This window comes from Choloepus didactylus, chromosome 9 (assembly GCF_015220235.1).
Source record: "Choloepus didactylus isolate mChoDid1 chromosome 9, mChoDid1.pri, whole genome shotgun sequence".
Taxonomy (NCBI): domain Eukaryota; kingdom Metazoa; phylum Chordata; class Mammalia; order Pilosa; family Megalonychidae; genus Choloepus; species Choloepus didactylus.
The window spans coordinates 82085817-82374174 of record NC_051315.1 but is presented as its reverse complement, the minus strand read 5'-3'; the positions used below and the strand labels follow the sequence as shown (position 1 = coordinate 82374174).

General features: G+C 39.2%; 1 protein-coding gene and 1 pseudogene across 8 annotated transcripts; both read right to left on the bottom strand.

The window, feature by feature from the left end:
- Window positions 1–68414: 68414 nt before the first annotated feature.
- On the bottom strand, window positions 68415–252180 carry MYO1B (myosin IB). 8 transcript variants are annotated; one of them, XM_037849106.1, is made up of 34 exons: window positions 251929–252180; window positions 249544–250065; window positions 220402–220545; window positions 189267–189382; window positions 156585–156679; window positions 146075–146179; window positions 142566–142612; window positions 137814–137877; window positions 128580–128678; window positions 127285–127388; window positions 125727–125874; window positions 125349–125467; window positions 118326–118412; window positions 117624–117689; window positions 110077–110082; window positions 107807–107911; window positions 105633–105695; window positions 103073–103273; window positions 101695–101921; window positions 98668–98868; window positions 96402–96495; window positions 95449–95598; window positions 91791–91859; window positions 89169–89255; window positions 88812–88898; window positions 87016–87102; window positions 85181–85267; window positions 83355–83429; window positions 82576–82710; window positions 80557–80663; window positions 77723–77855; window positions 76762–76914; window positions 75173–75300; window positions 68415–69937 (listed from the first exon to the last, which is right to left on the bottom strand). In XM_037849106.1, the coding sequence occupies exons 3-34, from the start codon at window positions 220534–220536 to the stop codon at window positions 69814–69816; spliced, it is 3504 nt and encodes a 1167-aa protein (XP_037705034.1). In that variant the 5' UTR covers window positions 220537–220545; window positions 249544–250065; window positions 251929–252180; the 3' UTR covers window positions 68415–69813. The 8 variants fall into 8 exon arrangements, with proteins under 8 accessions (XP_037705034.1, XP_037705033.1, XP_037705035.1 ...); XM_037849105.1 differs by lacking the exon at window positions 249544–250065; XM_037849107.1 differs by lacking the exon at window positions 249544–250065 and having other exon boundaries at window positions 220402–220542.
- LOC119545030 lies at window positions 209473–209563 on the bottom strand (annotated as a pseudogene).
- Window positions 252181–288358: the final 36178 nt, after the last annotated feature.

Sequence of the window (288358 nt, the reverse complement as noted above, 5' to 3'; positions counted from 1 at the left end):
TGCAGAGGTTCCACACAAGGAGAGGCAAAGCAAGCAGGTTAGAGGCTCTTGTCCCACCTAGCACCCAGAGGAGTTGCTTAGAGATTTTGCCCAGAGGGAGAGGCATTTCAGAAGAAAAGAGAGCTCTGAAACTCTCCCGCAAAGAAAGTAACTTTATTTGAAACAAACCGTGTGGAAGTTTAGACCTAAGGCATACTTTTGAAAATAATAGCTCCTCTAAACTAGAAGCAACCAGCTAAATTATAGCCCTGCTAGCTCACCAGAGTAAAGCAGGGAAAGACACAGCTAAGAAGAGCCTTCCTGGGGTTGGAACAAACTTCAAAGCCTGGACTCAAGAAAAGTATCCCTGCAAAGGTGCTTAAACTTACTTGGAACAGACTATAGGTACTTTATGCCCTAGAGCACTGTCCAAAAACATTAGACCAATCAACAAATAATCAGTGGAGCCTAACAGCTGGGTGTGATACCAATGAGACAAACAGCTTAATAGAGAGATCAGGGAAATAGGTAGTCAAAGAAAGCCCTGTTATCCCAGGGTGACTGTGTACCTGCCCTCAAAGAGTGACACCAAAGGCTTCACATTGTGGGGAAATCGATCTCACTACAATAGTCTAATCAAGTCATTAAACATAAATAAACAAACAGTAACAACAAGTTCCAGCAGGGGATGTGAGTATCCAGAATTGCCATGGTGTATTATCTAAAATGTCCAGTTTTCAACAAAAATTATGAGACATGAAAAGAATGTGTGGAAAGTGTGACACATTCACAGGAAAAAGAAAACAGGCAAAAGAGACTGCCTGTGAGAGAGCACAGAAGTCATAATCAATAGACAATGACTTCCAAGCAGCTATTTTCAATACATTTAGAGAACTAAAGGAAACTATGCTTAGGGAATTAAAGGAAGCTATGATGACAATATCTTATCAAATAAAGAATATCAATAAAGAGAAAAATTCTTTTTAAAAAAGGAACCAAATGGAAATTCTAGGGATGAAAATTACAATAACCAGAATGAAAAATCCACTAGAGGGGCTCACCAGTAGATTTGAACTGGCAGAAGAAAGAATCAGTGAACTTGAAAATAGATCAATAGAGATTATGCAATTAAAAGTACACAGAGAAAATAAGATGAAGAAAAATGAACAAAGCCTCAGAGAAATGTGGACATCTTTAGGAACACCAGTATATGCAATGGGAATACCAGAAGGAGAGAAGAGAGAGAAAGGTAGAGAAAAAATATTAGAAATAGTAATGTCTGAAAACTATCCAGTGTGATGATCACTTTAAATGTGATGCTTTATGTAGCACATAACCTGCACAGTTGTACACAGCAGTCCTGGGTCCACTACCACCATGACAATCATCATCTCTTCATCCCTTTTTCTACAAGAGAGAGAAATTCTGCTCTTGGCAGGAGGGTCTTCATACGGTCACCTAAACTTGCCTTAGTTATTCTAGACCATACTGACATCTCCTGTTTATAAATTACCCTTCTCGTTTCTTTTTATCAGTACAAATCCATCGTTTCTCTCAAGCCCCCAAGTCTGTCTTTCTTTTTTTTTTTTTTTTTTCTTTTACAAATACTCCATATCCACCAAATATACCCTTACCCTGTCCCCGTCCCCCATCCCCTGGTAATCTCAAGCCTATGCATTTTTATCTAATTGCTTATATTACTTAAATGCTTCTGATAGTTGTTCTATCATTTTATTTAAATATCCAACAAATATTTATTGAATGCCTATTATGTTTCAGGTATCATATTAGGCTCTAGCAAAGAACAAGATGAAGGCCCTGCCCCCATTAGCATACACACAAGTAAATAAACAAATAGCATAATTTAGATAACAAGAAGTGCTATGTAGAATGTAAAGCAGTATGTCAGAGATTACCTAGGGTAGCAGAGCTATTTCAGACAGCATCAGAGAAGGCCTTGCTCATATCTGAGCAGAAATCTGAATGAGGTTGATAAGACTTTCCAGGAAGGGCAAACAGCAGGGGTAAAGGCCTTGAGGCAGGAACATTCAGGATGGGTCTGGAGAAGAGTGAGAAGGACAGTATGATTGGAGGGTAATAAGCCTCCAGGAAAGGGGTGGGAGATGTGTTGGGAGGAGTGGTGGGGGACTCCACCATGTAAGGCCATATTGGTATGCCTTGTTTCTCCTTGGGATATCAGTATGGGAGTGCCAGACACTGGTTCCTTCCCAAAATACCCAAGTCCTGCCTTATCCTGTGCCCAGGCCTGGCCTGTCCAAGGAAAGAAGGATAGTGTCCATACCCAGGCCTCAGAGTCCCTGTTCTTGAAACTGAAGAATGCTAGAGCCAAGGATGAGTGCCAGATTCACTGGGGGAGCAGAAGGAGTGGTAACCATGGGCTAGAGATAAACAATGGTCCATTGAAAATGAGAAGACCCTCGGCAGGCTGATAGCAAGAATAAATTTACTGTAATATTTACTGTACACTTTATCCGTGCCAATCCTTTATGTACACATTGCTATTTAAACATGGATAAACCCTGCAAAGAAAGTATTTTTATCTTATTTTACACAGGAAGAAACTGAGACACAAAGAGGTTAAGTAACTGGCCCATGAGCACCTTATCAGTAGGCTTTGGCTCTGTACCTGAATCTATATGCTCCAAAGCCCAGATTTTTAACCAACCACTACTTCTGCCTTTCTGGAAGCTTAAAGGTTTAACAGGAAGAGAGAAGGAAGAGGAGGAGCTACAGCAAAGGAATTTAATAGGAGGAATCCCTCAATTTCAATGACCTGAACATCTTTTGACAATATAAATAAATTTTATTGCTTATGTGCAGTCCATTCTTCTTGTTCGGCAAAAGTAAGCAATCACATGTGAATTGACTTGAGAGAATAGGGACCAAACCTTAGAGTTTTATTTTTAAATCAACAGAAAATTTTGTTTTCTTCTTACAAAAATATTGCATGTTCATTTTTTTAAACTTAGAAAAACTCAAAGAAGAAACAGAACAAAATAAAAATTGCCTAGAGAATGTTCATTTAGTTTAATTGCTAATAAGACTGTCTAGAATCTCTGAGCCCTCATGGTAAATTCTTAGGAGGGAGAATCTGATTGGTCTAGATCATGTCTCCCCTGATCCAATCACCTGCAGCCAGAGAGGGTTGGGACCAGTTAGTGATATCATAGTTGCAGGGACCCAGCCCTTTGTGTTTTTAGAGAGGGGGGTCATCAAGGACATTGAGGGGATCCATTAAATCTGGTTTCAGAAGGCTCTCTCTGGGGAATGGATTGAGATTGAGAGGTATCAGAGTCAGAGAGGTGAACTGGGGGCTGTTGCAGTAATCTAGGCAAGAACAGACAGCCTCCTGGACTAAGTAGTGGCTGTGGGATGGAGTGCTGAAGGAGGAGCTCAGAGAAAAGTACAAGGTGGCACCAACTGTCTTTGGTGACTGAGTTGAAATGGGAGACCAGAGTGTGCTTTGCGTAAGAGGATATGTGATAGGATTGGTTAAAAAGACCATGAGTTTGAGGTTCTTATGGGACATCTAAGCAGAGGTGTTTAGTAGGCAGTTGTATGGGTCTAAAGCTTAGGGGAGTGATCTGAGTTGGAGTAAGATGGTAGTTAAATCCATGGGTAAAGATAAGATGACCAGGGAAGAAGTGTGGGGTAAAAAAAAATTGCTGATGACAGAAACCAGGGAGAACCATCAACATTTAAAGGACAGGAAAATTTGGGAAGAGACACCCACAATAGAGGCTGAAAGTGATCAGAGAGGTGGGAGAAATGATACGGAGTGCTGCCATGGAAACCAGTATGGAGTGTTGTCATGGAAACCAGTATGGAGAGCTGTCATGGAAACTAGCATGGATAGCTGTCATGGAAGTTGAGAGAAGAGATGATTTGAGAAAGTTAACAGGAAATGCAGCTGAGAGAGCTAATAACACAGGGCCTAGAAAGAGCCTATTCAACCTAGCAACCAGTTAAATTCAGTGGAGGGATAGAAGCTGAAGCCAGACTGCAGGAGTGAATGCACAGTGAGAAAATGCAGATAGCATATGCAGCCTTTCAGGATGCTTGACTATTAAGGGAAGGAGAAAGGATAAAAACTGGAATGAAAAGAGTACAGAGGGAGATGTGTTTGTGTATGTGTGTTTGCATGTGTTTCTGTGTATGTGTAAGAGACAGAGAGAGACAAACATGATTAAATACCTTTAGGAACCACAGCAAAGTGTAAGACACAGGCGATGGAACCCTGGGGGTGAAGCAGGAATGAGGCTGGGTATAGTTAAGTTTGTAGGCGGAAAAGTGGCAGGTTCTCTGCATAGAGGCATCCATTTTCTCAAACAGAGCTGATCACCTGCTGAGAAGAAAGTGGGAGGAGTGTGAACTGGGACACACACAGGCATTCCCCACCAGCACTGATGTTGAAATCCATGAAGTTGTGGTGGCCTCAGTCTGAGCAGCAACATTTTCTTTGTAGGGCTCAGCGGCCTTGGTAGAGAGAAAAAAAATCCACACAATCAGATTGACCGGGTTTGGGGAGGTTTGCTGGGTGTGAGAGATAGAATGTCAAGGAGGAAAGAGGGTGAAGGTAGGAAAGGGCTGATAGGCATGGAGAAAATGGTGTAAGAAGCTGCAAATGAGGTGTAGAGGGGTCCAGGGTGTGAAAGCACAGAAAGGACAGCACTTACGTGATTGGAAATTGTCTAGAGGTGCTCCACGAGGTATATTTGTGTTGAAACAGCTGACAAAGCCTTAACTCTTTGGTGCCTTAGTGGTGGCCTTCTCAGTATTAGACTCCGACTTGTGCAGCCTTATAGATAGGTAAGGCCTCTCCTACCCACAGATTTAATAATGAAATAATAAATGAATAATAAATATTTATGAGCTTTTCAGAACATTTGTGCCAGGGGCTTCTCACATGCATGTCATTTAATTTCCTTGACAATCTTGCTCTTACATTTGGTATTTCCTTATTTACAATAGACATGTGGGCTCAACATTGAATAATTCTACCATGCTATGAGCTTGGCTGATTTTTAAAAATAGCCCCTTCTCTGAAATCAACTCCAAATGGGGTGTTTGCTTCATCTATTGAACATTCTACCAGTGTTCCTAAAACCCTAGTCTGTCTCTAAATAACCCAAAATAGATCAAGCCATCTCACAGAATGTTAATTTTAGTTTCCACAAATTGAAGGAAGGAGAAGAGAAGTGGCCCTAAAGCACAGGGGCACCAGGCAGGGGAGACAGACCAAGGATGGGAAGTATATCAGGGTCCTGAGAGTCTCCAAAAAGCCTAAAGAATCTTGTCTGTGGTGTATCTGGCAGGAAAGTCCCATAGCGCCTAAAATCTTGGTCCTTTTGATCAGTAGCTTTTCTGAAAAGTATCCCTCCCTCCACCCGCCTGACACGTGGAGAATTGAGAAATCTTATTATAGGCCTTAAAAAAATCTCCATGTCCTGGATCATCTGCTTCTGCTGTGCGGGAGATTACATGTGAGTGAGCTTGGCTGGGGGGCAGGCAGCATCAGGCTCTGCCAGGGAGACAGCACTTCAAAAGGGAGGCACTCAATTAAGGAAACAGCCCTTTTTGGTCGTGGCTCCAAATCTCATTTCCAGCACAGGCTCTTCTGGTTAACGATAAGAAGCCAGAGATAAGAGCCTGCTTGTCGCCTGAATGGCTTCCTTCCTGAGGGAGGAGAGAAAAAAAAAGGAAAGAAAAAGATTAGCACAAGCATTGGCTCCTGATATATACAGCCTCCTTTCTGAAAAAATAAATAACCAAGAGCCCTTTGCCCTGTGAGGCTGTTTGGATTTCTATTCTCCCACTGCCCCATTCAGGTTGTGTTTTATTTTTTAAGGTTGGCCCTCTGTGCTGTGGGGCATTGTGTCCATTTTCTATAGAAGGTATTTAATGGATTACGTTGAAAAGAGTCAGCGGTAACCAGACATCCATGAGAGAGGTCTATTTACATGCAGTCACTCCTGCAGTTTTTTAAAAAGCACAGAATTAAAAGAAACAAATTGCTAGAAAAAGCAATCATTAGAGTCCTTTGTCCCTCTTGGATCCACCTCTTTATAACCCTCCATCTGCCAAGGGGGAAGGGATAGAACCTTGGGCAGGTTGGGAACAGCTTCTGGGGTGAAAGGGACAATCAATATTGTTAAAATAAGATATTAGATGTGATATATTCACATGAGTTTATTTGAGTAGTTTACAATTCATGAATTCGGCAACATCCAAACTATAAGTGGAAAGGGGAAGCTTCTGTAGGGAAAATGCAGAAGGAAGTGAGGAAACGTTCTCATTTGCTGACATTAAGTTTCCATTTTACGTGAGGAGGGGTCTTACAAAGTGGGGAGCAGCTATAGATGCGTTGGTTAGCATAGTATACATGTCCATTCTGATAACGTTCTACTGGAACAAAACTGATTTATCTCCAGGTCTTGTTTCTCTACAGTTCTGTAGGGTGCATTCCATTGTTCCATTTTCTCAGAAAGCCCCAGCAGATCAATTGTTTTTGTCCTTTAGAAAATCCTTTCTCAGAAAGTGTTCCCCCTCAGCGATGCCCAATGCAGGTGGTGATTTTATTTTACCTTAGCAATACCAACAAAATATATGAGGCTCCTGGCTCTTACTGCTTTCCATTCTGCTGCTGGTGTTCTCCGAGGGTCTTTTCCCAGTGAGCGCACCAAAACTGCCTCTAACAATTTGATTCAGAAAAACTTTTAAAATTCTTCACAAAAAGCAAGGTGGCCTCATATGAAATGTGATATTTGGCCTAGTACTTAAAATCAGTGGACTGCTGGGCCATACAGGGACTGACAGAGCACTCAGGAAATTTGCATCCTCTCCATGCACCGTGTGCACCTCTCACTCCTTCAGTGAAAGGACTGTGTTACTATTTGTAATATTTTTTGCATCTGCACATTGAAGACCCCATCTTTTGCTTTTCACATACTTTGTGATCTTAAAATGTTTAGCGCTGTTGTTAGAAGGACTGATCCTATTAATGGAGAAAGCTAGTGACAAACACTAGGTCCATGTTTTTTCCAGGTCACATTCATTATAGAAACAGAAGTAGGGTATTTGATTTGATTTACGGAAAATAGACTGCTGGGAAGGAATGCAGAATCAAGGGTCTCATCTCAAATCACTTTTTAAAGTAGAGAGGTTTCAGTATTATTGAATATAAAATTAATAAAAAATTTCAAAAAGCTTTTGTTAAGTTGTGTCAACAGCCTAAAGAAAAATGAAAATCTATTCAATTTAACAAGTATTTATTGACTAACTATGCCAGATGCTTCTGAGAATACAAAGGTAAACTCAACGTGAATCAATATCAAGTCCTACATTTAGGTTCAATCAATTACATAAACTCACAGTCCATGGTACATAGATAAATTAATTCATAGTTCATGTGAAGTCGGCCTCAAAACTCTGATGTGACTGGAAACCAGCTCATGAAGCCCTGGGCTGCATGAATTTAAGCACAATATCCAGGTAAAAGGCAGCATCCCTTCAGAGTCTTCTCTCTGTTGTGACCGCATCTGGAGTGTTGCATTCATTCTGGCCATTACACCACTCTGTGTTTAAAATGGACTTTGACAAAGTCAAATCTGTTCAAAGGAAAGCTTGTGTATGGTAAGAATCTTGGAAAACATAATGTGAAGAGCAGTTGAGGGAATGGAGACTGTTAAATCTTGAGACTTTCAGGTTTAGGGAAGATAATGGTAAATATACTAAAAACTACTGAATTGTACATTTTAAAGTGGTGAATCTTATGGTATGTGAATTATAGCTCAAAGAAAATCCTTACATTAAGTTGCTTGTATTCTAACGGGGGGAGTGTTTCCTTTATCTGTTGCTGCATAACAAACTACCGCAAACTTAGCAGAGGAAGTTTTATTTATGCTCATGGATTCTATAGGACAAGAGTTTAGACAGAACATAGCAGAGATACCTTGTCTCTACTCTGTGTTGTCTGGGGTCTCATTAAGTTGCTAGAAAAGTTTTATGAAGTGATATAGGTGACTCAACTGGCTAGGAGCTGGAATCAACTGGAGGCTTTCTCACTTGCGTATCTGATACCTGGTCTAGGATTACTCAAAGTCTGGGCTTGACTGATACTATCCATCTGGCACCAACATAAGTCTGTTTGATCTGGGCTTCCTCACAGTATGGCTGCGTCAGGGAAGTTGGGCTCCAAAAGCAAGTGTCCCAGTGAATAAGGAAGAAGCTTTATGGCCTTTTATGACCTAGTTTCAGAAGTTACATGGTGTCATTTCCACCATACTCTAATCTTCAAGAAGTCAAATGCCCACCAAGATTCAAGGGATAGGGACACAGACTCAACCTCTCAAGAGAAGAATCAAAGAATTTGAAGTAATGCTTTAAAACTGCCACAGATTGGCAGAAAATAAACTAACAAATATATAAAATGCTATATATAATATGTCTAATTGTAATAAATCCTATAAAGTTTTATAGGGAGTACTGTGGCTTGGGGATTTGGGGGTACAATCCTAAATAAGAAGGACAGAGAAGGCCTTACTGACAAGGTGGCATCTGAGCAAAAGTTTAAGGAGGTAAAAGAACAAACTGTGTAGACACCTGGGGCATGAGCACTCAGGTCAGAAGGAACAGCAGTGCAGCGGCCCTCAGGCAGGAATGAGCCAAACATGTTCAAAGAACACCAGGAAAGACAATGGAGCTGGAGCCAAGTGAGCAAGGGAGAGAGCAGCAGGAGACTGGGTCTAAAGGTAATAAATTGGGAGGTTCAGGTGCTGTAGGGCCTTCAGGGCCGCTGGAAAGGCTCTGGGCTTTATTCGGGTGACATGGGAAGTCGTTGGAAGGTTTTGAGTAGAGGAGTTTGTTGACAGAGGAGCCTAACGTCGACTACATTATTAGTACATATATGGGCTGATGAGGGGAGAATAGAACACAGAGGGCAAGAGTGAAGACAAGACACCAGTTACAAGGCTAATGCAATAGTCCAGAGAAAGACGCTGGTAGCGAGAAGTATGGTATGGGGTGAGGTGGGGAGAAAAGTTGGATTCTGGATATATTTTAAAAATATAGCCAATAGGATTTCCTACTGGGATGAATGTAGAGTTTAAGAGAAAAAAGACAATTCAAGGATAACTCCAAGTTTTTTGACCAGAGCGATTTGTTGAATGGCATGTCATTAACTAAAACGAAGAAGACTACTGGAAGGATGAGTTTTAGGGCAAAAATTGGTTAGTGTTGGATATATAGTCAGTTCCCTATAATGTGATATAAGTGTCCCTAAAAATCACCACAAAATTATGCAATAAAAAATACAGAGCATGTGGGGAAAATGGGGCTAGAGGTACAATACTCAAAACTTTATCAGGGGCACATTAAAAAAAGAAAAGACAGGAACAAATGCAAATGGTAGCACAGTTTTATATGTGTTAAATGGTTAAGAAATAAATAAAAGCTACAATAAATATGGCACATCATCTTGTAAATGACCTGAAGTTTGTTTGTGAAAGAAAGCATTGGGAAGGTTGCAGCATGAGTTATTATTCAGTGGTGAAAGAAGTGTCATCAGAAATAGGACAGAAAGCTGTAGCAACAGATGTGGATGGATGTGGCTCATAGTTCTCAGTTCAGTTTGGCATTGAACAGTAGAGTTTTAAGCGATCTTTCCTAGCCTTTAATGCTGGGGCATGTTTTTCTGCCTTTAAGATATATGTCATTTTTTTCAACAAAATTGAAAATTTGTTCCAATGTATAGCCTTTTTCACTAACTTTTGCACTGCTCGAAATTCTTCTGCAGGTTTTTCATCTGCCCAACCACTGAAGGTTTTAGAAATTGTAGCAATATTTGAAACCACTAAACCAGGCACTAAAACCAAAAGGAGTCACTTCCACATGGTATGGTGATTTTCATTAAGGCCTTTGTATATAGATAGTACTTACTCTTTTGTTATAAGGAATTTTGTTCCTGGCTTTTCATTGTTCAACTATCTTTTCTTTCCTTCTATTTATTTGAGCCTTGTGACTTCACAGCACTTGAAGTTGTTCTACCCATAGACTCCCCCATCCTCCCCGCTAGCATTTTTGGTTATGGTCTGCAATGTGGATTTTTTATGTTTATTGCTCAGGAGATAGCACAATGAGTCCTAGTTGGCACAGCACTGGAAAGTTATGCACATCAGAACTGTGTCCTTGCTAGGATTTGTCAGTTACCATAGAACCATGCAAAGGTAGGACACAGTTCTGAGCCACATGTGTTCCTCTTAATATGGTACTTGCAGGGTGTGCCAGTTTGAATGCATTATGTCCCCAAAACACCATTATCTTTGATGCAATCTTGTGTGGGCATACGTATTAGTGTTGATTAGATTGTAATTCTTTGATTGGGTGTCTCCAATGTAGGTTTGGATAATTTCCATGGAGACATGGCCCCACCCATTCAGCGTGGGCCTTGTTTAGTTTACTAGAGCACTATATAAGCTCAGACAGAAGAAGCAATCTTGCTACAGCCAAGAGGGACACTTTGAAGAATGTACAAGAGCTGAACAGAGGAGCTTCAGCTTACAGAGACATTTTGGAGATGGCCTTTGAAAGCAGACTTTTGCTCTGGAGAAGCTAAGAGAGGACAAACACCCCAGGAGCAACTAAGAGTGACATTTTTGAGGAGCTGAATCCTAGGGAGGAACATCCTGGGAGAAAGCCATTTTGAAACCATAACTCCAGAGCAGATGCCAGCCACATGCCTTCCCAGATAACAGAGGTTTTCCGGATGCCATTGGCCATCCTCCAGTGAAGATACCCAATTGCTGATGGACACTTTATAGCCTTAAGACTATAACTTTGTAACCAAATAAACCTCGTTATAAAAGCCAATCCATTTCTGGTGTCTTGCGTTCTGGCAGCATTAGCAAACTGGAACACAGGCAAAGACTTTCAAAACACCTTATTATTTCAAATTTATCAATACATAAATAATTCTCCTTTTGTTTGCACTGGTTGGCATTTTTGAACTAAGACTTTTAGACATGTTGAGATGTTGAATTTGTGTTTTTTGACATAGAAAAATTCACAAATGCAAAAGAATAGCAAACTACAAGTTTGTAGGTTAATGCACAAGAAGAGGACAGAGTTGACAATTGATTGGCGTTACCATGGAGTTGTGGGGGCAAAAACCTGATTGCAGAGAATTCAGGGGGAAAGAAAGGAGAGAACTGGAGACAACAATGAAGCTAACTCTATCAAAGAATTTTGCAATAAAGGAGAGTAGAGAATTGCAGTAATAACTGGAATGGGATATGAAGTCAAAAGGGATTTTAAAAGGGTTTTTTGTTTTTGTTTAAAATGGGAGAAATTATAGCATTCTTGTGTGCTATAATGGTAAGGGGAAATGTTAAAATTGATGATACCCTGGGGGAGAGGAAATTATTACGGGTTTTTGAGAGAGGATGAATGCTATCCAGTGTCCAAGGAGAGGACTTGGCCATAGATAGGTGTGATGGTTAGGTTCATGTGTCAACTTGGCCAGGTGATGGCACCCAGGTGTCTGGTCAAGCAAGCACTGGCCTAACCATTACTGCAAGGACATTTGTGGCTGGTTAATAAACCAGAAGGCTGGTTTATTAAATTATCAGTCAATTGGCTGCAGCTGTGACTGATTACATCAACGAAGGGCATGGCTTCCACAATGAGAGAATGCAATAAGCTGGATTTAATACAATTAGTTGAAGACTTTTAAGCAAGACAGATGGGGGACCTTCACTTCTTCTTCGGCTAACCAGAGAAAGGTTTCCTGAAGAGTTCATTGACGTTGCCAGTTCGTTTCCTAAGGAGTTCATTGAACATGTTCATTGGAGTTGCCAGTTCGTTGCCTGAGGATTTCCTTGAACATCTTCATTGGAGTTGCCAATTTGCTGCCTGCCCTATGGAATTGGGGCTCATGTATACCCACAGTTGCATGAGACACCTTTATAAATCTTATATTTATAAATATCTCTTGTTGATTCTGTTTCCCTAGAGAATCCTAACTAATACAATAGGAGTGGAGACAGTTCATTCATGGTGGCCAGAGGGATGGTGGGAAACACAGGTACAGGTATAGTAATTAAGAGCATGAGGTGGTAGGAACTTGTGAAAATCCTCTTCTCATAGCTTTCCTTTTCTCAGTGAAGTGAGAAGCAAGTTCATCAACTAAATAAAGATTGGGTAGGAGGAGGGATTAAGGAGAAATATAAAAGTATGAAGCAGTTTTCTAGGATATAGGAATAAACCAGGGAAATATAGCAAGCTGTCTGGGCAGCATTGAGGGGCCCACTGGAGATTGGTGTTCATGAGAGGAAAAAGGAGGTAACGATCATGGAAAAAATGCAGAATAGTACCCAACACATCATAACAGTTGAATCAATGGTAGCCATTTTATTATCAGTAATTAATAGACCCATGCCTTACTCTTAAGAAATCTTAACCAATCTTTTAAATGAGGAGGAGATTTGGTATTTGAACCAATGTAGCATCCTTGTAAGAATTTTTCATTACCATTTCCCATGGTGAGGCCCTACTTAGGATGAATTAGATCAGGGTTTGTATACTAATTTAGTCACTTATTTGAGGGCTTCCACCCATAGTTGTTCAGACTGTTCTGGACACAATGCCAGGGAATGTCATTAACATCCATGCCCCCAAAGCTGAGCTGACATAGCACCCTCCCTCCCTGGTAACAGTGGTGAGACTTGTGGTGGACATACGACCCAATCATTCTTACCCTGCATTGTTATATAGAGTTGAGAAAGAGAGAGAGTTTTCTTTCTTTTGGGTTGCCTAAGCTGGGAGACACTCTGTCCCATTGTCCAGTAGATGCTTTCTGCTGCTTTCTGATGCATCTCCAACTGCTGTTCTCCATTCCTTCTTCAGAACATACTGAACAATGCCCAGAGTGCTTTGAATACTTACTGATTGCTTCAAGGGTATTCTTTTGTCTTCTCACCATCAGTTGAGTTATATACTTACTCAGAGTCAACTATGTTTGTTCCCAAACCGTTTATGACACCTGGTCTTTACCATAATTATATAACATGATTCATGCTATATAAATCAATGCTATCGGAGTATGAACCATGAAAACAAAGCCAAATATTTTTGAATATTTTTTGATAAAAGCAAAGCACTACACAGAAGAAAGCTGCTTTCAATTTAAGTGTGGGCAAGAAAACTTTAAAAGAGAATAAAAATATCTAGATTTAAATACATCCTTAAGTTCCCTTTCCATTACAAAGAAATCAAAACTGAAAATTATAGGTAATATACTATGCAGTGGTTTATGTAAGAGAAACAGCTCAGAACTCTAATCAGAAAGAACTTGGCCCTTCCTCAAAAGACTGGCAAATAAATGTACATTGAAAACTTATTTAGCATTAACAGAAAATACCAATTGGAGTGAAACTGAGTATGCTGAGGCGTATATTGTCATTGTATTAGTTAGGGTTCTCTAGGGAAACAGAATCAACAGGAGATATCTATAAATATAAGAGTTTATAAAAGTGTCTCACTTAACTGTCGGTATGCATGTGTCCAAATTCCATAGGGCAGGGAAAAAATTGGCAACTCCAATGAAGATGTTTGAGGAACTCATCAGGCAGCGAACTGGCAACTTCGATGAACATGTTTGATGAACTCCTCAGGAAACAACTGGCAGCTTTGATGAACTCCTAAGGAAATGCTTTGCTGGTTAGCTGAAGAAAAAGTGAAGGTCTTCTAACTGTCTCGCTTAAAAGTCTTCAACTGATTGAATTAAATCCAGCTGATTGCATTCTCTCATTGTGGAAGACACACCCCTCATTGATGTAATCAGTCATAGCTGCAGCCAACTGACTGATAATTTAATAAACCAGTCTTCTGGCTTATTACCTAGCCACAAACGTCCTAGCAGTAATGGTTAGGCCAGTGCTTGCTTGATCAGACACCTGGGTACCATCACCTGGACAAGTTGACACATGAACCTCACCATCACAGTCACCATCCTGCATTAATTCTGGCCGTTATTAATTTCCACTCTGCCTTGATCTGGTTTTATTTTATGTGTTTCCTTGTTTTAACTCTGGCAGTTGGTGGTCCCTGATTGCCAAGAGCCTCTCCAGTCCCTTTTGTGCCATAACAATTTGGCCTTTCAGTGAATTTCTTTCCTTTCTGTAGTTGATCTTTATAGAACTCTGCCCTTTCTGGTCCCCAGGCTGCCCTCTGTTCTGCTGAGAATTGGCATCCTGGGTCACTTTCCCAGCTCTGCATCCCTAACCTACAATCCAGAAGCAGCAACTTGAAGCTCCTGATACAAGTTCAGAAAGGGCACATTCACTTCCCTTCAAGTTTTGGCTTTTTCCTAATGATCATTTTCCACTTCTAATAAATGCTAATTTACATTTAAAAAAGAAACTTATAATCTAGGTGAGAGGCAGGGCAACATAGTGGCATAGGGAGGTGTGGAATTTAGTTAGTCCCCTAGAACAAGTAGCAAATAGTCAGGAACAACTAGTAAATAAACTGGAGTAAGTGTTAGGAGGACCTGTGACCAGACAACATTATACACCACTCTGGAATGGGTGGAACAGCTGAAATCGCAGCACAGAACTCTAAGTGAAGATCCCCAAACTGCGGAGCTGGTGCTCTTTCCTAAACAGCATGTCAGGTTGATTTGGAACACTTCCCTATGGGAAAAAGAAGCAGTCCCTATTGGGAGCACTGGAATGTAACTCAACCAAGCTCCAATTGCAGTTTTAATTAACAAATTTGGGCTACTAAATACAACCTATGAGCACAGATAAACCCAGAGCAAGCAGGAAAGGAACTCAGAGGTTTCTCCCAGCACAGAGGAGGCAGACTGATGGAAAAGATACATAAATAAATAAAAACAGAAGTTACTGGAGTTGGCTGAGCTCAGAATACTAGAAAAGGGCTGTGTCCCAAGAAAAGGGGCACACATAACAAGGAACCAAGTCTGGTTCTTGCCTGGTGAACTGGAGGGCTGGGGACTGGCTCTGAAAATGGGAACTTCTTCATTTTTTTCTTTTTTTCTCTCATTCTAAGTATCTCATTAGAGAAAGTCTCAGAAATTTTCAGTTGTCAGCACTGGCCCAGACAAGGAGGGAGTTAAGATAATCAGAGTCAAAGGAAAAACTCAAGTGTAGGAGATAACTCTCCAAAGGGATTATTTTCCCTAAGAAAAAGGGGGGGGGGTGGTAGGGCCCAGCTCAACTGGTGGCCCTCCCTCAGAGAACTAAGACCCGAGGGCCGGGGGGGGGGGGGGTTGGGGAACAGAAACAGTTTAAGCTTGGCTTCTGGCACCCTTGGCCCCTGACCTGGACAGGGTTCACTGAGAATTAAAGGTACCACACTTCTTTACACTGGTGGGGAACTGCGGGCTGACAAACACTGCCTGCTGGGCAGGATAGGAAAAGCAGAGAGTCTAGAGGCCTCACAGTAAAGTCTGACCATCTGGTGGGTCTCACCCTCAGGGAAACCTGATACAGATTATACCCTCCTGAGACCAGGGCCCATCTGCTCTGGGGAAATCTGATTGGGGTAATCAAGGAAACCAGATGCCTAGACAAAAAAATTATAAAATTGTACTAGGAAAAGTGAAGACATGGACCAGACAAAGAAACAAATTTCCATTTCAAATGAAATACAGGAGTTGAAACAACAGATTAAAGATCTTGAAACAAATGTGCTAAATCAAATAAAAATCAAATCAATGAATTAAGGGAAGATATGGCAAAAGAGATGAAGGATGTAAAGAAGACATTGGGCAAACATAAGGAAGAAATTGAAAATTTGAATAAACAATTGGCAGAACTTATGGGAATGAAAGGCACAATAGAAGAGATGAAAAGCACAATGGAGACATACAACAGCAGGTTTGAAGAGGCAGAAGTTCATGAATTAGAGGACAAGACATCTTAAATCCCACATACAAAAGAACAGATCGGGAAAAGAATGAAAAAAATATGAGCAGGGGCTCAGGGAATCGAATGAGAACATGAAACACATGAATATATTTGTCATGGGTGTCCCAGAAGGAGAAAAGAAGGGAAAAGGGGCAGAAGCAATAATGGAGGAAATAATCACTGAAAATTTCCCATCTCTTATGAAAGACTTAAAATTGCAGACCAAGAAGCACAGCGTACCCCAAACAGAACAGATCTGAGTAGACTGACTCCAAGACACTTAATAATCAGATTATTAAATGTCAAAGACAAAGAGAGAATTCTGAAAGTAGCAAGAGAAAAGCAATACATTACATACAAAGGAAGCTTGATAAAACTATACGTGGATTTCTCAGTAGAAACCATGGAGGCGAGAAGGCAGTGGTATGATATATTTAAGATACTGAAAGAGAAAAACTGCCAACCAAGAATTCTATATCTGGCAAAACTGTCCTTCAAAAATGAAGGAGAATTTAAAATATTTTCAGACAAACAGACACTGAGAGAGTTTGTGAACAAGATACCTGCTCTGCAAGAAATACTAAAGGGGGCACTACAGGCAGACAGGAAAAGACAGGAGAGAGAGGTTTGGAGAAGAGTGTAGAAATGAAGAATATCAGTAAGGGTAAAAAGAGAGAGAGAGGAAAAAAATAAAAATAAAATAATAAATAACATATAAATTCAAAAGACAAAATGGTAGACAGTAGACATTACATTAAGTGAAATTAGCCAGAAACAAAAGGACAGATACTGTATGGTCTCACTAATATGAACTAATATTGATGAGCAAAATTTAAGAGTTGAGATCACAGTTATCAGGAGATAGCAAGAGGTTAGAGATTGGGCAGTTGATGCTTAAGGAGTACAGAAGGTTCAACAGGATTGACTGTATAGATCCAGAAGTGGAATGGACAGCATAACAGTGTGTGATGGTAACACAATATTGTAAGTACTCTGAACAAAGACGAGTATGAGTAGGTTAAAAGAGGAAAGCTATGGGCATGTATGACACCAGAATGAAAGATAGGAGATAAAGACTGGGATTTTATGACTTAGCAAAATCTAAAGTGATCAATGATGGTGATTAAATGACCAAATATAAGAATGTTTTTAAACGAGGGAGAACAAATGAATATCAACATTGCAAGGTGTTGAAAATTAGATAGTGTAAGGGAAAAATACAATCAATGCAAACCAGAGTCTATAATTAAGGGTGCCATTGCAAGATGCAATGGCAATATACCAAAGCTGAATGTCTTTAAGAGGGGGATATAAGGGAGTGATATGGGGTTTTTGGTGGTGGTGGTATTGTCTGACCCTTTCATTGTATTTCATTTTATTTTTATTTTTCTTCTTTTATATTTTTCTTCTTCATTTTTGTTTTCTCCTTTTCCTCTTTCCTTGCAGAAGAAATAGAAATTTCTTCATATAGATTGTGGTGGTAAATGCATAATTATGTGATTATACCAGGAATCATTGATTGTTCACTTAGGATGGTTATATGGTGTGTGAATAAAACTGTTAAAAATAAATAAACAGAGGGATACAAGTGCTGCAGAAAATGTGGAGGGAGGGATGTAACTATTCCCTGTTTTTAAGGAAGTAGAATGGCACAGCCCAGCTGGAGGGCAGTATAGTGATTCCACAGGAAGCTAACTATGGGATTACCATATGGTCTAGCAACCCCATTATTGGGTACATACTTCGAAGAACTGAGAATAGGGACATGGGCAGACATTGCACACTGTTGTTAATGGCAGCCATATTCACTATTTGCAATGGATGGAGGTGTCCTAAGGGTACATCAACTGATAAATAGAATGGTTAACTGTGGTATACCAAGAGGTGGCAAGAAGAAATGAAGTTGTAAAGTATACACCTAAGTGAATGGACCTTGAGGACAGAATTGAAAAGACACACATTATAATGCCTCACTAATATGGACTAACTATAATGTACAAACTTTGAGAATTGAATCAGAGAGCAAAGGTTATAAGCGGAAGGCTTATGGTAAAGGTCCTGGATTGTAAGCTCTTACAGCAGTCACATCTATTCATGAGGTGTAACGATTGTCTCTAAATTCTGAAACGCCGAGCTGTTTGTGTATAACCTGGTCTGTCCCTGGAACTTCAGGTGTCTGTGTGACACCTGAGACTCAGAGCCAGAGTTTGCCAGCTATGAATGTCAGCATTATCTCATACAGCAAATGTTAAAGAGGGTGAAAAAGAGATCAGACTTCAATTAGAGATATGAATGAAATGGACTTGATTAGAACTAAGGTAATCCAGACTAAAGGGAAAAGGATGATATTGACTGTGTTCTAAAACTCAACTTCTGTGTGAAACCAAAGGAAGAGAGGTTTATTTGGTGCAAAATCTATACTTTCTATAGCATGCTATATAATTTAAATTGTATGGTCAGTTTATTCAAACATCATAATTACATGGAACCTTGAATAGGGGGTGCGACCTGGTTGGTTTGTACAGGTTAGTGTGAAACCCCAATACATCCCAGAGTAATTTGAGAAGAGAATAAAAATGTATTTGCAAAGCCCCCTTGAGGGACTGGGGGAAAATGTGGAAATTTTAAACTTCCCCACCTGGGGAATTCCTGATATTTCCACAAGCATTGGGGACTACCATTGTAGTAGGGCAAGCCTTTGATACTGGGGCTTGCCCTTATGAAGCTTGTTACTGCAAAGGAGAGGCTAAGCCTACTTATAATTGTCCCTAAGTGTCATCCCCAGAGAACTTCTTTTGTTGCTCAGATGTGGCCTCTCTCACTCTAAACCCACTTGGCAGGAAAACCCACTTCCCTCGCCCCTTCATGGGACATGACTCCCAGGGATGAGCCTGGACCTGGCATTGAAGGATTAAGAAAGCATTCTTGACCAAAAGAGGAGAAAAAAAAAAAAGAGAAAAGTTTCAGTGACTAAGAGATTTCAAATAGAGACAAGAGGTCTTTCTGGAGGTTATTCTTATGCATTATATAGATATCCCATTTTAATTTTTAGGATATTAGAATAGCTAGAAGGAAATATCTGAAACTGTTGAACTGCAATCCAATATCCTTGATTCTTGAAGATGATCGTATAACTATATAGCTTATACAATGTGACAGTGTGATTGTGAAAACTTTGTGGCTCACACTCCCTTTATCCAGTGTATGGACAGATGAGTAAAAAAAAGGGGGACAAACAGTAAATGAATAATAAGGGGGAGGGAAGGAAGGAGCATGAGATGTTCTGAGTGTACCTTTTTACTTTTATTTTTATTCTTATTCTTATTTTTATTTTTATCTTTTGGAGTAATGAAAACGTTCAACAAATTGATTGTGCTAATGAATGAATGCACAACTATATGATGATACTGTGATCAATGGATTGTACACTTTGGATGATTTTATGGTATGTGAATATATCTCAATAAAATTGCATAAAAAATCTTATAGTCTAAAATAAAACATTTAAGATATGTATACCATTTTTATGATTTCCTGCTTTAATCAACTTTTAAATTTACCCATCAACTCCCAGTCCTGCTCCTACAGGATAAGAATGATTGTATGGCAGATTTTAAAGCTCTGTTCTCCAGATTCACTAGGAGGCAAATTAGAGTTGGTGGAGGCTTTCAGTAAATGGATGTCACACAGGGCAGGCATCTAGTGAGGAGGAATGCCCTGGGAATACCCAGGAGTCCAGCTTAAATTGGAGGTGGGGGTGGGTTTCCTTGATGCCTTTGTAGATCTTAAATAGGGGAGAAACAGTTTAGGAGATTTAGCTAAAGAAGGAGGATAGGTGCTTTCTATCTTCCAGGTAGCGTATGTAGATAGGGGAGGTGGGACATGCAGATCAACCTAGAATCAGGAATTGCAAGCTGTGAAAGCAAAGAGCAGGATTGGGGGTGAGTGCTGCCCCTAGGGAAGAAGCTGTTTGCTATCTGCCCCATTTTTGGTGCTAATATAGCCTGGGTAGCTCTGGCTCAGGCTGCTACCCAAAGCCAGAGGATGTAAAAAGCCTCAAAGTGAATATTGACCCAGTTTGAAAAAGAACTAGAGATGCTAAGGTTAATCCACACTGTGAAAGATTTTGCCATTAATTTTTAGTGTCTGGGCTATTTTGTTGAACATTATTTTAAATAGGAAAGCAAAATATTCTCTATTTCAGAAAAATTATTCCAAGCATTACTCATGACTGAGATTTTTCTGTACTTAAAGACAAATTCATAAATAATGTCAGTAGGCATAGAAAAGAATTTTAATTCCTCCTTCAAATGACATATAAAAAAGAAACTGCAAACACATAATCATTATCTCCACAGATAAATCAAATAAGTCACTGGTTTTGAAGTCCTCATCATTTTTAATGAAAAGTCAAAGGCCCATCTTATGTATTTTGAGAATTATAATATAAAACTAGATTGATCGCTTTTACAATAAGTCTAACTTGAATTTTTTGGCTAAATTCAAGATTAACTCTCAAGGGTTTTATGACACTTTCTTAGTTTGACTATTACTTGAGTATAACTATACTTAAAACTTAACTCTTGTTTTTCTGAAGACATATACTTGTTGTAAAGCAGAATTAAATAATTTGGGGATCTGAATTTCTTTTATTTCAGCAAGCAATTTATCAATCACTTATCTTCATTTGTTTGGATAGACGTTAACCTGCTGAGCCTTCATGAGCCTTTATTAAAACCTCCTTAGCCACCCTGCTTACTACTTAAGGTTTGATGAAGTCAATTTCCCCATTTACAGAAGATTTTTGCTGTAATAAATATATAGACGGGTCTAGAGGTGTAAGAAAATAGACTCCTCCCTCCAGTGTATTTGTATTGACACCTCAATGGAAACTTGACCATATGGTTCCAAGGGCAAGTGGCAAGTTCGATCCAAGGAAACTTCCCAATGATCTCGAAACTATAATGCAACACATTTGGAGCAGGTAAATTGTACTCTTTCAGTCATTCATTGATTTTCTTCATTCAGCCTTGAACTAAATTGAACATATGTATATATTATGTGGAAGATATGAAGATGAGGTATGACATACTTATCTGGAAAGTTAAGACATAGTAAGAGCTCAATAACATTATTGAAAACAAGTAGCATCAAGGCAATCCATTTCTAATAGCCAGATGAGTGGTGCTGGATAGTGAGTGTTATCTTCCTACTGATAAAGAATCAACTTATAATCCTTATAAGTTGATGGGCAAGATGATATCAAGGAGAAGCTAGGACTTCAGCAAAGTTCTGAAGGATACCCTAGAATCAAGTGTGTAAAAAAGCATGGGGTAAATGTTAGGTAGCATGAAATGGGGGAAAGGGAATGAGCAAGGCTTGGGGATGAAAATGGCCATGAATGTTTAAGGAACAGTGACTTGTTCAGTCTGTCTGGAACAGAGGGTTACGGATAGGAGTAGTTGGTAATTTAGTTGCCCTACATGTGATAGGTGCTTAATATATTTTTGTTGAATTTAATTTAAGGCATGTTGGAGGGGATTCTTAAATGCCAGCCTACAGGTAATGGAAAATTGTTGAAGTCTCTTGAGCAAGAGCATGGCAGGATGAAATTACTTAAGAAATCCCTGCTATAGTCCAAGAGTAACATAAAAAGGACCAGTTAGGCCAATCAGTGCACAGTCCACAGTGATCGATTCAGGAAAGTGGGAATGTGAACTACATTTCTCCAAGCAAAGTGATGCCAAGATTTTGGTATGATGCCTGGGAAAGAAATAGGCCTTCCTTGTGATATAGTTTTGGACAGTGGGATATAAGTTGAAGTTTTAGAGTGGGCTTCCAGGAAAACTTTAAAGGTCACACTCAACAAGCAGGTCCATTTTTGCCCTTTTAACTTTCTCCTTATTTCTCCTAAAAAAAAAAAAAAAGTTCCGGCTGGGGCCATGAAAATGAAGATGGCCTTGTGAGAATTAGATTAAGTTTAGCTTTCATGCAGGGTGGGGGCAGCTCAGGGGAATGGAAGAGGGTCAAGAAGCCAAGCTATAATCGGTGGTCGGTCCTCCTGTTTATCTGCCCACTGTCTTTGCAAGGTGGAGACTGGTGGGGCAGGGGGGGTAGATGTTCCTTAAACAGCTTCATAAGTTGTTACCAAACTAGCTCAGACTGGCTCTGCAGTTCGAGGACAAAGGAAAGAGGGGTGGAGACTTGTTTCAAATGTTCCAAGTTTGCACAGGAGACTTTTTTTTCAAATGTTTCCAATTTGGGCGGGCTGCATGTTTCAAATTTGCGCGGGCTAGTTAGGCTTGTCGAATAGAATGTAAGCTCTGAAATATCCAGCCAATGGAGAAACAGGGGAGGGACTTTCGGTTAGGTGTAGGGAATAAATACTGCTGGGTCTATTGTTCTGCGTGCCAACCCCCACATTTTTGTTGGGCCCGTTCTTGCAAGATCGTGAATAAATTCTTTTCTTCTCCACAATCGGGTGAGCGTTTATTCCTTTTTAGGAATAGTGCTTGTTTCTCACAGCCTGGAGGTGCAAGATGTTGGTTCTGATGACGTTGAGCCCCCAGCAAATATCTACCCACCTCTCTTACTCATTACATGAGAGAACTATTTTGTATCTTGTTAAAGCCACTGTTGTTTGGGTTTTCTGCTACATACAGCCAATTCAATATCTACCTACTTCTTTACCTTTATTTTCCAACCTCTTTTCCCCCATCCTGTTCCCTTATCCTGTCTGCTCTTGCACTTCCTACACCTTCAGTAGCAAATGACTTTCAGCTCATTGAAAAAACTATGGCTTCTTACCCACAAGCCTTTTAATGCTGTCCATTTCCATTTTGTATCCATTCTCACTCTCAAATTCTTCTACTGGATAAATCCTATTCAACCTTTAGGTCTCATCATGGATGGTACTTCTTCCTTATAGATGTCATTTTCCTGCCCTCTCCTACCCCACTTCCACTCCATTTCTAATCTGCATTTAAAGCCTTCCTCTGTGTTCCAAAGCATGTGGAGCTTGCCCTACAGAATATATCACACTATATTGTGGTGGCTAGTTTACTTATCTGTTTGCCCATCAACAGTCAGCTGTGCAAGGGCAGAACTATGCCCTCATTGTATTATAGCTAATTCTGACTACAGTTCCTGGTTCATAGAAGGTTCTCAAAATATTTGCATTCAGTGAATGAATGATAAGATATGCTGAGTTTGAAAAGGTAGCAAAGAGGTTAAACTAGAAATATTCCATTGGCTGATAGATGAAAATGACTATTCATCATTCAAGTTAGAGATAAATACTTGAAAAGTCAAGGGCGCATGGGGATGAAAATAAAGAGCAAAGCTAAAAAGAAATACCCTAGAGATTGTAATATGTGGTCAGTGAGATTTACATAGTCTAAATCCAATCTAGGTGACAATTTAACAGCCCCTTGAATGAAGCTATCATAAGAAGGCTGAAACCTTGTAAACTATATAAGACCCTGTGTAAAGAAAGACAGTTTGAACTGTAGGGAGATGGTCAACACAAATTTCTCAAATCGCAAAGAGTACGAATGTGTCAGTATCTCCAGCACTGCTAAGGGAAACTGGCTGGTGGACTGGACACCCTGTCCCTTTGGTGGGTACATCCCTATCATTAGCCACCAAGCCCATCCACCTGACTTCCCTGCCTTGGCTCAGTACTTCCCAAGGAAACCCCCAATTGCCATCTGAAATCTCAAGCAGACTTTCTCTCTAGAGAGGAGAAAGTGCTGACCCATCAACATAAGTGTGTGTTGTCGTTGTTTTTAACTTGAGTGTCATTTTTTCCTTATCTGTATGGTGGTCTCTTCAGAGCTTGATTAGCCCATGTCAATCCCCAGGATATGATCACTTCTAGACTGTCGGATAAAATGGAGCTTCTTGGTCCAAAGTTCAATTCCCAACCCTAGAAAAAGTGACCACTTAAATGTATCATCAATTTGCGAATATGCCCGAGAGACCAGCCAGCTACCAACTTTGAGATTTCCATATTCTCTTTTCTCTTACTTCAGCAGAAATCATCTTTTAGGGATATTAAAGCCATGAGAATGGATAATCTCCCTAAAGGTAAACTATAGTATATTTACACATGGTAAGAAAATGGAATCCTTTTTAAAAATGTGAACCATATGCCAAAGAAGTTGTCTCTAGGAATAAATGCTACTGAATTAGCACATTACTTTCCATAAGAAAAATAATACATCAAAGGGGCTTTCCTTGAGAAAATGCCATGTTTTTCAATATGCTCAACATATGGGAAAAGCACAGTGATGTAGTGTGATTTATACAACCATGTTAGCTGTCTGGCTTTGGTATTTTCCAGAGAGCCTTGCTGCCTGATAATCTGTTGGAAATCCTGAGAAGCACTGGATCCCACTATTCTCAAGAGAAGATCTTTTACCCAATAGAGTGGAGAACAAAAATGTAGGAACTTAGTTCTTATCTTTTACCGCAGTAATCTGATAGTCAATTCAAAGCATAGGTAGACTTGGCCCACCTTTTTCTTTGGTAATTTAATAGCCAGCTTGCTTTATCATGCCATGGTGTGAAAGAGCCAGCAGTTTCAATGTTTATAGCAGTTTGCTTTCCATTAAAAAAACATTATGGGTGGATAATTTCCCTCTCCTTTATATTCTTTCCCTTTTTCTTTCCTTTATTCAAGGAGGTGGTCAGCTCTGTTCTCATTTCATCCAGGCAGTTTTGCAGCAAGGCTGGAACAAAAGTTGCCTAGAGGAAGATCTGTCTTTGTCTTACAGAAAGAAGGACTCCTTCTCCCTTTTTACTCTCTCTCTCCAGACTAGAAGAGGGTCTCCTGGCCTGCTTGTGTAGACAAAGTAAAGGAGAGAATGAGAGACAGAGAAAGCAAGCGAGAATGAGATATGAAGATAGAAGTAAGTTCTTAGAGACTGAAAGCTAACAGTGGAGGCTCAAGCTGCCCTTTCCAGCAGCTCTGATGGACAATGAGTACACGGTGCATCTGGAATATGGACTATAAGCTGCAGATTAAACAGCCCCATGCCTCAAGTGTAGCATGGAAACAGCAGAGAGCCGGCAGGCCTGTAGGCAATACACAGACTAGAACCATGGGCATCTCAGTGGCAACATATGTGGACAACCAGAGCTGTTTCCTTGCTCTTCCACCTCCCATTCCAGAGGTCTCAGGACTTCATAGTATCCAAGAACTCTGGGAGGATGGGGAGAAGCCCAGGAAAGACTGAGGTCATCAGGACAACTGCCTGTGGTTGTATGGGCTGTGTCTGATGTGTGTCCAACTAAAAAGTGTCTTGCCAAAGGGTGAGGGTGCAGGGTGGGTGAAATCCAATGTGTTCTCTGCTCCCCAAGCCCTGCACCTAAAGGAAAAAGCTTTTTAGTAATTAGTGCATCCAAGGTATGTTTGGTGATTCTACTACCTGGAAGAGGTGTGTTTTTTTTGGAAATTATGTGCTAATGCAGCCCTGGGTGTTGACTATCCCCACTGACTCAGAGTCAGAAATTAATGTGAGTTATAGAAAAGTTATATTCTTCCACACCTGAACTGCGGGTGAGATCCATATCCACTGCATTAATGTTTGCCAGGCCTGCTGATGGACTGATGAGAATGAGCCATTATATGTGAAGAAATTGTTTGAAAACTGGTGAAATGCACACAAGCTTAAGACATTTTTAACATCATTGAGCTTTTTGGCCAGAACACTTCTATTCATGTATGTTACATGCTATCAGCACAAAAAAGACAAAAAAATTTCTCTTGGTTGCACTTTACCTGGAAGTGAGAAGGGCTGAGCCTACAAAATTGCCTGTGTGCTTTATTTATCCCATAGCAACTGACTCAGTGGAACTCTCATTCTAAACCCTTAGACCATTTATTTAACAAAGACAATACATGTTCTGTATGTTATTAAATAAACATTGATGTTTGTGACACTAAAATTAAAAACAGAAAGTACCATGAAACTCCATAAAATAGTTCCCAAAGGACTCAGAAAAGCAAACTTTCACAATGCCAAAATAATCTCCTCTGCTGGAACGCCAGACCAGGTCTGAAATGAAAATATATGTGCAAGTAAAACTGAATGGTTTGCCCTATATTGTCACGGTAAGCTGAACCACATCCACTGGGCTGCACCCAGGGACTTTTATTTTTGCAGTTGAATCCAGTAACAGTTCTATTCTGGCTTCAGAAAGGCCTTTCTCTCTTACCCATTCCTGCCTCATTTTATATTTTAAGCTACAACTAAAATTACTTAGTAGAACATTTTTTTGAGATGTGTGAATTCTTTTAGAAAGCGGTTCTGTAAAATATCTTTTTGGCATCAGTTTTAGTGAGCTCACTTTCCCCTTATTCTTTTGTTTAAAGACGATGGAAACTGGTAGGAGGAAAAACTTAGAGCCTTCAGGACAGCCTGTGACAGGAAGTCCCAAAGGAGCAACCCACAGTTACAGGAAGTGAGGAGCCTTTCTTCCCAGAGACTTCTGCAGCTGTGTGGATCAAGGAGGCCACATTCTTGGACTGACCTCCACTTAATTACCCTGGCCAACAAGGCCCAAACTTTGTCCTCAAAGTTGTAAGCATATTTTCTGATGTCAAAAGAAGTTTTGACTCCTTCAAGAGACCAGCCACTTCTGTGGGCTCCCCGTCTCCCCACACACACCCCAGAGAGCCTTGGTGTCTCCTCTCCTTGAGTAAACCATCTCCTGGGACTGTTCCCAGGCACAGATGGAAGAGCTTGGTACATCCAAAACAGCTAAAAAGAATGAATATTAAACTGAAAGACTGCCAAGTTTCATACATTCTTATAGTCCTTTTTCTGTCTGTCAAAGTTTAATATCTCAAGGGGATCCCAACCAGATTTGATAAAAATTTGTATTAATTAATAATATGAATGTTAACTGGTTAGAGGAAACACAATTACTGGCCTACAGTCTGGAATTATATATATTTTAGTCATTGTGTAGCAGAAATTTTCTAATACCCTGAGACGAAAAAAATGTCACAGCAAGAAATGTTTACTTTTGACCGTTAGAGGGAAATGTAATTTCAAGCCTTTATTATAAGAGAAGTGCCTTTACACAAACAAACAACAACAACATTGCTGAGTTGAGAGAGCAGAATTTTTTCAGTGGTGGGAATGGGGTTCTCATATAAGTACCGCCTTTGTTTCCAACGTTGTGGAGCTCAACTACCAAATGAATTAGGGCCTTTGGGGAAGCCATAAAAACTTATCATTTAAAGGCACATTAATTCTTCTAGGTCACTGTGTGTCCTTAAGTAAATTACTCACCCAAAACATCTAAAGGTGCCTTTGGGGCCTGAAAGAATATATGATTTTTTCAAAGAAAGATTAGATTCCTGGATGGTTGGCCTGCCTGCTCTTATCCCCAGGAAAATCAGGACCAGCATATTTTAAATTCATGTTTAATTCTAGGAGGGGTGCTGTATATCAATGTCATGAACCAGCTTTTGCTGAATGGTAACTATGTGTTTTGCGTAAGAGCTCTATAAAACTAATTCTTCACCCTGAAAGTTTCCTCACATTAGACCAATGTTTATCAACCTTTTTTTTTTAATTATTGTTCTCCTTAGGAGCCTTTTTTAGACATTTTTCCCCCCAAATAGCCCCCATCCCCACCCCTCATGAAATTAAATAACAAGGAACTAGGAATAAGCTTTGTCAGGTAGGGTTGAGCTTTGGAGAGCCATCAACCATTGTCACATTTAAGTTACTACTGCCATTGACGATGGCATGAGTTGGACCAGGGTTTCTCAGCCTTTGGGACCACATAATTCTTTGTTGTGGGGGCTGATCCATTCATAGTAGGGTGTTTTAGCATCCCTGGCATCTACCCACTCGATGTCAGTTACACCCCTCCCCCAAAGTTAGGACAAACAAAGACACTTCCAGACATTGCCGAAATTACCTCCATTTGAAAACCACAGCATTAGACACAATAACACGAAGGATATGTTTCAAAGTACTGGAAAAGACAGAAGAGCATTTTTTAACAAAAGGCAGGAAAGACAATTTTTAAAGTGAGAATCAAGGGGAAGGACAGGGAAAGAAGAGGTGAAAAGCAGAAGACAATAGTGAGAAAAGTGAAGTGTGCCAGGCAGTGTGGGGGCACAGGAAGGGGCATGGCTGGGAAATCAGACCTATTTATTATTTGTCCTGGAGGGCCACAGGTGATCTCACTCTCCCCACGCATTCTGCCTCCGCAGCGCTCTGGGTTCCCAACACATTGAGGGCCTGATGGCAGTTTGTTCATTTATGTTTTATTTATAACTCTGTGGATCAGCTTCTTGACTTGTAATCATTAGCTTTGCTTTTAGTGTTAGATTCTTGGAGAAGTATTGGCAGAGCTTGTCCTGGATTGGGTTGGGTTGCTAGGCAACCAGGCCTCAGTCTATAGCTGCGATTACTGAAGTGAATGCAAACCTCGAGTTCTTGCCAACTTCCTTTTCATAGTCAGTAGCACTCATCCCCAAGTAATTGATTCTCAACAAGATAAGAGATGATCTAAACCAGTAATTCACAAACAGCGTCACCCTTTCTACAATCAGTATAATTGTGCTTTAATCTGTTTGAGGTGTATGAATAAGATTTTATTTGAAGACAGAACTCTTCTATTTACAATAAAAACACTGATCTTTTGGGGGCTGTATGCAACATCCTAGAACCTCATTTTGCATGCAGTGCTGAGAAAGGAGCTCAAGGTATCAGAACAAACACAAAATATTTTACAACTACCTTATATCTTATCCCAAGGATCCTGAGGGTCTGAGGGACACCACTTGAAAACTACCAATCAAGCTGTTTTTTTTTGTTGTTGTTAGGGAGCATGCACACTGATGTCAGATCCACTCAAGGATGGGCATCAATAGCTTAGAGTCACCTGGAACTTTAACAGCTCCGGTTTAGACCAGTATGATCAGATTTCACCTCTACCTGTAAGATCAGGAGGACACTGAGAAAATTTAGTAAATTATAGTATAAATGTGTAAGAAATAAGAACCAGGAGGAAAGGATTAAAGAACGGCAACCTGTTGTCTTGAAAAGGAAAGGCCAAGAGATGATTTAATGCAGAAAAGGGAGGAAGATAGTTAATAATTTAAGTGCTTTCTAGATATCATAAATCTTACAGACATTTATTTTTTTACAATAACCTTGGGTGGAAAGATTACTATTTGTCCCCTAATGCTCATTCTTCTCTTCTTCCATGTTAATAAAAACTTCAGTTGGGCCCACAGCCACCCAATATAACTACTAAATTTTCCAGCCACCTGTTGTATGGCCATTTATCTAAGTTCTGGGTATTGGGATAAATAGCCAGAACTTAGACTTTATTTATGGTAGACTTTAAACCCTTTGTTCTGGTTTGCCAATGCTGCTGGGATGCAAAATACCAGAAATGGGTTGGCTTTTATAAAGGAGGTTTCTTTGGTTGCACAGTTACAGTCTTAAGGCAATAAAATGTCCAAGGTAATGCATCAACAATCGGGTACCTTCACTGGATGATGGCCAATGGTGTCCGAAAAACCTCTGTTAGCTGGGAAAGCATGTGGCTGGTGTCTGCTCTGGAGTTCCAGTTTCAAAATGGCTTTCTCCTAAGACCTTCCTCTCTAGGCCACAGCTCCTATACAGAATGCTACTCTCAGTTGCTCTTGGGGCATTTGTCCTCTCTTACCTTCTCCGGAGTAAGAGTCTGCTTTCAATGGCCATTTTCAAGCTGTCTCTCATCTGCAGCTACTCTCTCAGCATCTGTGCATAGTTCAAAGTGTCCCTCTTGGCTGTAGCAAGCTCGCTCCTCCTGTCTGAGCTTATAGAGTGCTCTAGTGAACTAATCAAGGCCCACGCTGAATGGGTGGCACCACACCTCCACAGAAACTATCCAATCAGAGTCATCATCCACAGTTGGGTGGGGTGCCTCTCCATGGAAACAACCTAATCCAAAGTTCCAACTTAATCAACACTAATATGTCTGCCCCCACAGGATTGCATCAAAGAACATGGCTTTTTGGGGACATAATATATTCAAACTGGACACCCTTCATTCTCTTTTTCTTTCCCTCTTGCTGCTGGCTGGAGAGCGAACATGATAGCTGGAGCAGGAACAATCATCTTGAAACTTGAGGGGAACTTGGAAGTGAAATCTATGAAGGGCAGAGCCACAAGATAAAAGGAGTATGGGTCCCTAATAGCATGGAGTACCAAATCTACTCTGGACTGAACTCCATACTTTTACGTGAGAGATAAACAAACTTCTAACTTGTTTGAACCTTTATTGTTTGGGATTTTTCCTTCACTCCCAACTTTATCTAATCCCAAATAATAAACCTGGAGAATGGCCATTATCCTTCTTTCACAGATGAGAAAACTGAGGTTCGAAAATGTAAAAATAACCCATAGCCATTAAAGTCGTAAGTTCAGAGTGTTTGTTTCAAATCTCAAACCCAGGTATTTTGTGCTTAAATAACCATATAAATTTAGAGCTGGATGTGTCCTTAGATAGAATGAAGCTTGTTATAAAAAAGGATAGATGGGATTCTGGGAAGATGGTGGCATAGAAAGAAGTGGAAGACTTAGTCTCCCCCAGAACAATTCATAAATGAACAAAAAACCTGGAATAACAGCGGGGAGACAAATGTGACTGTACACTCAACATCCACCAACATGAATTGAGAGGAATGCCCGAGATCACAGCATAAAATCTGTAAGTAAAACTGCAGACCTGCACTGAGAGCTGAGAACCTAGAGCCGAGAGCCCCTCCCTCACGGAAGCTGCGCCATGCACTTTCTCAGCCCAGCTCCAAGTGAGGTTTTAATATTAACTGCTCAATACAGACAGCGAATCCTCAACGAGCAGATAGAGGTTTTTGGTGACAACTGACCTTGGGAGAATCGAGGGATATATCTGTCTCAGGATAGGGAGCCCAGAGAATCAGGTGCTATCTCTGGCTGACGGGTGAACCTGGGAGTTTTTCTGTCCCTCGCTCTCTCTCTGTGGAGAAAATCTCAGCTGTTCTCAGCCCACAAGGCGTTGAAGTAAAGACAGCCTCAGACATTCTGCATTCTGAAACGAGCTGAGAGCCCCACGGCACAGCCTGGCGGCCCAGGGCTTCCCTTGAGGGATGGCGCACACTGGTGACATAGCATGGCATTCCCTTGGCTGAGCTCATGGAGGATCATGGCTGGGAGGGGGGACCTGCTCGGAGAACTCAGGGAGGCTACACCAAGTCCGGTGGTTTGTGGGACAGCAAGAGAGAGGGTCTGGGGCTGAACTGAAATGAAGGCTTAGACTCTTGCGGCAGCCTTGAATCTCAGGGAACCTGGGGGATTTGAACAGTAGAACTGCCCTTCCTCCCTGGCCACCTGTACACACACCCCACATTCAGGGCGGATGGCTCCAGCAACACACCCAAACTGAGTTCTCCAACTGAACCCACAAGAATCATTTCCCCACACACTGTGGAAAAAAGGTTGAGAACTGACTTGAGGGATATAGGTGACTCACAGACACCATCTGCTGGTTAGTTAGAGAAAGTGTACATCACCAAACTGTGTCTCTGAAAAATTACTTCGATATCCTTTTTTTTGTTACAACTTGAAAGAACCCTATCAAGCAAAACAAATGCCAAGAGGCCAAAAACAACAGAAAATCTTAATGCATATGATAAAACCAGACGATATGGAGAATTCATCTCCAAACACACAAATCAAGATTTCGGAAGAAACATTGTATCTCGCACAATTAATCAAAGAACTACAATCGAAGAACGAAAACATGGCAAAGGATTTAAAGGACATCAAGAGGACCATGGCCCAGGATATAAGTGCCATAAAGAAGACCCTAGAAGAGCATAAAGAAGACATTGCAAGAGTAACTAAAAAAATAGAAGATCTTATGGAAATAAAAGAAACTGTTGGCCAAATTAAAAAGACTCTGGATATTCACAATATAAGATTAGAGGAAGCTGAACAACATCTCAGTGTCCTAGAAGTCCACAGAACAGAAAATGAAAGAACAAAAGAAAGAATGGAGAAAAAAATTGGAAAAATCAAAATGGATGTCAGGGATACGATAGATAAAATAAAACGTTCAAACTTAAGACTCATTGGTGTCCAAGAAGGGGAAGAGAAGGGTAAAGGTCTAGAAAGAGTATTCAAAGAAATTGTTGGGGAAAACTTCCCCAATCTTCTACACAATATAAATACACAAAGCATAAATGCCCAGCAAACTCCAAATAGAAGAAATCCAAATAAACCCACCCCAAGACATATTCTGATCAGACTGTCAAATACTGAAGAGAAGGAGCAAGTTCTGAAAGCAGCAAGAGAAAAGCAATTCACCACATACAAAGGAAACAACATAAGTCTAAGTAGTGACTACTCAGCGGCCACCATGGAGGTGAGAAGGCAGTGGCATGACATATTTAAAATTCTGAGAGAGAAAAATTTCCAGCCAAGAATACTTTATCCAGCAAAACTCTCCTTCAAATTTGAGGGAGAGCTTAAATTTTTCACAGACAAACAAATGCTGGGAGACTTTGCCAATAAAAGACCTGCCCTACTTCAGATTCTAAAGGGAGCCCTACCAACAGAGAGACAAAGAAAGGAGAAAGAGATATAGAGAATTTTAACCGACATATATAGTACCTTACATCCCAAATCACCAGGACACTTATTTTTCTCTAATGATCACAGATGTTTCTCCAGAAGGGACCATAAGCTGGGACATAAAACAAGCCTCAAGAAATTAAAATTAAAAAAAAATTGAATATGCTCAAAGCACATTCTCCAACCACAATGGAATACAAATAGAAGTCAATTAATTTTTTAACTATAACTCCACTATTTACTTCTTACATGATAAAAAATACACAAACTCTAAGGACAAATCAGTGGTTTTGAACTCAATATAAAATATGTAATTTTAGACAACTATATAAAGGTGGGGGAATGAAGGAGCATAGGAACATAGTTTATGTGCCCTATTGAAGTGAAGGTGGTATCAAAGAAAAACAAGATTGATAGGGATTTAAGAGGTTAATTTTAAGCCCCACAGTAAACACAAAGAAATTATCAGAGAATATAACCATAGAGATGAAAAGCAGAGTTTGGGTTAAGAGAAATGGGAGAAGGGGCAATGGGGAGTTAAGAAAGGAGTGTAGGGTTGCTGTTTGAGGTGAAGGGAAATTTCTAGTAATGGATGGCGGGAAAGAGCATAACATCATTCTAAATGTGATTAATCCCACTAATGGAAGGTTGGGAGGGGGTGGAATGGGAGGATTTAAGCTGTATATATGTTTCCACAACTGAAAAAAGAAAAAAAAAAAAAAGACAGTCTAACTAGATGACAATTGAATGCTAAGGATGAACTTGGATGGGATTGGAGGGTGGAGGACAGGTGGCTTGAAGGGACACAGTTGAGACATAAGGAAAAGGAAATATAGAATGTAAGCATTGTATCATTGTTGAATCTCTTATACTTCTTAGCTGCGCTTAATGGAATTACATAAAAGAATGTTCTTGTTCATGGGAAGTACATAGATGAATTATAGTGTATGTTCAAGGATGTGTGCAGCTACCTCTCATATGTTCAGAAGACAGAGCAATAGATGATGGATGATAGGGAGGGAGGGAAAGAAATAGCCATGTGACAGCATGTTAAAGTTGGTGGATTGAGCTATTGGGGGAGGGGGGTCAGGGTATGATGGAATTCTGTGTATGGGGCTAGTATTGTTTTTGCAACTATTCATGTAACTTTGAATTTATTTCAAAAAAAAAAAAGGATACTATATTACTACTGTCCATTTTGGGAACAAAAGGAACATACATTTATCTTACAGTAAGAAGTGGATTAACCTATCTTATAACCTGATCCCTAATTAGGAGATGTCAAGTCTCATCACTGAATTTTTATCTATAATTTAAGTATAAACTTTCTGATAAAGAGGGATGGTCTGAGTTTATTCAATCTTCTTTGAACAAATGTTCAATGAGCGCCTCCTGATTGCCAGGCACTGTTCTGGGCAATGCGGAGACAGCAATGACAAAATAGATGAAATCTCCTTCCCTTCTAGAGCTCTTTTTTTTTTTTTTTTTTTTTAGTGGAAGCAGACAGACAATAAATGAAATAAGTAAAATAATAATATTTTAATATTTTAGATAGGGGTAAGTGCTATGAAGAAAACTTAAAGCAGGGAAGGGAAATAAGGAATACCAGTGAGGTGGCATGGAGGAGGAGGCTTGCATTTTAAAGAGAATGGTCAGGGAAGGATTCACTGAGAAGGTGGCATTTGAGCCAAGATCTGAAGTGGGTGAAGGAGTAAGCAAGGTGGATATCTGAAGGAAGGGCATTTTAGGCAAAGGGAACAGCCAGGACTCAGGCCCTAAGGCAAGAGTGTACCTGCTGTGGATAGTACAGCAAGGAAGAAAGTATATCTAGAGCAGAGGACAAGATATGGTCAGAGAGATAGTGAGGGGGTCAGATAGTGAAGAGTCTTACTCCAAATGAAGTGGGAAATTAATACAGGGTTATGACCAGAAAAGTGAAATGATCTGACAAATATTAAAAAGACTAACTCAGACTTCTGTGTAGAAAATAGACTGAAGGGACAAGAGTGGGAGTGGAAAGACAAGTTAGGTAGCTATTGCTATACTCTGGGTAAGAAATGATGAGTGGTTCTGGTTCCAGGAATCACTGGGTAACATGTTATTAGACTAAACTTCCTTCAAATAACAATTATAAACTCTGGAGAAAATGTTTTTTATAAATTATTTTAAGGCACTGGGAATTGACCAGAAGCAGGCATGAACGGAGAGAATTCAGCCCTTGAAAGAAGGAAACCACACTGAGTGAGGTTGAGGATTTTCACTGGACAGCAGGCTCCAGTTCACATGATAAGGGGTAGGTGGAACTCACTGAGAAGGCAAGAACAATCTTACTGCCTTGAGAAGTCAGAGAACAGAATTTAGGAACTGCCAGAGCAGTAAAAATTGAGCAAAGAAATATCAGAAAAGAAGATACCAGAATGAGGAGCTCCAAATATACATATAAATTTCATTCAACTCCTTAGATGACTCCTGAAGTCTGTATATATGGGATAGATGTAAATTCCAGTGGAAAATAACTGCTAAATGACCACAAGAATTGACCAGTTAAACTGACAATTTTAACTATTGCTTACAGAGGGGAGGTAGTTTAGAATTTAAGTCTGGCCAAGTTAATTGCTGGTTAGAATAACTAGGTAAGACAATCCAAGATTCTCAACAACTTATCCACAACATGTAGTATAAAATCAAAATTACTAGTCATGAGAAGAAATGGGAAAATGTGCCTTATAGTCAAGAGGAAAAAGAACAAATAGAAACCAACTCCAAAATGACCAGAAGTTGGAATTAACAAAAAGGACTTTAAAGAAACTATAATAAATATGTTCAAGGACTTAAAGGAAAATGTAGTCATAAGGAGTGGAGAATCTCAACAAAGAAATAGAAGCTGTAAAAAAGATGAATGGTCTAGAACAGAAAAGTATGATATCTAAGTGAAAAATTCACTGGATCAGCTTAACAATATACTGGAAATAACAGAAGGATGCTTCAGTGAATGTTAAGATAAATCAGTAGAAATTATTTTATCCAAAGAACATAGAGAAAAACATTATAATGAATAGAGTTTAAGTGACCTGTGGGACAATATCAAATGGTATAACATCTGTGTAATTGGAGTTCTATAAAGAAAAGAGAGAATGGGAGAATGGATCTGCCTTACTAAAAATAGCAGCAAAAGATATTTTTCCAAACTGAATGGAAATGATAACAGATAGAAACTCAGATTAGAGGAGGAATCAAGAGCATTGAAATCAGAAATTTGTGGGTAATAACAAAAGACCACTTATTTATTCTTTTAATTTATTTTAAAAGATACCTCATTTTTAAAGGTTGGAGTATGATATATTGTGGGGTTTATAACATGTATAGGTATGAAATGCATGACAAGGATAGCGCAGACAGGAGGAGGTAAGTGACTATATTGTCGGGAAGTTCTTACATTTTATCTGAAGTGGTACATTATTAACTCTAAGAAGACTGTGGTAAGTTAACGATGCATATGGTAATCATCAAAATAACTCTTTAAAAAAATACAAAGGTTTATAACCAAAGAGCCAAGAAGCAATTGAAAACAATACTAAAACATATCTGATTAACTATCCCCTCCTCAAAACAAAACAAACTAATTTTAAAGTTGCTTCAAAGTCCTAAAAAAAAAAAAAAACAAAAAACAAAACAGGAAAGGTGGAAAAGGTGGAATAGAGAAACAAAACACAGATTAGACAAATTAGGAAACAACTAGCAAAAATAGTTGACCTAAATCTAACCATATCAATAGATACATGTGAAAAGATATAAATAAACTGAACACTCCAATTAAAAGGCAGACATGGTCAGACTGGATAAAAGAGCAGAACATGACAAAACATTTTAAGAAGAGAAAATTGCAAACAATATCTCACATGAAGATAGAAAAATCCTGACAAAATATTTGGAAATCAAATCCAGTAATGCATAAAAATAATAATACTTCATGTCCAAATGGTGTCTGTTCCAGGAATAGCAAATTTGACTGAGAGGTTCTCCCGCTGGATTGGAAGCAGCAAACCACCATGTGGTGAGGCCTACTGAGTCCATGTGGCCAGGAACGGTGAGCAGCTCTAGGAACTCAGAGCAGTCCCCAGAGCCAGCAAGAAAGCAGAGACCCCATTCCTAAAATCACAAGGGACAGAATTCTACCAACAACCAGAGGAGTGTGGAAGAGAACCCTGAGCTCCAGAAAGGATTGCTGGCTGGTTGACACCCCGGTTGACACCTTGACTGCAGCCACGTAAGACCCTGAGCAGAGAGCCCAGCTAAGCCGTGCCCAGACTTCTAAACCATGGAAACTGTGAGGCAAAACATGTGTGTTGTTTCAAGCCGCTAACTTGTGGTAATTTGTTATGCAACAATAGAAATTCATATAGCAACTATGAGAATTAATAAGCAAATTTTGCAAGGCTGCAAGATATGTCAATATTCAAAAATTAATTATATTTTTATATACTATTTGCAAACAATTGAAAGCAAAATTTTAAGAATTCCACTTAGAATTCCCTTAAAAAATGTAAAACTGTTAGAAATATATTTAACAAAACCACGTAACACTTCTACACCAAAAACTACCAAACAAGGCTAGGAGAAATTAAAGAAGACTTAATATATGGAGAAATAGACCATATTCATAGTTTGGAAAGATTATATTATTAAGATGTGAATTCTCTTGCCTGTCATTCTCTTGTCCTCCACGAAGTGCCACACAGACTGTCTCCACCCCCACCCACCTCCACTTTTAGGACTGAGGCGCTCATTTCCCCAGCTGCTTGGAATGTTGGCAGCTGGGACACTCAGCTGAGTCCCTTTTTGGGAATTGCCCTCAACAAAGAGAGTCCCTTATCCAAGATTATGCACCTACCCTGGGGACAGACTTCTTTCAATGACTGGTCAGAGCAGGATAAAAAGTCATAGCCTCTTTGCCTCAAGATAGAACAACTCTGAAGGGCCATCCCAGCTTCAGAGCTCCCTCTGGCATGAGCTGAAGCCCCGGTTGCAACTGCATCACCTTTCAACTTCATCCTCTGTCCCGCGTCCACACCCTTCACAGGTGTTGCTTCTTAGGCCACTCCCCAATAAACCTCCTGCATGTAAATCTTAATATACTTCCTAAATTGACCCATAGATCTAAGTACAAAATTCCCCAGATTTTTTTGTAGAAATAAGCAAGTTAATTATAAAATGAATAGAAAAATGCAAAAGATCTAGAAGAGCCAAAACCATCTTTAAAAATAAGAGCAAAGACAGGTGTGACCTTCTCTTTCTAGCTAAGTCAACTTGGCAGATGAAATCACTGCCCTCCCCCCTACGTGGGATCTGACACCCAGGGGTGTAAACCCCCTGGCAATGTGGGATATGACTCCTGGGGAGGAGTCTAGACCTGGCATTGTGGGATGGAGAACTTCTTCTTGACCAAAAGGGGGATGTGAAAGAAAATGAAGTAAGCTTCAGTGGCAGAGAGATTCCAAAAGGAGCCGAGAGTTCACTCCGGTGGGCACTCTTACGCACAATTTAGACAACCCTTTTTGGGTTTAATGACTTGGAGTGGCTGGCAGTAAATGCCTGAAACTATAAAATTACAACCCAGAACCCTTGAATCTTAGAGACAATTGTGTGATGATGTAGCTTATGAGGGGTGACAATATGTGGATCACACTCCCCTTTGTCCAGTGTGTGAATGGATAAGTAGAAAAATGGGGGCAAAAAAAAAAAAAAGCACCCAGTGTTCTTTTTACTTTAATTGTTCTTTTTCACTTTAATTTTTATCCTTCTTACTTTTGTGTGTGTGGCAATACAAATGTTCAAAAATTAATTTTGATGATGGATGCACAGCTATGTGGTGTTACTGTGAACAGCTGATTGTACGCTTTGTATAACTGCATGGTGTGTGAATATATCTCAATAAAATTGAATTATTAGAAAAAAAATAGGAGCAAAGAGAGAGGACACACAAACATGACTCCAAAACTTACTCTAAAACTTCAAGAATCAAGCAATGTGGTATTGGCATAAGGATAGATAAATAAATCAATAGAACAGAATAGGACAAAATGAGCCTGGAATATCTTATTGTGTCAGAAAATAAAAAAGTGTCTAAAGGACATAGCAGCCAGTTTAAAAAGACTATCACTATGAATGCACAACTATAAGATGGTACTGTGAACAGTTGATCGTACACCATGGATGATTGTATGGTATGTGAATATATCTCAATAAAACTGAATTTAAAACAAAAACAAAAAGACTATCACTGGCCAAATCTGGAACAATGAGCATCAAAATATGTAACAAAAGTAATGGAATATATCACAATGAATAAGGTAAGAGTCCATGACTACACACTGATATAAATAGACACATAATACATAAATTAGGGAGAAAGGAAAGCTCTTCTTTACAGAATGATGACAGGTAATAAATGTAGAAAGAATGGTGGAATTAGAAAATCATCAAGGAAAGCTAAAACTAGTAGTTGAAAATTTAATAAGGAAAAGGTTAATCAGTCTGACAGCATCTCCCCATAGATTATGTAATAAAATAACATCATACTGAAAAACCAGGCAGACAACACTTGAGTCAAGTGATCAAGGTTCAGAATAAGGTGTGTGTATGTATGTATGTACTATGTATGTATATTTTGTGTATGTGTGCATGAAAGAGAGAGTGAGCAAAAGAAGGAAAGAGAGAAGAGATAAAAAATGATAGAACAATTGGAGCAAAATGTAAAACATGGGTTTTGGGGATAAAGTCTTGGCCCCTACAAAAGGCATGCTTAGGTCCCAATGCCTAGTCTTACAGGACCTTTGAAGATGTTATGGGTTAGTGTGCCCAAACCAAATGAGAGTGGGCCTAAATCCGATGTGGCTGAGGTCTTTATAAGCAAAGGAAATTAGACATGGAAGGAGGAAGCCACAGAGAGCAGCCAGAGGATGGAAGTCAACAGAACCCAGAAGGGAAAGGAGAAGATGCTACCACCTGCTTTGCCATATGACAGAAAAGCCAAGGAACTACAAGATATACCAGCCAGCCAGAAGATATCAACCCTGGGAGGAATCAAGCCTTCAGAAGATAACAACCCTGGGAAGAAGCAAGCCTTCTAGCCACTGAAACCTGAATCAATAAATTTCTGTTCTTAAGCCAACCCATTGTATCGCATTTGTTTTAGCAGCCGAGAAACTAAAACAATGGGTGAATCTGGGTAAAATTCACATGGGAGTTCTTTGTCCTATCTGGCAATTTTATATGTTTGAAATCGTATCAAAATGCTTAAAATGGTTAAAAACAGAAAAAGGAAATGATAGCAACTTGAACCATAGTAGTAGTGGAACATGTCATAAGAAATAGATTCTGAATATATTCTGAAATTAGAGCTGGAATGATTTACTGATGTATTGGCTGTGGGGTGTGAAAGACAGGCATCGAGAATGACTCCAAGATTTGGGACCCAAGCCATTGGAAGGAAAAAGTAGCCATTTATTGAAATGGGAAAACTATGGGTGGAGAAAATTTGTGGAAGACAAAAGTCAAGAATTTGGTTTGGGACATCAGTTTGAGATATATATTAGCCATCCAAGTGGAGGTGTTCAGTAGCCAATTGGAATATATATCTGGGGTTTAGGGGAGATATAAATTTGAGAATCATCAGCTAAGTTAAAGCCATGAGATAATGTAAGGAATAGAAGACTGAATTCTGAGACACTCCTGATGATATCTTTCCAGCTCTAATTCTATAAACACTATGTGAATCCATAGTCTAGATTTAGCTGTTCGCATACCCAAGGTATAATTCAATATGTTCCTCTGTCCAATTTATTCACTTAAATTTTAGGAAACAAGAATTTTTTGAGTATCTTCAGTATGCAAGGCACTATCTCCATGTGTCCACAGTGCAAGTATCAAGGTGTCTAAAAAATTCCACCTAGATGATATGAATTAGGATGTAGCATAAATAAGCATGTATCTCATCATGCTGCCTAACTAATTCATAGAAATGTATTGCCCTCATAAATTGCAAAGATGTTTTGGGTAATAATAAATAATGCTTTTGTGAGAGAAAACACATCTCTCTATTTTCTTACTACTTCTGGAAGAACAAGGAACAAAGCCTATCTCTTTCTGTTTACTTATTTTTTAAAAATAAAGCTACTGCTCATGAAAGGTTTCAATAAATTAGAGGAAATTTTAAAAATCCCCTAGACGTGAGTTTTCTGTCAAGTCAACCCTGACCTCTGTGAGGCATTGCGTCCCCAAACTAAGCAGTTAGATGAAAATGGAAAAATTCACTCAATCTTTTGGTTGTTTTGTCTTCTTTTTCTTCATCTTTCCTTTTTACTTTTTGTTGTAAAATAAAACACAGATAAAAACCAGACAAATCAAAGGTCTGGCTTACTGAATTATTATAAGGCAAATATCAACAAAGCCATGAAATAGAACTTTGTCAGTCACCCTGAAATCCCTCCATGGGCTGAACCCAATCACAATCCCTCTCTTTCCCATAAGTAACCACTATCCTGACTTTGATAGTCATTACCTCCTTGCATTATTTTGGAGTTTATTAAACCCAAATGTGAATCCTTACATGTTATAGTTTATCCTTATCCATTAAAAGAGAAAATGTCTTCTACATCTCTTTTAATCCACAGGGTCCCCTCCACCCCTTTGTTTTCTGTGCACTTTTTCTTTTGAAGAACTTGGGCCATTCAATCTATAGATCATCCCATGGTCTGCATTTAGCTGTTTACGTACTCATGGAACAGTTCAATGTGTTCCTCTGTATTTACTGCAAATCGGAAGCTAAATCCAGAAACAGGGGAAGACTCAGTTTCCATTCCCCTGACAAATCTCTAGGTGGGGTTTTGAAGACTGTAGTGGCATATAATATCTCATTGTCTCTCCTTGTGATTTTAAAAGCAATTAAACCTTAATGCCTATATCCACTCGCTGGAGGTTTCCTGTCATCTTTCAAGGGTGATAATTACTTTGAATCTATTATGAAATCATGAATTTAAACATATTTGATAAAGTTCAATCCATTGCAATTATCATTAATTCAAAATTTCCTATCATTGGCCACTGAGAGCCTCTCCCAGTTGTCTCCTGAGTCATTCTGACATAACTCCAGTGGTGTCTAGTAACTTCCTTGCCATCTGGTATGACAAGATGTTACAGGATCATTTTGTTCATTTCCTTCCTTAGACCTAGAATTAGCCATCTATCCAAAGGGGCCTGGGTGCATTACTGGTGATATAAACTTTTGATCTCTTGTTTCAGGTGCTTCTGCCTGATTTCTTCACTATAGATTTAATATTTTCCCTTTATAAATAATATGTGCCTTGTAAGACTATGTAAATATTCTGCTTCTTATCATACTTTTACCTACTAATTTTGGTATCCGTTGATGATTTTTGCTGAAATAATTCTTACTGTTGTTTTGGTCAACATTTTCTTTTACATTTTTTACTTATACTTCCACTTTAAGAAAGTTTTTCCTTCTCCTCCATTTATTTCTTCTTTCAATTATTTATTTATGTCAGTATGGATCCACGCATTCTTATTTTATTTTATGGACTATTATTCATTAGTATTGTCATTTATTTTATTGCACAAATTGTCCCAGATTGGGCCATTGGGAGCTCTTTGAAGTTGGTTTCTATGTCCTTTTTGTTGTTGTTGTTTGAAAATGTGGCTACTTTTATTGATGTATAAAATGCAATCAAAGTAAACAATAAGGCAAATTCTCAGTCCCTCCCCCCCACCCTGCCGCCCATCAGATTGCTGCCCCCAACTTCCTCCCATGTAGACATTCTGGATCTGTCCGTAAGGCCCATCCATAGGGTTTGAACTTTATTCTGTAGATGATGGTGATGGGAGTAATTAAAAAAAAAAAGTCAGGAGTGAGTTGATCAAGTCTGCAAATGAGAAAACATTACTCTGTGATGGTTTGGAGGCTGGAGGCAGGGAGGGCAGCCACATTGTAGCAGGAGTACTGATGTATATTAGGGTTCTCCAGAGAAACAGAACAAACAGGATTGGTTGTGTGTGTGTGTTTGTGTGTGTGTGTGTGTGTGTGTATGCATATAAAATTTATTGTTGGAATTGGCTCACACAACCATGGGTACTGGCAAGTTGGAATTCTGTAGGGCAGGCCACAAGCTGGAAACTCCTATGAAGGTGAAATTGTATTCTCCAGGAGAAACTGGCTAGCTGAATAAGAGGCAGAAATTCTTGTTTTTTTTTTATTTTTTATTTTGTGCTATATAATTTTCTGCATTTAATTTTTACCACAGCCTGATAATGTGGTCAGTCCCTGGTAGGCAGCCTCAAATCCTTTTTGGAACAAGAAGGAGGATCTAAACAGAAATAGTGATGTCTTATACATACACAGTGGTGCCATAACTTGCCCAGGTCATGGGACTAGGAAGTGCCAGCTAGGACGAGGACCTGGAGTTGGATTCCTGGCTCAGGGCTCTTCTAGCTTTGAGCAACTTTTGGGACCTGCTGGAGTTTGGGGGCAGGACCTGGTGAGAAGACAGAGTGGGGAGAGGGGACTCCAAGGTGAAAGTGTAGCTGGAGGGTGAGGTGGTTCCGGAGGAAGGGGTAGGGGGCGGGGCCTGGGCCTTGACAAGGCCACTAAGGCTTCTTTAACACCGCTGGCATCCCCCTTCTCTGTCCCTGCCTTGGGCTTGAGCGCCTTCTGCAAGACCCCTGTCCCTTCCTTGGGTGACCGCGGAGGCTCTGGTCATCAGGTGAACCTCTCTCAAGGCAGAAATTCTTAATTCTGACTGCCAAAGTCCTCAGTTCTGCTTTAGGACCTCTGACTGGATGAGGAGACTCCCCTCATTGCTGAGGGCAATCTCCTTTGTTCATTGCAGACACAGACAAACAGAGATGCAATTGATTATAGAGGTTAATCCATCTACAAAATACCCTCATAGTAACAATCGGGCCTGGGCTTGCTTGACCAAATAACTGGACATCTTAATCTGCAGAAACTGACACATGAAATTGACCACCACAGCTGAGGATAGGAAGGAGTGCTGGTTTGAGAGAAGGAGGTGCTACAGCTTAGATGCTAGGAAGAGAGGTCTGTGACATCACGTAATACAGAGGAAATGTCCATGGAGGGCTCACTTTGCACCACATGCTGTGCCAAACATCGTCTCACTTGTTCTCCAAGAACCCTGTGAGGTAGGTACTGTCAACATGCCCACTTCAGAGATGTGAAAACTGAAGCTTCGGAAGGTGAAGAAACTGTCAAGTTCACACAACTGGTGAGCAGACACAGTAATATTCGAATCCAAGAGCATCAAGTCTGGACCTGTACTTGTAAACTGCTGAGCCATCCTGTCTTTCCTCAGGGAGCAGACGAATGAGTGAGGCCCCTCCCTGCCTTCTTATCTGGCTGCAGAGAACTCCTGATGCAGTGGCACTAACGGAGGGATGTCCACTGTTTTCACACCCACCCTGTCTTGCTGCCTGCTGGAGAGACATTCTTTATCTCTCTGGTCAGTCTGCTGTGGGGAGTGGGGATGGAGAGGTAGCTGGGGGTGGAGGTGGGGAAGGGTCTTATATCCTTTTGACATGTCTTCATTATTTTTGAACACCTTCTTAAATTCTGGTACCACAAGGTGTTCCAAGTTCATCTTGTACTTTCTTTGCTCCAGTGCTGGAATCAGCCATTTCTCCTAGGTATTTTTAAATACATGCAGTAAAATTCAGTCTTTCTGGTCTATAGTTCTATGAGTTTTGACAAATACATAGAATTATGTAAACACCACCAAAATTAAGGTACAGATTAATCACCTCCCCTCAAATTCCTCATACTGTCCTTTGTAGACATACCCTTTTCCCACCCTTAACTTCTGCCAAGCACTGATCTGCCTCCTTCTCCAAGGAACCCTAATTCTTTCTTTTGGAGACTGACGTTTAGAAACCAAAATCTGGGTGCTTGGTGCTCAATGCTATGGTGGTGTCATTGCTTTTAGACCCTTTCAGGGGTCATATGTATGAACTATATATATGTATATTAACCCATGCATGCACACACATTATCTATGTATCTATCTATCTATCTTTCTATCTATCTATCTATCTTTTAAAAACCATGGGATTCCAATCCATACCAACTGGTTGTATTTTAGCCTTTCCCCTTGTCTTGTTTACAACTTCTTTCTCTAACAATGAGAAACACAGCTCATATTATCTACAATATATTTACTTATGGCTTCAGTTCTATTATTATATAACTAGTTTCAGAATTTCAAATCCAGACCCCTATGAGAAACATATTTACTAACTAGATTTGCATTTATGTTCAGTTCTTTATGTCTTTAGTTTTACTGAATCCAGTGAAGATACTGTTTTCCATGGTTACTTGATTTTTTTTAATATTCTTATTTTATTCATTTGTATAACGGTTTCATTTATTAATGTTTATATTCCATTTGGGTTCCTCCAACACCTCGTTAGTAATTATTTGTCAATTTTGTGGGCATGTAAAGGTTATGTGAAACATTATTATGGTTCTAAAAGTCAGAGCTATACAAAAATATATATGCAGAGAAGTGTCACTTCCTTCTCATACCTGCTGCTCCACTGTCCAGGCTTTAGCAATTATTAATTAGACTTCTGTGAACATTCACCAACATTCCCACAATTAAATTATGTTGTAGGAACATAAGTTTTCGATTCTCGATACAGAGAATTTTCAATACAAAGTAGATCTCTCTTTATTAGTTATCTATTACTGCATATCCAATGACTTAAAACAACAAACAATTATTATCTTACATTTTCTGTTGGTCAAGAATTAGAGAGTGGCTCATCTGGGTGGCTCTGGCTTAGGTACTCATGAGATTGCACTCAGGATGATGGTAGGGGATGCAGTCATTAAAAGGGCTTGACTGGGGCTGAAAAATCTTCTTCCAAGATGGCTCACTTCAATGGCTATTGGGAGAAAGTCTCAGTTCCTTGCCACATGGACCTTTCCATTTGCTTCTTGAGTATTCTGACAACATGAAAGATGACTTCCCCATAGTCAGTGATCCAAGAGAGAAAGGACAAAGAGACAGCAACAGCACATATTTATGACCAACTCTCTAGAAACTACACACTGCCATCTAATGCTTTTTTTCTATTCTTTGTAAGTGAGTCACTAAGTTCAGCCCATACTCAAAGCAAAAAGAATTAGAGTTGAACTCTTGAATGGAGGGGTATCAAAGAATATGCAGATATATTTTAAAATGACTATAACCTAAGAGTGTAATTACTGGGTAATATGGTGTATGCTTGATTTTTTAAGAAATTTCCTGTTTCTACACAGAGGCTATGTCATTTTGCATTCCCATCAGCAATGCCTGAGTTCCATTTGCTCCACATCATCACCAGCTCATGATATTGTCAGCTTTTTTTAAATTTTTATTTTAGCCATTCTAATAAGTGTGTATGGTATCTCATTGTGTTATTAATTTCAATTCCCTAATGGCCAGTGGTGTTGAGCAGTTTTCTTCATGTGCTTATTTGCTATCCATACATCTTCTTTGGTGAAGTGTCCAACTTTTTTGCATGATTTTTGTTGCATTTTTGCTTTTTTATTGTTGAGTTTTGAGACTTCTTTATGTATTCTGGATACAAGTCCTTTGTCAGATATGTGATTTCCAAATATTTTCTTCAAGTCTGTGCCTTGTCTTTTCATTTCCATAACAGTGCATTTAGCTGAGCAAAAGGTTTTAATTTTGATTATGTCAAATCTATCAATTTTCTCTTTTATGGATCAGATTTTTGATGTTATAGCTAATAAAACTTGGCCTAACTCAAGGTCACAAAGTTTTCTCCTAGAAATTTCATAGTTTTAGGTTTATGATTAATTTTTATTTAATTTTTTATGAGGTGTGAGGCATAGAGTGAAGTTAATTTTTTGCAAAAGGATATGCACCATTTGTTAAAAAGACTATCCTCTCTTCCCCGAATCATCTTTACACATTTGTAGAAATGAGTTGTCTGTGTGGGTCTATATCTGGATCCTCCATTCCATTCCACTGATCGATTTTTCTATCTTTGCCCCAATACCACACTCTTTTGATGATTATAGCTTTATAATAAACCTTGAAATCAGACAGTATTAGTTCTCCAATTTTGTTCTTCTTTTTCAAAGTTGGTTTGGTTATTCTAGGTCCTTTGTATTACCATATGAATTTTAGAATCAGTTTGTCAATTTCTACCAAAAAAAGCCTGTTGGGATTTTGACTGGGGTTAAATTGAGTTCATAGATCAATTTGGAAGAAATGACACCTTAACACACTTCAATATTAAGACTTCCAACCTTTGAACACAGCATATGTCTCAATTTATTCAGGTCTTTATTTTTTTCTAAGCAATATTTTGTAGTTTGGGTGTACAAATTTTACTTCTTTTGTCAGATTTATCTCTCTAAGTATTTCATATTTTTGACACTTTGAAGGTGGCATTGTTTTTAATTTCAATTTCTGTTTACCTGTTGTAATGTATAGAAATACCAGTGGTATTTTTATGCTTATCTTGTATCCTGAAAACTTGATAAACTCACCTACTCATTCCAGTAACTTTTTGTAAATTCCATTGGATTTTCTTCATAGATGAGCATATTGTCTACATGAAAAAGACAGTTTTATTTCTTTCTTTGCAATTTTGATGCTTTTTATTTTGTTTCCTTGTCTGAAGCACCAGTAAAATGTTGAATAGAAGTAATTTTTTATTCAAAATCTAAATTAATATTAGTTTTATTTTTTAATTTAAAAAAGCTAGCTGGAGCATTGCTAGTTCAGAAAAACAGAAATTATAAAGAAAGCTCCTATGTGTAATGAAAGAGTTATAAGAACAGGGAATCAGCACTTTGTGTCCAGAAAGTTAAACAATTTTCCCAGCTCACTGAATTGTGGGAACTCAGCTTTTCCAGGGAATAAATATGCTATTTTTAACATTTTTATTATACTATTTGTCACAAGCTGTCTCAAGAGAGTATCAAAAATCAGTTTCAAACAGAATCCAACCACAAACACTTCTCCACACGTGACTTGGAACATCTGGCTGACCCAAATCCTCCTCCACATCAGGCGAGTGCCAGCAGTTTGAATTTGAGTCTTTCACTCTTGAAAACCTTTGTCATACTTCCCACGCTGGAAATGAAGCGGGGCGAAAGCCATCTTTAAGGTGCTAGTTCAGCAAGCCTGAGACCTGGGTCTCCATTTCCCCTCCTTTACGACTGCAGGCTCTTTCTGAGGGAGTCATGTGCTGCATCCCATGGATATCACTGACTTAATTGTTTACACGGCATTTTCCCTACTGGTTCAAGATGAAAGCTTTGGTCTAGAAAAAATTCAGCCGGCACCACCAAGCTGAAGAGAGCAAAGTGAGGACAGAATGCGTCAAGCAGGAGGTGGAAATTCTTAAGAGGTACAGGGCTGCTGTGTTGACCCCACCTTCACACAATGAAGAAAAGGCTCAAGACTGGGGAAACGAAGAGAGAAAATGTGCTTTTTCAGTCAGAGGTGCTAAAGCAATGAGAGACACCAGGAAGAACTCCCAGATGAGCTAGTAGGGCATGAGAAGTATGTAAAGGGACCCCAACAAAGGCTTACCTCCTCTTTTAAGCAAGCTCAGTGCTTCTGAAAAGTTAGAAATTGAACATTCAAAATTCACTGAGGTTGCTGACTATCTAAAAAAGCTCCATAGTGAATTCTTTCCTAAAGAGAGGAAATCTTTAATGAGGTGAGAATTGTCCCTAAATTATGTTTCCCAAATACAGTTCCCAATACCAGCTCTCCTTGAAATGAGGGACACCTGTAGAAGATTCTAGTTACACTAAGACATGGCGTCTTCAGAATGGCACCTATTCACATGGCAGTAAATACTTGTTTGGCACTTTGGCTTACCCACATTCAATAGTAAACACACTACACCTCACGTTACACAGTTGTTCACATGAGTATTCACACATGTGGGTTTTCTCAGCAATGTTAACAAGACTCATAAGAAAGTATTTGCCTCAGCGAGAAACAGATTTTGTCTTTAAAAGGGTCATTATCAAAGTATTTGAAAATTTGTAAGCAGAATTGATATGAATAAAATATTTATCCTGATTAAATACATATTTGAATGAATACATGCCATTTTTCTATCATTTTAAATCTTAATATGCTTGTTGCTTTTTGCCACATTCCTAATTCTATACAATTGATAGCAGAGAAGAGAGTGAAATTTTCAACTTGAGTTAGGTCCAATTTGGAGTCATGGCTATCATAACTTTAACTTCAGTCCTTGAACTGCAATGGAAATGTTAACATGTAGCATATATATATAGTTTGTACATAGGGCACAATTTTGATTTTCAGGTTTTTAGAGGGAGTATTATACACATTTTTTTGTTGTTGTTACGCAGACATCATAATATTCCTGTCTGTGAGTATTTGATAGATGAATGAATAAATGAATGAAAATGAAGCAACAATGGAAGAAAAGAAGAGAAATTCTGCAAAAGGAGTATAGTGTTTTCATTGGGAGGAAGTTTTCACAATGTATCTTTTAATTTTGATACCTATAGAGAATTCATGTGACTTGCTGAGGAGTCTTTCCCACCTTTTTTTAGTTGACAAATAGCCTTCCCCATTCACAGAGGCAATGACTGATTTGTTTGCTTTTTCCTTTTGGAGGATGAGAAACCCGAGTTATTGTTCTAGTTTGCTAATGCTGCAGAATGCAAAACACCAGAGATGGATAGGCTTTTATAAAAAGGGGGTTTATTTGGCTACACAGCTACAGTCTTAAGGCCATAAAGCATCCAAGGTAACACATCAGTAATCGGGTACCTTCACTGGAGGATGGCCAATGGTGTCCGGAAAACCTCTGTTAGCTGGGAAGGCACGTGGCTGGCATCTGCTCCAAAGTTCTGGTTTCAAAATGGCTTTCTCCCAGGACATTCCTCTCTAGCAAGCTTGCTCCTCTTCAAAACGTCACTCACAGCTGCACTCCAGTCAGTCTCTTTGAGTCAGCATGTTTTATATGGCTCCACTGATCAAGGCCCACACTGAATGGGTGAGGTCACACCTCCATGGGAGTATCCCACCAAAGTCACCACCCACAGCTGGGTGGGGCACATTCCAAGCAAATCTAACCAGCGCCAAAACGTCTGTCCCACAAGACCACAAAGATAAGGCATTTGGGGGACACAATACATTCAAACCGGCACAGTTATGGAGGTGCTCTGTAATCTCCGTAATCTGGGAAGGAGAAGCAGCACTAACTTCCACGTGGCAGGGCCATTATCAAGTTCTCACTCTTGATAATGATGTTTTGGGGAAAATGAATAGTTGAAATATTTATACCCATTAAGAAAAGAGCCAGATTGCTAACACTTTGCTATGCTCTTTTCACTATTTCATTTGGTTTTGACTGTGCTGAAATCCTCTGTAACCACAGATAGGCTATATTTCAAGAGTTAATTTTTAAGTTCATTTGATAGAGACCATGAATACATTTTCCTGTAAAAAACGATTTTAAATGATGTTCAAAACCTATTCATGTCATGATATGGTTGAACCACCTCATGTGTTCAATGACAAATAGCTAAAAATAATACTATTATAATATTAGTCATTAAGAGAGAAAAATAATAAAGTGAAATAAGAACTACTTCAACTTGCAAGCTGCCACTCAAGGAGAAATTTCAACTAGAGAAAGATGAGAAGATAGAATCTAATGCATATTTTCAAGGATATTAGAGGTCAACCTCTACTGGTTTTTTAATGGTGTCTCTTTTCATTTAAAATGTTTTTTTCTTTTATTTAAGTGAGGATAATTTGATCTACTCATTGATTAGAATGTAAGTTCAAAGAGCGTGGGGGCTTATCAGTTTTGTTTGCTTTTATATCCCCAGTGCCTAAAAAAGTATCTGACATAAAGTAGTTGCTCAATAACTCTCTATTGTATTCATTCATTCATTCAATAATTCAGCAAATATTTATTAAGTACTTATCATGTGCCTAGCATTATGGAGGAGCTGGGAATTTTCTTTTTTTAATGAGAGGAACCAAAACTCCCACCTTCATGGAGTTACCATCTTGTAAGGGAGAGAGAAATTCATCAAAAACTTTCGGCAATGAATGTAAACCTTGAAAGTTAGGTAAGTGTTCTAAAGGACAGAGTTACTTCATCATGATAAGACACACTTTTGCTCAAAGGTGCCATGAACATGAAGAAGGGATGTAATCCTGAGAAAACTGAGAGAGTAAAGGGCAAGAAGGAAGGAGGTTATAAGAGCGTGTACATACAGGAGAGAATAAGATTTCCAGAGAGGCAGTGACCCGAGCAGAGAAAGCCAAAAGACATCTCTAAAGCATGGAGCAGTCACAGACAACATCCCGAGGTGGGGTGGAGTTGAAAGGACGTGTGGGGAAGGCTGACCTCCCAGGGCAAGAAGTGACTCCATCCAGAGGGAGTCAGTGGGAGTGAAACAGTGGGGAGTGGAAAGGCAGAATTCAACTTAATTCATATATACAGGATGTTTTATCACTTAGAAAGTGTCCACATTGCGTCTTTCTGAAAAATTAATTCTACGATTCAGACAAAAAACTTTTGATTTAATAAAATCATTTATGTATTTTATAATTGAGTTCTAGAAGACTAATATGAAGGAAAAATGTAAGGATGTAATTGAACACTCTTCATTAATTTGAGAGTGTTTTAAGGCATCCAGCTCTAACCACCTCTTTGCCATCGAAGCACTGAAATACCCAAACCCCCATCCTTGGCCCTGGTAGCTCTGTCTGGCCTGCCCTTCTTTCCGTAAAGCTTGGCTATCTCTGTCTGCACGCTGCCGTTACTGATTCTCCATCTCTCTCACTCCACTTCCCCACCAATCTGTCAGAATGGTTGAGAGCCACACAGGCCATTCAGACTGACCAGTAGAGAAAAATGGAGTATTTTCTTGATGGAATGTAAGGAAGCTATGTTTTTCCAGTTGTGGGGGAAGGAATTAACGGTGATCTCTAGGGGCCTGGAGTCTGGAATTTTGCTAGGTTGACATGGTGGATACAGTTCAACCCAGCATCATGGAATCTATTTTGTTCTTTTGCTTTTTTGATTTTAACCCAAGTGTTATGCTCTTTGAGGGGCAGGACACATTGTTTTCAAAGAAGGCAGAAAGATGCAGCATCATATTGCAAAACAGTTTCAAAAATACTGCCACTGCTTCCTGATAAGATGCATCATAGCTGAGATCTGCCTGCTTGCAAGATAAGGTTAAAGTTCAAGGAAGTGAGTGCATACCAAGGGTTTTCTGTCCTTTTAAAATGTATGTCATGTATCTATGCATGCACAAAAACACACACACCATCCTAAGAGCTGAGAATTCTGAACACTTTTTATTTTGGAAAACAAATATGGTTTCAAATAATAAAATATATATGATTATTTAAAATATCCATCTGTCAGTCACGAGCACATGGACATTTTACTTACCGTACTGCTAAATCAAGAAAAGCCCCATATCTAAAATTCAAGTGAAAATAAGTATTTTAGATATCTCATAATAAGTGTCAGAAAATAAAAAGAGTAAGAAGCTATATAGTTAACTAACATTTGAGCCCCAAGATTTTAAAGGCAAACAGTAGTAAGCTTTTCCCAACAAATCTTAAATGAAGCATAAATGAAACTCTGCAGATGCAATCATTTCTCTTTTCGGTTCAAAGCACCAGCTGTGTAGGTTCAAGTGCCATGTGGAGCTTAGGCAGCAGTTTGACAGTCTATCTCTACCCTATTAACTGTCATTCACACCAAGTGCTGAAGGACATGTTTAAGATGCTAAAACCACTGTTCTCTTACTCCAACTCCAGTAGTTATAAAAATATTTTCAAAGCTGTTGAGCAGCTACTTTTGTTTACAGAAAACATATCTGACCTTATTATTCTAATTTTCTTCTGTAACAGATTTTATTAGGGAGTATAGAAAAGAAGAGGGAAGCAATAAAGAATGTTACAGACTACTTTTGTTTTCAACCAAACACTATACAGTGTATACTCATCAACAACAAAATCTATCCTCAGTGGAATAATACAACCATGCTTTCCTTTTATAGATGGCATATTCTAAAAGCTTAGCATTTTCATAAATTTTACTTCTCATCATTTTACATTTTAATTTCTGATGACTTATTTTTGGGTTTTTTTATTTTTTTCTAAGTGGAAGTGGCTTCAAACATGTCAGCTCCTCCAGAAGTGGGACACCCTGGGTTGTCACCTCGGAGAGTACTGTGTTTCGTTCTGGGGATTTTACTTTCAGAGGGATGCTGACTACCTGGAGAGCAGAGCTGACAGTGCAGGCTTCACATTACCCAGGGGAAGAAGCCAAGAGTGCCCTGCCTAGAAAGAAGGATAGGATGCTATTTTCATGTTGAAGAGCATGGACTTCTCCAGAGTTGCCTCAGAGGAGAACCAAGGCCCATCAATGGCAGTTAGAAACATTGCAGTCTTCATTCAGTTGTTCCTCAAGTTTTCATCTGTAATGCATTTTACTGTGTGCCATTTTAAGCTGTCAATTTAATTCTAAGTTATGAATTTTCTATGAGAAACTGTGAGCAAGTCCCCTCAGATATCCCAGGATTGTTTCAGGGCCAAACACCAAAGCCAATAATGTGGGCTCAGATGTAGAGCTTTGCATTTGTCCTGAGAAAGTTGGGGGCTGGAGAGAACAAGGGATTACAGAGGTTGAGATGGACTAGAGGAATAAAGCAAAGCGAGTTTTAGTTAACTTAAGGTTTGTCCTTGAAGAACAAAGAGTCAATGTGTGCTACAGATGCCTTGTGTGCATGTGTGTGTGTGTGTGTGTGTGTGTCTGTATCAGGATTTAGATGAGGCAGGATCCAGGAAAAGCTTCCAATCTACTCTAAAATTCTCTCCCTAAAAGATAGAAGATATTAGAAGATATTAGATAGAATCTAAGCAAATCTGTGCAAATACCCTTTATTACTTGTTTATTAGAGGTAGCTGGCATTGACTTACTTTAGCCTCATTAAACTCAATCTGTTTCCCTGACCCTTCTTATTAAAAAAATGGTATGTGTTGCAAGCAGCAGCAATTGTTCTTAAAAAAACAAAAAGCAACAAAACAAAACAAGGCATGAAGTGCCAAGTTCTCATAGGGACATAAATACTTTTGCTTAATACCCAGGCACTATCACCTAAATTTAAAGTAACTTTCCCTAAGAGTGAATATATCTAAAAGCCCTGTGTCTTTTCAGGAACCTGGAGATATCTGGTCTCTCCTGTTCGCTTTGAGACAAACCAGAAGAGTATAACCTGGACTGAAATAGCACTGAATCCAGGAAAGGATAATGTGAAATAACATCCGGCCCTTCCTGACACGAACCATTTTTAATGCACCAGGCTCACTTTTCCCTGGTGAGTCTGTGTTGGCTCTTCCACAAAAATCAAGTCCTTTGGGACTCAAGTAACAACTGGGGAAGATGCAAATGTGTTTCTGAAACGGGTGTTCATGCTGTGGGAGAGTTTATACTTAGGATATTATAGATATAATTTGGTTTTGAAATAAGTTTGGTTTTAACTAGTTTGGAGATAACTCCTATAACAGTGGAAAGAAGGAATGAAGACCAGGAAAACACTTATTTAATTGTTATATCAATGTTACTTTCCTTAGAACAAATCGCAAGAGAGAAAGCTTCTTTCTGAAACATCTGTCTGGGTCTCAAGGACTAATAGCAACCAATCTGCTTGTGCCCACTTTCTGTCAGGGGGATGGTCCCTAAAGTAAGGAAGGCAAGTCCCATTAACAGTTATAAGAAGCTATGGTGGTTGGGAAGGGTAGAGGGGAGTAGAAATTGAATTATTTTAAATAATTATCTTTGGGGGGAAGCAGGCTGGAACACGCAATTGTATAATTTGAGTGAAAAAGTACAACTGAAAATTTCTTATTTATGATTACTGGAATGCTCAGGGAGGGTAGAGAGAAGTTGCATTTCTATCTGCTTTATTTATCAAGCAATTACTATGTGCCAGGCACTGCTAGTTAGCCTCTACATCAGTGTCCTGTCTCCTACACTTTTTTTGGTATTACAACATCTTCCATTAATATCCACCACTGTGAATTCATAAATGAAAACCCAGGAGTTTGGGCATCTTTTCCTAATTCTCCTAGGCAAGTCTGTTGGGGTAGTGGAAAAACCATAATTCATGGATTGTAGTCTCATTCTGCTAGTAACACAAAACTTTGGAAAAATCTTTGGATCTCTTCTGAGCTCTGATTTTCTTTTGCGTAAAGTGAAAGGATTGGAGAATACAGATTGGTAATTCCCAAAGTGTGGGAACATAAAGCAATTTCCCATTACTAGAATGTATCATGTCTCAGCAGAAAATATAATGAAATCCTGATGTGGTTGCCCCAAAGATGAAGTATTCAAAGATGGGATTGATTTGGGAGGAAACTGGCAATCACATGACTAATGGTGACTAGCCAGCTTTCCAGGATGAGTAGAGCAGCCCTGTATCAATTTTCCTAATTAGCCACATGGGCCCATCAGAAACGGTATCTTTGGACTGGGATATAAATGATATGTCTGCATCTATCTGTAGCAAACCACACTTCTGAAATAAACTCTTTCAAACAAACTTTGTCTGTGTGTTGGTGTGGTTTGGGGGCAGTTCAAGATACCACACATGGCATCTTCATCTCTGTTTTTTTCCAAGTGGAAAGAACAAATTGGTGGGTGGATTTCCTTCCTCTTTAATAATGTTCCAGCAACAGCTCCTCAGTGCTTTTCATTTAATGTTACCAGATCCCATTTCTTTTTCAGCTCCAAGTCCAATTTGTGCTAGGAAGTAAAGACAGCTGTTACTAAACAGTCTCAAAGATGATCAGAAAGAGTAGACTCCAACTATTGCCATTTCCTGGATAACTATATTAATTTCTGCCAAATTTGTCCATGATAATACCCAGGCATGAGAACTTTTGCCCACTTATATTCAAATGCTGCAACATAGAGCTCAAGGTAGAAGTCTTCTCTCCTCTTAGTAAATGGCATTTGGCAGCACTAAACTAGTAAAGCCCTTTTTGAATTTGATTCTTAAAAATGCTGGATTGGCCATCTGGACAGAAACAATTCATTTTCATCCACCAGAAAGTATTGGGTAGTTTCATCTAAGGAAAGCAGTTCTGAGCCCTATCCACTAGATATACTCCTATTTTCTAAGAGCTTCTATTTAAAAGCTGCTGCTTTCAAACTTCAGGAAATTCATTTCAGGTCATTTTGGGGACTATATCAAGGATAATGAGTCTTACTGATTACTCTATTTAAATAGACACTATCCCATTCTAGAAGTAAGGATTTAAGAAATAACAGAACAATATTACCAAATAAATTACATTTCTGATTAAACAGACAGTGAATCTGCAATATAGTGTAGCTCAAAGACTATGGTTCCTGAAGAATGGAGGAAAATTTCGGTTTTCTGCTATGCAATGCCTCAACAACTCTTTCCATCTTCCTGCAGTATAGTACAAATTTATCTCCCATCTGACTTACAGGCATGTGAACTTTTCCACTCAATTATTTTTTATATAATATAGAACATATTAAATGTTTTCCTCTGCCTATAATTTGCTCCTCGTGAGAAAAAATGATGCATATGCCTTTAATGCTACTAAAAAAAGTTAATATGCCTTTTTAGTACTGTTCCTCCCTGTCAATTAAAATCCCAACTTCAGGAAAGCTGAGCTTGCAGAGATTATTTTAGAAAGGACAATTCCAAATTTAACTAGTTTAGAAGTGCACACTAGAGAAGAATTGGGTGATTACTGGTAAATGATTTAGAAAAAAAATTGATTTTAATTAATAAAAAAGTGGAGGAGTCCTAGAAGTCAAACAAAGACACAGACCCCACTTTCAGCACCATCTGGCCTCATCTATAAACTACTGTTACTGCACATGATAACCAACTGTACTATTTTCAAATTGGAAAAACCCTCAGATTTCTTATTATCCACCAAAGGAACCAAATCTAAGAGAGGGAAACAGGCAGTCTTACCTAAAAAAGAAATAAATCATTCACATTAACTTATATAAGACAGCAATTTTAGGAAGGCTTTATGGAAATTTAAAATGGAGATGATTAGTAATATGGATAGAAGCCACTGAATCAGTGGAAAACCAAAATGTCACATTACAAGTCATTAATTTATTTCAAGGAAATGTCCAATATTTTCCTCATATGATTCCATTAGGAACTCCCAAGCTTAAATCTCTGTGGCTAAAGGAAAGAGCTGGTTTTATGTTCATATAAAAAAATCTGATGAACTGTCATTATTCAAAATACCTGAAAATGCATATTTATTATTTTTAATACTTTTTCCTCCTCCTACCACAAAAGCTTAACACTAAAACAAGAGTTTATGAACTTTACTTCTTAAAGACTATACCAACTTAAAACAAAAAAAAAAGACAATGCCAACATATTACAAAGCTACAATAATTAACACAGTTTACTATCAACACAGGGATAGACAAAAAAATCAATGTAATAGAGTAGAAAATCTAGAAACAGTACAGCGGGGCAAGAAAGCCTTTTCAAAATAAGATACCGGGTCCATAGGAAATCCATATGGAAAAAACAAAAGAATCTTGTCCTCTGGCCTTATACAACAAAAAGTCTATCCCAGATGGACTGAAGATATAAATGTGAATGGTAAAATGACAACACTTTCAAAAGAAAACATAGGAGAATATCTTCATAAAATTGGGTAAGTAAATATTATTAAACAGGAAACAAAAAATACTAACCGTAAAGAAAAAACCTGATAAACTGCAGTACATTAAAACGGAATTTCTATCCATCAAAAGACACTGGTGAAGTGATTGTATACTTTGAATGGTGTGTATAGTATGTGAATATATCTCAATAAAACTGCATTAAAAAAAGAGTTTGGTAAGAGCATAAATAGGTAATGATGACCTGTGAGAAGAAACATGCTGCATACATATCTGATAAAGAACTCACAGCCAGAATATATAAAGAACTGCAAATAAATTTAAAAAGTGATAGATGACCCCAACAAAAAAAATTTTTCAAATACTTTAACAGGCACTTCACAAAACATGATATCCAAATGACCAGTACTGAAAAGGTGTTCAAGCTCGTTAGGCACGGGGGAAATGTAAATTAAAGCTAAAACTACCCAGAAGGACCAGTATTTAAAAGAGTGACAATACCAAGTATGGTAAGGATGTGGAGACACTACAACCTTCGTACACTGCTGGTAGGATTATAAACTAGTACAATTGCTTGGGAAATCAACATGGCAGATTCTACTAAAGCTGAACATGTATCTACTCTATGACACAACAATTCTCCTTCCAGGTATGTATCCTACAGAAAAGTGACATGCACAAGAATGTACAGACAGGTACAAGAATATCCACAGCAGTGCGATGCATAACAGCCAAAAAACTATCCAACGGCCATCAACAATAAAATGGATTACAAAATTGTAGTATACCCACAAAATGAAGTATTATACAGCTAGGAGAATGAACAAACTTTAGCTACATGCAACAATATGAATTTCACAATTACAATGTTGAGTGGCAGAAAAGTATATACTGCATGATTCCATTTAACAAACGATTCCATTCGCCCTAAACATGGACAAAATTAATATATGGTACTAGAACATAAGATAACAGTTACCTTTGTGGGCAGTTATGACTAGGATGGAGAAGGGGGATTCTGGGTCCTGTTTTGGAAGTGCTTCTTATTTTGGGTGCTAGCTAAATGGGTTATGTTCATTTTGTAAAAATTCATTGAGAGGTACATTTATGATTGTTGCACATTTCTGATGTCTGCTATATGCCACTAAAAAGCATATTTAAAGGAAAGAATACGCCACACCCATTAATCAGTGCTGCATCAACAAAAAGAGAGTGCAGAGGAAAAATAAGAAAGTGGGAGGGGTTGGAAGAAACTATAAAATAAATTATTAAATAAATAAGTGTAATGACAAGGTGGCTCACATACTAACCAGAAACGGCTAATGCCAGGTCTTTGGGTGAATATGGACTTAAACTCTGTTTCTGGGTTTCTCCATAAAACTCTGAGAAGCTGAGTCTATTTTCCTTGGTTACAAAGTTAGATTTTTGTTGAATTTTATGGAACTGAGCAGAAGGGATCTTGGTTGCCACTCCAGTGAACAAAAAAGGTTAATGAAGAAGAGATTAACACCAGATTTGGAAGATGATATTCAAACCAAAGAGAATAAGGCCAACATTCCAAGATTTGGAGAAATCAAACTCAAAAACAATTTTTTTACTGAGTGGCTGTTGGAATTGAAGTTGTTGAGACCAGAAAGCAAGTGCTAGCTCATCAAGACCCCACCTTCCTAGTGTTTAGCTAAGGAAAATCTGAGAATGAAAGAGAACATAATGGAATTATTAAAATGAGATCCAAAGGAGTCACTCCAATGTTAATAAATTTTCAACATAAAATCTTCAAATGGACAATGAAAATGCACAGCTGTTTTTCTCACCAGGAAGAAGAGCAAAACGACTACCCTTTGTTCTCTTCCCTTCCACCCCCTACATCTAATTGTTGTAGTGAATTTGAGTGATGGATGCACTTTTAACCAAAAAATGCCTGACTTAAAAACAAAGGCTCTTGCCACAATGCCTCCTGGCCAAAATTTAATAGAATAGACACAATGAGAAGTCCACCAAATCCTTCCCCTGCAACATATGTCTTTTTATAATGAGTACTTGCTTTTTGAAGATTTCAAAGAGCCTAAGAAATATCTTAAGCTGTTATATGAAAAATAAAATGCAAGAAAAAAATGCCGTTGTCTTTTATATTTAGCCTAAAAAGCTTTTAAACCATGCTCTAATTACCATAATTATAGTCAATTGCATGAACTTGAGAGTTCTCACTCAGCATGTTAATTAAATATGATAAAAAAAGTTCTTTCTCCCAGATTTTGTCTAAATTCCCACTACTGATAATTGTGCCCATGATTCTCATTATTCTTAGCCTTGGTGCTTTGTCACTACAGACTCAGTCCATTGATGATCAAAGGTAATAAAACTTGAACTGAAGTTCTTACATTTGAGTAATGGAACCAAATTATTATTCCAAGGGTGCAAAACACAAAACCATAACTGGTGTACTAGTAGAGAGCAACTATTTCCATGTTCTTTTCTTGACCTGTGGCAGATGGAAGTCAAAGTTAACAGTAATTGTGTCAACCACACTATGCAACTTGGCACTGTCTATGATCTGGTTTTCAGTACCCATCATCTATTTGCTTTTTTCAAGACATCTATTAGTCTAGACCTAGAAGTTACTGCAGGGGCTGGGAAATTGACCAACAGTGGTTAGGAACAAGTTGGGCTGTGTGGTCAGGCCAGGGTGCACAGGAATTCTGGAAAGTGCTAACAACACTAACATACTTCACCACTGGAGGGCTATGAGAGATAAAGGACTATTAGCTACTTGTCTTCTGTAATAAAGCAATACTATCAGTTATCCATGACATCTAGTCGAGTACTGGGGTAGGGGTAGGACAGCCTTGGCAGGTACAGCCAATGGCATGCAGCAGCAGAGAAGCTACAGACACTTTGGTGTGCATCAGAATAACCTGGAAGACTTGTTAAGACACAGATTGCTTTTTGTGAGCAGCTGCACAAAAGCATCACCATTTTTCTTAGTCCTTAAAACTTTGAAGTGCATAAATCACCCTGAGATTCTCTTTAAGAAGCCTATTTTAAAATTTTATTTCCATAGATTCTGATTCAGTTGGTCAGTGGTATAGCTCAGGACTCTGCATGTTTTTATGTTTGTATTTTTTGCTAAGCTTCTCTTGCGACTTTGATGCAGGCTGACTCTTGGTGACATTTTGGGAAACATGGGTCATCTGGGCTGTGGCAGTTCTCTCATTCCTAGAATGGTAAGGCTATCATTGGTCTTTTCCATATGGTGAATGTGAAGGTCTTCCAAAAAGAAAAAGGCTTAGGCTTCTCTGAATGACAGTCAACGCTAAGCTCAGAATTGAGAGCCAGGGTTTAATGTCTGACTTACCTGAAAATTTCTAAATTGCTCTCATTGCCAGTTTGCTACTCATGGAAAAGAAAGGGGGCATCACTACATGCATGTGAAGCAATATAAACTCTCCTTCCGACTGTATTGTTCAAGGATGCTCTCCCCCAGGGGCTGGCCTAGGGAACTCTAAGGAGGCAAAGTTCACCATGGTACATTAGGAAGCCTTCTGGCTGAAGTTCAGCAAACCTTTCCCACCAAGTAAAATTGCAAATCAACTACAATGATTTTCAGGATCAAAATTTATTGAATACTCCAGTGACAGGAAGAAAATCTATTTTACTCCACTGTGTCAGCCGTTAAGTGATGGACAAGTATGCAACAATATTCTCATTTAAAACTATTTTGCAGAGCTTTTGAAAATCCTTGCAGAACACAGACCATGAAGTCTGAAGTTTCTCTAGTGGAGATAGACTTTGGAAAATGTACATTGCAACCACACTGCTATTGATGCTAACTATCACAATGGTCTGCAAATAAGGTATTTGGGGAAATTTAAGAATAAGCCCAGGAATATGGTTCTTCTCCATCTTGGACTGAAAACTTCCATTTAGAAAACAACAAAGATCAAGATGGCACATTAGGAGAGAGCAAAATACTTCTCCATGAAAAACACTAGATAAAAGACAGAAGGTGCTCCAGAATACCAGTTCCAAGGTTGTACCAGCTACATCCACAGTGACTGTGCACTTGGTGAAACTGAGTCTGCATTTGGAAATGAGTGAGTGAGGCTACTGGGGAAACAGCAGCCACGTCGCGGTGGGGAGAAAACTGGGGATGGCATTTGAAGACGGATTAGTTTAAAAACCCCAAAACCCTGTGGGTCTGGAAGCAAGAGCCGTGCAGTTGAGTATGGTGGGAGTGCCTTCCACACCACAGCACCTGCCTCAGTATCTGGCATGGACAACAGTGTTTTGCACACCCGTAGCTAACTGTCCTAGAGCTAGGAAGGTGGAGGTCAGTAGAAGGGGGAAATTACCATGCCCCATACAACCATCTTTTCAGTGAGCTGGGAATGTCCCAGCACAGTGCCGTGGCCAAGAGCTTCCCTTAGGGATTCTGCTCACCTGTGATGTTGCAAAGTCTTCCTCCCTGGAGGCCCGCAGAGGGCACGGCTTGGAGGCGGAGTCCCATAGGGAAGTCCCAAGGCCCCTACACCAATCCCAAGGACTTCTGGGCCTGCAGCAGAGAGACACTGTGGGGAGTCTGAACTGAAGGGTTGCACTCATGCAACAGCTTTAAGTCTCCAGGAATGGCTGGGAGATTTGAGTCTTAAAGGTGCCTTCCCTCCCTACCTGCACAGGGCACACCCCTCCTTCAGGGCTGGCTACACCAACTGCACATTGAAATTTGGTGCACTGACTGGACCCCCACAAGATTCGGACCCCCACTCGCCACATAGATGAAGTTGGGGAGAACTGGCTTGAGGGTAATAGGTGTCTTGGGGGTGCCATCTGCTGGGAAGTCAGAGAAAGTGCACTCCACCAAGCTGTAGCTCTGACAAATTACAGATAATTGTTCAAATAAGCCTCCATATCCTAAAAGACCCCCTAACAAGGTAAGCAAAGGCCCAGAGGCCAAAAACAACAGAAAGGTTTAAAGCATATGAAGAAACCAGAAGATATGGATAACCCAAACCCAAACACCCAAATCAAAAAATCAGAGGAGACACAGTACTTGGAGCAGTTAATCAAAAAAGTAATCACAAACAACAAGATTATGGCAAGGATACAAAGGACATGAAGAAGACCCTAAAAGGGCATAAAGAAGAATTTGCAAGAGTAAATAAAAAATAGATGATCTTATGGAAATAAAAGAAACTGTTGATCAAATTAAAAAGATTCTTGGATACACACAGTACTAGATTAGAGGAAGCTGAGGAAAGAATAAGCAAACTGGAAGAGTGCAGGCTTGAAAGTGAAAGTACAAAAGAATGAATGGAGAAGAAAATAAAAAAAATTTGAAATGGCTCTCAGGGGTATGATGGACAAAATAAAGCACACAAATATAAGAATCATTGGTCTTCCAAAAGGGAAAGAGAAGGGTAAAGGTCTAGGAAGAGTATTCAAAGAAATTGTTTGGGAAAACTTCCCAGCCCTTCTAAACAACATAAACACACAAATCATGGATGCCCAATGAACTCCAAACAGAATAAATCCAAATAAGCAAGTTCTGAAAGCAGCAAGAGAGAAGCAAAACCACATACAAGGGAAACAACATAAGACTAAGTAGTGACTACTCAGCAGCCACCACGGAGGTGAGAAGGCAGTGGTATGACATATTTAAAATTCTGAAAGAGAAAAATTGCCAACTAAGAGTTCTTTATCCAGCAAGGCTCTCCTTCAAATTTGAGGGAGAGCTTAAAATCTTCACAAATGCTGAGAGAATTTGCTAACAAGAGACCTGCCCTATAAGAGATACTAAAGGGAGACCTATCAGCAAAGAAACAAGAAAGGAGAGAGAGGTATGGAGAAGGGTTCAGAATTAAAGAGATTTAGTAAGGGTACATTAAAGGAAATAAGAGAGAGAAGGGGAAAAATATATCTGACAAGCAAAAACCAAAGGATAGGATGGCTGATTCAAGAAATGCCTTCACAGTAATAACACTGAATGTGAATGGATTAAAATCCCCAATTAAAGGTTGGCAGAATGGATTAAAAAATGTGAACCATCAATAAGTTGCATGACACACAGAGACACAAAGAAATTGAAAGTGAAAAGATGGAAAAAAATATTCCATGTAAGCTACAGCCAAACGAAAGCAGGAGTAGCAATATTAATCTCAGATAAAATAGACTTTAAATGCAAGGATGTTATAAGAGACAAAGAAGGTCATTATATACTAATAAAAGGGACAATTCAATAAGAAGAAATAACAATCAGAAATGTCTATGCACCCAATCAAGGTGCCCCAAAATACATGAGATAAACATTGGCAAGACCGAAGGCAGCAATAGACGTTTCCACAATAATTGTGGGAGACTTCAATACATCACTCTCTCCTGTAGAAAGATCAACCAGACAGAGGACCCATAAAGAAATTGAAAACGAATTTGAATTGACATACATATATAGAACATTACATCCCAAATCACCAGGATACACATACTTCTCTAGTGCTCACAGAACTTTCTCCAGAATAGATAATATGCTGGGCCATAAAACCAGCCTCAATAAATCTAAAAAGACTGAAATTATTCAAAGCACATTCTCTGACCAAAATGGAATACAATTAGAAGTCAATAACCATCAGAGACTCAGAAAATTCACAAACATCTGGAGGTTAAACAACACACTCCTAAACAATCAGTGGATTAAAGAAGAAACAGCAAGAGAAATTGCTAAGTATATAGAGATGAATGAAAATGAGAATACAACATATCAAAACTTACGGGATGCAGCAAAGGCAGTATTGAGGGGGAAATTTGTAGCTTTAAATGCATACATCAAAAAGGAATAAAGAGCTAAAATCAAAGAACTAATGGAACAACTGAAGAAGCTAGAAAATGAATAGCAAACTAACCCTAAACCAAGTAGAAGAAAAGAAATAACAAGGATTAAAGCAGAAATAAATGAAATAGAGAACACAAAAAACAATAGAGAGAATAAATAACAACAAAAGTTGGTTCTTTGAGGAGATCAACAAGATTGACAAGCCCTAGCTAGACGGACAAAATCAAAAAGAGAGAAGACCCATATAAACAAAATAATAAATGAGAGAGGTGACATTACTGTGGATCCTGAAGAAATTAAAAAAATTATAAGAGGATACTATGAACAACTGTATGCCAACAAACTAGATAATGTAGACAAAATGGACAATTTCCTGGAAACACATGAACAACCTAGACTGACCAGAGAAGAAATAGAAGGCCTCAACCAACCAATCACAAGCAAAGAGATCAAATCAGTCATCAAAAAGCTTCCCACAAATAAAAGCCCGGGGCCAGATGGCTTCACAGGGGAATTCTACCAAACTTTCCAAAAAGAACTGACACCAATCTTACTTAAACTCTTTCAAAACATTGAAAAAAATGGAACACTACTTAACTCATTTTATGAAGCTAACATCACTCTACATGAAAACCAGGTAAAGATGCTACAAGAAAGGAAAACTACAGGCCAATCTCCGTAATGAACATAGATGCAAAAATTCTCAACAAAATACTTGCAAATCAAATCCAAAGACACATTAAAAAAATCATACACCATGACCAAGTGAGGTTCATTCCAGGCATGCAAGGATGGCTCAACATAAGAAAATCAATCCAGGTAAAACAAAACATTAACAAATCAAAAGGGAAAAATCAAATGATCATCTAAATGGATGCTGAAAAAGAATTCAACAAAATGAAGCATCCTTTTTTTTTTGACAAAAACATTTCAAAAGGTAAGAATGGAAGGAAACTTTTTCAATATGATAAAGGGCATATAAGAAAAACCCACAGCTAGCATAGAACTCAATGGCGAGAGACTGAAAGCCTTCCCTCTAAGATCAGGAATGAGACAAGGATGCCTGCTGTCACCACTATTATTCAACATTGTGCTAGAAGTTCTAGCCAGAGCAAATTGGAAAAGGCATCCAAATTGGAAAGGAAGAAGTAAAACTGTCAGTATTTGCAGATGATATAATCTTGTATCTGGAAAACCCTGAGAAATTGACAACACAGCTATTTGAGCTAATAAACAAATTTAGCAAAGTAGCGGGATACAAGATTAATGCACATAAGTCAGTAAAGTTCCTATACACTAGAAATGACCTAATTGAAGAGACACTCAAGAAAAAGATGCCATTCTCAATAGCAACTAAAAATATCAAGTATCTAGGAATAAGCTTAACCAAGGATGTAAAAGACCTATACATAGAAGACTAGATACTTTACTAAAAGAAATAGAAGTGGACCTAAAAAGATGAAAAAATATTCCTTGTTCATGGATAGGAAGGCTAAATGTCATTAAGATGTCAATTCTACCCAAACTCATCTACAGACTCAACACAATTCCTATCAAAATTCCAACAACCCACTTTACAGACTTGGAAAAGCTAGTTACCAAATTTATTTGGAAGGGGAAGATGCTTCAAATTGCTTAAAACATTCTAAAAAAGAAAAACAAAGCAGGAGGACTTACACACCCTGACTTTGAAGCATATTATAAAGCCCCACCTCACACCCTACACAAAAATCAACTCAAAATGGATTGAAGACCTCAATATAAGAGACAGTACCATAAAACTCCTAGAAGATAATGTAGGGAAACATTTTCAAGACCTTTTATTAGGTAGTCACTTCCTAGAACTTACAGCCAAAGCACAAGCAATGAAAGAAAAAATAGATAAATGGGAACTCCTCAAACTTAAAAGCTTCTATACTTCAAAGGAATTTGTCAAAAAGGTGATGTAGCCAACGCAATGGGAAAAAAATATTTGGAAACCATGTATCTGATAAAAGACTGATATCTTGCATATATAAAGAAATCCTACAACTCAATGACAATAGTGCAGACAGCCCAATTATAAAATGGGCAAAAGATATTAAAAGACAGTTCTCAGAAGAAGAAATACAAATGGCCAAAAAAGCACATGAAAAAATGTTCAGCTTCACTAGCTATTAGGGAGCTGCAAATTAAGACCACAATGAGATATCATCTCACACCAATTAGATTGGCTGCCATTAAACCAACAGGAAACTACAAAAGCTGAAGAGGATGTGGAGAAATTGGAACTCTTATTCATTGTTGGTGGGACTGTATAATGGTACAGCCGCTCTGCTGGTTCCTTAGAAAACTAGATATAGAATCACCCTTCGATCCAGCAATTGTACTTCTTGGTATATACCCGGAAGATCTGAAAGCAATGACATGAACAGATATCTGCACACCAATGTTCATAGCAGCAATATTCATAATTGCCAAGAGATGGAAACAACCTAAATGTCCTTCAACAGATGAGTGTATAAACAAAATGTGGTATATACACATGATGGAATACTATGCAACAGTAAGAAGGAATGATGTCGTGAAACATATGACAACATGGACAAACCTTCAAGACATAATGCTGAGCAAAATAAGCCAGGCACAAAAAGGGAAATATTGTATGTTACCACTAATGTGAACACTGTGAAAAATGTAAGATAAATGGTTTATATTGTAGAATGCAGGAGACCTAGCAATAGACTGCAAATAGTGAAAGGGGAATGATAATCTAATAAGAACAGATATGGAGGGTAAAAATGTTCTGGGAATGCTCAGGAACGAATGTTGAGGGCTATGGTAGGAGCAAGTTCACAGAAATGTAGTTATTTTAGGTTATTTGCTTTTCTTATTCCTTTGTTGGGTTTTGCCCTGTAAGAATTGCATGTTTTGCCCTGGAAGGGTAGTTTATTTTCTTGGGGTAGGGTAGATACATGTTGGAAGAATGTAGTTATTTTAGGTTATTTGTTTTTTCTTACTCGTTTGTTTAGGTTTTGTTTGAAAATTTTTTTATTGTTTGTTTTTTAATTTTTTGATAAAGTTTAAAAATATAAATAGGGAAAAAAAAAACCCAATGATCATCAGAAGAGGACTGGTTAAATACATTATAGCACATCCATGCAAAAGATGACTATACTAATGTAAAAAGAATGAGTACTTCATGCTAGACTGTTAAGTGAAAAAGGTAAGGTAAAGTAGAATTGTGTATAAAATACTAGCTTTTGTCTACCAAAGGGCAGGGGAGATATGCTGGTTTGAAACTGTTAGGGATCCCAGAAGAGCCATGATCTTTTAATCCAATCTTGTGGGGTGGAACCTTTTGACTGTTTCCATGGAGATGTGACCCACTCAACTGTGGGTGAGAACTACGATTATATTATTTCTTTGGAGGTGTGACCTCACCCATTCTGACTGGGTCTTGATTAATTCACTGGAGTACTTAAGGGAACTCAAGAGCCTATGCTGATGCTGATGCTTGGAGATGCAGACAGAAGGATGTTTGGAGATGCTAAGCTAAGAGATGAAGCCCAGCATTTGCCCAGACCCCCCAGATGCTTAGAGAGAAAAGCCCTGGGAGAAAGAAGCAAGGATGCACAGGAGCTGAGAGAGGAGCAAGACAGAAGCCCAAAGACATTTTGGAGAAAGCCACTTTGAAACACAACCCAGGAGCAAAGGACCAGCAGACACCAGCCATGTGCCTTCCCACTGACAGAGGTGTTCTGTATGCCATCAGCTGTTCTTCAGCAAAGGTGTCATCTTACTGATGCCTTAGTCTGGACACTTCTATGGCTTTAGAACTGTAGCTTTCTAACCTAACAAACCCCCTTTATAAAAGCCAATCCATTTCTGGTATTTTGCATAATGGCAGCATTAGCAAACCAGAACAAGAGATGAGACTCTACATAATTTTCTTTTTGCTTTTGCAAGCATATGCATAAAGTAATGCAAAGGCAATTAAAAACTATGGTCAACTTTGGAGTGGCAGGAACTGGGCTGATGGGCAACTGATGGGATGGAGAATTTTTATTGTATACCTTTTAATTTGCTGAATAATGTGAATGTATTACAGATCAAAAGAATTTAAAAAACAAAAAGCCAAAACATTTCTCAGCCCCAAATTTCTATTTACCTATATTGGAAAACATCCATCTAACACTTTCGGCACATGTTGGAGAAGGAAAAGTAAGGAAAGTAATTATATGTTCCATCTACACCAATAAACACAAAGGCTTCTGAGAATTTCTTTATGTGAAGGATTTTTTTAAAGTACAAAAATTAGAAGAAAATCCCCAGAAAATACTTTCAATGAATGTTTCTGATTTATAAAAGTTAAATGAAATTCAGTTACACAGAGAACATGTTTGGATTGTAAAGCCTTTCTGTGTGACAATACGTTGACACACAACATAAGACAATAGCTTGAAATAGAAAAATACAGTTATGATCCAGCAAATGGCACCAAATTAGAACAATTTTATTATTTAACATAATACCAATGTATATACATTATCTTCCTAAATAACAAACAATTTGATTCCAAAGTTTAAAATGTAGTTTCCAAAATGAACCCTTGGTTGTAAATTTGAAGGAAAAAAACCCTGCAAATTAACACAAATTTATTTTTAATCCTTGACGAAAATATGCACCCTATACCAATCACCCCTCTCATAAAAAATGTATATTATAAATAAAACTTTCAAAAAAGATCTTGGATGTTTTATTGCACATTGTACAGAATCTTTGCTATTAAATGTTTAAAATATCTACTCAAATTTGGGTGAAAACAGTTATCTGCAGATATTAGCATATCTAGTATCATATCTGATGTTAACCAGAAACAGGAAAATATAATCTTACTGGACTGCTTCTGTCACTTTTTCTAAAATAAGAATGGCTCTGTTTTCTACTGTTAAAAGCAATTATAAGAGATCTGAACAAATTAAAAGTTGTGTTCAAATGTCAGTTTTCCTACATCAAATAGAAATCACATATGGGGCAATTTAGCCCATCATATATTTCTAATCCTTCCTAGGACCAGCCCATCTTGAAGTATATACTGTTAAAGATCATGCTGCAGGGTTCCTAATAATGCTGTCTACCATTAACAGTTAATGTTTTGATCTCAACATTTTCAAACCCTCTTAGCCCTTAGCTAAACCAGCACACATCAGACAGAATGTAATGGCCTTAAAAACAAAAAAAGTTTCCTAAATAAGTTTTCATACCATCTAGCACAGTGCCTACAAGAATAGGCATTCAATAAATATTTGATGAGTGAATGCACTATTTTTAAGACCATTTCCTAAAATTAGATGTATTAATGATTTATGAGTAATATGTGGATTTATGGCACACAGATCTAATGTGATGACTAAACAAAGAGCAGAACTGGCATAGCACAGACACTGTTAGATTCTACAATCCTGCCCCTTGACAAAATGTGTATACTTTAAGGGTTAAAACTATTCCAATAATAAAAATTGATTAGTCAAATATTTTTATTTTGCCAAGGGACTCTAATAGTATTAGCCTTTGGCAATTCCCAAACATATAATGAACTCCATAAAACAAAACTCAAATTGCACTATTACAAAGAAACAAGTCCATGAAAGCAGAGAGGAGGTGCCAGTTAAGGGACAGCAACTTCAAGGAGACGATTGTTTTTTCGTTTGCACATTGGGACACTCCCGTTGTTCTGGCTTCCCTGAATAAACTTCACACATACTTTGTCCTTTCTGAACTGTACCAGGAATCTAGGAGAAAAGAATAAAACAAATTAAAGGAAAGTGTATACACAATAAATAGCTGACTGTTATCTTACACTAACACTAGCTTTTTTTTGGTAATGGATAATGATCTTGACAAGCATTATAACTCTCCATTAGTGCTTCTGTAAGTAGAACTTTATCATCATATCACTGCATTTCACTTCCAATAGCCATCATTCAGCCCTAAGCACAATGAAGTTCATTAACTACTCATATTTTAGTAAGACACGATGGGCTAAGAATAATTATTTCAATATTTCAAACGAAAAGACCAGCACTTTACAGTTCTCTGGGTGATTAAAAAAAAAAAAATTGGGGGAGGGTGTGCTATTAAATTATCAACAAACTGAGAAAATAAAATAAAGAATTTCAGAAAAGGAAGGCGTCCTAGAGACCCTTTAGACAATGGTTTATCAAACATTAGTTATTCACATATTTCCTACACTATTTTCACCATTATCCACATACTATGTTAATAGTTATTTTTAACCTAAATAAATGTACTCCAAAATAGTTGTGTCCTACGCAATAATATTGATGAAATCATCAATCTGATGAAGCACTTATATTTTTCTAACATAAGTGAAAAAACATATATAAACATTTACATATATATAAAGTTAAAAAAAAATCAGTGTACCACCTAAAACACTCTGTCATCCCATCAGCAGCCTATGTGGTATGCTCTGGGAAACACTATTCTGGTCCAAATCTTTCCTTTCACAGACCAGCAGAGGTCAAATGACAACCAGTCCATGAGATTATTCTTCACATCGTCCTACAACAAACACACCACTAGCTTCCTCCTTTGCTGGGTGCTGTGAGGCGCAGCCTGATAAATAAAGTCTCTGCCCTCCGGGGAGGTATCATGGAGGGGGGAAGGGGGAGTAAGAGTACCATGGCTGGACTGGCACCTGGGTGTTCCCATCTTGAATCCAGTGCTCTTTCTCTCTCCAATGTCACAATCAGCGTCATGTCACAACGTTTTCGGTATGTTTCTCAGGAAAAGGTTTGGTGAGTTACTAGCACCCAACGTGAGCCAACCTCACACCATGTGGTTGGCCACGTGCTCACAGACAGACACAGCAGCAGTAAGATCTACACAGCTCTGCTCTGCACACAAGTGTTTGTGTCAAGGTCTAGAAAGCCCACGCTCTGCAAACATTACCTTGTGGAGCGAACCAAGACATATAAGCTTCTAACTCGTCAGCTGTTTTAAAGAGAGAGAGAGTACCTCTGAGCTTTCAAGTGGGTACTTCCTTTTCAGTTTGAAAGCACTACTAAAAAGAGCTATAGTTACAGATATACATTCACTGATCTGAGATAGGTCTCTGGAATATATGCTTATATCTATGTGCCTTGAAGCAAAAAGGATATTCTCTCAAGTTTAACATAAAAACACACATTTTAAAACTCAAATACTTTCACATTTTCATTTTCAAAGAAAATGCTTGTAGTGTGATAAATGTATAGGAACTTTTTTTCCCAATAACATTAGCATGCATTAACTCAGTCTCCATATTTACAACGCATGATCGCAATGCACACTAGAAATAATAGCTAAAATGTATTGAGAGTTAACCATATATCAGACTGTTCTTAGTAATTTACAAAAATTAACACAATTAATAACCCTGTGAGCTAAGTATTACTATTTATCTCCATTTTACAGAAGAGAAAACTGAAGCATGGTCTACAGTCAGGAAGTATGAACTCATCCTCTGGAAAACATAATAATGTGGAATGTACTGTCATTTCACAGCACTAACATCAGTTGTAGCCACAATAAAAGGTACATAGATTAATTACTTGAATATAAAATAGTCATTAAATAATTGTGACTTAAATGATACACATACACATGTACATATATGCATGTTTATATGCATGTATACAGACACATTTAAAATGCTTAATAGAAACAGTTTTCACTAAATTCAAACTTCATTTTTAGAAATCCTTAAAATGCAATATATTTACAGATTGAACAGTTTGGGAGTTTAAGCACTAGGAGTCAGTCAGTTGAGAACATGCTTCTCAATGAATTCAATTCTCACTTATGCATGGGCAGGTTAAAAGTGCGCTATGGAATAAACAAGACTTTGACCCTCTTCTGGTAAACTGCCATCCAGTTGATTCCTAATGATTACAGGAATTAGGTTTGTTGGAGCAATGGCTTCTACTTCTGAAAAGGTTACACTGAGGAAGGGTTATTCATGAACTGTATGCTGTTTACAATGCTGATTCTATACAGCTGGCAATAAGATGGAACAAAGCCACTTAGGGCTGAAAAATACAGGCACAGATATCCCTACATATGACTTTGAAAAATTTTGTTTAAATTTAAAATATTCTCTGTGGAGATTTATAATCCCTTCTAAGAGCTCTGGGGGTTATGGAACAGAGGCTACCCTGGATTCTAGTTCTCCAGGCTTCCAGTGCTCCCCAGGCCCATGAGGGCCACGCTGTGGAAGTTTCCATTGGCTATTTTATTTTTATGAGACCAACCACTCATTAGGAACCTGGGAAGGAAAGGTGTTATGCACTGGTTGATAATGCCACTGAATGTTTGTTTTCTTCATATGGCCACACTGTGGAAGGCTTATGGCATCCAGAACATCACATACCTCCATGTGCCAAGGCGGGGTCCCTGCTGCCAGCAAGGGTACTATCCCCATCTGCGTTTTCCAGATTGTGTGCCTCTGAACACAAATTCTGAGAGCAACTGTACGGGTTCTGTGGTTGATCACGTTTGGGAAACACAGCAGACCCCATCCCCAAACCCCATCAGGAGAATCACAATATGCAACAGGATTTCAGGGGCTCTGAGAAGTGTTATCATAAAGAAAGACTTAAAATTTCCACTAAAGAACAGTTTTCACAAGACAGCATTATGAGCATCCTGCAAGGAGAGTGTTCCTAGAACACCAGTTTGGGAAATGCCTAAAAGGAGCAATCCTCTGTGGACCATATTTTGGTGGTGATTTCTTCTTCTCTGTAAAGATGATCTTATTAAGCCTAACTTAATAAAGATGACCTTATGGCTGCCTCATCCATATACTAAGAAATGCCTGCTGTCTGGGTGACAAAGAATTAGCGAATCCCATTAGAACAGAAGCCCAGCCTCCTAAACGATGAAAAAACTACAATTAAAGGGGATTTAAAGTTTACTTGGCCCTAAGAGGTTAAAACCTTAATTAACTGGAACCCAACCAGCCAATATCTTTTTTCCCAGTAGTCTTTGTTTCATGAGAAGGAACTAAATGACAGAAAAGTTATTAAGTTGAAACAGCAATTTCCAATGCAGAGTACCCAAGAAGTTCAAACTCCCACCCAATCTGTTAACAATTCTTTTACTGTACAATGAGAATCAAAAATGAGCCTTAAGGCTCTGTATATTCTAACACATCAAAGAGAGTGAGTTTTGCTTATGTGGTGGTTTGAAGCTGTTTTGTATCCCAGAAAAGGCCATGTTTTTTTAATCCACTCCTGTGGGTGCAGACCTATTGCAGGTGGGACCTTTTAATTAGGTTATGTCAATTAAGATGGTCCCACCCATTCAAGGTATATCTTAATCCCCTTACTGGACTCCTTTATAAGATGATAAAGCATGCACAGAAAAAACCGAGAGAGCTGAGAAGCCCCAGAGAAGCTGAGACAAAGGACACACCCACAGAAACTGAGAGAGGAAGCCACTGAAGCCAGAAGCAGGAAGCAGTGAAACCCAGAAGAAAAGGACCAGCAGATGCCAGTCATGTGCCTTCCCAGGTGACAGAGGTGTCCCAGATGCCAGCAGCCTTTCTTCAGAGAAGGTATCCTCCTGTTGACACCTTAATTTGGACATTTTCTTGGCCTTAGAACTGTAAATTTTTAAGCTAATAAATCCCCATTGTAAAAGCAAAACCATTTCTGGTATACGGCATCCCAGCAGCTTTCATAAACCGAAACAGCTTACAAAGGGACAGGAATGGGTATGAATTTATTTTAAAAAGATTGTTAGGAAGACTTAAAATAGAACAGGCTGGCATATCCTTAAGTAGAAAATTAAATCATTTACTGATAATCTGGTTAAGCAATTTGTTTTTACTACATATGCAAAGAAAAGTATAAGCAGATAGTAAATAACCTATAGAAAAGTAATCAAGTATCAATCAACATAGTAAATTCAATCTCACTTTATAGATTTAATAAATGGGAGATGCCTCACCCTGGATGCAAATAATCAGGCTCTCAAATTAGAACCCTAATGGGAAGTAAAAAGGCAAACTTATCTGTCAACATGGAATGCTTATTTTATAACTCTGTGAAAAAAAAACAAGTTATCTCAAACCTAAAACATCTGAAACAGAACTCTGGATTTTATCCCACCCCTGCCACCCTCAATTTCTTCTTTCTCAGTGCCTTTTACTGCAGTAAATGGCACCACCATTTGGGCTCAGGCCCCAAACTTAACACCCAATCTGTTAATAAAAACCTTCTTGCCTTACTCAAATTACACTTAGAATCTGATTCCTTCTCACTACCTCCCACTCACACCCTAGCCTAAGCTTACCCGAGACGGCTCACAGAGTCTCCTAACTAGTTTCTCTGCTTCCAGTCTTGCCTCCCCGTAGTTATTTTCCGCATTGAAGCCAACGAAGTCTTTGAAAAACTTAAACCAGATCATGCCACAGCCTTGCTCAAAGCCTACAATGGCTTTCCATCATCTTCAGCAAAATCTCAACTCCTTAGCTCAGCTACCAAGCCCAGAACCCTGCCTCTTTCTCTTCTCCTGTCCTCACCCCCTCACTCAGTCTACACAAATTTCACTCCCATGTCAGGGTCTTCGCACCTGCTACCCCTTGCCCTGGGAGGGGTCTCCCACAGATTCTTACATGACTTATCAACTTATTTGACTCTAGTCTCAACTCAAATGATATACATCAAAGAAGTCCCTGACCTCCCTATCAAAAATAACATGCCCCTTTTCCCCCATGTACTTGTCACTAACCAAAAGCATATCTCCTGTTTAACATTTTGAGTATATTTTCTCTTCCACTAGAATGTAGCTACATGAAGTCAGGCTTGCTAGTGTCTTTCATTGCTCATCATGTAGAACAATGCCTGGCACATACCTGGGATTTAGTAAACAGTTGTTGCATAAGTGAATGAAATCAGACTACTGAACCAAAATAATACAGCTGAAAGTGAAAAAGTTTTCTAAAAAATACACAAACATACTCATCAGAAATTTCAATATTGAGCTTCTGTTTGGTTTGGCTGAGAGTTGTACGATACAGCTTGGTGGCCATTTCAATCAGGTGGTCGCTGCTGAAGAGAAAGTCTCCTTTACTAGCTGCTTCTGAGCCCTAAAAAGACAAACCAAGAGTCAGACTATCATAATTAAGACAACTTAGGAGGTAAATGTTTACAGGTTAGGTTGAAAACATTTGTAGTTTCTTTGAAACATCAGATACTGGAGTCTACTCTCCCAGGTTAAAAAGTAATGACAAAAGCATTATGTCTTCCAACTTTCTCAGAGCACCCCTGGCCACCCAACTTTGGACCAGAAGCAGCATCAGCATCATCTGGGAGCTTGCTAGAAGAACAGAACCTCAGACCCTATCGCAAGCCCACTGAAGATGAATCTACAACAAGATCCCTGGGTGATATGTTTGCACGCTCATGTTACAGAAGCACTGATTTAACCTATAACCCATTCTGAAATAAATGTTCTGAAAATTCCTGAGTCATTTGGTTAAAAACAAGAAAAACACCAACAGAAGTCTTAGGACAGTAGCTCTCAACTTAGCTACTCAAGGGAATCATCTGGGGAGCTTCAAAAAAACATATGATGCTTGTGCTCCATTCCAAAAAATTCTGATTTAATTGGTCCACGATATGGCCTGGGCATCAGCATTTTTAAAAGTTACTCAAGTTATCATAACATGTAATTTGGGTTGAGAATCACTGCTCTAGGATCTGCTGATATGCCCCCTTTAGGCTAGGATCCACAGTGGGGAAAACAGACTGAGGCAAGCTGACCGGCTTTCTAAGTTTAGAAGCAGCTGATAGTGGCACTCTCAGCTCGATGTGTGCTCCTAAAGACGATTTATATTTGCTAACATTTGTTTATTTAGTTACTGTTATGTGACAGGTACTGGGCTAAACACTTTATATACAGCATGCTATTTAATCCTCATAATGCTACAAAGTAGGTTCTATTATTATCCCTATTTTAATTATGAGGAATGTAAGGTACACACTACAGAAGTTAAAGGACTTGGTGAAAATCACAAAGTTAGTGAGACCAACTCCAGAGCCTCCACTCTCAACACTCCATTCAAGTCAGGAGGTCCTGGTTATTAAGCTTAAAAAATCTTTAGGTCAAAAGTGTTAAGCAGTTGTTTTATAGTCATTGCACTCTTTAATAAAACCCCCAAATCAAAGATGAACAAGAAAATATTTACTGAGTTGGTACATAGAAGAAACAACAGGAGGAAGTGTAATTTAAAACACCTTACAATTTCATGCATTAGACTCAAAATAAGGCACATGGCCCCATCCTGGTGGGTGCAAACAAAAGCTACTTGGTGAAATAATAAAAAGCCCACATTAACGAGTCAATAAAAGTGACTAACTTTATTCAACTATTGAAAAACAAAGCCTGAGATTGTACATATGGATGAACATAATCTGCAATCAGTGAGGACGGTATATAAACTTCAGGTAATAGAATTAGCCAGAGTAGAAAGCTATAAATCAATGGCCGCAAGATTGGACAGGCGCAGAAATCTTTCAAATGGTCAAGTCAATAGTTGAACATTTACCTCTTTTAGGTGGATGGCAAAGAAGCCATCATTTTGTGAGCTCATTGAAACCTTGGTCACATCTACCAGGGGAACTTCTGACTTGATCTGTCCAGACTTTTGGTCAGCAAGAAGGAGATTATTATTTGTTAAGAGGAAAATCCGGGAAGTACTCTAAAACAGAACAAAACAAAACAGGATGTAAATTCAATGATTCACAAATATCCTGTGGTGCACTGAATTGCATTATCCATTTGGACATGTTCTTGGTCTAGATCTGCATCCTGGTGGGTGTGGACCCATTGTAAATGAGATCTCTTCAAGATGACACTTCATTAAGGTGTGGCCCCACTCAATCAGGTTGGGCTTCAATCTGGATTACTGGAGAGCTTTATAAACAGATGAAAGCCACAGAGGGAGCAGCGAGAAGCTGAAAGTCAACAAAACATGGAAGAGAAAAGAGAAGCTAGGAGAGGCCACCATGTGACAGAAAGGCCAAGGACCAACAATCGCCAGCAGCCAGCCCAGAATGCCACAGACTTCTGGGAGAAAGCATCACCTTGATGGTGTCTTAATTTTGGACTTCTCCTAGCCTCAAAACCATTGGCCAATAAATCCCCACTGTTAAAGCCAACCCACTGCATGGTATTTGATTTGGCAGGTAGGAAACTAAAACATAACCCAAAATGACCCATGATTTAAAGCATTAGTTATGCACAGAATTGCGCATTTTATTTCATATCTTTCAACATGCAGACCTTTGTAAACTGAAAACGTACTAAAGAACATAGACAATACATTCTAATTCATAAAAATTTCAGAGAATTAGCTAAATATTGTCTAAACTGAAAAAGAGGGAAATAGCTCCCGTTCACAGTGACTGCTAAGAATATGAAATGAAAATTCTAACATTCAGAAAACTAAGGATGACTGTTCCAACTGATAAGCATTTCTTATCAGTCTTCAAGGTCAGCATTTTTACCTTCCCATTAGCACGGTTAATTTTGTTCACAATTTCAGCAATAATGATCTTTTCTTCAATGGCATCTTTGAGTTTCTTATACTTGGGGTTCTCATTGATTGCCAGGTAGGGACCTTGGAATGGCTGCCCAACACTAAAGGAAAAAAAAATCCTGCATGTTAGACATGGTTCAAATGGAAGCACTACAGGAAAGAGGTAACAGATGAGTCAATTCTTGGGAGTGTCTAAAACTTCATAACCATTTATTTTAATTTATTTTATGTATTTTACACATTACACTTTTACCTGTCCTATTTGGAATGGAACCATAAGCTTATTTTCAAATAAGCTTGATGTGCTCACGGTATTTGGTAGGACTTTTATAAAATCTTATCACATGGAACAATCAGGATGGAAAAACTTCTCAAGAACTAAAGCTAAGACTCGAGTGTGTGGCCTCATGTGAAAGAACTGGCAATTCCTTCAAATCTGTTAATGGAGTTGACAGCTACCCACAAAGGATTTATTAATATCTTTAAACAATGTGTGGCAATGGAAGAAAGCATAATTACGTCACCTGCTTCAAAAAAAAATTTATTTTTCTTGTAAGGAACCCAGGAAATCAATAGGCATTATGTGGAAGAATGAATCTAGAGCAACTAGCTTAGAAGAAAATTATAGGACACTTAATATTACCAAGAAACTAAGGCTATAGATAAGCAAAATATGAAAGAAAAATCAGGTCTACCATCCTAAGATATGCCCCCAAAGAGACAGAAGAGGCCAAGATAACCATTCAGAATCAGAGCAGTTTTCTTTCAAATAAATTAATTCTTGCAAAAGGCATAATCTTGCACACATCACTAAGAGACCAACATCCCTACAGGCTGGTAGGGTGACCCTCTCAGAGCAGCTTCTTCAAAGAAAGAAAAAATGCTGCTTGGAGGGCTCTGAAAGCTTCTTTTTGAGCTAGAAAGTTTTGGTAATTTGCAAACACAATTTTAAATGCTTGAGTTGTGGGTAGAGGAACAGGGAAGAAAAATTCATGTGGGTGGTCAGTGTTACACAGCCCTCATGACATAAAAGGCCAACTCCCATAAGAGGTGCCGCTTTACAAAGTGGTGGGAGGCTGAATTATTCCACTTCTCTCATGGCTGTAGGTTGAGTGTACCACCATCCCTGAAAGCTGCTAAAACCACCCAAAAAGGACTTGGCTTGAAGTTAACTTCGTTATTCCTACTGTTCATATCTAAATGTGTTTTTTAAATTCAATTTGAGATATCCTCACATACCCTACAATCATCCACTGTGTACAATCAACTGTTCACAGTGCCATCATATAGTTGTGCTTACATCACCACAACCAATTTTTGAACATTTTCATTACTCCAAAAAAAAAATAAAAAAATAAAAGTAAAAAAGAACACCCCAAAACATCTCATCCCCCCCATCCCTTCTGTTATTCATTTAGTTTTTGCCCCCATTTTTCTACTCATCTGTCCATACACTGGATAAAGGGAGTGTGAGTCACAAGGTTTTCACAAAAAACATGGTCACACAGTGTAAGCTATATAGTTATATGATCGTCTTCAAGAATCAAGGCTACTGGGTTGCAGTTCAACAGTTTCAGGTATTTCCTTCTAGCTATTCCAATACACTAAAAACTAAAGAGGGATATCTATATAATGCCTAAGAATAACCTCCAGAATGACCTCTCAACTCCCATTTGAAATCTCTCAGTCACTGAAACTTTATTTCATTTCTCTTCCTCAGATGTGTTTTTAATAATAAAAACTGCTAAGAGCCTTTTAATTTGTTTCCTTAAAAACAGAGTATTTTGCCCTTAAGTTTCTGTAGTCATATACAGGGAATGTTGATTAAAAAGGCAGTCAAATCTAGCTAACTGCGGATGCTGATTTAAAATAGTTAAACCTAATGAGCCTGGCAATTCATGATCATATAATCCTCTAAAAGGAAGACTTTTCAAATGTGTGTAAGGACATGGAGAACATAAACATAACATACGTAATACATGTTAATAGACGTTGCATATAATCCATTTTTACTTCTATGCCATTCTTTGGGAGATGCTAAATGTTACTATACATTTGGTTTGAAATTGTACAATTTTTTTTTTTTTTGTAAACGTAAGATGAAAAAGGGATAGGAATTCTGGGGGGAAATAACGAACTTAGGAGACATAAGAAAATTCACAGAAGCAGTCTTTACCAATGACTTCACTTGGTAAACTTGCAACTGGTATTCCTTCTTTTTTCATTTTTTTGAGTACACAGTGCCCACGATGAAGGAACCAAACTTGTGGCAGAGGCCATTAAAGTCACGCCCAATGAGTTAGCAGACCAAAGGGTACCATGGACGAATGCTTAGGAAACACTGAAAAAGTAACAAACTGGCTCACTCTTTTCACTTATCTTACAAATGAGGTACTGACTTGGATTTATAAGGTAGGAGGGATGGAACAGTGATTACAGGATATCACCAACCAAATCTACTAACCAGAATTTACAATGTAAATTTGTCTCAATAACCTATACAATTTTTATTTTAAATGAAAACTTCTAATTATTTAGTGAAGTGTTCAAGTTAATGTCAGTGGAGTAAAACCAACCAAAGCAACCTCATTTCATTTACGTGCGCTATGGAGGCCATTGCTTAAATGTGCTTATGTGTAAATTCAAACCTAGCTCATTATAAAATAATTCTGATTATAAAATAATTCACAAAATTAAAAACTGTCAATATTACTGATAGCAAACTCCACTAAAAATACTTCTAAATATATTTGAGAAACTTTTAAAATATTGAGTTTTATGGGTAAAACAAAGCCACCATACCTAGATGGGTATAAAGCCTTCTTGTCTTTGAAGAGTTCACTGGCTTCTAGTTTCTCTTCATAAATAAGTTTCTGCTGGTCTGTGAACTGGTCCCTGTATTTTTTACACTAAAAGATTGAGAAGAAAAGATAAGTCATTTATTTAAATAACTTACTCATTCTTAAATATGGTAAGCCAATTTAATAGCAACAAGATCAAGAGTGAATGTGTATGAAACATTCATTTCAAAGTCCAAAAGAGGAAAGATGAAACATTTTTCCTTTGTTGAACTTGGGATGCGTCTTCAAAACACACAAGGGCCCAGCTGCCACAGGCCCAGCTAGGAGGACCATTTCCTCTGCTGCTGATGTCAGTCCTCGGAGATCCTCTAGCCCTTCGGCTGCCACAGATTGTCTACAGCAACTCACAGCAAGAAAAACATTGGGCATCCCAGTGCATACATGTACATACATGTAGCCAACAGACACACAAGCTTTATGAAACCAAGCTTATCCTTTCTACACCTGGTCAATCTGCTACTATCTATTCTAGTGTATTTCATTTTTAAATGCTGGCAGTCATGTAACTAAATTAATTTCATGACCCATAAATGCATTATGACCTATCCTTTGAAAGACACTGCCCCCACCCACCATCTGCACCCCGTTCTGCAGTCTGGACAAGGGACCTGAGAAATTCCCCCTTCACCCAGTTCTGACACTTTCCTGAAAGGAGACAGGGGTGGTAGGCGGGAGCAGGACCAGGGTTTTTTAGATGTTGTCTCCAAGAAATTCAATGACTGGTATTGTCGAGAGCCACCAAAATTACTGTATAAAGTAATGTCGGCACTGCTGCCCGCCATCTTCCATGGAAAGGCTACCCTCAGGAATAAACAGTCCTCTCATCCCACCCCGATCCAAGAGATTCAGAAGCCAGGGGACAGCAGAGGCACAGTGGACCTCAGGCATGAGCAGCTCCCCATCATTATTTCTGAAAACAGTTCCTGTGTCAGATGTATTGAGAATTCCTTAGGATCCTTGTAACTTGACCAATAACAGTCATCACCCATTCAAAACAGGAGGCGAACAACTGAGGGTGGTGCTTCTCAACAAGCTGACTCACTCACTAAGTTAGGGAACAGAACTCAGGATCCAATTCCTTATGTTGTGCTGGTACCACTCATTACACTAATTAGTGATGATATCACTCTATACACATGTGATTCTGTTACACAGGAACACGCCTACACTGCTGGGCAGGGAAGAGCTTCTGGACGGTGTACCCGTTGCTCATTCATTTATTGGTATGAGGACTTCAATTTGTTAATCCATTAATTGCATATATTTAGTATTCCTTATTATCAATGAAGTTATTAAAATGAAGTCAGCATCCATACAAGTATCCTCACACTGGGCTGACAGTCTGGTTTATCCTTCTGTGAGAAACACCTAATTTACAAGCTGTGCTCTCATATAAAATTGGTTGACCCAACATAGAATTCAGCCTCCCTTTAACTCAAGTGGAGGAAATTGTAATGTCTTTTGGTGACTCAAAGCCTTTGTTTTCAGTCTATCAAAGTGTGTGTTCACATGTATGCCTGTGTCTTTTTAATAAATCTTCTGAAGTAAACTCATACAATTTGCATGATTTGACTACATGCGGAGATGTTCACATTTTACGATTTATTTCTATCTCCTATAGTAGTCCTTAAAATATAGTTCTTAAGGAGAAGAATAAACAAATAAACCAACAGCTGAACTCTGGGACCAGCTGGAACCCAGAAGGGAAAGACAATTCAACAGTGCCCTCTCTTTCCAAGCACTGACGAGAGCAGACCCATACAGAGAAAGAACATCTAGCTGCTGCAGGATTTCTCAGAAGGCCACATACTGTTCATGCTTCAAAAATATCAAAGTCCTTGAGTAATTCTCCTTGAGATTAGAGGAAGAATGTATTAAAAATCTGCTTTCATGTAACACACCTCAAGCCCTTGGAAAGCATGATAAGGAGTCTGAAAAAATATAACAAAACGTTTTCTACCCTCCACAAGTGAAAAATCCTTTTTAGCTCCTTGTGAGTAGAATCCAAGAATAGGTAAGGTCTCGAAGGCCAATTCTTATCTATTGGAGATAAGGAAGGCATCTTGTTTTTCATGTCCAAGAAGTAGTTTTGTACCTGTATTGAGTTTGACAGAAAATACCTGATCAGTAAAATGCACCAGAAAATATACTGTTTTACATACACCATGCTCAAACAAACGTCTTTAGTGGAATTTAGCAAGTTTTAGTCCATAAAACTTTGGATTTTTATTATACTCCATTAAACAGATGATGAAATGAGGCTCAGGGAAGTTAAAAGTCACTTGCCCAAGGTCCCAAATCTAGGAGGTGGCAGAGCAGGTTGGCTCCAGAGTTTCCATTCTTCCCTGCTCAAAGTCAGCGGAACCCCCGGATCCACCCTGGCAGTTGCACAGCCTTGCTCTAAATTACCCTCTTCCCACTAACTTGTTTGCCAACCTTGCTCTGCCACAGCTCATGGCAGGTTAGCAAGGCAAGGTCCAGACTTTCAGAGGTTACTTTCCCCAAAGCAGGCTCTCCCTGTCAGATAAAACAAAGACTTTATGATTAGTCATATATGGGCCACTAATAACTATGACCAATTCTTCTTGAATTTGGGGGAAGCCGATAAAGGTTATTCTCAGTATCACAGTTCTGATTTAATCTTCACCAAACGTCATATTTTATTGAGTGCATGCTAATAAGGAGTTAATCCGATAAAGCTAATAAGCCATCTTATATCAAGCATAAACAGTTACTTACAATTCTCTGAAGTGTAAACTCATAAATTTTCTTTCCAGCATAGGCTCTGAAGAATTTTCTGTACTCCCTCCGTACCTTTAAAAAGAAAAAGCAAATGACAGTGGTTAATGTGCAGCTAGTAGTTGTCCATGAAGATGACACTCCTCCACTAAGGATCAAAATACGTGGAACAAGTAAATTTACAAGTGTCCTTTTTGGATGTAATAAAATATTTGAAGCAAACTCAGACAGGTGGATTTTAAGTCAGAGAAAAAGAAATTAAGTGCAACGTAATATACCAAGATGTTTTGTTGTTTCAAATCCTCTTAATTTTTAAGCAGCCTGATAGTTTGATGATAAACATTTTATAGGCATTGATGCAAGCTCTTCAGAATATACTTCAGAAAAATTATATAAGGTATCTTTCCTTCAAACTGTTTTTCAAATGCAAAAAAAAAAAGTCTAAAAATCAGTTCCTAAAAGGCTTGCATATGAAGATAGGACTTTTGTACTGCACATTGAGAAGTGAATATGGCTAAAAATAAGAATTTAAAAAGAAGCTTTTAAACTGACATTATCTTCCAGTTAATTGTGGTAATTAATATTAGCTCTACTCCCACCAAATGTTATACATAATTCTATCATAGCACTTAAAATCTCATATCATAGTTTTAATTTTGTATTTTTTTCCTTGTTCCTTTGTCATATTTACTTTACATCCTGATGTCTAACAAAAAACGTGAACTAAATGAGAACAGAACTAAATGAGATATCTGCTGAATGAATGACTCAATGATTGCTATAGCTAAATTTTGGAATTGAGGGAAAATATTTAAAAATTTCTACCATTCAGATATAAGTAGGAAGGGTCAGCACTTCGTAAAATATTAGCCTGTTTTAATAAGTCAGACATTGTGCCCTTTTTCTTTTGTCTTCAGTTTCCTGGGTTTAATGGCACATGTTCAAAACATTTCTGCATTAGGGGTTCTAAGCAACCTACTAACCAAATTGAGTCAGTAGATCAATGTTTTATATGCATATTTAAAAATTAACAACCTCACATAAGAATTCAGATTGCAGGTTTCTCTTACAGTTTTCCTAAGATCTAGCAAGGTGATCCCCATTTCCATGTGACAAGGACTGGGTGGGACCAGAGGAGCTGTCCTTGCCTTTAGAAGTGACAAGAAGGCTACAAACTGCATGAGCCCCCATGGCTCCTACTCCACCTCCCATCGGCTGCTTCCCTCATGTCTACCACCTGCCTGTTCTCTCTGGGCATTTGAGCCCCAGACCCATTCTCTACACATAGCAATGATTAACTATATGGTGACATCCACTCTATACATACTTCTTCCTTTTATCTACACTCTACTTTACCGATTATCATTTCTCCTTTAGCCATGGAGCTGTTAGATTAATACACATTTTGAATCTCAAACTAATACCATAGAGTTAGAAGGGACAAGAGGCAGAAAAACGGAACCCCTGAATGGGCTTTCATTTATCTCTTTCCTGAAATTAGAATAGCTTAGGAAAGCAGACACATTGGAATGAGGTTACATGAAAACATATCCTGAAAAATATACTTGAAGTCCCAATATATTTATTGACCCTCATTTTAACTGAGCTCATTGGAACGTGCTTTCTCATATTCCACAGGACAAGGCATTTGTCCTGAAATATGGCTACCTATGGCAAAAGCCTGGCAAAAAAAAAAAAAAAAAAAAGGCAAGATGACATCCTAAAAGACTGCAGAGCATGAGCAAGCATCAATAGTTTTCCCAGTGTTAACAGGTGCTAGGCTTTATAGAGTTCACCAGGGCAGAAAGAAGTGGTGGAGAAAGTACCTTCAGTCCAAGCCAGTAAGCCCAAATAACAGCAACTGCATGCTTACGCCTAGCCTCCTCCTTCAAGCGTCTCAATTCCCTCCGAGCCTAGAATGTTTTAGATGGTAAATAAAAAAGACAGCCCAATGCAGATAGCATAAATAACCAGAAAAAGATACCCCACCAAACAGAAGAGCCAATTGACGAATAAGGGTTTCAGAATGACAGAGGAACACCAAGCGCACATTTAAACCCAAGGAATCAGTACCAGGCTGGTGCAGTCAGTTGCATTTTCAGTGGAATGAGAGTCTGTTCCAGAATCTGCACAGAACCTGAGGTAATTCACCTCCCCCACCCCTGCATCCATTCATCCCCCTTTTCCTCCCCTACTCTCCCTTCCTCTTTGCTTCCTCTCCACACCAACTCCTGCATCAAAGCCTTAGAATGGGGGTGGCACCTGATGAGACCAGTAGACTCTGCTTTGCTGTTAAGAGTTTATTATCTTGAAAGTATAAAAAGACAACACTTGTGAACAACCATTTAAAAAAAAACTGGGAGGAATAAAGGTTGTTTCTCTGAAACTCAAATAGGAAACTCAAACTTCTTTCAGGTTAAAAATGGGAAGTAATACATAAAAATTGAAATCAAATATCTAAGGCCCCAAAGAGTGAAATATACTGAAGATTGATAGAGGACAAAAAGTGAAGCACCGTATACGTTTAAACATTAATCTGGGGAAAAATTAATCTTAAGCATATGATTTTAAATGAGAGAAGTGGAGTGGCATCAATTTTTTTTCTTTATGTTATAGTTAAATTTTGGAATTGAGGGAAAATATTTAAAAATTTACTACCACCCACATATAAGTGAGAGGGATCAGCACTTAGCAAAATATTAGCCTGTTTGAATAATTCAGACATCGTGTACTTTTTTCTTTTGTTTTCAGTTTCCTGGGTTTAACTGCACATGTTCAAAAGATTTCTGTGTTAGGGGTTATAAGCTAGCAATCTACTAACCAAAATCAGTTTGTAGATCAATGTTTTACATGCATATTTTAAAATTAACAACCCCACATAAGAATTCAGATTGTAAGTTTCTCTTACAGTTTTCCTAAGATCTAGCAAGGTGATCCCCATTTCCATGTGACAAGGACTGGGTGGGACCAGAGGAGCTGTCCTTGCCTTTAGAAGTGACAAGAAGGCTACAAACTGCATGAGCCCCCATGGCTCCTACTCCACCTCCCATCGGCTGCTTCCCTCATCTCTGCCACCTGCCTGTTCTCTCTGGGCATTTGAGCCCCAGACCCATTCTCTACACATAGCAATGATTAATTCTATGGTAACATCCACTTTACAAGTACTTCTTCCTTTTATTTACACTCTGCATTACTGATTATCATTTCTCCTTTAGCCATGGAGTTGTTAGATTCATACACATTTTGAATCTCAAACTAATACCATAAGGTTAGAAGGGACAAGAGGAAGAAAAATGGTACCCATGAATTGGCTTTCATTGATCTCTTTCCTGAAATTAAAATAGCTTAGGAAAGCAGACACGTTAGACATGAAAACATATCCTGAAAAATATACTGGAAGTCCCAATATATTTAGTTGACCCTCATTTTAACTGAGCTCATTGGAACGTGCTTTCCCACATTCCACAGGACAAGGCGTTGGTCCTGAAATACAGCTACATATGGCAAAAGTCTGGTCACAACGTGCTGGCATATAAAATAGCAAGATGACATCCTAAAAGACTTTGCAGAGCATGAGCAAGCATCAGCAGTTTTCCAAGCGTTAATAGGTGCTAGGCTTTATAGAGTTCACCAGGGCAGAAAAAAGTGGTGGAGAAAGTACCTTCAGTCCAAGCCAGTAAGCCCAAATAACAGCAACTGCATGCTTACGCCTAGCCTCCTCCTTCAAGCGTCTCAATTCCCTCCGAGCCTAGAATGTTTTAGATGGTAAATAAAAAAGACAGCCCAATGCAGATAGCATAAATGATCAGAAAAAGATACCCCACCAAACAGAAGAGCCACTTTATGAATAAGGGTTCAGAATGACAGAGGAACACCAAGCGCACAGTCATTTAAACCCAAGGAATCAGTACCAGGCTGGTGCAGTCACTTGCATTTTCAGTGGAATGAGATTCTGTTCCAGAATCCATATATAAACTGAGGTAATTCACTCCCCACCTCCAGCATCCATTCTTTCCCTCCCTCTTTGCTTCCTTCTCCATACTCATTCTTGCAACAAAGCCTTCAAATTGGGGTGGCACCTGATGTACTAATAGACTTTGCTTTGCTATTAGAGTTTATTAACTTGAAAGTATAAAAAGACAACTCTTGTGAATAACCATTTAAAAAAAACTGGGAGGAATAAGGTTTATTTTTCTGAAGCTCAAACGAAAGAACCAAACTTCTTTCCGGTTAAAAATTGGAAGTAGTGCGTAAAAATTGAAATCAAATATCTAAGGCCCCAAAGAGTGAAATATACTGAAGATTGACACAAGACAAAAAGTGAAGCAATGCATAAGTATAAAAATTAATCTTGGGGAAAAATTAATCTTAGGCATGCTATTTTAAATGACAGAAATAGACTGGCATCGATTTTCTCCCTTTACATTACAGTACCAAGACTGGGAAATGGGTTTAGTCAATGGAGAAATCTCAGCAACAATGCTTATAATGGTCCCTTCTGCTTTTGCTTGGACAAACTTCCCTCAGTTTACTATGGGAACTAGATTGCTTGTCACAGACTTTCAGGAAAAACACAAATGAACAACTCTGGTTAGTGTTAGGCAAATTAAACTTTCCATGCAGGCAAAAGCTGACTTTTCTCATTTTTCTCACAAGATAGGCTTCAAATGTTGACAAGGTAGACTTAAAAACATAGGACTACACTGATATTTGTCTTTCCAACTGGAATACACATTTTTAGCAGAGATGACCTTTGATTTTTCTAAGTAACAAAAATATCTAAAATTGTGTCCCTTGGGGTATGTGAAATGTTCACAGAGCCCATTTCTATGCCTGGGGATTAGTGAGAGTATTTCAGGAGGCCTTTGTTTCTGAAAACAAACAGCTGATACTGAAATTCCTGGGATTCTTCCATGGCAATTATAGCTAGCTTTGCATGAACATAGTTTTCTGGTAAATCAGAGATGATAATTATTTTCATATGCAATATTTTATAATAATCAATAGCTGCCACAGTATTTATGGATTAATTTTTTTAAGGCATGCATTAAAGGAAGTTCCATTTGTCAACAGATCCTGGAAGACTGATTCAAGCCCAAACCTCAGCATTCCCAAACCACCATCCCCAGAAAAACACCTTCAGGAACCACCAACATACATTAGGAAAAAAAAGAATGAAAGAACCCAAACATGCACATTTCTTAAATGTTAAAAACAACAACAACAACTACACCAGTGCCTTATTAGTAAGCAATTAGTCTTTTTGCCTACACATGCTTATGTTTCTTGTATGTACTACCTCCACTAATGTCTCCCAGTTTATTAAATCTGGCTGCTAGCATAGGCATCATTGTGAGCCACTATTAACTGCAGTCATCAATCCCCTAATGTTCTCCAGCTAAGGACTGACTGTTGCAGAATTCCAGGATGGAGTGATGGGACATGTGCATCAAATACCTTAGATCCAAGCCAGTAAGCCCAAATAACTGCAATAGCATGTTTTTTCCTAGCCTCCTCCTTCAGCCGCCTCAGTTCCCTCCGGGCCTGTGACGTATTTGAAAAGGGGTTACAGAGAAGTATAAGGCAAGAAAGGTTACTGTTGGTTCCCCATGGAGAAAGAAAAAGAAAGACACAGGTTAGCAAGTAAATGCAAAAGCGTGTGCTGCTACTCCACACCCAAACATTGACAAGAGCGAGAAGCAAATGCGTGCTTAGTAGCTTAGGCCAGCGAGGTATTTCTGCCCCTGAACGGGAGGGTCCGCTGTCCCATACCGCGCCACTCCTGCCCCGGCCCCCCTTGGGGCTCCGGCCTACCTGGGTTCCATGCCAGTAGGCTGCAATGGTCGTGACGGCTTCCTCACAGCGCTTCTGATGCTTCAGTTCCCGCAGGAGTTTACGAGCCTAAGGGGCATTAAGCCCCCCAAAAATAGAAAAGTTAAAAAATCATGGTAACTTGAAAAACTACATGAAGGGATGACAGCCATAATACCCATTCGTAAACAACTGAAAAATAAATAGCCTAAAGAAAGGAAAAGGAGGAGTCGCTTAGCCCAGAACTGACTATGAGAAGGTGGCACACGAAGATGTGGTCAAGCGTTGACAGTGACCACCGTCCCAGACTGGGCTAGCAGCCTCCTACGCCTTGACATGTGACCGGAAAAACCCAACCACCGCACGTGCCAGCGGGTGCACGGTGGACGGAGGGAACTGTCCTCAGACTGTGGTCTGAGGATCCCCAGGGATCCAAGTCCTTTTTATCTTGGTTAGGATCACAGGCACATAACTGCAGCTGTAGATTTTTTTTTTTTTAATAATTGGGAAGTGATGAGTTTGACTATTTGCTACCTTTGATTTAGAATAGTTTATTTAATTATAGATTTACATAAATTAATTTTTTTAACATTTTTTATTGTGAAATATTATATAGAGAAAAGTGATACATTTCAAAGTACAGTTTAACAGGTAGCTATACAGCAAATTTCACAGTATAGTATGGGTTACAGTTCCACAATTTTAGGTATTTCCTTCTGGCCGTTCTAATACACTAGAAACTAAAAAGAAAATATCTATATAATGATTCAGTAGTCATAATCATTTTTATTCTAACTTCTCTGTTACAACTCCTCCCTCTCATTTGATCATTTTCTCAGTCTTCAGGGATATTTGGGCAATGACCATTCTAACTTCTTCCTGTTGAAAAGGGGTGTCGATATTAAGGGAAAGGGAAATGCAACTGGTTGATGTTCTGGGAGAGACTGATATCTCTATATTTCAGAGCTTATCTGGCAGAGGAACAATCCGGAGGTTTTAAGTTTCTGGAAAATAAACTTAATAAGTAAAACTTTATTGACAGAGTCTTAGATAGAGCCCTGGGCTTTGTTTAGAGTTTTCAGGAATACTGTTGGCTGACATTCCATGGCAATTTGTAATATCTGGCTGAAGCATACATAAGAATAACCTCTAGAATGACCTCTCGACTCTATTTGAAATCTCTTAGCCAGTGAAGCTTTATTTTGTTTCATTTATTTTCCCCTTTTGGTCAAGAAGGCATTCTCAATCTTACAATGCCGGGTCCGGGCTCATCCCTGGGAGTCATGTCCCACAAAGGGGGAAGGTAATGTTTTAATGTGCAGAGTTGGTGTAGAGAGAGAGGCCACATCTGTGAGCTGTACTTTTTATTTAAAAATTTTTCTAGAACAAAATTATCTCGCTGCCCCGAACCAGTGGGCTCTTTCCAGTAGTTGCTATGATTCTGTGGGGCCAGGAGGACACCTTGTCTGAGGACTTGGGTCCGACCTCTGAAGTCTCTGTAGACTGTAGAATGTGTCTCAGGGCCCAGCAATAGGGTGAAAGAAGGATCCACAGGCAGCAGTTTCACACACCTCGTGCCTGATCTGTATTTTGCCATTTGCTGTGGGAAGACCAAACCCTTGGGTTGCCCAGAGGCCTACACAGTGGTCAGTCAATGCAGCTGGACCAAGGTCCCTAACCTCTGAAGCAGGTCCAGGCCTGGGAACTACTGTGAAGTAAGCCCTCTGATCCAAACGATGCCACAAAATCTCCTAACAAGCAACTGGTCAGAACAGGCCCTAAGTATCTCTGACCTAGAACAGGGGTCAGTAAATGGCCAGATGATAAATACTTTTGGCTTTGCAAGTCATGTGGTTTCTACCACAACTATCCAACTCTCTTTGCTGTTGTCGTGCTGACACGGCCACACACAACATATAAATAAAGGAATGTGACTGTTCCAATAAAACTTTATGGACACTGAAATCTAAATTTAGTATAATTTTTACATATGAGTGATTATTATACTTTTATTTTGTTTTGTTTTAAATAATGCATTAAAAACATAAAAAACACTCTTAGCTTGCGGGCTGAACAAAAACAGGCAGTTGGGCTGGCTTTGGCCCGCAGACCGTGGTTTACTGACCCCTGAACCAGCCCTTGGCTGGAAGACTTGGAATCAGGTCACCCATTGTGACTCCCTCCAGAACTGGCCAGAGCTCGGGGTCTTTCAGTCCTCATGGGGCCGCCCCGCAGGTGTCACTAGGAAGTTATGGAAGGGCTCTGGGCTTCGGCAGGATCCACAGGTACTGAGGCAATGGTAGGGAGACTGGCTTCCGGACTGCAGCTTCTCTCGCAAACATGGGGGAAGAGGATACTGAAATCATGTTCAGTATTATTTCAAGGGCTTCCTGCTTAGAGGACAAAGCTCTTGAAAAGAAAGCTGGTTAGAAGGAAGCAGCCAAGACTTGGTCACCAGGGCTCCAGCTTATTCCATAATATTTATTCTTTCCATCTGACTGTTTACAGGGTAGGCAGGGGAGGAGCTCCCCCCCCTCCCCACAGCAGGATGCCACCTAGAGGCATCGCTCTTCATGGAGAACCCAAAAACCACAAATAAATAAGGCTTGTGTCTTGCAAACTCACCTTCCAACCCCGGATGTAAGACTGAATTACCAAGGCAGAACTCTTCGTCTTTTGATACCACTTTTGTTGCTGTAAGATAAAAAGGAAAGACGTTAGCGTTCTATTTACATATCTATAATACATTCAGGTGCACTGCAAGGATTGGGAAAGGTGTTTTTGCTCAGTTAGTGCAGTGAACTCTTGATCATCCACACTCCTGGAAACCAATACAAAGAGATACCAAAATCTCAAGCAGTTCAAAATTATTATGGTTAATCCAAGTATGATTCGATGTGCCAAATATAATTACATTATTTCTCAATGGCCCAGATCTACCATTATTAACACCTGTTCTTTATACTGTGCTGTTATACAGGGTCTGACACACAGCAGACACTCTGTAAACCCATATTGAATGAATAAACGCCGAGTACTGCCTTTTTTTTCTGTAAGTTCAATTTTTTTATTAATTTTTTTTTTTTTTAAGATAAGCTATAGGTCTACAGAAATAATATAAACTACAGAGCTCCCATATACCACCCTATTATTAACACCCTGCATTAGTGGTACATTTGTTATAATTCACAAAAGAACATTTTTATAATTGTACTATTAATTACAGTCCATTGTTTACATTAGGCTTCATTGTGTTGTACAGTCCTATGTTTTTTCTTTTGACTTTTATTCTAGTAATATATATATGACCTAAAATTTCCCCTTTTAACCACATTCATATATATAATTCAGCACTGTTAATGATGTATCTGTTTTTGAGCATTCGCGCTTCTTGATGTCATTTCTCACCACATTACTTACTGGGCCTACCTCTAACACCCCCAGTTCTTTTTAGGGTTGCTGTTTTTACTGCCTCAAGCTGGGAAATCCTTTAACAAATTTAAGCATATTGACATCAATCAAATAGACATTTATGCATTGAGTTCCTACTTCACATAAACCACTTTAACAGAACCTAAGTATACAAACTTGAATCTCACTGGATCCCCACCTTCAAAGGTTTGCAATGCACACAAGCCAGCAGTGTAAGGGATAAACAGTGTCCTGGGAGAGATGGAGAGTGCGACAGAGGAGTTCCAAAGGAGCAGAGATTGCTTCCATGTGGGAACGGTTAAAGCAGGGAGGCTCCAAGCAGAAGGCCCTGGGCCTGAGCTTTGGCTCAGGGGCCTTTCCTACTTGTAAGTATGGTGCCTCAAAGAGCTGAGATTGTTGGGACACCACTCCTAGAAAAGTGAGCTGTATTTAGCAATGGAATATACACTGGAACATGGGCATCTCTGATGAAAATGCATAGCATTTCAAATAAAGTACTGAAGTCACCCTGTGAATCTTTCACTTTGGAAGTTCTGGATCCCTTAGCTCCTTTTACTCAGGAGAGAGATGCCTTCCAGGACTCTAGGCTGCATTTTGGAAGACCAGAGGTATCAGTGCGTGATGCCATTAACAAATTGGACAGTAGACAAAAGAGGATGCCAGGGAGAAAGGCAAAGAAACCAGGCAGCATGAACAAGTCACTCACCTTCTCTGGCCTCAGTTTCCTCATCTGTCAAATGAAGATCTGGACAATCTCTAAGATTTCACAGAGTAATATTCCATATATTCCATGCTTGTGTGAACAAACAGTATCTACAAATATCTGACATTACTTCTGACATCCATTTGGTATCTCTATGCTTTTTTTTTTTTTTAATTCTTAAATGGCTTGAGCATAACTATATCTCACTTTAAGATTCATTTCAAGGAGCCTTGAAATATCACAGAATATGGGAGAATTTAAAAATAGTAACTGAAAGTAAGCATTTAGAAAATTTTTGAGTTATGTGGTTAAGGGAAATATTGAGTTTAATTAATTACTGGCTTGAATAACATGTAGTTAACTAAGATGTTTGATTCAAATTCTGAAGCAGGTATTTAACACCAGAGCAAAGTTAGTAATTTTTCTAAAAATCAGGCTGTTTCCATTCTACAAATTAATATTGCTCATAACTCACACCATCATGAATTAATGACATATTCTATGGTGACTTATTTTTATCTTGAGATATATATTGGGAGGGGGTCTGCAAATAGAACTTGTGGTTCTGCATTGCCTTTTCCTTCTCATACCTTCTGATGAAATGGCCCCTCCCAAAAGGTCTTTCTTGACTATCCTATCTAATGTTGTATTCTATCCTGGATTATTCTTTTTCTCAGCTTCCTATATCCTTCCTAGCATTTACTACAATCTACAACTATTCTGATTATTTATTTGCTTAAATGCATTTTATCCCTCACCAGATAGAAACCTCAGGAAGTCAGGAATTAGGTTGTTTTGTTCAACTTGCTGTCCTCAGAGAGGATGCCACAAAATTATTTGTAGAATTCAAGATAGATGAATTCAGTATACTTTCAAACTTGGATTTTTCTTAATGACTTCAAAATAAGAAATGATAAAAAGGGCTCCTTGAGGACTGGCTATTCGTTGGTTCTCCCTTTCTCAGGGAAACAGAAAGTAGAGTATTATGAATTTGTAGAAGAGTCAAATAGCTATGTCCATGGAAGGGAATCCATTGCAACCAGGCTAGGTGATAACAAAGAAACCTCAAAGGGTTGCTTTTGCAGAACACATTATGATTGAATATATCCTTAATGTGGCTGGACAAGTTCATAGCTGGAAGACTTGCTGTGTTGGTTACTCTCTTTTAACTAGAGAAAGCAATTTAAGGTGCTGTGTTAAAATATCAAGCAATGTTTTTTTCAGCTTTATCATTTAAGTATCTCAATTTTCCAAACTTGGAAATAATGCACTAAAATGTATTACATGAGAATGGGTCAGCATAAATTATGCCCTGACTCTATAACTGTCTGATAATTAAACCTCCCAATGGCTGGAAAAGAGGAAGAATGCTCTAAAGATCTGACTCCAAATTTAGTTAATTTTCCAACTCACTCTCTAATGAAAAAAGTTTTTGGAAGCAGTTTCCTTATCACTAAGATTCATTTTATGAGAAACCAACCCAAATTAAAGATAGCTTAGAGGCAAACCTTCATGTTTCTCTCAAACCTGTGGTATGCCTGCAACAAAACATCTACAATCAAGTAAGAAAGGAAATTCCAAATCAATTAAGCAAACATATTAAAAAAAATATTTTTCAGTAATAACAGAATCTTTTCCCATAATTAACAGGACCAGATATTGGAAGACTAAAGGAAATCCAGTCTAACCCAAACCAGAATCCTATTAAAATATGGCATTAGCTTTCTGGATTTAAATGCTGGTACAATAAATTGTGAATTGATTATTTTAGAAATTGACTCTACTAAGGTCAAAGTGTTTAATGACATTGTCTCTCCGAATCTGATGACCAAATTAAAAATGTAAATTCCCTACTACATATATCCATATCAAGTGGAAGGCAGTGTGGTACAATAGCTAAACTTGACCTTTGAAATTGTCCTGGGTCCAAATCCCAGTTCTGCCTCTTAATAGCTGTGTGACCAGGGGCAAAGTACTCAACTGCTCAGTGCCACAGATTTCTCATCTTTAAAAAGGAACACAGGAACACCTATCTCATGACTGTTCTTGGGAGGACTAACTACGTAAAAATTACATACATAGTAAGTACATAATAAATGCTAGCTAATCAGCATCATTATTACAGATTAAAGATGACTGAGCTCTCACCGCGTATCTCCTGTACCAGGCAGCAATCACGATTTGGCTTTTTCTCATTAGCAGGAAGTGTGTGCGGCATTTCCACCCCCGATAGATCTTCTGAATGAGAGTAGCCAAGTCCTCTAACCGTTGCTTCCTCAGGTCTTCTAACTTGAATAACTATTAAGAAATGATAGAGGGACTTATAAGAAATGCTCCCCAAACTCATGGCATACACAAAAGCAACTCTCAAGCATTAAAAATTTGAATAATTATCTTAATTATAGATGACATGGATAATAGCCCATGAAAAACTATTTTGATGAATTCATGAATGACCCACAGTTTGGATTCTAGTGATTCGGAATTTATGACAAATCAGAAGGGCTAAGCTGAGCTTTTATTAATGGAAAGGAGATGCTGGCAAAGTTTATTTCATACAGCAATTAAAACATTTTCGAATTCTCCAAATTTTTGAACTACATGCAGCTGCTATACAAATTATACTTCACACTAATCTTTCATTAATAATAAAGCTCCCTTAAAGTTCTACTAGGAAGAATTTAAATAAGCATTAGGGTTAGGGTTGGGGTTAGGGTTAATCTGAGTACCCTCATGTACCTTTAAATAATAGGGCTATACTTCCTTAAATATATTACATAGTTCTGATATTACAACTACAGATTGACTTTATCTCCAGTTCCTATGAATTAGGAAGATCTTATTTTATCTGAATAGTTGCTTTATGATTTCTTAAGTGCTATATAAGTTATCAGATCAAAGACTTTGCTGGTTTATAAAAAAAATACACGTTCATCCACTGCTTCTTATTTGAACCATCTCCCTGGACATTTAAAATTAAGCTCAAGAGTGTAGAATTCCTGGTAGCATTCTCAGGCAATGTTATGAAGTTAAACATCATTTAAGAACTCGCCTATGTAATTACAGCTTAAGTTTAGAGAGTAAAGGTTTTGATTACATACTGTTCTTGGGTTTCGGATGAATATCTTTGATTTACCAAAGGAGTATTCTTCCACAGGAATCTCTAATTCATTAAGCAGAGCCTCCACACCAGATCTATAAAAATAAAAGCACAAGCAATGAATATTCTGAGTTATGAAAATAGTTTATCTTCTCTTAAACCATGGTATCAGGTTCTCAGTAATATAAAAAAAGTTTCATTTCCAAGTGGAATTGCTTTTTCAGTAAGCATCCATCTATCAAGGAATTTTAATTCCACAAATTAAATCAAACCCAGTAAATACAAATTTGGGTTCAGAACTATGTATTCCAAGAAAATGTGCTATCAAAGCCAATTTCTTGATTTCATTAGTACAGGCAACACTTGCATCAAATATACCAGTAACAACATACCAACCACAGCCAAGAGGGTATGTGGGGAACTCAGGTCTACTTTGAACCCACTCAGTTAATTCTTAAAAATATTTTAGATTTTACTCCTGGCCCTTGGAGTGTGGGTTCTGCCAAAAGAGAGAGAATTAAGACCAGACCAATGAGGTACTAAGAAAGGTAACCTTACACGGTAGGAGCAAGGCTTGGACTTGACTCTGTCCACACCTCTCCACCCTGGACCCCAATTTCAACACGAGTCCTTAAAACAAAATCTCGTGGTGGTGATGGCAGCACAGTACTGTGAATAATGCCACTGAATGGTATGCGTGAGTGGTTGAGATGGGAAATTTTAGGTTGTATCTGTGTTACCATAATTTTTTAAAAAAAGAAGCACCTAAAGTGACAATAATAATTAAATGCAAAACATGATCCTCAGCTAGATCTAACAATGGAGGAGAAAATGCTCAAATAGACAATATTAGGACAACTGAAAAATTTGGAATAGGGACTGAAAGCTTCATACCAATGTTAAATTTCTTCACTCGTAGTTGTACTTAAGGCAGTTACATAAGTGAGTGTCCTTGTTCTCAGGAAATATACATGGAAGTGTTAATTGTTAGAGGTGCATGATATATGCAACCTACTCTCAAATGGATGGATGGATGGATGGATGAATAGAGAAGAAGGAAGGAAGGAAGGAAGGAGGGACGGAGGGAAGGAAGGAAGGAAGGAAAGAAGGAGGGAAGGAGGAAGGGAAGAAGATAGAACAAAGGTGGCAAAATGCTAATAGTAAATCTGGGTAACTAGTTGGGGGGGTACATTGGAGTTCTATGTCTTGCTTCTGTATTACTTTTCAAACTTTCCTGTAAGTTTGAAATTATGTCAAAATTTAAAGTTAAAAAAAAAAAAAAAAAAAAAACTAAATTGTGCCCCACCAACTTGTGCACTAAGTGCCAGGCAAAGAGGAATACATGTTCTGAGTATGATGACACATATTTACCATTATACTCAGGAAATCAGGAGTAGGGATTGAAACAGCACCCAGATCCTACATAATTTGAATTATGAGTCAGAGAGCACACCCTATACTGGAGTTCCTGTATCTTATTACAACGCAGGATGAGCGTCCAATACTGTAGAAGGACATTCCTGTGAAAGGCCAGGTCTAGTAAGAATGAACAAAATTCCAAAGTTCCTGCATAGGCCCACGTCACATGCCATGTTTTGTGTCCCACAGAGCAGGGACAACTTCTCTGACTGGCAAATGCAGAGAAGTCACTGCCCAGGCCAAGGTCTGATTTCTCTTCTGCAGCTGCCCCGCAGGAGGGGTCTGCAGAGGTGGTCCAGTGCCCTGCCTGTAAACAGATGGCTAAATGCAATTCCAAGTGGATGTGTTGAAACCATCTGGCCTCGGGTTCAAGTCATATTCTCCAATACAGTTTTATTCATAGTAAAGCTGACCCCTTGCAACCTTATCTGCTCCTGTATCTATTTCTCAACTGGTTCAGACATGGTCAAAGAGTGGAAATCCCACCCCTGACTCTCTCTGGGCCTAACTCCCCATGTAAAAAGTAAAAAGCTGGTAGTGATACAAAAGCCTCTAACTCTAATGTTCTCAAGTTAATCTCCACCCACTCATTTGCCACAAGCACATTTAAAAAATTCTATTGACTTCAAGTTCCAAATGTGGATTTGATAAGTCCTGTTTTGACCTTATACAAAATTCCGAACTCTAATTAATGAAAAATTAGTACAAAATGGTATTCTTATGGAAGGGAATCCAGAAGTTACACTCAATTTTTCACAGAATTCTAATTTTGTCCTAAAGTATACAAAAAACATTCTATTTTTATGCTTTAAAAATTCATCATTAAATATGGTCAATGAATTTCTTACCTTGCTGGTCCTTTCCAGTGAGGCCATGTTTGTTTACAAAGCATTTTGTATCTCTCTAGGCAAGGCCCATAGGCCTGCCTGAAGGCGTAGCCTGCCCTCCTCACTCGGACATTCTCCAAAAGACCCAGGTACCTGACCTGATGACGAACCAGAGTCTCGCTGAAGATGTATGCAGCTTTTTTATCATTGGGTTTGATACACCTAAAAAATTATAAAGATTTCAGGTTTTAAACCTTGTCTCTTATGGATATATCTGCCCATGTTTGTAAATGTATTTATACAGAATTATTTCATAGTGAAATAATTATTATTTGTGGGAAATCTAGTCATTTCTTTGAAATTATTTCAAATAACTTCAAAACTACCTAAAAATAAATACTACATAATTAGAAAACAAACTAACTAATATGTACCACCACATGGATGAAAATCACAGACATTTTCTTGCATGAAAGAAGCCAGACATAAAAAAGTAGATATTGTATGGTTCCATTTATATGAATTTCAAGCAAAACTAATCTCTGGTTAAAAGTGAGCATTGCCATTATCTCTGGGAGAAGTGGTTGTGGGGATAAATAAGGAAAGGGCACAGGGAACCTTCTGGGAGGATGGAAATGAGTATCTTGATATGGATGGGATTATACAGGTGTATCCATACATAAAAATTCAAGAAGCTATACAATTAAGATTTGTACACTTTGCTGTATGTATGTTACAACTCAATAAAAAACTAAAAAATAAAACACTGTTGTTTCCCTATATCTGTTCTTCTTTTTAGCAGGACACGTTGCTGCCTATGAAGAGACTACATTTCCCAGCTTCCTTCACAAGCAGTGGGGCCATGTGACCAAATTCTGGTCACTAAGATCAGAGTGGAAATAATGTGGGCCACTTCTGGGTTGTGTTCTTGAAAAAGAGGGGGAACTGCTCCCTCCTTGTTCTCCTCCCAGTGCCTGTTGGCTGGGGATGTGGACATGGTGGAGATCAACCTTTGAGCATGCACATGAGGATAACACTCTGGGAATGGCAAAGCCACAATAGAAGGTACTGCCTTATTAGCCTTACATTTAGAAGACACATTTGAAAGAAATTTCAATGTTGTGTAAGCCATTGTTAAATTTAGATCTTATTGCAGCAATCCCTGTATCCTAATATAACTGTTAAACATTCAGTTATGTCTGCCTAGCTACAACTATCAAAAAAATTTCACATACACACACAGTATGCAGACAATTAAATCATATCTAGTTTCTCCTTGATGTTTTTAAAATTTTCCTTTTACATTCATAAAAACGATGTCCACTCAATTGAGAACAACAAAAACAAGTGATAACACAAAGTTTCCTCTGCTTTGTGAAACTAAGATCTTTTCCTAATATATGCTTTAACCTGGTGGCAATAAAACCAGGGGATTTTGCTTATTTATAAGTGTACTAATATCCATGTCATGTAAACAGACTGTAATATAATAAAGAACTTGAGCTGGTCTTTGCCCCCCAGTTCCTGGGAGGTATCACCTAAATCTCTGAATTTCCCATAAGGAAGTGTCTTCTGTTACTCATGGTGGCCAGGGACCATCAAACCTGACAGACAGGTGGGACCAGCCACACCTGTAGGCTTAGGCAGGACACTGGCCACATGAAAAAGACTAACCATGTGATAGGGGGTTAGGGATTTGAGCCATGTCATATCAGCTGAACGCTCAGGGAGGGGAGAGGGGCTGGATTAAGTTCAACCAAGTGAGCACTGATTTCACCAACCAAGATCTTAATGGAACCCCATAAAAATCCTGGGCATTCAAAACTGATACAATTGATAAGACAGTCACTATGCCAGGAGAGTGACACATTCTAACTCCAAGTGGAGGGGACACCTACAGAAGCTTGTGTTTGAGACCCTCCCAGACCTCACCCTTTGTGTCCCTTCTTTTGGCTTCTTATCTGTATCCTTTTACTATTATAAAACTATAATCATAAGATGATGCTTTCAGTGAGTCCTATTGTTCAAGAGAACTGTTGAACTTAGGGTGGTAGTGGGAGCCCCTACTACCTGTAGCCAGTTGGTCAGAAATGTGGATGGCCTGGGCCCCCAAACTTGCAACTGGTATCTGAAGAACAATCTTGTAGACGATTATGCTTAACCTTTAGAATCTGGCCTAAATCTTGGTAGTTGGAGTCAGAACTGAATTGAACTGAATTGAGATACCACAGTATTTGCAGCTGGTGTCAGACGAAGTTTTTGAGCTTCACACACAAATCAAACACAAAAATGTTCTTCACTCTAGTTTTCTCATACCTGAATTTTCAAAGACAACTATAGAATGTGGGTGTGCATGTGTGTATATGAAATCTGACCCATCAGACACGTACCTTCTATTATCTAGTCCCCCAGATACACACATCTCAAACTCTAATCCTAGACGGTCTGAACTGAGTCTTAAGATAGTTCTGTCTAAAATGCCCCAGAGGCAAAAAACCAGACCATACAGTCTTAAGGAGTTCTTCCTATTGCCTTGAAAAAAAATCTATTGTGTTTCAGGTTCAATATTTTCTCAGGACCTACAACTCTCACAGGAAAGAAAGGTGCACATTTCACAACACCAAAGTCATAGATTAAAGCCCCACTTGCTTCAGTGCTGCACTCTAAGTAACAAGAATCCAAAATGAATGCAACAAGAATTTCCTGCAAAGCCCTTTATGTTTTGTTTTTTAACTTGTCACACACATAAATTAAACACAGAAAGTTGAGAACCGCTATGTGCCAACCATGCCGTTTTATTAATTATCTATTCCACCCTCACACGCCTCCACCAAACTCCCCCACCCCTGTTTTTCACCCCTTTTTTGGGAGGGATAAGCGGTTGGGACACTGGAGTGTTTTTAAGCAAACCTCAGATATCCCATTATTTGTCCTGTAAATACCTTAGTTATTCTCAGCTTGGACTGCACTCAGATTTAAGCCAACAGGAGAATGGTCTAGAGCGCCCTCCCGTTTGAAACGTCAAAGAATTTTATGTGCCAGAAATACCTAATGTAGTTGGGGTTCTTTGTCTGTAGATTTTTCATCAGGGTGGCCACGGAAGCCTTGAACTGGGACCCGGCTGTGGGGGGCCTTTTCAGGTTGATCTTGGCAGGGTTCCCCTCGGGGAACAGAGACTTGATGAGGGGCTGGCTGGTCTTCCACATGGCCTGGGACAGGTCGCGGTAGAGGAGGTCATTGTTTTTGTCAACAAATCCCTCCACCTGGTACAGCACCTACGAGCAGCACAGGGAACTCAGTGTCGGCGCACTGCCCACCACGCTGTCAAATGACTTCACAGGAAAGTGCTTCAAGACTACCTACGTTCCAGCTTCTTCCTTCTCCATCAAAACCCCCCAACCTGTGAGTCACACTCGAACACCAAATTAGCCTCCAAGTGCAAATTCCATCTGTCTAAATCACAGAAGAGTTCAAAATAAATTCTATTACCCTTCAGGATTGCAAGAATAGACTCCAAAAATGTTACAACATTTTCAAAGGATTTTCGTGGTTTTTTTTTTTTTTTTTTTTTTTTTTTGCGTTTGAGTGTACTTTTGAGGTTTTACTTTTATTTTTTAGCCCACATGTGCTAATTCTAGTCTTTTAAAAGTAGGCCGGGAATAACTAGAGATAAATTGATATTTGCATAGACATTCAAAACCATCAGAGAAATTGATCAGAAAAGTATTTTAATAATATAGGCAAATGAAAAAACCAAAATTTGAAATTAAAGGTAATTCAGATACTATATACCTTATCTTTACTAAATACATAATTAAGTCTTTTTCCCCTATGAAGTTTGTAATCTTGTTTATAAGAAGGGAGGTATTAACTCTAATAATCTTTTAGGATTCTAAAAATTAATCTGATGTCAAAATTGTTTTTAACATCACCTTTATATACTAAATGACATAAAGTTGATTTCCCCAAATATTAAGCAAATGCAGAAGTGATTTTTAAAAGGGTAGATGTTTCCCCCAGTGTCATTTCAAAATCTCAACCTAAGAATTATTTTTGTTAAATGGCTTGCACTTTTAAAATCTCATTGTCTTTAGTGACTCCTAATTTTTACCGGCAAATCTTTATTAATATTGGTAGCTCTTTATTTTATTGTTACAGGATAGCTTTATGCTATTTGAAACTAATAAAATTGAATTTTTAAATATATCTGGTCATTTGGCCAGTGGTGTAAATGGTTCTTGCACTTGGTTCTCAGAATTAATAAGATTTTACTCAGTGTGGCTCAGACTCTATTTCTATTGAACATTTACTGATTTGGTTATTTAGCAGCTCAACATATCCTCACAAGTTAGCATCGGCTGGAATGCCCAGCTGGGCGGCCGGCCTCCTCTTGGGTAAGGCCAGGATGCTCACAGCTCCCCCATACCTTGCCGGCATAATGCTGAATCCTGAAACAGCTGTGAGGCAGAGACGTGTCGTTGAGGAATCTAGAGCACTTGCTCATCCTGCTCTCAAAGTGCTGGTGGGTGGCGCAGACTTGGTTGAGCTTTTCTAAGAAGGTCTCATCTGTGACGATGCCAGGTCTCAGACACTCTTCATCCAGCATAGCCAGGATGCCATTTGTGTTCTGAGAGAAAGGAAATTAAAGAGTTCCCTTCCTTCCTCATTGCATTGTTTTAGTAATTACTCCTAATTACTCTATTGAACACAATCAACACCGTCACAAGCAAATTCTGCTCAATTAAAACAAAAAGCACAGGAGGAGCAAAACAAAACAAAAAGCTGCAGAAGTCAGCCCACGTCCAACGTGCCCCAGGTGTGTGTGTGTGTGGGCATGTGTCTGTACCAGGCTTTCCCACTCCCTCCTGCACAGAGCAGGGCTCAGGAGTCATCTCAGCCACCTTAACCAGCTGACGGCTGCAATTCCTACTGTTAGCAAAGGGGATGTTAGACCGCAAAGGCTAAAACTGCAACAAATCTAAAAGTCAAAATAGAATGTGGCAATGCAGTCTCCAAAACATGTTGTCATCAATCACAAACACAGACTTCTGAAGTCAATATATTTGATTCATAGCTTGGGAAGGAAATTGGTTTCAGATGTAACCAAAAGTTTATTTTCTAGGAAAAACACTGCTGTGATTTGGGGATGCTGCATTTCATGATCAATGCAATCAAACCATTTTAAGATTACCTGTTTAGATAAAATTCTGCTTCCATATAAGATTTCCAAATTGATGCTCAACATGAGTAGAAATTTGTTCGTTGTGTATTCAGAGCCTTTGATCATATTTATCCCAAGAGCAGTCAGCCCTAAATCAGAAATCAACAATATTCTACTTTCCTAAATAAGAGTGGCTGTGCCTTGGGTTCTCCCTACAGGCCATGTCAATGGATGGCCCATGTCTCCACTCCAGAGGGAAAGATCCCTCTCGCTGAGGATCAACTCCACCCACTTCCACCAAGGCAAGGATCCCATTCCTCTCCACCTCCCCTCACAGGGTCATAACATCCTCTGACCAGCATTTATTTATTCCAGACTAACCCTGAGGGCAGCTGGACTCTCAGGAATCAAGTGTGTTCATAACAGCCCCAGAATAAACATTATTGTTAAGTGATGCTGGAAGGAAACATTTCCTTTATGTAACCAGGATCCTCTGTGAACGTGAGTTCCTTCAGTCATATATGCAAGGGGATTTTTCACTGAGATAATGTAGTTATATTAAGCACATTACCACTGTTGTTTTTTTTTTCTTAAAGGGAAATAATTACATGCAACATTATATTTATGAAGGAAAAGTGCTAGTCGGCAGTTCTGAAAGTTAAAATTCCCATAGCAAATTACCGTGGTCACAACATTTGGAATAGAGTTCTGAATTGCTTAGGTGGAATATCAGTGTTTACATTCTAACATTATTTCAAATTTTTCAAAACAAAGTTTATTTTAAATTGAAAAATAGTGACTTTTTCAATAATTTTAAATGTTCAATTTAATCAAAGATGCAGTTCTCAGGAATATCTTGAATACTGAGGAAAAAATTGGCTAACTATATATTTCCAAAAGAACTTGCTAAAGATGAATTGAGAGTCTGTGATTTCATTCCTAGAACACAACACTCACCTGCCACTGAGAGCTGTTAGGGCTATACGATAATAAGGATTATGCATTGTTTGAAACTACTGTTACCAAGGTCAGGAGAGTTAGTATACCTACGCATAAAAACAGTTTCCTGTTTTCACATACAAATCAGTCTCCCTACATTTAAGTAATTTACAATAAAGTATAGGAAACAATGTAAAAACAAAAATCTTGGATTCGGAAGAAAATTATCCAGTGAATTTTCACACTTTAAGTCTTTTCACTTATACACACTCACACTCAGGTCACAAATTCCATGGCCCTTGTTCCCCTGCACAGTCACACGTGCAATAGCCCCTGCACAATATCCCGTGGTTCTCTGAACCAAGGCTGGGTCTAGACCTGAGCCACTACTGGGGTCCTGCTAAATTCAGCTCCAGAGACTGTCCTCTTATCCTCCTTTATCTGAACTTGAACAGTATGTTAAGCAGTCACTAGAGTTTAGAAATGAAATAAATTACTTTAATTTGGCCAGAAAACTGGAGCAGCTGCTCTGGACAGTACTGGTGTTCCCAGGAGCCACGGCCGGGGCCTGGGACCCAGCCACATGGGAAAGCCTAGTGCATCTAAGGGCCTGGCATCTGACAGCCACGGATGGGCTCCATGACAGGGCAAGAGGATGAGCCTAGGGGTCCCTGAGTAAGATTCAAAAGGTCCAGGTGTCTAGGGCTGTGTTCAAGAACAGTGTATGAACTCTCAGGACTATAAAAAATGTTCCAGAACTCTGCAGTTTCTTAAAGAACAGTGTTAAAATACTAAAGCTTTACCATTGAAGGCAGTAAGATCATTCATAAGTAATGAAATTTGATACTAAAATTTTTTTTTCATACCACTGCACCTACATACTCACATTTTCTATTAGGTCACAAATGATAGTATTATTGAAGTAGTTAATGTGAGTCCATTCTATGTCCTAGAACAAAACAAAACAAAACAAAATTAAATTCCACATCATGATGCCACCACACCACTATTCATAAAATACTTTGCCCATCTCATTAATATTTTACTTCCTCTCTGAATATTTCCTTTATCAAATCAGTGTGCAAATGTCATCTTCTGGTTCCCAAAACTTCCTTAATGCAGCCGTCCACCGCTGACATGATCAGATCAAAACGAATGCCCTTGAGCTGTTCTGAGACTGCCTCCCATCCCACTCTCCCATGTGGGAAATTTCCCATGTACTTCACTGGCCCTGGGCCAAACAGCTACTCAACAGGCCCTTGGGTCAATATTACTTTGTGTATATTTACAATGTTTATAAGGAAATAAGTCAGAAAATGATCCCAAGAATCTAAGGCCTAGATTTTTCTGTTCTTAATTATGTATTACAAGGAAAAATTAATTTTAGGGTCAATCCTATGGAAAAAATTAAATTGAGATTGTTTAGATATTCTTAAACTTACAGTCATAGGGCAGTTAACTATTTCAAGTGTAAAAAGAGCCCAATCTAAAATAAAGTATTTTCAACCTAAGAAAAGACACAAAAACCCATCAGCTGATTCTTACACTAGCTATGGAGCCAAACCTGTAAGGCCAAATGCAATCTTTCTATGTCTACTCACTCTTTGTTCATAAGAGTAAACATTTATTTTTCTTCTGAGAGGAAGAAATTTAATTCATAACAGCAAGCTAGGGATCTTCCTATATACTCTCAGAAGTATTTTAAACAATCTGTACAAACTGTTTTAAGTTACAGATCAAACAAAGTTTGAGCATTCTCTGTGTGATGGGAAGACAGGAAGAGAATGAATCTTTCTTTTAAGATGTTTATGTTCCCAAAAGGTGCCAGACAAGTATAAAGTATTTCTAATGCAAAATGATCATTTTAAAAGAAAGGTGAAATATTTCTGATTTAGTATTAGACAAAATAGGTTGTTTTATTATGTCACTGAGGCTAACAAGCACATTAGAAAAATCTATATTGAGACAAAAGGAGGATTCAGTGCCTTAATGGCTTAAATTGACACTGTAGAAAATAAAGAAAAATAGGTAATATCATGACTAAAATATTAAAGTAAACAAATAAAAAAGAAAAAAAATATATAGACACAATAAAATAATCTGCCCTTTTATTGTTTTGAAATAAATGATCTCATACTTGGGAAAAGACTGTCTATTTAAAAAATGAGGGAGTAAAAACCAAGTTAAGTATTTTAAAATTAAGGATGAAAAGACATTAGAACATTACTTCTGGCTATTTTAAAATTACATTAAATTAAAAAAATTACAGTAAATGAGATCATCCATACAATCACACTTAGTGCAATGCCTGTCATATACTAAGCACTCAACAAGTGTTAGCCATTTTTATAATAAAATTTTAGAACACCAATGCTTTTCAAGATTAAGCAGTATCAGATTATTTTCAAATTTACAAATGGTAATATTGACTTTTTTTGGTATACAGTCGTTTAAGTTTTGGCAAATGCATAGTGTCATGGCATCAGCACCTCAGTCAGCCCCCAAAATTCCCTCAGGCTGCCCCTGTGCGGTCAAACTCTCTCCCCACTCTTATCCCTTGGCCACCACTGACTGTTCTCTGTCTCTACAGCTCTGCCTTTTCCAGAATGATACACAAATGGAATCATATGGTATGTAGCCATTAGAATCTGGCTTCTTTCACTTAGCACAATGCATTTGCTGGTTCATCAATGTTGTATGTATCAATTGTTTGTTCCTTTTTACTGCTGGGAGGTAGTCCATTTTATGGATGTACCACAGTTGTTTATCCATTCATCTCAAACTAGTTTCTGGACATGCTATTATTTAACACAGTAATATTGGAATCCTATCAGACCAGAGTCAGTCAGCTAATATTTATTGAGTACCTACTATGTGCTCGGTGTGTGCTCTGGGCACTAAGAGCATAGTAGCAAAGAAAATTTAAGATAGTTCAGATGTCATACCAAACAAATTTGTTTATACAGATGCAGTATTGCTATACTTCAATACATGTGATTTTAGGGTCATGTTTAAACAGTTTTCTGAAAATTCAATTTTTTAGAAGTATTTGAGCATTACCTCCTGTATATACTCCTCTTGCTCTTCTTTAAGAGTAAGTTCAATGAAGATTTGTTGCAGCTTTTCATTACAATAATTAATAATAAACTGCTCAAAGCTGTTGTCCTGAATAGAAAAAAATAAAAATAGCTTTATAAACCATGCCATTAGCTCTCCCATAGCAATGACACTCTTACATCTCAATCCACGAGAAACATCACACACTGCCTTTCAAGATTTAACTGTGGCCCAGCACACAGCTTCTAGGACAGAGGCTTTGCATATCACAAGCATTCGAAATGATTCAAGAATAAGTGAATGAATGAAGTATACACAAATTATGCAGTATTTGAAAGATGTATATTTTTAGTTGACAAAGAAGCACTGCACACATGGACTTTTTTTTTTTAATTTTTTTAAAAGAAGAGGATATTTTGTCCTGAAGGATCAGAAAATAGTGAGATTCACAATCTCCATCACCTAAGTTCTCATTTTTCTGTCTTCCAGGTCTCTTATTCTCCACTCCACCCCTAACCCGACCCTGAGTCAGATCCCCTTTAAGGCTCTTGTATCCCAGTGCTTTTTAAAAATCATGCTATATGTATGTATGTGTGTATATGTGCTTATATGTACTTCATATCCATCAACCTCACTGGACTGTACACTTCTGAAGGGTGTAGAGGTTGGCCATAACTCTCTTGTCAGCCACTATATTCCTATGTCTTGTAGAACACCCAGCAAGTACCCAACATGTATTTGATGAGTGGATGAATAAATGAAATTCCTGCAAAATGGAGACCCAAAAGAATTAGCACATTGAAATCATCTCCCTACCCCCTAACATTTTATCACTCTTATGATATTTATATTTGAGTTATCTCCTGTGAACTCTCAGTATGAAGATCCAGGCTGAAATCTTTTCTGAATAAGCCGCAGAGCTTAATGCATTGCTGTATAAATTGAGAGTACAAAATGTACCTGTTGAATAAATACACTTCACCAAGACCCACATCTTCCAGGAAGAGGTAAATCTGGCACTAAAATTTATGTTATTTTCACCTCTATCTCCCATCCTGCCAAGAGAGGGAGGCAGTGGGAGTGTGGGAAGGTGGGACTCCATCACTCAGACACTTGGCTCTTCTCCCATCAGTGTGGGGGCCCTGGTCTAATGACCCAAAATGGTGGAACTGAAGCTCTCGGCTCCCTGGGAATACGTATGTACATAACAACTGGCCTTTAAATTCCTCTGGAAATGATGCAAGGAAATCAGTCATAGAGTTTTCTGAAAGGTGACAGAAAAATCAACTCTGGTCCTACCTAAGACAAATTTTAAAATGGAACTTATGATGCCACATTTGACCACATTCTTCCCTGGAAGTCAGCTAAGGATTTCTAACCATCAGCAGGGAACTGAACAGAGGAAATTTTAACTCTAAGTCATAAATGACACGTATACACTACCACGACAGATCTTGATAACATAGTCAAAAATAAAACTTTTATTTTTTTAAACCCTTAAGGTTATTTACTAAAACAGTAAACATTTATTTTCAATACTTTCAACAAATATACAGTTATACATAAAGGGCATTCCCCATTTTCACACAGACTTGTATAAACTATGTGATTTAATTCTCAGGGCCTAGCAATTTTGATTAGGAGCTGAAGTCAGCCCAGATCAGGTACCCTATCATCATCATCATCATCATCATCATCATGCCACTGATATATAACATCTGGTTTTCTCAGTTTGTTAAAATATATTCTTATATACTTATACTTTGTACTACTACCATAAATGAAAATCTTATAAATAAAATTAAAACTTTAAAGGTTTATGAACAGATCTTTGGTTTGTCCCAGAAAACAACAGATTCATGGAGTAAGGCCTTTCTGTTATTTGGCAAGTTTGTGCCCATGGAACTAGTTAAACAAAATTATGCTAAATCTTCAAATGGCTACTTAATGAGGAAAAGGACGGGGGAGCAAGTAGTTTCCTGAGACATGTCATGTGGCTATGAAGATCTGGAGAAGACTTCTAAAACAGGACTACAAAATACACACAAGCAGATTAGAAACCAAAGGCAAAGCTTCACAGTTACAAAACAATTGCAGGATTAAGTTAGAGATAAATTAAATGTGCCCTCGACTTTAAAAAATTCCTGTATGAATCCTCTATTTTGTATCCACACAGTTAATCAACTGCCATTTACTGCAAAATGCACACGGCTAGAGAAGCGGTTAACACAGGAGCATGCAACAGATAGGCACTGCAAACCATTCATACTTACTGCATTCTGGTGCAAAAAGGGACAGATTACACAAAATGCAGTCAGTTCCTGATTAGCAATAAACTTCTAAAAGTAAACACTCATTGATATTTATCCATTATTGCAAGTGACTGCTTTTAACAATTGAGCTCTATTTTCGACTGGCATAAAACTTTAGATCAGGACATGTGTCCCAGCAATTCAAAAGACGGGACATAATACCTACATGGGGAGTATGCATGTGGTTCTGTTAGGTTAGCGCTGTTAAGGTAAAAGCAGATTGACTAAAATCATGATATGCTATACAACTCAACAGAAGCCATAAAGCTTCAGAATCTAAGGCTTCTAAGTCAAAATTCTCAGGAAAAATGAAATGTGTATGGTTCTTATGAAAGGCCCACATACACCCAAAGAAACCCATCAGGGGCAGAGGCAGATCACCAAAACAATGAAGAGACTCAGCAAGATTCAGAAGCACTTCCCCTCTGCCACCCTTGGAATGTACTGTGCCGAGCCCCTCCTTCAAAAACAAACCAGACGTTGAGGAGAGAGTATTCTCCTGGAGATGGTCTAAGAACAGAAATTTGACTCTCCAACTTTATTCTGCTGATAATAAATAAATAAACAAAAATAGAACAGCACAATCATCAGTGCAGAAATCAACTTATTTCCCCAATAGAAATATTTCAGTCTCTACTGCAAACACACCTTCACAGCCTCCAAATTATGTTATGTATTGCCAGGGCACCAATAATTGCTGAAACTGAAGGTTAAAGACATACATTTCTTATGATACAAGCTTTAAGTTATTGACATTCTTCAATTTTTGGAGAAACGGGATTTCACAAATCATTAAAAATAATTTGTAAAAAAAATTGTCACAAACAATTGGCAAAGGAAGTTCATAGAGCTGCAACTTGTTCATGGCCAACACATGACTACATCTCCCCACTTATAAGGTATTAAATAATACCAGGTTTTCAACTTGGGACCCCTTCCCCTTTATAAAATAGCTAAACGGAGTCTAGAAACCATCACATGCACATGAAGGCCTGCAAGCACTTTCTGTTGGACACCTCTTTGGTGAGTCAGCCAGCAATCTCTGGGCCGGCACCTATCCCACGTGTCAGTCCTATGAATCCACAGCTCCAAAGGAGGAAGCAGATGCCTGCACTCCAGATTTCCTCCCCAGCTTCATGCATGGAATTTTCCTCCATTGTCTTACTAACATTTATCCCTAGAAACTGAGGGGTAAAATTGAAACTTTTGGGTGCATCGTCAAACAAGTACACCCAGCACTTTCCATTAGACAATCCCCATGAATGAAGCTCCGAACAACCCTCCACATCCCTAGACTGCTCTAGAAAACACAGATAAAGGGCAAGGTGTCTGGATTCTATGCTGTTTTACATTATATTTACAAACTGCAGATTGTAATAGTGAGGGCTTACCATATATACATGTATCTTAACATGCCCAAATTTAAACCTCTAGGGCTTCTAAAGTTTGAGTCCACCCTAAAGAAAGAGAACACCACACTCCCAATATAGTTCATAGTTAGTTTATATTCATAAGTATCAATCATGAACTTTCCATGTGGAATGATTCTGAAGGATGCATCAAAACTATTGGCCTACATTTGTATATTTTCTCTGGCAATAGAAGAGGCCAATGAAATCTACTACTTCTTAAGGCCAATAGATATTTTTTGATAACTTGTACCCTTTAAAAACAATAAATACTGCAAGGGAAGATGGAAAAATAGAGGAGGCAGTTTTGTCTACTCTGTCTTTGGGATGGTGGGACAGGGAGGAGTTTTCAGGTAAAGATTAGGTATAGGAACAAGCAGGGCAGTTAATACACAAAGACTGACTTAGTCAAGAAAAACGTACTGTCAATTACATATTTAACTGATGTTTCTTATATTTCAGCTCTTTCATTTGAGGTCAGTTTTTGGATATAACAGGTGGGTGAGGTTCCGTATTTATACACAATGAAGTTTCTTGTCTAACCAATGAAATGGTACATTTATATTTATTGGGCTTTGAGTGCAGCATCACTATTTTAAAGGAGTCCAGGATATATTATGTTTTATAAATGTCCTGTCAGCCCTAGCAAAGACTTGTTTTGGAGAAAGTCTCTGGGCAAAAATGCAGCCCCCAATTATAATGCAATTTCTGCAAAAAAATATAATGCACTTAACCACAATCCAGTTGTTTAAAATCACAATGTCAAGAAATGGGCTCCAAATAAAGAATAGCTTATTTTAGAAAGTAAATATATTAAATAAACAAAAAAGAATCCTCAAAATGTAAGAAAAAAATTTACCATTTAATATTCTCCTATGTAGACACTCACAAAATTAAACGACTGGCTTATAAAGGTTTAGAAAACTTAACTTTAATATATAACATCTTTCTTCTAGGTACCTACCCAAATAGGATAAACTTTAAGAAAAACTGTTATAGCGCTCTTCTTAAATATTTTTAAATTCTTAGATTTAAATGTGCAAAATAAGAGAAATGGTATACAAAGAGCCATATTAATTCTTATCATTTTCATCTGTAAATCTAATCTACATTTTCTCTTTCCTCTTTGATTACAAGCTCTCTAGCACATGAAGGACAAAGAAGACGGCAACAGAGAAACTGTTAAAGAAGGTGTCTCCTGGAACTAGAATCCATTTTCTTTCAAAAACAGTTTAGAGAACAAATCCTATAACCATAAGATGGATTTATTAGGTTATATATTGCCTCTTGCCCACCTATTAAATTGTTTTATTTGGAACAATCATTGCATCTGGCCTATCGTACTCCTACTGTATATGGTTCACTTTCAGGGAGGTTAATTGGTAAGGAGTGCAGGATCCAACATAACTAGCACTTTACCTGTGAAGCCAACTCAAGTGTTTGAAAAGGGAAATATTCAGCCATTGCTACCATGCTTTTGTCTACAGGACACTATTGTTTAATTAGAGTTTCCCACTACACAACCTGCCTATTTTAACATCTATCAGATAAAAACTTAAGAGAAAAGCTGAATCGATTTAGACTGCTGAATTTACTTTTGAATTTAATTTCATTTTCTTATGTAAAGAATAGGATTTGTTCTTTTATGGAGATGCCATCAATATTTCTCAGTGATCAAAGATCATGTTTCCAGATATAACAAAGTCCAAACTGAACTATATGGCATTGGAGGGCTTGGGTTTTTTCTTCCTTTGGAAAGCTGGACTTATGTTCTACCAGGATTGGTGGCTAGATTCCTCCCCCCAACCCCTAAACTTTAATTCACTTCACCTTATTTTTGGTATCAAGGTTCCACTAATCTGTATTAGCAAACTGACATCAGATCACATGTGGCCAGCAAGGCAGAACTGATTCATCCAGCTGCTGCTGGAAGGTCATGTGGTCAATCATGTGTCATCGCCCCATGGCTGGACGCATCAGTTTCCCTCTCCTGTGTAGAGACGGACCAAAGTGAATGAAAGGTTTCCACCACCTCAGCTGAAAAAGGTTTTCATGGGAACAGCCAGTGTGGTCATGAGGCGGAATTACAGACATCAAAAAAATGTTCTGGATCTTCACTGTCTAATTTTTAATGTTATGTCCAGGGCCTTCTAAAGCCAGAGCTCTTAATTCAGTCCATTTTAGCTGAACAAAGGCAGAATTATATGTACTCTGTTGGTTCATTTTCACTTACATATACAATATCATAGATGTAGATTCTGGATGCTTTTTCCTTAAGTCATACTCTGATCACTTGTACTTCAGCTTGTGGTAGACTTTTAATGTTCTTAGTTAACGGGTTTCCTAGTGTCAACCCTCTGGGCTTCCTGACATTTCCCCATATTCTAATTTCACTCAGACTCCAGGATAATGTAGGATGGTATCTGGGGTGTGTATGCAAATAAATTAAAAGAAAAAAATCTTTCTAATTCTGTATCACAGAGCAGGTAAAATTAACTGAAAGTATCTGCCAAATCTCAATCCAGACTTCCCCAGAAATAAACTGGAAAGCAGGTTTTTAAAAATAAAGATTTTTAGAAGATTTGTCTGAGAATATTTAGACATGAACAGGAGAAAACAGTTAATTTTATAGAAAAACAAATCTTAATTCTCTCAAGGAACATAAAGAAAAGAAAACAAAGCATCTGCTACACAGAGAAGGAAAATAAATTTTTAACAATTTTTTGACCAATATAAGATTTGCCATAGACATATGCCTGGTTGAATTGGCTTTGGCTGAAAGCTCTGTTTAAAAATGGTTGAAACATGACCTCTGCAGTTTTATTTATATTATATATACACATATTAGATTTAGGTAAAGATGAACAGTAGGTGAGGCAGGATGTTTTACAGGAGCATTTGTGCAGTGGTCAAACAGTGTGAATACCAGATACATTTGGATACATTTGGAATTTAAAAGCTCACTCTGGAGACAACTACCTGCTAGTCTCAATGGTGGCTGCACAATGAAATCAACCTGGGGAGTTCAAAAGTACTGGTGCCAGGGCCCCAACCCCAAAGATTCTGATTTAATTGGTTTGGGTGCAGTCTGGGCATCTGACTTCAAAAGCTCCCCACATGATTCCAATGTGTAGCTAGGTTGAGAACTACAGTACCAGAATATTCCTCTGAAGGAAGGATTCTAAAAAAGCATTTAGAAATATAAAATTGGCATTTTCATAACTTAAAGTCTACAGATTTAACAGTATTGAAAACAGTGATGATATAACCTGCCAACTAAAGGCATGTTGAAAAAGACAACTTTGGATGGATTGTGTGGTATGTGAATATACCTCAATAAAATTTGCAGCTTAAAATAAAAACCCTTGGAGGGTGGGGGAAGGCAGGCTTGGAGAGAAACTTGAATTAACCATACATGAAAAATATTCCTGGATTATGGAAGCATAGTTCATCCAGTGTCAATTTAAAGGATGTTTTCACCAAGAACATTTACTTCTGTTCTGATTAAGTTTGTAGCAAACATACTTTTAAAAAGATAATCTAGTTTCCCAATTAGACCATCCTACCACACAGGATATATTATCAGCACACATTCTTAGGGCCAACACTTCAAACTCCATGTGGGCATGAAACATCTATCTGGTTTATCACTGCTATCTGTCTTATATTAGGCACTCCATAAACACGTGAAATGACTCCCTTACATACACAGAGTCAAACTGCACACAAGATACAACTCAGCTCCCAATGAGCGCTGTGAGGGTCTCTTTTCCCAAGGCTAATTAGAACTTAAGACATAATAGAAGACCAAGCTAAGAATGTACCATCATAACTGCATTATTCTAAAAAAATAAAAAATAAAAAGTCTCCATATATTGTGATACTAACATTCGCTTCTGCCCACTGGTGTAAAGATCAATAAATCTCTTTCTGGCAAAATAATCATCTAATCTAATCAAATCAGCTCTAGTTTCTTTGATGACAAGCAATTGGGTGCTTTGCTTTGTGGAGTCTGCTAAAGGGGCACCGGGATAAGCAGAACACTGAGCTCAAGGACAATCACCGTGGGAGATGGCAGCCAGCACAGGGTCCCCTGACTTGGCAGCCAGCAGTGTCCCCAGACTCGGCAGCCAGCACAGGGTCCCCCGACTTGGCAGCCAGCACAGTGTCCCAGACTCTGCTGCCAGCACAGACACCAGCTCTGGGAAGGCTCCCACGCTGGTCTGGAGGTTGGAGTGATTACACTGGAGGAGAATTAGGCAGAGTCAGCCTCACACAGCATTAGTGTGTTTCTGGTTTCTACATATTGGAGAGAAGCGTAAGGAAATTGCCCTGGCTTTATCCCTAGTTAAAAAGAAAACAAATAAATGAAAATATTAGGAAGTCTGGGTTTGGGTGCTGCATCCACCACTTAGTAGCCACGTAATCTTAGGGGGGTTACTTGACCCTTGAAAACCTCACTTCCACATCTGTAAAATGGGAATAAAACAGTGACTTCATGGGGTTGTTGTGAAAGTTAAATCAGAAAATACACACAACACTTACCACAATGCTTATAGACACTCAGCCCTTAATAATTATTCACCTCTAGCTATTTAGTATTGAACATCAACAAGCAGGGAGATTGTACTGTCACAAACAATGAATGGTACATTTTTTAAAAGGCATCTGGTAGAAAGGCCTGGCTTAGCTGAAAGGAATGGTCTGACCTTGAGACAAAGGCTAATTTGGAGACCCTCGACCTTGGGCAGCTGAAGTTTTGTCCACGATTCTGTGAATCTCATTTTTTGAAACATGTAAATTCTTTGGATGGTCATTCAGTGCAGGGCCTATTACTTACAGGAACTCAGAGGCCATTAATTATTGCGGAGGAGGGGGCAGAATTAAGAAAGGAGGAACCTCATCTACTCATTATTTCCCTGAACTGAACTAAAATACCATTCCAATAGGTTATTTTAAGATAAAATATAGAAAAATATGATTTAATAGAGCAAACCCTTATAAAAAGATAACTATAGTAGTAAACACCCTAAAGTCCAACCACTTTATGCAACTATATTTGCATTTTTATGCAGATCTGGTTATCACAGATTTCAGAGATGCAATCATTATGTTCTTGATCATTTATATTCTATGTTCCCTTTGCATTCTATCATAAACATTACTTTTTTCTAACAAGTCTTACAGATAATAATTATGTATTGAAATTTTAAAAAATTACATGCAGTTTAAAAAACATATGTATAAAATGATGTAAAATGGAAAGCAAGAATGCCTCCATTTCAGATATCCTTCTTCACAGGCAATTACTCTTAACAGTTTTGGGGTGTATTTCCAGAAATTTTAATTTATGTGTAAGTATAGAATGTATTACATATGTATAATAACAATTTACATTTCTATTTTACATAGGTGTGAACATACAATACACACTATTCTGCATCCTTCTTTTTGAGAATAAGTTTTTTAAAGGGTCCTTAAAACGGTTTCTAAATGTCAAATTTAAAAAGAAATAAACAGGAAATTCTAATAAGTGTATAAGTATTAAACACAATTTGTAGCAGGCAAGGAGTCTTTTAAAAAATCTCATTGTGAAATTTGGCAGAAACGATTGCAACCTTCACAGCAGAATTAGTAATGCAAGATGAATGAACGCAACCTGGATGAGACCATACAAATCATCCAATCAGAAGCTCCCTCCCCGAGTCCTGGAGAAGGGAAATGACCAGCTCTGCAGCTCTGGCTGGCCCCCGACCAGCGTCCCATTCCTGGTTTTTTAATGGCACCAACCTGCCTCAAACAACCTGTAAAGGAATGAACAGCCCACAGGCATAATGTTCATGTAGCTTATCAGAACTTTCATAAGAAGACTTTTGAATCTGCAATTTCAAGAGTCAAGTACTGAAACAAGTAGTTCTTTTTCAATGGCACTGTCTCTGAAATGCTGACTCTTGGGACTTAAAACACCTTCACACACAACCAGATTTCATTACACCTGCACAAAAGTTATTTCTGATAAATGTTTTCTACAGAATACAAGGTTTAGTCTCCAAGTGTTCCAACTTTAACAAATGTGCTACAAAATAAAAAAAATCTTACCTCAAAAATTTCAAAGCCATAAATGTCCAAAACACCCATGACCTTCTTTCTCACTTTCGTTTGGGCCTTAAAAAAAAGTTTCACATTAACTGACTGATTTAGGCATGAAATACAGTATTAAACAAAGCATACCAGAACATAGACATAATATTACAAATTAATTGTTTCTGTACTAGAAGAATAACTTTTAGTTTTTTTATTTTGTTTTTTAATTTATGAGATAGGATACTGGGGAATGGAATCTTCCAGAAATTTTAGTAGGTGATTTCAAGAAGGCATTAGTGATGCTTAATTATTAAAAAAAAATGATCACCAAATCTTACAACAGTTAGGGCCTTTCAGAATCACCTAGTCCAATATCCCCATTTTACTGAAGAACATAATAGTACCTAGAGAGGTAAAGGGACTTGTCAGCCAAATGTATACAATTAGTTAGCAGATGAGCCAGAACCAGGACCTGGAATGTTTTCAAAGAGCATTAAAATAGTCATCGGCAAGCTATTTTGTAACACATGTGGTAAAATGAGATAAACAAAATTTCTGACAAATTTCAATCCAATGCGAGGCAAATATTTTTTAAAGAACAATATTTATAAATGATAACCAATTCTCTGATTATAAAATTAAACCCTCTTTAACTTAATGTTTATTGATGAATAACATGTATTGCAACCGATTTACTTGGTAACAGAGAATCAGTACCTTGATGCTTTCATTGATTCGATTCACCAGCCATGAGAACAACCTGCTGTAGAGGTTTTTAGCCAGAGCATCACGGGCATAATAAGCCTATTAGAAAGAAAAGGAAAAACTCAACACCATAATTACCATTTCAGTGAAATTATGTCAGATGCTTTAGAAAATATTCAAAACTCTTTCATTTCAAATTCCTTTTCAGAGTCAGTTTTTACTATACTCTGGAACAGTCAAGCCCTTAAGAGAAGTAGGCAAATTGTTTACACCCAGTTATAATTTTTCAGCTATCCCAGGAAACTAATTTAAAATAATGCAAAAGTTTTCTCCACAAGGATGTCTGTCTCAGTGTTAGGGAACAGAGAAAAATCATAGGCAATTTAGCAGCAATTTACAATAGGGGAACAGTAAAATAAACAGGGAAGGGAAGTTGTACAGTCATCATAGAAAGATGATTACGAAATTGAGGTAATGACATGGAAAATGATTGCTATGTGAAAATAAAAAATTATATAGTTATTATTATTACAACTACATTTTTAAAGCACAAGAAAGGAAACTGAAAGGAAATACATTAAATTGCTTGACTGATTAAAAAAAAACCTTCCACAATGAACTTTTATAACATATAATAAAATCCTTTTATTTGTTTGCTTATTTGTTCACTTTTAAAACTGTACAGAACTAACCAACAAAGTATACAGGAAGATGTATATATCTCTATACTGTGGCTTAGAATCCAAAGGCTGGAGAAAGCTAGGTTTGATTAGGAAAACCTAAGAGCCCTTAAATGGGGTGGATGCACAGAGAGTACAGCAAGTTAACTATTAATTCTCGAAAGATTTAACATGAGCCCTCCTGGGGTGGCTTGGAGAGGGATATCAACAGTCTAAGAAGAACTGGCCTCCGCAGGGGGCAGGAAAAGGTTTTGCTGCTGTTTTTAACACTCCGGCCATACGTGTTATTTTGTTGCTTGTAAGTAGATATTTGGGTATTACTGTTTGGGTATTATTGAGTACAGCATTACATTTTTATTTTATATAGAGCATGACTTGTTAGATTATGCTGAAATTCTTTTTTCACATTTTTTTAAATGAAGTGTGACAAATTTAATGACATGCTCACTTCCCTGGCAACTCATCACAGCTAAAAAAAGAGCCCCCTTTCCCCACAACTTACACCCAAACTTCCTCCCTGTCTTGACAGCTACTCCAATCAGGGTTGGAAAATACATCATGAGGTTAGCAAAAAGTAAAGTTTTACTGTACAATTCTGCATCTTAAAGGGGGGAGGGCAGTGATTCCATAGTAGAAAACGCATGCAAAAAGCTAAAACCCAGAAAGAGGCCAAAATATAATGTAGATACATACCCTTTCTCTTATACCTTTCTTCTCGTTTTTCTTTTCTTGAATAAATGTTGAGAACAGTACCTGGCACACAGTACGTCTATAGATATATTTATATTATGATGTTTTAAGTATTCTTTCCCTCTACGGCTACCTCATGGACCCATGCAATTCTTTCTTAATCCTTTCCTCTTTCTTCTTGTAAATTCAAGTTTTCTCAAAACACAACATATATGTACACAGATCCTTTTTCATCTTAATGTTTCCCAACGTTTTTAGTTGCATGCTATCTGCTTCCAATAATCTACCATTTCAATATGCAATTGAATTAATAGTAAAAACTCATTCTGGTAAACTGCTTTAACTTTTTTTAAAGTACATTCCGAGCCAATATTAAACCTTCTTTGCTTCTATCCAACAAATATTATTCCAGAGGTTGCAAAGTCGAATGCTTCCAAGGACTGTCTGATAAAATGAATAGGAAGTAGTGGTATCTGTAGGAGCTGGAGGATGCATTTCAGGTAAAAGTCACTCAAAATTCAAAACCAAAACAAAACAAAACAAATAAACAAAAACAAACCTTTAGTCAAATAAAGCATGACCATTAAGCTATACCTGGCCCTAGGGGCTGCCAATTTGTCATCCTTGACTTCTTGAGCCAGGTTTATACCACCTAAGCGCCACAATAATATCCTGTAAAGCAACAAGGGCAGGGATTTTTATTTCCATTTAAGAATCCCTAACAAGGAACCCAGAAATGAGGGAAGGCACCAAGTGTCATGAAAGACTATACATTTCTGCAGGTGTGTGAAGCTCCCTGAGGAAAAACCCTGGTGGAGGAATAAGCTTCAGAGACAAATGGTATCAGGTAGAACTTGCTAGGCGAAGTGGAGACACAAGAGATGCTTTGGACATGGTCCTGGGAAAAGCAAACTAACACAAGTGAAACAATCAGGAAAACTGTAGAAGAAAAAAACAGTTGGAAAACTAGAAGAAAAAGGAGTTTGAGAAGGGAGAGTCAGGGACTACATAATCAAGGAAGGCTTCCTGGATGAGGTACAATTAGGTGAAGATAATTTCAACGGGCAGAAGGAACGAGCCAAAAGGCACATGAGTGTGAGTGGCAAGCAGCAGCACAGGCACCAGGTAAAAATAAGCATGGCATTTAGAAAATGAGCAGGGAATAAACTCAGATAAGCAACCAGAGGTGATATTACAGTGGGTCTTGGAAGCCAGGTAAAAAGTATGCCGTAGAAGCTGGATGATAAATTCTGCCTTGAGTCTCCATTATTTCAATATTAGCATCATATCTGGGGAAAGATCTAAATACCTTGGGGGCAATGAGGCATGGGGCAATAAGGATGATACTGGGCCAAATAACTGAAGCTATGAGGAAAAGCTAACATAAGAAATCACTTCCCACTGAAATAAAAACCCTCCAAGCAGTAAGACAAGATCAGCAACACTAGATATTCTAAACACTAACTACATTAAAAAAAAATTCTTGAGTAAGGAGCTGAATACAGAAGATTGCAAACCAAATTCTTTCACGCAAAAAAAAAAAAAAAAGTGGAAAAATTTTACCCAGTGATGCAAAGTGACTCAAATGAGCTTATCAAGTAAGAGGCAGCAAGCCTGATTTCTGTATATGATAATTGAAAAGCAAGAGTAAAACACATAATAAAAAACAGGAATATGTGTGTATTCCTAAATGCAGGTGATTTCATTGCATCACTTTATATGTAACTACCTCTGGGCATTGACAACGTCCAAGCTTGGTGTGACCTCAACATGTGGTCCTCAGACCAGTAACGTCAGCATCACTTCTGAATAGTGAGAAATACAAATTCTTCAGTCCAACCCCAGACCAACAGAATCAAACACTCTGGAGGTGAGACCTGCAGACTGTGTATTCAGGAAGTCCTGTAGGTGATTTGATGCACACTCAAGTTTGAGAACCCTGCTGCAGACATTCCACTCTCTGACTCCAAACTTAACCTTTCCAGCTGCATTCTTCTGAATCCTCTACAGTATTTTAAGCTGTAGCCAAGCTTGATCAATCCTTTTCCAATATATATTCCAAATCTGGGCTTTCTGTTTTCTCATTTAAAAATGCCCTTTCCACACTCTTTTTCTAAATCTTTCAAGACTGGCACAGAAACCATCTTCTTGAGGAAGTATTCCTTAGTACCTGATATTCCTAGAAATAGTCTATACAGATTCTTGATTAATGAAGTCATGGGGACCATCTGACCTTGAAAGAGCAAGGTTGATATGGACAGATGTGATGACCAAAGCAGTAATTTAGGAGGAAGGACAAATAGTTAAAGCAAGAAAAGCCTTGCTATAAATCAAATTTATACACACATGAAGTTCTATTTTACCATAGCTAAAATAACTGATCTAAAATAAGAAACCAATGTTGAAAGAAAGGGAAAGACAAATAGGCATTCTTGGGTTAGTAGGAAAGACCTACTTCAGACGAGCAGAGAGGAAGCCTAACTCCACCCTAGTTTCTTACACATGCTTAAGGCTAATTACAGGGAGGAAGAGACAAGAAAATATAGTTGGATAAACAAAGTAGAGAAAAGTCCTGAATTTAATTCTAGCCCAGATTAGCCACTGACTTGAGGGAAAATGTTCAAGCCATAGAACAAAGGGTTTGGGTTGAAAGAGAGGCTGCCTGGGTGCACATGTATCCACGCATCCATCCATCCACCTACCCATCCATCCATTTATTTAACTTAAACCAAAAGAAACGGAGTGGTCGCTCAATGGTTTTAAGGAAGAAATACGCAGCTCAGATTCGTATCTTAGGATGACTGTGTTGGCCACAATGTAGAAGACAGACGGAGAACAATATGGAAGAGGGATACCAATTAGGCCATTTGAGAGGTGTCAAGGGCCTGAACTACCGCCTCAGTAGTGAGGTAGAGAGGAGGCAGGTAGGAGAGATGTAAAGGGCATAGATATAACTTGGTCACTGACGTGCTATCAAAAAAAAGAAATAGCAGAGATTGAGGATGATTTTCAAGTTTCCAGGATGAAAAATGGGACAAATGCTCGAACACCTTTATGCATAAGTGAGACAAATAAGGCTTGGGAGAAGTTCTGTGACCAGCCCAAGGCCACAACAGCTTGTACCTCCCAGAGCTGGGAGCAGGTCACCTGACTTCTGGTCCATTGTTCTTACTCTATGCCATTTATCACTTACCTTCTCCCAGCAAAATAAAATTTTTTTGAACTTCTCCCTCACCACAAAATAAAGATGATACGCCCCTTGCCTACCACAAAGATCTTTAGAAGGATCCCATGAATAACAAACATAGCAATCACTACAGGAAAAGAATTATATTAAAAGCAACAGGATAATGGGATATCCCTAGGATAAAAGGAGAAGGGAACAATCATAGTATAGCTAGAGGACATATTTAATTAATCACAATATTGCAAAAGAAAACTAAACGTGAATTTAGAGTATATGTTATGGAGTAGTCTAAAACTCTTCATGTTTGAAAAACTTCCCTTGGCTTCCGAAACACCATGCTCTCCTGGTTCTTCTCAACCCACTGGGGCTCTGTCTGTCTCTAATGAGGCTTCCTCCTTCTTGGCCCAGAGTTCTCTCCTAGCTTGTTTTTTCTTATCCATATTATCTCTTCGAGCAATTTTAGCCAATAAAATGACTTTAAATACCACCTATATCCTCACTCCAGACTTACATCTCTAGTTCAGACTTGGATTCTCCTACCACTGTCCACTTGCCATCTCCATTTTGGCTGTCTAGGAAGTATCACAGATGCCATTATCCCCCACCACACCCCAAGACATGTTTTCCCCCAGTCCTCCTCATCCCAGGAAACATCTCAGTTGCCCAAGTCAAAAATCTCAGTGTCATCTTTGACTTCTTTTTTCCTCACAATACGTGCTCAATCCATCAAAATACCCTGTCAGTTCTTCCCCAAAATAAATCCTCCTCTCTTTCTTCACATGAACACCCTCTTCCTAGTCATATCACATTCATCTCTCTACTTCTACTCTTGCCTTTTTACAAACCAGTCACCACACAGCAGCCAAAATCCATTCACCACACAGCAGCTTCTATCTCGCCTATTTTACAAACCATTCACCAAACACCTTGAAAGGCCTCTATCAGATCACATCGCTACCTTCTCTTTGATCGCATTACTTGTGATTTATTTCTTCATCTCTATGCTTCAGATTACTTCAGTTATGCATTTAAGTTACAATTAATCTCAGGTGGGCCTCGGTGATACTCAGCAATCCTATAACCTATCTACTCCCCTATATGACTACTTCACAGCTCACCTCTCTCCATAAAACTCTAATGCCTTGACTAGTCCAATTATTATTATTATTTTTTTTTTTGCCCTTCAGAGAAGTCCATTTACTTCCTCTCTTCTCATTCTCTCTCAAATCCTTTAAAACCATGCCTTTGTCTGCATCACTCTGCCAAAACAGCTCTTGTCAAGGTCACCAATGATCTTCAAATCACTAAATCTAAGGGTCAATTCTCAGCTCTCATCTTCCTTGACCTAACAACATTTAACTATGAGTTTCTCTCACTCTTTCTTGGAGTTCTTTCTTCTCTTTGCCTCTGGGATACTGTTCTCTTTTGGTTTGCTCCTCTTACCTCAACTTCCCAGGTTCCCTCCTTTTCCATCTCCTTTGCTGGTGCTGCCTTATCTTCCCCGTTCTAAATGTGGGATTCCCCCAGGGCTCAGTCAACAGACCTCTGCCTTCTCTGCCCACTCTCCATCCCTAAGTCATCCCAACAGCTTCGTGGCTTTTAATGCCAGCCATATGCTGTTAAGTAGCAATTCTTTATCTCCAACCAAGACTCCCTGAACTCCAGACTTAGACACCCTGCTCAACATCTCCACTTGGATTCTAATTCTCATCTAAAACTTAAAATGACCAGAATCAGACTCCTGATTTCACTCCCTGACCAACTGCCTTCTCCCACTGTCCTATCCAAATCAGGAAATGGAAACTGCGTCTTTCCATTTTGCTTGTGCCAAAATGTCAAAGTCATTCTTGACTCTTCTTTTTCCCTCATACCACAAAATCCAAGCCATTGGCAAATTCTGTTGCTTCTACCTTCAGAGTGATCACTTCTCACTGATGCTACAGCTGGCTCCCGACTGGAGCCCCTACCATCTCTTGCCTGGGTGGTGCATATCTCCTCACAGTCCCTCTGCTTTTATACCCTCCTCCCTTCTCTGGAGTCTCTTCTCACGCCACAACCAGGGGCCCTTTGAAATGCCATCAGATAATGTCACTCTTCTGTTCAAAACCCTCCCATCCTTCCCCACCTCACTTGGCCCCTCCTTTCCCTCCCTCCAGCACTATGGATCCCCCTTTCTAGGATCTACTTTTTCTCATTTTCTGCTACACTTACCACCTGCTAACTTGCTAAATAATTTACTTATTTATTTATTATGTCTATTGTTTACTGTCTGCCATCCACAATTCCCCCTCCCCCTGCTAGAATTTTAAGCTCCAGGAGGGCAGGAATCTTTTTCTGCAATTTATGGCTGTGTCTAGAACAATGTCTGGAATACAGTATGAAAACTAAGATTATAGCGTGCAAATTAATATTTTTGTCTTCATTTATAGAAAAATAGCATAGACTTTCAAAAAACCTTCTGGACTGTATTTCACCCACCTGAGCCACATTCAGTGTAGTCGAAACTTTCTCCTGCTTGGCCTCAACTGTCCGGAAACTGAATGCTCGCTCTAGAACTGACTGATCGATGCCGGTCAACTCACAGATTTCTTTTAACTCTGGTGGGGGGTGGGGGGACACACACAAAATCAGGGCTCATGTTGTTCTAACAATTCATTGTATGATAATCACATTCAAACCAAACCGTGCAAAATGCATACATCAAAAGAGTTAAAACTTAGCCCAAACGTACTTCTGCTCACTTTCACTAGAAAGCTTTTTCAAATCAATGAAAGCAAAAGTTTATTTTCCAGATTAAAAACTGGGCAGAAGTTCAAAGCAAGTTTGCTAAACAAAACTGATTCTCCACTGACATACCATTTTTGTCTTTGATTTTGCTTTCATCTAAACCATTCACTCGAGAGTCGGGCTTGAACTCAATGTTCCCCAGTTTCAACACTGTTGCCACCACCTCCAAGACAGACTGGGCTTCATGATCCAGAAAGCCCACAATCTGCATGGCATTCTAGGGAAACAAAAAAGGCACTGTTGTCTTTCTGTTGTTTTTTTTTATTTTTTAAATGAATCATATTACCAGTTTATTTCTGAAAAAATAAAAAACAAACCTTAAAAGACAGCTTTCAGAAAAGGTGAACCCATTAACAGACCTGACAGCACCAAAGTGGGGTTACATCTTGTTCAGTGGTTAATAGGGTCCCTCCCATGCTATGGCAGAGGGCAACATGCAGGGAAGAAGATAGAAAGAGAAGAGGAGGCTGAGAGCGGAGCTCTGAGCCACTGCCCCAGTTTAACCACAGCAGTTCAGTTTGTATATGCTATTTTTATACTGGGGTTCTGCTGCTAAAAACAAGACCAAACAAAAAACTTTCCCAACCCCCTACAAAGAAAACCTCATTTATTTTACGTATAAGGAAATTAAATGGTTTGCAAAGGTGAAGGGCTAAGTCCAAGGCCCTAAGCCTACAGGAAGCATTCGCTCATTAATAAATTTTTATTGAGTGTCAACTATGTGCCAGGGAAAATGGTAACAGAATTGTTCTTGAACTCAAGTCTTAAAATCATGTTCAGGAATCAACAGACTACTTAGCAGGTTTATACAGCTGTTTAAAACGGTATACTCTGAAAGAGTCTTTCTTTTTAAGAAGAGCTTGGTTTGTTCTTTTTTAGTGACTAGGCTACACAGCATTGGGAATAATGTATGTTTTTTTGTCCTGGAAAATTTCGGACATATACAAAGGTAGAACAGGGAAAGAAGCCCCCACATCCCTTTCATTCACCCTCACCACAATTAATTGGTGCCAATCTTGTTTTATTTCTAATCTGACTTACTCCCCTCCCTACCATCATAGCTGTTTCATTTGGAAGTACATCCCAGTTACCATTTCATGTCATAATGGGAGTAGTTTTGAAAGTGCCACATAAACACTGAAAATAGAATATTATTTTAAATCATTTCTTTTTTAATGAGCATGGAGTGCTAAGCATTCTGATTTGAACATGATAACTCTAAAACTGCATTAAAGTATGGCTTTCTGTCTCACAAACAGTTTGGATTTAACATGATCCCAGGGCAGTTTTCACACCTGGAAATTAAGTACTGAATGTTGGCTATGAAAACATTTGGAATTTAAATACAGTATTTAAAAGAGTCAAATCCCAGGATAATCTAATATGAATGCTCCTTTTGATAAGTGGCAAAAACATGTGCTCTAGTAAAGCATAGCTTTTACAACATAGTGTGATTTTTTGAGCTACAAAATAAAATCAAACCAATAAAAATACAATAAATTCTTGTATAATAATAAATCCTTAGGGAGAGTGAGTTTATACATTAAAGAAAACTCAGAATTATTACCAATTCCAGTTGAGCAATATTATGCCCATTTTAAAGTGCAATAAAAGCACTGCATCTTACCCTAACGGTTCTGAAATTTGCAGCATCATCCATTCCATTAACTGTGGCGGAGTCCAGGCTCAAGTAGTTATACCTGCTGACGTCCCGCTTGAGTTTAAGCTTATCTATTGAATCACATACAAAAATGATGAGTTGCTTCAGTAAATCCAAAATCATCCTTCGTATCTTGTTCCTTTAACTCTTCAGATAAAACAACTTTCATATTATGTATTGAATTAACAGAACAAAAATTAATTCCCAAATATCAAAAATAGAATTTAAAAAAAAAAACCCTTTATTACCGTTGTACATATTTCAAACTCTGCTTTTTTATATTTACTCTTACTGGGTAAGGCACTTTCCATATTTTATAATATGAAATGTCTTGAGTGAATATCTCATTATAGCACTTGATATCTGCTCAGCAATTCCCCTACAAACAGGCATTTGGATTGTCTCCAGTTTCTAATAATAATCATAGGACAGCGATAAATTTCTTCGTACATATTGTTTTTTGGATTCTTTTGAATTATTCCATTGGTAGATATTCCAAAAAGCAGAGTGACAGGGTGAAAGGTTCTGGTCATCCTATGACCCTTATTTTGGATTGTCAATTAGTTCCCCAGGAACAGTGACACCCACAACCTCCAAGTAGACCAGGACCTGAGAACTCTTCCAGCTTTATCCTTTTTAATACCTTTAGCTAATATATGTATGATGGATACCTCACTGCTGTTTTATTTTGCATTTCTTAATTACTAGTGAGGCTGAATATTCCCCCAAGTGTTGTTGACTTTCCATACCTTTTCTTGTGTGAACTACTCATTCAAAACTTTTCACCACTTCACTATTGGCTATTAGATACCATCTTTATGGACTAATATTACTTCCCTAAAATATGTAAGGGTCATATTTTTAGTTGTTGTATCAGTTCCAAATGTTTTCCCCAAGACTTTAAAATCTTCATTTAGCAATTTGTTTATATATAATTGTACTTATCTACTGCTCCCTCCTAATTCACTGTCCAAATGGAACACTGATGCTTATTTTTTTTTTTTAATTTATGATTAGTCTCTCCCCCAGTATTTAGCTTAATTTAGCCCATGTGAGATGCATATCACAGAATCTAGCATAGGGCTATCAAATATATGTCAGGGGATGTGTCAGGAGGAGGGCAAACACACCCCTCCTTCACTTCAGTCAGTCATGGGAGAGTCTTAAGAAGGAAGGGTAGATGCCTATGGGACACTTTTAAAAGAAAGTGCTTTAGAAAATGCTATGGCACTAAAATTTAAAACACAGAAACAGAGACTTACTGAGAAGCTCTTCTGAGGCACCAGCGAGCAGCTGATAGAATACATGAAAGTTTCTTTCACCTCTTGGCTGCTTAACAACACGAGACTTCTCTAAAAGATCTAAAGAGGAAAATAATCAAATGTAATAGAGTATTTCACTTTCAAATCCACTATGCTTCTGTTTCTCCCTTCCCCTTCTTTTTCATTTTCTATTTTGTATTAATAAAATAAAAAACAAACTAAATTTTCAGTTCTACTTTCAGAAAGAAGCACAACTTTAAAATCACCAAATTAAACAAGCCAGATTCTTTATAGACCGTGAATATGCAAAAGAGGCACATTCAACAAGTTGATTAAAGACAATACAGTTTTCACATCGATATTCCCTTGGTTTTATGTAATGCAACATTAAATTCTTCAAAATACAGCATTACATTTGGCAATGTATCTACATCCATATTCTCCTGTTTTGATGTAATGTTAAGGTGACATAAAATTCTTCAAAATATAGCATTACATTTTGCAACGGATCTCAGCAAGGAAATGGAGCCATTCAGTTATCAATCAACTTAATAATTATAATGATAAAAAATAAGTTAACTTCCAGTGGGCAAGATGGTGGTGTAAGACACTCCACAGTGCTATTCCCACACAAAATCTTTGAACAATTAGCAAAAACCAGCCAAACCATCTCCATCAAAACTTTGGATATCAGTTAACGGGTTGCAGTAACTGGGTGAGTGCCAAATCAAGAAAACATAGTTTTAAAATTAGTAGGAAAAGCTCACGATGCCCTTGCTGGCCCTTCCCTCACCCCATCACCCAGGTGGTGTCCAGCTAACCTGTGCTCTTATTGTGTGTCCCGGGCACTGTTCCTGAAGGAGCAGAGTAACCCTATGTGCATTCTGGGGTGCCCTTATGTACTGTGAACCTATCAGGTGGCAGCATGGAAGCCTGAACCAGGAAATGCCTCTCTGGCTCCTGCTCCCAATACTTGCCCTGCAGGCAGAAGCAGTTTGCAGAGAGCTAAAGAAATAAAGAAGTCAAAGTTGCCTGGGGCAAAGGATTACCTGCTTTAAGTCATACAACAGACCACTCTGGAGGGGGAGAGAATCTATTTCACAGGGAAAAGACTTTCTTCCTATAGAAGAAAGAATTCCTAAGGCCAGAAACAAAACACAGGATAAAGAAATAGGCTCACAGTACACTGAAAGGACCCTGCACTGCACTTTCACCTCAGGCTGATCTTCTTAACAGGCTGGCTAAAGTCTGAGGAAGAGCACCAGCCAATGCACAGCAAATTCGCAAGGACCCTGAAAGGTGATATTTGCTTTGGTTTGTTTGTTTTTATTAGCTCCTGGCAATTCTGGAGAACTGTCAAATCACTAGCTGGATACAAACTTAAGGAACAGACAGCGCAGGGACTAAATCCCAGAGTGAACACTTTAAAATATTAAAATGCAGAGTGTGCAACAGAAGATTACAAGACCAAAAAGAAACAGGAAATGACAGCCCATTTAAAGCAACAAGATGAAAATCCAGAAACCATCAATGAAAAAAGACCATATTTTGGACATACAAGGCAAAGACTTAAAAAATTATCCTCAGTATGCTCAAGGAGATGAAGGAAAATACAGAGAAAGAACTACAGGATATCAGGAAAACAATGAATGAACATCTGAGACTCTCAATAAAGAGATAGGAGTTTTTAAAAGGAACCAAACAGAAATACTGCCAGTGAAGACAATGACAACTGAAATGAAAACTTCCCTAGAGACTTTCAACAGCAAACTGGAGCATGCAGAAGAAAGAAGGAGTGAAACTGAAGAAACGGCAATTGAAAAGATTCAGGCAGGAAAGCAGGAAGAAAAAAAGAATGAAAAGAAATGAACAGACCCTGAGGAACCTGTGGGACACCATCAAGCATACTGACATACACATTATGGAAGTCTGAGAAGAAGGAAGAGACAAAGAGGCAGAAGAAATATGCACAGAAATACTGGAAGAAAACTTCTCAAATTTAACAAAAGACATGAACATACACATACAAGCACCTCAATGAACACCATACAGGATAGCTTGAAGAGAACCTCAGACACACAGTAGTCTAACTGTTGACTGCCAAGGACAAGAAGAGAGTTTTGAAAGCTAAAAGAGAAAAATAACATGTTGTGCTAGTAAGAGTAACAATTTCTCATCAGAAACCATGGAGGCAAGAAGGCAATGGGAAAAGGTATTTAAAGTGCTAACAGAAAACAGTCACCAACCAAGAATTTTATATCTAGTAAGACTCTTTCAAAAATGAGGAAAAGATTAAGACATTCCCAAATAAACAAATGTTGAGGGAATTTGTCACCATGAGACCTGTCCTACAAGCAATTCTAAAAGGAGTTCTTAAGATGGAAAGAAAAGGACACCAGATAATAGATGGAAGCAGAAAAAAAAACTATATATATATATATAGTCCTTCACCTGTCAAAGCCTAGAAACCCAGTCTCTTTCTTTAAAAAGCCCTAAGAACCTTGGTGTCCTCTCACTTCACCGTGACACTTTAGTAATGATGACAAATAATTGTTTGGTGGAACATATACAGTCACATTCCAACCAGCACACAGTGGTACTGCAAGACATGAAACCATGTGACAGGGCCACACTGTGCAAGAGCAACACACTGGGCCAGCCTCATGTTTGGCTCTATCTGAACAAACATTTGTAGACAATGGAGAGTGTAGACACTGCAATAGCTGTGAGATTCACAGATAACATCCACCAAGTTAAAGAATCATTCACTTGTGCACAGTGTGGAAAGGAATGTTGGCCCAAATGTACTTGCTGAACCACATCAATATGATCAGTGTATGGCCATATTCAAATCCTAACTATGTGTGTTAGAAAGGAAAGCTGCAAAGGGGAAGTAGAAAGGGAACTTTTCCTGACCTTCCACTACACACTCAGAGCTTTTCATTTGTTATCTTATTCAACACAGTCCTCTGATGTTGGTTTTATAATCTCTTATTTTACAGGTGAGAAAATGAGGCTCACATGATAGAGCCAGAATTCAAAGCTTTGGACAACTAGGGTACCATGCTTATATTCTAATTTTCCAGCAAAAAGAATACAAATTCCCTTAACACTTGGAAATGTTATACTTTATGAAATACATGACTTCATCCAAGCACCTCAATCACAAAATAAGAAACCTTTTGTTACAAAGCAGTTGAAGGTTTTATACCATTTAGAATGTTTACTCTATTACCCTAGAGCCTCCTATTTCGGTTTCTTTGTGACCTTTCTTATAAATTACCAGCTTCCAGGTAGGAAAGTAACCAGGAAAATGTTTGCCCCAAAATAATTACTAATGTTTAAAAACATTCCCTATTTTTTGTGCGTGTGCATGCATCAACATAATCTAACAGCATGAAACTATATTAAATAATTAAAGTACAGAACATAAATTCAATTTACTATAAAGACTCACCACCTGACTATTTAAATTTACTTAAAAGTGCCTCTGAATTCACTCAAACCAGAAAACTGGCACAGATTTCTCTTCTGCTTTAGGCACTTCTGCTACTGCTTGATGGTCTCCTGCTAACGAGATTTAATAAAGAAGAGGTGACGGGTGTCATATATTTAGTACACAAAAGCATTCAAGAGTCTCCAGATGGTCCAATCAGCTACATCCCCCTCTCAAGGTATAAAATTAAGTTATAAGGGACATGATGAACTTATTAAGCCATTCTAAAGGGGAAAGCAAATGAGCAGGGACAGAAAAATTCTGGAATCAGAGCTTCTCCACTTGCCTCACTGTGCCATTGCCACATATTAACATGCAGAAGCTTTCTTAGTTTCAACCATTACCAGCTAGTCCAGAACATGTACCTGTGCCTGTCCTAGGACAATCTTTCCAAGGCATAAGGTGTGAAAAAAGTAAAATGTCCATTTTTATACCTGCTGAAGAAGAATGTCTTTTAATAGTCAAAAGGACTAAAAGACAAATAGTGGTTCCAAAGGAAAAAAAAATCACATTACTTTGGGACATAACAGAGAAAGAAAGGCTAAGATAGTACAATAAAAGATTCTTTTATGTTTAATCTCCCCTCCTGAAGAAGAGAAGTGCTCCAAGTTCCTGATTAATACATAAGAGAGGATCACCTTTGTCTTAGTTTTACCAGTGAGGCCAAAATGACAATGAAAGCTTGGAGCTATAATTCAAAACACCAGCCGACACAGAGACCCTGAGCTTCCTCTGTAATTTCTCATAGAACATTTTCTCATAAGTGTCTGAGTGGCATTTAGGCTTTTCCAATTGATTTATGCCACTTCACAATGCAAAAGTATACATTAAATGATGATTATGTGGTTGTATTCTGAATAATATCAATTTATTTACCTTTTGTTTCTGGATCCCTAAAAAAAAAGTGTCGAACAGCCAGTGAGTGACTGGGCATAACTAATGGCAGTTTCAGCGGAAAATCCTGACATGAAATTATCTTTACTCATACATTGGGCTATGTATTTTAAAATTAATTCTATACTTTTTCTGGAAAAAGGCAATGTAACTCGCAATACTGAAAATTAGGATGTTTCATTAATGATAAAAATTTTGAAGTTGGAAAGTTGTGGCAAAAGTCTCTTTAGAAATCTTTTACCATACATGTGTACTATGAAAGCAGATGTGAATGCTCCCCATAGGGCTCTCTACCAGCCCTGGTGTCATGCAGAAATCCATCTACTTGCAAGTGCCAGTGCTTGAGCAAGTTAACACATCCAGCATTAGTGACATTACAATTCTACTCCCACCCCCACCCTACTGCAGTATGCAAATTTTAATAAATCTGCTTAAAGTTTTAACTCAAAAGTCAGTATCCTGAAATTACAAAATTAGCACTAAACATAGCTGGACATGCTGCATGAAAAGTTCTGAAACGGTTTCCAAGGTTTTTATTTGAAAAACTAACTTGGGCTTCAAATCACTAAGAAAAATTGGCTTATTATCTACACAATAAACCACTGTTTTTCTTTACTAGGAGTTGGTTACTCACATACAGTATATGCATATTTTTGCAACAAATTTTTTTTCTAATAAAAATTTAATGTTTTATCTGGTAACTGAAAACTCATGAATGTATCTGAATCTAAGATTCCAGACCCAACCGTGAAAAAAATTAATACTTTGTCCTTGATATTTCATTATTATACATACTATCCTAAAAAACACAGAATTCCAGATTCATCCCTTAATTCTAAGGTTACTTTAATCTGTCTTCTTCTATATTTATATAGTCTTGTTTCATAATAAACATATAGTCTTCTTTCATGAAAAACATATTTTTGTAAAACAAAGAATATCAAGGTAAAATTAAGACAAAGGAAAGCATCTACTCTTATATAAAGCTATCCATTACAGAATTGCTTTTCTGAAATTTCGGTTTTATTGCTACAGACACTTCACAATCAGTGGATGATTACTTCTGTTTTCTCTAAAAGGTAAAAAATCAAAATGTTAAAAAAACTCAGCCTTGTATTATAAACTAGATAATGTATTGTCTTTGTTGCTGATGAATTGTGACCCTGAAGAAGACGAATTAAAAGCATACACTGTTTGCTGATGATTTATTTGCTAGCTGTTGACAACTGACCTATGCACAGATAGTCCCCCATTCTACTTCAATACATATATATTCCCAGAAAACAAAGCAGATCAGAGTTTCTTTCAGTAAGTATTATAATAGGCAGCTTCACTCCTAATCAATGATTTCAATAAAATCAAAGAAATAGTCTAAAGGGGAAAACAAAACTGTAAATTTCAAACAATTGAAAAGAGTAAAATTATATTCCTTATCCTACAAAACAGCATGAATGTCATTTATAGATTAAACAAATAAGCCATGAGGTAGGTAGTCATCATGTAAAATTAGAAGCCAAATGTATCATAAATTCAAAAGAAATGTAGAAGAAGAGGAAGTCAGAGCAATTCGTTCAGCCCTCTATCTTCCCTGTGAAGGGGGGGTGGCACAGTCTGCTCCTGCTTTATGTTTCCATGTGGAAAGATCTTTCTAGAGTAACTCTCCCAAATCTCTCTTAACCCTTTATTTACTCCTACCCAGAGCAGAAGGAAGGACTTATCTGAGTAGTGAGGTTTGGAGAAAGAAATGGGTATATATATATATATATATATATACATGGCTTGGCCCTTCAGGGTTTCCCACACAGTGCACACATTCAGCTCTACTCCTCAGTGCTGCAAGATAGATGAGGCAATGTCCAGGTGCGAGGCTGCTGGCTGCTTAGTGCTAATTGGACTGTCCAACTGCCAAAAAGCCAGAGAACTACTAGCACATCCACTTGGGTGATAAACCAAAATCCCCTGAGACTTGTAGCACAATGCAGTCTAAATTGCCATCAAGTGCCACAGCTACTATTAGGTGTCTTTGACTATTAATAAAAGCAACAGGTTTCCAAAAGTGTCCCATTCATAACATGACATCCAAAATCCTCAACTAAAAATGAATAAATGTTAAGAGACCAAGAAACATAAACAGACTTGGAGACATATTAATCTCACATCAGTCAACCATCTGGATGTATTCCCATATTTTATCTTCTCTGTGGGAGCAAATGTTTGCCATTTTCTATTTTAGTAGAGTCTCTCTGCTAATGACACTAACCTTAGGGACACAGAGCTTTGAAGCAAGTTCAATACTAAATTTTACAGCATACTTCCTTTAGAAAGAGAGAGCGAGTTACCAGGCTTTGTGTTCCACTTCTGGGTATACAATTGGCTGAGGCGATCTTGTGCCAATTTCAGGGTAATATTTACAGCCAACAATGACCTATGCTAGAAGCAAAATATATTTCCTACAAAACGGCAAACCTAGACTTCTTTTCTAGGATACAAGACACTGAGTCTTAGCTCGAGTTCTTGTGCAGAGAACATGAGTAGTTTTATCCACTCCTTTATACCACTTAAGTCAGCAGGCAGCAACTTTCAGTCACCACCTATGAGTCAGTCTTCAATATAGTATGAAATTTCCTGCTCTTACGCTAATGTATTCCTTTCCTTTCCAAAGCAAAGAATACTCTGAAATACCAAGGTATTTCTAGTACCACAAATTTCAGTATAATTTCATTGTGGGAACATATGGCAACAAACACCACATGAAACCCATTCATTAAGATATATTAATCTTAACTGGAAAAGAACTGAGTATTTAATATTTATTCTCCATGGATACTGTAAGAAGCAGGGAACAGGAGGATATTTCTGTTTCGAAGCTAAACTTCAAAATTTAAAACTGATTTTCTAATTGTTAGAATAAAGTAGTCTTTAATTATTTTCCCAAAGTCCCGAAGAGTAATACTGATTGAATTTTTCCAGAACATTTGGCTGTTAGTTCTATAATCACAACAGCAAACTTACCCTCATTTTTAAAATAGTGTATTATGAATTTTTATAACTACAGTTAATTTTTCTTTTTAAAAGAAAACACTAAAGATTCATGAATTTCTTTCAGAATAAAAAAATAAACATTCCTTAAAATGCTGGCCTTAAATATGAGGCATATCTTTTCCTATACAGCTCTCATAACCTGCCAAGCATTTTGAATAGAGCTGGCCTAACAAGTTTGGCAGGTATTATAATCATTTGCTTTTGGTTACATCATTTATATTTGCTTGAAAGCTTTTGCTCCATATTTGGAATATAAAACCATTTAACCCAAGTAGCACTTCCCATCCAATTTCATTTCATATTAAAACTTTCTCTTCAAGACTTTTCTCTGATAATTATACGTTTTTACAAAAACTAATTCCAACACATGGCACACAAAAGTGCACAGTCAGGCAACTAAAATGGAAAATTCAACTACTAAAAAAACCACAGAATCCTGGAAATAGGAAGAACCATAGAATTTATACAATTCTACTCTTGTTGAATTGTCTGAAAGATGAGTAAACTGGGGCTATGAATTGTGACTAAAAAGCTAAATATATATATGTATATGTGTATATGTATATATATATATGTAGATGTATATACATAAACAGCACAGTTTGCCCAAATTACTTAAAATACTAATTTTCAAATGGCATTCTTCTGGCTCATCAGGAAAATCTCAGGGACCACCTAAAGGTGAAGGGTTTCTGTACTACCCATCTCCTCTCCAATCAGATCAGGTCTCCTTTTACCTGTTTCATACTGAGGAGTTCAGCATAAATTTCATTTGAAGGAAATCTGCTACTTTAACAAGTCTGATAAACATTGCTTTGGATAGTCTAGTCAACTCTGTCATTACTTTTCCTAATCAAACCTACATTTTTTTGTGCTAACAATCCCGACAGCATCATGGAGTGGTGAGGTGGCCAGGAACAGTGGGAGGTTCAGGACTGTGGGCCATAAAAAACAAGAGGGCTCAAGAGGAAAACCAGGATGTGCAGGGCTCCATTCAGAGATGCACAAACCCTGAGTTTTCACCTTACATTTTCCAAACTTAATCAACCACGAAATCAACACGAGTAGAGATATCAGGTTAGAGCCATGCACGTGGTAACTCAGATGCACTGACGATGGAGCCATATCTATAACTGGTACTGATAACCTCATGCAGCACTCTCATGCCTACTTTAGAAAACTCGGGATCTGGGGTTGCACTTCATCCAGTGCTGTTCTTCTTTTCACCTTCAACAGAGAACATTTTGCTTCCACAGCCATGAATTGTAACCAAAGGAGGCCAATAAATCTGTGTTTCTACCTAACATCTGCATCTCATTTCAATTATCTAAATACACTGGAAGACAAAGATTCTCAAAATAAAATCTGAAGGACAGGACCATTCATTTTATTTAATAAATGTTACCCAAAAAAGTGATTAAACTAAGATCAATTATTTGTATCTTCTTTTTAATCACAGCATAAACATTTGGCTGATGAAAATAATCCTTGAGGATCTTTTTATATCCTGGATTGGCTTAAAGATCAACAGAATATAAAATACAGTTGGACTGATACTTCTTTCTTCAACAGAGTTCTAAAAACTTTTTGAAAGGTAAAGATTTTAAGTGACCTTTAAAAAAGATTTATGAATTACGTTATATAATAAAACAACCTGAAGCACAAAGGTTCAAAGGCAATGTATAAGAAAAGGAAGTATATTCTTAATCTTATCTCTTAAAGACACAAATATCTAAAATGCTCTGTTATAAATATGTTTTATTATTCTGAACTTCTCAAAAGAATTCAAGTGAAATACTCACAGTTGCTTATCACTCCACCCAGTGGGTCTCCTTTAAAGTTAAATTCAATGTCCATATATTTGCCCTGCCAAAGAGAGACATTGTGAGTTTTCAAATTCACCTCAAAGTATTCTTCCTAGAGAACAGCATGCTAAGCCTTTATTTTTATGCATTTATTTAAATGTAATTAAGAAAGGCACAGTTTATGTAACCATGACACAAAACAGTATGCCTCCATAAATAATTTAAACTAAATATCCCATTAGTTCAAAGCTAATGTATCCTGTTGCTAATGTAAGAATACATCTTCTCAGCCATCATGTGACTTTTCCATTTCACATGCATGTTTCAAACTTTTCAAGGGCATGTGTATTCAATTCAATAACAGGGGAAAAGATAGGTAGTTCTTGTACGTTGGTTGCGAAGATAAACTATTTCATTTTTGTAAGTAAAGTATGTCTTAAGCTATGGCTAGAAACGCCAGACATTTTCTACAATGCATGAAACGGAGCACTCAAGTTCTGTTTTTATATCTACTTAAATCAAATACTTGATCAAGTCGTGTGACCTGCTCAGAATCAAAGACTGATCTATTACTCTTCTTGGCTTTTTATCTACATTATAAAGCAATACACAATTCAGCTTCCTATTTCACTTTATAGACAGTGTCTTAAATACACAGAAACACATATGAAGTTTCAAATGCTAAGTTTTAAAGAAGTTGTCTATGATTGCCTACTTAAAGAATTAACAACTAACCCTGACAGCTGTTTTGTTTGTTTGGAAAAGGTTGTGTTGATGTAATAAATAAAGTCTTTGGTTTTGTTTCATGTCCTAACTTAGTAACAGTCCAATAGCTGGTTTGTAAATAATTGTCCCTAAGAATTCCTTCAATTCTTTCTAATTCTCAAAATAATGATCATGGGAGAAGAAACATGATCACAAGGACTCAGTCAACAATGCAATTTCTGACTTTATTAGCTTGTGCATCTTTCCTTACCTTCTCCTTTTTCATTGTCATGGGTTACCTGCTTTTTAAGCCATCACTTATTCATTCAGCAATATCTATAAAGCACTTCCTAGATACTGAAGTAGGCATACCAGAAAGCAAGGCAGGGCTCCTGCCCTCCACGAGCTTCTGGTCTAGTGGGGAGTCAAGACAGGTACACGGCATTACAGAGGAGGAAGATAGAGCCTATAGTGGGCCACGATGCGATGGGAGCACAAAGAATGAGGGACAAAGGGACAGCAGGAAAGGTATTCCCAAGAAAGCCCAGCCCAGCCTAAATCCAAAGTTATCAGGAAAAGTTAAGCAAGCAAGGAGATGAGAGAGCAGGAAGAAGCAGGCATCAGAATTGGCATCTGAGAGGATGGTTAGTGGGGAGATGAAGCCGGAGAGGAAAGCTGGAGCATCTCATGGCTTGGAGACAGTCTCCTGACAGCAATGTGATTAAAAATTCCTAAATAAGAGAATGTCATGATGAAGTCTGCCTGTTTGTAAGATCACTCTGGCTATAGCGTGGAAAATGTACTGGAAAGGAGCAAGACCAAATGTACCTTAAAGGAGGTGGCTTCAGTACTTAGGGGAGAAATGTCAGTGGCTTTAATTAATAGCAGGAAAAGAGAAAAGCCAACAGATCTGAGAGCTCTGCAGAGTCACAATAAAAGGTCCTGGGTGGGCACGGGAGGTAAGAAAGGAGGGGGTAAGGGATAAAAAGTGCAGGAAAGTGGCCCAGGCAATGGATTGGATGGTGATGCCTGAAACCAATACTGAAAGCCCCCCAGGTTGTGACCGGGACCTAGCTTTCCAGTCTATGGGCTGTGGCTCTGCTGGGCTGCAGGTGCACTCTGATTTGTCTCCCCAGGCTTCCTCATGCTATAAAGCCAGCTCCTGCTACTCTCCACCCAATTCTAGCATATTTAAACCTTATGGGCCCACTCAGGATCGTTCCTGTCACAGATTCCTCCAGCTTTTCTTTAACGAACACCTGTATGGCTTCATTTCCACCTCTTACGTGGAACTTACTATTTTAAGGCTTATGTCATAAGTATTTTTTAGACATGTCTGATTTTCTTAACTAGCCTATAAGCTTTTTAAATGGAATATATCTGATATCAACAAGTATTTTCTGAGTAGACATTCTGATAATAAATATTTGCCAGGCACTGTTCTAGCTACTGGGGCTACTACTGCATACCCGCTCCAATGGCCCCTACTCTCTATGGTCAACAAACATGTAAGCAAGAGAACTGAATACAACAACTTCACAGACTAGTATGTGCCTGAAGAAAATAAAAACAGGATGGAGTCAGAGTGGCCCAGGAAAGGCCTCACAGACTGACACGTGAGCTGAGACCTAAACAACAGGACACCCATCATGCAAAGATCTGGGGATAGTACTCAACGTGCAGAAGGAACTGCAATTGCAAAAGCTGGAGGCCGGCAGGCATTTGGTATATCTAAGGCTCAGGAAAGTCAAGGCAGAGCGAGTCAGGGTGGGGCAACTTCTGCGGGGCCGGGCAGAGCCTGGGAGGCCCCCAGAAAAGAGACTGTATTATAGTCAAGTGCAATGGGGAAACCCCAAGGGCACCTCAGTAGGGCTGTTGGGGCTGAAGTTTGTAAAGATGAAGGGGAGAAGCCTGAAGACCAGATGTGCCCTCAAACATGGTTTTCAAAAAACGAATACACATTTTGTAGTTTTTTTATCCTTACAGAGCGGTTTGGTAATGAAATTTTCCCAACCCTCTAGTTTCTCTCCTTACACTCCAGTGCCTAGCTCAGCTCTCTGCACGGAGTAGATGCTCAACATATATCTCCCCCTCAGAAAGCTTTGAGTGAGAGCAACTATTTTCAAAGCTTTAAAATGTTTTCCTCAAAAGCAGTGGGTCCCTTTCTCAAGAGAATCTCAAGATGTCAAACAGGTCAATCTGGAGCTGCTGGGCCGGGGGAATTGGGAGGTGCCTCCAGGGAACACAGTTCTACAATGTCAGCTTCCAGAGCACGCACACCTATAGCATGAAGAGTCTGTCAGACTGCTCACTGAAGAGGTCAAAAAGTTCATTCTGGGTGAACCAGTCAGAATAGTCGAAGGAATGCCTGTTTCCCTGGAGTGCCAATGTACAGTACATGGACCACTGTTGGTGCCAATGTACAGTACACGGACCACTGTTGGTGCCAATGTACAGTACACGGACCACTGTTGTATACAGTAGTAGTAACTTTAAATATATTATAGTCCTAGTATAAAAATCTAACATAGATTTGGGTATATCATTAGGTCAACTCACATACTACAAAGCAGAGAAATTCCTAAAAACTGAGCATGAGATGATTTAGCCTATAACCAGGTATTAATCTCATAGACTAATCCTTGTTATAAAAGGATTCCTCTGAAGTAAGTTAATAAGCCACAGCACCCCACAAGCTTTTCAGATTTCAAATATCATTGGGGGGTAGTGACCCTTTAAGCCTTTTTTCTGCATTTGCATGGTCTATATGCTAAATATATTTGCAAAAACAAAAACAAAAAAAATGCATGTGTGTATAATTTACAAACAGCTGAAATAAAATCTTTGTCACATAATGAACTTTAATCTATTGGAATTACTTCTATCTGCTCATACTTCAATTCTAATTCTATTTATGTAATGAGATTAGCCATGTTACCACAACAAGGAAAGGCATGGATCAAATCAGTTATAACTACTTAAGAGGCTAATAAGATGGAAAAAATTCACAGCCTTGGAATTAGAAACCTTAGCTTCCAATTTCTAAGCTATTAAAATTATCTCCACCTGGGGTCATTCTCTTGCCTTAAGCACTGGACAACCCCAATGAGGAAAGAGAAAAAAAGGGACTACCAGCAGATGGGAGAGAGAGGAGACAGGATGGGTCTCTAGTAAGGAGGCATAAAGATAATCAAAAACAGTTACTGGTGGCACAAGTGACGTATATCTGCTGTTTGTTGTGAGAAGGCAGCTCATTATAAAGTAAATGATATTTTATTGTAAAAAAAATCTTAATATTGGTTAAACTATCAGAAACGGGGACAGATTTCCAACAACCACCATCCTGTTCAACAGTTTCTTCCATCTGCCTCCAGGCAGTGTCTGTCTTTTCTAAAGACTGGAGGTGTGAAAGGACAGACAGAGCTGGAGAGGTCCAAATATGCCCAGGGTGTAGGGCACATGCTAGAGGGTGAAAGATGAGGCTGCAAAAGTGGACCAGCTTTCCATTAGCAGCAACTCAACCAAGCTCAAAGCAACAACCAGCTTCAATTTTTTCCTATTCAGTCTTACCCTCCCATCAGTTGCCAAGCCTACTGATACCATCCACCCCATCCTTTCTGGTCCCACTGAATGAAATGGACAAGAAATTTAGAGTACTCAAACTTGACAACCACCTCACCTTTTCTTTTACTTAATTTCTGATTCTTAATTACAATTTCCAAACACCAAAACACAGTTAAGTGAATAGTTATTCTAAAAAACCTCATTTAACTTGCTCATGCAATTTTATGGTAGAAGGAAATGACCAAAGGGGGGGGGGGGGAGAAAGAAAAAGAAAAAGAGAAGAAAAATGTCCTGTCACTTCAAGAACAATGAAAAAAGAAAAAGAAAAAAGTAATCTTTATTGTACTTCCAGTGTCTCAAAAGAGATGGAGTTCTTATTTTAAAACTGTGTATATTAAGAAATTTTAAACATCTACAGGTTGTTTAAACATACATAAGCTAAATATTAGTGTTAACACTTATGCTTATACAAATACTTACAAATCTAGAGGAGTTGTCATTCCTTACAGTTTTGGCATTTCCAAAAGCTAGTAAGAAAGAAACAGATGCATCATTAAAATTGACTGAAAAATCATTTCAAGCAGAAAGGTAAAGCAAATATATTTGACATCTATACATTCTGAAAAATACATTTTGTAGCAATGACATTTCTGACCAAATATTCTAAAAATATATGTAAGAGAATTCTTTAATAAGTTGCTAAAGCTTCCAGGTCTTTATAAGTTCAAAGAAAGAGAGAAAGGGCCATTCCCATGATTCATGGAATTTTTTTCAAGTATTACCATAAACTTAATCTTGTCTAATTCACTCCCAAAGAATAGCAGTCAATTTAGTGGCCAAAAAGCAAGGCTTCTATGCTCTTCCATCATTACCAGCAGAAAATAAGTTTATTTCAGAGACCACTCAGTATCATCAAAGGTCTTATGGAATTTGGTGATGTTTCCAGATCACAGAAATATGGCACAAGAAACTTAAAACTGTTTAGTTAATTTTAAACTAAATCCACTTAAATGTGATTAATTACATAACTCCTATACAGAAATAATAAGAGATTTGCAAAGTAAAGTAGTTTCCAATATGCTAAAAATGCTACATACTTTAATTAGTCTATGTCCATCAGATATAAGTGAAACTTGCCAAAAAATAAAATCAAATTGGCACACAGTGCAAAACATAAGTTTGTTCCAATTTCAGCTGCAAGAGAGGGAATCTCCCACAGGGCTTCCTTTTGAATGAGGTCACAAGAGAGCCACATGGTTGGCACTGCCACAGGCACAGAATGCTCCAGAAGCTTAGCAGATTCACAAACTTTAATGTGCCAACCAATCACCTGAGGATCTTGTAAAAATGCAGGTTCTGATTCAGAGTGTCTGGAGCGGGGCATGAGAGTTCTGCATTTCTAACAAGCCTCCAGGTGAGGCTATTACTGGGCTCCACTGATCAGACACACTTCAGTTAGCAAGGACTTCAGAGAACATGATGATGTGGTGAGCAGAAGTGAGTCTAGAATAAAATGCCAGGCATCAAATCCCTGTGAGCCTCTGTAATTTCTTTAAATTATACAGGGAGAAGATTAGAACAACAGGGGCTCAATGAGAACTAAGGGCTAAAAGCTGGTCCAAGTTTTGAAAGCATAAAACAAGGAAGGAGAGGAGGTGTGTGTTTAAGTATGAATTAACTAATATTAAGTAGCCAAAACTTGATGAGTTATATTTCACATTAGCTGGCTTATTTGTGTTTTGGATAAAATTTGGCTCAAGCCCAATTAAGATAAAATTTACAAAGTCAACACATGGAAAGTTCTTTGCATTAGAGATTTGGTCTGGGATGCGTATGACACCAAATTCTCTCTCAGAAGAAAATAAGCTGAGATGCTATGCTGAATGAGGAAACCAGCAGACTGGAAACACTCAGACACATGCCTGCTGAAGAGGTTCAAACCCTTATCCCATGCCCACCATCAGCTAAAAGGCTTTAATAAATGCCACCTTGATAACAGCGAGTGTTGACCCAGCTGTCAAGAAAACCATGGCATTAGCGTTTTCAGAGGCTAGTACTTCACGGTGGGTGTGAACATGCAGCATTGATCAGTTAAGTAATTTGCACAGCCTCAAAGTCCAGCTAGATATGCTGATGCAAATAAAGGACAGTCTGTTGTGGCTTGAAGGTCACAGGCATATGAAGAAATTGCTTCAAAAAAAAAAAAAAAACTTTATTCAGGTCACTGTTTTCAAGCCATAAACTATCTTTTCATCTAACAAATCTCAGTTGCATATTACTAAACACTAACGTCTTTTATTGTGAGCCACAGAATCAAAAACAAGTGTTCCATTATAGAACAGTTGAGACACATTCCTCAATTGTTTTTCTAAGTTCTTTGTTCTAAATGTTCATTTACAGTAGCAGCTCTAGTTAAAAAGTAAAGCATTCCCATAAAAGATAATACATGCCCACAGTAGACATTTCTTCCATTTCCTGCACTGGAGCCTAGTTTCAAATACCACCAAATAAAGAGCCAGATTCTAATCACAGATGCAAGCTATAGCATTCCACAGTGCTGTTCCTTTACATCACAGCATTTTTAAAATAAGCTTACACAGAAATATAGCACATGTACAGCATCCTAATTTAAAAGTAAGACAGCAAACAAAAAGTCAAAGATTGGAACAATAAAATGAAGATATAGCACTTTCCATAATAGTTTCTGTTACTTAAGGTTTTGAATGGAAAAGAAAGATCGTTTACAATGTGTAGATGATTTGGCATTTGTTTCTCAGAACTTTAAAGTATTTGTATGACTATTATGTCACTCTCTGGGGGTAAAGATGCATGGAGCCTCCTTGGAATAAAATGGGGAAACTGAGGCAGGGATGTGCATGTCAAGGTCAGAGCACTTGCTCAGGGGTCAGGAGCTCTCCCGGGCATCCCTGACAAGGAAGGGGAGGCTGGGCCTGACTGTCAGAGACCACAAGCAGGGTTCTGTCCCTCCCACATGGCCCTGTGCTCTACCCACCCCAGAGCAGCTCCGCTTCAATCTGCGTTGAATGTTGACCTTCCATGACTTCGACCAAAAGGTCAGACCAAACTATTCATTAGCCCAATGATTCTAATCAGGCACAATTTTGAATTCCTGAGGGGATATCTGGCAATATCTGGAAACATGATTGTTGCAACTGGGGAGGAGGGAGGGCTAAGGGCATCCAGTTGGTGGAGGCCAGAATGCTGCTAAACATCTGACAATGCACAGGAAAGCACAAGGAATTATCCAGCCCACAATGTCAACAGTGCCCAAGTCAAATAACTCTACTTTACCCCACAACTGAGCTAACTGACAATAAGGACTCCCTTACAATGTGAAGGTGACTTTAATGACTCTCCATCAATGGGGAAAGGATTTGATTTACTGTTTACAGTGTCAGAATGGTTTATATGATGGTTTATGCCATTCCCCTTGGCATTAAGGGGACCCGTCTCTGGCTGTTTTCTCATAGCCAACCACAGAACTTGTGAGCTCTACAGTCAGGTTTAGGCTGCTTTCTGTGGCCCTGAAAAATCTGGTCCTTAGGTGTTTCTCTGGCACATCCTTGGTTTTCCTGACAACAGAAATAACTAGTCACAGGTTTTATCCTGAACGGTAAAATAGCAAGCATTATGCTCAAGTTGCTCTTTGCCACCATGTTTTTCCCAGTTATCAAATCAAATGTGAATACCAACTGATTATCTTTAAAATAACATTCAAGTAATTTAAATAAACACTGAAAGAGGAAAAAAGTGATTGTAAGGGGGTAAAGCTCCTTTCACATGATGAGTAAACTGTTCCCTCCTTTAACCACTTGAAGCCAAGAGTTCCTGGGATAGATTTTTGCCCTGCAGGACTCAGCCAGAATTCTCTTCCCTCCTCTTCCCCCCAGCACACCAGGTACTAGAAGTGCCCTGAAAATTGGACCTCCTGTTTGAGTCACCGACCTAATGTACACAGAAAATCCTACCTTCCAGGACAGGGTTGGACTGTAAAAGCTGTTCTTTGACTTGATTAACTTCTGCTCCTTTTCCACAAACAGCTGCTATATAGGACATAACAAGCTTACTGGCCTCTGTGGAGGAAAACAAGGCATGTTAATCAATGAATTATAAATTTAAAAACTCTTTGGGGAAGGGAGAATACTTTGGGTGGGGACGACCTTCTAGTAGTGTTTTCAAATACCTTTATTCCTGGGAGTAAATAATGTTTCAGAAACTTAAAAATAAAATTACACCTTTTATTCAATGCAAACTCATTAAGTCAAATCATAATAGGGGACTGTGCTTGAGGTTATTGCTGGGCTGCTGAAAAAATTGCTAGGTAATACAGTTAACAAAATTGGAGAAATATCTTCTTGAAACAATCATTCCAATACAATTACCATAGTAAATGCGGATGATTCAAGACAAAAATAACTTGGTATCCTTACCAAATGTAGTTTAAAGTATAAAAGAACTACTTTTCTCAAAAATATTTCTAAACCAAACTTGTTTGCCTACAATTAGACTAAATTCATTACTCTTTTAGCTTGACTTAAAAACCAAGCAGCTAACACGAGGATCTGATAATAAGAAATACAGCCGGCAGGGCACGGTGGTTTTCATAGGCTTCACACTAGTAACCCTGTAAAGGTAAGCTGCTAAAAGAATTAGGCCACCCCAGGCATCCAAGTAATTCTTCATGCATACTGGTGAGCTGGAGAGAATTTGTTTTGGGTGATTTTATTCTTCCCCTGTCAGTTCCATGTCCCCTCTCTCAGCAATCGCCTCCCAGAACCTAACCCTTTTAACACTGAGTACCCAAGAATGTTAACAGATATACGGAGAGAATGGAGTGCAGAGTCAAATGAATTCAGGGCCACAGTGAGTTAGATGGAGTGAAACAGGTTTTCTTATGAAAGGACTTCTCAGGGCCTTTAATATAACCGAGTACAATGTGCAACCCTGGAAAAGGATCTAGAATGCTACATTTATTTACCCATGGAATCTGTTTCTCATGGAGCTATCTTGCTTCTAATGCTCTATCACCAGGCTCTTGCAAAATGCTCAAATCAAAATGCTTAATGAAGGCAGAATAAAACCTCCTTTACTGGGGCAGTCAAGGAGAGGAGATAAATCTCCCCAACCGTGCTTTGCTCAAGTCTTTGCTCTAGTGCCAATGTCCGAGGACTGGACAGCATTCCCCAGGTATGAGAGACGGTTCCTCTGCCTTTCGTGTAAACGGGGCCATCTCAACACTGCTCTTTTCCACGGGGTCATGCGCAGGTGGCTTCCAGCCCCGCCACCCACAGTTAAAGAAATCATAAATGAACAAGTCGATTGCCATTCTGTCACATTGCCCAACTGTGCTTTAGAACCTTCAAGCAACCAAAAGTGTTGAATAACAGGAGCAGCTGAGCACAAGAATCCACGTAGGTTACCTAAAGTTCTCAAGTCCTAAGATGGCTCCCTTAGAAATATTAGCAAATGCAGCACAGGGGAAGTAAATGATGGAGCCTTGAGAACTGTGGGGGGAGCTTGGGTACTTCTGCAATGGTTGCATGTTAGGTCTCTCTCCAATTCGCCTTCTAGTTGATGAAAATGGGTTCAGCAGGTTCTCTGATCGTCTGCTGTGGCTGATTTCTGCTGTCTCTTTAAAAGCTGAAACTGAGGAATGACAGTCTTTTCATCTTTGCAATACCCTTCCTCCACAGGAGATTGCCCACACAACACATCCACCATTGTTTCAGGTTCCCGAACTACACTTTCATTGTTCTCAAAGTTTAACTATATCAAAGCTGGTAAATTATTATATGTACATAGTCCTATTGCTCAATTCAGACTGACTTGGCCTCACTTATGGACAAAGAGTTTATATGATACTGCATTTCATTTGACTTCTTAGTGCCACATTTCCCTACCCCAGCAGTAAGGCTTGAACTCGTGTGGTCACTTTGGAAGCCTTCCTTTCCAGGCTCTCTTTGGCTTTAAAGTTCAGGTAAAGCTGCCCTCCCAGCAAGTTCCTGCCATCCTGTACCACTGCTCTGGGCTAGCTCTCCTGAATCACCCAGGCATGCCAACTCTGCAGTCTGGCCTCTGAAGCACCTTGCCTCCAGGCTTTCTTTCCAGCAGCATACTTTGCTCCCCATCCTCTCCAACACTCTCACATATACCACGAATACTATTCTTTCTTGACATGAATCTCTGGTCCCATCTTTCTACCCATTATAATATTAGAAGACTGAAAATCCACATTTACAGGCAAAATAACTGGCTTAGGCAGTGAAAAATATCTAAAATATTTACATTTTAGTGAGAAGGCATGTTTTCTTCTAGGTAAACTGACAAATTACAAAAAAAGTCCAAGCCAGGCTATTTTATTTTGGTGATTGTGGGCCTCACTACGGCCAGACCTCACATTCCAGATACATAGCCACACTGTGTTCTCCGGAAATACTGTTCTGGTCCAGGATGGACTCAGGAGACAACCTGTCTTAGGGAAAAAATCAACCAAGACTGACAATCTTTTGGTGGCGGTAGACTTGGCGTGGCCTCTCAGAGACCTTTTAATGGCTAGGATGGGATGGGAGCAGGTCCTCTCAGGGTCAGGTCTGTTTTCCAAAATTGGAACCAGAAACAAATCTCTTAGAATTTGATTTGGGCTTATATCACTTGGCTATTAAATGGAAACAAGCCCACAACACCTGCTGGAATATGAAGAAAGATGAACCTAAACTGAATTCAAGAATCACTTTTATTATTAACTTTTAATCTATTTAAGCAACTCAAAAATAATTTTTAAATATAGTTAAAGAATACTTTACTTATTTCCAAGTTGTCAAAATGCTTCTATGTTCAGATTCTTAAATATCTTCAGGAATTCTTGGCTTGCTGCTCATTTCAGTAATTCAATTTTGGAAGCTAGGATTAAAGGTCATTTTCTCCAAATAAAGTCTCATGATCTAAAAGAGACAACTCTTATCATTTTTTCCAGACATAATACCTGATCCTTGAAACTCAAGTAGTTCATGAGATAGCCACTGCTTTAGAGAAATGAGTGAACTAGTAAGGCCAAGATGCAAGGTCCAATATAGTTTAGGGAACTGTTTTCATAATATTTTACCCTGCTGGAAACAGGAAATGTTTATCTCATAAGCATTCTGCTTCACTTCCTTTTTGCTCATCTGTGCTAAGTTCATATAAATTTGGATCATATTCAAATATTTAGATATTTATCCAAATCAATTATTTTTGTAATAACTTCTAGGAATGAAAAATACCATGTTTCTGAAGAGAATCAAGAATTGCATATCACCTTTCATATTTCACAGTCTAGTATCTGAATTATTTTAACTGTTATAGGGACCAACTAAACATGACCCTGGTAATCACAGTATGAAACTGTAATCATTTACCAAAGCAATACTTTTGAGTAAAACTGTGAAGACATCAATCTGGTAATTGCAATATCAATGACAATGTCTTTCATGTATGCTGTAAAAATATTTTTTAAATGATTCCAGTTAAGACAAAAAAGATATTCTTGGTGTGTACTCAAAATTTTGAAAAGCATGATCATATATATTCTGGCATTTAAAACTGGCAAAACACAACAGCTTTGCTTACAATCAATCTTGGTTCATCTTTCTCTCTAACTCTAAATACTTGACGTATGTAAATTTATCTGTATATATATATATGTTTGAATGTAACTTGGATCCTAAAATTCATCAATAGCCTGACAAAATATAAAGCCTTAAAGGAATCTGTGATATTAAGGTCAAAATCTCTTCTCAGAAAATGACAGAATAGCTAGGGTTTAACAGATATTCTGTACTAATGGACAAATGGTCTGTGATGAAACACTTTATGAATATCTGGAACAGAATTCATTTCTGCAAAGAAGAGAAAGGGGTTACAGATTATAGTTTCAGATTCTGGAGATTTAAAACTTGTAAAGGTAAGCATGCCAACTAATTTATCACTGTGTTCTCTGGTATCTTTAACTGTGTCTTTAGTGGCATACAATATGTATTATTATGTAATTATTACGTGATCATACAATTTAAAAAATTCACATAAAATAATAATCTATATTTTTAACAAAGAAGCGCTGTGAATGAGCAGTGGGTAAACGAGAAAGGGAAAACCCAAGCATTTAATGAAAGACATTTCGGACTGTGGGAATAAAAGGATGGGAATCACACCGCAAGGATATCAAAACCTACTGAATATTATATGAGCAGATTCCAGCTAGATTCAATCACTGTGTCAGAAAAAAAAAAGGTATAAAAATAAGCAAGGAGCTTCTAATAAATTTATCCAGGAGTTAAGAGGTATCGATGCATTTATATACAGATACCAGTTATATAGTGTCATATACATCTCATATATCATATATCGAGCAAGGCTTTACACACACATGCTGATGTATTTATTTATCTCTATACCTAGCTCCTTCCTTAAGATGCCTAAATATTTCTAGGGACTGAGTTTACACAGCTCTGGTGATCCAGTGGCCTGAAAAAGTAAGACTGACTAAGTGCACAAGGCTATGTAGCTTGTGTACAATGAAGCAAGCACTGCCACTTGGAGGAACGTTGTTTTTAGCAGTCCTTATAGTCTGCCTTGCTGTAATACTCCAGCTATGGCACAACCAGATAGATCCAACAGGCAGCCATGAACTGTTCCAATCATGATTCCAAAAGCATGGGTCATGCTACAAGGAGCGTATGACTGACAACATTTTTATTGAAATAAAACTGCACATAACCTGCTTGTGAACAAGGGCAAAGAGTTCGCAGATAATTCATGTAAAATAGGGGGACCAAGAGGGCCTTTTCTCACATTGGGAAGAAACAAAAGCTCACTGAATTTTGGCCTTGGATTTGCTCTGCTATTCTGCTTCGATGTGGTTACTTTAAGCATTGTGAGGTGCTCATCGATGTTTAGGCTACAGTAAGTTGGTGACACCTCTGTCACTGACAGAGTGGGATAAGGACCACAGATGTATAGTCATACAGCATCATGTGGGGTTCAAAACCAAAGGTCTTAATGAGCAGGGCAGTCTTCATAACTCTTGTAGCAGACGGCTGAAGAGTTCCTAGAAGCTGATGTAACTGTAAAATCAGAAACCAAGTAATTTATAATGTGTTCTATGTCAAGATCATCTTCTCGGGTCCACAGATTTACTCTGATGTTGTTGGGAAAATGTAGTTATGATGGTTCCTTATGTTCTGCCTCCCTGCCCCCTATCAGGGTTTGAATGGCTCTCGACAAAGTATTGGTATTCACAGTAGTGAATTGAGTTCACCGCCTAGAAACACACTTGGGCATTTTTATGAGCTGTGATGAATTTTTTATTTAGTACAGCAGTAACGAATTAAATAGAACCCCAAAGGACTCAAAGAGTTCATGCCTCTCCCTATGTGCCCTAACATCATAGCTTAAAAGTGTCTCCAAAGTTTAAGACCAATAACGTCATCATCTGCCAAGGGAGTATATGACCTAGTTAAATTAATTACTTCTTACAAAATAAGCTCTTGATACATGGTGGGTCTATATAAGTTATTAAATAAAGGTTTCTTATTGAAAAGTGAGACTATGTGTTAAGTATATAGCACATCCTGGGCCCTCAATAGACTTTAGTTCTCTTTTCTTTCATTTACTTACTAACATGAAATTTTTAATATCTATAGGTACACAAAAACAATTTTAGTGAAAAAAATAATGTGACATTTCAAAAATGACCTGGCATCCCTTTTCCTCTCAGAACTGAGATGAAAACCCCTCTCCAAATTGCTTATGCGACTTTGCTGCAATCTTTATATTATTTTCCAATTTCATTTTCCCATCAGTAATTTCCATAAAATAGGAGACTTTTAACAGCACACTAATTTCTAGGCTTTACTCATCTTTATAGTCTACTGACAATTAAAACCATAATGAAATTTGGAGCAATTTTTTACCACTGCTTTCAAGAAGAAAGAAAAGTAGAAGAACATGGGAATAAGCGAGCAAAACACTGTGTGTTTCCATGGGGACCAAAAAAGGGCACACTGATCAGCAGCTACAGAGAAGGTGAGTTAAGTGGGTATTTAAAAGCAGCAACTCTCAGGAGTAGTGTCCACCTACTCAAGAGTTTCAGTGATAATGGACAGCTGAAGCACCAGAAGACTACAGTTCATACTTTGGTAGGAAGTATCACTACCAAAAACCAAGCCAGTCACTTCCAGGGGCCTCTAGGGCAGTGCTATCAATGTGGTCCGAGGACCAGCACCATCTGTGGGCTTTACCAGTCTACACACGAGAGGAGGTTCTTAGACATTTTCATAGCAAGTTAACAGATAATTTTGTCTATTTAAACTTAAAATAAAAAAAAAGGACTTGTTTTTCTGTCTCCTTTTATTTCATTTATTTGAGTAATTCATTTTTATTGTATTTAAAGTATCAGTCAGCAACAGATGCGGGTGGGGGAAGGACTTGATGCTTCACCACAGAAGGTGAGAAGAAACACTGCTCTAGGGAATCTGTGGCACCTGCCTCCAGCCTCCAGTCCTCAGTGGCCACTAATCTTGTGTGCTGTGATGGGCTCTGCGAAGCAGCTGTCCATCCTCTTGTTTCTGATGGAGGGCAAAGGGATCCTAGGAAGGACTAAATCCAGGGAAGATGACAGGGGAAAAAAGATTTCAAGTGGTAAATGGAGTGCTGAAACCAAGAGGACAAGTTACTGAGCAGAAAATTGTCAAGAGAAGAGAAAACTAAAGAAGAAAGAATTCTACACCACTCGATTCCTAAAAAGGAATGAAATGCTCCCCCACCACCGCAAGAATGAATGGCAACCTTCTGAAACAGCACCGGCAACCACCTCTTAGTTTTTCAATAAGGAAGATGCATGAGCTCACCAGGAGATGGAATTTTTCTCCTGGAGGAAGTAGTATAATTAACTCTCTGAGAAGAAAGAGGTCGTACAGTGACATGGTTAATTAGTGGATGTGCTGTCTTTTTGGAACATATGCTCCAAATGAAGATTTAGCCAATACCAATCAAACCAGTGACCACAACCCACTTCTGTGACTCACTTAGGAACAAATTGATATAGTCAGAATATCCTCAAAAAATATCTTTAGTCCTGAAGAAGATTGAGTAAAATAATAAAGAACTTAATAGGCTTAGAAATATTTTCATCTCTTCTTCCAACTGAACATAGAAAAGAAGAGTTGTGAAGTGAAAGGTGGGCTTGCAGGTGCAAACAGGACTGGGGGGCTGGTGGGGATGAGATAAACCATTAATACATCTTGAGACAAGGGACAGAGCTAACCTGCCTTGCCACCATTTTCTTTGGTCAACCTAGAGACAAACAAGCTATGTTGCCTCTAAGAATTAAATTCTCTTTCACATGAAAGAACTGGTCAGTGGTGAGAAAGGGTTAAGATCTTTCTCCCCAAATGCCCCCATGTCTTCTCATAGTTCCTACAGGCAAGAAAGAGTTCAAAATAGCCAAAGATTTCACAGATTTCAGAGCAAATTATTCAGATAAGAGCCTATACCCAGAGAGACAGATAAACGGTCTAAAAATTGATGGGAAATTCTAAATAAGGAAACACTATCCATATACAATGGAAGCAGACCTTATAGTGAAAAATAACAACAGCTGCCCTTACTGAAGGGAGTAAAACATAAGAGGAAGGTGAAGAAGTAGGTAAAGGCTAAATCACACAGAATGTTATATGACAGGCTCATTGAATTTGGTTTTTAAGTACAATGGAAACCATTAAAGGATTTTAAACATGCCCGGGTGTGATGTGCTTTTCATTTTTAGAAGATCACTCTGGTCTGTGAAGAGATGGGAGCCAGGCAGGAGGGGAAAGGGAGAGACCCGTTAGATGTCGCTACCAACGTGTCTCTAAGAGAGATAACTGTTGGTGATTTGGATTAAAGTCTCCATGTGGACAAGAAGAAAATGAAGAAAGGAAGAAATTGCCTGGTTTAAGATATATTCTGGAGGTGGGACTGATGGGGTTAAAAAAAATGGATTAGAAGTAGGAGATATAGAAAAGGAAGAAATCAAGGATGGCTCTTACATTTCTAGCTTGAATGACTAGGTTGATTGGTAATCCCATTTATTGAAATTGGCAATTTTGATTGCGGGATTGGTGGGTGAAGAGACAAACCAAGAGTCCAATTTTGGATGGGCTAAGGTTCAGATGTCTAAGAGACACCCAAGTGCAGACAAAGATGAAGAGAACATAATCCCCACCTTCAAAAGCCACTGGAGGAGAGGTAAAGGACTTACCAACAAGGACAATGGATATAATGGCACTCAAGTAGAACCACTTGCAGGTAAGGAGAGCAGTGTACCATAGTGGATAAAAGTAGGGACAATAGAGCTTTTGATCTGTGTTCAAAATCCCAGCTCGGACACTTACTCATTGTGGAGGTTTGGGCAAGTTACTTAACCCTTCTGTGGCTAAATTTTTGCATCACAAAAAATTAAGATAGCAAGAATACTTATCACATACATGTGATATACTTAGCACAATGCTTAGCACAGCTACTAATTATTATTACCCTATGGGATGATAGTGGTACTACAGAGAGGGGACAATCAGGTTTGTCAATTTTTCAACAGGTTATAAAAATGGACCAAAATTAATAAAAAGAAAATATCCTACATGTAAGTTTAAAATAATTTTGAACAATACTGAATTGAGAAGATCTGACTTAACAGAAATTCATGTGTAAAATACCTTTGATATCTGACTTGATGAAAAGATTGATATGAGTCAATACATGTGCTTTATTAATAAAAGCCTAGGGTCCACATTAAGAGAAGAAATAGTTGCACCAAGACCAGGACCAATTCCAGAAGTATTCTGTTCACTTGGCATGCAAGTCCATGAAGCATCTTGCCAAATTAGGACGTTTCCAGAATAATATAACAATGGTAGTAAGGGATTTGGGAACACAATCCAATCCTCCTATTATAAAGCACATGGTACTTTCCCTTAACTACACTTAATGTTTTGTGTATAAATCATATGTATACATGCAAACATAAGTATATATTTCTAGGGTATAGCTATTGTTTATCTCCCCTATTAGACTTGTAAACTTAATAAGGGCAGGATGGTATCTGGCTCACTTACGTATATAATATTTAGAATAGTACCTTTGACCTAGCAGGTTCTCAGTAATTATTTCTCCAATAAATGAGTAAGTGAATGCATATCACATGAGAAATTTTTGAAGAAAAGGGATTTTTAGCTCTAGGAAGACATGGTGGTTTTCTTCAAATAACTGAGTGACTGTCCTGTAGAAAAAAATATGCAGACCAATTTGCAGACCAATTGGTAAGGTTCCAGATGGCAGAATTAGGACCCACGGGCAGAGGCTGAATTCAACAGTGGGTAAGAATGAACTTCAGTCAGCTGAACCTGTATGACAAATTCAGCGGGAAGCCTTATAAAGTGGTGAGCCTGCCATCGCTACAAAAGGGGAATCTGACTGTCCCATGGGGAGGACGCTACACTAGATGGTCTCTAACTAAAACCCCTTCCAACTACATGCAATTAGGGTTTCTGTTACTTAAGATTCCTGCATGCCAATCCCTTCTCTTCTATTTTCAGCCATCCAGAGACTAGAACCTGCCAAACCCAGCAAAGATATGGCACACTGTTTCCAAAAGGCTTTAGGAAAGAGATGGACACACATATCCAACCACTGTTCCTTAAGCTACATTGGGGTGGGGATGGGGGGTAGGGAGGAGTACTCCTACAAAAAGTAGAGGAAGGAGTAGATGTCGAGATAGAGTTCTGTTAAATAAACTCATTGACAGCAGCAGTTTTAACCTCTCAAGTTCGGACTCATGGAATTCAGCCTTTTTGAATCTTTTCCAGGTAGCTGGGCACCATGTGTTAAATCATTTTCTCACTCAGGATCATCAATCATACAAATTCCTTTTATTAAAAGCACAAGTAAAAAAGCATAACCTCTCTATTTTGGGGGGTGTTTTATCGGGTCATTACCTGCTGTCTAAAAAACATGCAAAAATCTCAATTCTTCAGGCTTCAAAAGAGCACTTCTCTAGAGTGAAATTAAGAATTTTCCCAGTGCCTTCTCTCACTTTTTAGCAGAGACCTCTTAACACTAAAATGACGTGGCATTGCTTGGAGAAGCAGTTCAACTCTGTAAAAGTCTGCAGGCCTTAGTGTGGTGGAGGAAACATAAAAGACCAGGGACCAATTAGGAAAGGGCTAGAATCCACCACCAGCCTCCTGTGTAGGTTGAACCCCTTTGATAGGTGCCGTTTCTTCACAGGCGAGTCCTCCCCACTGAACACTCCATGATCCTCAACAGAAGCCTCCCCGCAAGAAGCGCTCTCAGTGGCCCCAGGAGGCAGCAGGCAAATGAGGCCCCACTGACTCGTGGCTGTCTTCATTCTGTGCAGCTATTACCTTCTAACGAGGGGAATATAAGGTTGCCCAGTGGTGGCTTTACCTGTTTTTCCTGCTCCGCTTTCTCCAGTAATTAGAATACATTGGTCTTTATCTTGATCTCGAAGGGATCTGTACACTTCATCTGACAGGGCATAGCTGCAGGGGACAAGGCAAGAAAAAGCCCTTGAAACTCAGCTCCTTATATATTTATGAGATGTAACTATCAGTTCTTTAAAAGCCACTCTGATATGCTTTAGACACCAAGCTGAGATATTACAGTTTATTTTCTCCAAATTCTTTAAATAAACAAACAAACAAACCCATCTTTTGTGGCCCCTGCTATTCCCACCCCCACTCCCCATGCATAATCTATCATCCAAAATGGCACTGACTTACTGGACACTGGAGCTGTGCTTTATCTAACCCATGTGCTATACATATGGCTTATTTTAATAACATCATTCAGAGAATCACAGAGAAAATGTTACACCATAAGTCTAAACTGGATAATTTTGATATTTTCAGGACAATACCAATCGATACAGCTAGAGTTTCAAAATAATGAGGGGGAAAAATCCCTCTTTTCAAACAGTAGCAAAATGTTATCAAATACCAAAAGACTAATGTTATCATAACTAAGCTAAATATAGAAATACTGCCTTTACAGACAAACAATTAAAACTTTAAGGTCCACCAAAAGCAAAATGGTATCATGAGTTTACCATCATCAGTCCTAGACCCCAAGCTTCTCACTCTGTCCTCTGTTGACAAAAGGCCACCTATGTGAAGTAAGGCCAGGCTCAGTCCTCATGTTGATCTTTTCTTCTTCAAAATTTACTAGTAAGGTAAGTTGTGCCCCCTTTATCTAACTGAAAAATACTTTTGACCACGTGATAATGTGTTTACTACAGGTAGCTCCTCTTCAAATTCATTTATTGACATGAAGTACTTATTGAGAGCCATGTGTCAAGAACTGTGCTGGGAATGTAAATAATTAAAACTTGGCTCCTCCTTTCATGAGCTCTCAGTCAAAAGTAGGAGAGAGAGAGAGACAAAAATAGAAAATGGCAGCCCAACATGACAGATGCAATGATAAGTGGAAAACAATTGCAGAACAAGACAGGGACCTTCATGGGGATCGGGATTGGAATTAGAGAATCTTCAAGAGGTGGAAAAAGCAGTCCTAAAGAATGATTTAGCAAGACAGGGGGCAAGAATAAAGGACAACACATTATGGAGATGGGGGTGAGGGATATAAGGGGTGACGATGCTGAAGGCAAAGCTCAAGGAAGGGAAAGAGGAGCAATGGGCTAGAGAAATAGACGAGCAGACTCCAAATGAAGAAGAGCTGATAGGGAACCATTCTGCAGGACTGTCCACAGGAGAGTGGAAGAATCAGATAAGATAGTAATCACACCTAGTGACAGCAACATTTATTATGAACCAGCACTATCTTCAGCCCTTTATATTTAATCATTTTAAATGTCACAAGAAAACTACAAGGAAGAAGTCACTATTAATCCTATTTACAGATGATGTCTTTGCCAGGGTGACACAGTGGAGCCAGAACCGGACTCTGCTTGTGACAACCAGGATGCACAGTGCCACAAGAGTGCTTATTAGAGAGACTGGGGAGGGGCTGCAGCACAGGTGTAGTTAAATCTGACCAACCAGACCACAGAGGGCCTGCTGCACTTACCAAGGACTTCAGCTTTTCCTCAGAAGGTCTATGGAACCATTAATATTGACAATTCACTGAGCACCTTCAATATGCCAGGAGCTGAGAGGTCTTCTCATATTCATAAACAGATTTGATCCTCAAAACCGCGCCTTATAATAAACTGATCAGACTGAGACTGAGAAGTGACATGAGCTGCTCTTGATTCCTTTCCCAGGAGAGTTATAACTTGAACCATGAAACACTGGATATTGTGTCCTTCCCCCTCTCATCACTTGATCGTGCAATTATTTGTGAATATAACTTACCATCCAGTTGGACTACTATGAGATTCTCAAGGAGAGTCACTTGGTCTTATTTTGGAACCTCCCATCAATGAGTCCAATGCCTTGTACATAATTGGTATACTCTGAATTTATATGTTGAGTGAATGTGCCAATAAAAGACAAAGACAGACAGAAAGAAAAAGAAATGAAAACACTTGGCAGAAGGGTCTTTTTTGAGTAATAGGTTGCTTTAGCTTGTTTATCTGAACAGTGGATACCGATCTCTTTCTGCCTGGCACATCATCTTCTCCTTCAAATCCCTTTCAAACCATTCCCTACATACCCAAAGCCTTGCTCACCCTGAAGGCCACTCACTGGCCTCACCCTTCTCTAGCATTCTCTGGCTCCCCCAAGTAGAAGTAAGCCTTTCCCTCTGCACCACCATGTAACCAGTATGGTGGAAAGAGCAGGGAATATAGAGACAGAAAATACCCCGGATGTGATGGGCTGTCTAGGGCTCAGATCCACAACTCGCCACCCCTGTGACCTCGAGCAAGTCATTCACCCTGGCTGAACTTCGGTTTCTTCAAAATGGGGAATATAGCTACACACCTTAGTTTAGAGGATTAAATGAAAGTATATTTAAAGTGCTGTATAAATTTGCAGGATGCTTTTCTATTGTATTATAGTTAGTTATCCAGGTATCATCTTATTCCCTACCAGAGTGTAAGCTCCTCCAGGGCAGAAACTTTCTGTCTAATTAAACTTTGCACAGCAAACAGGGCCCCAAACCTAACAGGTAATCAATAACAAATTATGAATGAATGAATGAATGATTCTTTCCAAGTATTAAGAAAGTTACTATTGGAATGAACTCCATGAGGATTGGTAAACATTAGGAAACTGATTTCTTTGATGGTCTTCATGCAGGGAAGGAAAGTATTGCTTGAATTTCTTATCAGCCTTCCTCCCCTCCCAATCCTCCCACCTAATGTTATAATCGTTGGTAAGGAATCCAGGAAAGTGCATTTCAGCAAACACAAATTAACTTTTCCAACCATACATATTCACTGGATTCCCCACGGACTGTTTATTAGAGACCTCTTTCCCATGCTCTCCCAGGACTGCAAGTTAGCTTTATATTTACACTCTTACTGGATCCAAAATGATGCAAATTTATTATATTTTAACCATATATGACTAGGTGCACACACACACACACACACACAGAGAGCTTTAAAAGAGCACCAATGACAGTGTCACAGGGTTTATTTCAAGTCAAAACACCTAAGTTAAGCACTTACTTTATCTTATCTCTCTAGACAGAAATAGTTAATTGCTATTCCCCAAAACTGGACCTGATTCCTCTAACGCAGGGTACAATTTTAACATAAAATAAAGACTTAAAAAGACTTAAATAATTAAAGACATTTGTTCCTTCATGGCCATAGAGAACCACTGACTTCAAACTGACATGTAAATTTACCAACGTACTTAGACACTGAAACAGTGAGCTTGTATCAGTGACACACTACCTCAAGTACAGTTTAAATGTTGTGCTTATTTCTTATAAGCACAGATCTTGATTCCACATTTGCTCAAAATGACAGTAAGGAAAGGCCCTGAAGAACACAAGCCACCCTCCCAATCTTGTTCCTCTTTCTCTCTGGCAATATTAGCACATACCCATCACCAAGGCCAACATTTATGACTATGAACCGAAACCGCATGCCAATCTTCCAAACCACTCTATAATTAAGGAAACTAAATAAATCTCTGGAGAAGTTTTTAGTTAAAAACAGTTGTGACCCATATGCTTCACATTATCTTGTGAGCATGTCAGCATTGTTATTTACCACATGCAAAAAATGAATGCTTTATTATCATGTAATGACGATGACGTAAGAGGTAAGCATAGTTTTTGGGCCCACCACATCAAAAGCCTGGTTTCATCCACTTCGCCTGTCCTCTAGTTGAGCTCTAAGAATAGGCAGCCTGGCACTTAAACGCAGTCTCCCCTGCATTTCCAGATCCACTAACTGGCTCTTCACTTAAAGCCAAACTTTCCCCAACACCAAGTGTGGTCACTGCACATTTCCAAACAGCTGTATCTATCGCTTTTAGGTTTTGGAAGTTTGGTCTGGGGCTCATCTGTTATTTTCTGTCAGGGTGGAATGTTGCATAGCATGTTCAAAATTATCTAGGTGGTATTTATGTTCCTTCTCCATCTTATTTCTGTTCAGAATGTTAATCTCCACAGTGGTTCTGCTTTCATGGGCATCGGGGAGCACTAGAAAGCTCCTTTTCCCAAAACTCCATGCTTTCCACCCTCCCATTTCCTTCTTAAGTTTGTTTCACCTAAAGTGCAAGGTAGAAAAAGAGGTTTGTGACACCCAAATAAATACACCACCTCCACCATCTAAAACGTATGCTCTTCCTCCAAGTATACTCCTATTTTTCAGTTTCTCCAGTTCTTCCCAAATGACTTACTTGAGAAATCATTCTCTAAAGTAAGTCTAACCCTTTCTGAGGACTTTTGGTTTGTTATCTTCATTAGCCAAAGAATTTAAAACAAGAAAATTTGCACCAGACATCTTCCCTAAACTTACATAACTTTTACTATCTTTTTATAACATTTCTTTTTCTTCAAAGGTTCTCTAAATGGTGTTTCCTTTCATTCAATCCTGAATCTCAATGTACTTTCATTTCACACAAAGAAAACTACCCTTCTTAATTCAACTCTTAAAATAGCTCAGTCTCAAAATTCTCACTACAATTCTGAACCACTTCTTTCATTTTTTTAAAAAATTCCTAACCTCCAAGTGCTCTCTGATTTCTTACTTCATAGTGAACACAATCAAGGGCTTGGTTCTATGAGAAGAAAATAGAGGAGAAGGAAAGGGGGAAAGGGAAATATGTGTGCGGTGTTTTGCACAGTAACTTGAGGTTTTTGTTGTTGTTGTTGTATTAAGGACAGGCACAATGTTGGCTTCATGTTCTTAATTCAGAAAATATTTGACCACTTGAAATATGTCACCTTGTTAAATTAATGCTATTCCTTTCCACCAAACATTCATCCCATCATATCTTAAGGGAAAACTTCACAGAAAATGAGTCTTTATAGTTAATTGTACTTTTATCTTGGGAAGCTTTACTGAATTCTTGTCTTATGCCAGTACAAGCATGATAAATTAACATATTTCCACAACAGTTATCCCCTCATAGCCACAAAACTGGTAAGCATGCCTAACAATACACTCCTCACAGCAAGAAAAGATAGAGAAGAAAAGCAGGCCATTCTTCAAAATAAACAGTAACGGGCAAAATGTACACTATGAAATAAAAAGAAAGGAATGTGAAAACAAGCATAAAGGCTTAGATTAGGGGAGATAAAAGGTAAAAAGATGACTTACATAAGGTGGTACAATACTGACTCTTTGTAGAATGTAAAAAGTTAGGGATAGATATTATAATACCACTAGAGCAACCACTAAAACCACACAAATAGGTATAGCTAAGAAAGACAAACTGAAAAATAAAAATGGAATTCTAAATTCAAATAATCTGAAAGAAGGCAAGCAATTAGGAACAAAAACAGAGGAGACAAAAAGAAAATAAATAATTAAATGGTAGACCTAAATCCAACCGTTTTAATAATTACATTAAATGCTAATGGACAAAATATGCTGATGAAACGGCAGAGAATGCTAGAATAAAAGACCCAACAATACGGTGCCTACAAGAGTCCCACTAAAAATATAAACTCACAGATAGGGTAAAAGGAAATGGATGGGAAAAGATACACCAAGAAAAAACAATTGGTTAAAAAAAAAAAAAAAGCAATTGTAATTTTCTCTTTATATATCTAAACTCAAAGGAGTCCCTAGTTGCCATCCCAATATAAGAAGAATATTATGCCATGGTGTGCCAGTTTGGATAATATTATGTCTATCACAAAGCCATGATCTTTTAATCCAATCTTGTTGGGTGGATCATTTTGATTGAGTGTTTCCACGGAGATGCAACTCACCAAGTGTGGGTAATACCTTTAATTAGATTATTTCCATGGAGTTGTGACTCTGCCTATTCAGCGTGGGTCTTGATCAGTTTACTAGAGTCCTATAAGAGCTCAGACAGAAAGAGCTTGGTGCTGCAGCTGAGAGAGACATTTTGGAGATGGCCATTGAAAGCAGACTTTTGCTAGCACAGTGTTTGCTTGGGAGAAACCAAGAGAACACTCCCAGATGCTTAGAGAGAAACGTCCTGGGAGAAAGCCATTTTGAAACCAGAACCGGGGAGCAGAGGCCAAGCCATGTGCCTTCCCAGCTGACAGAGGTTTTCAGATGCCATTGGCCATTCGTCAGTGAAGGTACCTGATGGTTGATGCCTTACCTTGGACACTTTATGGCCTTAAGAACTGTAACTCTGTGACCAAATAAACCCCATTATAAAAGCCAATCCATTTCTGGTATTTTGCATAATGGCAGCATGATAGGCGGCAAAGTTCAGGTGGGCCATAATTATCTTAGAAATGAGCTACAATCATTCTTCTAAGAATGTTATACAGCAACACTTAATTTTCTAAATCCACATACATTCCTACAACCTAAATATATAACAAGCCACATTGCTTTCTTCTGGCTATCTAACTGGAAAACACTTATTTTTATTAGCAACAAAACAGAAATAATCTCATCAAGGATGAATCATTTTAAGATGTCATCTGTTCTGGAATGACAGCAGTAAAAGCACCAAAGAAGCTCAAAAGTCAGGCTCTGAGATAGGACATGACAACGTGACAAACAGGCAGAAGTTTCTGCTTCCTTTAAGCAAACGGATCTTAAGAAATAGACCCCACAGTATTCAGTTCTTTTGTGAAATTTTGTACACTACCTGGATCACAGAGTAGGTAACTCAAAAAAATGTATTTTAATCTTGATATTCAAATGTAACCACATAGGGGACAAAAATCACTAAATTTGAATGTTTCATATATATGTATATATATGAAAATGGTTCACATGTTGTAACGTCTTTTAAGGAAGGAGAGAAATCCCTGCAAAAAAGGCTCATTAGACAAGAAAACTCTTCTATTTCAGCATTAGAATTTATAAGCAAAGCTCTTTATTTCAAAAGTCTGCATGCTACTTATGGAAAAAAATCCAAAATAAACAGCAAGGAACACTTAGGGAGTAGCCTTCTTCCAAGATTTTAGTTTGCCCAGCCCCAGCACGGCTGGATGGTCGAAGATTATGTACCTTCATTCTCTGCAGCCTGATCTGAATGTCTACTTGGCCCTAAGATGACTTTTTCCAAAGGTGGACTGCAAAAAGCCAGGTATGGGAGATATTTATCAGGAAGCAGATAAGAGATTTAAAGAGACTAAATTATCGTAGGAAGGAAAAGGACGGGACTTAAGATATGAAAGCAGTTAGAAGGAAACATCTGCCTTCAGGGCCTGGAAGCTGTTACTTGGAATTTAACAGTCATCCCTTGTGCAGCTGAGAACTTCCTTCTGAAAATGGTTCTCAAAGAAAACAGTACCCAGAAATGTCCCATGCACGAGACATCGTAGGGGAAAAACCCTCCTGAGCCACAGTGGCAGCATCCTGCCTGGCTTTGGCAAACGGTCAAAAGCAAAGCTAATGCCACTTCTTTATCAGTCTTTGCTGCTACAGAGCCTTGTCTCACAGATTAATGGAAGTGTGAATTGCTTCTACTATCTTAAATCAAACCCTTGATAACTAAAATGGAAGAGTACGTGGAAGCACATTCACAAGGATGGGGTTCCCACCTGAATTCATGAGCACCCATGAGATACAAGGCAGTGTACTCACTGTGAGAGTTCTGAGGGAGACGATTAAAGAGAATCTGTCTTCCAGATGCTTAAAATCTAACAGCAAAGACACACAAGTCTCCCAATAAAGGGGGGGTGGGGGATGGGGGGTGGTGTCTTCCCCCAAAAGACAATAATGAACACTTAAGCAAACTCCTAAAGCCATTCAAAAAAGGAAAGATGGCTTTACTGAGAGGGGCATGTCATTACTGCAAAATCTGAACCCCAAGCCATATGCAAGGCTCCCACAGAGGGAGGCTGGGGGGAGGCCAAGAGCAAGGAGGAAATTATGTTATTTCCTCTGCCCAGAAATTAACAAAACACACCTGATTTGGGGGAAAGAACAAATAGACAATCAGGGCTCTTCATTCAAGTTCAATAAGCCCTCAAAGTATTTTTAGTCTCTCTTTTAACAAAAGAATATTAATGACCCTCTTTTATTACCAGATGCACAGAAATAATTACACACTCATAGTCTACAAGAATAGCCTTTCCTGCTTAAGGAAAATACAATTTAAACAAATTCCAAACACAATTGTCTCAAAAAATTTTGGCAAAATACATTACATCGATTAACTTAACAGTCAAATTTTATGACTATTACAGGCAACTAAATCCTGGAAACACCTATCCCAAGAAAAAGTTACTTCAAAGACCTGCCTAAGTAATCCTGAAGACTTGATGTTGAACTTAATATTTTACTCGTTAAAGTGAAAGGTGTGATTCCAAGTTCTCAAAATGCTAGCTGATTTCTCACATATAAATGTTCCCTGTTGATTCAAAGCCTACACAAATGCCGTCTCGTACGCCACTTTGTGTGTCTAACCTTTCTTTGTCTAACTTTGAAACACACATTCTGATCTAAGGTCCTTCACATCCACATCCTAAAAATTAGGTGGCTCAGGAAAACTAACTTTTCATGTTTACAATATTCACGTTAGCCACTCTGTGTCCTCTAATCTTCACAGCCCACGAGTGCCTGCCATGTTCAGAGGAGGCAACGTTGCAAGAGTCACGAAAAAGACAAGACATGAAGACTGTTACCCACAGTAAAAGACCCTGTGTTGTGCATCTTGTGTGGTGCCATGCACTTCAGAAGCAAAGAGAAATCTCACTGCAAGCATCACAGAAGGCGTCAGGAGGAGATGCCATTTGAATTTGAACCCCAAGTACACATTGGTTGTGTTTCTACAAAAAAAAAAGTACAGAAGGGAGGGAGTATGCAGTAACGGAAAGGACAGGACCAGAGAAAGTTACCAACTTCTTCAAGGTTTGGTTTGTGCTTTAAGCCTTACCAGGCCATGATGAAGATAAAAGCAGACGTTCATAAAGCATTCTATACAGTGCCTGAAACATCGCAGGTCAACAGAGGACTGAAAGGCTTCCTGGGGCTAAATTTGTCTGTTACATTTTGGAGAGTGAGATTCCCAGCCATTTCATAGTGTGGATACAAAATGCAACAAAATCAAGAAATGTGAATTATATGCCTGATTATATATAGACACACACACACATATATATACACAAACCACAATATATGCAAAGGAATATCTGACTTTGCGTATATTATTGTGGAGAAAGGAAAGAGAAATTAGCAAAATAATAATAATAATCAGACTGAGTCTTCCTGGAAAATAGCTAAATTCTTATCAAGATACTGTAAGGGAAGAAACATTTTGGAAATAATTTTAAGAGAATTCAGTACTCATTAATTCAATAAACATTCTTTAGGCAACTTTTATTTGCCAGAGAATGTGAAGCAGAGGACATTCTTCCTACAATCAGGTGCTCAGATCAGGAAAACCATGTACTATCTAACTAGGTAATAATTTAACCATTTGAGGACAAGTCATTTGTTCTGTGTGGCTTATCTTAAACAAAATTAAAAGGGGGGTGGGGTGGGGCAAAGACAGGAAAAGAAAAAGGAAAAACAATTTAAACATTAGGGGGTTATGGGATAAGGAAAAAAAAATTTTTTTAATTAAAATTTTGCTTCACTTTTCCAGGCCTTCCTTTCTATTACCAGTTTTGTCATTGCCTTAGATGAGTTCCTTTTTGGGGGTCTGAGCTTCAGTGACCTCTTAATGGGGTTTTCTATACCTCAGTAAGACATTTGCACAAGCTATCTTGACAAAACAGTGTCAAAATATAGTGTCATTTTTTTCATTACCATGACTATTCATTCCTAATCTTCTCTCCATTGCAACAAGCTACTTTAACTACTGTACTTGCTTTTATGCATTTCTTAACAAGTGTTTGCCCTCAAATTTGTTAGAACTCAAAGCAAGGTTTTTATTATTCCTGTCCCCAACACTACAGTTATAAAGGAGTGTTCTGATTTTGGGTATAAGGTATTTAGTTTCCTTAGGCACCTAGAGAAATGTTGGAAGCATCTCCAAGGCTGTCTGGACTGGGCCTACCCAGGTGAATACATGTGCATTCAAATAAAGTCTGCAAATTCAAAATACAGACAAAATGCAGAGACCTTTCATCTAGATGTACAAATAAAAAACAAGTAAGTGCCGTTATTACACAGCCAAATCCATGTCTTAATTTTATAAAGGAAAAGTGATTCTAAAAGGGGGAAATCAGAGGGCTGTGCTTCAGTCACTGAGACACGGTCACTTCTCAGAGAAGGAGCAGCTCTGCTCTTGGAGAGACGGACAGTCCTCTCAGAGAAGAGCAAGTGTGGTCAACACGTGAGGACTTCTTAGCTGAGTATGTCTTCCAGATGGTTCTCACGCACTCGCCTCCTTTACCCAAGTCCCTGCCCCCACCCTAGGGAAAAGGCTTGTGATAAGGTAGGGGAGGCTCACAAATAAGAATAAGGCCAAGAGTCTGTTCAGCACATTATTTGGTTACTATTTTTTAAGTTTTTAAAAAAAAAGCTAAAATGTCAGCATGCCAAAAATGGCTTCAAAGCAGCCTTGTGTGAATGGGTAAACCGAAATGCCGTATCCCACTCTGCCTGCACACCGGCTTCCCTCCAACCCCCTCCTCCCTGCTCAGTTATCCTTTTAAAATGCAAACAGGCCACATCCCTCTCTCAGGCACAGGCTTCCCTGGCTCTCTCCTCTCTGGCAGAGCAGGGCCCAGGACTGTAGGCAGGGATGACTGAACAGCAATGCTTAAGCTGCTGCCACTGCCTGAGAAAGATGTAATGTTCATACACAGAAGTGCCCTGACACTCACAAAGGGGTTTGAAACAATTCTTGTACTGCTCCATCAGACAGAAAGTTCCAGAATGAACCCAAATACAGAGCACTCGAGAACATATACACACAAACGCATACACGCGCTTTAAAGTTTTTCAAGCCACGTTAGTATTCCTACAAAGTAGCTGCATGAAAAAGACTGAGTGGAAACAACACATACACAAGTCACACAAGAATAAAGCCCTGAAAGCCAGCAGTAATCCACACCCCCCGCCCCCCAACAGCTGGTAGGGGCAAGAGACCCTGAATGAGAACAGAGAAGATCCCCTAAGGTGCTAGGAAGAGAGACACTGCACCCGGGTGCTCTGCACTCCTGCATATGCTTTTATTACAGAGTATCAATTCAATAAAAGGTTACGTCTTCAACTGTTGCTGCAAAGGAGAGGCTAGGCCTCCCTATAATTGTGCCTAAGAGCCTCCTCCCGAGTGCCTCTTTGTTGCTCAGATGTGGCCCTCTCTCTCTAGCTAAGCCAACTTGAAAGGTGAAATCACTGCCCTCCCCCCACGTGGGATCAGACACCCAGGGGAGTGAATCTCCCTGGCAACGTGGAATATGACTCCTGAGGAGGAATGTAGACCCGGCATCATGGGACGGAGAACATCTTCTTGACCAAAAGGGGGATGTGAAAGGAAATGAAATAAGCTTCAGTGGCAGAGAGATTCCAAAAAGAGCCGAGAGGTCACTCTGGTGGGCACTCTTACACACAACTTAGACAACCCTTTTTAGGTTCTAATGAATTGGGGTAGCTGGTGGTGGATACCTGAAACTATCAAACTACAACCCAGAACCCATGAATCTTGAAGACAATTGTATTAAAATGTAGCTTATGAAGGGTGACAATGGGATTGGGAAAGCCATAAGGACCACACTCCCCTTGGTCTAGTTTATGGATGGACGAGTAGAAAAATAGGGGAAGGAAACAAACAAACAAACAGACAGACAAAGGCACCCAGTGTTCTTTTTTACTTTAATTGCTCTTTTTCACTTTAATTATTATTCTTGTTACTTTTGTGTGTGTGGTAATGAAGGTGTCAGGGATTGATTTTGGTGATGAATGTACAACTATGTAATGGTACTGTGAACAATCGAATCTACTATTTGGTTTTGTATGACTGCGTGGTATGTGAATACATCTCAATAAAATGAATATTAAAGAAAAAACCCAGCTATCTAACAACTATCTACAAACCATTTACTGTGCTACATAATTTACTTCTGAAAAACAAACATTTACAAATTCACTGATCATTAAGTGATTAGACTAGTTAGATTAAAGAATCATCCTGATTCTCTTTCAAGACATCATCTATGAAACGTGTTTTTTCTTTTTTAAAAAAGAAATAAAAAAAATAATTAAAAAAAAAAAAAAAAAAAAAAAGGTTATGTCTTCAACACAAAATCTTGAACTTAGAAGCTTCCTCCCCGTTTATCCAGACTGATTTTGGTTACCCAGAGTCGTCAAAGCCAGGCAAGTTACCCCCATAGAGAATCCAGCCTTCAAGAGATCTGGTGTGCTACAGATTACAAAGCATACAGGCTCCTACCCAGGGCTACCTGTCCTGGCTCATCTCTCCAGAACTCCTTGCTATTCCTCTTGCCCCACTGCCCCACCAAGCCACTTTCTCCTCTTCCATAAATTCCCTCAGTCTAGTGGCCCCCTTGCCTGTACACCTACAAAATCCCATTTATACATCTGTTAGACCCCTCAGCATGTGGTGTTTTCATGGACGGGGGGGGGAGGGGGGGATTTTTTGTTTATTTTCTCTCCCAGTGAGTTCCTTGAAAGAGGGAATTATCTCTCACCATCCACGATAGTTAATTTTAGGTGTCAACTAGGCTAGGCTGGGGTATCCATTTGTTTGGTCACACACTGGCCTAGATGATGCTGTGAAGGTATTTTGTAGATGTGATGAGCATCTACAATCAGATGACTTTAATGAGGAGATTACCCTCCTCAATGGGTGTGGGGCCTTAAAAGCAAAGAACTGAGGGTTCCAGAAAGAAGAAAAATTTGGCCTCAAGACTATATCAACTATACCTCTTTGAGAACCCAGCCTGCTCGGCTTCCCTACAGATTCCAGAGTCAAAACAACGTCACCTCTACAGATCTCATACTTGCCAGCCCTCACAAGCAAGTGACCCAATCCCTTAAAATAAATCTATTAATATACACACATATCTATCCCATTGGCTCTACTTCTGTGGAGAATCTCAGTGCCTAGCACAGTGCATGACACATGGTTGTACACTCAGAATAAATTTGTAAAATATTGTCTTTTCTCCTATTCATGCAAGAAATTGACCAACAAAATTAACATATGGCATTTTCACAGTCTGTTAGACCAACCATAAATCATCAAGTAAGGGAAAAATCAAAAGCAATGTTATTTAAGAATGCTTCTGTTAAGTGCACATTCAAATGCTTACAAAGAAAGTATTCTAAGGCTTTAAAGTGAAAAAGAAGATAGTTAAAAGGAAAATGGGACTCTATACCCTCTAGTTGAAATTCTTCATGTAAGTTATTTTTTACATTTCAGCAATTCTCCCTAGTGCTAGTCTATATAAATTATATTGGAAAACATGGGCAAATAGTCATCTAAAATTTTCTATTCTAAAAAAGGCAGTCAAAGTGTGATTACATTTGCACTTGTCACATTCTAGGACCTTGTTACAGCAGAAGGTCTTGAGTTAGGAGAAAGAGGTCATTGGTCCTCTCCAGGGCTGGCTAATGTGAATATTCTTCTCTCAACCTTCTTTGAACATTCAGCTGATAGGACCTCTCTTCTCCAAAAAAATATATGATCGCTTCTTGAGCAAATTATCACTTTTCATCCTAACTTTCTTCTCGAGTTATCTATCGAGTGCCTACAATCTGCCAGGAGCTGTGCCCAGCACAGAGGATGTGAAGATGGAAATGAGTCTGTCCCTGCTCTCCAGACGCTCAAGTTCAAGCCTCTCCCTGCACCATGGCCTCTTTAAGACTTACCCATCACGTTCCCTTTCTGCCAACCTCCAGTGTGCACAGCTCCACCAAAAGACCTCCCCTCGAAGATGGCACAGAGTTTCCCTGTACTGGTTTTTACATTCTTCAGAATGGGTTTTCTGCACCAAGAAAATCACTGAGACTTGCAGAGGTAGGACACTAAAAATGAACCAGTAAATCTTCAAAGACTTCACATGTAAAATCTTTACACCTTAATTTGCTAGAACTAGAAAACCTGTACTAACAAATCTTCTTTTCCTTGCTTGTGTGCCCTTCCTGCCACTGAGATCTGATATGCTATTGAATCAATCAGTTTGGGGACACGTCTTAGACCAATGCAGGTGACCCTCACTGGAGCTGCAGGCTTAGTGACAGAGAAGAAAATCTACAAAGATTTGGAATGAAGCCACTTCTCTCAGGAGCTTTCAGAATTATGAACACTTACCGAAGGAAGACTTCCCTGCAATTTGTATAAACGGTTATTTAAATAGGGAATCCCAATTCCCAGAAATATACTATGCCGTTAGTTCCCAATATTGTTGTTTAAGGTTAATTAAGAAAGGAAAAAAGAAAACAAAATACACACATACACACAACCACACATACACAATCACACACAAGAACACTCTTCAAAGACGTGTACTTCCAACACCTACTGATTGAGAAAATACCAATGCCTGCAATAATTGCCCAGCCCCAAAGACCGGGAACCACTGCTACACTGCTACACTCTACACATTTGCCTAATCACCATCCTAAACTAGTTCCATCTAGAGAATTTTCTATTTGTTATATGCTTTATGGCCCACATCTCTACAGAAAGGAGCAGGCCCCATCTATTCAAATAAGTGTTGGTTTGGTTCTTCAATTTTCATAAAAGGGTGACAGCCCAAACTATTACTTTAATTTAATTTTAAAATTAAAGATCAACCTTTTGTTGACAACAAGAGTATGTTGGCCCTTACCAGAGAACGCAACCTCCAATTGTCTGTAGACCACCTTTAATTCAAACCCCAGTTGTGAAAAACGAAAAACAAATAAATAAACTTACAAAGCTGTCACAGAGTATCACCTGAAGAAGAAACTGGAATATACCTTGTATTCCTGGATCAAATCAAACCATCAGTGAGCTGGGTTGCTGTACCAGTGACTCTCAACCTGGATGTACAATGGAATCCCCTGGGGAACTGACGCCTTGTCCATACCCTCTCTACCCACCCACCCTTTACAGATTCTGATGTACTTCTGAGGTGATTCTATTGAACAGCCATGGTTGAAAACATTGACTTATATGGTTGTTTTAGTCTCTCATCCTCTGCTTCCACTTAGGGACATGAGAAGAAGCAGCTATGTAAAATTCACTCTTCTATTTTATGCAGGGATTTTTTGGGGAGGTGTTGCTCATGACAACATCCTTCACATTTTAAGTCCTATGAGAGAAATCTCTTGTAAACCTAACTGGCAAGGAAATGTTGGCTTCTCTTAAGCAACTCACGTGCTTTGACCTTATATGCAAAAATCATCTTATAGCCAATCGTAGTTCCCTTTTTGCTTTGAATACCAGGAAATAAAACAGTCTAAGTTTAATAACCAGGGAGGACCTCATGGTATTAACTTTCGTTTGGGTCTCATCTATTTTCTTTTTTTCCTTTGATCTGACTTTTTGAAAGTTAAATCATTTTATTATATTGACTATAAATTAGTAAGCTGCCTCTAGTCAATTTTGAATATGGGGGGAGGGGGATATCATAATTAGTTGCCAGACATATCCTGACACATTTTTGAACTATAAAAGACCAAATAACACAATTTGTATGACTGAAATCCATGCACACATGAAAGCTCTTTTTTGGGGATGTGGGAGGTAGAACAGAGGGGAGGAGGGCGGGGAGTGACAGGCAGGCAGATAGATGGGTGATAGACGACAGATCTGCCTTACAATATACAATTCCCCTTACAAGCATAGATAAGAAAATCTGTTTCCCCCCAAATTTTCATTTATTCACTTCCAACCATAACATTCAAAATATTCACAAATCTAGGGAAATCTGCATTATGTAAACAGACAGGTATAGTAGATTCATCACAATAAAAAGGCTACAATTTAAAATCCATAGATGAGACGTGTCAAGAGAAACATCAAAAGGCCATTGTCCTGCCTCATGTTATGAAAATAGGACCTCTTTCATGCGTGACTGTTGGGATGAATTCCATATCTACCCAAATTATCTGCACATACCCAATTCTATGCTTTACCCCTTAATCCATCACCCAATAACCTCAACCCCACCAGCTCCTTCCACTGCAAACCCAATATCCTTCTCCTTTCTTGGCAATTCCAAGATGATTCCTCTCTTAATGCTCTTGTGATGATACTAAGAAAGAGGTATATGTTTATAAACATGTATTATTTAATTCAGTAAGATTTCCTTAAATCTAAACCAACTCTTGGTCACTGGTAACTCAAAAATGGTTAATACTTATTTCTAAGACCCAAATAAACTACTTTGTTGCCATGCATAGAAAAAGAAGGCAACTTTTGAGCAAAGACTTGAATAAGGTGAAGGGGAAGCCAAGTGGCTATGGATGGGAAGCAGGGAGAGAGGAGGCACTGCAGGTAGAGTGCCCCTGGCTTAAAGGTTAAAAGGAATCCTGTCTGAACTATCTATGCTACTTCAATCCTCTGCTTAATGCCTTAAAAGAGTTGACAATTATTTTAAACTGGCACCTGTAGGAACATCAACCAACAAATATTAATAGTGACAATGAGCAACATATTTCATTTGGAACTCCACTACTATTCAAAGAAATTAGAAAATTAGACTATTCCCAAAAGGAGGTACTATGTTCTAGGAAAAATAAGATATATACACATAAGAAGATAATTAGCTTTTTAATACACATACGTATAAGGATGTGTAAACTGGCACTTGCTTTCTGTATCCAATGAAACTGTTACAAAAAAAATCAAGTATACTTTTCCAATTAAGAGGATGCAAGAAAAGTGAATAAAGGCTACATACTACAAGTATTTTGCAAACTACTTGATCATGACAAAAATTAACAAGAGAATGACTGGCATAATTTGGAATCAATTTCAATAGTAACATATCAATTAGATAATCTAAGATGAAAACAAAGCAGGACATTTCATTTCTTACTATGAGTAAGGGGGTAGGTTTGGGTTTTCCCATCATGAAAACTATCATTATTGTCTTAAAATTAAAATTTTCTGTTCAGAATTAATATTAAAATTCTGTAATCTTTTCTAAAAATTTAATATTTCTTCACCTTCAGTTTTCTACTACATTCATATTTGAAAAAAGAAATTTAAAGTTGTCCTTAAATACATTTTAAATTCACCAGTGTAGGGGAAATTGACTTTTACTTAGCTGAAGGTTGAATCCAAAAAAAATAACATTGCACTGGCTTAAGTTTCAAAGCTGGTTAGAAACATTTTGCCAAGACTTTCAATATATGAATATGTGAATGGGTACAGAAGAGATCAGCATTTAATTTTCTAAAATTCCCAAAAGATATATCAGTTCCAAGGAAAATACTACAGGAATTAAACCAAAGATCCATTGCCATAAATTACCAAAGCATTTAAACACATCTTTAAATAACCACATAATATTAACTGCTTCTTCAAACAACAGCAACTAAATATGATGCTACTATTTTTATTTTATTATATGTTTATTATATGTTTATTTCATAATAAACAAATAAGCCACCAGTTTCTCTGCTACACAGAGCATGAAAGGAAAGGAATATTAATGGAAACATGAAAAATGGGTGAACAGTTTTATGGTTGAAAATGCATCAAAGCAAAATTAAAATGGAAATGTGGAAATGCACCACGATTACAGTCATTATAAGGAAAAAATATTTGAAAATACTTTTAAAAGGACTTCCTTTCCTTCAAAATTATACTACTGAATCATTACGTTTACATTCACACACAGAAGCTTTCTTTATATGTACCCATGAGTTAAATTACCAAGCAGTTTAACAACTCTACTGAAACGGACAGAGGATTCTAGCAACAGGCGATCAATCATGGGACATAGTCGCTAAGCCCCCTTTCCATTTTCCCCATCCTAGGCACTATTTTCCAGTTACCCTTGCAGTTAGGTTGCGCCCATGTAACTGTGCACTGACCAGCAAATAAGGCCTGACCATGCCTCACTTTCCACAGCAAACTTGAAAGCCACGTGTTCCAGGCGTTACGGCCACAAGATGGAAGCAGCCTGGAAATCTGAGTCACCACTTGGAGGAAAAGCCTCTGAGGAAAGCCATCTTACCCCATCGGACTCTGTCATCAGTGAGAAACAAACCTTTTTTGTGTATGCCTTGACATGTGGGGACTTATTTTATCACCCAGATAATCTATCTTATTCTGACTAATGCATCTCTTATACTCCTTTACTAGATCTCCAGCCCAGAACACATGAAGGGGAAAAACAAACATTTCCTGAGTACCTAACATGCACCTAACACTAGGCCTCCCAAGTGCAGTGTGGGCATCCCGGGGCATACCAAGACAAGCCGCTGAGTGTGGACATAAAATATTAGAACTTCTACCTCTTTACTCATCATTTTAAAAAAATTTCTATTTTTGTTTATGTTTCATAACATACATGATGAATTAGAGTCATATTACCTGAAGTTAAGATAACCAAACATTTTGGGGGCATTTTGAGGCCACTGATCTAGAGGCAACAAAGTAAGTAAAACGTATAGTCCCAGCTCAAAAGATGCTTATTTTTGTGGAGGTCAAATACTTAAATAGGAAACTGTTAAATATATAAGGCAGAATACAATAAAATGCCATATAATTGTGACCATAACACCCGATATGAAAAATATATGCTAGGACCACCAAGCAGGCCTTTGGGGAAGAGCTTCAAAATGGAGGTGATACCTCAGATGCATCTTCAAAGCTGAGAAGGATTAGAAAATGTGGAGAAGATGGAATGAACATAATAGAATACGAGACCAGTTTGTCTGGAAATAAGGAGAAATGAAAAGAAACCATGGGCTGAGCAAGAAGTAGTCAAATGAAGGAAAGCTTTCAACTATAGCTACAAATTTATTCAGACTCAACTTTTCTTTCACAGCCAAATTTTTCACTTAGTTATATACAGTGTCAGTACCATATACAAATGAAAAATCAAAGTTAAAGTTCCTAAATATAGAAAATGATAAAGAAAAGATTTTCAAGTTTTAAAATCCACTTCAGGCCACCTAAACTATGTCTGCAAAACAAAGTATGATGCTCACAATCTTAGATATGACACTTCTGTAATTAAAATTATGTTATATTATGAAAAGGAAGCAACTGTTCAAAGTGTTCTACACCATTTTCTACTTGTTTTAGGAACCATGCCCAAGAAGCACTCATATGCATGTTTTTACATTTCCTCCTTCCTTATACTCATGCTCCAGGTAATAATAAACAGAGAGGGATTAGTCACCCATATCAGGTAATCTTAAATAGCTACATGCACTCACTTCGTAATTTGTATGTTTAACATCTTTATATTTCAGTAACATGTTTCTCTAATACATTTCTCTGACCTCAGGTGGGATTCTGCTGTTCTGAATATCCCTGTTTTCATCCATACTGCTATTTACATGAATAAAAGATGCATAAGCCTCTGCTATTGATAATGGCCAATGCAGTTTTAAATATAAGTAGAAGCAACATTGTGAGGGTAGATGTGAGCTGGAGTGTGAGTGTCTTTTGAAAGCAATGAAAGCAATTGCTTAAAAACTAGCAATTCCTAAAGAAATATTTGAGAGCCCTTAGCAACCTATGCTTCATGAAAACAAGGAAGATGAAAAGAGGAACAGGCCCCTCTGCTGGGATCTAAGGCCTTAAGAAGGAAACCTAAGAATATACCTGTATGTGCTCTCCCAAGGTTCAAGTCCATGGTGCAAATCATCCAAATCTTCCCTCCAGTGGCTTTCTAAGTTTTTGTTGATGTTGAGATGGACCAAAGGAAAGAGATTACTTGGAAATTTCATACTCTTAACTTATTCTATTGCTAGGTTTTTGTGAAATTAGGCCAAGCCATATATAACACTTAGGATATCCTTATACTGTAGAAGAATCTAAAATTCAAAATGAGGTTGCCCAAATTAAGGACATTCCTTTCAGAATGCATGCATCCTGACTTTGAATGCTGATATCTAAAATGGAGGGCTTCATAGTCAAAGGAGTGTGCATCTTCGGTAAAATTCAAAAAAATTGTTGAAAATCCATAACTTTGTATCAAATGTTCCTCTTTGATCTGTGGATGTCTCCTGAATAACATTATAATTCATCACTAATGGCAACTAGAGGTTTTGTCATAAAACATGAGTCAACATCTGTTTATACTTAAAAAAGTAATTTCAGCATTCATCCATTCACCACTCATTAATTAAAACACTGCATTTATACATACACACATGTATGAATTTTTTCAGTTGATGACTGAAAATGCAAGATGACAATTTTTCCAGACACACGTTTGCAATTTTATGTAATGCCCTCATCCCAAACTCTCCTTTCTAGTACCTTGGAGTGAAGCTAACCTTTGCTAACCTTTGCTAACCTTTGTAACCTTTGCTACAACCCTTCCAATGATTCAAGTAGATTGGTATTTGAATGCTTGATTAAAAAAAAAAAGTTTATAGTAGCTATCATCTCGGCTCAAACACCTATTTCCTTTCCTATTATACTGGGTCATTGTTCCAGAGCCAAACTGGTCTGCTGCTTAAGATACTACCACAGCCGCCCATTTTGAGAATCTCTTCTTCAAAGTCAACAAAAATCATGTTTTGATTTTGAGCTGCATAAAACACCTGTTCATTGTTTCATTAGAGACTGCTACCTTGGAAAATAAAAATATCAAATAATATGTAAGAAACAACTTTTGTGAATTTAATGTTTTTTTGTAATTCTAAACATGAAATAGGGCTACAATGTGTTATATTAAATTACCCAAACAAAAATCTAAATGTTTACCAAAAAAAAAACCCAAACAAACAAAAAAGTCAATGGAGGAGCAGGGGCATCTTCAGAATCTCTGGACCCACCAAATTTTTCTGTGCTTCCAACTTATTCTTTCTTAGCAATTACCCTTTTATGTTGAAATGACCTGCTTATGTATTCATTCTCCTCCAACTAGGCTGGAAGATCCTGGAAGACAAAGATTATGTCATCGACACACAGTTTCTAACAAATAGTAGGTCTCAGATGTATTCATTCACTCACTACCTCAACAAATACTTATAGAGTGGCTGCTACATGCCAGGGATTGTTCCAGCTCCTGTGCACATATGGATTTGTGAAATAAACAAATCCTGCTCTCAAGGAGATGACCTTCTAATGCAGGACACAGACAATAAAGAGATCACCTAGTCCAAGGAGATAATGAGTGAGTGGAGTCGGGTTTGCAATTTTGGGTAGTATAGCCAGAGAAGGCTTCTCTGATGAGTGAACAAGTCAGCTCATATCTGCAGGAAGAGTGATGCAGAGAGAGTGTTTAGCAGCTGGAGGTGCAGCAAGGAAGCCAGCGTGGCTGCAGCAAGGGGGCAAGAAGTAACAAAGGTGGTGAGCGAGATGGCCAGCACCCAGATCAATGGAGACTTGTAGAACACTTGGGAGTCACTATAGGTTTTTGAGCAGCAAAGAAAAAAAAAAAAACAAAACAGTCAGGTGGGACACTGCTAAGAAAATGCACTCTAGCCAGCAGCCATAGTACATGTGGAGAAAAGATGGGTGAGGGGTGAAGGGTGGGAGGAGACAACAATGGAGTAGACACAGTGATGTCAGGTGGGAGGCTACCACCATCATCTAAGTGGGAGAGGCTGGTGGGTGGGGCCTGCACTGGCAGTGGAGGGGATGAGAGGCTGTCAGATTGCAATACATAAAGGCAGAGCCACAAGGCTAGATGGTAGATGGAATGTGGGATGGAAGAAAAAGGTAACCGAAGGATGGTGTTACTGCTGACTGAGATGGGAAAGAGTGGGAGTGGAGGGTTCAGAAGGCTTTGGGACATGTGAAAACTTGGGAATGCCTCTTAGACAGCCAAGGAGATGCTGAATAGTTTAATGTAGTTGAATCATCTGGAAGTCAGGGGAGATGCCCAGGCTAGAGACTAAATCTGGGATGTATTAGCATATATAGCATATTTAAAGCCCAAGTAGGCTCATCTAAGTAGTGCCAATAAGAGGAGAAAAGCCAAGTTCTTGGACACACCAACATTTAGGGGTTGAGAGGAAGAGGGGCATCCAGTGGTGGCTAGAGATGGAGGAGCCCAGAGATGTGAGGAAAAACTAGGTAAGTGTGGAGACCAGAAAAATTTTAAAAGGTTTCAGGAAGGAGTTGGTCACACTGTCAAATGTGAATAATAATCAAAGGAAGATGAGGATTCCATTGGATTTCACAACATGGAGATCACAGATAATCTTGAAGAGAACAGTTTTTGTAAATTGGGGGGTGGGTGGGTAAGGGAAACAAATGGTGTAGTAGAATCAAGAGAAGCACTATAGCATGTATGTTGATGGGAAAGGAAGAGGGAGAAGAAAAGGCTGATAATGCAGTGGAGGGAGGAGATAATAAGGGATAGATGTACTTGAGGACATAAGAGGGGTTAGATGGGATCCAGGGTACATAGGAAGGGATTCCCCCAGATGGGAGCTGGATAATTGAGCCTTTGTGACACTCAAATATGAAATTGAACTGAACTACCCTTAGACATTTCTCGGAAAAAGGAGGCCCAGTAAATTCAGGTTACTAGGACATCATACAGAATCTCCGAAGTTAACTTGGCTTCAGGAAACTAGCATTCACATAGTTCGTGACCAGCTTCTATACCTTTTTAAGAACAATGTATGCACATGCCCACATATGCTCTTAGGCAATGGGGGAATAAAACAAACAGGAGGTAGATGACAATAGGAACTGATGAGAGGAGTAAATGTGTCAGTGTCAAAGTTTCAGGAAAGCACTGGAGTAGAGACACACAAGGCTGGATTTTCTGTTGCCCAAACCTTAAATACATGAAGAGGAAGTTCAGCGCAAAGCAACAAAGAGCCAACGATTTAAAAGCCATAAACAATTAAACATGAATAAATAATTACTTTAAAATTACAATAGCTACCTGGTTAATTCATACTTTAAAGAGGAATTCTAATTTTACTTACAACTTTTCAGAAGCACACTTACATAAACCATAAATGCTGAGTGATTAGTGATTGAACATGGGGAGAAGGAATCCAATATCAGAAATTTAAGGATACATTACACCCTCTTCCCTAAATTCACAGGCCACTCTGTACCCACACTGGGAATTAGGAAACATGGAGATGTCAGGAAGGAAGCCCCCCTATTCCAAGTCCAAGCCTCCTTTTTCCAAGAAATATCTAAAGATATTTCACCAGTTCAATACAACCCAGTAGGTCACAAGGTTCCATTGATTTACTTCTCCAGTGTGCCCCCATTTGCAGATGACAAGCTTCCGTGTTTGTCCTTTCTCACCTAATTATTGCTAGAAATCATTAGCCCAACTAATCCGCAAAGCTCACTCTCCTTGAGTGCTGCTTCCTCTCTGACCCCAGAACACTCCAGATTTCAAGGCTGATCCTAACTCTCCTTCTGTCTGCTGAAAAATGCAAATTCCTTAGCACACAAGCCCTCTGTAATCCAGGTCTTGTCTTCCTCTCCCCATCTTGGACTCTACTTCCCAACCTGATGGAACCACCTGACTTTGGAGCACTGCCATGCCATGTTGTTTCATCTCCCCGTTGAGGATTGAATTATGTACCCCAGACACACATGTTTGTCATCTTAATCTATCCCTGCAGGTATGAAACCATCATTGTTAAACAGGTAAAATCTCTTGAAGATGTTGCTTCAGCCAAGGTGTAGCCCAAATGAATCAAGGCGTGCTTTAATCCAGATTACTGGAATCCTTTATAAGCAGAATGAAATAAAGACAGAGAGAGAAAGCCAGGCAGCAGCCAGAAGCAGGAAGTCAAAGTAACATGAAGGAAAAGAAGACAACGATACGTGCATTGCCATGTAACTGAAAAGCCAAGGAACTCCAAGATTGTTGACCCCGGATGGAAGTATGCCTTCCAGCCTCTGAAACCTGAGCCAATAAATAAATACCTGTTGTTCACCCAACCCACTGTATGGTATTTGATTTAGCAGATAGGAAACAAAGATACTCCTCTCCAGAGAGGTTGCACTTGCCCTTCCCTCTGCTTCTAATATTCTCCTCCCAGCACTTCACAGGCTCACCCCCTTACCCATTCAGGTCCTTACTGAACTATCACTGTCTCCACAAGGCATTACCCAGGGACCCAACTTAAAACAGCCAACTACGCCCCCACTCCCACCCACCCCTTCTTCCCCTTCCCTGCATTACGTTTCTCCACAGTACCTAGTATCATCTAATACACTACTTATTTCATTTATTTCTCATGTTTTTTTGGTCACTCTGTCCATCTGCTACAATGTAAGTCCAGTAAGGGCCAAGATTTTACCCATTTTATTCAGTTGTATATCCCCGGAACTGAACTAACGTCCCTAGAACCAACTGGCACGTGGTAGACACTTGAATAACATTTGTTGAATGACTGAATCCATCCTATCCCCCTTCCACCCCCAACTGAAAAATTACTTCTTGAGCCTAAGAATAGTCCTAGAAGTAGGCAGCAAACTCATCAGTCAAGACCCCAACTTCCCAGGACTGATCTTCCATGATGCTCCCCTAGCCCCGTGCCCCTAGGCGACCGTACCTTTACTGTCCACACTCAGACACCCCTGTGAGTGCCAGGGGGCAGCAGTAATAATTACACTGGTACAACAGGCATAACCAGGGCTGTCCAGGGCAAACCAGGACATGTGGTTGCCCAACATATCCTTGCCCTCGTTCACAACAGTTATCTCCCTTCTGTAGTTCTTTATACTTTGGTCTATCTCCCCCACGAGGCTGTAAATCCTTAAAGACAAATTCATCTTTGTATCCCCCCAGCACTGCACACATATTGTGGGTGCTTAATGATGTTGAGGATGAATGAACTATCACCCCCACTTTGGGGTGGACAGACAGGCTGGAGCAGAGAGGAAACCACACCCTGGACAGTAGGGGCCGGCAACAAGACCCCCTTCCGGTGCTGGTGCAAGGGGCCTGTTAACCACTGAAGTGGGTTTCTTTTTGCCAACGGATAAAATATTAGACTAATTCTCTTCAGGGCTAAGGCCTCAAGTGCCATTTCTATGGATGAAAAAGATCTTTCCCAGAATTTTGTAGAATTTTTCAGTGTCTGTCAAAGACCAGTATCATTCTGGCAGGAATCAACCTATTTTGCTAAGAACCAAACTTTTCCCTGTAGGATTATTTCATTGAAATGATCATATATGCTGCTGTGAATGTGTACTTGGCTTTACAACTAGCCTTTTCAAAAGCTATTTCCTTTCAAGTCTAATATGTGTATTTTGAGAGAAGTATGATACCTTCTAATTAGAGATATAGAAATGAGGGTTCTGAGGGTTCCCAGACATACCAGAAGCACTTTTCATTAATAAATGTATTCTTACATCACAATCGTTTTCAGTAAGAAGATTAGAATGGCAGAGACCCAAACTTGCTACTTTCATTTCAAAGTAGGATCATTTGAAAGAGAAATTAGTTGAGGTCTCTCTCTGCCAAGTGCATGATTTGTTGCATGAAAACATAACCTGTTTTGAAAATAGCTTCAATAAAGCAATATACTGAGACAGAAAGTTCAGTTTCCATAGCACTTACAAAAGCTGATTATGTGTTAGGTCCCCTGCATGTGCCCCACCACGATCCCAACCCCTCAAAAGGCTTAAAATTTAGCAGCTGCGCTTTACCACGGTATCACCATTGTACTACTAACATGCAACTGGTCTCTTCAAGTCAAGAAGCTTTACAGCCATGGTTTTCCAGAATCAGACAAATATCCACCAAGACTGAAAGCAAACACAGTGGCTGTATTCTGCTTATTTTCACTCATGAAAGTCACAGGTTAAAGGAAAAGGCAATTTAAGCTCTTTTCAATTCAGTGTCATGACACATGAGATGTTAATCTAAGATATTTAAACTGGACAGAAAGAGCTCTGATTCCCTTCTACCCGAGTTACTGTATAAATTAGACACATAAGCAGAAGCAAACTCTTGCAAACCACAACCTAACACTTACTGCCTTAAAATACCTTAGAGAATATGGCTCAAAAGTGTTTTTTTAAGAATACAATTTAAAATTCATTTTTTCTTTTATAAAATCTCCCTTCTCTCCACTCTCCTCTTTTTTATTCCCAGCTGAGAGTTTAAACAATTCTGGGTTTCTGAATACTTAAGTTTGAGTATTGTCTTGTCTCCATGCAGACAGGTATCCCCAGTGCCTGAAACAGCGTCTTGGCACATGGTAAGCACTCAGTAAATATTTGCTCAGTAAATGAATAACTTTTCTAAGGCAATAAGTAGAAAGAATGCTAGATGGAGAAGCACAAAACCATTTTCTGCAAGTGTTTTTTTGTGAAGTACTGGATCCATTTAGAGGCCCAAATATTTCAAAAGTGAAATAAGAGAAATGATGCCAAAGCCTCAGCAACATCCCAAGAAAGACACACACACACACACACACAACTTGAGAAAGTATTTTCACATCCAGTTATATAAAAAACCTCTACAGGAATTCAGGATCTGGTTGTCATTATTAGAGGTCTCAAACTTTTATCTGGTTCACCTTGAATGGATTAAAATGTTGACAGTATTAACAAGGATTCAAAACACACAAGCATTCTAGCAACTTCACAAGATGGGCAGCTGGGCAGCGGCATCTGATCCTGCAAAATCAGTTTGGCACAAAATCTGAGATCAAAGGTTCCACAGAGAGTTGTCCATGGCTGGACAACGGACATTCACACTATCCAAATCCTTGTAATTACTTTCCCAGTTTTAAGAGAGAGGACCCAGCAATGTTTAAAGTCTTAAGGTGTTTTTCTCAATTTTTAAATTTGTTGTTGGGTTTTTCATTTCCTGAAACAGAAAGACGCTTGTTCCAAACAGTGCTTGTAACACCTACTGTGATATGGTCACATCATATTTTAATTGAAGGACACATTTCAGCTCACTCCCAGGCCATGACCACCAGGAAGGGTTGTTGCCAAGTGCCACAATATACTTCTCCTTTTGGTGGCAAGTTGTCTACACTAAATATAATCAAATGAAAAGTGCTATATATCAAGAACAAATTGAAACAAAAAATATTTAGGGTTCAACTTATGGTTGAAGAGCACTGTGTTGCAGCTTAATTTTTTATAACAATAAAAAAATTATCATTCTATGGCATGAAGTTTTGAAAAATTCCTCAAATGTCCTACTAAGAATAGTTCGATTTCTTTGAATTGTCAGATATGAGATAGTACAAGTAAAATGTAACGGAAAATCATTATTTACAACCTCTTTTGTTCTAGTTATTGAACTCTTAATGGAAGAGCATGGAGAGAGCCACAGAGATGTGTGGGACGAAGCTCCTGACCCGTAGAAGCATCGATTTCATTAAAGAGGACGACGCGGAAACACAAACAGCCGTGGTAAGCAGAGGCGGTGTATGGACTAAGTGAGTGGTTCTGACAGTGTTCTGCATGAGTGGTTCGGAGGCAGGACAGGTCACAAGTGGGTTATGTTGGGGCTTATCAAGACTCTAAGAGAACAGCCTGGATTTTAGCAGTAGAGATGGGATACAGGGAGGAGCAGTGGAAAAGAAGGCAGAAAAGACACCAACGGTTGTGACACAAGAGAACCATGAAGGGGAGCTCTGAGGACTGAGGCTGGAGCAGGGAGCTGGGACTGGACCGTGAAGAGCCTTAACTACCAGGCCAAGGAATTCAGAATTTAGTCAAACAGTAAAGGGCAGCCCAGGAAGGTTTCTGGGAATGCAAGCAACATGATCCGATTTTAGGAAGTAACATGCCTGATGGTAACAAACAAACAAGGTCAAGAGGCAAATTACCCAACAAAAGGTCAGTATATGTGGTAACTAAAATATCTGAGGAGTACTATTGCGATACCCATTCCAACTAAGTGGAAGGAGATTAAATAGATCAATTATTTCCCCCATCTGTCCCCTATTACTCTTTCCTATCTACGAGGGTTTGGCGATTTGAAGCAGTTTTCAGTGAACAGTTACTGAGCTGCCTGCAATGGACTATGTTAAAGGCCTTCCTGGGCCTATGGACTATGTTAAAGGCCTCACCTTCAAAAACATTAAAAATCACAGTGGAAAGACACGCCTTACAAAACTGGAGAAGCAAACCATGCAGTCCTTACCACCTAGGTGGAACCATCATTTCTCTGGTGATACCACCCAGTGATACCGTGCTCAAAGGTGTGACTCGTAAAATAAAGGGGACTGGAGTTCAGAGTAAGAGGAGAGGAGGCTAGCTGAGTTGTTCGATGTTTGTGTGACCGAAAGTCTCACAAACGACAACATAAAACTATTTTTGAAAACAAATACAGGTAAGAAATCTTGTTTGTTTTCATTGTATTCATTGTACATTTCCACTATCTGAAAGTCATGAACTTACATGGAATGTAAATATTGTTTAATTGTCTGAAATTTAAAGAAAGATAAATTCCAGACACTTTCAAAAACATAAGAGTTGTAAGAAAAATATCCGGGTGCTTTTATAGACTTAAAGTGACTAACAGCTCAAAATGAATTCCAAATGTTATCTAGGGTAAGTTAATCAACAAAATGTTCAAAGTATACAGTCTGTGCAGCTGCTTAAGTTGTTTTCTAATCAGATTTTAGGAGCAAATTTTGGAAATAGTTATGATTAGAGAATATCAAAAGCCTAAAGTCATCTTATCCCATTATATCACAACAATCATATGTGAGAATGCCAGGTGAGGTTTTATAGGGAACCAAGCTGACCCTGTTTCAGCTATTGTCAAAGATGCACACTCACAAAGAATAATGCAAAAGAATATTTTAAAGGAAGTAGAAAATGTCTCACCATGGAGGAGAAAGGATGAGAAAGAACATACTACAATGTTGGAAATTTGTCTTACATATCTCGTTATTACAATAAGCATCATAATTATCATTGTTATTAGCAACAGCTATCTTTTACCAAAGTGCTGTGGCACTTTCTATGCCAAGCATTTTACATACAGCAAATAACTACAGTGTCTAAATATCTACTAGACCTTTACTCCTCACTTTTGTGCATTAATTATTATCCCATTAAACAGATCAAATTAACTTAATTTCTTTCGGTTGATGTTTCTTTGAGTAATTTGCTCTTAGGATTACAGGGCTAGTAAGTAGGAGAGGTGGGACGCAAACCCACGTCCTGTTCAACAAATTTTATTTGACCCCTTTCCATGATCAAGGTGCTAAGACATTACGGTGAGCAAAAGCTGACATGGCAGGCAAGTCTGACATTAATCAAATAATCATATGAACAAATATTAAGATTATAACTGTGACAAGTGCAATAGGTCTGAACTAGGCAGGGAGAGGGTAAAGGAAGTTTCTTCCCTGAGGAGTTCTAATATGATCTGAAGTCTGAAGAAGGAACAGGAATTACTTTGGGGAAGATGGAGAGAAAGTAAGTCCAGGCAGAAGACACAGCATGCAGACGCTGTGGTGGTGGGAGCATGGTGAAGGTGAGGACTGAAAGAACGAAGAAAGACGAGGAGGGCGCTTAAGATGAATCTGGCCCATTTGGATGCACCAAGGAAGGTCACACCTTGCACACCACACACAGTCTTTGAAGGCCATGGTAAAAAGTTCTTGCCTTTATCCTATTATTTTTTCTGTTTTGCTGGTGGTGGTTGGTTTTGGGGAGTCTGGGGGGTAAAGTAAGTCAGCAGTGCCATCTATGTCTCCAAAGTGGAGATTTAAGCTGCAAATGGAAGGCTAGCACACAGGACAGCCTCTGGAGGTAAAATGTGGCACAGGCAAGGCTCTGTTGGAGGACCTGGGTGCAGGGACCCAGGCGACAGGAAAGAAGTGTGCAGTATGAGCCCCAGCCATGAAAACAGCGGAATCTGAAAGAGGCAGCAGATGACCATTTTCACACCCCTGTTCCACTCCTGCTAGCTCTGAAGCTTTGGAAAAAGTACTTGATCTTTCTGTGACCATTTCTCTATCTGTAAAATGGGAATAATAGTATCCACCTCACAAGATCATTTTGAGAATGAAATGAGTTACAATACATGGAAAGCATTTAGTGCAGTACAGTGCCTGCACCTTAGTAAGTACGCTATAAATATTAGCCATTATTATCAATATTACTATTATTGTAGAAGATCATGACTTATAGTAAACAGTTAAGAAAGGAAAGTAAGCATGACATCTGTTAATATGTATCTAAGACAACATGCTCTTGAACTTGCATGGGCATAAGAATCACCTGAAAGATGTAAATTCCTGACTTGTCAGAGCTAAGTTCCAGGAAATTACATTTTTCATAAGCACCTGGAAAATTCTGACACAGTTGATTGAAATAGTATGCTTTGAGAAGCATAGCTTCAAAGTCTAGAATTTAAAATAAATATTCAAATCCCAAAGTATTTTATTGCAGGGGCTTACCCATAGGGATAACTTTCTAAAACAAATAGATTTTATTTTTCTTAACACAAAACAAAACAAAATCACTTGCAAAATCAAGAAAACCAAATAATCAGAATCCACTTAATTGGTAAAATATACAGTGTTTCATTTTTAATAATTGTTTTCACAAATAATTTCAATATTTAGTTCCAAAGAGCCCAAAAGTATCAGTGTACATTATCAAAAGAAATTATAAAATAAATATCTAGACAGTGACATCTATGATCTTTAATTACTAGATTCCAATTTCTATCAAAATTAAGAGAGTCCATCTTCAATTATACAGAAAAAATATTTTCCTGCTGGAACATAACTAAGAATCTCTGCAGCCTCCTTCAGTTGAATTCAGGGTTTCTCAACAGTGGCACTACTGACATGGTGGGCAGATAATTCTTTGTTGGGGGGGGTGTGGGGGGCAGGGAGAGGTGTCCTTGCATTATAAGGGTATTTAGTAGTATCCCTGGCCTCTGTCTACTAGTAGCAATACTTTCCCCCAGTTATGACAACCAAATATGTCTCCAGATATTGTCTAATGTCCTCTGGGAGGCAAACTGCCTGTTTGTGAACCACTGATTTAATTTAATAGCTAAAAAGTCCTCTAATGACGCCTGAACTCCAGAAATGACACAAGTTGGCAGCTTAACCATTTTCACCCACCCCTTCCCAAATATCCCATTGACCAATTAATTCTTTTCAAAGTCAGTAACATTTTCCAAATATTTCCCCACATATATTTATGTGCACATATATTTATATGGATTTCATGACAATTCGGAGTTGTTTTCAATGTATGGTCTGGTTTGAAACAGTAAGAACAATGCTATTGCTAAAAAGCAATAATAATAGTGATAACGATAAATGATGTAAGCTTGCAGAGTGCTTGACACTTCTCAAGGCACTTTCACATGCATTAATTAGTCCAGCCCAGTGTTCAGCAGTAGGACCCAAATATTCCAAATCCATTCTCAACAGTCTGTTACAGAATAAAAATCATCCTGCTTCTACCAGTACTCCTCTTTGAGACACCAAGATCACTTAAAACAACTGGCAATAATAAAAACACAAATTCTGGTACAGCACTCATATGGAGGAGGTGGGACAGGGGACCACAGGAACTATCTCTGCTTAAGTAACAAGTGGGGAAGTTCTGAGGCTGTCTTATTACAAAATTTGACCCAACTCCACATCTTGCTCTTTCCTTTTCTTTAAACTCAATAATGGACATGAGAATGTAAACAGAGAACAGATTTGTCTTGAATATCAGTAAATGTAACATAACTTGATAAACAAAAAGTAAAAGGTGTTTATGAAGAGTTCTGGATATTTTCTTCGAACTTCTTTTTCCTTTTTTCAGATATTTTTATTCGAGGAATCGGGAGGTTTAGGATCTAAGAACACAGTTCTGCCACTGATTCACCAAGTCTAGGAAAAATTTCTCAGTATTCTTTTTCAGTCATTCAGACTAGAAAAAAAAATTCCAGTAGTATAAACCAGCAGAATTCTTCCAACATCTCTTAACATGTCCCTGAAGAATTCACCTTGAAATAGCAGGCCAACGGAATATACAGGCATTGTGAAGGGATTATTTACACTACACCAAGGAATCTTCTTTAGAAAAACCAAACAAGTGACTAACTTCAAAGAATGCGAAATCATTGGCCTATCACACATATCTGGTGAATAATGTCCACGGAAATGATAAATTGAAGGTATTATTTAATCCTTCTCTCAAATACCATTACACAGCCCAACACTTGGGATCCTCCTTGGGCCAGCAAGACTATGAAAATTTGGGCTGTTTATAATAATAAACAATTCCTGTTTTATTTGCAAAAATAATTAGCAACAGCTGGTGCTTACGCATCATTTTTAACAGATTTGTAACTACTTTACATACTGAATCCAAACCTCAGGACAAAGAGTCTGAAGCAAATGAAGTATTGTCTTTTTCATTTAAAATAAGGCGTACATAGCAATTAACTTCTGCATTCCTTTATCTGATTAAAAAAATGAAATTCACAAAAGCATTTCCCTAAAGACAGCTGGACACATCTGTCAACAGTACTTCTCGGAAGTGAAAGAGAAACTTAATGCTTTAATATCATACTTACATGTGAGGACTCAGTTCATAAAAATTTCTATTCCTGTATTCTTCCACTTTCTCTGGTGAATAAATGGGCAGTGACCGGTATGGATTAACAGATACAAGCACACTTCCAATGTATGTCTGTAAAAGAAAGATTCCCATTAGTACCCAGGATGTATAGTAACATCTTATATTTTAGTGTCACATGGTTTCATCCTTTTAAAAACAACACTAGCTCTTCCACTTGACCATTCTTCTTATACCATTCATGAAAGCTTTATATCCTTGAAGAGAGATCGCCTATAATGTTTCTTCATTTTGCTGATAAATGGAAAGCATAAATTTATACACTTAAAATACTTTTCAAAATCAATCTGATAGATTAATTTATGATCCTGGATAAGAGCTCTCCAAAGCTCTATCGCACATGTCAAAAACTGGCACATGGGCCAAATTCCGTCACCAACCACTGCTAATTTTGAGAGCTAGGTTATCCCTGATTCCAGGTAGAGCTGCTATTTCCTTCTTTTCTGATCTTTTTCCTTCTGTTTCAGTCAACAGTAACCCGGGGTTTTCCCTCCTCCCTATCCCCACCCACACCCAGTGAATGGGGTCTTTACTTTGGCACTGTCCTTATACAAGCCTGTCAGTCTCTACAATGGGCTCAGGCAAAAACCATTCAATATCAGAGGCACAGTTATCCCGATTGCTCAAAAGACATAATTTCATATTATAGCTAACATACTAAAATCTCAGAATTTAAATGTACTTTCTGAGGGATCAGTGCTAAACCTGGGGGATTTGGCAGCCAGTAACCTTCTTAGATTACTATTTATCTTCCTTTCCACTTCAACCTTAAATTCCTGGCAGCAAGAATAGCATTGGTTTAGTTCATTTGTATAATACCTAGCACAATGCCACCTGCAAAAGTCACTTAGCTGTAACCCATCTCAGCAGCTCCATCTTTCCTTTCAATTTCCAAGTCAAAAAGGTAGAAGGGGAAAAACTGCCAACAAAAACATGTACATGATAAACATTTTAAAAAGGAAAAGATTCATGAAAGAAAGAAACAAGGGAGAAAAGCTACCTCCAACATCCCCCCTTCCCAGTGTCATCCAACAAAAGGTGGCATTTTTAGGGTGACAAGTTTTTCCAGTATTACCACCATTGGATTAAAAGGGGTTCCCAGATCTTTCTAGAAAATTTAACAGGCTAGAAAACAAAGAAATAGTAAAAATGTTCTGATTGTGTTTTGCTTTTTTTTTGTTTTTTGTTTTTTTTTTAACATGGTTAGCAACACCTTCAATTTTAAAGACTTTCCCCCAACCTGGAAAACTGAACAAGACATTTTTATACATACATTCATCCTATGAGAATATGGCCTTATCAAGAGTGGGCAAAACTGCTGTTGTAAAAGAACACTCTCAGTCCCCATGCAATTTTTGCATTTATTTCTGACATTCTATATCACTTGGATTCAATTATTTTGGCCTGACAAGGAGGGATCACCCCAAGTTTCCTAATATTCAATTTTGACACGACTTTCCCAAGGTTTCCTGGTGGCCCTCACCCTCCAACCCACCTAGGCAAGAGAGATGCTGGGAGACTGAAAAATTGTCTGAATAGCTTCTTACTAATACATTAGTAATTAGTTACACTGGTAGAAATGAAAATACAATGATTGGTTATTACTTTAATATCTGTTGATTATAAGATCAATCTTCTTTGGGTGAAACAATACTTGACTCCTTCTCCCTCCTTAGGACATCTCTTAACTGCAATAATTCAAAAATAAAATTTTGCTATTAGCAGAAAAAACAATTACCAACTTGCTCTTTGAAACCAAACTTCACAGTGGCTACATTCTTGATAAAAATCTGCCTCTGTGGCAACCTTGAATAGAAAACAAACTCTGCTGCCTCAAACCCAAACTGAAAGCCACCCTAATTTGCAGACTGAGTTGTCACTAAGTTGTACACTAAGTGTGTGTGTGTCGGGGGTGGGGTAGGCACAGAAGAAAGATCCAGCTGAACTCAGCCTAAATTGCTGTCCCAAACATGTGAGCGAACAAATGGTTGTTACTTTTAAACCATTAATTTTTGGAGTGTTTTGTTATATCGTGACAAGAACGAATAGACACCAATATAGCTCAACAAGCCAGAAAAGCAGCCAAGCTGGACAGGCCTTATCAATTTAAATAAGCAAGCATTAAGGAAACTGCACCATCTCTCCATTCACTTTATATATATGGTTCAGATATGTATTCTATACCCTTGAACTCCTAGGACAGTCCTATAGTATGACTCCTGCCCTTGTTTTTTAAGGATTTCTTCCTTAAAGGATCTATGTGCATTAGTTAAAGATTTAAATATTCCCACATGTGCCACTAGAATAACTCAAATGTTTACGACCAGTCTCCTTCCCCTGAGACACAGAAAGACATTCCTGAGAGTAGCTGATTGGTCAGGTGGGGTTTAAAATTCTACTCTAGTTTTAGGCAGCCACTCATTCTACATGCTGCAATTAATTGTAGCACCAAATTAAACCTCTTTCTAGGGGGATCTGAACAATAGTGACCAGACAATTTGTTTTTACATCAATTAACATTTAGACTTATGAATAGTATATCCTGTTATTTAAAAAAAAAAACACAAAACAAAACTGTATACCATTAAAGTTGGTGTTTTCTTATTGCATCATGCTCTCAAAAGAATCATAAATTAACTCGTTAAGTAACAACTGTAATCAGGAAGTTGGAGTTAAGACACAGCTCTTAAAGTCAATCACACGCATAAAAGAATTAGGCATTATATGTCCTTTTTATTCTGAATATGCCATACACACACAAAAAAAATAAAAAAAGAAATAAAAAAGAAAGAAAGAAAGAAAAGGAGAAGATCATTATAAACCTTTACAACAGGGAGCAGCATAAAAGGATCCATGTCTTGCCCCTCAAAGTTCCGTTCACTTATTCGGCAGGAAATAAGAGGTGTGTACTGAGCCAAGCACCAACAGGAGCTCATGGCCCTATTCCAGAGCTTGGATGGTGTCAGGACCAAGAGAGCCGATGAAAGGCGGGCAGCTCAGTTCACTCCCATCAGGCCATGTCTGTGGCTGAGCTCACACTTCAAGCAGGTGCCAATGTCCCAAAAGACTCACAGAGAAACTCCCATGTAGTCCAGGGCATGTTCTATGAGGCTGACCCCGCTGAGAAGGACTCCCCCACATGATGGCCAGGACTACTTCCCAATTAGGTTCTGCCTACTTTAGGACTCGTTCTACCCTCCTGTCTTTCCACATGTAAATACCTACTCCAGCAGAGAGAGATCAACTCTCATCACCCTTATTCAATTAATCAACTCAATGAATGTACTTACTTGCTCAGCGTAACCATCCTCCCAAACATCCCAGCTATTTCCTGGCTCCCTTCCCTTAACCTTACCCACCCCCACCACAGCCTCAGGTGTGTCCACCTCACCACCAACACGACAACGCACAGCTCTCCTTTCCCCTACTATTCCTGTCCTCCGACCCCAAGGAAGGGAAGACAAAGGGAAAGAGAGGGAGAGGGAAAACTCTACCTTTCTTTATATGGCACATTCAATTTATTTCTTTCAGGTCTGAAGGGCAGACATTAAATCAAGCATGTGCAAACATTCCTAAGTCAAAACAACCTCCGTCTTGATATTTCAGCTCTCTCTAGCATTCCAGAACAGATGCCTTGTGGATAATCAACTAATATTTGAGTATTCCTATTGCGATTACAATGAGAACTTAACTCTTTGCTAGAGGCTGTTTGTGTACCAACCTCAACTCTGCAGACCCCAACCCAGAACCCAGAAGTAAGGCTCTGAGTAGTCAACATATATAACCCAAAGACCACACCGTTTGCTCTATACGAAAGTCCTTCCAGAGAATGCAGATGCAAAATGGCAGTAGGAAGATTTATAAATTTAAAAATTGCTCCCTCTACTAGAAACAATGAAGAACAAGAAAAAGAGACTAGAATTAACTAGGTGGTAACCCTGGAACCAGAATAGACACTTGGAACACCTACAGGAGTGCCAGAGGAAGCAAAAGGCTGCTGAGGGTTCAGTTTTTACAAGTAAAAGCATGAACTAGGACCAATCCTCATTGTTCAGCCCTGTGGCAGTGGCTGCAGCTGCTGCAACACAGCCTGGAGTCCAGAGGCAGCCAGCCAGGCCCAGGGCTGGCAGAGGAAACCTTCTTCTCTAAAAGCTGGGGTTGAGGATTGAATTCGATCTGGGGATCTGTGAGGGACCAGAGCAGAAGCCAAACCCCGTTCTGTCCCTCTGGCAGCCATTCTTCCCACCCCCATCAGCATCCACCTGGACATAAAGAGCTAGTGCACCTTCTTTGGCTGCTTTTTGTTTTTTAAACTCCCTTAGCTGTGTGGGCATTTCCTGGTCTGACAGACCCCTAAGGGCACAGCACAGACTCTGGACTTGGTTTCAGCCCTCTCAACAGCAGCTCTGGCCTCACACCAGTACCTTCCAGGACTTAAAGATCTAGTGCATTTTGTCATTGGTTGGATTTCTTCTTTCTCTTTCTTGTGTTGCTTAGTCCCTGAGGGTCCAGCACAAATTCTAGACTTGGTATCTCTCAAAAGCAGTGTCTCCTGGCCTTATGTCACCTAAAGGGACAGATGGAGCCAGTACACCCCTTTTCTTTTTCTGTTTTTTGGTTGGTGGGTTTTCCTTGCTGTTTTATACTTTTGGGTCTGGCACATCCCTGAGGGACAAGCAGGGATGCTGGCCTAAATTTCTGATTCAAAAGCAGAAGCTTCTAGCTGATGCTCCCATCGGCATATCACAAGAGACTCAGAGAGACAGTACACTTCATTTTTTATTTTATTTTTTCCTTGTTTGTGTGTGTGTGTGTTTTCCACATCTTGGTATTTTTGTTCTTTTTTCCCCTCTCTCCCATTTCTTTCTTTTTTTCCCCTTTCGTTCCTTCTTTTCTTTTTTTTCCTGGTCCTGGCAGTGTGATCAGTGGGAAGTCTAGATTTCCAGAGTGAGCACAATCTAATACTCAGAATGACCAGTTCTCAACAAAAAAATTACAAAACATACAAGGAGACAGGAAAGTATGGCCCAGTCACAGGCAAAAAGAATTCAACAGGAAATATTCCAGAGGAAGCAGTCTCTTAAATTATTAATCAAAGATCCCAAATGCTTATAAATAGAGTCAATGATCTAAAGATAACCATTGACAAAGAACTAAAAGAAATCAGGGAAACAATTTTGTTCACATATTTATGAACAAAATTAGAATTTCAAAATGAGATAGAAATTACAAAGAAGTACTAAATGGAAATTCTGGAACTCAAAAAAGTATAATAACTGAAGAGAAAAATTCAATAGAGGGGTTCAAGAGAAGATTGGAGGAGGCAGAAGAAAGGCTCAACAAACTCAAAGACAAAACAATTGCAAATTTCCAGGTTGAGGAGCAGAAAGAAAAAAGAATGAAAATTAAAAATGAACAGAACCTGAGGAACCTGTGCGCACCATCAAGCACACCAATATATATGCATTACAGGAGTCCCAGAAAAAGAGAAAGATACAGAACCAGAAAAAATATTTGAAGAAATAACAGCAGAAAACTTCCCCTATCTGATAAAAGATATGAATACACAAATCCAAGGTGCTCAATGAACACCAAGCAGATGTACCCAAACAAATCTACACTGAAACACATTATGGTCAAACTGTCCAGTGTCAAGAACTAAAATATACTCTTAAAAACAGCGAGAGAGAAGAAACGTATCATATAAAAGGGATCCTCAAAAAGATTAACATCTGATTTCTCAATAGAAACCATGGAGGCCAGAAGGCAGCAGGACATACTGAAATGAAAGAAAAAAAAAAACTGATACCTGAGAATAATAAACCCAGCACAAAGTTGTCCTTCAAAAAATGGGGGAATAATTAACAGTATTGAATAATGTTTGAAAGTGGTGGAAAGGTGAACTTTAGAATCATGTATATCACCAGAAGGAAAGTTAGAGGTTATGCTGGTTTGAATCTATGCACCCCATAAAAGACTACATTCTTTTAATCCACTCTTGTGGGGGCAGACCTATTGTAGGTAGAACATTTTGATTAGATTATTTCCATGGAGAGGTGACCCACCATTCAAGGTGGTCTTAATTAGTTTACTGGAGTCCTTAAGAGAGCTCAGGGAGAGAGAGAGAGAGAGAGAGAGAGAGAGAGAGAGTTCAGAACCGGCACAGACCAAGAAGTTTGGAGATGCAGACAGGAAGACATTTGGAGATGCTAAGAAATGAAGCCCAGAGTTTGCCCCAGAGAAGTTAAATGAGAACCCACAGATGCTTAAAGAGAAAGCCACTGGAATGAGAAGTTGAAAGCAATGCAATCCAGGAGCAAAGGACCAGCAGACGCCAGTCACTTGCCTTCCCAGCTGACACAGGTATTCTGGACACCATTGGCCTTCTTCGTGAAGGTATTCTCTTGTTGATGCCTTAGGTTGGACACATTTATGGCCTTAGAACTGTAAATTTGCAACCCAATAAATCTCTTATAAAAGCCAAACCATTTCTGTATTTTGCATTCTGGCAGCTTTAACAAACTGTAACAGAGATTAAAACATGGGGATGTATAACACAGTGAATCCTGTGGTGGACAATGTCTGTGATTAACTGTACAAATATAAAAAGTTCTTTAATGAACTAGAACAAATGTACGGACTATTATAAAGAGTTAATAGAGAGCTATGTGGAAAAAAATGAACCTAATGCAAACTATGAACTATAGTTAACAGTAATATTTTAATATTCTTTCATCAACAGTAACAAATGTACACCACCAATACTATGGGTCAATAATGGGAGGGTGATAAAGGGTATGGGAAGATTTGGGTTTTCTTTTTTATTTTTATTTCTTTTCTGGAGTAATGAAAATATTCTAAACTTGATCATAGTGATTGTACTGGTTTGTATACATTATGTCCCCCAGAAAAAGCCATGTTCTTTGATGCAATCTTGTGGGGCAGACATAATAGTGGGGATTAAGTTGGAACATTTGGATTAGGTTGTTTCCATGGAGATGCACCCCACCCAACTGTGGGTGATAACTCTGGATAATTTCCATGGAGGTGTGGCCCCGCCCATTCAGCATGGGCCTTGATGAGTTTACTGGAGCACAATATAAGCTCAGACAGAAGGAGCAAGCTTGCTACAGCCAAGAGGGACACTTTGAAGAATACACTGGAACTGAGAGAGGAGCTTCAGTTTACAGAGACATGTGTTACAGAGACATTTTGGAGACAGCCTTTGAAAGCAGATTTTTGCCCCAGAGAAGCTAAGAGAGGACAAACGCCCCAAGAGCAACTGAGAGTGACATTTTTGAGGAGCTGAAGCCTAGAGAGGAATATCCTGGGAGAAAGCAATTTTGAAAGCAGAACTCCAAAGCAGTGCCTTCCCAGCTAACAGAGGTTTTCCAGACAACATTGGCCATCCTCCAGTGAAGGTACCCAATTATTGATGCATTACCTTGGACATTTTATGGCCTTAAAACTGTAACTGTATAACCAAATAAACCCCCTTTTATAAAAGTCAATCCATTTCTGATGTTTTGCATTCCGGCAACATTAGCAAAGTAGAACAGTGATGTATGCATAACTATGTGATGATACTATAAGCCACTGATTGTACACTTCAGATGGCTTGTAAAAAGAAATCTATAGCACCAAAATTGCATTTTAAAAAAATAAAATAAATGGAAGAAAAATGTAATAATAAAAAATTGGGGGAGAAATTAAGACATTTCCAGACAAACAAAAATAGAGGGAGTTCATTATCACTAGACCTGTCCTACAGGAAATGCTGAAGCAAGTCCTCCATGTAGACTGCAAAGGGCATCCAGTATCTCAATGCTAGATGACGAATAAAAGATCTCCAGTAAGTAAAAGTTGTATGTAATGGTGCCTAAGAGTCTCCCCCTGAGTACCTCTTTGTTGCTCAGATGTGGCCCTCTCTCTCTCTAACTGAGCCATCTCGACAGGTGAACTCGCTGCCCTCCCCCCTACGTGGGACCCGACTCCCAGGGGTGTAAATCTCCCTGGCAATGCAGAATATGACTCCTGAGGATGAAGGTGGACCCGGCATCGTGGGACTGACAGTATCTTCTTGACCAAAAGGGGGATGCAAAATGAGACGAAATAGTTACAGTGGCTGAGAGATTCCAAGTGGAGTCGAGAGGTCACTCTGGTGGACATTCTTATGCACTATGTAGATAACACCTCTTAGGCTTTAAGGTATTGGAATAGCTAGAAGTAAATACCTGAAACTACCAAATTCCAACCCAGCAGTCTGGACTCCTGAAGACAATTATATAATAATGTAGATTACAAGGGGTGACAGTGTGATTGTGAAGACCTTGTGGATCACACCCCCTTTATCTAGTGTATGGATGAGTGGAGGAATGGGGATAAAAACTAAAGGACAAATGGGGTGGGATGGGGGAATGATTTGGGTGTTCTTTTTTCACTTTTATTTTTTATTCTTGTTCTGGTTATTTCTGATGTAAGGAAAATGTTCATAGATAGATTGTGGTGATGAACGCATAACTATGTTATCATACTGTGGACAGTGGATTGTATATCATGGATGATTGTATGGTGTGTGAATGTATTTCAATAAAACTGAATTTAATAAAAAAAAAAAAAAAAAAAAAAAAGATCTCCAGTAGGTAACAACATGGGTAAATATTATTATTTCATTTTTTCATTTGTAATGCTGTCTTTTACTTCTCACAAGACTTACAATTCAAATGCATAAAAAACAAGTGTATATCTTTGTTACTAGGATACCATCATGAAGATACAATTTGTGATAAGAACAACATAAAACAGAAGGATGGAGGGATACAGACACTGTGTATTATGTAGCTATTGAAGTCAAGCTGGAATCAAAACCAACTAAACTGTACTAGATTTAGTATTCTAAGTGTAATCCTCTTGGCAACCATAAAGTACATATCTAAAAAATCTACACTAAGTAAAAGGGTAAGTGATTCATTATAAAGGAGCATCTAAACAAAAAGAAAAGCAGTGGTGAAGGAAAGAAGAGACAAATAAGATATAAGGGAGGAGGCGGGGCAACATGGTGGCAAAGAGAGGTGTGGAATTTAATTAGTCTTCTAGAGCAACTAAAAAATAGCCAGGAACAACTAGTAAATAGTTTGGAACAACTGCTGGGGGACATCCGTGACTGGACACAATTGTACACCAGCTTGGAATGGGTGGAACAGATGAGATCGCAGCATAGAACTATTAAGTAAAACTCCACAAACAGCAGACCTGGCAACCCTCCCCCACTCTCTTTCCAGGGTGAGCTAAAACTCTTGCTTGTGGAAAAAAGAAGCAGTTACCTGGAGCAAGGAAAAGTAACTCAACCAAACTCCAACCGTGGTTTTAATTAACACATTTGGACTACTGAATACAAGCTACAAGCACAGATAAACCCGGAGCAAGCAGGAAAAGAAACTGAGGACTAAATAAATAAATAAATAAATAAATAAATAAATAAATAACAGAAGCTTTCAGAGACAGCTGAGCTCAGAATACTGGAAAATGGCTGAGTCCCAGGAAAAGGGCCACAGAGAACAGGGTACCAACACTGGTCAACCAGCAAAACTGGGGAGCTAGGAACTGGCTCTGAAAAGGGGCTTTCTTTCTTTTTCCTTTTTTTCCCTTTCATTCTAAGTAGCTCATTAGAGAAAGTCACAGGCATTTTCAATTGTCAGCACTGTCCCAGGCTAGGGTGGAGTTAACAGAGTCAGAGAGACAAAGGAGAAATTCAAGTGTAGAAGATAACACCCTTGTTATCAAGTGGCTGCCCTCCCTCAAAGAATTCAGACCTCAGGGCCTAGAGGAAAAATAAAAACAAACAGAAACAGTTTAAGCTTGGCTTCTGACAGCCTTGGCCCCTGGCCAGGACAGGTTTCGCTGAGAATTAAAGGGACCACAACTCTATACACCAGTGGACAGCTGTGGGCTGACAAGCACCACCTGCTGGGCAGGATAGGAAAATCACAGAGTCTAGAGGCCTCACAGAAAAGTCCCATCATCAGGGAAACGTGATACTGAATTCAGCCTCCTCCTGAGACCTGGGCCCATCTGGTCTGGGAAAATCTGATTGGCGTAATCAAGGAAACCAGATGCCTAGACAACAAAATTACAAATCACACCAGGAAAAACGAAGATATGGACAGTCAAAGGAACAAACTTACACTTCAACTATGATACAGGAATTGAAACAACTATATATTAATCAAACAAGTCTCCTGAACCAATTCAAAAATTAAATCAATGACTTGAGGGAAGATATGGCAAAAGAGATGAAGGATATAAAGAAGACACTGAGCAAACATAAGGAAGAACTCGTAAGTTTGAAAAAACAATTGGCAGAACTTATGGGAATGTAAGGCACAACAGAAGAGATGAAAAACACAGTGGAGACATACAACAGCAGATCTGAAGAGGCAGGAGAAAAGATTCAAGAACTGGAGACAGGACATCTGAAATCCTACATGCAAAAGGATAGGGAAAAGAATGGAAAAATAAGAGCAGCGTCTTAGGGAGTTGAATGACAACATGAAGCATATGAATATACATGTCATAGGTGTCCCAGAAGGAGAAGAGAAGGGAAAAGGGGCAGAAACAATAATGGAGGAAATAATCACTGAAATTTCCCAACTCTTTTGAAAGACATAAAATTGCAAATCCAAGAAGCACAGTGTACCCCAAACAGAAAAGATCTGAATAGACCTACACCAAGACACTCAATAATCAGATTATCAAATGTCAAAGACAAAGAGAGAATTCTGAAAGCAGCAAGAGAAAAATGATCCATCACATACCAAGGAAGCTCAATACGACTATGTGTGGATTTCTCAGTAGAAACCATGGAAGTGAGAGGGCAGTGGCATGATACATTTAAGACACTGAAAGAGAAAAATTGCCAACCAAGAATTCTATATCCGGCAAAACTGTCCTTCAAAAATGAGGAAGAGTTTAAAAGATTTTCAGACAAACAGATACTGAGAGAATCTGTGAACAAGATACCTGCTCTACAGGAAATACTAAAAGGAACACTACAGGCAGATAGGAAAAGGCAGGAGAGAGAGGTATGGAGCACAATACTGGGTGATGGTAGCACAATAATGTAAGTACACTGAACAAAGATGACTGTGAGTATGACTGAGAGAGGAAGGTTAGGGGCATGTAGGACACCAGAAGGAAAGATAGAAGATAAAGACTTGGACTGTATAACTTAGTGAAACCTACAGTCAATGATTGTTATTAAATGTACAAATATGTTTTTTACATGAGGGAGAACAAATGAATATCAACTATGCAAAGTGTTAAAAATGGGATGGTATTGGGGAAAAATACAATCAATGCAAACTAGAGTCTATAGTTAACAGTAACATTATATAATAGGCTTCCATTAATTGTAACAAAGGCAATATACCAAAGCTAAATGTCTATCAGACAGGGGTATAAGGGAAGGGTACGGGATTTGTGGTGTTGGTATTGTCTGACTTTTTATTGTATTTTATTTTTCTTTTCTTTTTTCTTTCGTTGCTTTTTAGTTGTCATTTTTCTCTTTCCTTTTCTTTTTTCTTTTTACTTTTTTCATCTATTCCTCTTTATTTGTGGAGGAAATGGAAATGTCCTCATATAGATAGTGGTGGTGAATGCATAACTGTATGATTATACAGGGAACCATTGATTGTTTACTTAGGATTGAATGTATGGTGTGTGACTAAAACTGTCTAAAAAACAAACAGAAGAATACAAATGCTAGAAAAAATGTAGAGAGAGGGATGTACCTAATCACCATTGGTGGGGAAGCAGAATGGTGTAGCCCATCTAGAGGGCAGTGTGGTGGTTCCACAGGAAGCTAAGAGCATGGGGTTGCCATATGGTCCTGCAACTCAGTTATTGGGTATACACTTGGAAGAAATGAAAAGAGGGACACAAATGGACATTTGCACAGTGGGGTTTATGGTGTCAGTATTCAGTCAGTATTCAGTGGATGGAGGTGGCCTAAGGGTACATTGACTGATGAACAAAATGGCAAACTGTGGTGTATACATACAATGAAATATTGAGATGCTAGAAGGAGTGAAGTTAAGAGGTGAATGGACATTGAGGACAGTATGTTGAGTGAAATAAACCAGAAATGAAAAGAAAAGCATTAATGCCTCACTAATATGGACTAACTATAATGTGCAAACTCTGAGAATTGAGTCTGAGAGCATAAGTTATCGGGGGAAGGCTTATTGTAAAGGTTTCTAGACTGTAAGCTCTTAGAGCAGTTACATCTATTCCTGAATTGTAATGGTTATTTCTAAATTCTGAGATGCTGAGCTCTTTGTGTTTAACCTAGTTGGTCCTTGGAACTTTGGGTATCTGCGTGACACCTGAGACTCAGAGCCAGAGTCTGGCAGCTATGACAACATTACCCCATACAGTAAATGTTAAGGAGTCTGAAAACAGAGATCAGACTTCAATTAGAGATATGAACATAATGGACTTATTTAGGACCAAGGCAAATTAGACTAAAGAATAATGGATGATATTGATGTTGTTTTTAAAGCTTCAACTTCTGTGTGAGAGCAAAGGAAGAGATGTTTATTAGGTACAAAATCTATATTTTGTGTAACACACTATATAATTTAACTTGTATGGTCAGTTTATTCAAACAACATCATTACATGGAACACTGAATAGGGAGTGAAATATGGTTGGTTTGTGCAGGTTAGTTTGAAACCCCAGTACATCCCAGAGTAATTTGGGCAGAGAATAAAAATGTATTTGCAAATCTCCCTTGAGGGACTGGGGGGAAATGTGGAAATATTAAATTGCCCCACCTGGGGAATTAGAGATACTCTCACAAGCATTGGGGGCTACCAATTTAGAAGGCTGAGCCCTTGATCTTGGGACTTGCCCTCATGAAGTTTGTTACTGCAAGAAAGAGGCTAAGCCTACTTAAAATTATGCCTTAAGAGTCATCCCCAGAGATGACTCTTTCTCTAAGCCAACTCTGCAGGTAAACTCAATGCCCTGCCCCCTACATGGGACATGACTCCCAGAGGTATAAATCTCCCTGGCAATGTGAGACATGACTTGCTGGGATGAACTTGGCCCTGGCATCATGGGATTGAGAAAGCCTTCTTGGACCAAAAGGGGGGAAAGAAATGAAACAAAGTTTCGGTGGCTGAGAGATCTCAAATGGTGTTGAGAGGTCATTCTGGAGCCTATTCTCATGCATTATATAGATATCCCTTTTTAGTTTTTAGAGTATTGGAATAGCTAGAAGGAAATATTTGAAACTGTTGAACTGCAACCCAGTAGCCTGTATTCTTGAAGACGATTGTATAACTATATAGCTTACACTGTGTGACCATGTGATTGTGAAAGCTTTGTGGCTCCTACTCCCTTTATAAAGCGTATGGACAAATGAATATAAAAATGAGGACAAAAAGGAAATGACTAATAGGGAGGGATTGGGGGTATCGAATGTTTTGGGTGTTCTTTTTTTACTTTAACTTCTATTCTTATTCTTTTTTATGTGTGGTAATGAAAATGTTCAAAAACTGATTGTGGTTATGAATGCAAAACTCTAATGGTACTGTGAATGACTGTACACAATGGATAATTGTATGGTATGTGAATATATCTCAATAAAACTGAATTTAAAAAAAACACAAAAAAGATGTAAGATTTACAAAAACAATTAGCATAATGGCAGAAGTAAATCAATACACATAAGTGTACATGGATCATTCTCTAAGACAGACCACATATTAAGACACAAGAGAAGTCTTCAAAAATTTAAAATTATTGAAATCAGAAAAATGAAAGGAAGCTGGAAATCAATAGCAGAAGAAAAACTGGAAAATTTACAAATATGTTGAAATTAACCAGCACACTCTTAAACAACCAATGTGTTAAATAATAAATTACAAGGGAAGTTAGAAAATACTTACAGACAAATGAAAACAAAGAGATAACATACCAAAACTTATAGGAATGCCACAAAGATAGTGCTCAGGGGGTAATTTATAGCTATGAGTTCCTACATTGAAAAAGAAAGATCTCAAATTAATAATGTAACTTTACATCTTGAGGAACCAGAAAAAGAAGAGCAATGGAAATCCAAGGTTAATGGAAGAAAGGGAATAATTAAGATTAAAATGGATATAAATGATATCAAGAAAAGAAAAACAATTGAGAATAAATAAAATGAAAAGTTTGATCTTTGAAAAAAAAAGTAATATTGGCAAACCTCTAGCTATTCTGACAAAGAAAAAAAGAGAAAAGATGCAAATAACTAAAATCAGAAAGAAAGTGGTGAAATCACTGCTGACCTTCCAGAAATAAAAGAGATAATAAGAGAACATGATGAATAATTGTATGACAACAAAGTAGGTACTCTAGGAGAAATGGAAAAATCCCTAGAAATACATCAATTATCCAAACTGACTCAAGAAGTAATCAAATACATCAACAAACCTATAACAAGTACAGAGATTGAATCAATAATCAAAATCCTTCCATCAAAAATCCAAGACCTAATGGCTTCACTGGCAAACTCCACCAAGTATTTAAAGAAGAATTAACCCCAATCCCCTTTCAAACTCTTCCAACGAACTCAAGAGGAGGGAACACTTCCAAATTCTTTCTATGAGGCCGATATTATTCTGATAGCACAGCCTGGTAAAGATTTCACAAGAAAAGAAAATTACAGGCCAATTTCCCTAATGAATATGGATACAAAAATCCTTAACAAAATACTAACAAACTGAATCCAACAGCATATTTAAAAGATTATACATCATGACTAAGTGAGATTCATCCCAATAGGCATGGGTGGCTCAACATACAAAAACCAATCAATGGAATAAGCCACATAAATAGAATGAAAGAAAAAAACACATGATTATTTCACAAGATGCTGAAAAGACACCTGACAAAAGCCAGCACCTTACTTGATAAAAACACCCAGAGCAGTAGGGATAGAAGGGAATTCTCTCATCATGATAAAGGCCATTTATGAAAACCCACAACCAACATCAGAATCAATGGTGAAAGACTTAAAGCTTTCCCCCTAAAGTCAGGAACAAGGCAAGAATGCCCACTTCCACCACTGCTACTCAATATTGTACTAGAAGTTCTTGCCAGAGAACTTAAGCAAGAAAAAAAGAATAAAAGATATCCAAATTGGAAAGGACATGATCTTAAGATATAGAAAACCCAAAGAAATCACAAGAAAACTATTAGAGCTAATGACTTCAGCACAGTAGCAGGGTACAAGATCAACATACAAAAAACAACTGAGTTCCTATACACCAGCAATGAACATTCAAAGAGGAAATTAAGATAATTCCATTTACAATATCATCTAAAAGAATACAGTATCTAGGCATAAATTTAACTAAGGACACACTGAAAACTACAAAACTGCTGAAAAAAATTAAATAAGACTCAAATAAATGACAAGACATCCCATGTTCCTGGATTGGAAGAGCTAACACTGTTAACATGTCAATACTTACCCAAAGCAACATATAAATTCAATGCAACCCCTATTAAAATTCCAGCAGCCTCTTCTGCAGAAATGGAAAACACAATCTTCATATTTTACATGGACCAGCAAGGGATCCCAAATAGCAGAAACAATCTCAAAAAAGAACAAGACTGGGGACTTATACTTCCCAATTTCAAATTGTATTACAAAGGGACAGTAATTAAAACAATGTGGTACTGGCACAAAGACAGATAGACAGATCAGTGGAAAACAAATAAAATCCAGAAATAAACCCAGACATCTATGGCAAACTGATTTTTTAAATTCAGTTTTATTGAGATATATCCATATATCATACAATCATCCATGGTGTACAATCAACTGCTCACAGTACCATCATATAGTTGTGCATTTGTCACCGCAATCAGTTTTTGAACATTTTCCTTACACCAAAAAGAATAAAAATAAGAATAAAAGATAAAAGTTAAAAAGAACACCGAAAACATTCCTACCCTGTTTTTCATTTAGTTTTTGTGCTGGTTTGGATGTATTATGTCCCCCAAAATGCCATTATCTTTGATGCAGTCTTGGGTGGGCAGGAAACGTATTGGTGTTGATTGAGTTGGAGACTCTTGATTGGATGTTTCCATGGAGACGTGATCACTCAACTGTAGGCAAGATCTTTCATTCAATAATTTCCATGGAGGTGTGGCCCTGCCCATTCAGCATGGGCCTTGATTAGTTTACTGGAGTGCTATATTAGCTCAGACAGAAGGAGGGAGCTTGCTATAACCAAGAAGGACACTTCGAAGAATGCACAGGAGCTGAGAGAGGAGCTGCAGATGACAGACAGTTTGAAGACAGCCGTTGAAAAGAGACACTTGCTCTGGAGAAGCTAAGAGAGGAAAAATGTCCCAAGAGCAACTAAGAGTGACATTTTTGAGGAACTGCAGCTAGAGAGGAATGTCCTGGGAGAAAGCCATTTTGAAACCAGAACTCTGGAGCAGATGCCAGCCTTGTGCCTTCCTAGCTAACAGAGGTCTTCCGGACACCATTGGCCAACCACCAGTGATGGTACCCAATTGCTGACGTGTTGCCTTGGACATTTTATGACCTTAAGACTGTGACTGTGTAACCAAATAAACCCCTTTATAAAAGTCGATCCATATCTGGTGTTTTACAATCTGGCAGCTTTAGCAAACTAGAACAGTTTTTGTCCCCATTTTTCTACTCATCCATCCATACACTAGATAAAGGGAGTGTGATCCATGAGGTTTTCACAATCACACTGTCACACCATATAAGCTACACAGTTATACAATCATCAAGAATCAAGGTTACCAGTTTGCAGTTTGACAGCTTCAGGTATTTCTTTCTAGCTATACCAACACATCAAAACCTAAAAAGGGGTATCTATAGAGTGCATATGAATGCCCTCCAGAGTGACCTCTCAACTCCATTTGAAATCTCTCAGCCACTGAAACTTTATTTTGTTTCATTTCGCTTCCCCCTTTTGGTCAAGAAGATGTTCTCAATCCCATGATGCCAAGTCCAGGCTCATCTCCGGGAGTCATATCCTGCATTGCCAGGGAGATTCACATAGTAAATGAGACAGTATTCTGTTTTTGACAGTAATTATACATGTAATACATTTTTATAAGGTATCTAACGAAAAAAAGGAAAGAAAAAAACTTTTTTCAACTTAAATACTGAAACACAAGCTTTATTTACTTGTGACTCTCAATTATGTGGAACTGTAATGCATATTCCTCAATGATGCCAAATAAATAAAACATATGTACCCAAAAAGTTAGAATAATTTCACTTTTACATCATACTTCTTCCCAGGGCAAAATTAAGATCTTTAGAGGGCCTGAGAACAGTTCAATTCTCCATATAAAATATAAAATAACATTATAACAAAACCATAAAATACATATAAGGAAATCCCACAATGACCTGTTTTCACCACGATGACTACTTTGAGGCTTTCTTTGAAACATCAAATTCTTCCAAAATATATTTTTGAAGCCAGGGCTCTAAGGAGGCATCCCTGCTGCCTACCTACCAGCTTCCTTATTTTCTTCAGAATGAATTTTAGTTTATTTGTTTACGTGTCTCTGGAGTTCCTTAAAAACTCATCCCCAAACCTATTAACATGCTGGCATATAATACACACTGAAGTACCTTTTTAACTAAACTATTCCTAAATCCCCATGAGATAGGTATGAAATCTGTGTCTAAATGTTCATGACAATGTAGCACAAAGGTAAGGAGTATGACCACGTTACCAAGCAAAAGTGGAATAACAAGAGACAACGAATCTATTCTCTTTTCATAAGAGCACACATCCATGCTGTCATCAGGCCCGGGAAGCTTTGGCAAAAAAGTGGCCAAGAAGAATGCCTAATCACAGGAAACTCCTCTTGCATAATGCCTTACAGCGAGGTCTTCAACATTTGTATAATAAAGAGCTACTCTCCTCGGCAGTAGCCTCCATTTGACCATTTGAGAAATGCTAAAATCCTTATGCCACGAGGAATAAATAAAAAAGGTGAGAAAGGAAAAGATCTTCTAGTTATAGGGAAAATTTTCATCTCAACAGAAAATTGCTTTTCCCAGCTTTATCCTTTACTCAAAAGTAAACCAGGGAAGTGGTAATGGAACAGGCAATATTTATTTAAATATCTTACTCAGCATTAATTATTTAGCCCAAAATGACATCTAAGAAATATTTTTAAAATGTATAAGAGTTCTCTAAGTCCGAGTCTCCAAGTCATGTTACTTTCACCTCTAAAGGAATAACAGCTGAAATCCAGGATGGGTCAGTACTCGGGTAAAAATAACATCTTCCCATGGTTGCACAATGGCACTGAGTGGCCAGACTGAGTGTAGGCTATAGTCATTTAAAAAGCAAGTGACAAATTTACTGAGGGCCTTCTTTGTGCAAAACATTGTGTCAGGCACAGCAGGAAACAGAAGGCACTCCCTTGGTTTGTGTACCCAAGGAACTTATAATACAGCTTAGGAGACAAGACTTTCATACAGTGAAACACAAAATTTAAGAGTCAACTACTCTAGATACCAAAAAAAGATGAAATAGAATTTAAGCAATTCTTTGTTAAATATGTCTCTAATCTTATCATCTTACTGTCTAAATAAGTACTTCGGGTTTAGATGAAGGAAAGATCACTGTGACCTGTAGAGGTAAGAGAAAGCTCTAGGGAAGATGGAGGACTTAGGTAGGTCCTAAAAAGATGGGTGTGATTTGCACAAAACAATGCTCCCCCAAAGAGTAGCAAAGGAGATTATTTTAGGTGATAGGTGAACCTCTTTCTTTTTATTTTACTAAAATAAGTGTTTCCTTTGAAGCATATTTTTGAAGAAGAATGATTTGCACATTGTGAGTGACGTTTTGAACAGGAGCAAGCTTGCTGGAGAGGAACGTCCTGGGAGAAAGCCGTTTTGAGGCCAGAGCTTTGGAGCGGACGCTGGCTGCCTTCCTAGCTAGCAGAGGTTTTCCGGAGGCCATTGGCCATTCTCCGGTGAAGGTACCCAATTGCTGGTGTGTTACCTTGGACGCTTTGTGGCCTTAAGACTGTAACTGTGTAGCGAAATAAATCCCTGTTTTATGAAAGCCTATCCATCTCTGGTGTTTTGCATTCTGCAGCATTAGCAAACTAAGACACACATCAAGCCCAAGAGTTCACAGTTCTTAATACTTAGAACAAGGTTGAGTAGGTAGCACTGTTAGTCTTTAGTTGATTTAATGATACAGTAAAATAGTATAGGCAGCACTCATATGAAAAAATTATGAAGAGTATAAAAATGCCTGAAATGTGGGAAACACTGGCTGGAAAATTAAGGGAAGGCAATAAAACATGGACGGAGGCACAAAGGCCACCCAACCATATCTGAGAGGCAGGGAATGGAATAGCTTGGCTAGAGCGAAGGCATCCTATATGAGTAACAGCCTAGAAAGTAAGACAGAAAATCAAATTGCAGAGCCCCTTGAACATCGGGGTAAGGAATCTGAGCTTCAGTCTGAAAGCCGTTTTCATATGAAAGTCAGTGGATGGGTGAGGGGTTTAGATGATGAAATTGGTTCTGAACTCAGAATGACAACAACAATAAAAATGGCCAAGTGAAAAGGAGGGAAAAGAAAGTTCAATTTTAAGACTGAAGTGACACTGGGTCTTCCAAAAACAACCACAGCAAAATAATTAGAAGAGGTAAGACTGGAACTCAAGGAAGCAATCAAGGCATAAATTTGAAAGCCATCCACATAGAGAGGATAACTAAGGCTGAGGATGGATAGGAGAGTCAGTGGAGACACCAAGGGGTCTTGAAAGGTAGACAGTGTGAGAGGCAGCCAAAGGAAGAGTCAGCGAAGCAGAATGGAGAACTGGCCACCAAAGAAAGAACTACTGAGAGGACGAAGAGTTTTGATCAAGTGGAGTGACTGGGCAATATCAACGGCTGCAGAACAGACAAGGAATCCACAGGGACCAGGACAGTTGATCTGAAGATAAACAGGCCATCTGGGCAGCCAGTGGAAGTGGTACAAGTAAAGGCCAAACTGGGAGTAGTTAAAGCAAAACGGAAGCAGCAATAATAAGTATAAATAATTGTATGCTTTTTTAATTTTTTGATGAAGTTTTAAAAACAAGTATAAATTACTTGTTTTAAACTGATAAGAACAGATACTGCTTTTGATCTTAGCCAAAAGGCTGAGAAGCGATATAAATTACTTGTTTTAAGTCTGGCACCAAAAAAGAAAACAAGAAATAGGATTTTAGCTAAAGGTGAAAAAGTCATTACTAGATTAGTTTGAGAAGTAGCATATTCCATCTAACCAGCTCTTCATTTAATAAACAACAAAAAAGTGGCAGTAGGGAGAAGAGGCTAGAAAAATTAGGTTATTCAACACCCAAATTGATCAGAACAAATCAAGAACAAGGAAGCTATTTAGAGGTAGCAAACTGGAAAACCTTGCCAGATAATTTGAACCCTAGCCCTTACACAACATTTCAAATATTCTTGAAGCATTGTAATATTGTGTGACATTGAGTCTTAAACTCAATGATTAAGCTCCAACTCTTAAGTCAAGATGACCTGAGTTTGAATTCAGTCATGTCCCTTCCCACAATTTTGTGAACTTGGGTGCATTACTTAACTTCTTCAAGCCCCAGTTTCCTCATCCTCCCTCACCTAATTCTGAAGATTAAATGAGATTGTGTGCAAAGCATTAAGCACAGAAACAGATGCACAGCAAGGATTTTATAAATATTAGCTATTATGATTACAAAAACTCATAGTTTTGTCCTATTGGAATCTATCAGCTACTGTAAACAGTCAAACCATGCCTTAAAAGCCTATGTAAAATATGTTACAACTGCAGCTAAATTAACCCATGGATCCCATAATGCCCAAATCTTGGAGAATCTTAGGAAAGGTCTTTGAATACAGGGACCTGAAGAGTTCTTAGAAGAGCCCGTGAGGAATGTCTCAATGCAACTAAAATCAAAAGTCTTTTGATTGTGGTGAAGGATACACAACTATGTGGTGATACTATGAGCCACTGACTGTATACTCTGGATAGATTATATGGTATGTGGATATATCTTAATAAAACTGGAAAAAAAAGAAAAAGACAGGATACTGAAAAACAGCCATTCAAGACAAACTGGTGGGAATCTTCAGAAATGAGACCATGGTGCTCACTTCATGACAAGTAAATCTATCCTCATCTTGGATCTGGGATCCTGGGAATTTGATCAGAAGACATAAAGACATTATGTGCAGCATTTTAAATTAGACATCTAAAAGATTTCCCAAATTCCCTTAAAGAGGGTGTTTGTCTTAATTCACCTTTTGATTGCTAGTTAGACACAGTTCAAAATTGTGCAGAACTGACTCAGTGAAAATTACAAGGGTAAGATCAAAAACAGATGAGGTTTTTCTTAGATCTAAATAAATGTAATTCAGTCTGTATACCTCACGTCCCAGTCTAAGAAACATATTTGGAGTACATATGCAACATTTACATAAAAATGCTAAAACTAATACTCTAATAATAACAGCCAACAGTTATAGAATTTTATGTTGTGCTACATGTTACAATAACTAACTCATTACATCTTCCTAACAAGTCTATGAAGTAAGTACAATTATTAACCCTATTTTTACAAAGCAAGAAACTGAAGGGATAGAAGGTTTTAAATAACTTGCCCAAGAAAGGTCTCACAATTAGTTTATGGCAGAGGTGGGGCATCACCCTAAGGCTCTGTGTGGGGCTCCTGCCTTCTCTGTGCCACCGGAACAGAGAACTATGATTTTGTCAGGCTCCTCCAGCCGGCATAGAAATGCTCCCAAGTTCCATCATGTAATGAAAGCTTTCCTGTAATAATAATAAACACATCCAGGAACCCTTGAGAATCACCAAGCTTCAGGAAAAGCTGGGACCTGAGGGTGACTAGGGGTCCAAGGCAACACGCTTACTCAAGATTTCCTCTCCAGAGCCTCATCGCCTGCCCATGTTGCTGCTGCTTCTAGGTCGGCTCCTGACTGCCTTCTCATCTTCCACTCCGTAGCTGCTCTACTACTTTAAAGATTCTTACTCATAGTTTGGGCTTGCAATGCCCTATGATGGCCTCTCTCAGCATGTAACTGCCAGCATCTTCCACTGATATTTTTATTTTTTCAGTATTTCTTAATTCAACTTTTGAGGAAAAGAATCTAGCCCAGTGCATCTTTCTATCTATGCTGTGCCTTGAACCAGTAGTCTCAGATGAGGGGCTGACACGTGGGCCAGGGGTCATGCTGTGCCAACCAGGGCTGCCAACCAGGGCTGCCAAACGGGGCCACAAGCCTGTCAGGCATGGTCACTGTTAGTCCAGTCCAAGACACGTCCCAACTACCATCATGTTATGATCTTTTATTCTTGTGCTGCCCATCATTTCAGACTATGAATTAAAGAACTATATATGAGGCCTATGCCACGCTGAAATACTGGCTAAAAATATCACTGAGGGCAACCTGCACTTTAGAGCAGGATAATACAATACTATCATTTCTTCACTGAGATAAAATGTAATGCCATGGGGGTTTTCCAAACACATACCACTCTCCAGACCAAATAAAACTCTCGTAACTGAGGTACAGAGTGTCCTGGGGTTGTAGGTACAGGACTTGCAGTCTTAAAAATAACATCATGCGGTTAATTGAAAGCAGTAGCACAGAAAAAATAAAATTTGTACGATGAATGTAAAGGAGGGAGGGAGGGAGATTGGGAGGGAAAGAGAAAAGTGGGGAAGAGAAGAAAGAGAAAGATTCTAATTACAAGACAATCTCAGAGTCTGAAACTTTGAAGAGAAGCCACTGTGGGTTTCTAAACTTTTTAGTGACAGGACCTACCATGTTATCTTCTCCTACGTGTCAGGTCCCAGACTAAGATGCCCCTCAATCCCCACCACAACACAACAAGGAAAGGAGGATGATACCATCTTACAGACAAGAGAACTGACCCTCAGCTACTCACAGTGGTCACACTGCTTGTGAGTGGCCAAGATTCACACTCAGGTCTGTCTGTCCAGCTAAAAGCTCCTGCCTCTCTCAATAGGCCACAATGCATCTCACCTGCCGTCCCTTTGAAACAGAGACAGATGACTAAAATAACCTCTCTAGGCATGAGGATTATTATCAGAACTCATCTGTACCACAGATGTGATGTTAGAAATAGATGAATGCATAGAGGGATGGGCTGAATCGGTTGTGCGTCCCTTAGGTGGAACTGCTTCCCCTTCCACCTCTGCCTTGTGCTTACAAAGGTGAAGGACCACGTGCAGCTGTCCATCACCTGCCATTCAGTGAACAAGGCTGAAAACAACCTTCTCCCAAGCTTTTCTCCTACCTTCCAGAGAGGGAAAAAAATCACCTTCACAGTTGCTATCACTTTCCTTTGACTTATGAGCACCGTGTAAATGATCTTTAGATCTGAATGATCTAAATGACTTTGGAACTGAATACACTTGTTCCATGTCACTGCACTAAGGGTGTTAACTCAACACATGGCAGGAATATCAATTTTCATTTCAATATTTGTCCAAGTTGTTTTGAGATTGCTTTGTTCCAAACCTACACATTCTTCATCATCATGCCCAATTATTTCAAACAGCACTGTACAACTGAAAAGTCCTTCATATTAGTTGTATCATTTAATCCTCAAAGCAACTGTGTCAAGTCAGCAGGACTATTATTAAGAGCAAACATTCTAGAGCCAGACTGCCTGGGTGTGAATCATGACTCCATTGCCTGCTAGCTGTGTGCCCCTGGACGAGTTACTTAGCCTCTCTGAGCCTCAGCTTCTTCCTACTCAAAATGCAAGATAATTCAAATATCTGCAGTGCATAGATTTCTAGTAAGAATTAAATGAACTAATAAAGTGCTTAAAAGAGCACCTGGTATACAACAAGGGCTTAACAAATATTGGTTGTTATCATTTTAACAATGAGAAAATAGAAGCTCCAAGAAGTTAAGGGACTTGCCGAGGTCACACAGCCAATAAGTGGCACAGCCAAGACTGGGACTTAGTCCCCACCGCACTGCCTAAAAATAATAACACCTCATCAGACAAGACATTGGGTCTTATTTCCCCCCAGTATCAACTTTAGGTATAGCTTCAACCAGAATATTTAAATTAATGTAGTAAAAATATCTCACAAAAATTTCAAGTGGTCTAAATAACATAGTGCCCTCATGATGAAATAATTCTCTAAGCTTAGTAAACACATAAATGTGTGTGAACTTTGAAAGCTCTACAAGGAAGAAACTTTCCAGTCGCCAAAGGTTTCAAAGAGAGCTTGCAAGTGTTGAAACTGGCAAGTTATTACCAAAAATGACTGTTTTGAAACATATTGTAAAACTTTCCAAAAGCAGACTGTGCTCAGAAATTAGACACAACATTTCTCTGAAGCCTCATGATTTGATATTTTTCACCAGCTTTATCTAGCCTTCTGTTATTTTTCACCAGCTTTATCTAGCCTTCTGCTAGAAGGTTATGTATCCTTTCCAAACACCAACCTCATGCTCTTAAAATCACACACAGCTTGTTCTCTGTGTTTACCTTAACGGTCTACCTTTGCAATGAGCTCCAAAGGGCTGAGTACTGCTTGCAGAGAACCACTCGTGCATAATCAAGTCTAGGCATTTTATTTTAACAAGTCAAGGATCCCCCCCTTCCCTACATGGCAGATGGGATTGGAGGTAGCATTAAAGATTGTTTCTGTTTCACTCAACAAGAAGGTCCACCCATTTAGAGGAAGAAGAAAGAACTTCCTTCTGGTTCCAACTCTAGAACAGGAAAATTCATTTTTAATCAAACTAACATAATCTGTAAGATTACACACTGTGCTCTTAACTCCTACTACTACTGGGGGAGTGGAGTAGAGGGTAATGAATGAAGAAAGCTACTTTTACATGATATATATGCCTGTACAATTTGAAGTCTCTTTTCAAACACATGTATTTCTTCTGTAATTTTAATAATATAAGGACTATTTAAAGGAAATTTTTTTGAAAAATCACAGAAAGAGCATTAAATTGGAGGTTTGGGCTCCAGCCCTCCTCTCTGCCAACAACCACGTGAGGACACCATGGCCCTGGCCAACACCTTGACTGCAGTCTGATGAGACCCTGACACCGGGTAAGCCATGACTTGACTCCAGACCCACAGAAATAGTGAGATAATAAACGTGTGTTATTTGAAGGTGATAAGTTTGTGGTAAACTGTTCTATGCAGTAAGAGAAAACTAATACACCACTCATGCCAAATTCCCAGGAATATATGTTATACCCAAGAGGTAGGGTTTTCATGTGTATAAATGAAAAGTGCTTTTGAAACTTCAAATAAATATAGAAATGTTACCTAGTATTATTTTGATTTCTTTTGCAATATTTTAAGCAAAATTAATCACACTTATACTTAAGTATCTTTCATAAAAGTAACTGATCCCATCCTCGCGGGGATCCTGATTCTAGGGCAAACTTCTCAAAATCAAGACAATTTGTACTTGACTTTTGAAGCAGTAACTCTTAGGACTATAATTGGTTTAACACAAGATCCTAAAACTGGACTTATTGGGAACTCTATATCTGGATAATCCACAAACTGAAAATTCAGGTAGAAAACAAACTAAATTTACTTGTCAGCACCAAAAACAGCCAATTGTCAGAGAACAGACACCTTGGTTCTTTAGTCTCCAGACTTCTCCTGGGCCTCACTGTTGCATAAATTGCAGCTTTCCTGTTCCTGAACAGAACCACAGTCCTGACCAGTCACCCTAAAAACAGAATCATGTCTGGATGGGTCTCACCTCTGCCATCTCTGACATTACAGCAAAAGACCACATGAAATACTGCCACCATTCCATCTGGCCTGGTTGCAGGGGGTGGGGAGCCTGGGATAAGGTCTAACAAAGGACAGCAAGGACACAGAAGAGCAGCTCTTGGGAATGCCACAACCAGCACTGCCCAGCCATTGACCCCACTAATGGCCACTGACTAATGGCATGTCCTGCAGCTGATCCCAGCTTCAACTGCACTCTGCCAAGAGGGAGAGATAAATGCAAAACACAGTCTCGGACCCTGGATGTTAGTTACCCCATCAGTCCCACTTTTTCCCCTATTTCATCTCACCTGATCCTCGTCCATCCCTACTCAACAGCCCAAGGCCCTTACTGCAAAGACAACATCAACATCTGAAACTGTGCCAGATTTAGAGACCATTACATTCTGCCCGGCCACAAACAGGGCTGTGAACCAATGCAGTGCTTTTAAAACAAGTGTGTCAACCCTCCTCAAAGTGAACAGCAGCTATTCTTGGAGCATCTGTTTTACTCAAAGGGCTGGCAGGAGTATATTAGATTAAAACAAACCCATATGCATTACAAAATAGAAAAAAACTTTGAGATAATTTGGAAGATGGGATTTCCAAAAAGTTTTCCTAAAGCGGATTGACTTCAACTGTGTCCCCAGAATGCCTGTTTACTCTTCTCCAGAAGAAGTCTGAGAAGCATGCCATTGCGTGCACTTGGAGCCTAAGGCTCAGGCAGTAAAAGGTCCCCAGGGGGCACACCCTTAAGTGTGGCGTGAACAACGATCAACCACCTCATTACAGAATTCCCTATCAAACCTGTGAGGAGTCTACAGTTTGGGGTGTCCTCAGCATCCAGTCCCATTTCCCCTTCCTAACTCCTAGACATATAGGGTTATGTATCCACCCCTCTCCCACACAGCCCATCTACTTAGAAAAAAGTTGATCCAACCCCAATTCTAGGAGTAGATATCATTTTTTTTAAGCCACAGAATTCATGCCAGTTTTCTGGCTTCAGTCTTTGGTCTGAGGTGGGCATATGACTCAGTGGCCTACCCAGGGTGAATCTCAGGACTCACTTGGAACTCTAGGACAGAAGCATTCTCTCTCCTTCTATACAGTGTGTGAATGCAAAGCCTGGAATGCTGCAGCTGCTTGGCCACTCTGAAGCCTCAAAATGAAGACAATATCATGGAAGGCAGAGCAGACATACAGAAAGAAACAAAGTCATTGGTGACATCAGTGAGCCATGAAATCAAACCAGCTCTGAAAGCTAAACTACTTCTAGACTTTTAGGTACACAGGTGAATACATCTCCTTTTATTGTTTAAGGCAGGCTGGGTTCGGTGCCTGTTACTTGCAACAAGCACATCCTAACATGACCCAATACTTCTTACTAGCTCCAAAAAGCCTCATCCTACCCAGAGCTTCAGGTTCCATATGACTAGATCACAAGGGACTCACTAGGATCAGAAGGGGTTGTGAATGCTCCAGAGAGTTGATAACTCTCATCCAGAGGCACAGAAATCCCATGTGAGAGCTCTGTGCAGGCAGACACTGTTTCTTACTTCTAGACATTCAGGGGGTAGATGGATGGCAGGACGGAGGAACAGGTTCACCTGATCCACAGCTGGCTGCTGAGGCTGTGGGTGTACTCAGAGTTCACAGGCCTGGGCCAAGGGTCCATCCATTCCCTGGAGCCCTTATCAGCCATGGCTTCTGAACATACAAATTCAATAGGCTGCCCAGTATGCTGGCCTGACAGATCATCCTAGGTGATCACCCACTTTAATAGTATAAGACAATGCTGAAGAAACATAAAAGGGAACTAAAAAAAAAAAAAAAAAAAAGAAACAAACAAACAAACAAACCTGTATCTTGCTTGCAAGGAATTGTTTTCATTTTCTGGGAATGAATTTAAAAACAAAGTGAAGTACAAGAGTAAAATGTTGCATGTCATATTAACTCTTGCATCAGGCTAAACAATTTTGCAGCAACCCAGGAACAAAAACAAAGCGGGAGTATTATCAGAATAAAAGCCAGAAACAGATTTCCCAAGGGTGGTCTTACATGACATATGGGGTTGGGAGTATGGTAATCAAATTTATCTTACAAAATTTATTTTAATTACAAAAGTAATACATGTTTGTCTTAATGAGTCATAGAATGCAGAGGTCTATAAAAGTAACTTTCCCCTGTCCCCACATCACATCCCACCGGGGTACTCTAAGTTAACAAAATACACATGAACATATGTACACATTTATAAAATCCCCCCTCCCATTTAAAAATAAATGTAGGATCAAACTATACATAGTACTCTATAACCTGCTTTTTTTGCTTAAAATATGATCCAATATGATGTAGTTTTTAAATTATGAAATGAAAGAACACATCTCATGGAAATGGTGGTTCTACAACATCACAGAAAACCTTAATTGATATAACTATCTAGAAGCAAAAAGCAATTTTCTGCTTTTGTTTTATAGCAGAAAGGGCAGTCCTAAAATAGTTCAGAAAATAAAATTATATAAGACTAAAGCCCAGACATTTTGTCTGCCAAAGACTCATGAATGCTAAGGCTTGGCATTTTATTAAAAAGGGGATTGTTTTATTTTTAATGGCCACAACAAATCAGGTATTTGAATGCATGTAATGTTCTACCCTCCTCCATCCTATTTTCAATTCATCCAAAAGTAAATCGCGCATCTTAGAGCCAAAAAGAAAAATGATCGGCAACATTAGCTATGATATAATTATTCCTCTTATCTCCATCTCAATGGGCAATGTTTAAAGTCTGTGTTTTACTTCATATCAGACCATACTTTCAATTAAAGCTGCAGAACCATCAGATTTTCCCACCCTGAAAGTCGAACCACTATACTCTAAGGGAAGGTGACACCAGGCCTCATTGCCAAACCAAACGATACCACTTCCCAGCTCTGCAACAGGGCTTTATAACTTTTCCATTTGAATCAGCATTTTAAATAACTGCATCTCTGAACTGTAACTACACCTCACTTTAGCAGCCAGTTATCAAATTAATATTCCAAAAGCGGTATTCATACATTTCTTGTTTCCATCAACTTTCCTCCACCTCCAACGATCCAAATAAAGAAAGAAAAGAAGCTCAATTCCCAGATGATGTCAATTATTTCATAAAGAAATTACACAAAGTTATCCTTGAAACATGATTGGCTCTCTGGAAAGGACAGCTACGTGTGACATAAATAACAGATTTGCATAAAATTTCTCCTACTAATGTATACATTCATATATTTTCATTTTTTGTGTACAACATCCTACTTTCATATAGCAGATGTGGTAGATTGAATTATATACCCCATCATAGACATGCTCGTAATCTTTATCCACATTCCCGTGTTTATGAACCTGTTAAACTAGGATCTCTTGAAGATGTTATTTTTAGTTAAAATGTGGCCCAAACCAGATAATAAAAAATATATTTACAGCCTCCCCCTCCCCAGCCCCGAGGATCTGGGGGAAGGTGCAGATGTGTTGGACATCCTCACCTGGACTGGTGTTGATGTTGTCACAAACATTAGGACTGGCGGTTTGATGTGCTGAGCCCTTGAGCATGGGACTTGCCCTTATGAAGCTCATTACCACAAAGGAGAGTCTAAAGTTGTATGTAATGGTGCCTAAGAGTCTCCCCCTGAGTACCTCTTTGTTGCTCAGATGTGGCCCTCTCCCTCTCTAACTGAGCCATCTCAACAGGTGAACTCGCTGTCCTCCCCCCTACGTGGGACCCGACTCCCAGGGGTGTAAATCTCCCTGGAAATGCAGAATATGACTCCCGAGGATGAATGTGGACCCAGCATCGTGGGACTGAGAGTATCTTCTTGACCAAAAGGGGGATGCAAAATGAGATGAAATAGTTTCAGTGGCTGAGAGATTTCAAATGGAGTCGAGAGGTCACTCTGGTGGACATTCTTACGCACTATATAGATAACACCTCTTAGGTTTTAATGTACTGGAATAGCTAGAAGTAAATACCTGAAACTACCAAACTCCAACCCAGCAGTCTGGACTCCTCCTGAAGACAATTATATAATAATGTAGATTACAAGGGGTGACAGTGTGATTGTGAAGACCTTGTGGATCACACCCCCTTTATCTAGTGTATGGATGAGTAGAAAAATGGGGATAAAAACTAAAGGACAAATGGGGTGGGATAAGGGGATGATTTGGGTGTTCTTTTTTCACTTTTATTTTTTATTCTTGTTCTGGTTCTTTCTGATGTAAGGAAAATGTTCAGAGATAGATTGTGGTGATGAACGCATAACTATGTTATCATACTGTGGACAGTGGATTGTACACCATGGATGATTGTATGGTGTGTGAATGTATTTCAATAAAACTGAATTTAATAAAAAAAAAAAAAATATGTGGCCCAACCGAAGCAGGGTGGGCCTGAATCCGGAAGCCAGATCAGAGAAGGCACAGGGAGAGGTAGAAGTCAGCAGGAGCCCAGAAGAAGCAGCAGAGGACATCGACATGAGACAGGAAAGCCAGGAACACAAGGACTGCTGGCAAGCCAGCACCAGAACACCACAGTCTTCAGGGAGAAAGCAAGCCTGGCCAATATCTAGATTTTAGACTTCTTCTAGCCTCAAAACCACGAGCCAATAAATTTCTGTTGTTTAAGTTAACCCACTGTGTGGTATCTGTCACAGCAGCTCAGGCAAACTCAAGACAGCAGGCCATGACTATTCCCAAATCTCCAGGGACCAAACATATTCCTATCTGGTAATTTTGCTCCTGTCCCTACTAACTACGAATGTGAAGATGGTTCATGTCCTTTTGACAGTTCACTGCCTTGCCTTTTAATTGGTGGCAGCTCCTCAATGATCAGACCTTGCTTATCTTATGAAGGCACCCAAGAAGGTGCCTATGGGATTTCAAAATTCCTTCATAGGCAAGAAATAAAGTATCCAGTACAATACTCTGCATACAGCTGGCACTCTACCAAAACACCATTTGGAAAGCAGACTCACTTGACTCTAATCAATATTACACATGTACCAAATCAGCAAACTCTCAAAACTCTTACTGAAGGTATCAACAGATACCCCTGGACCCTAACAAACAGACAGAAAAAAGAGCAAAGAGTCTGAGGAAGAACAGCCAGCTATGCCAAAAAATGCAACATCTAAACTCTGTGGATGATCTTCAGTGTATACTCACATATACTTCGTTATGGTCAAAACGCTTTCTGAGGTTATCGATGAAGGTGTCCTCATTCAGAGGCTCTAAAAGAACCATATCACCAACTCCAATCATATTGTCCAAAAGTGACGTTTTCACCTCCGTTTTGGCCATCGTTTCCTGCTGTGGGAGAGAAAAAAAGAGGTCAAGTTAAATGAGCAAAATTATTTCAGATGGGTTCTTGGCACCCTCAAAGAAATGAAACATGGATAGTTCTAAATGGCCCTCACCTACCTCACAAAATGTCCTAACTGCCCCTCCCCACCACCCACATCAGGAGCCACTGGCATGGTTGCAGTCGCTGCCAAGCTGCTCAAGTCTCATTTGTCAATCTGCTGGCACAAACGAACCTCCCTCCCTGCTCATCCTCCCAGGCAAAGTCCACCTGCAGAAAGGGCCACTAGAAAACCACAGACTCTGTTTCCTTCTTTAAACCAGCCCCTCTCCCCAACCAGAAGTTGCAAACCCTCCAGCAAGAGAGCCTGCCCTATCCCCTTCCACCAGTCTTTGTGTCTCCATGCTAGACTTGAACCTGTATGAATCTGCACCCTCCAGCATTCCAAGATGAAATTCAGAATGCATTCCCAAGAGATAATGTTCCACAAATGATGCTGCTAACACTTATTAGTACTTATCACATCTCAGATACTATACCAGGAACTTTACATGCATTAATTGATTTAATATATTAACTATTAGAGACTGCTATCATGATCCCCATTTTAAGATAAAGAAGTTGAAGTTCAGAGTGATTAAGAACTGTGCTTAATGTAACACAGTTAAGAGTCTGTTACATTTTGTATTAAAGAACTCAATCACTAATTTTAACACAGCATCTGTAGGGGCAAATGTCCATTCCAGGCACTCAAAACTGACATAGGAAGAAAAGAATACAAACCACTTATAAATCAGAGGTTGCCTATAGTATAACCTGCCAAGAGTGACCTCAATATTCTTAATTCTTATTCCAACAGACATGCCACAATAATAGCAAAATGAAATTAACATGAAATGAATACACCAAAAATACTACAGTTTCCCTTTGGCTCAGTGTGAAAGTCTACTAAGTAGAAAAAGAGGCACACTATAAAGGAGCATTCTACCCCTACTACCAGTGTACACGGTGGCCAACCAATCAACCAACGGTGGAAAGCTAAATCCCCAAGGCTTCAAATCAGATCGCTGTCAAGAGCACTAAAATTTTTTCATATATTTAATATACGCACATAGTAAAGTGTGTGTATGCATGTGCACATGCACACATGTTACCTCTTCCAATGCTACCGGGTTTCAGAACTAAACTGATCTGCGCTATTCCCTCTAAATGTATCCAATGCTGAAGTCAGCTTTGTATAACCTCAGTATGCTAACACTGAATAATACCTCAGTATACTAATAAATACATTAAGTATATTCATGCCCCTACTACGGAGAGAAAAGTACATTTGATCCTTTGCATTAAGGAGTCATGCAGGCATACTAGATCTCACAGAGGTTGGTCTGCTTGCTTAGGTCTTAACAATCTAAATAAATGCCTCCTACTCTAGTCTAGAACACAGTATGTCTCTTAAAAGTAATAGAAACTACAATTAGTTGAGCTACATTAAATAGAACTGGGAAGGATGTTTTAGTTTCCTGGGCCACTCAAGCAAATACCATGACATGGTTCAGCTTAAATAATGGGAATTCATTCACTCATGGTTTTACAGGCTGGGAAAATGTCCAAATCAAGGCATCATCAACGTGGCATTCCGGGGCTGGCTGCCAGTGATCCTTGGTCCTTAGTTTGCCACATGGCAAGACACATGGCAGCCTCTCCTGATCTCTCCCTTCTCTTTCAGCTTCCAGCTGCTTCCACTGTGGCTTTTCTCTCTCTTCAAATTTCATTGTCTTATAAAGGACTCCAGTAATGGCAATAACACCCTACCTGATTGAGGTGGGTCAAACTTTAACTGAAGTAACCTCATCAAAAGGTCCTACTTACAATGGTTTCACACCCACAGGAATGGATTGACTTTAAGAACATGCTTTTCTGGGGTACACACAATTCCAAACCACCACAAAGGACTAGCAATTTAGTAATTCTCTGCTATTAATTACTAGTAATATATATGAATCCACAAACACATTCTTTATTTCTGATCTTATTTTTCTTAAATCAAAAAGTGCTTTCTGAAGAGTCAAAAAAAGAAGCCCAGATGAAACTGAGAGGCCCTCCCGCAAACAAAAACAATGAAATAAGGGAGTATTTAATATTTAAAAGAAAAAAATAGAGTAATTTTTTTGATAATATATATTTTTAAAATTAATGCCAACTATGCCTGGAAAAGAGTCTCCAGATTTCACTAAAACCTAACAATAGCAGCCCTAAGAATGTTTTCATGCATTTTGAAGTAGGCTAGGACGTGTTTTAGAACAAACTAGATGGGGTGGGCACCTGTCATTCTCTGGAGATGCAGGAGAAGCTAAGTACATCCAGTCCAACGCCAAGTCCATAGAAAGACTTGCATGAATAGGAAAGTGAGTGCCCAACCTTTGTCACAATAAATGAACATTTAAATCAAATTTCAAGTTCTCAGACACCATGTAATGCTAAAAGCACTCTAGTTGAGATGCATTACATATAATTTGGCAGGCGAGGGAAGAACAGCTTAGGAATTAAGGGGGAAGTCAACCTGAGCCGGGTTTCAGAAATAACCACCTCAAACCAGCAATTTAATTTAAGCCAAGAGGTTGAATGGGAACTCTTTGTCCCTGGGGTGGATTCCTGAATATAAAGTTTATTTATAGAAAAAGCTGCAGAAAGACAACAGGGCTTTGCTGCAGGTAGCAATAATTAAGCAGCCAATCTTTCTCTGTAATTGAAACTGTATCACCATCTTTTCAAAAATAAGTTCAAAGCAAATTTGCATAGGTTCTAATTTTTACACTTCTATCCCAACTTTATAATCTGAAGGGGTGGGGAGTAAAAATAAATGCTGAACCCCATGGGGATAAAACAAAGATAAATGGTAAAAGTGAAAAAATCTGAAACTTTTTGCAAACCAAAACACAACAACAAGGCAAAACCGAACTGTAAAGGTGATCCCCACACCTATTTAGTCATTCAAGCGCAGTTTTTGTTTGGTTTTGGATTTTGGATTTTTTTAGCAGCTAGGTATCTTGGGGGAGGAAAACTCAAGGTAATAAAGGGACACCTAGAAGACGGCTTGGAGTACTTCCGTATCTTCCCACAAATGGACTGTTTTCCCAGATTGCAACCACAGTACAACCACCGCCTTGGTTTGGTTCACTTTGCCATCTCAGTGAAATCAGTTGGTATATCTGCTCCACCAAAAGAGATTCACTTGTGTCTTTTCTGAAGAAGTTAGGCTTACCACGGTGACAAATTTCAGAATCACTTGCCAACACAACATTTCCATAAGTCATCATAAGAATTCATGTGGGGTTGTCGGGAGAATAAAAAGAGAATGTATACAGAGCACTGAGGTTCTTTTTTGGTTAACACATACATGCAACATTGGAAAAAAGGATCTCTCTACCTCTGGATGGCGTGACTTGCAGGTGTGACATTTGGAGCTGCTGCAGCCATCCTTGCTTTCATGAGGGGAGCTAGTCTGAGGGGGAAGACAATGCATGGAGGAAGGCAGGGTAAAAAACACCACCAGAGAATTAGTGCTGGAGTCCCAGATGACCTCACCCACCTCTGGATCCAATTGCACTTTAAGGCTGCCCCTCATCTCTCTTGAGTCTTCAGTTACATAAGCCAATTAAGTCCCTACTGTTGTAAGCTGCTTGAATCGGATTTCCTACTATTTGCAACAGAAAACATCTTACCTAATAAAACAAACTGGAACCAGGAAGTGGAGTGTTACAAGTCACACCCTAGAAAGCATAGAGTGGCTAAGGCCACAGAGAGCATGGCATGACGCCCTACCACTATCCTAGCCTGGCAAGATGACCCTCTTTGATATTTAATAGTGAAACAGGTGATTAAACCACGGTCTGCTGCACCTGGAGATTTGGACCTTCTACCTGCAATATTAGGGAATTTGAGGAAAATTCAGGATGCCAGAGTATGCACTGAACTCATTCTTAAGGGTCCACAAGAAAAGGACAAACTTGCTGCAAAACAGGCCTCTCTGAAAGGACAGAGAGGAGATACCCTGCCTGTAATCCAAACTGACTGGGCAGCCACTGACCTGGGACTGATGAAGTTTGTACTGGCAGAGGTACAGAGGTGGAAGCCAAAGAAGAGATGTGAGCTGTCCCAAGCACCTCCTGTTCTGTGTTCCATGGCCTGAGGAAAGGGATATACACTCCCACCATGAAGATGCAGACTTTAGAATTGGAGGCACCACCCCCACTCTATTGCTTCTTAGGCTTCTTACTGTCCCCAGCAGGATTCTATTAAACCAAGAACTAAGGCAGTGTGTCTGCAGAGCACCAAGGCCAGATCCAATTTTCGGGAGACAAACTCTGACCAAGTCCTAGGTCAAAAACCTTGGGGCTTGGCAGTATCTCTGGTTTTGGTTACTAGTCCATGGAAGCAAATAATCCTTAAAAGCCAACATTTTTTTTTCCAGGAGTTATAATGCCAAAGAAGTTTCCAGCTAACAGTGGTTTGTGATTGATTGATCCTTAAGGCAATCAAGCCCAAGACTCTCCAACTCATAAGAATAGGCAAAGAACTACTAAAGCACTGCAGCCCCCGACAAAGGCACCTTCCCCAATGCTCATCTCAGATGTGGCCCTGGAAGACAAACGGACAAAGAGGATCATCTCAGAGAACAGAACTTCCAAGGAGAGGGTGACAGTGTTTTCAGTCAGACAGAGGATAGCTGCATTATGTTTGGTGGAGGCATTTTCTTTTCCTAAATAAGAGTATGGTAGGAAGGGCATATGTGAATGTTGGGCAGCCAAAAGGGAGCACCATAACAGACATTTATTTTTTTGAAGGGAAGACAGCATCCAGTTTACCACCATGTTCCTATTTGCACCTAATCTTCTTTTCAGGGAATCCTATACATACACACAGTTGTAAATGATCTCGTGAGAGGTAGGGCCCACTTCCCTTGAGAGAATCCCAAGGAGAAATCCTCTTTCCCTCCACCCCAGGACAGGCAGGAGGTGGGAACATGAGTTAGAGGCAGCTAGATACTCCTGGGACTTTGAATCTTGGGTGATGATGAAGCAGATGTTGACGGCTGTAAGTTGTACTCATCACTCACGGCAGCGGCAGCCTGAAGACCAGGTAATTCTTGCAGCGTGTCTTCTGCTATCTGCTATGGTTCCTGCTGCACAGCCCTTCAGCCTTTCCTTGGTTTCTGCTTATCTTCCAAGCCTGTATCCTCCCTGATCTTCCAATCACTCTATAATTCTGAATGAGTCTCTGAATTCATTCTTTGTTGCCCAGCAACCAAGAACCCTAACAACTGATATGAACACTAAACACACCGCCAAACTTATAGTAAGCAGCCTACCACTGATAGACCTTTATTATTATATAAAACCTAAGCTTTTCTCCCCAACTTGATGACTATCTACATAATACAATCGCATGAGCCCAGAGAGGCTGAGGGAGCTGCTGGAGGAGTCACAAAGGACTTGGAAGTAGGTTGCATTTATCTCAGGGTGCTGATTTAGCTCAGCCACCAGCCCAGGTAGTAGTGCCAGGAGCTACAGGGCTGCTCCAGCTCTTTCCAGCTGTTTGTCCACCCAAGAAAATTAAATATATGATTGCAATCATTCCTCCCCACCACCCACCCCCACCCCCCCGCTCTCATCTCAAAAAAACTATTATATTTCAGTGTACACTAATTCATTTACTGGCATCATCTCCAGCATTAAGATATTTAAAATGTTCAAAATATCGTTTCAAAAAGTCCTCAAACTTCAAAAGCAGCATAAACATCCTATAACATATTAAAAAGGCCATCTGTGACCTAACATTTAAATATAACTAGTGTATCCAAACTGCCAACCTTCAATGACAAGCCACCTACCATGTTACCATCATCAGTGCTAAGGGGATGCCAGCTAAGGGGATGCCAGCCAGTGCTAAGGGGAGACCAGCATTTTCCAAGCCATTAGCCTCCCCCCTCACATACACATACACACAGAAAATCCTAGATCAAACGGATATTCATGTGAAATGTGCCGTCATTCCACTATTCAAAATCAAAACAGCAATGTTGCAAAACTATTCTAAATTAATAACTAAGAAAGGATGCCCCATAAGCTGTAGTAATGCATCTGGTACCCCATCCCCACTGAATCCAAAGTTTTCAGAATACCAAAGATGAGAGTAAATGTATTATTTTAAGTTGAAGCTGTTTTACTACAGGATTTGAAAGAACATTCACAATGTACAACTATGTAATGGTACTGTAAACAATCGAAAGTACAATTTGTTTTGTATGACTGCGTGGTATGTGAATATATCTCAATAAAATGATGATTAAAAAAAAAAAAAAAAAAAAAAAAAAAAAGTAACCAGAAAGCATAAATTGGTCACCAAGAAGGTGGCAGATGATGTCTCAACAGCACTAGTGAAAGCCATAGGTAGTTGAATATTAACTTTGATGTGTCAAAATAAAATACAGATAACCCAGAAAAAAAAAAAAAATAAAATAAAAAAAAAAAAAAAAAAAAAAAAAAAAAGAAAGAACATTCACAAATAAGGCTGAGGTTGCAATGATTAACAACAAGAATTAATATTAAATCACTCAATTTTAAACTTGAAGGGACTTTCAAAGCAAAGGGCAGGGAGCCACTTACAGGAAAACTGAATGAAGGCGGTTATCTATTGCCTTGGTAATTGCAAATGAGGACATTTAAAAATACATCTATTAAAATGCCAGTGGCAATATACATCAGAGGCAGCACCCACAGGGGGTCTTCTTAGCTTAAAAGCAATTGTTTTTTATCTGACTCCACTGCACTCATTAACCTCCTTGTAAGGGGGTCATGTATGCATGACAGGCTTTCTTTAGAGAATTAGCTCCTTGGTGTCAAGAGAAATAAACATCTTATTCATCTTTATTTCCCCAAAAGCAAAGTGCAGAGCCTCTTGCACATGGTAGGCATTCACTGAAATACAAAAGGAAAATGAGTATGCAAATTCATAAATGACAACTGATTCATACAACAGTGTACATTTCACAGCTGTCATCAGACCAGAAGGCAAAATAATGACTGCAGATTCAAGCCACTTGCATCCAGTCCTCTAAAAGCATAATATTATAAACAAAGGACAGGAAACAGAATTGAGCCACTTGGCTCCAAATGAGATCACTAATGTTTTACAAATAACATGAGAAACATATTTCTGTAAGAAAATGGGGCCAATGTGGCAAGATTTCATGAACAAAATAAGTCTTAGCAAATCCTGATGGCAAAACAAAAGCAAGAGAGTGGCCAAGTCCATAGGATACAGTTCAGTACTTAACATAATGAGCTAAGTGACTGAGAAAAGCTGGAATTTCCTTCCTTGTAGATCTTTTAAAATAGTACCAAATCTCATCTTTCTGAAAGGGCTTGGACTAAATGTCCACACAATTCAGTTCAACCACCATTTACAGTATTGAGTCCTGTTGCATTCTGTTCTGGCATTGTGTTAAACGCTAAGGAAGCACTGGGAACAAATCACAGCACCTCCTCCTCCTGCCCCCACTACCCCCAGAAGCTCACGTCCAACAAGAGAGTAGAGGCAAGAAAACAGGCCACTCTGGAAATTTCAAATGACCATTTTAATGACTAAAAGTGATATGCATTCATTATAGAAAAAAAAGTCAGAAAACGCAGATGAATAAACAAAACAAAACAGTAAAAAAAAAATGTAAACACAATTTCCACACCCTCATCCTTTGGTCGGAATCCTTTTGAATTCATTAGAATTCTTTGGAAATCTGATTTTTATAACCAATGCAATGGCCATCAGTTCTGACTAAACTTTGATGTATATTTCCACCTCATGGTAGGACTATGAAGCAGATCAGTAGCATATGGCTGTAAACTTGTGGGGCTACACCAATAATACCTCACCACTTTTAAATTCAGTCAAACTGAGTAGCCATCCACCCCCTTAGTCTTACCTTCCCCTATTTCTGAATTAGCAATCCTTTTCACCACCAGCCAGCCCTGGCCATCTCTCCGCTTGGCTGTGTACAACATGTTTGAAACTTGTGTCTTCTAACATCTTACTACAAAATAACAACCAAAGTGTCACATATACACATACACACATGAACTCTTATTCCTCCTAAATTCCACAGTCAAAACTGACTCAGTTTCTCCTCGTTGGCTCCTCCCATTCTCTTACTTCCTCCCCCATATCCAACCTGTCTCAAAATATCACCCTAGTCTTGCCCAGCAACTACAGCCCCTATCAACCCTCTCCTCCTCCATCCATGCACCACACTGTTCCCAAATCACAATCTGATCAGATTACATCCTGCTTCAAATCCTTCAATAACTCTCCAGTGTCTTTAGGCCAATATTCAAATTCCTAAAGCAGAAAACACAAGACTCTGGCACTTGACTTGCCTTCCTCCTTATTCTCACCTCTCCCTAGTGAAGCTTCCAGCACCTCAGCTAAACCTCACACAACCCAGGAACCAAGCCCCGTCCTTATGTGCAAGGCCTCCTCTGCCCTGGCTGCTCCAATTCACTCCAAAAGTCTCAGAAGACATTCTGGACCCCCTGATTCCTTCAGAGAATCTAACCATTCCCTGCAAGAGTGAATCTTAACTACAGAGATGCGCCATCACAACCACCAATCTCCCCATCATCTGACAGCACCTTTGATAAGGCATAGCTAAGTGGGCCATTGGTGTACAGCGACCCAAACAATGCCAGCTTCCACGGATCTGGAATCAGGACACTGTGACTAGAGTCAGGTGGCTGGAAGCACTGGATGGGAAATTCTAGTAGATCCAGCGAACGGAATATCATTCAGGAGAGCCTTGTGGTGCTCCTGCAGAGGAAGCCTGCCTAGGAGAGAAAAGAAGCACAAATGCAGAGAAGCAGAGATAACAGATCACGTGGACCAAATGCTGCCTTAGATGCCAAGAGGGGTTCCAGTTCTAGGCCCTCAAGAAGTTCAGCTGAACTTTTTGTCTTAAATAAATCCCCCTTGACATAATCCAGTGGGAGTAACCATTCCTTATAGGCAGCTGTGTTCTGAGCAAGCCAGCATACCACCATTGCAATTGTTGGTTTGCTGGTCTACCCCTCCCCTGGAGAGGGGTTTGAGTTCTCAGTGTGTGACGTCCCACTGCCTGGCAGAGGCTGACACACAGGACTCTGGTTGGTGGAGTAAATGAAGGAATGCACATTAGAGAGGTACAGCTCATTCTTTCTTCCAGGATTGTTTCCATTATCTCTACTCAAGCCAGGTCACAAACTGGCAAAGGATAATCAGAGACATCAGATATACCAAGAACATCTTCATGAAGCCCTCAAGTTAGAAGCCAAAGGACATGACATGTTCTCAGGGTCTCTCCAGCATTTACCAACCTAAAGCCTAAGCAGAATGAAAACTGGATTCCTGAAAACTATTTACTCAAGCAGCTTGGTTCTCCAGGGAGGTGGGGCTGGGAAGCCACACAGAACCACACAGAGAGCTTTGCAAGTTCCCCAGAGTATATGAGAAAGTGGAAAATGTATCTGTGAAAAGGCTCCCAGGTAATGCTGACTTTCATTCCTATTAGCACACTTCCTTAGAGAAACTTCCAGATGTGTCTATTTAAAGTATAGTTATCTGATTTTCCAATACTTTACCACCACTCTTAAAGCCACCACATATTGAGGGTTTTTCCGCATTCTCTCTAAAGCTTTCTGCTAAGAACATTTAATGGACTGCTAGTAGGAGAACTTTTGTTAGAATGAAATCTTATTAGAGAAGAAAGAGGCACAACTACTGGGCAATTTCCATACAGTATATTGTTGCCTTTGTTCAAACTCAGGATAATACAAAGGACACTAAAGTACCCAGCAATGAGGAAATCAAACAGATTTGAAAAGGGAGTGAAAACAAACAGATTGCGGTGGTGTGGAGCTGTATGTTCTCCAGAAAAACATGTCTTAAAGTTAATTCATCCCTGTGGGTGTGAACTGATTGTAAGTAGGACCTCTTTGACAAGCTTACTTCAGTTAAGGTGTGGCCCACCTCAATCAGGATGGGTCTTAATCCTATTATTAGATGTCTTTATAGACAAAGTGAAATTTAGACAGAAAAAGCCAATGGAAGTACTGAAAGTCAACAGAACAGGGAAGAGAAAAGAGAGGCCACCATGTGCATTGCCATGTGACAGAGGAGATCAAGGACCAAGGATCACCGGGAGCCAGCCCCAGAAGGCCGATCTTTGGAAGAAAGCATCACCTCGATAAGGCCTTGATTTGGAATTTCCCAGCCTCAAAACTGTGAGCGAATAAATTCCCATTGTTTAAGCCTGCCCACTGCAAGGTATTTACCCAAGGAAACCAAAACACAGATAAAAGTCAAAGGAAACCCATGTACCATAAAGCCTGACTCCAATAGAAAAAGCTCCGGTGAATGAAAGGGGCAATGAACTCAACGCTCTGATCATCTAAGAATTAATACCCCAGAGGGTGTCTCTGCATAGGCAATGGATGGACCGAGAAACACCAAGTACCAACGTCAAGGTTTGTTTCTGTCTGGGTATGGAAAGGCTGGCCTTATAAACAAAAGCCATCAACCAGGAGTTAGGCCACCCTTACTCCCTGGCACCAGCCAGTTATCAAAGATTTGAAAAATGTTATCTAGAACTTTACAATTTGTAAGTGACAGGGGAAAAAAAAAAGTTTTCCCAAGTGTAGAAAGTCAGTTTGATGAACATAATATATTAGCTAGACTAATTAGAAGGATTTTTGAGTTAAAAATAAAACTGGCTGCTATAACAACATGGAAGGTTTTAGAACTATCTCTTCTGGTGAATTAGCAAAATATCTAAGTGCCTTTCTTTATAATTAAAGAGCTAGGAGACAGACCTTAGGCTCCCAGGCAAAACCTTCTTTCAACACAGGAAGAAATGGACCCAGTTTTAATTGTTTTACCTAAGGTAAAACAACTGTTTTAGAAGAGCCAGGCTAGGATGAAGCTTTCCTGACTGGTCTGAGAGTGTCTTGCACATTTCTTATACTGCACATACCCTTCAATCTAATTCCTAAAAGCACTGACAGGCAAACTCTTTCTACCACATCCATTTTGTTTTATTTTGTTTTCAAAGAAATCACGACTTCTACATTAAGAAAAAGCAACTTTCTACAAAATTTTTATAGCAGTCATTTACCAGAACTGAGAATTCCACTTTGCTCCATGCCAATATGGTAGAGCACAGGCTCTGTTACTACAGACCCAGGTTCAAATCCAAAGCAATTCATTACTGTAATTCAAATTTCTGATCTGAAATATGGATGACAATATCCATTCCATCGGATTATCATGCAGACCAGGTGAGAAAGTACAGACCTCAAGCACCTAGAAATATCTCCCTACACATTAATTCCCTCCCTCCCCTATTTCCATTTCTTCTTCTGACCCTGAAGAGCTCATATACTCCTCACTCCTGCCTTCTGTCAGGTGTGCCCAGGTAAATAACCTAGAGAGTTGCCTCGTTTGCAACAGACTTGCCATGGTGTTCAGTACCCTGAGGAGGCAATGCAGCCATCACCACTGTCTTCGCAGTCATTTCCCCAAAGAAGCTCTGAAGAGTCATGGCAGGAACAACTGCCAAAAAGGCAGGGTGACTTCAGAGAAATGCCACCCCCCCTCCCTGCAAGGCCAGATCAGAAAGCTCCCTGCCCCTCACTACACCCTTGCCCCATGGCCCCTCTCATCTGCTACATCCCAAGAAGGACCAGAATGGGTGGCAAGCTGCCCTGGCTTTAGGCATGAAACTGTGATCAGGCTATACAACTGGCACTGGATGTTAATGAGAATCAATGAGCTCATGTCTGACAAGGGCCAAGAGTTCCTACGGGACAAGGTAGCCAAAAATTATAAAACACTGTTATATCTAGAAACACAAACTCAGCTGCACGTGGGACATGCTAATTATAACCCATAGACTTCTCAACTTGTTCCCCCGAGATGGATAAAAAAAAATTCCAAGGAGGAGAATGTGTTTAAATTGGCAAATTTAAGCTCTTGGAACCCCGAGCTAAGTGTAAAACTGCTCAGATATAACTGGCACACCCTATAGCTTGGATTTATTCATGGCCCAAGCACAGACCCCAAATAATTACCCCACTAATGAACCGCGGGCTCGTCACATGGTCCCACCTCACCCCATGTTTAACATCTTCCTCGCCAAAGTCCATGTGCTCCCTTACCAACCTCCTGCTTAAACACTACCTGGAGGTTCATTCTTTCTGTTTCTCTTATACTTGATGAGGTCAATTGATCACTCAGATATGTTCCTCATTAAAATTCAAAATGCAGTGATTTGCATGGCCGTAGGCACTCACAAGGGCTTCCTGCACCCCCCAGTTTGGGGGCCACTCCATATGAGTTCTTCAAAACAAATGGCTAACTGAAGAGCCTATAAAATAGCCCGGACATACAGAGGCACAACTACCTTCTTCAAAAAAAAGACTCCTTCCCATCTTCTAGGCTCTTTTCAGTGACAATGGAGGGAAATGTACTCAATTTGGTGCAATCTTCTTATTGCCTGGGGTAAGGAAGGAAGTTATTTCTCAGGGAAACATCAGCTGTTGCATTCTGCAACAGAACCACAAGGATTAGAATGGCTAGCATGATGGTTCACCAAAAAACCCCAGAAGATCCAAGACCCAGAAGATCCAAGAAGATCACTGCTAGCTCACAGGGAAGTCCTGGCATATTGCAGCTACCCCCCAAACCTCAAGGTTTCCTCACAAAGCTGTCAATACTCATCTCCTAAGATTCTGTCCAGCCCAATTATAAATGGGCAAAAGACATGAAAAGACACTTCTCTGAAGAGGAAATACAAATGGCCAAGAAACACATGAAAAAATTGTTCAGCTTCACTAGCTACTACGGAGATGCAAATTAAGACCACAATGAGATACCATCTAAACACCGATTAGAATGGCTGCCATTTAAACAAACAGGAAACTACAAATGCTGGAGGGGATGTGGAGAAATTGGAACTCTTATTCATTGTTGGTGGACTGTATATGGTTCAGCCACTCTGGAAGTCAGTCTGGCAGCTTAGAAAACTAGATATAGAGCTAACCATTCGATCCAGCGATTGCACTTCTCGGTATATACCCGGAAGATCGGAAAGCAGTGACACGAACAGATATCTGCACGCCAATGTTCATAGCAGCATTATTCACAATTGCCAGATAGATGGAAACAACCCAAATGTCCTTCAACAGATGAGTGGATAAAGAAAATGTGGCATATACACACGATGGAATACTACACGGCAGTAAGAAAGAATGATCTCGTGAAACATATGACAACATGGATGAACCTTGAAGACATAATGCTGAGCGAAATAAGCCAGGCACAAAAAGAGAAATATTATATGCTACCACTAATGTGAACTTTGAAAAATGTAAAACAAATGGTTTATAATGTAGAATGTAGGGGAACTAGCAATAGAGAGCAATTAAGGAAGGGGGAACAATAATCCAAGAAGAAAAGATAAGCTATTTAACGTTCTGGGGATGCCCAGGAATGACTATGGTCTGTTAATTTCTGATGGATATAGTAGGAACAAGTTCACAGAAATGTTGCTATATTAGGTAACTTTCTTGGGATAAAGTAGGAACAGGTTGAAAGTTAAGCAGTTATCTTAGGTTAGTTGTCTTTTTCTTATTCCCTTGTTATGATCTCTTTGAAATTTTCTTTTATTGTATTTTTTTTTTTAATTTTTTTTTCATACAGTTGATTTAAAAAAGAAAGGAAAGTTAAAAAAAAAAAGAAAGAAAAACAAGGAAAAAAATATGTAGTGCCCCCTTGAGGAGCCTGTGGAGAATGCAGGGGTATTCGCCTACCGCACCTCGATGGTTGCTAACATGCCCACAGACATAGGGGACTGGTTGTTTGGTGGGTTGAGCCCTCTACCATAGGTTTTTCCCTTGGAAAGATGGTTGCTGTACAGGAGAGGCTAGGCCTCCCTATAATTGTGCCTAAGAGCCTCCTCCCGAATGCCTCTTTGTTGCTCAGATATGGCCCTCTCTCTCTGGCTAAGCCAACTTGAAAGGTGAAATCACTGCCCTCCCCCCCTACGTGGGATCAGATACCCAGGGGAGTGAATCTCCCTGGCAACGTGGAATATGACTCCCGGGGAGGAATGTAGACCCGGCATCGTGGGATGGAGAACATCTTCTTGACCAAAAGGGGGATGTGAAGGAAATGAAATAAGCTTCAGTGGCAGAGAGATTCCAAAAGGAGCCAAGAGGTCACTCTGGTGGGCACTCTTATGCACACTTTAGACAACCCTTTTTAGGTTCTAAAGAATTGGGGTAGATAATTGGGGTAAAGAAGTGGTGGATACCTGAAACTATCAAACTACAACCCAGAACCCATGAATCTCGAAGACAATTGTATAAAAATGTAGCTTATGAGGGGTGACAATGGGATTGGGAAAGCCATAAGGACCACACTCCCACTTTGTCTAGTTTATGGATGGATGAGTAGAAAAATAGGGGGAAGGAAACAAACAAACAGACAAAGGTACCCAGTGTTCTTTTTTACTTCAATTGCTCTTTTCACTTAATTATTATTCTTGTTATTTTTGTGTGTGTGCTAATGAAGGTGTCAAGGATTGATTTAGGTGATGAATGTACAACTATGTAATGGTACTGTGAACAATCGAATGTACGATTTGTTTTGTATGACTGTGTGGTATGTGAATATATCTCAATAAAATGAAGATTAAAAAAAAAAAAAAAAAAAAAGATTCTGTCCAGCTTCCATCATTGCTGACTCAACAAAAAGTCTCAACTCTGGAAAGTCTGAGTTCCTTCATTTGGGGTTGAGCATGGAGCCTGGGTCTGGTAATAAAGAATGCTAAAACCCAAAAAGCCAGTGAATGCCAGTCCACAAGAATCTTTCTCAATGACATTTACTCAGAGCTAAAGGAAAAGCAGCAGTCTTTATTCTGACCTCACTACCAAAAGAATTAAGGGTCTAACCATATACAGGACAGAAGCAAACAAAGAATCAACCAGACCTTCCTAAGAAAGGAAGCTCTGCACATTTACAACTACATGGTTAGTTGCAAAATGGCATTGGCTATTCTAATACATTCACCTAGTTATGAAAACAAAAAGGAGATTAAGGATTTTAAATTATGAAACCTATAAAGTAAAGGAAAAGAAAAGCATGCATTAAACAACAGTGCATCTTTGGGAACGCCTTAATACTCGTGTTTAAGAAAAAATTTTTTAGAATAATAAAATTTTAGAAGCTTCCTCAAGCAATTATCCACTAAAATAAAGTCCATTAAACTATGTAAACAAAGGGAAAGATGTTTATACATTTACAGTAGTGGTTCATGAATTAGTTGAGACCTGATCAAACAAAAATAGCTAAGATGTTCCAAAAAAAGATACTGATAATGCAAATTAAGAAGGTAAAACTACGTTGTCATTTAAAAAGAATTTTTAAAGGAAATAGCTAAATCACAGTGGGTTAGTTCACCTAAGTTGATTGAAATCAACAATCTTATATTAGTATTGGAAGTATTTTTCTGGGTCAAATGTTTCGAGCTTTTCTAATGTTGAAAGCATTACTGAATTTAAAATCAAATGCACCATAATTCTTATATATCTCTAAATATATTCTAAAAGTATTCATGAAGAACTGAAAGTCATACTCTACATAACCAATCAACTTATAAGGCAGACCACAACTAAAAGATATTTTAAGTCACAATTAAAATGTTTACTAACAATTGTTGACTTAAATTTGAATATAATGCTGCTAATTTCCAAAAGTTCTGTAGGCTACAGCAGTTAATTTCATATATTTACATTAAGAAACATATATACAAGTGGCCTCCCCACATGCACATACTTTTCTTTTCCTTGATTATACATACCACACACTTAACTTTTAAGGCTAGATAAAAATCAGTTTTTAAAGTCCATCAGCTTGATGAGGTATAGCACCATGCAATAAGGTTCCCCAAGGTAAGTCTTTGTAAGAAATAAAACATTCAATAGTGAACTACATCATATAAGCCTGATTAAGAAATGTTCATTTTCCTCTACAAATCGTTTTTCAAAAAAGGATTTTCAAAAAAAAACACTTTATATTGTCAATCATCATGCTAAAAGGCATAGAAACATAAAATTATAGCCCTACACTTAAGTCTCTAGATGACAGAGATATATAAATAGATTAGATAGATATTAAAAATGAGTTCTTTTTAAACAACATGATGAAAATGTCCCCCCAGTTTAGAAACTAAAACTGCTTACCGACTCCTGTTTCCATTGTTTTTTCCACTGATTTAACTGACACTTCAGTATTCAATTCATATCAAAGGGAGAGACAAACATTCGTTGTGACAGGGAGAACACACATAAGTACAAACAAATATTTTGCACAGAGATAAGAAGGGAAAATAGGTCAGTGTCCTGTGGTCTAGGTGGAAACGATCTCAACTTCCAACGAGAACGGTGTTAAATGATTAAACCAGGCGGGTCCCCCATGCAGAGCCCACTGAGCAGTGCACCTGTATACTCAAAGGAACTGGGCAGTACCATGGGAAGAATTAGAGACAAATTTACTGCTTCCAAGGCACTTAGGTCTGGTTTGGAAAGAAGCACTTAAAGCAATCCAATAAATAAAACGGTGCTCACACGGGAAGATGATTCACCTCAAAATGAAGAATGTAAGGAAAAAAAACATGTTTAGAGGTGGACCTAGGCTCATGGCATAGGAGGATCTGAGAACGACTGCTGAAGACGTGAAACTTGGCCTTGACCTTGCAGGATGAGTAGGTAGTGGTTAAAGTGGAAAAGAGAATTCCAAGCAAGAAGTACAAAGCATGTTCAGAAGACAGCGACTAGGCAGAAGAGCAGCAGCAGATGGCTGGTACAGGGTCCTGGAGGGCAGGGAAGCTGGGGTGAGAGGTAAGCAAGGCTAGACCGGGCACTAGAGCTATGGAGCTTACAGTTGTTGGCATGGTAGGTGTGGGTGGGGGGAGAGCAGGGGGGAGAGTTACACAGCCTAGCATATAATATGTGTATGCTGCAGTCACTACTAATGCTATTACAGCAAGACAGCAACAAGTGGTGATAGACAAACAGAAAACAAAATTGAGGACAAGCATTGTATACAGACAATAGGGAGCCACCAAAAAAAATGTTGAGCAGGGATAGAGACAACACAAGTTTTAAAGGAGGTTTAATCAGGGGAGAGCCTTATTTCGTCAACAGAGTGACTAGAAGCATGAAACAGGGCTGCTCTGTGCAGCTGTTCAATCTGTGCCCTGTATAAAAGATGGCCAGGAAGGGAGAAAACAGGGACTGAAATCAAGTCAAGCTCCTATGGGAGGAGCCTTTTTCTAATTGCACAGAGGCACTATACAAGCTAGCAGCAGCCTGGGCAGGGAAACCAATTGGGGAACGTATCTAGTAGCTCAGGGATAAGAACTCAGGTGGTACTAAGGGATATGAGACAAGAGGAGAAGTGTAACAGAAAACACAGATGAGTCAACTACAAAAGAGTGCGGGGGGACTAATCTGATTGACGGTGCAAGAGAGATAGAGACAAAGACTAAAGTAAAGTCCCTCTAGTCCAAGCGCATAGGGATTGACTGGTTGGTTCAAAGCCAAGTCAGTTAAAGTTGGAAGTTGTAAAAAAGGATACATATCTAAACATATTTTAAATTAAGCCCTATAAAATATATTTATTTGCCAAACTTACGCTATACCACTGAAGTCTTTCCATAAATGTCCACTGACTGTAGTACTAAGGGATCTTTCTCTTATAAACCATCCTCCAGGTCTAATTTCTTTAAAGAATGGAGAGCCTCTAAGGACTCCAGGGAAGCAACTTATGGTGGACTGCATACTCTTCACAGCTACTCAGTATCTCTTCTCTCCACAGGAGGATTTTACTTCCATGCATGGCTGAAGGCCAAGTGCAGTCAGCATGTGCTTCCCCAGTGCAGCCTCTCCCTCTGCAGCAGCAACCAGCTGATGCTCCCGGGTGCTGGCTCCATCAGACTGGGTCCTGGAGGAACACATGGCAGAGAACCGCCTCCTGAGCCTCAACAACACAGAGTGATTGAAAACGGACGAGTCATTGCTTCTGGCCACCAAGATCTCAGGTTTCACAAATGCACAACTTAACCTCACTACCCTGAACACTGGCAATGTTAACATGTTTAGATTTTTATGATCCCCCAAATACTTTACAGTTATCTCAGCCCCTCCTAACTCGACTGTAGTCATATTTAGAAACTCATCAGATGTTTTCCAAAGCCTTCAGATGAATTTTCATAGAAACAATAAATCTTTTTGCACACATATTTTAAATTATATTAATCTATAACAATAAGTACAGCTGGTATAAACAGGTTTGGGGATAAACACAAATGAAACTGGATAAGCATGCATCTCAGTTGGTGGGATCAGAAACTCAGAACACAATACAAGGTAGCCAACCCTCTGGCCTTGCACATTTAGCATGTTATGGGATCAGTTGATGTATTTTACAGAAGAAAAGAGAGGCATCAACTAATCTATCAGCTCTGGAGGTCACTAATGTACTAGTTTCCATATACCAATTATAATGATGAGTACTATCATAAAACCAGGTTAAAAATCTGATTGGTTTTTCAAAACTACATCCAACTACCCTGTTTATCCTATTCAAAATACATAGTCAGAATTGCTTAAGTAATTTTACAAAGCACAAAAATAACACTTCAAACCCACAAACAAACATAGAGCCAAGAAAACAATGGCACAAGTCATTCCATAAACTGGCTCTTAAAGATAGTAAAACTAAACACCTAAGTTTCTACTAAAAACCAAATTTAAGTTTCATACTTTAAAATCACATGCTTCTGTAAAATGGTCAAAAGAGATAAATGTTCCTCTCAAAGGGAATTTCACACTCTTTAGAAGGGCAAAGATTGCCCAGCAAAATCTGGGTGCTTCTTTTCTAGGTAACCAAGTAGTAAATCTATTCATAACTTACTATATACTTTTAGAAATCTTATATTCATCCTCTTCATGAAAAATATGATTTTTATCTACAAATGATATTGATATATTTTTCAATAGACTACTGAGAAAAATACTATGTGAACACATACATAGCAGAGACTCCAAAACAACCAAACATAGTTTAAATAACCTATCATATACTCACATGTCAACTCTGACCCACCAACACCATGCATGCAAAGCCTTCCTACTCCGCATCAGCTAGGATAACTCTTACCTTTATATAGTGTGGATTGCAAGGAAAAAAAAAGCGCCTCTGGGGAAAAAGACAGTCATGCTCACAAAAACAATTCCTCCCCCATCTCTACTGGGATAACTTCCCCCTCAGTCTTATTTTAACCAATATAGGCTCTTGAAAAGAAATGACCAAAACCAAACTTCAGAAAGAAAAACATTAATTTGATCAAAATGACGTGAACTCAGATATAAATTCTTAGTGCACTTTGCCCTGAACCAACATTCCTACTATGTTGGGTTTGTAAAACTGCAAGCTGATGGCCACAATAAGAGCAACTGCAAGGACAGGAAAATGAAATGGTTTAGTCTTATCATTCAACATAGTTGACTACAGAGTTAATCTGACACAGATTTTATGCCTGGAAAAGCAAATACTCTGCTACAGGAGACTGAGTTATGGATGAGGAGTTGAAAATAGATGAACTTGATTCCAAGGAAAGAAAAGGACACCTTGAAGAACTTGGACTCTTACGGGACCGGAAGGAGAAGGAATGAGTGCAAGGCCAGAAGAGCTCGGGTCACTGAAGCCAAGAGATGAGAGTGAGGATGCGGAGCAGATGGTCAACGGAGTGGATGGGGGGCAGCACAGGGAAGGAGGGAGACGAGAGGGCCGCTGGGCTTAGAATCCATCCTACAACCCCTTCTAGAGACTAGCCACCTCTGTCGTCCTTCCTCCACACCAAGGTTTCTGAAACGGCCTGCCTTTGGGTGTTGTCTCCTTACTCCACTCCCATCACTCAGCACAGGCCATTGAAACAACCTCAAATAAATTGTCACCCACCTGCTGCCCACTGTGCTTCCTCTTCCTCAAAACCCTCTCCTGCTGCAGTTTCCGTGTGGCCATTTCCTCCCTGTTGTCCTCTCAAACCTTCAGCCACTCCTTATTTTCCTCAGTGGCTTCTCCTTCCTCTAACTTGTCACAAAACAGTGGGCCTCAGAGTTCAACCACCCGCGTTCCTCTCTTCCCACACCACCCTCTGAGAGAGACCTGAACAACACCTATGGCTTCAACCGACATCTAGATGCCGATGGTCCCTGCAACGAGTGTCAGTGGGCCCTTCACTTCAACTGTCTGCTGAACCTCCCTCGCTGCCTGGACACCCACATCCCAAACTGAACCCATCACCTGCAGCCCCAAACTTGCTCCCTCTTGTATCCCGTCTGGGCTCACAGCACCACCATTCTCTCCTTTACACAAGCCAGAAACTTGGGAGTCATCCCAGACTCCAACTTTCCCTCTCCACTCTGATCCAGTCACCATACCCACGCCACAGATGAAAGAGGGGTAGAAAGGTTTTGCAATCATGAACCATTAATCTCATTTTCAATGTCTAATGTAAGGAAATTATCCAAATATGGAAAAGGCTGTATGTACAAAAAAAATGATCATCTGTATTATTTACGATAGCAGAGTAGCAGAAGCTACCCAAATGCCCAATCATGAAGTTATGGATGTTTCAGAAAATTATGGTAGTCAATGGAAATAATCTACAACTATAAAATTTATCATAAAAACTATGCAGCAATATAGTAAATATAGGTACTCTGCAATCATATATAAAAACTTACACATCAAAAAAACAGCTTGGAAAGGAATACATACAAATAACTATAATTGATACTTTAGGGTAGTAGGCTAATGAGCATTTTTTTAAGCTCCATTTTTCCAAACTTTCTGTGACATTCTTAAGACATTCTATAGTATAAAATAGCCAAAAGAGAGTGCTAGTAATCTTGGATTTTCTGAATTGCTTAGTTTCAAGATAAATGGGAAATTTACTATTGAATTCCTGTTTCCCTTCAGCTGCCATGCCACCTCCCTGTGGCATCTGTTGCAATATCCAATACAAACTCCCATAAAATAAAGTTTCCCCCTAATCCTATTATACTTGTAGCCTTCAGCATGAGCTCCTAAAAACTGATTAATTCTTTCAAGAAATCCAACTAGACATATAAACAGCTGCACAACTGGGCTCCCAACATCTGCCATGGTTATTAACTGTTCTAGTAAAAAAAGATCACCATGCACAAGCTGCTGCCAAGAGAGCAAATGTAAAGCTAGAAGCTAAATCACAGAGAAGGTGAAGTCGACTATATATCAAATGTCTGGCAGCTTCTCTGACTGCCAGGTAAGGTAGGGGCATTTTTCCATCCAAGGAGTAGAAACATCATGAAGTATTCCATCCTAGAGTCCCCAAAGTAAAAACACGTCACCTCTAAGACATAAAATGGACAAGTTTTCTTTAACATTTTACCTATACTTTTTTTTTTAATTGGCAACAACTGCTAAGCATTAAGGCTGGGCTGACAGTTTTACCATTATTTCTTCAGCACTCATGCTTTACCCTTGGCAAACCTCAGCTAAAACCATGGTTTACTGTTTATCTTCCTCCATGGTTTGGGTGTTTATGAAATGAACAGGCAATAGCCTTTCCACAGCTGCTGTCCTACTAAAATGTGGTATATATTTTTCAAATGTAAAGAAGTCCTATGATAAATCTTTTGAAAAATCAAATACTAAATCTTAAAATTATCCCCATTGCACAAATCTAGATTTAAATCTAAAACCTCCTTATAGCAAAGAATGAATAATCACAAATATTTATGTTATATTCAAATTAGATATTTATAGTTAGAGATAAAAAACATCCTAAGCTGTGGAACAGAGCCCATTTATTTAAAAACTCTCAAACAGATTTACATCCCAAGGAGCAATCTCTTTGAAATTAGCATTAATTCTCAGGTAAACATAGCTTCCACTAATGTCAGGTAATAGTACTGTAATGCATATGCCTTCTTTGAAATCTGGGCCAGCATTATTTTGAGATACAGGATGTCACTGCCTAAGAATAAATTCTTTTAGATAAAACAAACTTTGCAGGAAAGCACATTTTCCACTCCCAATTATACAATAAGAGGAGCAAGAAAGGAAAGTTCACTGCGCTTTTCATAAAAGTAATTAAAACCATTGGCTTTTGAGGAAATTTTTTGTCAGATTTGGCATGATTTTCTTTGTAAAAATCTACTTTGGTAATTTTCCAGAATTCTGTTCTTTCAGCTTGGAAAATTTTAAAAATGTTGACTTATTCCAAAATGGTAGCCACACAGATAACCCTAAGCAAAATAGGGAAAGGGGAAAAATTTAACTTGAGCAGTCCCTCAATCTTCACTTCCTTTCACCCTCCAATCTAGTAGGATTTCTCGTGAGTTTAGGAGACCACAGACCCCACAGTTCATAAGAAAGGAAATAAGTAAGCAAGTAAATAAATAAAATCTAGGTGTGAATAAATAAAAGGTAACTTAGTTTAGATTTTTGAGGGTGAAAAGTTACAATTAAAAACATGAAGAAATGAGAGCATCGTTGTTTCTGCATGATAGCAAGTAAAAAAGAAAGAGGGATTTAAAGGAGTGAATATTTAGGGGGAGGGGGTGTAATAGGAGAATAGAAGAGTGGAGTAACAGATGAGCAGAGGCTCAGGGAGGGAACTCAAGAAGAAACAAAAAGGGAAAATGATGACAGGAAAATAAGCATTGCAAGAAAAAGGGTTTCTGAACGAACAATGTTCTCATCTTAGGACTTTTCAGATGCTTCTGCTCAGAACACTTTTAAATTCCTTCGCACTTCTACAACTGAAAGCACAAAGAGGAAAGTACCCAGCCTGAGAGCACAATTACAGGGAACAGACCCCACGTTTCCCACCCTCCTTCTGCCCTTCCTTAGGGAACCACTGGGGCAACTGCCAGCCTGATCTTTCTTTTTTATGTGGTTTTATTATATTACTAGTAGTAGAAAAGTAACATAACCAAATGATAAGAATTTAGAAAATAAAGTAGTAAAAGTGACCCCAATCCACTGCCCTAACATTTAGTTAACATTTTAGTTTATTTCTTGGCCATTTTTCTTCCTACATATTTTTCAAAGGAGTGGCTGGAGTCCTGTATCAAATCATAAATTATGTTCACTGCTTAGATTCGAACAGATTTCAGAATCCTGGGGGGAGGGAGGAACCCCAGTGGTCCATTTTCAGGAAAGACTGAGTAGTACCAACCATCAGTTACCCCGAGTGCTTGCTCTGTACCTGACACTATTCTAAGGATTACACATGTGCTAACTCATTTAACCCTCACAACAACTAAAGAAGGCGGCTCTATTGTTATTTGTGTCTCACTGACAAGAAAACTGAAGCTTAGATGGACTGAAAGATCGAGCAACACAGAGCAACTAAGCAGAGGGGTCAAGTCTGAAAACCAATACTCACTCCAGAGCCCATAGCCATTGTACCACACTGCCTCTCATGGAGGGTAGGACTCACCTCACTGCGGGAGAAAATCCAGTACAAAGCCAGAAAAGAGCAGCAATTCTTGGTGGAACGGGGTGTGTGGAACTCAGACTAGACCCAGTCCACCTTCCCCCCGAAACCCATCTCGCACCCACCCCATTGTCACACCTTAGCCCTGTGTGTTTGGAAAGAGTGAGACAAGGGAAGAGCTCTTTTCCTGTTCCCAGAAAGGACAGAGGTCTTCTCCTTCACCTCGGAGCAAGGACCCAGTCATTAGTGCAAAGCCCAAGAGGAAATTTTGTTGAACAGGACACTAACATGTCCAGCAGATGCCAGTACTCAGTAGAAATGGCAGTGGCAGTACTCAAAAGGGTCGAATGGCTCCATTAGCGCCACAACACCGAGGCACTTCTCTTCACTGTGGTGGAAGGGGGAATACTGAGCAAAACTAAATGTTTTTGTGTCTTGATATTTGATAATTTAAACACAATTAAATAGCACTATTATGATGATTTGCTAAGAAGTAATAAAAATTTGATTTAAGTCATTGATTACAAAAATTTCCATTAATCTGCCACAAAGAATTATACTACCTAAGGTTTTAGACCACATTTTTCACTACCTAGAAGGCTCTTCCATTGTCCTCTTCCCCTGACAACAACTCATCCTTCAGGTTTCCAGGTGAATGTCCATTTCCTCAGACCTGTACACCCAATCTAAATTCCCCTCTCCCCACCTTTCTTATTCTCCAAGTCCCCTCTTCTTTTCCTTATAGCATTTATCACAATTCATAAACATATATTTGTCCAGGTTGATTTCTGTAATCTCTCTCCCCTCACAATGCCACGAGAGCAGAAACCACATCTGCTCTGTTCACCATAAAAGACTCAATGCAGCACATACTAGGCACCCAAACATTTGTTGAATGAAAATATGAATGCATTAAATAACTAAAAGTCATCACCTCCCTTACCTCTAAAAGCATTTTATATAAATTTAAAATTAAAAAGGATTGTGACATTTCCAATTCAGGTTAAGTTATTTCATGCTCTATTAGAAAAGCCACATGACTTCAGGCTCCCATATCAAAAACAGGCTTAGATGTGAACTTGATCAATCAAGAATCATTTACAACATCAATAGCATTCTCGCACACCAGCAATACCAATCAGAAATGTATTAATTCCATTCAAAAAGACTGCAGAAACCATAAAGCACCTCGGCACAGTAACAAAAGCTGTGAAAGAGTTTTAAACAGAAAGTTATAAAATTTCACTGAAGAAAATAAAGATCTAAGTAAATAGAGAAATGTATCAGGGTGCAGATGGGAAGCTATGAAACCATAAAGCTGTCAATTCTCACTAACCTTTTACATAAATTCAATGCAACTCCAATAAAACAAAATTAAAAGAACAAGCCACAAGTTTGGAGAATATATGTACAAGTTAACCTGTGTGGAAAGACAGCAAAGAATGGGATACGCGTACGATGCATCAACTGTATCCAGGACATTTTATGAGGAAAAAAAAAAATCCTGACAGAAATATGGAACATGGCAATTTGTGAAAATGCCAATAATTTAACTTATGTGAGTGGTCGTTATGCTACTTTCCATACTTCATTGTCTGTTTCAAATATTTCCTTTCTTTTTTTTTTTTTTAACTTATGAAACAGTAAGTGCTACAAGTTCAGAAGAGCACGAGTATCATAAGTCTAAGGAAAACGCAACCGAGAAGGTGGGAACAGAGCTGGGTAGTGAAGGATGTATAAATGTGAAGGATGGAGTGGGGTTTCCCCTGTGAAGGAATGATCCAGGAGAGCAAATGAAGTAAAAAAGAAAAAGATAACTTTGGAAGTGAACTGAGTGTGGCTCATATAGAATACATATTCCCATAGAAAGCCAGGTGGCGATGGATCTGGAAATGGTACAATGAAGTGGTTACAGCAGTGTTAGCTACAAAATGATTCCTTCCCCCAGCACCAAAAAAAGTGGTACAATGGTCATGTAAGTTAGGACACCTGAATACTACAGCTCCATCTTAGAGATTCAGCGTATAGTCACAAATAAAAGCTACGTGAAGACTTTCTGCAAAGACCTCAATTTCTAAAAGTGCCTATATCTTGGGAGAGTATAAATTCCATCCCAGTTTGTTCTTCCCCACCTTGTTCAAAGTATAAGCCAGCTCTTCAATGGTGCCCGCACTATTTCATCTGCGTACATCAGACGCCAAGCTCCAACTGAATGCCAGCACAGTACTTACTGCTCATCAACAGACTGAAGATCAGAGGAGCTCCCTGAAAACTCCCAGACAGCAAGAAAGCCATGATCAGGAGCAGGTAAGAAATAACACGAGCCTGCTGGGGAGATCCTCAGCCCCTCACTAGCAGGCTCTCCCTCATCTGGGGAGTGACTGCAGGAAAGGACAGCCAAGCCCAGGACCCAGAAAAGGAGAAAGTGAGAAGCAGTTCAACCAATCCTCCCAGCTCTGGACTAGCCAAGGACACTCACAGGAACCCTGACTCCGGGTGGCAAAGGAAGCAAGCCAGGCAGAGGGGAGGCTCTGGGGTGGAGTCTCCCTCTGACTCAGTGAAACCCCAGGCAATTTGCCCCAGGCCAGCCTTAAAAATGCCCCAAGCTTCAAACTACTCACCCTTCTGACAGCACCATCAGAGAGCAGTGTGCTGTTCTGGAAAGCACAGGGTCTTCTGGGCTTGATTTCTACCAGCCCTGAGCCTCTGAACAAATAACTCAATTTCCTCATCTATACATATCTCCTACTGAAGGATAGTGATGAGGCTTAAATGAAAGTACCCAAAACAGGCCAGATACAATGCAAGCACCCAATACTTCATAAAGAGTAGCATGAATATCATATATCAAAATATTAATGATTCATTCTTTTGGGGCATGGCATTTATTGTACACAAGAGCCTTTAAAATGCAAATAAGCCAAAGTCTATTTAACAGCCTTAGTGGGGTTGAATTGACAGCCATGTTGAACAAAAGATGAGGAAGGCATGCATGGCAGGCGTGGAGAGAAGAGAGGAGGAAGACACCAAGGACTTGCCAAACATCAGCTCCGAACATGCTATTAAAAACCTTCCATGTTCTCAATGTCCAAAACCACATCCTCCATTCTCTATTCAGGCAGAGAATTCACCAGGATGATGCTTCCTAACATCCCAAATGATCCAACCCTCAAAGTCAGATGTTCAGAGACCTGAACCCCTTCACGTCGTCAGAGGCTGGAGGAAATGGAACCAAGAGCACAGAAGAAGCCGACACCTGTATTCGGTTTCCTTCCACCTTCTGGCTCTTGTCTTGGCAGCATGGGTGGCCTTGGTTGTCACAGCTGTCACAGTCATTTTCCTCATTTCACTGACATCCACTCTCTGGACACACAGTTCTGCCCCACTAGGGCCTTTAAGGCACAATGGATTTCCCTTACTGCTTTTAAAGATGTCTAATGCATTGTATTCAGACTGTGTGCTGAATAAAATATGAATGACATATGAAGAATGTACTGACAACTAAAAAGACACCTACAAAAGGTTATGAGTGTGATGCTGCTGAGCATCCTTCTTCCTCTTCCCCCATGTTGCTTCTCAGCTAGTAAACTGGAAGATGCTCACCTGTTACACCCCAGCAGACCTCAAGCCTGCCACCCCTCCAGAGGCTAACAATTAAAATATCCAGTGAAGAATGCAAAATGTTCTTATTGCATTATTTTTTCTGTAAACCTACAACTGCTCTAATAAAAAAGAAATGAAAAGAAAAAATAATACAGTGGAGGATAATTTAATAGTATAAGGAAACAAAAGCCACCACCAACTGCATACGTCACAAATGCTGTCTCCCGTCTGGTGTCCTGGCTTGAAATAAGTAAACAAGTAAGGACAGAGTTTTCAGTTTTCAAAGTCTTATTTCAGATGCAAAACAAAAACAAAAACAAATATATATATATATATATAGACTTTTCCATTTGCCCACAAGCACTCTGAGAATTCCATAAACAATTCATGACGCCACGCACTAACATCCATTCAGCTCCTGCACTTGGTGGCTACCCTTAGGTCAAAGCCACTGCCTCCTGCCCGGCACACACTCCAGCCATCCCAAGGCCAGACACCACTTCTATTCCCTGTTCACACTGACATCCAAACTAGTCTACTTCCCCGTGGGGAAAAGATGAGCACAAAAATCATGTGGAATGTTTTCCCACAGAGCTCAGAAATGTGATGATCTCAGAGGATATTATAAAGAAAGACCCTTGACACTTTCCTAAGGAAGAATGTCCTCTGTAAAAGCTACTGCCAGGACAAAAAGCATGTGCTGGGAAAATCTAAGGCCTGCTGCTGTGTATGTTTCCAATTTTGATGTCCCACTTCCTCTTTATAATCACATTCCTTCCCTCCTTATTTCTTTTCTAAAAGGACAGGCAGTGGCTCTCAGTTAAGAAGCAAAGTGCAGTGCTCTATTATAAGCTGCAAGATAAAAAGGGCTTAAAATAGATTTCAAAAAATACAAAATGTTTGCGTATTATATAAGATCTCCATTTCACTTTTAAATGTTGCAAAAGAATTTATTTTTAAATGTTGGCAAGCTAGCTTCTTAAAAATAAAGTTTCATTCACTAAGAGCTTATTCACAACCAGTACATGGTGTAACATGTTTTTTAACAATACAGTTTCAAGAGCTCTGATGTCACTTATCCGGCTTTCCAAACCAGATGAATTCTAATCCCCGTTACACCACGTACTGATTGTGTGACCTTGGATAAATCACTTAACTGCTGTGACTAAGGGATCTCGTATCTGAAAAGATGAAGCGCCTCTGGTCTGCCTATCTCACAGTGGCTTCTGAAGGGATCAATTATGATCACATACGCAAAAGTGATTTGACATCTGCAAAGGACTAATCAAAAAGATTAATTGAACTGCTATCATTTCTATTATTAAAAGATATATCATACAGTGTGCTACTTAAAGAGTATGGACTTTGAAATCAGCTGGACTGGAATTAAAATCTCACCTCTACCACTTATTAGTTACCTACTCAAGTACAGTGTAAGAAGCAAGTTACTTAACCTCTCTAGGCCTCAGTTGCAACTGTAAAATGGAGATAATACCTACCTTATCAAGATGTTGTGAGGATTAAGAGAGCAATGTATATAAAACCCTTTGCACATAGTAAGCACTTTACTAAATGATACCTGTAAACACTGTTAGGCTATTTAACTAAAATCCAAAAGTTCAGCTATTGAAAAGAGTAGGGGGGCGGGGCGGGGAGAGAAGACTATCACCCAAAAGGTGGACAAATACCAAAAATCACGGATGCTGTACTCCAAGGATCCCTTCTTAGCCAAATAACCACCCCACCCCCAACCAAGTTTCCCTACTTAAGTGTAGACTCCTTCCCCACAGATGTCAGAAGCTCCTCACTGCTTTGCGTATCTGTGCAGCAATCAGGGGTCCATCTTTAACTCCAGGCTTCACAAAGTGATGATTCATTCCATGAAGGGGGCACAGACTGTTGCCAGCTTTATCAAACTGGGCATGTGGGGACGACAGCCAGAAGCCAGAACACCAGCGATTTAAGAGGCTTCTCCATGAGTGTCTCCAGTAGCAGTAATGTACTTATGCTTTGCATTTTGTTAATGTATATTCCAATGAGTACTTGGGAGGAATCCAATTATGTTGTTTTTTACAAAACAATTCACAACATAGACGAAAAGTCCAAAATGGGAAAGTCACCGTCTGTTAGCTGCCCGTGGCCCAAAGTTTGCCAAGCGGTGTGTTAGTTATAATGATAAACAGCTTGATGGTTGGACAACATCCCACTTCAACTTCACATCATAATGGCTCCTGAGGACAAGTCCCACACTGATTTTCATCCTGGCCTGAAAATCTGACCACATTCCCTGTGAAAAAAGGCAAACCCTCAGCAGTGGCATGTACAGCTCTTTTCCATTACCTCTTAGTGGGCAGGAAACTTTTTTTTTTTCCCAGAAGTAAGCTCTTGATTCGCCTTCTTAAGTTAAAATGCTTTCAAATGCGTTCATTTTAAAGTGAATGGCCAAAGGGTGGTTTAATAGTGGACACTCAGGTTTGTCAAAGAGGCAGAACTAATCTGTTTCCCAACTCTGTCTGCAGGGTGTCCTAAATTATCACTACAGTAATTCTAACCTTCAGTACTACTTTGGGATCCTTCCACCAGTGTCCCATAGGCACAAACCATGAATGCCTGCAAATGTCAGCCTCCTCCCCAACAGTTTTGCCTGGAAAACTCCATTCAAAAAACACTCATCATTCAATCCCTCAGGGCTCCCAAGTTCAGCCAGTCCTCTTGGGTTTCTTGATTCAAATCTAGGAAAGGGTCCCTTAACAAATGCCAGACATATGATATTTAATTCTACCTCCCCCTAAAAAAATCCCATTCACCATAATGGTAAGTGGTTTCTTTCTTATTCCAGATGATCCATACAGGGAGAATGAAAGCACATGGAACACTTGAAAATCCCTGGCTCCTCAACTCTTAAAACCCAAAGGTTTGTGAGTGTGGTATGTTTTCTGGGAAAGACCGTAAAAGGGTTTTTCAACTCAGCATTATACAATCTAATTCATTGTTTTTAGCAGTGTCTAATTTTCTGGTGGTTTCCCCCCAAACATTCCTGGAAAATTATTATGCTATACCATGTTACAACGGAGAAAATTATTTTAAGTGAAAATTGATTCCATAAAATTTGCCTTCTACCTTTTGAGCCAGTCTGCACTGGCTACACACAGCATCCACAGGAACACATACACACAAATACATTTGATTCATAGCAAAACAAAAAACAAAAAAAACCTTCTTTCATGAAAACCAACAAGATCTGATTTCAGAAAACTTAACATTGGTAGCTCTTAGAACTCAAGAAAGCACACAACTTGTTGCAGCAATAAACGCTCGGCCGCGGCCTGAACAAAACACTGCAAATAAGCTCCTGAAACCCAGAGAGCCCTTGGACAAAAATGCTGTGCGTTTATAATCAACTCTCCAGTGCGCTCTCACCACCCCCTCCCCAGCCCTCTAGCTGGCCCCAGCACCCTCAGGGCTCCCGTCCGTAATCCGGTTTCCATTCCAGCCCCGCCCCGCCCCTCCCCTCCCTCTCCGGGACGGTGAATCAGTCCCATCCCGGGCAGGAAACGAGACCCAGGGCAGCCCCGCCGCTGCGGCTGAACAAAGGAGGAGACCGCAGCTGCACGCGCAGCGAGCCCCATCAGGTTTTCTGCCCTTTCTCCTTGCCGCCGCCGGGGCACACCGCACCTGAAACGCACTTCCCAGGACATCCCTTTGTTCTCTCTCTTCTTTCCTTCCCCCGAGGAGGGCACACCAAATCCTTTCACAGAACTAGGGAGCCAGGAAATAACTGTGGGCGAGGAGGATGACGGGGTGTGGGTAAACAGAGCAAAATCTGGATTTCACTTTGCCCACAGGTTCTAGGGGGACAGGGCAAAGTAAGAGCAACTTACTTTACAAACCCTTCCTTTTTCCCACCCTCCCCGCAAAGTATCTGAGGAGTCACCACCACGCTCCACGACCTCTGGCGTGTGCGGGTTCTGGCCGCAACGTCGCCGCGCCTCGAGAAGAGCCGCAGACTGGGTTGACCCGCGCCCCATGGGACGCGGCGGAGACACGGAGACCGGGGCACAAAGGCGCGGGGCGTCCGCTCTACTGCTCCTCGCGGACCGTGGCCGGACCCAGCGGGAAGGACAGGGGACAGGGAAAGCGCTCGCGCTACCTTGCAGGGCGCCGCACCGCGTCCTCGTCGTCCTCCCTCTCCTAATGCTCCGGGACCTGGGCCCAACCCGAGGCTGCAGAGCTGCCGTCGCTGCCCCGGCGATGCTCCCGCCAGCGGCTGCTTGGAGGTAGCTGTCCCGCGGCTGCCGGCTGTTTGCGCGCCCCGCGCGGCGACACCAGCTCCTCGCGCCGCGGCTGGGGATCCGCTGTGCGCCCGGCTGCACAGAGCTCAGCAGCGGCGGTAGGCGCTGAGCCACTCCCCTCTCCCGAGTAGGCAGAGGGGCCGGGCCGAGGGGCGGGGGCGGCGACCTTGCAGCCTGGGATTCTCACTCCTCCGCGCCGGCAGGACCGGGAGCCACCGCCTCCTCCCGAGCTTACTCACCTCCGGCCGCCCGGTGCCGGCTTCACAGCGCCCCCAGGTGAGCGCCGACGGCAGCTAGAAGAGGCGGGCAAGGAATGAAAAAGAGAGGGAAGGAGAAGGGTCGATCCCAGTCGGCATGGAACGCAGGGTCGGTCTATCATTTTTCCTCCTGAATTCACTAGCATCCAATGAGAAATATAGCAGTTGGGGGTGAGGAGAGCGGGGCCGTGTGGGCTCTGAATATTAGAAAACAGCCTAGAAGCGAATGTGCAAGGAGTAAGTATGTTCTCAAATTTTCCTCCTCCCCTACATAAAAAGTTTGGATACCAAGAATTTCATAACATATTAATTTAACTGAAAAAGAAAAAAGAATAGTGAATGGCAAAATGTGCCTTTACGTCCAAGATTTTTAATATCTATTAACTCGTTTAATCTGACATTATGCAGAATAGACACTGGTCAATTCTCTGTGTTATAGATAAATAAGAGTTTAAAAGAAATTTTAAATACACATGTATGTCTGAATATAGAGTATTAGCTAACCTCATGTGATGATCAATGGTGGAATGTTAATGTGTATATTCTTGAGACATGTTTGAGGGGCAAGAGAATCAGGACATCCACCTTTTCACTTCAGCCATGCTCTTGCCTTATTGTAGAGTTTAGAACAAGCCAATTGACCCAGGTCCTGGTTTCCTCATCACCCAGGAGGGAAGGCTGCCCATCCAAACTTACTCACTGGGGAGAGGTGAGGATTACTTGGCTAGGGTGTTAAAAGCACTGTAGACACAGTAATTATTACTCATGGTTCTAACTACTTTATCCTATAATGAAATAAATTGCCATAAATGGGGCCAAGACCTGTATCTGGAAATGTCACTAAAATGAGGTGAGCCAAAGAATTCACACCATATATGGTAACTCTGTCCCTGCAGGAATAAGAACCACAAGCACTGGGGTTTGTCAGATGCCACTAGTGGAGTTTAGAAAGGTGGCACTTCCCCAGACTGGATCTGCTTGGAAGTGCACCATTGTTGCATCAATGCAGATCTGCAGAAGGCCTGATAATAGTCTAAGCTAATACACATCAGGTGCCAGTTGCCATTCTTTTACTTGTTTAATCCTCACAAAAACCTATCAGGTAAGTTACTTTCATTATGCCTGTTTACAGGTAAGAAAAGCCAAGAAAAGGGAACTCTTCCATCCAATAAGTAGCTGGTTTTAAGACACCTCCACAAATTCCTTGACACTCCTCCCATCAAGAAGTGGAGTCTAATTACCCTCCTGTGGAATATGAGCTGAACTCAGTGACTCAATTCTAAGGAATTGAATGCAGCTGAAATGATGCTATGTTAACTTCTGATCCTAGGTCACAAAAGGAGATACAGACTCCCCTGGGCTCTCTCTCAGGACATTCACCCCTTGGAACCCAGCTGCCATGCTGGGAGGAAGCTGAGGCCACATAGAAGGGCATGTGTAGGTGCGCTGGTTGATGGCACCAGCTAGGGACCCAGCCAACAGCCAGCATCAACATGTGAGTTAGTGAGCCTTTAAGATGACTCCAGCCCCAGCCACTGACTGATCATACCACATGAGAGACCCAGAGAGAAAGCAGCTTAGCTGAGCTGAGTCAGTCCCCGGAATCATGAGAGATAACAATAATAATAGATTGGCATCAGAGTGGATGTTACATAGCAATAGACACTTCAAACAGTGGCAGAGCTGGGATTTGAAACCAGGCAGACTGACTCCACTATCTCCACCACAAACTGCCAAGCACACTACCTCTGACTTTAATAACCTAGCATGGTGAAAACCCTGGAGAACCCAGCCTTCACAACAGACAACATATGGACCTGACGTGATCTGGCTACATGTTTTCAACTCACTTCTCTATTTTGCCCATCTGCTTTTAGGTTCCAAAGTGACTGGTTATGGCAGTTTGCAGTAATGGAGCATCTGACCTCTGCTGTCAGTCCAGCTTTACAAAAATTGCAGAGATTCAGATGGCAGGTTCACAAAGACAAAATGTAAATAAATAGTTTGAAGAGTTGTTCCGGTTTGCTAATGCTGCCATTTTACAAAATACCAGAAATGGATTGGCTTTTATAAAGGGAGTTTATTTGGTTACAAAGTTACAATCTTCAGGCCATAAAGTGTCCAAGGTCAACAATAGGGTACTTTGACTGAAGGATGGCCATTGGCATCCAGAAAACCTCTGTTAGCTAAGAAGGCATGTGGCTGGCATCTGCTTGCTCACAAGTTGCACTTAAAAATGACATTCTCCAAAATGTTGCTCTTGGGATGTTTTGTCCTCTCTAAGCTGCAGCTCCTCTTCAAAATGTCACTCTCAGTTCCTCTCCAAAATGTCACTCATAGCTGCTCTGCTTCTGGGCCTGTGTGGCTCTTTTTAAAGTACCCCAGTGATCCAATAAAGATCCACCCTGAATGGGTGGAGCTACACTTCCATAGAAATAATCCACTGAAAGTTCTCGCCCACAGTTGATTGAGTCACATCTCCATGGGAACACTGAACTAATAGGTTCCAACCTAATCAAAACTAATACATCTGCCTCCACAAGATTGCATCAAAGATAATGGTGTTTGGGGGGCCTTAATACATCCAAACTGGCGCATTCCACCCCCTGGACCCACAAATGACATGATCTTTCCATGTACAAAATACATTCATCCCATCACAATATCACAGAAGCTTATGTCATTTCAGTAACAAAATATAAGAACAAGTTCCCATCAAAATCAGTTAGAGGTGTGGTCTGTCCTAAGGCAAATTTCTCTTCTAGCTGTGGACCTATGAAACTTAGAACAAGTTACCTGCTTCCAATATACAAAGGAGGGACATTCATAGGATAAACATTCCCATTGTCTTAAGGAGAAACAGTAAGGAAAACAGGATTTAAGGCATCAAAACAATTCCTAAAACCCACAGGGCAAACTTCATTAGATTTCAGAATCTGAGGGTCATTTAGAGAAGGGCGTTTTATCCTTGGGGCTTGAGAGAACGGAGTTCAACTCTTTCCAAAGGCTTACACAGCAGCCCTTTTCTCTCCAGACGCTGGGGTGGAGGGAGTTCTATGACCTTTTGATCTTGGAAGATGGCCAAGTTGTAGGAAAAAGTGGGTTTGGGACAAGTATGTGCTGTTATTGGGAGAGCTGCTACCAGGAAGTTTTGGAACTCCTGGCTCTCAATTAAGAGATAAGGAACTTAGTTATGTCTGAACAGTTCTGCCACTAAAAAGCTGAAGGGACCACAAAAACTTATACTACAGGACCATAAAAACTTTAATATAAATCATGTCAGAAAAGCCAGGACCAAAGTAAAGGTATTCCTGTACAGAAACTAAGGGAAGTTTTTATAATTATGTCAGTCTTTATGTTGGTCCGGCCCTCATCTTCCTCCCTAGCATGTGAGCATGAAGATCTGGGAATATGCAAACAGATGCTTGAAGGACCCAGCATAGTAGAGACACTTGAATCTTTTTCCCTGTTTTTCAGCAAGTTCAGAAAAGGAAGTACTAGAAACTGGTGAATTTACCCTAATAAACACTAACACAATGAACCACAAAGCTATCAGGAGGCCAAAATGTTTCTAGAGCAAAACCATTCTTCTCTTTTAAAAATACCTAGTTTAACCTAGTTTTCATAGATCTAAAAAAATCTAAACTCCTGAAGATGTACCATGAGGTTTTAAAATACTTTTGCCTTCCTGATCATTCTTTTCAAAAGTCAATCAATCAACAACTTTAGAATTTGAGAAGAGCAGATTAAAGTTGTTCTGACAGTTGTCAAGAATAGATAATAAATCCGTCAACCACAAAGGCGTGTTTACTTTCTCTTCAGCCTATTTGGTGGAAATAGGATGTATGTAGAAGCAAAAAGACTATTATTAAGATTTTAGAGTAAAAAACATAAATTATCAAATTATAGGAATATAAGAATATCAGTAGGTGTGTTTTTACTTCCAAGAAAACATGTAATAATTCAAATGAAAACAAGTGAAATCTTGCCATCCTTACGAAAAATACACAAATAAAGCATATCTGTGTGTGTCCCAGCAAGAGAATTAACTCTAAGCATTTATTGCTGTTTTTTTTCCTTAGTTGTTTTTATTTGATAGGATAGAGAAAGCTCTCTTTTAAAAAAAAATTTGAAAAGACATTCAACATTGGGGAAAGACCAACAAAAGTGCCATATGACCTGATTCTAACTCATTTTGGCATAGCAAGAGCAACCGTGGACTGGAAGTAGGTTTTAGATTTTCTCACTGGCCCTGTCTTCAATCAGCTTTATAATTTTGACCCGAAGATTCACCCTCTCTGTCTTTAACAATGTTATATTATGTTGAGTATGTTGAGAGTCCTTCAGTGTTAATATTCAAAGTCTTTGTTTTTGCCATATTTTCTCTCCTCATCCACCCACCAAACACACATTACTTATCCTTTGGGACCAATTAGTTCTCAGCTTTTATGGCATCATGAATGGCATCCTGCTTGCTTTTACTCTGGCAACATCTTGACCCCACATCTTAATACCTGCTAATTTTTCCCTGGTTATGAAATCTTTCTCACTGTCCTCTTGTAAGTGTTTGGCCCTTCCAACGGTAGTCTAGATTAAATGAGTAAATCTGTGTGGAAATACCAGGCTTGCGGCAAAATGAACAATCTTACAGAGCTTAGTCTATCCAATGTCTTAAATGCTCTACGTGTGTTAACCCTCACAATAGCCCCATAGGGTAGGCATATATTATTATTCCATTTTACATATGATAAAGTTGAGACAGAAGAGTTAAATTACTTGCCTATGGTTACACAGTAAGATAAGAGCCAGGATATGAATCTAGTCAGTCCAGTTCTAGAGCCCAATCTCTTACTTTAAGGCCTTCTCTCACATTGTGAACATTTAATATGCTTTATTATTATTATTATTATTTGTCTCCTAAAACAAGTGTTGTCTTCTTACTCTCTGTCTCTCAGTTTCCAATAGTGCTCCAAATGAAGTAAGCACTGCGTTAATATTTCTCCAATAGATTCGTACAAAAGAAAATCTTTTTTTGTATATTTAAAGAGTGTGTTGAAAATGAATGCTTAATGTTTAAAGCATTATTTGAAATTCAGATTATTATAAAAAATATTTCTATGACATTATCAGCATCCAGGACTCAGGTGTAAAAATACAACTCTTACTCTAAGCATTTAAAATCTGTGTAGATAAATGACAATAAGTATATTAGAGGGTAAAATGGCTGATGGAATTTCTCCCAGGTAGGAAAATTCACTAAAGCTTTTGAAAACAAAAAGAGGAATTTGAAGAACTCAAAATTGGGGTTTGTTATAGGTAGTAGACTATGTGGAAATCAGAAACAAGGTTCTTTATAAAACCATAACTACGTGATTAAGCACAAAACTCAATGTGTAATTTTTGCTTTCAAATTGCATTTGTCTAAGCTCAGAGTATCCTGATCCCTCTAGTAAATTACAGACCCATTGCCAGAAAATTTAAATTGCTGATTTTTTCCCCCTGGCATTTTATAATTTAGCATTTTGTCATTTCGACTAGTAAAATAATTGTCTTTTTTATTTCCTTTCAAGTCATAGCAAGTTAGTACCATTATGGCGAAACCTTGCTGTTAAACAATAAATCAATCTGAAAAATGGCTAGACTTTTTTCCAATCTTTTTAAAAAAGCATTCTCATTTTTCTAATGATAGCTGGGGAGCTTGTCATCTTGTTGCTGAGGAAACCGAGGAGAACTATAAGAAAAAGCAAATATTATGGCACAGGAAAAAATATACTAGCTATCTATACCGAATGAAGAGCAATTTAGCAAGTATATATGGCACTATTCTCTTTCTGCTTTGGTTGTGAAAACTAGATGACCATTTATGTGCGTCTAGTATATACATTCATCACAGGTGTTGGCATATGGAAATGGTGATAGAGAAAGATAACTGCAATTCAAAAGATTTTTAATTTATTAAAAACCAATATAGCATATAATCCAGGTTCAGGGACTGTTGACTAAATAAACCAAAATTTACCTTGTAAGTATAAACCAAGGTTTAGTAGCAAGACATTGTTTCAGGAGCATTCTTAATCTTGACATCTTCCATAGAAGACTAGAAGTTCTACATGGACAGGGATTTTTGTCTGTTTTGTTCACTGTTGTGTCCCAGATTTTAGGGACAGTTCCTGGTACATACAAGGTGCTTGTGATGCTTAAAAGTGTGTGTCAACTTGGTTAGGCTGTGGTATCCAGTTGTTTGACCAGTTGAAGGTATTTTGTAGATGTGATTGACATCTACATTTAGTTGAATGTAAGGAGATTCCCTCTATGTTGTGTGTGGGCCTCATCCAATCAGCTAAAGACCTTAAGAGCAAAAAACAGACTTCCCGAAGAAGAAATACTGCCTCAAGACTACAGCATCAGCTCTTGTATGAATTTCCAGCCTGACAACCTTCTCAAAAGATTTCAGACTTGGCAGCCCCCACAATCACATGAGCCAGTAAAATCTCTTTATGTGGTATATATATATATATCCTATTGGCTCTATTTCTCTGAAGAACCCTGACTGGTACCATGCTCAATAATATTTTTTTAATTAATGAACTAATTTCATAAACTATTATGATTATTTAAGGTAAACTGCATAGGCCTATAATTTCAGTCAGTATTTTCGCATGACTCTCAGCTCAATTTTAAAGACTTTCCAGCAGCTCAAAAGCAGATCTTTGCTAATGGCTTCACAGCGCTGATCTACTTAAATTTTGAATAAAGCTAGAAAAACTTTAAAAGAGATTAGCACCAAAGCTTAGCCCAGCTCATGCAGGGGAAGAAATGGAACATGTGGGTCAGAGCATTGAAAAGAGACACCAACTCCCCAAAACAATGTTGTCTTCTGCTGTATAGATGTATAATGTCCTCTCCCATTTAAAACACACTGAGGGGAGAACCTAAGATGGCGGCTAGGTGAGACAGGGCAAAAAAACACCTCCATGAAAAATACTAGATAAAAACCAGAAAGTGACCCAGAACACCACTGCCAGCAATGCACCAGCAGGACAAGGTCTGCTAAATCCACAGGGAATGTACATTTGGTGAAACCAGGAGCCTGCATTCTGAAATGAGTGAGTGAGTCAGCTGAAAGTTCCGTGGCTGTGCTGTGGTGTGGGGAAACAGTGGGCTGGCATTTGGAGACTGACTAGTTCTTTAAAAAAAAAAAAGCCTGGGAGTAGCTGCAGATACGATGGGGAGAGCCACGCAGTGAAGCACGGCGGGAGTGGGCTGGGCTAATGCCTCGGTGTCTGGCGTGGAGGATACCCCTTCCCACACCCACTGCTGAATGTCTCAAGACCAGAGGAGCAGAGGGGAGCCAAAAGGAGAAAAAAAACCTCATTCCTTGCAGCCATCTCCCCAGTGGGTGGGGGACACTCCTGCCTGGGGCAGACTCACAGCCCAGAGCCGCGCCAAGAAACCCAGTATGATGGGGAATCTTTCCTGCAGCACTACACACAAGCCACAGTATTGGCCGTGGACAGTGGCCTTTAATACACCCATGGCTGATTGTCCTGCAGCTGAGAGGGCAGAGCTGTGCAAAAAGGGGGAAGTTAACGCGTCCTATTCAGCCATCTTTCAAGCGGGCTGGGAGCGCCACTGCATGGCCCAGCGACCCGGGGCTTCCCTGGCGGGCCAGCGTGCACTAGTGATGTGGCACAAACCTCCCTCAGCAGAGGACCTGGAAGAGCACAGCTGGGAAGGGGGAACCGCTCAGAAATCCCAGGGACCCTACTCGAATACCAAGGACTTGTGGGTCAGCAGCAGAAACAATCAGTGGAAAGACTGAAATGAAGGCTTAGGCTCCTGCAACAGCCTTAAATCTCTGGGAACACCTGGGAGATTTGATTATTAAAGTTGCCCTGCCTGCCTAACCACCCAGACACACGCTCCACATTCAGGGCGGACAGCACCAGCAACACACCCAAAATTGGTGCACCAATTGGACCCACAAGAATCAGACCCCCACACACCACAAAGACAAAGTGGGGGAGAACTGACTTGAGGGGAATAGGTGACTCATGGACACCATCTGCTGGTTAGTTAGAGAAAGTGTATGCCACCAAGCTGCAGTTCTGTCACATTGGGGATCAAGTAAAGCAAATGCCAAGAGGCCAAAAACAACAGAGAATCTTAAAGCATATGATAAAATCAGATGCTATGGAGAACCCAAACCAAAACACCCAAATCAAAAGATCGGAAGACACACAGTACTTGGCAAAATTAATCAAAAAATTACAGACAGGCAACAAGAGCACGGCTCAGGATATAAAGGACATGAAGAAGAGCATGGCACAGGATACAAAGGACATAAAGAAGACCCTAGAAGAGCATAAAGAAGAAATTGCAAGAGTAAATTAAAAAATAGAAGATCTTATGGAAATAAAAGAAACTGTTGGCCAAATTAAAAAGACTCTAGATACTCATAATACAAGATTAGAGGAAGCTGAACAATGACTCAGCCTCCTCAAGGACCATGAACGGAAAATGAAAGAACAAAAGAAAGAATGGGGAAAAAAATCGAAAAAATCGAAATGGACCTCAGGGATATGATAGATAAAATAAAACGTCCAGATTTAAGAATCATTGGTGTCCCAGAAGAGGAAGAGAAGGGTAAAAGTCTAGAAAGAATATTCAAAGAAATTGTTGAGGAAAACTTCCCAAACCTTCTACAGAATATATATATGCAAAGCATAAATGCCCAGCGAACTCCAAATAGAATAAATCCAAATAAACCCACTACAAGACATATTCTGATCAGACTGTCAAATACTGAAGAGAAGGAGCAAGTTCTGAAAGCAGCAAGAGAAAAGCAATTCACCACATACAAAGGAAACAACATAAGAATAAGTAGTGACTACTCAGCAGCCACCATGGAGGCGAGAAGGCAGTGGCATGACATATTTAAAACTCTGAGAGAGAAAAATTTCCAACCAAGAATACTTTATCCAGCAAAGCTCTCCTTCAAACTTGAGGGAGAGCTTAAATTTTTCACAAACAAATGCTGAGAGCTTTTGCTAATAAAAGACCTGCCCTACTTCAGATACTAAAGGGAGCCCTACCCAGAGAGAAACAAAGAAAGGAGAGAGACATATAGAGAAATTTAACAGACATATGTAGAATATTACATCCCAAATCACCAGGACTCACATTCTTCTCTAGTGATCACAGATCTTTCTCCAGAATAGACCATAGGCTGGGACATGAAACAAGCCTTAATAAATTTTTTAAAAAATTGAATTTATTCAAAGCACATTCTCTGACCACAGAGGAATACAAAGAGAAGTCAATAACCATCAGAGACTTAGAAAATTCACAAACAACTGGAGGGTAAAAATTAAGGGGAGATGAAAGCATTCCCAGATAATCAAAAGCTGAGGGACTTCATCACCAGTAGATCAGTCCTATAAGAAATACTAAAGGGAATTGTGCAGGCTGAAAGGAAGGGACACTAAACAATTGACTGAAACCACATGAAGAAATAAAGATTTCCAGTAAAGATCACATGGTAAATATAAATACCAATACTAATGTATTTTTGATTTGTAACTCCACTATTGACTTCCTACAGTATCTAAAATACATAAACTGTAATGATGAATCAGTGGTTTTGGACTCAATGGAAGATATGTAATTTTTGACAAGAACTACATAAAGGTGAGGGAATGGAGTAGTATATGAACATAGTTAATGTGTCCTATTAAAGTTAAGTTGGTATCAAAGAAAAACAAGATTGTTATAGATTTAAGAGGTTAAATTTAAGCCCCATGGTAAACAGAAAGAAAGTATCAGAGAATATGACCATAGAGATGAAAAGTAGAGTATGGGTTATGAGAATTGGGGGAAGGGGTAATGGGGAGTTAAGAAATGAGTGTAGGGTTTCTGTTTGGGGTGAAGGAAATTTCTAGTAATGGGTGGTGGGAAGGTGATGGCATTGCAACATTCTAAATGTGATTAATCCCATTAATAGAATGCTAGGGAGGGATTGGAATGGGTTGGAATATGTTTCCACAATTGAACAAAAAAAAAAGAAAAAAAAAAAGACAGTCTAAATAGATAATGACAATTAAATGCAAAAGATGATCCTGGATGGGATCTGAGGATGGAGGAGAAGAGGCTCAAAGGGACACAGTTGGGACATAAGAAAAAAAAAAAAAAGGAAATATAGAATGTAAGCTTTGTATCAATGTTAAATTTCTTGAACTTCTTAGCTATGCTTAAAGGGAATGCATAAAAGAATGTTCTTGTTCATGAGAAATGTATATGTGAATTATATTGTATGTTCAAGGATGTGTGCATCTTGCTCTCATATGTTCAGAAGACAGAGCAATAGATGATGGATAATAGGGAGGGAGGGAGGGAAAGAAATCAATGGTGGTGTGACAGGATGTTAAAGTTGTTGGATCGGGATATTGGGGGAGGGGGGTCGGGGTATGCTGGAGTTCTGTGTATGGGGTTTGTATTGTTTTTGCAACTGTTCCTATAAGTTTGAATTTATTTCAAAATAAAATTTAAAAAAAATATCTTTTCTACTCCTTGGGGGATTCCCTGCAGGGCTCTGCGTGCTTCTACAAGTCCACAGTTTTGTTAAGAGGAAAGCATGTTTTATAACTTTTCAGCTTTCTTTATGAATCTTTGTTAGCCTAAAGCCATGATCACCACCCAGATTTAGCCTGGGAAAAAGAATCTGTTTGCTCCATGCAGGCTGTTTGTACTATAAATACTTTTGGTCCCACTGGGACTTTGATTGTGGTATAAGTGTTCTAGGTATCGCCACAGAAGAGCCCCATCTGTTCTAGTGCCGTGGTGTCTGACCACACCCAGGGCCAAATAACGGTGAAGTAAGTAGATGAAAATTTTCCAACATCAAGTATTTAATGAGTGTTGTCTCATTGGTAGGCCAGCCCCTTCACTAGGACGGAACAGGGGACATAATGGTCAGGACTGTGCCCTCAAAGAAGGTCGTGTCCAGCTTTGTGTCTTTTGAACCTTATCCTCCTGGATATAAGTGCCTTGTCCTTTGTCCTGTGGACAATGAGGGCCCTGAGGCAGCTCTAGACTCCTCAGGTTTCCTCCTTCAACCCAAGCTGGAGCATTCCAGGCTCTTAGATTGTCCCAAGCACTTTTAGATCAGTACAACCTGGGGCCCTTTGGTTGCAGCGCAGTCCGGGGTTTCAATTCTGGGTAAAAGATTCAAAAGATGCCTTTATGTGCCTCCTTTTCAAATATGTCTGTTTTGGTGACTATAAAACACTCATTTACATTCTTCTCTGTCAATACAGTTGATAAGGTAAAGACAAATACATATTTTCCAAGGGACTCAATAAAGTAAAATATTAAATTATTTTAATTGGCATTTAAACTGTTGCTCCCTATGGGCCTTGAGATTTCAAGCTATGTTTACCTCTTTTTCATATGAGTAATGTCTAACTTTTTATAATAGAAAAAATGTATTATTTTTATAAACAGGAAAAAATAACAAAGCTATTTTCATTTTGGACAAAAAAGTGGCCTGTAAATTTTTTTCTTTCCTGAGTTGGTCTGAGTGTGGGGGGTGGGGGAGGGGGTTGCTCACATACGTTTTCTAATATTTTTCCATCAGAACATTTCAGTTTTTAGTGATCTTTTCCACCAGTTTATGTTAAAATCTGGCAAAACTGAAAACCAACTCGTTCTCAGTGAGGATTTGTGCTAAGGGCCCACAGAGAGCACCTGCTTTGAATGCAAGGTCCTTGGACTTCTTTATTGCACATTTTCCCAGAAGAGGTCCTTCTTTCCATCTCATGAAATTGTGTGCCCACAGGAAGTGGCAGTGTGGGGGCTGGGAGTGGGCAGTGAGTAGGAGTGCTGGGGAAAGCCTCTCCATCACTGGCCTGATGGTTGGCTGTGACGGCTATCTCGAAAGAAAGTTATGGCTGTGGAGACACAATCTGCCATGAGAGACACATCCAAGATCATTAGGTGGTTTGATAGTCTTACCTTAATGCAAAAGAGAGAATAATGTGAAGCTTTTAGGTAGAGCTGATAGAGATAGTTGAGGGAGGGGTCCTCAAAAATGGTTGGCCCACTACAAACGTTTAAGAGCTTAAATATGAAATCTTCAAATTCCCAACTAGCTATTTACCAGGCTAGTTGCTATGTAAACACCATAGTTCTACCTGGTTTTTGTTCAATAGTTCACCCATGATTCCTTGACTTTGAAATCAACCCCGTATCTAAAGTTATTCCTCCAACCCCCATCACTGTGCTGGGGTGTCCAGGTGAGTTCTACATTAGTAGCCTCAGTGGGTGGCGGAGCATATCAAACTCTCTAGGGGTGAATGAGGTTTTATAGTATACTATATTTTTGGAAAAAAAGATTGTTTTTATAACATGAACTACTGTAAGTAAATAGAAAAAAATCTATTTGGTGGGTGGAAATTGAGCAGTGATCCTCAAAAGGAAGAGGATTCTATCGGATCCAAATTTTGATGTTTATTGAATTTTTATGTTTATTTAAAAAGGAGCCTGATTATTAAAAGCTATCTCTTACTAGTCAAGCTTTTATGAAAGCTTACTATATGGTTTCTGTCTACTTTCTCATCTCCCTTTCATACCCCAAACCTTTGCTCCTATGAGTGCATTAAAATGGACCTTGCCAAGGTTCTCAGTTATCTTCCAGTTGTCACATCTTCAAGGTGACTTGGGGTCCTTGTATCATTTGATCCCCCTGCTACATGGACACACTACTGCCTTCTGAAACTTCTGTTTCTTTGGCTTCACCACCAGGCCTTATTTTCCTCTTACCCTTTTGCTGCTTTTTCTCAGTATTAAATAGCATTTTGTTGTCTCTATCTGTCCTCTTTAAAGGTTGGTATTCCTTTAGGTTCTGTTCTCAGCCCTCTCTTCTCTCTACACCCATGTCCAAGGCTTCAACTACTGACTCCTAAATTCGTATCTCTTAAACTCAAATTCCATATATTTGAGGGTAAACATAAAAAGAGAAATGATGATCTCCACCCCTTTCTTTGTCTTTTATTCCTATTCATGGTAAATGGCACTAACATTTACTTAGTCACCCAAGCTGGAACCAAGCATCATTCTAGAAACCTCTCCCTGTCATTTTCCTATTCCCATCTCTCTGAGAATTCTATTGTCATCCTTCCTCCTACCTACCCCTCAGATGTGTGCTCTCTTCATACTCATTGCCTTGCCCTCTATTCTAAAGCATTTGACTTCAGAGTTTTCCACAGCATTGCAAAGCATGCCTTGAACTTCCTCTCCAGCTCATCTCCCACTAGTCCCCCATCTAGACCTTTCACACCAAGTCATTCCAGTCCCCTGATGGCTCAAGACTCTTACCTTTACTTTGCATATGCTATTGCCACTGCCTGTGAAGCCTCTCCCTCCTTTTTTTCTCTGGCCAACTCTTTCCCATTCTGGAAAACATCTCTTCTGATCCCCCAAGGCAAGAAAAGAGCATTTCTTTGGTGCTGTGATCATGCTCTGCACCTCTGTCATAGAGAATGTCACACCACTACCAAATAGCCTGTTCGATCTCTGTTTCTTTCACTACACTGTGACAATATTCAGGACAGAATCATGCCTTTTTCATTTCTTTATTCCCATGTTCAACAGAGTTCCTGGAATATGGTAATCAGTCCATAATGCTTGTTGAATGAATGAATGAATGATCACCAAACATTTTCACTATCTTTTTTTCTTGGGTCCTACATAGCTTATATTGCTCAATTTGGAAGACTACCCTGTCCTCTTGTAGTAAACCCCAAGAATTTTCATGTAATACCCTCTTCTAACAAGCTAAAATACAACAAATAGCTACAACTATTTAAAATAAAGTCAATTTTTCATTTTTAAACAATCTTTGAATTGACTCACCTATACTTCTGATATATACCCCCATACCTTGATGTAAAAGATTCTCATTTCTGCAGAACCAGATACACTAGGCTGACCCCACTCAAATTACCATTACTGTTTCATAATGGTTTCTTTCTCTACTTCAGAGCCAATACACATGTTTTTCCTAATCTTCCTCCCCAAGTCAATCCATAAATATTTTTAATCCATATATTTATTAAGTTCAAAAGGAAGATTTATTGGACCACTTTAAAAACTGATTTCTTACTTAAATAGGTTTGAAAGATCACAATTGCCTTTCATCTCATCAGTAGTGATTTCACAGCTGAGCACTTCTCAGAGTTATGAACATAAGTCTAGACCCTAAGAAGTCATAGCAAAGGCCAAAAGAATGAGCAAAATTATCTACCCTGGAATCCACATGGGACAATGGGGACTGATAGGCAGCATTTGCCATGAATTATTACAGCATACATGTTACACTGGGCCCCAAATCAATCCCAAAACGGAAGTCCTGTGCATGGGTCTTTCACCACAGGAAAGCAACATACACATAGATTCAACAATAACACTCCATAAATCTCTGTCCCAGTCACAGAGCTTTATCTCATGTGGTGCCAATAAGACGAGGCATGTCTCCAAACAGCAGGAGAAAAGAACGGTTCCATGTGCAGAAACATTTAATATCACTGTCAGAGAAATCTTTTAACACAAATAAAATAAGGAACTCTCTCTGCTTTAGGATGAGTGCAAAATAAGGAAGAATCGCTCCAGATAGCATCTGACAGATTTTGCATTTTGAAGTTAAATTCATCACTTAAAAGGATAGGAATAGGGAGAAAATAAGCTATTCATAAATGTATAGTTTCATACATAGTCTCTCCCAGAGCATCTGGGATCGACAAATGTGCTGACATTTGTGTCAAAGACTGTGTGTGTGCACAATGCACATGCATATTTCTCTGGGGAGAGAATTCAGACAGCCCCACACTCTCCACCAGGCCTTTGATTCACAAAGTGCTAAGAACCATTGCTCTATGCAAATATTTCCCAGATTCATAAAAGGAATGTGTTACTGGCAGGTGAGATTCAAGATTATTGAACACAGTGATCAATAATTACTGAAGTCCTGAGATCGTGGTACAAACAGATTGGGCATGCTCACTGAGATGGGAATAAAAGGAAAAGTCACTCACATCTCATATAAAATTTTGCTGTGAAAGGAAAAGTCACTCACATCTCATATAAAATTTTGCTACAAAGTCCATACTGGTAAAGGAAGGGCACAAATCCTCCTCTCTGTGGTTGGGAGAGCTCAAGTAACAGGGTGCCTGGGAACATGAAAAGAAAAGATGCTCCATCTGGTTCCCTAGTCTCCCCACCTCGTGCACACCCCAAGCTTACCTTTGACATTGGATTTTGACAGTTGTTAGTTTTATAAAGTTTACCATGTATATAAAATCCCAAAAGAAGCACAGAATAAGGTGTTGCAGAGAGGCATTTCATGTTAGAGAATTTGAATCTGAGACGTTGTTTTGAATTCTCTATTTCAGCCAGGGTACAGTTAGAAAGACAAAAACTACTCTAGGTATTTCAAATAGAGGTAATTTAATACAGGAACTTGTGATTCATATGATGGAGGAACCAGAACTGAAGAGTTGAGCAGGGAATGGTGGAGGTGACCTAAAGATTAGCAACATTCAGAAGCCACTACCTCCCCTAGAGCTGGATGGACTCAGGAAGATGATGTCACAAGAGCCTGGAAGATGGGCTCTTAGGAGAGGAGTGCGAAGCACAGTGAGCAGCAGACCCTGAGACCGTGAGGAGAGAAGCTGTCTGACAGCAGCTGGAATCATGGAGGAGAAGAAGCCACTGCCAGAGAAGCCACTGAAAATCAAGTGGATAAGAAATCCCCTGGTTTCTTCCCTCCTCCCACCCTCCAATCTCTGCCTGTGCCTCCCATTGGCTGAGCCTATGTGGAAGCCAGAAGGCACGGAAGCTGGAAAACAGCCCCCTGTGCTAGAGAGAAGAGCGGGGAAAAGGCCCAAGCAACCAGGCAGGTGACCAGCAAGTCCCTTGTATGAAGTGGAAGTGGAGATATATCTGAAGAGGAAAGCCTCATGGTTATAAGATCCTTTGATGATATGGGGAGGGGAAGGGATATAAGACAAAGAAAGGTAGGGACGAGAGAGGAGGGTAAAGATTGGGAAAGAAGGAGAAAAAGAGGAGAAGAGTTTTGGGGTAGGCGGGGTAACTGTCTCTCCAAGTCTCTGAAAGCAGCTGCTCAGATGAGAGGCTCCATTTATACGTACTGTACAGTGGTAGGCGAGATCGGCCAACAAAAGAATTACAGAGCTGCAAGCAACCGTAGAAACCAGTAGAGTGCTCAAATCCATACTTTGATGTCATTGAAATTTGCTTGGATTTAATACTTAATTGATTGAAATTAATGTGAATTTAATTCTCTCCTGTCAAAATGGAATTTAAAAATCTTTCAGGAGACTTATGAAGGGATTTCAGAAAGCCAAACCACTGAGCACAAAATAAAAAAAGAACTGAGAACAAACAAAGCAGCAGAAAAAAATGTGTGTGGGGGGATAGGGTGTGGGAGAAGAGAGCCCAAGGGATTTCTTTAGTAATGTTTGTTTACGACGGTTTCAAATTAAGGAACTAATTTTGGATTGGTGAATAAATAAAGAAGTTCCTTGAGAAATAGAAGACTATTCCTAGGAATACCACGCTGCCTGTAGTTAAGGGAAAAAATGTCCATTCACGCATATACCTGGCCTGTTTATTTTATGGTGTGACTATGTTTCTAAAAAGAATCCAATTCTTATTTTTTTTTAGTGTTTCTTGTTTCTCTGCTCATCCAGATTAAAAACAACAAACAAACAAAAGAAACATGACACATCTGCCTACTTTCCTTACTCAGGTCCTGGTGAGACCATCTTTTCTAGAAGGGACGAATGAGATGCCTCCTGAATCTGTGTTAACTCAGGCACCATTCGGTTACTGCTCAAACGCAGTACTGTACTTTCACTTTTGTCAGCTGAGCAATCTGCTTCAGTTAAGAACTTAGTAGGAAAAGATCCGTGTGGAAAGAGTTGACTGGAATTTTGGAGGAGGCCGGTTGTTTGGTGTGTCATGGAAACCTCCAGAGCTGTATAGCTGAACCATCCGCCACGGCAGACCTCAGCCGGGGCTGAGGCATTTGCACAAACTTGGCAAGATTGTTGTCAGCTTCATTGGACCACTAGGCTGCAAATAAAAAGAAGAAGAAAGCCTAACTGGAGCTCTAAAGAGTGTTGCAAAATCACTTTGCCAGTATAAAGACTTCATCCAGGAACAATTTTAGCTTTAGCCTTTGTTTTTTGAGTAGCCCAATGAATATTGTTATGGAAAAGTCCCAGTTTAATATTCAATCTCATCAGCTGAGTTATTAATAGTTATTAATAGGAAGTAGTTCATAGCAACCATTTCTAAGGTGCTGATAAATGCCTATTATTAAAACAGCCAATGAAACATTGATCTTCTTATATGGATTTTCTTAAAATAGCAATCCAGGTCCTACCTGTTAGAATGCTGAAAACATCCCATTTCCAAAACATCTTCTTAACCATGCTGGTTGTAGCTCACAGGTCATATTTTTCAAATTCATGGACATTTGAATCCATGCTGGGTGAAAGGGATGTTGGTAGTGAAAAGAGTATGAGACCCTGTCCCATTTAGGATGATCAGCTAAATAAACATTCTGAGTTATTGTCTCAGTCGTTCTTTTCTCTTGCCACCCCTAATGCTCTTTAAAAGAGTAATAATAATATCTAAGTTATCAAGTGCCTACTATGAGTCAGACACTGTACTTACTTTATTTAATCCTCACAAAAAACCTAAGTGGCAGGTAAATGAATCATTCCCATTTTAGAGAAATGGAAATTGAGGTTGAGAGAGATTGATTCTCCCAAGGTTTACAACATTATTAAGTAGTGGAGCTAGGATTCAAGCTCTTGATTTCAAAGCCCATGCTCTTAACCAACATAGCCAGGGCCTGCCTCACAGCCCCCACATTTGGTTTAATGCTCTGCTCTCACCGTCTTGAAATTCTCAATATTTTTTGAACAAGTATTTGAACTTTTCATTTTGCATTGAACCCCAAAAATTATGTAGCCAATCCTGACTATACCACAATCCCTGTTATTCTAGATGGGTACTGTATGAGGGAGTTTTAAAATATGTTCACAAATTCTTCAACAGTCCTTTGTTCCAAAGGTAGAAACTAATTTTTGCCTCCCATTTGAGTGTGGGCTGGGCTTAATGACTCACCTCTATCAAATAGAAAATTGCAGAATTGATGGCATGCCGGTTTGGATGTATTATGTCCCCCAAAGTGACATGTTCTTTAATACAATCTTGTGGGGGTGGACGTATTAGTGTTGATTAGGTTGAAATCTTTCGATTAGGTGGTTTCTATGGAGATATGACCCACCCAACTGTGCATAATACCTTTGATTAGTTTATTTCCACGGAGCCGTTGCCCTGCCCATTTGGAGTGGGTCTTGATTAGTTTACTGGCACCCTATAAGAATTCAGACAGAAGGAGCTCACTCCTGCAGCTTAGAGAGACATTTTGGAGATGGTTGTTGAAAGCAGACCTTTGCTCATGCTTTGGAGATACTAGCCCAGAATTTGCTCCTGAGAAGCTAAGAGAGGACAAAATGCCCCAAGAGCAATATTTTGAAGACTGCACAGGAGTTGAGAGAGAAATACAACCCAGGATCAGCAGATGCCAGCCACGTGCCTTCGCAGCTAACAGAGGTTTTCTGGATGCAATTGGCCTTCCTTTGCTGAAGGTATACTTGTGTTGATGCCTTAATTTGGGCATTTTCATGGCCTTCAGACTGTAAATTTGTAACCAAATAAACCCTCTTTATAAAAGCCAATCCATTTCTGGTATTTTGCATAATGGCAGCAATAGCAAACCATAACAGATGGCGTGTGTCTCTGCGATTAGTACATAAAAGGCGATGGACCTTCTCCCTTGTGCTTGGATCGCTTGTTCTGGGAGAAGCCAGCTGCCATGTTGTGGGGACCCTCAAGCAGCCCTTGAAGAGGCCTGTGTAAGGAGGAACGAACTGAGCCTCCTGCCAATGGCCGTGTAAGTGAGCCAATTTAGAAACAGTCGAGCATCAGATGGCTGCACCCCCAGCCCAGAGTTTGACGGCAGCCTCATGAGACCCTCAACCAGAACCAGCTAGCTAAGCCGCTCCTTGATTCCCAACCTGCAGAAATTGTGAGATACTAAATGTGTTGTTTTAAGCTGGGATAAATGTTTGACACAGCAATAGATAACTAGTACACCATGTAACCCTGGAATTTAAGAAATGGGAAGAACGGTATCTCCATCTACTAAAGGTGAATACATTCATCAATGTTTGGTGCAATATTAAAATTAATTTTGTTAACTCTCTACAAAACATAAAAGGATTTTATTCTAAGGACATAATAGCAATAGTACTGGACTTTTGAACATGAAAATGAAATGCTGAAAACACTGCTATCACTGTCTGTCAGAGGTCTTCTTCCCAAGTGATCACTGTCTGAAGGCCTTACTTTAATTGCGGGCATCCCTTTTGCTTGTAACACCAGACATTCTGTCTTGATTCTTTATTCACAAAATGTAAGACATCTTTCTTCCACAAGAGCCACCTCCCTTCTAATTGAGAAATCAGTTGTTCTTGGTGTCCCCAGTTGTGCCAAACCCAAGCCATGTGGCCTGGTTCAGTGCCTCAAGGTGCTCCAACAGCATTTCTTCCTCCTGCCTGGCATGGAATTAGGCCACTTGGACTTGCCCTTCTACAGGTGCCCAGTTGTCTGCTTTCAACTCCATGTGTTCCCTCCTTGTGGGAGTAACAAGCAGATAAGCAATCCCTAAGTCCTGCATGACCACCCCCATTCCATGCCCTTGTTCTTCAGGATCCAGTTGCACTGATTAGTGAGAAAGGTAATGATGGCTCATACATGACAACGATACACTTACCTGAAAACAGTTTCAACACTGGTTGTGCAATAATATTCAATATCAGAGTCATAAGTGTGAATTCTAGTTTGCCAGCCCAGACCTTTAAACTCTGATGCTTGAAGTCAAATGATGATCTCTTGGTCAGGAGCTTCCCCCATGTGTATGACCCATAAGGGGCATGCCTGAACTAGAACCATAGGCAATAGACGAAACCAGACTCCAGCTCCTTCCTCCGCATGGCAGAGAAGTCTCACATGCAAAAAGCAAATGATTACTGCTTTAACATAGAGAGTTAGAGGGACATGGTGCCCTTTTTATAGAGCCACAAATGAAGTGGAAATTTTCCGGTATCAAAGGATATTGTAGATTTGCCTTGTTGAAAATTTAGACTGCAGACCTTGCTTTTTACACAATCATATAAGGCAAAACAGGGGAAGGGATGATATGGGGTATAGAAGAGGGGCGAGGAGAGAAGAGAGGAGAATTGTACGATATTTACAGTTCTGTAGATCCAATCATAAATCTATCCTTCTCAAGGAAATCTATTCACTTTAAATTGTCTGATTATTCTGATAGCAGATGCAACAGTCCAACCAGAACCTAACACGCTAAATGAGCATTTTTCAATAGAAGGCAAAGGAAATTTATTTATTATCTGGACAAGTTTTTTTCCAGTGTGGTGGCCCTCTTCTGATTCTTATCTTGTAATTGTGTTTCAAATGATAAAGGTTGAGCCAATCAGCCTTCTAGGACAGGGGACAGATGCAGGAGCTCCAAAAAAGAGCCCTCTTTGTCACTTCTCATGCCAGGCATTTTCTAACCTTAATTCAAACAGGACCAGAGCCAGGAGGGCTTGCAATAGCTGACTGGTTTATGATTTTATTTATTTATTTTCTCTCTCCATCCATCTTTTAGAATGTAAGCTCTATAAGAGCAATGTCTGTGATGTTCATAGCTGTATTCCCAGCCCCAAGGACAGATCCTAACACATGGTAGGCCTCAATACACATTTGTTGAAAGAAGGGAGGAAGGAAAAAATAAATTCCCACCTAATGGAATTAAATGAGACTCATTGCTTCTGGGTTGTCCCAAATGGTTCTAAACACAACCCTTTAACCCCAAACAACTAATAGCATTCTCTGGCATTTATTCATCATTTATTCATCAAACATTTAAGGAGTACCAACTATGGACCCGGACTGAAGGCATTCCCTGCCATTTTTAGTACACTACATGTCTCATTTCAGCCATTCCGAATATCATCTCTGTCCAAGATTTGAAGCCGGAAGTGATCCTGTCCTTAATTCCAGGACAAAGTTCTACAGCTATAAAATTTTTTAAAGAAGAGTTTCCTGTTTCACTACAGAAAGTACTGCTGAGCTGCCACCAACCACCTTTAAGATTAAATTGGTTTAAAATTTCACTACATATCAAACGTGAATTCTTATCAGTATCTCTGAAGATTGTTTCATTAGATGGAATTAATATTCTGGCAATATATTTTAGGCTATTACTATTATGATAATGTTAGTAAAAGTAAGGCAAAACTCTTATTTCAAAGATCTGAACTTTTTTCCTTCCTTTTAATTAATTTATTTACTTGCAGCATGATAACAATTGATTTTGAACTAATATATTGGCCTCTCTGTGTCTAGTTCTGGAAGTAAGCTAAAAGAAAACTTTTTAGAGAATAAATATACTAAACGATTGAGTTGCAAAGGCACTAGGCAGTTGTTCTTTTAAAAATGACAGGTTTTTTTTGCATCTTTTCCGATGTACATGAAAAGAAAAAAAAGAATCATATAATGTTCTCCGGAATCACGTCATCTATCATATGGTTGATGTTACTATGAATGAAGAAAGTATGCACAGAATGTTTGAAAAATTTATTCTGAGGCATCTTCTCCATCTTCATGAATGACCCTTATCAGCACTCAGTTCAGCTCTTTCAGGCAAATGAAGGACTCCTTTGGGACTCAGAAAATGTTTCCCATCCAAACACAGGTCTTTGTAGGACATTTTATAAAGGGGGAGGGAATAAAAATATTTTCCCAAGTCAGAAGACTTCTGGTCAATAGGAGTAAACATGGAATCTGGAAAGATTCCAGTCAGCTTCCTTGAAGTCAAATAATTCCAAGACTTTTCTTATTTTTGAATTATTATTATTTTTTTTTTTTTAGCATCTCGAAAGCCTATCTCAAACTTCTCTTAATAAAAATAATTGCTGGGGACCTTTCTTCCTCTCAGCATAGTGCTACAACCTTCACTTGCATCTTGAACAGGACTCTGCAGGGATGAGACCCTGGAGCTCTTTGGGAGCCCTCAGCAAGGGGTAAAATCATGAATTAAGCAAGAATTTCTTTTGTTTGTTTTTCCAGAAGAGAAAAGAAAAAGTCTCTGAAAAATAAACAAAATGTTTTACTAAAGGGAAGGAAAAATGTGTGGCTGCTTCTTTTCCTCACCTCCTGCCTAGGTCCTCGAATGGGAGGACAAACAGCCTGGACTTTACCCTGGGGATCTGAACAAACTCTCAGAAATCAGAGTTCACAGCACCCTCCCTGAGCCTCAGTTTCCTCATCCATGAAAAAGGATGATAACATCCACCTCACTGGGTGGTTCCAATAAAGTGAGTAGAGCACTGGAACAAAACGTGGCACATAGTAAGCACTCAGTAAATGCTAGCATGTGCTTAAAATGGAAATGATTCGGTATAATATAGATTACAAGATTATAATATTGATTCTGGTTTGCAGTTAGAATTTGTTCTGAATCCTAGAGAAAAAGCATTTGATCTGGCACTTGCCACAACTCTTTTGTCTTCTAGCAAACAGGTATGGGTTGCTTTCTGTCTACCAGGTACTCTGCTGGGAGGAAGAAAGGTTAGATGAGAGAGGTCAGGACCCAGGGCCTGTTGCTGAGGCATTCACAGTTCAGCAAGGAAGGCATTCCTAAACCAGTAGTTACAGTGCAATGTGGCACGTCCCATATAATGGATAATTATGCTTGTTATTTATTGACTCTGTTTCTTGGGATGGGTCAACACTGCCAGTATTGTCCTACTTGGCACTCAGAAGAACTTTATGAAGTAGGTGCTATTATTTGCATTTTATATATGAGGTCACAGGTTCAGGGGTGCTAAATAACTTGTCCAAAATCACATAGCTGGCAAATGTGATAAAACTGAAATTTGAACCCAAAATCTGTGTTCTTAACCACAACATTACACTAACTGCCTAAAGTATAATATGTTATAGAATAATATTGCATATTATTTTTATTAAAATAATTGATATATTGTTATATACAGATGGCAAAAATATTTGGGAGCACAGAGGGACTAGCCAGCTAACCCTGCCTTAGGGAATACGGGAGCACTTCAGTAAGGAGGTGACATTTGAGTTAATCGGAACTATTTTAATGGATATGTCATGGATTAGATTCAAGTGTTTGTTTGATTTAGTTTCCCACGCAAACCAGCTACCAAAAACAAAACAAAACCTGCTTTTCAGTTTTTTCTAATCTGCAATATGTTTGCAAATGTATTTCATCAGTGGCCTTTGGCCACCTAATACAGTTGGTCACTGAAAGTCTCAAATAATACTACCACCACCCCTCCTTTTAAGGAGAAAGCAAAAATCATACACACACACACACACACACATATACACACAACCCCTAGTGTATCAGAGACTTCTCTAAATAATGTACTCTAATAGATCATGATACCATTTTCACAGTGCATAAATAGAGATAAACACCAAAATGTCAACATTGATTACTTTGTAATTTTAGAGGTTCTGAGTTTACAGTTGAAATTGATTTACTTCTATATTTTGCAGGTTTTCTCAAATGAACATTTGTCACTTCTGCAATCACATTATATGTGTATTTAAAATAACAGGCAACAAAACTCCCAGGGTTTGTCCCGAAGTTAATGCATGTTCAATTCACTCAGCTACATCTGGTCTACATCTCCACTAACAAGCTCCGTAAGGACAAGGACTGCAACCTCAGGAAGAGACAGAAGTTGAGCCTTACACACGGTAGATGCTTGATAAATATTTGCTAGCTCTTAATGTGAAAAAAGAATACTTGGGGGAACCTGTACAACTTACAAATGAAATCAGAACTGAGAGACCTGAACCAGCATTCTTGCACATAATGTGTAGACAAAACAACCATGTACATCCCATTCCATAGGTTTTTTCTCAAAAATGGGGCCTGTATGTGCAAGGTGCTGAGTACAAAGAAAACAGGGTAGGAATAGACTACTCCTGAGCCTCAAATATCTTGCAGTCTAGCTGTAGAAACCAGATATTAATGCAGGAAAAAATAATTTGGCAATACGTATAAAGAATAGGAGTCTCTGTCCAGAAACTCAAGTGTGCAAGAAATATAATTTTTATTTTTCCTTAATAAAAAAGGTACATTTTTTTAATGTAAAAAATGTCTGCAGTCAATTTCAGATTCAGAGTCTTCTGAGTGGCAAGCATATAATCTTAGACAATTAGAAGACCAGCTCTCTCCTTTTCCATGTTATCCTTAAGACTAAGGACTGAGGATAATTAACCTTTGCCAAGATCCTGGGGCAGGGGATGCAGGGATAGGCTCAAGCTGGCATCTCCTGAAATCCGTTGTTTCATCCAGCCCTCAGTGACTGGGCCCCCAGATGGCCACTCAAGTAGACCATGTTCCCACCCAAAGGGACCCAGTACGTCCGGTGACTCTCCTCGCCGCAAGGTGTTCTTCCTGGGGCCCCTGCATGTCCCCAGGTTGGGCAGAGGAGCGTTCATCGGTTCTGTGCACTTGATGAGCACACGGGAATGGCTTCCCAGAGCCAAGCTGAGCTGGGGGCGCTCTGGGAGGCAGCCTCAGGCCCATATGTCTAGACAAACTCCTCAGCCATTTCTATTCTGACATTGTGACGCCTCAAGCGCCACCTACAACGCAGAATAATTACCTCTGGGGTCTCTGTTGTCTCCCATCCAACATGGCAGGAGGGGGTTAGTGGTGTCTTTTTTCCCTTGGATCAGACCAACAGCTCATGTACTCTGTCTTCTCTCTGACACTCATGGAAACCTACCACTCCTGACCCATCAAACCATCCTTGGGGCAGGAAATCTTGTCCTTGCATCATTATGCAGTCTCTTGAATCCATTAACTTTGCCTGAGAGCTCTTTATTCTCTGTAGGGTTTATACATTTGAAAAATCAGGTCTGAAAAAGACTTCTTTTCTCTGGGATTCAGCTGTGTCCATCCCATCCCTGAAGCAGTGGATGGCCCTGTGGTCTAGCTGTGAAATAGAAGAAACGCTATAGGGCTACAAGAAAATGCATGAACAAAAAACACAAAAATAACTTTTAAAAAAATAACACCAATATATGGTAACAAAGTCTAATGAATGCTATGAAGGAAAAATTCATGGATGGAACTAGTCTGAGGGCAAGAGATAATCTTTTTGAGGCAGTGACATTAAGCTGAGACTTAAATATTGAAGGTTGAGTAGTGGCTAACTTGATAAAGCTACTGGAGACTGGCTGAGGGGAGGTCACAATTCAGGCCAAAGAAATAGCATTTTCAAAGGCCCTGAGGTAGAGGGTCAGGAGTTGGGGGCCATCTGAGATAAAGCTGGAAGGAGTGAACAGGCCATGCTAAGGATTTTTAAACTTTTTCCTAAGAGCAACAGAAAGGTTTCATGTGTAAGCATAATATGTCCAAATTTGCATTTTAAAAAGATCACTCTGGTTGTTGTGACACAATCCCTCCTTCGTCATAGCCACGATTCTTAGAGCCACATCAAGAGCCCATATCAGTAACTGAAATCACATTAGTAACTGGAATCTCAGTTTCTGGCCACGTCCTCCTATTCTGCAGGATAATAACAATTACCCCAGGATACTTGTTCCTTCACTTCATCGAGGCCTCTAGTGGCTTTCTCACTCTTGCCCATGTATTCATCAGTTCTCTCCTCCCTTCACTTGCCTTCCTATCTGGCCAAGTCCCGGTAGCCCATCATTTCAAGCACTTTCTTATCAATATCCCAAATCACCTTATCTTAGTCTCCCTTGTGTTCCACCTGCTCAGTAGAATCCAGCATATAGCAGAGGGTCTGCAACAAAGCAGCTACACAAAAAAATATGTTGAGTTAAAGAATCCAACAGTTCACTATCTGTGTGCAGCCTCTGGGTCATGAATGTTGCTGCAGAAAATCACACCCCTTCCCTAATTTCTGTCATTATAAGTCAGTGGTTGTCAACCTCAAACCGGTTCTCATCTTGCTTTGTTCGTGCTTTGACCATTTCAAACCTTCTCTCTATGTTCACACCTCTGACCCACCTCACCATCACTCATTTTCAGAGGTGACACCTCTGGTATTTAAGAGACAATGGCAAGTATTACATAGGAACTTCCTGCTACCAAATCTACAAAAATTCTTGAATTTGCCCTGTCCCTGTCCTTCTCATGTGGAAGCCATCCTTCCTCCTGTGTTCTGGATCCCATCCTTGCTACCTTCTTAGGAATCATTCTCTTGCCTATATCTTCTTGCCTATAACATCTCCCTCCCTACTGGCTTCTTTTTATCAGTATTTCAAATTACCCATGTTTTCCCATTTTAAGAAAGCCCTCTTTTCACCTCACCTTCCCAGCCAAACTTCTAGAAAATGTTTTCAGCACATATTATCACCATTTTCTCATCTCACACTCAAACTTTTCAACAACCTGCCATCTGACTTCCACCTTCAGCACACATAGAAAGTCTCAGGTCACCAATGATCTCCGGTCCCCCAATACAAAGAACTTGTTTTAGTTCTCACCTAACCCTGACTTTTCAGAAAAGGTCCCTTTCAGTACCATTGATCACTTCCTCTCTCTCGATCCTTTTGGGGGAGGAAGGGGGGTGGTATGAGGGAGGAGGGGGAAGCTGGATATTCTGGTTTTCCTCCTACATCTCTGACTGTTCCTTCTCTGCTTTCATTACTGATTATAGTAAGGACCTCCAGTTACTCTCCACTATCTGAAATGGTGGAGTTCCCTATCCCAGGTCCTCTTCTCTTCTCCCTCTACACTTTTTCCTTAGAAGATCTCATCATTGCTTCGGTGTGTACTGTATGCTGACAATGCCTAAATCTACATAAACAATCAAAACTCTGTTTTGAGCACCACACATATAATATCTTCGTACTTTCTTAAAGTGCCACTTGGACATTTGTTAAGTTTCTCAAACTCAGCATACCCTGAAATGAATATATAGGGTTTCTTCCAAAACTGCTACTTCTCCATGGTTCTCTCTCTTGGGAAATGACAACACCATCGACCCTCTGTTTAAGCCAGAAACCTTAACTCCTTCCTCTCAAAGATCCTGTCAAGTCCACATCTTAAGTGTCTCAAAGGCATTCACTAGCTGACTCAAGCTGCCATTATCTTTTGACTGAACTAATGCAAAAGCTTCCCCACTGGTATCTCCCAACCAGTCTTTCTCCCTCAATTTAGCCTACTCATTTCAGTCAAAAGGACCCTTTAAAAATGCATTGTGATCATGCCACTTCCCTGTTTAAAACCCTGTAATACTTTTCATTGCTCATTAAGGGAACTCTCCAGCCTCTCCATCCCACTCTTTCTCTCCTTTGGCTATACTGGGTTTTTCTCAGCTGCTTGAATTTAGCAGACCCCTCCCCTGTTTAGGGCCTATGCTAATGCCATTTCCTTTGCCTGGAATTCTCATTACTCTCTTCTTGCTTAATTACCTGATTACCTCCAACATCGCTTTCTCTTTGAAGCCTTCCCTGACCCCCTAAACTAGGTTATGTCCCCCTGTTTTATCTTCCTACAGGACCTGATACTTGGCACTTTTGTAATTGTTTACTTTTATGTCATTGCTAGATTATAAGCTTCACAAGTGTGGGGGTAGTACCCGCCTTGCTCACCTTTGTAGCAGCAGCAACTAGAGAAGTGGCGAGCTCATTGGAGATGCTAAATTAATGTTTCTTGCTCGAATGACCAACTTACACATCACAAATAGCTTTACACTACCCTTTAAAACTGAAACTCAAATTCATTAAAACCGCTGGTCTCCTTGACAGTATATTCTGAGCCAAGTGAAATTGTGATTGGACTTGCCCTGCCCAGCTCCCGAAGGATCACATTATTAACCCCATTGCACAGAACGTTTATTGGGTCTCTGTGAGCAGAGCACTGGCCAAACAGGTGATGCAGAATGAAGTGGGTGCAGGGATTTTTACCATTTCAGGGATGAGGACCTGGGAGTGCAGAAGGGTTAAGTAACTTGCGCAAGGCCGTACAGCCAGTACTGTTAGGGCTGGGATTTGAACCAGGAAGTCAGATTCAAGAGCCCTGCATTTAGCTTTTACACCACACTGATGGGCACCTGAGAACTTTCTTCCCCTTATGGCAAATTGGCAGAGTACCCTGATGGGTATCTGACAGCTCAATTCTTTCTGGATGAAAGCTGTGGGCCTAGGAAACTGAAGGCCAGTACTTGAGGGGTTTTTGGTTGTATTTTTTCGTTTCTGTTTTGTTTTTTTGCCAAGGCTGCTGACAGCACTCTCGTGTTCTGACCCACATTCATCAGTTAGAGGGACTAGTGCCACCTGGTGGACATAGTTTTTGTGCCGTCTTGAATCCTAGACTCCTTTTTATTTGTATGTAACACCTCCACATCCATGTGGATTTTAGAAGCCCATTAAAAAGATTGTTATGCATTGATCAACTTAGGTACTGGGCTAGGCCCCTCTTTTTGTTCCCTTTTTTGCGTTTATTTTTATTGACTCTAAATTGAAGTTTAATTCAAAACAGAAGATAATTTTTTCCGTTATTGCCAATCTGTAATTTCTTCCTTTAGTCACGATAAAGAATGGGAAAATTTATGAGCAAATAGATTTAAACTTGGTGCCTCAGTTTCTTTACTTGTTTGTAAAATGGGGGTTAATCATAGTATTCATCTCATAGGGTTGTGGTGAGAATTAAACAATTTAATCTGTGCAAAGAGCTTAGGACAGAGAGAAACTAAGATGGCGCCTAGGAGAGACAGGGCAAAAAAACACCTCCATGAAAAACACTAGATAAAAGCCAGAAAGTGACCCAGAACTCCAGTTCCAGCGATGCACCAGCTGGACAAGGTCTCCTAAATCCACAGGGACTGCGTACTTGGTGAAACTGGGAGTCTGCGTTCTGAAACAAGTGAGTAAGCCATGCTGCAGTGTGGGAAAACCAAGGGTTGGTGTTTAGAGTTGGACTAGTTCTTTTTTAAAAAAAACCCAAAAGCAGCTGCAGATACGGCAGTGAGAAATACACAGTGAAGCGCGGCAGGAACAGGCTGTGCAAACGCCTCAATATCTGGCATGGAAGATAGACTTCCGTGCACGTGCTGCTAACTCTCTCGAAGCGAGGAAGGCAGAGGTTAGCCAAAAGGGGAAAAAAGCCATGCCCCTTGCAGCCATCTTCCCAGCGGGCTGGAAACACTCCTACCCAGCGCCGAAGCCGCAGCCCAGAGCTGTGCCAAAAATCCAATGTGACAGGAAGTGTTTCCAGCAATACACGTACACGTCACAATATCAGGCGTGGATAATAGCCTCTTGTGCACCCACAGCTAATTGTCCCAGAGCTGGGAAGGCAGAGCTGTGCGAAATGGGGGAAATTAACACGCCCCATTCAGCTGTCCTTTCAGCAGGCTGGAAACGCCCCTGCATGGCCCGGCAGCCCAGAACTTCCCTTGAGGGATGGCGCGCACTTGTGACAACCTTCTCTCAGCAGAGGCCCCAGAAGGTCATGGCTTGGAAGAGGGACCCACAGGGAAATCCCAGGGACCATACGCCAATACCAAAGACTTGTGGGTCAGTGGGAGAGACAATCTGTGGAGAGACTGAAATGAAGGTTTAGACTCTTACAACAGCCTTAAATCTCCAGGAACACCTGGGAGGTTTGATAAAGCTGCCCCTCCTCCCTAACCACTCAGATACATGCCCCACATTCAGGGCGGACAGCACCAACAACACACCCAAACTTAGTGCACCAATTGGACCCCACAAGAATCAGAACCCCACACACCACAAAGACAAAGTTGGGGAGAACTGACTTGAGGAGAATAGGTGACTCGCGGATGCCATCTGCTGGTTAGTTAAAGTGTATGCCACCAAGCTGTAGATCTGACAAATCAGAGATTAGTCTTTGAATAATCCTACATATCCTAAAAGAACCCTATCAAGTAAAGTAAATGCCAAGAGGCCAAAAACAACAGAATATTTTAATGCATATGATAAAACCAGATGATATGGATAATCCAAACACAAACACCCAAATCAAAAGATCAGAGGAGACAGTACTTGGAGCAATTAATCAAAAAACTAAAGACAAACAGTGAGAGCATGGCACAGGATATAAAGAACATGAAGAAGACCCTAGAAGAGCATAAAGAAGAAATTGCAAGAGTAAATAAAAAAATAGATGATCTTATGGAAATAAAAGAAACTGTTGACCAAATTAAAAAGATTCTGGATACTCACAGTGCAAGACTAGTGGAAGCTGAACAACGAATCAGCAACCTCGAGGACCACAGTACAGAAAATGAAAGAACAAAAGAAAGAATGGGGAAAAAAATCAAAAAAATTGAAATGGACCTCAGGGATATGGTAGATAAAATAAAACATCCAAATATAAGACTCATTGGTATCCAAGAAGGGGAAGAGAAGGGTAAAGGTCTAGGAAGTGTATTCAAAGGAATTGTTGGGGGAAACTTCCCAAACCTTCTACACAATATAAATACACAAAGCATAAATGCCCAGCAAACTCCAAATAGAATAAATCCAAATAAACCCACTCCAAGACATATTCTGATCAGACTCTCAAATACTGAAGAGAAGGAGCAAGTTCTGAAAGCAGCAAGAGAAAAGCTATTTACCACATACAAAGGAAACAACATAAGAATAAGTAGTGACTGCTCAGCGGCCACCATGGAGGCGAGAAAGCAGTGGCATGACATATTTAAAATTCTGAGAGAGAAAAATTTCCAACCAAGAATACTTTATCCAGCAAAGCTCTCCTTCAAACTTGAGGGCGACCTTAAATTTTTCACAGACAAACAAATGCTGAGAGATTTTGCTAATAAAAGTGCTGCCCTACCTCAGATGCTAAAGGGAGCCCTATGGACAGAGAAACAAAGAAAGGAGAGAGAGATATGGAGAAAAGTTCAGTACTAAATAGATTCAATATTGGTTCATTAAAGGACATTAAGAGAGAGAGGGAAAAAATATATCTGACAAACATAAACCAAAAGATAGGATGGCTGATTCAAGAAATGCCTTCACAATAATAACATTGAAAGTAAATGGATTAAACTCCCCAATTAAATGATATAGATTGGCAGAATGGATCAAAAAATATGAACCATCAATATGTTGCATACAAGAGACCCATCTTAGACACAGAGACACAAAGAAATTGAAAGTGAAAGGATGGAAAAAATATTTCATGCAAGCTACAGCCAAAAGAAAGCATGAGCAGCAATATTAATCTCAGATAAAATAGACTTTAAATGCAAGGATGTTATGAGAGACAAAGAAGGCCACTACATACTAATAAAAGGGGCAATTCAACAAGAAGAAATAACAATCATAAATGTTTATGCACCCAATCATGGTGCCACAAAGTATATGAGACAAACACTGGCAAAATTAAAGGATGCAATGGATGTTTTCACAATAATTGTGGGAGACTTCAACATATCACTCTCTCCTATAGATAGATAAACCAGAAAGAAGACTGATAAGGAAATTGATAACCTAAACAATCTAATAAATGAATTGGATTTAACAGACATATATAAAACATTACATCCCAAATCACCAGGATACACATTCTTCTCTAGTGCTCATGGAACATTCTCCAGAATAGACCATATGCTGGGACATAAAACTAGCCTCAATAAATTTAAAAAAATTGAAATTGTTCAATGCACATTCTCTGACCACAATGGAAAACAATTAGAAGTCAATAACCATCAGAGACTTAGAAAATTCACAAATACCTGGAGGTTAAACAACACACTCCTAAAATTAATGGTTTATAATGTAGAATGTAGGGGAATTAGTGATAGAGAGCAATTAATGAAGGGAGAACAATAACCCAATAAGAACAGATAAGCTATCGTGGGTAAATTTAACGTTCTGGGAATGCCCAGGAATGACTATGGTTTGCTAATTTCTGATGGGTATTTCTGATGGGTATGCACTGTATGCACACTCATTCTCTCATGCCTGGATTTTGAGAGGTCCAGTTTGGGACTGCATTTCTGGCACCCTGGGTCCAGATTTCATGGTTATAGCAGCTGCCATGTAAGTGAGCTCCATGAAACCAAGGTTGCTTTAATGAGATAAGCACTGCCCGACTTTCTGAAGAGATCTCTCTGGATAAAGCATGAATTGAAAGACATTAATTACACTTGTGTTACTCATCAGTATCAAATAATAGATCACCACTTATGAATGGCTTTCTGTTCTGATTTAAACACTGAATATATCTATGAGCAGTGTTCTTGGTTAAAATTTTTTGTCGTTTTGTCAGCAAATCCATCTGCTTTCTGTCTAGTGCTCTCCCCAATGTCAATCGTCAAGAAGTAAAATTTTAAATTTTAAATTTAAAAATATCTCTCCTATTGAGAGAAGAAATCCCCAGAGTACAAGTATATATTCCAATAAACTAATGACTGGGTGAAGAGGGCTACAGAAGAAAAGTGTGTCAATCCATCAAAGTGGACACTAAACACTGAATGCATGCCCCATTAAGTTTAAGTCACAGATTTTCACCTAGCATCAAATAGTAGGTCCTAAGATCCTATCTCTCGAAATCCCCAAACCACCAAATCTCTCTGTACTGGATTCCCTGCCTGAAGTTGGCCAGAATTTCCACTGAGGAGGATGGGAAAACAGAGCTCCTCCCCTAGAGTTCATTCATTCGCAGCAATCCACACCCTCCCTTGTTTCCCCAATCAGTTCAGCTTTTGGGGAGACAAGTAGTATCTGCTCTTCACAGTAATATAGGGGACCCTGTCATAAACCATTCAAGGGCATCTGTTGTGGACTGAATTGTGTTCTGCAAAAAGACATGTTCAAGTCCTAATTCATGTTCAAGTCCTAATTCCTGGTCCTGTGAATGTGAACTTATTTGTAAATAGGATCTGGGAGGATGTTGTTAGTTAAGATGAGGACAAACTGGATTAGTGTGGGCCCTAATCCAAAAGGACTGGTGTCCATATAGCAAAGAAAATTTGGACCCAGTGAGTGAGAGTGAGACAGAGAGAGAGAGAGATGTCCATGAGACCAAGGCAGAAACTGAGCTTTGCTACGAGCCACAGAACATCACAGATTGTCGGCCACTGCCAGAACCCTACAGACTTCAGAGGAAGCACGGCCCACACCTGGATTTCAGACTTCTAGCCTCCAGAATCTTTAGACAAGAAATTGCTGTTGTTTAAGCCAACTGGTCTGTAGTACTTTGATACAGCAGCCCTGGCTAACTAAGAAACCTCCCCAAGTTGCCCAGCCCGTTAGGGAAGTATAGCAGTATGACAGTATTACAGCATTACAGCAGGGTGCCTAGCACAGAACTTGTATATAATATGCACTGAATACATGCTAGTTTAATTGAATTGAGTAGTCTAAGAGGCCCATAGCTAAGCAGTGACATTTGGAACCACGGGGGCCTGTTTGAATTCCAGCATTGATGAGTGATGCTAATTTAGCCAAGACATTTGGTCTCCCACTGACTAGGTTTCCTGAGTCTGTCAAAATTTTATCTGTTGAACAACCAGTCTGGTGGTTCAAATTAGGGAAATTGCTCAATAAAATGACTAATTAGGGTGGTATAATGGGTATTGACTCTCAAAAGATGTCTTAAATTAACCGGACAACTACTGTATGAAACCTGTATTTCACAGGCGATCATTTTGTATATTTTTCAAATTCCTGGTGTGTGGCTGTTTTCTAATAAAGCAAGTTGAACCAGTTGCCAAGTCAAACTGGTATCGCATGAACAGCCTCCTGTCCACAGAATGCTTCTTCCAGGTTATCTGACTTTCTCAAATTGCCCAATCCAGGTCAGCATCAGGACTTTGGGGGTCTCTAGAACCCCCTTCCAGTGAGTGGTTTTTTAGAGCCGACCACACATTACTGGTTAATTGCTCTAGTCTGAATAAAACTGACTACTTCAATCTCTTATTTTAAAGTTAAAAACCTCTTGGAGTATAGACAGCCTTATTAACTACACTTTGCAAATATTGCCCAAATTGTTGGGGTTTTCCAGAGTTACTCTGAAAACAATAGTGATGTTGTATGGACTAATTACCAAAAGCTGGTTGAGTTTTTGTTTTTTAAAAAAAAAAACAAAAACGTGGGGAAAGTCTGGGTGTGGTGAATTAGGAAAAGAAGTTCAATGGCCTGTAGGGAAAGACCTAGATGCGGGGTTAAAAGACCAAGACCTGAATACTGGTTCGGCTGCCTAGTAAGGATCATAAAATACCACACCGTAAACATCACTCAGAAGTGCACAATGTGGCTTTTCTTTACTTATCTTTAAGAGTCACAGTTCAGGCCTTCTAGGAAGGAGGCTTATGGGTTTGTGTTTCCCTGTTCCCTGGGAACCACAAGAGCAAATGTCAAAATGCAAACCACATCAATCAACTAAACAAACAGCTTTATACTTTTAGTATTAGAAATATTACAAAGGACAGATTTCTAAAGAAGCTCTTATAATATAAAATACATTTCTTTTAAATGAGCCCTTGGTTTCAGTGACTCTGCTTGTGAAAGAGCTCCTATATATCCTTTCCTCTCCCTACCGCCTTAATCCAGGTTCTCATGATCTCTTTTCTAGATTACAAGAATCACTTCTAAATGGTCTCTCTGTCACCAGGCTGGCTCCTGCACCAGTCCATCTTCCAGAAGGCTGCCACAAATCAAATCTAAAGTTTAAAAACAAACAAAGCTAAACAATATGCCACTTAGGAATATATGCAGGCATACAATAATTCTCCAAACAGCAAGGGAATAATGAAGGCCAAATGCAGGCTAGTGATAACCTCTTTTTTTAAAAAATTTTTAATGCAATTTTATTGAGCTGTATTCACATACCCTACAATCATCCAAAGTGTACAATCAATTGTTCACAGTATCATCCTACATTTGTGCATTAATTACCACAATCAAGTTTTGAACATTTTCATTACTCCAAAAAATAAAAATAAAAGTAAAAAAGAATGCCCCAAACATCCCATACCCCTCCTCACTCCTCATTATTCATTTACTCTTTGTCCCCATTTTTCTACTCATCTGTCCATACACTGGATAATGGAGTGTGAGCCATAAGGTTTTCACAATCACACGGTCACACCATTTAAGCTATATAGTTACATGATCGTCTTCAAGAATCAAGGATACTGGATTGCAGTTCAACAGTTTCAGTATTCCTTCTAACTATTCTAGTACACTAAAAACTAAAAAGGGGTATCTATATAACACATAAGAGTTACCTCCGGAATGACTTCTCAACTCCATTTGAAATCTCTCAGCCACTGAAACTTTATTTTGTTTCATTTCTCTTCCACCTTTTGGTCCAGAAGGCTTTCTCAATCCTACGTTGTTCTGGTAACCTCTTGGCTGAGGCAGGAGATGACGGGGAAGAAACATGCAAGTAGGACAATGGAATTGGAAATGTTTTAGCTCTTAATTTATATAATAATGTTTTCCTTCTTATGTTGGATAATGAGTTCACGAGTTCCTTCTATGATTCCAATTCATAATTTATATATGTGATATATATTCATGGGATTAAATCCTCATTTTTAGCATATGATAAAAAGTGCAGAGTCTGGCTCCAGTTTACTTTTCCAACAATTTTCCTTCAATGCCTCTAACCTAAATACACCAAACCAACCATAATCTTTCATGTTTCTATCCACCTTTTTCTCTGTTGACTGAACTCCTGCTTATCCTAGAAGAATCAGTTTAGACATTACCTTCTCCAAGATATTGGAGCCAATAAATACATGAAGAGATGTTAAATATCATTAGCCATCAGAGAAATAAGAATCAAAACCCCAATGAGATACCATTT

Excerpts from the sequence above, each read along its gene's own strand:
- MYO1B (XM_037849106.1), bottom strand. The coding sequence starts at position 220,536 with ATGGCCAAAACGGAGGTGAAAACGTCACTTTTGGACAATATGATTGGA. Across the intron at positions 142,613-146,074 it reads GTCCAACCCTGTCCTGGAAG|CTTTTGGAAATGCCAAAACT; the intron begins GTAGGATTTTCT and ends CTTTCTTACTAG. Across the intron at positions 91,860-95,448 it reads CCTGGTACAGGAGATACGCG|CAACAAAAGTGGTATCAAAA; the intron begins GTGAGAGCTCAG and ends TTTATCTTACAG.